Source organism: Lycorma delicatula, chromosome 2 (assembly GCF_047948215.1).
Source record: "Lycorma delicatula isolate Av1 chromosome 2, ASM4794821v1, whole genome shotgun sequence".
Lineage (NCBI taxonomy): Eukaryota > Metazoa > Arthropoda > Insecta > Hemiptera > Fulgoridae > Lycorma > Lycorma delicatula.
The window spans coordinates 236,968,766-237,257,123 of record NC_134456.1 but is presented as its reverse complement, the minus strand read 5'-3'; the positions used below and the strand labels follow the sequence as shown (position 1 = coordinate 237,257,123).

General features: G+C 31.1%; 6 protein-coding genes and 2 long non-coding RNA genes across 17 annotated transcripts; 4 read left to right on the top strand and 4 right to left on the bottom strand.

Annotated features, from left to right (window-relative positions):
• Positions 1-2,994: 2,994 nt before the first annotated feature.
• LOC142319773 (uncharacterized) lies at positions 2,995-19,073 on the bottom strand. Of its 3 annotated transcripts, none has more exons than XM_075357441.1 (4): positions 18,940-19,073; positions 13,447-13,556; positions 7,942-8,102; positions 2,995-3,242 (listed from the first exon to the last, which is right to left on the bottom strand). In XM_075357441.1, the coding sequence occupies exons 2-4, from the start codon at positions 13,510-13,512 to the stop codon at positions 3,116-3,118; spliced, it is 354 nt and encodes a 117-aa protein (XP_075213556.1). In that variant the 5' UTR covers positions 13,513-13,556; positions 18,940-19,073; the 3' UTR covers positions 2,995-3,115. The 3 variants fall into 3 exon arrangements, with proteins under 3 accessions (XP_075213556.1, XP_075213554.1, XP_075213557.1); XM_075357439.1 differs by lacking the exon at positions 18,940-19,073 and adding an exon at positions 18,770-18,912 and having other exon boundaries at positions 13,447-13,554; XM_075357442.1 differs by lacking the exon at positions 18,940-19,073 and adding an exon at positions 18,363-18,524 and having other exon boundaries at positions 13,447-13,554.
• A 246-nt stretch (positions 19,074-19,319) lies between these two features.
• On the top strand, positions 19,320-59,836 carry LOC142319772 (thioredoxin-related transmembrane protein 1). Of its 2 annotated transcripts, XM_075357437.1 has the most exons (8): positions 19,322-19,485; positions 39,284-39,445; positions 47,654-47,828; positions 53,089-53,190; positions 55,893-55,991; positions 56,897-56,995; positions 57,506-57,622; positions 59,289-59,836. In XM_075357437.1, exons 1-8 carry the CDS (start codon positions 19,337-19,339, stop codon positions 59,367-59,369), a joined length of 984 nt encoding a protein of 327 aa, XP_075213552.1. In that variant the 5' UTR covers positions 19,322-19,336; the 3' UTR covers positions 59,370-59,836. The 2 variants fall into 2 exon arrangements, with proteins under 2 accessions (XP_075213553.1, XP_075213552.1); XM_075357438.1 differs by lacking the exon at positions 57,506-57,622 and having other exon boundaries at positions 19,320-19,485.
• On the bottom strand, positions 48,652-56,651 carry LOC142319774 (uncharacterized). The gene is made up of 2 exons (XR_012755266.1): positions 56,523-56,651; positions 48,652-49,226 (listed from the first exon to the last, which is right to left on the bottom strand). It is a non-coding gene; the product is annotated as an uncharacterized LOC142319774 (long non-coding RNA).
• Positions 59,837-72,463: 12,627 nt separating the features above from the next.
• On the top strand, positions 72,464-235,014 carry LOC142319769 (abl interactor 2-like). Of its 7 annotated transcripts, none has more exons than XM_075357433.1 (10): positions 72,464-72,604; positions 171,846-171,907; positions 176,247-176,413; positions 195,299-195,466; positions 202,076-202,223; positions 203,398-203,642; positions 205,683-205,890; positions 210,363-210,698; positions 212,498-212,718; positions 220,814-221,124. In XM_075357433.1, exons 3-9 carry the CDS (start codon positions 176,297-176,299, stop codon positions 212,659-212,661), a joined length of 1,386 nt encoding a protein of 461 aa, XP_075213548.1. In that variant the 5' UTR covers positions 72,464-72,604; positions 171,846-171,907; positions 176,247-176,296; the 3' UTR covers positions 212,662-212,718; positions 220,814-221,124. The 7 variants fall into 7 exon arrangements, with proteins under 7 accessions (XP_075213548.1, XP_075213543.1, XP_075213542.1 ...); XM_075357428.1 differs by lacking the exons at positions 72,464-72,604; positions 220,814-221,124 and adding exons at positions 161,072-161,167; positions 234,080-235,014; XM_075357427.1 differs by lacking the exon at positions 72,464-72,604 and adding an exon at positions 161,072-161,167.
• Positions 78,449-100,818, bottom strand: LOC142320095 (SCAN domain-containing protein 3-like). The gene is made up of 3 exons (XM_075357770.1): positions 100,065-100,818; positions 99,749-99,983; positions 78,449-78,494 (listed from the first exon to the last, which is right to left on the bottom strand). Exons 1-3 carry the CDS (start codon positions 100,816-100,818, stop codon positions 78,449-78,451), a joined length of 1,035 nt encoding a protein of 344 aa, XP_075213885.1.
• LOC142319771 (uncharacterized) lies at positions 101,641-131,892 on the top strand. The gene is made up of 5 exons (XM_075357436.1): positions 101,641-102,002; positions 122,834-122,926; positions 123,962-124,044; positions 125,391-125,595; positions 131,424-131,892. The coding sequence occupies exons 1-5, from the start codon at positions 101,982-101,984 to the stop codon at positions 131,496-131,498; spliced, it is 477 nt and encodes a 158-aa protein (XP_075213551.1). The 5' UTR covers positions 101,641-101,981; the 3' UTR covers positions 131,499-131,892.
• LOC142319770 (uncharacterized) lies at positions 139,264-173,975 on the bottom strand. The gene is made up of 5 exons (XM_075357435.1): positions 173,721-173,975; positions 169,525-169,663; positions 143,567-143,720; positions 141,230-141,359; positions 139,264-139,728 (listed from the first exon to the last, which is right to left on the bottom strand). The coding sequence occupies exons 1-5, from the start codon at positions 173,862-173,864 to the stop codon at positions 139,621-139,623; spliced, it is 675 nt and encodes a 224-aa protein (XP_075213550.1). The 5' UTR covers positions 173,865-173,975; the 3' UTR covers positions 139,264-139,620.
• A 27,110-nt stretch (positions 235,015-262,124) lies between the features above and the next one.
• On the top strand, positions 262,125-267,792 carry LOC142320390 (uncharacterized). The gene is made up of 2 exons (XR_012755368.1): positions 262,125-262,257; positions 267,541-267,792. It is a non-coding gene; the product is annotated as an uncharacterized LOC142320390 (long non-coding RNA).
• The last annotated feature ends 20,566 nt before the right edge of the window (positions 267,793-288,358 follow it).

The window sequence follows — 288,358 nt, the reverse complement described above, 5'->3', positions numbered from 1 at the left end:
CCTTTTTAGTTTCATGACCGCTAAAAGGTAAAAAATTATATAATGAATATTTCACAATCCCCTAACCCTAAACTAATGAAACCTAATTGAAACTATTTGGCAGCGTTGATAGTAACAGGTATGAACATGCTTGTATGAAGTGTAGAAACATGAACAATTTAAAGGTTCCAACTTGATGTGTACATGCTTCTTGTAATTTGGTCCGCTTGCATAATATTCGCTGCGAGAGTGTCATGTTCGAACATGCATATGATATGTTTAAATCAAAAACGTTGTGCTCTCAGCAGTTTAAAAGAGGGTCAAAGAACATCAGTTTAGTTTCAAATGCAAAGTATGCTTCTGGCCCCTTTATATAAATTTTGAAAAGGATAGTTTCATTGAATATAATAAAAATTGAGGTTTCAGTTTTTTAGTGTGCAATCTAATGATGCAACTGTGTTTTTTTTTCAATTAGATTCTTATGCAGAATGGATAAATTTATAAAAGTGAGCCATCTTCATCCAATGAATAAATTAGTAAAAAGACAACATTATACAATGTCAGTTATTTATATTGTTTTTACCTCACTGGATGAAAATTCACAGTGCATTGTTTGTTTTCAAGTCCTCTCTGATGAAAGTATGAAGCCATAAAAATTAATTCAACACTTGGAAACTAAACTTCCAGATCATAAAAGCAAACCCTTGGAAATGTTTGAAATTGGCCCTCCAGAGTCAGCGTCGGTCTACCGCCGGCTCAGTTCTCCCAAGTGGTCCCACACTGGGCTGGCTCCTGCTGCTGGGCTCGCCAGCCAGGGCGCTTGAAGCCCAGCAAGATGTTAGTGTCCATACCCAGCATCTCCCTCAGCGAGCCGGCAGGGGATGTTTGCATCTGCCGGGAGGTCCCACATTGGGCCGACCAGGGAACTTCTTTCTTCTTCTCCAGGTGGTGATAGGCGACAAATTGAGACTTCATTCTACCATTCGCTCTTTTATAGGAGCCTGCAAGTTGGGTAAAAAATAAAATAATATTTTTATATTAATTTATTAAATAATTAAAACAATATAGTCCTTAACTAGTTTCATAGAACTATCTTCTGTGATAGGCCAACAATCCTCAATTTCTGAGCTTTACTCAGTTTCACTTCCACCGGAGTTAATTTCCAATTCGTCTTCACTACCTAATGTCTCATCATCGTCCATCCCTATAATTGTTATTATGCTTTCAATGGCATCTTCCATTAATGCATATCCAGTAAGAATCCATTTCTCCTGAACTTTTGATATTGATCGTTTCCAGTCTTCTACAGTAATTGAATTGCATCTAATGTAATGGGCGTTAGTTCTGTTAACAAGTGGAACATATTACGGTCTTGTATTTTTTTTTACTAGATTTCAAATAAATTCAGTGGAGTAAAATCTAGGTGGTAAGGTGCCAATCTAAGCACTGTAATTCCTTTGTTATTTAGTATTTTATCTAATTCATATTGTGGTTCTGGGTAGTGTAGTTTGACAGTTTCTAAATTCTTTTTTTGTTAGGTCTGTATCATAGTTAATTTTATTTTATTGGAGCCATTCTTGAATATCCTTTTTCAATGAATTGGATGAGGGAGGTTTATTTTTTTATAGGTTAAGGTGCATTATCTGTGACTAAAATACAATTTGTCGGTAGTCCTTGGGGTAACTTACTTTTCTGTATACTTAAAAAAGTTTTCATTGTTCATCTCTATTATAATCTTCTGTTTTACTCTTGGAATTGTACATTAAAAAAGACCATCTATGAATCCTGTGTCTCCCATGTGGTTGCTGGCTGTTTGCTGTACTTTGTATTCTGAATTCGCTGCATAATAATGAGGGAGTTTGTTTTAGCTAATTGGAACACATATAAAGCTTTTCCAAAGGAATAGCTGCCAGACTGATTATATGACACAAATCTGTTGACACTAACAACAGCAGTTGCAGTGATTCACTTTATGTGATCAGATTGAAAAATAGGCATTGGTTGACAATGGCAATAACTAAATAGTAATCTTGACATTAGCAGTAACTAAAACTCTATGTTGCCAAATTTTGCATGTTAAAACATGCAGATTGGCTTTTTATTTTTAAAATACTCATGATTTCTAATTATATTTTCATAACAATATTTTCCAAATAATTTAACACTTCTCATTTTTATCTTGAAGAACTACCACAAATGCAAAAAATTGTTTTTATTTTATGATAATGTTTATTATTTTAATAAAAATATTAAAATATTTTCAGGAAATATGAATGATATGTTTGATATTAATATAAAGTGCAGTTAACATTTCAGCGTACAGTTAAATGTATATATAAATATATATATATATTAAATTCTATTAATATAAACCACCTAGTAAAGAATATTAAGAGATAAGATATATCTTATTTTAATTTTACCATGAAAGTACTTTTGCGGGATCCCACATCCTGTCATGATTGAATTCATTTAATTAAAATTACTGAAATAAGGATGTATGTGGTTTATTTCATGTGTGGATCCTGGCATCCTCAATCATGATTGATTGAATTAATTTTATTAAAATGCATATTACAAAAGTTAAAATTATAAATGGTTTTTTTCAGAAGATTTAATTTTTAAAAATTAAATGAATTCAATCATGACTGAGGATGAGGATGTGGCCACAAAAATACTTTCATAAGATATATCTTATGTTAATATTTTGTATATTAATAAATTTATAATTTAACATTATAGAGGAATAATATGAATCTTAAAAAAGATTTTATATATAACAAATAAATGTATATGTGTGGGTCGAGGGATAATACATAAACATGGGCAGGAAAGTCACAATTACTTGTCAGGTCGTGGGAGCCCTTAAATATTCTTAATATTCTTCAGTAACTTACTTTTACATCATAATGTTTTACTCTTATTTTAAAGCTAAATCTCTCATCTAGTAACAAATTCATATCATTCAGAATTTCTTCTAGATTATTTTGGGTCATTGACATAAGAATGATAGCGTTACTGATCTTAACATTTTTATTTTTTAATAAAAATCATTGAACAATATTTGTCACTAATAATATAAGACTTAAAATAAATAACAATTTCTACAACCAACGCATAAAGAAAAAAAAGTAGTTTATTTATTTTTTTCATGATCACTGTTGGTGTGCAAATTAGGCTTTTCTGAGTAACTTAGGATTGCTTCAGGAATTTTATAATTTTTCAGCTCTTCTAGTTCTGCTTCTCTGTCAAATCCAAATATTCTGCAAAATTAAACAATTTCTTTATTATAAATAAAGTGCTCATAAATGAATGTATATGTTTTCAAAAACGAAGTTGACATTTAAGACAGATTACATATTATTTATTAATTACTGCATAATAATAAGCGTAAAAAATTTCAAGGTCTCAATCAACAGAATTTTTTTTATTAATAAAATGATGAGTATATCTTTAAACAGAAATCTGAATGTTCTTGTATATTTTTATATATATGAGGTCTGTAAATAAAGTAATGAGACTGGTTCGGAAACATTTTTTACTTACAATCCAATTATAAATGGACTCTATCACCTCTGAAATAGTTCCCTTGGGAAGTCATGCAACGCTTCAAACGGTTTTTCCACTGTTCATAAGTGTTGGAACTCAGAGACTGGAATATCCTTCAGATGGTCAGTTACATGTATGTTTTCTACTGTTCCGAAATGGTATCCTTTGAGATGTTTTTAAAGTTGGTAACAGGAAAAAGTCACAGGAACTCAAGTCAGGTGAATAAGGTGGTTGAAGAACTACAGGAATGCTTTTCTTTACCAAAAACTCATTGACAGTGCAGTGTGACAAGGTTCATTTTCATGATGCAGCATCCAGTTGTCTTTGATGGCTGGTGTCACAGGGGTAACTCATTTCCACAGTTTTTCAAGAATTTCTCGGTAAACATATTTATTGATCTACTGTCTGTCCTGTAGGCAAAAACTCCTTATGGACACTACCATTACTATCCAAGAAACAAATTTCAATGGTTTTGATTTCTGATTTGCTCATTTTGCTTTTTTGGGACATGGTGAGTTTGAAGTGTGCCAATCCTGGCCCTGGCGTTTTGTTTCTAGGTCGTACTCAAATATCAAAGATTCATCACCAATAATAACAATTTTTAGAAAATCAGGATCAGTTTCAATTCACCCTAGATCACGGCAGGCTTCCACCCTGTTGTTTTTCTCTTCAACAGTGAGGTTTTTAAGACCAATTTTGTACACACTTTTTTATGTCCAATTCTTTTGTCAAAATTTGATGGACTGTGGTACAATTCAAATTCAGTTGTTATAGAATCATTCTGACAGTTAATTGCCGGTCATACCATATCAAGTCTCTGATTCACTCAACACTGTCGTCACTTTTTGATGTTAACAGTCTTCCAGAGCGTGGATCATCCACAACTGATTCCCGGCCATCTGAAGATGCTTTAAACCACCTAAAAACTTAGGCTCATGACAGAGTATCATATCCAAATGCCCTTCTCAATTTTGAAAGGTTTCAGTGGCATTCTCACAGAGTTTAACACAAAACTTGATTGTACAATGTTGCTCATAATTTGTATCACTCATTTTTGTAAGGCACAAAAATCAAAAACTCATTTCACGACGAATTTGTTAATGTCTTACGTGGCAACAATAGACTAAAAATACCTAATATAAATCAGCTGTTCATGTTAACCATATGTTTACTAGTAACTTACTAAGTAACAACTTACTAGTACCTAACTTACTAGTAACTTATAACTTACTAGTAACAACAAAATCTGTTTTAAGAAAAGTTAAGAAGAGTATACGTTAAAAATACTAAAAAAAAATTCATCGAACTTTTTTTTTTTATAAGTTATTTCTAAGTAGAAAATTTTATAATTGTGTGGCATTCATTGTGAAAATTTCCTCCATTTTTATAAAAAAAAAGTACATTTACAAATGCCAATAACTTTTGATGAATACAAGGTAGAGGTAAATTTTTTTTTTTTTTATAGGAAATTTTTTGTTCTGTTGGTTTAAATTGTTTCCTCAGCAGCAGTAGACTGCACTGCACTGTTAGCTGTATGTGCTTACGCGTTTATTTACCAAAAGGTGGTCAAAATCTATAAGGCACAAGGCATAACAGAAAACAGTATGGTGCCCTTACAGACATCACAATTAAAAAGCCAGTTAAATATTATCGAAATGCTATTTTGGCTAACATAAATAACAGTGCAATCGAAATAAAGCAGTCAGTTTTAGCTACACTTAGATATTGCAGCACATCAACTGATGATAAACCTACACATCACATCCAACAGGAGAGTAATATTAGTGCTTTTATAAAAGAGCACATGGTAAAACTCCTGGGAAACATAAAGATAATATGAAAATATCGATCAGTTTGTTTGTTTTGCAACATACTGTCCCTATATATGAAACAGATAGCCAACTGCTTTAAGATGCTAATGAAAGTTTGAATACATATAGCTAAGATGTAATAAATCGTGGAGTGTTATTTGAGAAATTATTGAGACGGTTGTAGCAAAAGGTAAGAACAATTTTTGAATATTTTCCATTTTATCAGCAATGAACAGAGCTGGGTTTCCCCATGACATTCATCCAGTATTCTTGGATAAAAAATGAGTAGGAGAAGAAAACGGAGAATCACTAAAATACAGTCAAACACGTACCAAGAAAGAAAGAGGTTATACACTTAGAAGAATTTAAAAGATGAAGAAAAACAAGTGCAGAAGAAGATGTAGTATGGAGCAGGGAAGTTCTGATTCAAAGTGTTTTAGTTTTAGTTAATGTTTATTTAGTTAATTTTACTTTGTTGTTTTCCACAAATTTATTTTTTCCATTTTTCATTTGGTAGATCAATCACATCGTTGGTTCTATACTTGAAAGGAAACGTAATTTTAAGTGTTCAGAATTCCTTGATCTATGTTCTGATAAAAACATAAATTGTGTTTTTTGTATAATGTATTTTTTTTAAATAGTTATATCAATGAACTTAACTTTTCATTTAAAAAAAAAAAATTGAATAGTTTCTTAGAACCAGTATATTTTTAATCTGTTCTTAAAGTTCATAAAACCAAGTTAGGCATTTTAAATGACACTAGTTTTGCTGTTATAGATTCAGTACTAATGAAATTATGATTTCTCTAGCAGATCACTGTTTTTGCCACTTCAACTTTAACTAATTATTGGGGTTGAAAATTATGCTACACATTACTCTTAACTGTTCTGAACTTATGACAAAAAATCGTAACCATAAGTATTATTTTTTTTTTAAATTAGCTTTTAACGTATACTCCCCCCTCAACAAATGAACTTATATTAAATTTTAACAATACCTTCAAATATTTATAGAGGCTCACCACTCTTGATGAAAATAGGTTTTTGGTGTAACAGAATACAAAAGATTTCAGTGGGCAACAATTAAATTAAAGTAAATTTGAAACATTTTCATATAAAATATTTTTTTAATTTTTAGAGAGGGATTTTTCTTGTATTAAATGAAATCACAAGGTACGAACACCAGGTAATTCAGCTTGTGAGAATATAAATGAACCTGAATGGCTTTCTGAGTCAAATTCCTGATATAAGAAGTGTTAATTAAGTAAAGAACATGCTTTATTACAGAAAACATTTTGATTTTCTTCAAGAATGCAGTGCAAATGTCAAAGTACAACTCTTTATATATAAATGGGAATTGCAAGAACAAGAGAGAAAGGAATAACTAAGGAATAAGAGAGAAAAATAACTAAGAAAGAATACATACAAACTAAATGTAAAAAGAATTGAAAAGAGAAACATTAATAAACAACACAGCAAACCAATGGAACAAATTCATTTTGCATAGTATAAAAGGTTTAAAAATCAATTGAATTCTGGAAAATAAAATAATATTTTAAAAACAGATGTTTTGAAACTGTTATGCTTGAAAGAACAAGAGGATGAATCTGGATCCATTGCAGTTACACCTAGGCCCAAGATATAAATACTGTGAAGGCTAGCGAATGGAGCATTCAAACAAAGAATGCATCATGAGTTTCTTCTGTTTTCCAAGTGTTTTATTCTGTGGTTAAGTGTGAGAAGCTGTTGTTTGGCAGGTAATTCTATTTTGTAATTAAGTGTAAGAAGTTGTCAGTGAGTTCATTGTGAATATGGGACAAAGTGTGATTATTCATTGATACAAGTATATGCTAGATTTCTTTTGTAGTAGTTGGAATTAAATAATTTTTGTATATAGCTCAACAAGAATTAAAGAACCACAGTTATTGATTTTGTAATTGTAATTTCACTGTCATAATCACTTCTTAATTTTGTATTAATTTTACATTACTCACTATAATTTTCATAATAAAAAAGAGTTATGTTTAAGACAGATTATTTATTTATTTTGTAAATAGTAAGATACTAAAAAATAAACAGATTACATATATATTTGTAAGAATTTTAACGTGTGCAACCTCTCAATATCCTTTGTCAAACGAATGAATGACAACATATTATTTATAGCAAGAAACACTGGAATCTTACTTACATTTTAAAATTACAAAAAGTTTGTCACATTAATTTAAAATTATTGGTATTCACGCAACAGTTAGTATTTAAAATTATGTTTTAAAATGGTCATTTTATAACGAACAAAATTGTATTTCAGTTGATCAAATACAACCTCAAAAAACGTTAATAATGGAAACTAATTCAGTCTAAAGAAATAATTTTACATCTTAAGTAATAATTATATAATAAAAATAATTATATTTTTTATTATAAAAAAGAATTGAGCTCCAAGGAAAATGTTAATTAGAACTGTAACACCGAATGTTAATAACTAAGTAAATATAAATTTGACAAATGACATTTAAAATATAAAAGACTCATATCACAAAATAGAAATACTTCAAAGTTAGAAAATAATATTTAACCATATTAATTAAGAAAAACTTACGCTTTAACATCAAAAAAACATGCAAATATTCCAAGAACTACAGCAATTCTAACAAAATTGCCAAAAAAAGGTAATGGTCTAGGATGCCCATGGCTAATATTCCTATAACCTCGTACTGATTGTTGTTTTATTTTAAGATTATTGGTTGATAACACCATCATCTGTGAAAGAAAATATCAGATAAAAAACACGTTGATAATGTGAGTTACACTAAGTTGAAGTGTGTATATATGCATTCACAATTGTTGAATAAACAATGCATTGTTTATATCTAAGCTGTTTAAAAAGTTGGCTCATAAGATTTTGGTGGCCTCATGCACAAATAATTTAAGCGGGATTTTCATTTATATAGAAAAATTGTCAATTGGACAAAGATTTCTGTAGTTGAGTTCCTGCTGTGTGCCGTCTATCAGGAGGAGCGATGTAGCTATGTTATATAATACTGGAAGCTACTAACATATACCCATTGCCACATTCAATGAGACAAGATTGGTATGTCTAATACTGAACCATGGAGAAATACAATATTTCAACAATTCAATAAACTAGCTGATGTGCTTTGATGAGTGTTTGTACATTGGTTCTCTAAGCAGAATTAGCTAGTTTTTTAATAATATTCCTGCTTCTAATTTTGGCACCTAGTTTTTTGAACATGGGACTTACATGAACATATCGTCTAGATTAGTGATTCTCAACCTTTTTAACTCCACTATACCCAAAAAGTATATAATGAATATTTCACAATCCCCCAACCACACCACAATGAAACCTAGTTAAAACTATTTAGTTGCGTTGATGAACTATTTAGCGACGGGTATGAAAATGCATGTATTAAGTATACAAACATGAGAAATTTACAGGTTTTAACTTGATGTGTACATGCTCCTTGCAATTTCGTCTGCTTGCATAATGTTCAGTGACAGTATCATGTTTGTCATGCATATGATATATTTGAACACGCCTTGCTCTAAGCAGTATAAAAGAGGTGTAAGGGATTGCAGAAAGTCAGTTTAGTTTTGAATGCGAAGTGTGCATCTGGTACCTTTATTTAAGTCTTTAAAAGGCATAGTTTTATTGAAAATAATAATTGCAGTTTTGGTTTTTTTAGTGTGCAGTCAAATGGTGTAACTGGTTTTTTTTTCAATTAGATTCTTATACAAAATGGATAAATTTGTGAAAAAACAAAATGAGCCATCTACATCCAGTGAAGCGATTGGTAAAAAGACAAGAGTGTGCAATGACATTAAATTATGGTTTTACTTCATTGGATGAGTTCTCTCTGATGAAAGCTTGAAGCCATTAAAAGAAATTTGATATTTAGAAACTAAAAATCCGGATCATAAAAGCAAACCCTTGTAATTTTTTAAAAGAAAATTACATACTATGAGAAATCAAGAAACTTCTATTTGTAAATCATACCAAACTGATATGTATGGCTTGATTTAAAAGTAAAGTTGAAGCATTTTATCTCATAGAACTAAGAGTAGCTACGATGTCCAAACCCCACACAATCGCAGAAAACCTCATATTGCCTGCTGCAACTGATATGGTCAATGTTTTATGTGAAAGAAGCAAAAAAATTGAAAAAATTACTCTTTCTAACAACACATTGTCAAGGTGAATTGATGACATGGCTTTTTGTTTTTCCTGGGTGCATAATGAAGTGTTGTCATCAGCGCATCAACACAATATTTATATAGTAAATAACTAAAATATTAAATTAAAAACTAAAACCCTGTGTTATATAAGTATAGTGTAAATGAAAAACGTCTATGACGTATGCTAAAAGCAAAATAAAACCAATGAAATATTTATGTATACCAGGTTACAGAGTAACAACAGCACAGTGACATGATGTCAAGAGACGCCAAGGCATCTGTGCACAGTCTGGCGTGATGTATAAGTGTGTAGTCTTGAACAGATTCAGGCTGACTACTCCTGAGACGTGGGGTTAATTGAAACCCAACCACCAAGCAGCACAGTCTAGCAATCAAATTCATATATTAACAACTGCCTTTACAAGAACTCGAACCTTAGAACTCTTGACTTTGAAAATCATCTGATTTTGCTGCTTTTATTGAAATTATCATCTGCCATATGCCAAATGGCATAAATAGCTGAAACATACTATAGTAAAAATCAACTATTAATATTTGAATATAAAATGGCATTAAGAAATCATAAAACATTTGATTAACATTGTCTCATTGTTTGCTAATATATTTTGGAAGTTAGTTCCTAGTTTAAGCTTCTGATGCAACGCCCATAACAGACACAATCCACAAGGATGTGCGGTACAATTAGTTGGCAGTCACAGCAAACACAAACTCGTGCATCAGTCTGTCATGAGGTATCCATGAGCAAGCCTAGTTTGGCCTATTTGCAAATGGTAAAAAAATAACCTCCTCTTGACAGTTATTTCTGCATGAGGAATTCCATGGTGATATTTTTCTTAACAGCGGAAGGTTTATTGTTGATGGTAGTATTCCATTCACTTTGCCGCTGATCATGGACCACCCTCTTCAGAAAACAGCAAGATTAGTGAAAGGAAATTGGAAAAAGCCTCTTTTTATTCTGCAATCTCAGCGTGCTCATTGCCTGAATTTCCAATATGGCTAAGAAAACAGCAGAAGCTAATGTGGCAATGGCTGATGACATGGCTGCTTATGTTCGTAATCAGATAATTCACAAAATGATTTCAACTGAATTTTCTAATATTCAATTTGATGAATCAACAGATATAGCAAACATTTCTCAGTTCTTATGTTCTGTGAGATATGAATGCAATACTGACAGATCAATCAAAGAAAATATGTTGTTTTGCAAATCAGTATCTCATCATGCATCAGGACAATGTCTTTTTGATGTTTTTTTATAGAGCTACTAAAAGCTATCCATAGAAAAAATGTATTGCAGTATGTAGTGATGGTGCACAGGCGATAACAGGAAAGAATAATGGATTTTTGAAAAAATTAAAAGTTTGTCTTACACCAGGTGGAATGGATGCACTGCTTCCTTCACAAATATGCTCTTGCCACAAAAATATGCCAGAAAACCTCACATCAACAAATTCTTTATAAAGCTGTAAAAATGGTTAATTTTATTAAAAGTTAACCATTACAGAATAAGGAGGGTGTTTCTAAACTATACGATGAAATGGGAGAAAAGAAAAAATCTCTTCTTTTTCATACAGAAGTCAGTTGGTTATCGTGAGGGAAAGTGTTAACCCAGTTATTGGAATTGCGAGATGACTATTTTTCAAGGATGCCATTCTCAATGTTTTTGCAGAATAATGAGTATAAATTGTTGTTGGCTTACTTAGCTGATGTATTTTCACATTTAAAAGACTTGAATGTGAATTTACAAGGATGAGATAAAATCATTTTATTAATGGCGGACAAAGTTCAAGCTTTCATTCAGAAGCTTGACATCTGGATTAAATTTTGGATACCTGGATTACCAAAAATTTTGATACCTTTCCACTCACGTTCGATTAAAATTAATGAGTAAAAATTGGAAGTGGCATATGATACTATTCTATGATTCACCACAGTTTGAATAACATCAAGATGCATTTGCACGAGCTAAAAATTCAAAGGCTGGGTGGTGGGAGGGGGGTTTCACAGAAGATAAAAATGATTTTCGAAGAGATGGGTACTGAAAACATTGTTACAGATGTTAAGTTACCAGCTGAAATTCACAACCAGCTCATCAAAGTGTCTGGCGATAAAATATTACAACTACAATTCATACCAGAAGATTTAGATATGGTTTGGCTTGCTCATTAAAGGGAATATGAAAATTTAGTCACAGAAGCATTGAAAATCTTAGTCCCTTTCATCACATATCTCTGTCAAAAGGGTTTTTCGCCTATGGTTGCACTAAAATCTAAACATAGGAATCGTTTTTTATCACTTGAAAACAATTTACTATTGTGTTTCTAACACAGATCTGTGTATGGAGAAACTTTTAAATAAAAAAAATGCAACCATCTCATTAATTTATTTTCTTTACATGTGTACTTATAAACGTAAGTAAAATTTTTATAATAAATTTTTTTTCTTCTACAATGATTTTATTATTGTTTACGATTAAAGTTGTAGGCTAATTATTCAACCCCCCAGGTTGAAAAATGCTGGTCTAGAGGATTGCATAATACAGAAGACAGGTAACTAAAGTGATGCAATGAGAAGTAAGCTGGCAGCATGCAACTTGGTAAGAGCCCTTATGGGTTTATGCTCACTTGTCATTTGTTGCAGTACTACTACTGCAAACAGAACAGTAAGATTTGATGCAGACAACCAAAATGCGAATTATTGCACTGGTGCCATTCATCCACTGGTACCAGTGTACTGAAGATGTAATGAGTTACATTTTCTTTCTTCACTTTGAAAAAAATATATAATTTATGAATTCATCTAACCAATAAGAATAAACAGGATACCGTAATTCATTGCTACCTCAATCAGCAGTTCTTCACAAAAATATTATTTTTTATAATTATTCAAATCAAAGTAAAAAAATTAAATAATTACTCGTACTTAAGTGCAAATAGAAAAGTTTAAAATTATATTTTCATTTTGACTCTAGTAATTTTAAAAGTATAATAATTTTTTTTAAAGAACTGATCTAGGTTTACTACTTAATTATACATTCTTCTATATAAAATTAAAATTTTTCATAAATGTAGGAATATCTTCCTTAAATTTTTATTGCTGTGGTGTATTTGTTAATCTAGTCATACTTTATTATATAAACCAAAATTCCTTATTAATTCCAAATAATCCGACTGCATATATTACTTTACAAACACACACACATATATATATATATATATATAACAGAATATATATATATATATCTTTGTGTGTGTGTGTTCATGCATGTGTGCAATTATGAAAATGTAAGTAAAATATTTCAAATAAAACACATGCATATTACAAAAAATAGAAATTATTAATTTATATGTCAAAACATTCAACTACAAGTAACCGAAAACTTTAGAATTTCTATATTTTGAGAAAATTTTCAAGGGCAAACACCAGTTGAAAAATAATAATTACTATAAAAAAAAAGATGAGAGGAAGATGTTCAATATGAGAGAATTATATAATTTATGTAAAGCAAGGAACATAATAAGTATGAGAGAAATATGTAGTTATAACATAGTGAGTTACATAGATCCAATCAGTTTTATAGATTCCTTGTTTTCGAAAAAAATTTACAATTACAAATTTTTTTCTACTTGGCATGTAACTGATTTGAAAGTTCTACTTATATATTCAATGAGATTGATATGTCTTATACTGAGTCGTGCAGGAAAAAAAATGAACTCAAAGTGAAATTAATACCATGAATTAATACTCTCATCACTGAAAACTTTTTTAATTTAATAAAGTGCATAATGTTAAATAACAAATTCATAATTTATCGAAAGCTTTAAGCAATTCTATTAGAAAATAAGTTTTAATTTTAATTAAAAATATAAATATTTTTGAGCATTACATCATTTAATTTCATCTTATATGGTGGTAAATGTGATCTAGATACTAAAATAATCCTTGCGAACATTAACAAACTTTTTCTTCAAGGTTAGGTTCCTTCTTGAAAAACCTGCAAAAATTAAAAACAATAAAATTTATCAGACATATTTAGTTATTTATTTATTCTATTAACGAGTTGCAAATGTTGAAAATTCACTTTAAACAATCCTGATGTAAACAAACTGCTGTGTTTTAATACAGGCTACCTTGAAAGTGATGAGTCATCTGACATTATTGGGTAATTAATAAAATGGATTTAAACAATGATATATTAATAACATTAGTAAATAAAATGCTTACACTAGTGAAAGAAAACATTTCCAATAAGTTGAGTCATCCTGTATTTATACATCACCATAATGATTATTTCAAATTGTTTGAATCAAGGACACTGCAAGAGAGTAGCTCTTATACTTAATAAAGAATTAAAATAGCTCTTCAACATCACATTTAACTGATGATATAAAAAATAAATGTTTGCAATACTCGTAATTTTCTATTAACATATATAAAAATATTAATATCAAACAGTACAGTGTAAGTAAACATCTAATTCCACAAAATATCAAATGATATGGAGTTGAATTTTCTTCTTCACGTCACTTCAGAAACAACTTCTATTATAATATGAAAATAAACTTTTAGTTAACATACAACATAAATAGAGATTATCTGTTATTCTATATGTGTTGGATGCCCATTATTCATTAATAACATTTTATACATACATAAATTAGATGTAAATATATAAATAAAAAATTTTAAAAGGGAAATGGATAGGATAAATGTGGATGTAGTAGGAATTAGTGAGGTTCGGTGGGAAGAGAAAGGCGACTTTTGGTCAGCTGATTTTAGAATAATTAACTCAGCTTCAAATAATGAGTAGGTTTCATAATGAACAAGAAAATAGGGAAGAGAGTAGAGTATTTCAAAACGCATAGCGATAGAATCATTGTAATAAGGATAAAATCAAAACCTAAACCGACAACAGTTGTTAACGTCTATATGCCTACAAGCGCCCATGATGATGATGATGAGATAGAGTGTGTATACAAAGAGATTGACGAACCAATTAAACACGTAAAAGGAGATGAAAATTTAATAATAGTTGGAGATTGGAATGCCAGCATTGGAAAAGGCAAGGAAGGAGGAAATATAGTGGGTGAATACGGGCTGGGCAAAAGGAATGAAAGAGGGGACCGACTTATAGAGTTTTGCACAAAGTATAATTTAGTAATTGCCAACACCCAATTTAAAAATCATAATAGAAGAATATACAATTGGAAAAAGCCAGGCGATACTGCAAGGTATCAGATAGATTATATCATGGTTAAGCAAAGATTTAGAAATCAACTCGTCGACTGCAAAACTTACCCTGGAGCAGACATTGATAGCGACCATAATTTGGTGATAATGAAATGTAGATTGGGGTTTAAAAACCTGAAGAAAAGGTGTCAGATGAATTGGTGGAATTTAGAGAAGCTTGAGGAAGAGGAGGTAAAGAAGATTTTTGAGGAGGACATCGCAAGAGGTCTGAGTAAAAAAGATAAGGTAGAAAATGTAGAAGAAGAATGGGAGAATGTTAAAAAGAAAATTCTTAAATCAGCAGAAGCAAACTTAGGCGGAATAAAGAGAACCGGTAAAAAACCTTGGGTTTCAGACGATATATTGCAGCTGATGGATGAACGTAGAAAATATAAGAATGCTAGTGATGAAGAAAGTACAAGGAACTATCGGCAATTAAGAAATGCTATAAACAGGAAGTGCAAACTGGTGAAAGAAGAGTGGATTAAAGAAAAGTGTTCAGAAGTGGAAAGAGAAATGAACATTGGTAAAATAGACGGAGCATACAGGAAAGTTAAGGAAAATTTTGGGGTACATAAATTAAAATCTAATAATGTGTTAAACGCAGATGGTACACCAATATATAATACGAAAGGTAAAGTCGATAGATGGGTGGAATATATTGAAGAGTTATATGGAGGAAATGAATTAAAAAATGGTGTTATAGAGGAAGAAGAGGAAGTTGAGAAGGATGAAATGGGAGAAACAATACTGAGATCTGAATTTAAGAGAGCATTAAAAGATTTAAATGGCAGAAAGGCTCCTGGAATAAACGGAATACCTGTAGAATTACTGTGCAGTGCAGGTGAGGAAGCGATTGATAGAATATAAAAACTGGTGTGAAATATTTATGAAAAAGGGGAAGTTCCGTCAGACATCAAAAAAAGTGTTATAGTCATGATACCAAAGAAAGCAGTGGCAGATAAATGTGAAGAATACAGAACAATTAGTTTAACTAGTCATGCATCAAAAATCTTAACTAGAATTCTATACAGAAGAATTGAGAGGAGAGTGGAAGAAGTGTTAAGAGAAGACCAATTTGGTTTCAGGAAAAGTATAGGGACAAGGGAAACAATTTTAGGCCTCAGATTAATAGTAGAAGGAAGATTAAAGAAAAACAAACCAACATACTTGGCGTTTATAGACCTACAAAAGGCATTCAATAACATAGACTGGAATAAAATGTTCAGCATTTTAAAAAAATTAGGGTTCAAATACAGAGATAGAAGAACAATTGCTAACATGTACAGGAACCAAACGGCAACAGTAATAATTGAAGAACATAAGAAAGAAGCCGTAATAAGAAAGGGAGTCCGACAAGGATGTTCCCTATCTCCGTTACTTTTTAATCTTTACATGGAACTAGCAGTTAATGATGTTAAAGAACAATTTAGATTCGGAGTAACAGTACAAGGTGAAAAGATAAAGATGCTACGATTTGCTGATGATATAGTAATTCTAGCCGAGAGTAAAAAGGATTTAGAAGAAACAATGAACGGCATAGATGAAGTCCTACGCAAGAACTATCGCATGAAAATAAACAAGAACAAAACAAAAGTAATGAAATGTAGTAGAAATAACAAAGATGGACCGCTGAATGTGAAAATAGGAGGAGAAAAGATTATGGAGATAGAAGAATTTTGTTATTTGGGAAGTAGAATTACTAAAGATGGATGAAGCAGGAGTGATATAAAATGCCGAATAGCACAAGCGAAACGAGCCTTCAGTCAGAAATATAATTTGTTTACATCAAAAATTAATTTAAATGTCAGGAAAAAATTTTTGAAAGTATATGTTTGGAGTGTCGCTTTATATGGAAGTGAATCTTGGACGATCTGAATATCTGAGAAGAAAAGATTAGAAGCTTTTGAAATGTGGTGCTGTAGGAGAATGTTAAAAATGAGATGGGTGGATAAAGTGACGAGAAATGAAGAGGTATTGCAGCAAATAGATGAAGAAAGAAGCATTTGGAAAAATATAGTTAAAAGAAGAGACAGACTTATAGACCACATACTAAGGCATCCTGGAATAATCGCTTTAATATTGGAAGGACAGGTAGAAGGAAAAAATTGTGTAGACCAGCTACGTTTGGAATATGTAAAACAAATTGTTAGGGATGTAGGATGTAGAGGGTATACTGAAATGAAACGACTAGCACTAGATAGGGAATCTTGGAGAGCTGCATCAAACCAGTCAAATGACTGAAGACAAAAAAAAAATTATGTATATTTTTCAAAATTTAAAGAACAGTTACAATTGTTATTTATTTTTTTTTTAAATTCAATATGATTTGTTTCTTGTTTTATTCTTCTTTATCTGATATTCAGGCAATAACCTTTCTAATTATAAAAAAAGTTATTTCGGTAGCTCTAATTAAATTCACAATAAATCATTAATTTTAATAGTAAGAAATTTTTCTTTGTTCGAGATATTTAATTCTTGATTTATGATATTATCTCTCTATAGCTCAATTATAGGCATTTTGTGCACATGCACTACTTGGCAGAGAAGACAATTACCCACTCTATGTTAATAAGGAAACCCTCCAGAATCACCTTTTAAGAATAAAATTCATTTTGAACAAGTTTTTGTGTTTCACATGTACACCAGAAATTAGTTTATTAAACAAAACTCTATCTGTAACATGACAATTCTACTAATAACCTTACTATTTAAACAAACTTAATTGAGATTCCATATTTTTAATGAAGTTGTTTTTAAATCCTGGAATGGCAAAGGAACAGACATTCTCAAATATACAAAACAACTTGTATCTAAACTTGTATCTAAACAAATTATTAAACATAAAACAATGCTTTCTTTTTAGTAGTTTTACATTAAATAAAGTTTATAATTCAAAAATCTATTAATAACATCTTAAATATGAAATGGACTATCAAATAATGTACCAATAACCTTGTGCACTGTTCTGTAAAATGATTCTATAGACCAACATGCAGTATAAATGAAAAATATAATCAATTTTTTTAAACAAAAATGTTTAGATACATGGAATTATGTTTGTTTGGATACACGAAAATATGTTTTCTGCCAACTATTATGTTATTATTCATAAATTAATTACTGACTGTTTAGTGTGCTACTGCAGTACTTACATAGCGGTAAATTAAATTATTAATATGTATCTAAACAAAGCATGCCTGTAAGACTGCATTAGACAACTTGTGTTATATTATATTAATTAAAAAAACAGGTTATTCTAATAATATATCCAATATAACAAAAACTCATATTTAAAAATTTGCCTGAAATGAACAATGTTTGGTGGATTTTATAAATAACAAAACTTATTCTTATATTGAGAGGAGGTGCAGAAGTTTAAAACTTAATAATTGTTAATAGGTTGCAGCTTTGTTTTCAAGTATGTAATACAAAACAATAATACATAACAAAGCTTTGATATTAAAAAAAATCACAAGCTTGGATGAAATTCATTTCAACATTTGTCAAATCCTTTTTTTGCATTAATTCAAGATATTTTTTTAATTTATTATAGTTTTAACTTCATCCAACCTCTTCGGCTATGGATGGGAAGCTTCTCTCAATTCTAGTTTTCTTTTTTTTTATCCGAACTGTTATCAAAATTAACACAACCTACAAACATGACAATTTAACACTAGTTATTTTTCTTTTAAAAATAAAACAATCACGCAATTAAGATTAACTGAATTAAATCAATAAATATTATGTAAATCTTATATGTATTATAATGTAATATATGTATTATAATAACAAAAAATAAAAACACCCAGATACTTTCAAAACATTTTTTTAGGTTATATTTATGAGACATGCTCTAAATAATAAAATTTTTATCTGGATTAATAACTTCGTAGCTAAATAGAATACATTTTGTGATTAAAAAAAAAAAAAAAAAAACAATTAAAAGTTATGTAAAACAAAACGTTCCAAACCCTAACCTAACGTAACGATTCTAGAACGCCATCACCGCTCAAAACATGTGAGCTTACAAACACTAACACGCACTCGTTGTTATAAAAACTACGAATTATTATAAAACTGTTAATTACAAAACTCTTGTTACTATTTATATTTATTAACAAAAAAAAACTATTTAAATCACTTATCTATGTCAAATTTATGTGCCTCAGATATTTTAGACATTAAGCACATTTAACTTATGTCTAAATAAATAATCACTTGGTTTACTTCACTTAGTTAAATTATTTTGCTTGGTTTCACAAAGAACTCTTCATTTCTTTCAAATTTACCATAATTTATAAAAATAATTATTTAGCTAAATAATTTTAAAGACGTTTTTACAGTATGGCTTGTTTAAAATAGATGTTTCTAATAGTTTTATTTCTATTAATCCAAATCTTTGTTTGCAAGTAACAAGTTTTTTTAATGAATTCATATTTTTCTCTAATTGAAGTCAAATATCTGTAACGAAAACATTAACTTACATTTATGTTGGTACTCAAAGTAATGCTTATCCATACGGCAAAGAAGCATTCAGTTTCAAAATGGCGATTCGTGTGTGGAAGTGTTTATGGCTGTTAACTTTTTCAATAATTTTTTTAAAATTTTGTTTAGTGTTAGGAAAGTCGCAGTTATATCAATTAAATGAGGACAATTGGGACTTGATGTTAACCGGAGAATGGATGGTTGAATTGTAAGTTCATAGATTGTTATTTTATTGATGTGTAATGTCAATACCCTTTGATTTGTGGGCAACCATGGTAATAAGCGTGAGATGATATTAGATTTTAATTACGATTCTTTTTCAGATTAAGGGTAGTCTGGATGATTTTTGTACTTATGTTCAATTTTTCTTAGTCTCTCCTTGTTCATGTTGTGTAGGGTTTGATATATATTGATCTTGAAATGGTCATACTCGTCGTCACTTAAAATTTGTCGGCAGTTACCGTTCAAATTATAACGTGTAGAAAAGGAATTAAGGTAAACTGATTAGGATTTTACATGAAGCGCTGTTAATTTTGTAACTTTTTCCTTTAACTAATAGTAGATTGTGGTAAGGAACGCCCTGTAACGTGTGTTACGTGTGCAGTTCATCTTTGAATTCTCTTAGACCAACAATTTTATTCTCTTAACCGAAACCATGTTTATCTATAATTATCTATTCTAATTAGATAATAATGTAAACTAGTTATCATGAAATTAACATAACAAGCTACTATCAGAAAAAGATGAATATTTCCATATACAGTAGTAAATGATTTGATGAATCAAGCCCACTGCTTGGGCTGCTTCTCTACACCCTTATGATTTCATGGTTAAAGAGTGTGTTTAAGAACAGTTAACTAAATTACTACTTTGAATCTGTTGTAATGTTTCATTGATTTTTGTATGGAGAGTTAAATTTTTATTTTAGGACGATTGAATATGCTTGATTTTTGTAAATAATATTTACAAGTATTCTATTTCAATTTTACTTTTATTTCTTGTATTAACACTTCTAAAGTCAGTTTGCTTTGTTTGAATTAAATTGTTTGTGCTTACATGCTATATTTTTTTGATTAAATTTCTGTTAATGGGAGGCCAGCCTCTTTTCCTGTTTAGATATTGTCATTAATATTGTATTAGTTTAATTCAATGTACTTACGTATTCTATTATGTTATGTAGTAGTCAGAATTGATTACTACATAATATATTGTGCTGGAGGCCAGAAGTCCAAAATTATCTTGAGTACTTTAGTGAATGTGTTTTTATTGGGTAATGGTTGCTATCATATATGAACTCAGCTCAATACAATTCTTTTTAGATGATGTGCTATATTTTCCATTTTGTACAACCCTACAAATGTTGAGCTGTAGGCTGTGTGCTCTGAATTTGGGATCCTTAAAATGGTATTTATGGTTAACCTTAAACTGCTTACTGTAATGGTGTTTTACTTTAAGATTTCCAGCAACATATAATTTTTTTTTCAGCAATATTTATGGCAGTGGTTTCAAATATTGTATTTTGATTCCAGTTGATATGAGGATAAAAAAGCACTGCTTCATTAGTCAACAGATATCCCATAAATTCCACTATGTAGGTAATGTCCACTCCATGTTATTCTTTCTGCATAAACAAACTTTCATCTATTTTGATAATAATATGTTTTACCCCCTGGCCACTTTGTTAACATGTCCTCGCACAGCGATATTAAAATCAGTTATGGTGGTTTTACCCATTATCAATTACTTTTCACTCTATGCAACTGACATTAGCTGTTCACTGTACAGGTATATGAATCTTACGGTGGTAACAAACAGAATTTCTGAATTCTGAAACCAGTTATTCATAGGCATGTTAAATTTCATCCAGCATTCACATAAATTTAGCATCGCTGTATGCGATCACAGTAATATCATGTTAATGTCCTTTGTCACTAGTTGTCAAAATAACGTTTTTTTTGCAACAGTACAGTGACTATTTCTTCGGTATTTAGAAAACTTCAAATAGCCATTTTCAACTGTTTACTAATTTACTGTCTGCATCCAATAGCGACATTGTATGAACAGAAAGAGCAAACGCAATCGATTTTGGATTTGAAATAATGTAATATTCAATTTTGGTTTTTCCAGTGTTGATATTACAAGTAGTTGTATTATTGTTTAGGGTTCTTAATTTGCAGTTGACTGAGGTTAAGAAACAGATAAAACTTGGTGCATTTTAATATTAAGAACAATATGAAACCTATGTTGTTAATTTAAAGCAGAAAAGATGTAATGAAGTATGCAAATAACACAACTGCTTTCCCCTGGGTTATTAAACTAGTAGCTTTTCTGTTATCATGAATCCATATCTTGAGTTGAATATGATTTAGTTACACTGTTTGGTTGTAACTTTTGATTTTAACAAATAGTTTTTAGAGTTTAAAAAAACTATAATATTGAATTGTTTTTATAGAGCTCTCATCTCCTAATTTTTATTAAACTTTAAATATATTATAGTAAAAGAGAATTAAGTTATAATAAAAGCACTGTGCCCCACAGAAGTTACAAAAAAATCAGTAACAGAGGCCTCATTTCAAATCCTGATTTTGTTTAAAATATTCATATTCTATTAGGTATTTAAAGTCAGGATTTCATTATTTTTACCATCTAAACATATATTATTTCAAGTTAATCATATCTTGATCATATACAAACCTGATCATGTTTGTGTTAAGATCTGTGAAATTTAAAATTATATGTTCACAACCGGTACGTTGCATGTAATACATGAAACAAATGTTCTAAACATCTCTGATACATGGTTTCATTGGCAAAAGCTGGTAATAACGAGGTATGAACAGTGTTAGTAATTTAATTTGTAAGCACCTCGAACCTAATATAATCCTTCCTGTGATCTGTTTTATATGGTTTGTAATAATTCCAGTCTTTGCATATGTATTAAAAGATTGAGAAATCGTTCAATGTTAATTGTAGTATAGTAAATGTTGATTAGCATTAATTCCATGACTAAATCAGAATAAAGGATTTTATTCAACAGAACTGTTCATTTTGCGATTATCTTTGTGAACTAAGTTATTGATGATGATATAATATTGGGCAAATTATTAAAAACGTAGTGGTGAGGTACCTGAAATTGATGTAGACTTTAGTGATGTCCTATATACAGGAATTCCAAAATGTTACTGGCAAGCTATTTCTTTCAAATTTTCAGAAAGTTATTTTTCGTTTCTTACTTTAAAATTTATTCCTCCAGTTTATGTATGTTTTCTTATATGAGTTGCAGTAAATAATTAGTTGTATATTATAATCATGCTTCTAACTTTAATAGTTTTTAATAATGCCTTGAATTCATAAAAACTTGCCAGTACTGGAGGAAGGTCCATAATTAAATAGTTGGCATTTAGTATCAAGCAAGTTACAAAAAGAATTCTTTGTATTTGTAAGTTATTTAGATACTACACTGTTTTGTCATTTGATTAATACATTAATACCTGATATAATATGTTATAAGTAGCATATTTAAAGCATTCATTAGTCTCCCGGCATTTAATTATAATTAGCTTATTTAAAGCATTCATCAGTCTTCTGACATTTAATATTTAATGTTAATTAGATGAGGTAGACAAGTGTTAGGTTACACTGATATTGTATGAAGTTCAGTACATTGAATCGATAGTTAACTAACCTTAACCTTTACCTAACCATAAAATCTTGTCCTTCTTCATTTAAGTTTACAAGTTAACTTTACCAAAACAAAAAGAGGGTGAAAAGTAGTTGGTGACCAAATAACTGAAAAATACCGAAATTTGTTTGGAATCGTGCTGTTTTGTGTAAGCTATTGCCTCTTCACTTACGTTGGCAAAAATAATTCTTTGAAGAAAAGAACTAAAGAATCCCTCACTTGGTATCCATTTTGAAATTATATCAATCCAAAGTATCTTACAACTGTTTTTATCATTTTTGAGTTGGTTATTAGAATACTTATTCATTTTTATGTTTATTAAGCTTTTTATTTTAAATGTAGAAGACTTTCATTATGATTTCATTAATTTGTGAAATAGAAATGATCAGTGTTACCTAATAAACAATCTTGCTTTCATAATGCAACTATGATTTTATGTAGTAAAAATTAATTTTGTTGTCCAAAGAATTACCAGTTTTTCTAAAATAATTATTATTCATCAAAGTTTATTAAATAATTAAATAGTGATAATTTAATATGTATTAAAATAGTAAACTGTATTACATTAGTAAGTATAAAATATTTCCCATTTATATCACTACTGCTTATAATTTGCTTTTAGTCACATAGGTCAGAGTGTGTTTCCATATTATTAAATCTACTTTATTTAGTGAAGTAATTTAGTAAAGGATAGTGTATTTTATTTATGCAGATGACATAAATCTTCTATTCTAGTAAACGTAATTTCAGATATACGTATCTCCCATTCTCTGATTATTTTATTAAGTGAAATGTATTAATTTAAATAAAGTATAAGTTTTATTGATTATTAAAATAAATAAATCACGAATGATTTAAACATTCAGAACAGTGAACTTAAATAAAGAAATGTTTTCATAGAATGATGTAAATTTGTAGGGTTGGCCATTTTTTCCAAATATTAAATTTTGAATAATTTTTTTCTTGGGTATGTCATATTCTGATTTGACATGACTCAGTAAAGTCGTATTACATCTTTATAAAATTTCTTTTAAAAATATTGAATAAGATTTTTATTACTACAGTTTTGTGATAGTTCAGTGCTTTAGTATTATAGAGGGAAATTACAAATGAAATAGACATTTTCGATTCTTTATTAAAAGTTTTTCATGTATGGAGATTATTACTTACATCGTTTTACAGGAAATTTTGTAAAGTTTGTATCTGTAAATATTTGTGTACTGTCAGTTACATGATAGATACCAATACAGTACCCCAACTTTTAGGTATGATGCGGGTCCTTAGTAACACCAACTGGGGTGCCGATCGGTCATGTATGTTAACGTTTTTTACTACTCCCTTGTTCGTTCCCGTTTGGATTATGGTTGTGTCACCTATTCTTAGGCTAATCAAACTACTTAAAATGTTGGACGGTGTGCATCATGCTTTTCTTCGGCTTGCCACAGATGCGTTTAGATCGAGCCCTATCGCAAGCTTACATGTAGACAGTGATGAGCCATCACTTTGGAATAGACGAGACCAGCTTTTGTTGTCTTATTTTGCCCGTCTCAGTGGACAGCCGAATCACCCAGCTTTTGACCCAGTTCTTAAGAATCCTAATTTGAGGGAGTATGAGGACCGTCCACGTTGTACTGTGCCTGTGGGTCCGTACACGACGTCTGCTGCAGCGTATGAGTGCTGACTCTCCCTCGTTCTTTCCATCATGTCCGTGCTCGAACCCCCATGGAGAAAAACCATGTAAATTTTACGTTTGATCTTACGACGTACGATAAGCGTTCCACACCACCTATTGTTTTCCGGCAGGTGTTTCAGTTTCTCCTTGCCAAGTCAAACCCAGGCGTGGTGTTATATACTGATGGGTCGAAGCATGGCGGTACTGTTGGTTGTGCTTTTGTTATCAATGAACAGTCCTATGTGTTTGGCATACCCGGTATTATGAGTGTGTTCATCGCGGAACTACTAGCTGTGGATAGGGCTCTAAGTATCGTTGGCCCTAAATATAGGAGCATTCTTATTTACAGTGCTCTCCAGGCATTGGAAAACCTTTATTCCAAACATCCTGTCGCCATTGACATTTATGATAAAATCGCTGAGTTAAATAAACGCAACAGGGTGGTAGGTTTTTGCTGGATCCCTAGCCACGTTGGAATTCTAGGTAACGAAAGAGCAGATTCTGCTGCCAAGGAAGCGTGTATTCAGCCTCCTTTCACCACCCGAGTTAGTACCTTTGATTTTATCATTCATATAAAACAATCACTGCGAGCAAGGTGGCAAAGTGACTGGATGGCTACCGTCGATAATAAACTCCGACGGATTAAGGATTCAGTGTTGCCATGGAGCTCCTCTTGCAGAAACTCTCGTCGTGAGGAAGTGGTCCTCTGCTGGTTACGGTTGGGACATACGAGGATCACACACGAATACCTAATGTCAGGAGAAGACCCACTCCTGTGCACACAATGCAACTGCCGCATGACTGTGCACCACATTCTCGTGGACTGTATATGTTATGCGGTGTTGCGTCGTCAGTTTAATATACCCAGAAACATCCGTGATGTCTTGTGCGACGATAACGGGATTTTGGAACGGGTGTTTCTCTTTTTGCATAGTACCAGCTTACTGCAACGGATTTAATATGCTCATATGTGTTTTTCTGTAAGGACAGTTTTTTTAATAATTTTAACCTTTTATTTTCAATTTGATTTTTGGTTCTGTGTATTTAATTTTACTGTCCGGGGAGGGGAGTTTTGCACAACCCATCAGAGTTAGGTAAGTTTTATATACTTTCTTTAATCTATTACTTTAACTTTTATATTTTATCAACTTTGTCTGTGGTATTAGTTTTGAGTTTTATTTTGCCTTAGCTTGTTTTAGTGAATTTTTATTATATGATTGGTATTATGTTTACGCCTTGTATAGTTTATTATTTCGGAGTTATTTAACCTTTTACTAATAACTATCGGGCGATGATAACGCCCAGGCGTTTTTCGCCCACAAAAACCAATGAAAAAAAAAGTACCCCAATTCATCCCAAAGACATGACTAGCAGTAGCATTTGTGATACATTGTTTTAAGTCATCTACATCAACAGGAAAGAAGGGGACAAAAAATTTGTCTTTTATAAAATACCTTAAAAAGTAGTCTTAAAATGTTAAGTCTAAACTTTGTATTACGCAATGTCGCAACACTATGTTTTTGTCAATTGCACAGCCAATTCAGTCCCTTGGAAGATGTTCATTCAAATCATTTCACCTAACTGGCATGTAAAGCCAATAAGGTGGGCTTTATACAATAATGAAGTTTCACTGTTTTCCTTAAGTTTTGAGGCATTAGTAAGCCATTCACTTAAGATGCCAAGTCATATTCCGCCCATTTTGCACAACCCATCTGAGTTAGTTAAGTTTTATATACTTTCTTTAATCTATTATTTTAACTTTTATATTTTATCAACTTTGTTTGTGGTATTAGTTTTGAGTTTTATTTTGCCTTCTTGGCTTGTTTTAGTAAATTTTTATTATATGATTAATATTACATTTACACCTTGTATAGTTTATTATTTCGGAGTTATTTTACCCTTTTACTAATAACTACCGGGCGATGATAATGCCCAGGCGTTTTTCGCCCACAAACAACAACAAAAATAAATTAAAATCCGCCAGTTTCTGTGTGTTTGAGAAACACGAATGGTTTGTATTCCTTTTTTACATTAAGTTGGTAGACGTTTACGGGGGTTGATTTTTATGTTTTATTAAGACAGTATATTGTCTGCTTTGAAATTTGAAGATAACGATAAAACTTGTGTCTGAGTAAAGTAAATCTATCTATCTTGCAAGTTTCATGATAGTTTTTTTCTTTTAGTAAAGTCTAAACAGATAGAAGAGTAGATAACAAAATACAAGAAGGATAAATAAAAAAATAAAGTAAATTTATAAACTATTATTTTTATCTGGACTTACGTAAATGAAATATCCTTATTTTCAGCATAACACCTCTCTCCACCAACATATATTCTCTTCCATTATTCTGGGCTAAAATTTTAAAGAAACATTTTGGTACAGCATATAGCCAGTTTTTAAGCAAAATCCACGACTTCACCAGATCAAGATGATTCTCTCAGTGGACCAAAAAAAATGAAAAATACATGAAGCCACATCACTATTACTGTGGATGGTACAAAGATATGATAGTTATAAAAAGTATGAACACTAATAAAAAGTGGTATTGTGTCTTGTAACTAAAAAATCATACTGGAAGTTTTTGCCACATTAAGAGAAATAATGGTTCCTTTTTAAAAGCCAGAGGAACCTTCCACAAATTTAATTCAATATTCATTGCTAATCATGGACAGAATGGTATATATACAAAAGAGCTGTATCATCTGAAAACACAATTAGATTAACTCTAAAATACAGAAATTTATATAAATAAAGAATAAAATTGGTACTTGATCCTTGTGGAATGTAGTCGTTTACAATCCCCAAATTACTATACACATTAATTAACCTATACTCTTTGTTTTGGTTCTTAAAATATGACTCAAACTAGTTGCTATTAATACCTCTAATTCCAGTCAACTAAAACCTTCTTAACAAAACTCAGCGGTCAGTTATATTAAAATCCTTGCATATGTCAGGAACAAGCTTGCTGTTCAACAACCATCATTTTTTGGGGAGTTGTACATATAAAATTTAACAGTCTTTTCCTTCCTTAAAATTTGGTTTTGACCAAAAAATGTTATTTGTTTCAAAAATTTGAGAAATTAATTATTTTATAAATATTTTTAGAGAAAATGGTAATAATTGATCTGTAATTTTGAACCTCCAAATTATTGCCATTCTTAAAATAGGTATGACCACAGGTACCTGCTTTACAAACTTCCTAATTCCACGCTCATATTAAAACGTTAAGACAGTAATTTCTTAATGTCTTCAGTGACTTTCTTTATCAAAATATACAAACTTCATCAAAACCAACCAGATGTTTATTTTTCATTGACTTAATTATCTGTTAAACCTCCTGAGAGTTTGGTCAGGTAGAATATAGTAAATTGAATAAAAAACTAATGTTAGTTTTTTGTAAATAGTTTAGCAATTGATTGAAATGAGGTGAATAAAAAGACTAACACTACAATACTAGTAACTAGTCAATTTAGTGTTACCCAGAAAAACTTATGTAACAAATATAGTTAATTTACTTTATATCTAGTTGTTACAACATTGAGGATGAACCACACACTTGTGATCGCACTGTCATGTTATTACACGTTTACTTGGTTGCTACTTGGCATGAAATAGTCGTAATTTCATGTCATATGCACTGGTCATCATTCGGTGAAGAGTGTTGCTAGTTTATATTTTACTGTTATTTGAAAATTACATCTTTATCAGATGAAGAGGTAGCAAACAAAAGGCAAATAGGGATTTGTTGTAAAATTATGATATTATTAGTTAAATAGAATATAAGGAATATTGATAAAAGTAATAAGGCTGTTGGTTTATATTTAAATATTAGTGGGTCCGAACACAATCTCATGGATTTAGGGCCATCTATCGGCTCTTTACGAAGCCAGTGCAGTTGTTGTTTTGATTCAGTGTCATTTGCCTCCCGGTGAATGCAGATCAGAATGTCCACAATAATTGTTTCTCCTGCCAGTTGTGGAGTGCACACTGTGATTCTATTTTTGTGTGCAAAAGGATCATCAGCTGCTGAAATTCATCAGTAGTTGTGCCTAGTGTATGGATCTACAGTAATGAGTGAAGGAAAGGTTAGACAATGGTGTCTAAAATTAGACACCATTGTTAGACCTTAAAAATGGCTGCACAAATGTGCATGACGAAGAGTGGACTGGCACGCCTGCTATTCAGACCAACAAAATCATTGAACAAGTGAACCTAAAACTGTGATCTGATTGACGATTAGTGCTCTGGCTGATGAATTTCCATATGTTGAACGCACCTCTATCTAGATGATTGTCACAGAAAAACTCAGATATCATAAACTGTGTGCAAGTTGGGTATCGAAAATGCTCACCGACCAACATGAAAAGCACAGAATGTGCAGTGGACAAGCGTTTTTGGACCGCTATCGACAAGATGAGGATGATTTGTTTTCCTACATTGTTACGGGCGACAAGATGTGGATATCCTACACCAATGCAGAATTGAATCAGCAGTCAGTGCAGTGGCATCATTTAAGTTCCCCAAAACCAAAAATGTTTATGAAATTTTTGTACCAGAGTCGAAAAATGTTTGCTGCTGTTTTTAGGACAAAATGGGCGTCATTTTGGTTGATTTCATGGAATGTGAATCAACATTTACAGCTGACATGTACTGTGAAATGCTCACCAAACTGAGACATTCAATCCAAAATTGACTACGCCGGAAACTGTCGTCTGGCATAATCTTCCTTCACGACAACGTGCGTCCTTACACCACCGCCTTAACCAAGAAGAAGATGCAAGATTTTCGTTGGGAACTTTTTGACCATCGTACATATAGTCCCGACCTTGCACCTAGCAACTACTTCCTCTTCTTGTATCTGAAAAAGTGACTTGGTGGACAGCGGTTAGAAAATGACAAGGAACTCCAGACTGCCATTGTCAGCTTGTTCAATTCCCAGATGGCGAACTTCTATGCAGAGGGGTTAAAGAAACTGGTAAAGCATGAACGAAAAGTGTTTAGAGCTTAATGGCGATTATGTGGAAAGTGAAGTAGATATGTAGTAAACTAAAATTGTAAGTAAAAACCTTTTCACACAAGTCAATTTTTTTTTTATGACGAAATGGCCCTTACTTTATGAATATGCCTTGTACTGTTTTAATATCGTCTGAGAAACAAGCATTAGAAAAAATCCAGATGGCTATTCAAATGCATTTGGTAAACTGGTAACAACCAAGCAGTAAAAATGTTAAATAATTTGAAATCTGCCATAAAGAAGAAAACCTACATTAAAGCAAATGGAAATCTGATGTTCAGTAAAAACTCCTAGGAAGTTTTGTTAGCCATTTGGATGAAAGAACACCACTGCATGTTTCTTTTTTTTTTTAAGCAATAATTCATTTGTTAAAAAAATTGACATTCTCATTTTCAGAATACAGTAATTCCTTCCTCTTATCTACTTTCCTTCATTCACTGTGCACTTTCCTGTTACATATATAAATAACCTTGCCATGACTGGCATTAATAAAAAAACAAGAATTCCTTCTGTGTTACTTAAAAAAAATATAGTTTTAACTTAAATTAAAATCAAATGTATTGGGTTTTATTCGCTTTGTTTTTTAAGTAGTCAGTAGGAATCTGGAAAAGCCAAGTTAATAAGCGTAGTTGAAATTAATTTTTTATTCACTTCACCCGTGGAATTACTAACACGGTCATGAGGAAAATAAATACCATATTGAACATTATTAACATTAGAACACATCTGACACTCTTTAGCTTCTGAGCTATCCAAAAAAAAATTAAAACTATTCCAGCAAAATTATCTACCCCCAACTTAAGAGTTGGATTGAGCTTTAATAGTTCAATGTTACCTTTCTTTCTACCAATTACTTGGTTAATAACTTCCCATTTACTTTGCAGATCATTGCACTTGTCCTGTAATTCATTAAAGTGTATGTTCTTTTTGATCTTTTTTTTGTCATTACACAATATTATTTTGAATTTTTTTAAAGTATGTATTCCATTGCAAATTATGTGGTTGCTTTTTGACTTTACTGTGTTTTGTGTTTCTTTTAAGTCAACAGAGACCTACGGTTTTCTACTATTCCTGTACTATAATTTATAACAGATCACGGTTTTTCCTTTTTTTTTTTTGCTTGATGATTAAACTTAAAGCTTGTCTGTGGGATATGGAAATGGAATTTTATGGTGTAAGAAAATTGCTACGCCTGACCGGGCTTCAAACTGAAACCTCTGATTGAAAGGTTAAGACACTACCACTCCGTTACAGAGATCAGAAAAAATAACCATAACCCTTGTCAACATCATTATAAAAGTGTATTGGCACTCCAACCAGTAATTCGCATTCAATTTTGATTCAATTTTGAAAATTGCAATTCTACTTTCTCATTCAGTTTATTATATAAATTGCCAATAAGCCTAATTGTAACTATAAGTGATGAATTATATATAAATTCCATATATCAAATTTAAATGGGTAACATATACAGTTTTATTTTAATCAATTTAATAGCTAAGAGAATCAATACAGGACCTACATTTTTTTCTGGTAATATCTACTAAAATAGATTTATACATTTAAACATTTTACATCTATAAAAAATAAATTACCATTTTCAAATCCCAAAATAAGTTTAATACTTATCAATATGCATATATTTAGGCAAGAAGTGAAATCTGCACACCCAAATTAAATTAAAAGAAAAGTTATGTTTTTTACATTCCAATCTCAAACAATCAGATAAAGAATTTTAATTGAATTGGATATCATCATGAACATAAACTCCATCAGACTGGAATCAGGATTATGTTTATAATGATCTAATGCAAACTCAAACATTTCACTTCTATCAGACCAGATCTTGCAAGACAATTTTATTAATTATTCTTCTTAATTATTCACATAAAGATAAATCAAAATTCTCTCTAATATTTGTTATATTTTGGAAAATTAAATCTTTTTAATATTAGTTTAAGCTTTTTAAAAATATGTAACAATAATATCAACTAAAAGTAATTAAAATGTTAAACCAGTGCATCATTAAATAAATACAAGTTATCTTGTATTGAGATTGAGTGCGTAATACAAAAATAGGTTTATAATGATAATTCTGTAGCACAAGCAAATATTACACAGCACAAACAAAACGCAAAACAATAAAAATATAATTTCAGATAACAAAACAAATTAAAGTTAAATAACATCTTCCAAAGATCATAATACTATTATAGGAACAGGACCAGGCGGTCGGTCCTGTTCCTATAATTTTCCTGAGGAAAGAAGGCTCTTTCCTCAGCATAATTTTGCCAATCAAATAGAATCTTTTATTTTTGGCTGCTGTGGAAACACATGTCTGTACCGGACTTAAGCACTCATTAATATTGTCAACAGGTAGATTCATATGATGGCTAGAAAATTTACTTTAACCTTCCTCCCCTGAATAAGACCGTGTTTATCTATTCTTATAAATTGAACCATATTAGTAGCAGATTCTGTAGCTTTCTTTTTCTTTAAACAGTGATATGCTTCCATCATCAAGATTTCAGTTGAGTTTTGAAGAGTTTGCTGGCATTCTGGACATCTGAAAACATGGATCATGGATGATTGAAAATGCTAAGCTGTGGTTTATATTGACTTGTTTTTTAACTTCAACTTTAATTTGTCAATTATTGTGAATCATTTATTAGTTGCTTTGACACTGTCATTCTTTGTAGTGGAGGGGATTACCTTTCTGTTGTTCATAACAGAGAAATTCTATTTCTTTTTTAAAGTTATCAGACTATTCATAGAGCTTGTTTCCATTCAAATAACTGTACTGCTGCTGCATTCCATGAATAATCTCTTCTGATTTCATGTTTTCTGAATTGAGGAAACATATTACTTCCTTGGTGTAATCAGGCAAAGGAGCTCTTTCATTTAAATTGACTTTTAAACTCAACCACTAACAGGTAACAATGAATCAGTACTTCTAATGAACAGATTACGTTCTTTATATATTTATATTGGAGCACTTTGTGTTGCAAGACACAAATTTCATATTTTTGAATCTGTCATTTTTTGTTCTCAGTAAACATCACCAGTTTGATGAAGAGTTCCAAGGTTCAAATCCTAATAAAGGAAGTTAGTTACTTTTGTATAGATTTAAATACTAGATCATGGATATCTGTGCTCTTTGTTGGTTGAGTTTCAATTAACCACACTTCTCAGGATTGGTACCTTTATTTTTTTTCCTGTTAGCCTTTGGGAATTACCATTCAGGTATTACTTCTGAGGATGATATGTATGATTGTAAATAAAGTGTAGTCTTGTACAGTCTCAGTTCAACCATTCCTGATATGAATGGTTAATTGAAACCAAACTACCAAAGAACACCGGTATCCACAATTTAATATTCAAATCTGTTTAAAAGTAACTGCCTTTACTAGTACTTGAATTCTGGAACTCTTGACTTCCAAATAAGCTGATTTGGGATGATGCATTCACCACTAGAACAACCCGGTGGGTCAGGATTAGTACCTGAGAGTGTAGAAGACTACACTTCGCTTACATTCTTACTTATCATCCTTTGAAGTAATACCTTATGGTGGTTCTGAAGAATAAAAAGAAAAAAGAAAGCTTCCCCTCCAAAAAATGTATAATTATTTTTTTTGGTGGTTGCCTGATGTGAGCTCAGTGGTGGCTTGCGTATAGGGGGAGCACCCCTCTATTTCCTCTTGATATTTTCAATAACATTTAATATAGAGTACTTTTTTCTCTTTAATTCTTTCTTTATACATGTACAATATATAATTCTTAATCTTAATGTCAGTAGCCATCCCAAAATTATTTTTTGTATTACATCTCCTCTAACATTGGTAAATGCTAGAAGAAATCAAAGAGTCACAATAGAATCTACTGGTTACTTCATAAAGCACATTCTGTTAATAGGAAAAAACTGCTGGAAATGTTATATTAAATGGAGGTCACTATTTCAGGTAGCATAAATTTGATTAAGTAGTGTAATGAATAAATAAAACAATTATGTATTTTCTTAAGCTATGTCTGTTTTATGTAGATCTGTTTATTTTCTGTAATATCTTTATTTAATTATAAATAAAGTGATTTAAAATTGATAAATCTTTCGCATTGTGATAGTATACTAGAATGAGTAACTCTTTCATCCATATTCTTTGCATACAATGTCATTATTTATATAATTATACTATACTTGAATAAAGAGATGAATCACTTTTGTCTCAGATCAGATAAGTTTATTGTGTATATTTAGACCATTCTACTTGCAGATATGTTAAAGATATTATTTAATTAGATTGTTCTTCATAAGTAATTAAATTATTATTATTGTTATTAATATATATATATATGGGCCGTTAGGAAAGTTCTCGGTCTGACAAAGAAACAAGATTTTCCAGAGATTTTTAATGTTGGCAACTTGTAATTTATTACATTTAGACCAATGACTTTACAACTTTTTAATACTCTTAGTATAATGCGATTGCCAGCCTCCATGGCATGAGTGGTAGTGTCGGCTCTTCATCCGAAGATCCCGAGTTCGATTCCTGGTCAGGCATGCCATTTTCACATGCTACAAAAATTGTCATCCATCTCATCCTCTGAAGCAAAATAAAAGAGCGTGCACGACAATGAATTTTCAATTCATCGTCGACCACCACCTGGAGAAGACTAAGAAGAAGAAGATGGAAGAAGACAAGAATTTTCCTGGCCGCCTCAACGTGGGACCTCCCGGCGAATGCCAAAATCCTCGCCGGAGCAGCAGGCCTGGACGGCCCGCCGTGAGAGCCGCTGGACGCAGACGCTACCTTCCCGCTCCATCCCAACCCCGTGGGGGAAGACACCCACCTTGTGACGTTACCGGTCGCCACATCATCCCCTCCGTTCCAAGCCCTGAGGGGCTTTACCGGAGGTCGTCTTTAGACCCTCTAACTGATTATATTTCACAGTCATCAGCCAGGCCTCGGTCGGGATGCCACCGGTGTAAATGCCTCGGCATACATTTGCATCAGTAAATACATATCAAATTTCGCCTTCACGTAGGCCTCAAACGGACATATGCACATCCAACCTAACTTGATTCCCTCAAATTAACTAACCGGAAGCGCGGACCCCGCACCTAGTACAGATTTGACAACGTCGTTCGTGACTGTGAATGCCTCAGAAAACGAACAAGTTTAAAGTTAAATCAGCGCTACACTCATGCCAATCAATATTGTGTTTTACGCAACATAGAAATTCAGACCTACACCCAGATAAATCGACCAGTTTAGGTCACCTAACAAAGGTAATGCAACCTCATTGCGGTTTGTCCGCGCAGGAGCCGGAGACAAACCTTGCACCCTCACCCGGTCCTATCATGGTGTAACGCGTGGCATTACAGAGTCACGATCAGGACCTCCACCGGCGGAGGGAAGCCACGCCCCCGGTCGCCGATACTATACCCCGGCAGCAGAGCCACTACCACCAGCGGGAGCCTCAAATTGAATCACAAACAATACCAATATAACCGTGGCACAATGCCAATGCGCCTACCTCCAACCAATCCAATGCCTAAGCCGGAACCCTAGCCACCCGGGATCCTACCACGATCGAGTAACTCGATCAAACTCCCTCTGCAGACCTACACAACGCAAGGGCGCGAAGAAAACCAGCCACTATAGACCATTCCTCGCGGATCATCCAGTTGGCACGGAGATCAACAAAGGAATGTATTCTCTCAAGTACCCTAACAACTCGTGAACGTTCGACCTCGTATCGGGGACAGACGTAGAGGACGTGGTCCACTGTATCATCAGTCCCGCAATCCGGGCATTGACTCGAATCCACCAAACGAAACTTAGCCAACTCACCCGAAAGGCACCATGCCCGGAGAGAAACTGTGTGATATACCGATTGGGGGAGACCCATCTAATCGCATCTAAATTAAGACACTATAGGAAATATACCGTGCGTGTAGCGACCTGTGGGGGATTCGTCCCACCTGACCTGCCAAGACGCAAGGCCCTGGTCTTCAATCTCCTGCTTTCGTTCTGACGTCAATAGGTTATTTACCTTGGAAATATAGCGTTTCTTACGCTCATTACCCAAGATATCTATTGGTTTGACTCCTGCTATAACACAGACTGCCTCCTGCGAGACTGTTCTGTAACAGCCAGCAAGAGGAGTCGCTGGGCCCGCAGCAAAATGTCCGCGCAATACGTAAAAGCCATGCGGTGAGCCCAGACAGGCGCAGCATACAGCATAATAGCTTCGCTGACATCTTTGTAAAGGATACGCATGGTACGGTAATTCAACCCCAATCGGGATGAATGACTACGGATTCCATAAAAAGCATCAGCGGCCTTTTTTGCTACATACTGTAGATGTTCCTTAAACCGAAAATTCTCATCAAGGATAACACCCAGGTATTTTTGAGTCGTAACGTACCGAATGGGGAGACCAGTCATCCTAACCCAGATTTGTCGGGAAGCAGCCAATCGGCTCTTAAGCAACATCATTGTGGTTTTCTCTGGGCTGAAAATCATCTTATGTTGGAGACTCCACAGTCGTAGTGTCTCACAAACACGAGCAGCTCTGAATTCTCCACCTCGTTACGCGAATCCCCTTCAGTCAGTAGCAGCGCGTCGTCAGCATAAGCGATGACACGACAACCACATTGCAACCTTAAACCCAACATCGAATCGAATTCTATGATCCAAAGAAGGGGACTGCCCTGAGGGCATCCTTTAGTTAAGGCCTTACGAACCTCCGTGCCGCCATCACGCAGGGAAACGATCCGATGGCTGAAATAACTTGAGAGCACTTCTAGTTCATTTGGTGTACACTTAGGCTTCTGCATCTGAAACAGGGCAGAGGGCCACCATAATTTGTTAAATGCTCCGGATATGTCCAGAAAAATCCCTAATACATATTTACATGGACTGGAGGAAGCTATATCCATTACCTTTAGTATGGCATCCTCGGTGCTCTTGCCCGGTCGAAAACCATACCGGTTGTCCATTAGCAAATGATCAGTGGCCAATCTAACATTAATATGCAAATATAGGACCTTCTCAAAAACCTTGCCAATCACGGGCAAGAGCCGTTAGTGGACGGTAAAAAGAATAACAGTAGGATGTTTTTCGTCACCTTTGAACAACAACACAAAGTCACCGGCGAAGAGCAACCTATTATATATTCTAATTAGAGGACTAAGGACAGCTGGAAGAGCTCGGACGACGAGCTCCACTGTGATATAGTCATATCTGCAGGCTTTGTGCCGTGCCATGCTACAGATCACCTAGCGCACTTCCACCTTAGTAATCTCAGAAGATTGTATGTCGGTCTCGAAAATCGCGACTCCCGCCTGACACGCCGGTGGTATGAAACCTCACCCACCGTAGTGTCATCTGGGAGAAAATTATTCAGCAAAATATTAAGGACATGGTCCTTATCAATTATCACACCCTCTTGGGTTGACAAAGCTGACAGGAGGACGTCTTTCCTGCGCTTATGCCCAAGGGTCTCTATTCCCTTACTTCTGAACAAAGGAGCGCCATGAATTACACTTGGAGGACCTAATGCTATGAAAGTTCCTAGTCCTTGCTCTCTGGTAATCTGCAGTTAGGGCCGCACGCCGATCTCGATCACCCTCTCATTGCGCAGTCCTTCTGAGTCGGTTCACAGACTGCTTCATTGCTGTCAGATTCCGAGACCACCAACCAGATATACGTTCCCAGCCAGTGCCTGTAGGAATGGCGGCTTCAGCCGTTGCCACCACCACAGAAGTGAAATTTTCTGCCAAGACATCTAATGGCAGGCCGTCACACGAACAATTCATTCGTTCAAATGATTTATACTTTTCTATACAAACGATATATCTAAAATCATATTTGTATTTTGGGGATAAAAAGGAAAACATTGTGGTTAGAGCTGTGTTAAAAAATCACAACCCAAGAAACAGCTAAAAATTTTCAAGGTTTTGAAGCTTTTCACTATATAAGTTTTTGGTGTTGGTATGCTAAATTCATGAACATTATTTATAGTTTGTAAGAACATTTAACAAAATCATGTGTAATGAAACATAAACGTGTAAAATTTTTGTGGCAGTCCATAGGGGCCCACCTTTTTTCTAGTAATATAATAAATCCACCATTATAATGCAAAGACTCTGAAATGAGATTATTGTTGTTATTATACATTAGAAGTCACTTTCCTAATGTAAGCCTACACCTGACCTTAGGAAAGGCATGATTATTCAAATTACAATTATTATTAATGTTTATTATTAGAAAATTTAAGAAAATAACGTTTTATTTATTCATTTACTTGAATTAGGAGTCGGATTCGGATATTAAATAAAAATCATTAACATTGGAATAGTATTCAAACAAAGAATTAAGGTCTGAATCATGCAAATATTTCATTAGTCATGCAAATTTGTTCTTGTTTTGTTTTTAATTAGTTTACTTAACTAAACATAATATTATTTTAAACAGTACAATTTTTGCTTTACTGTGACTTTTTTTTAAGCATAGAAAATGTAATAGCTTAACATAGCTAGTGTAGTATAATAGTAAGAGTTATAAAATTTTTTTTTAGATTACAGTGTATTGCAAAACAAACTATTGCTAGTTATTGTTCTGATCTCACCAAACAATGGAAAAGAAATGTTTTATGATAAAATTTAATCTTTGTGTTAACTTTATTTTTTATTACAGCCATTTATAATTAATTCATTTTATAATAATGCCATTTAATGAGATATTGCTATCTTTTTAAAGCCAATTAAAAATTGTCATATCTTATCACTACATGCAGTTAAATTTCAATAAATTTGAGAATGTATTTGTTGGAGGTAAAAATGAACAATTGCTTTCAATAAAATTAATGTATTACATTTAAATTAAATAAAAATATTTTATTTGCTTATTGTAAACAAAATATTGAATTTATTTTGTTTCCAGTAGTGAAAATTTTCCCCCCGATTTTATTGCATTATGAAGATTTAAAATTTGGAATTGTGTACCATTTCAGTTAAGATAATTATAATAGTATATTCCGCTACAAAGGAAAAAGAGAAGTTCATTTTTTTTTAATCTCTTTCAAAATAGGTAGGTTTGTAAATCTACCTATGCACTAAAATAAACATAATTTTCAAAGCATTCCTTAATGAAAAATTCTTTGAATGCAATCTAGAACTGTCTGCTATATTAATATTACCTTTAAATTAAATCAATATTAGTTTGAATGGTACTAAATCATTAGCAGTTAATTGCTTATGTAAGTCAAAGAAATGGCACGACAAAAAAATATGTTGATGTAATATATCTATCTGATTACTATAAATGTTTTTTTTTTTTTAATTTTGAGTTAAAATATTCACTTTTATCTTTATGATCTTTCAAGGTCATTTTTTTACTGGCAATTAAACTAAACTTACATTCAAAATTTAACTCTGGGACAAAAATTAGCTTTTTTCTTTTTGTAGAAAACCCCTCACTTGCCCCCAATATGGGAAATGAGTATGCTATAACCTAAGAAACTTGTCTTCTCTTGTTTATGTTTTCAGGTTGGTAGATTTGGGAGAAAAATGAAAAGTGATGTCTTCTAATTTTTTTGTATTGATTATGCAAAGTATTCATTTTTTTTCCAGTTATGCGCCTTGGTGTCCAGCATGTAAAGCACTGCAACCTTTATGGGAAGATTATTCATCATGGAGCAAGGAGTTGGGTATAAGTGTGGGTCAAGTAGATGTAACAACCTCACCTGGACTCAGTGGACGTTTTATGGTGACTGCTTTACCAACTATTTTTCAGTGAGTTTATTAAATTTAAATTGTCTTATTATTTATATTTCCATATGTAGGAAATATATTTTATTGTATAAGTAAAGCATAATGTTTTCAATTTTTATTGAGGATGTTTCTTTTTAAATTACCACATTTGTTAATACTTGAATAAAGTGTAGCCTGCAACTGAGTAAATAGAAATTTATAAAGGTTATTCACTTCAATTAGAATATGTTATTAATAAAATTTGTTCAGAGTACTGACACACATGCTTCTGATGCATTTTGAATTCATATGCAACTAGCTGTGTTATAAATAAGTATATTGTGTGTGATGACAAGTGACATTGATTAAAGTCAGTCTCCAATGTTTGCTTAATATTAGTACAGTTTCTATCTATGAATAAATTTCAGACTGGTCTTGCATGAGTGCTTCTTATTGTATATGAATAACATAACATTTTGTACTATGAATTTTTAAATGTGTAATCTAACTATGATATAAATTTAATACTGAAATATATGGTAGTTTCAGTAGATGGAAGTAATTGAAGGATAGATTATGTGTTAACTGGTTAATAATGTGTAGAATTTGGTATTCTGAGAAAACTGTTTTATCAAGAAAAAAATTAATAATTATAATCTAACGCCACTTTAAGTAAATGATCTGCACTTAAAAAACATAGTCTTGATTTTGTTTCTTTATAATTGATTCAACAGAGCACCCAAGGAATATCTGAAGTTACATTGCAAAGGAAAGTCATCTAATTAATTTAATATTTTCACCCGGTAAAGGTTAGTATTTAAAGAATCTTGCTGGCATAAACAATCAGAAGTTAAAAAAAAAACTTTTTTCATTGAAAAAGCCACTAATTTTAGACGAATATATTTTAGGCTAATTGTTTATGGGGAACTATAATCAGAACAAAAGTATAATGCTAATTAAACATGGTTCTATTTTTAAATGCTGCAGTAAAAAGCAAACATTAGGGTTATGATAAGAAGCAAATGTCTGCTAATTTTTAAAATGATTGAAGAGTAGGCAGACCCTATTTAGAGTATTGGTTATTGCTTTAAGTAGTTGGAAAATCAACTAAACCTGAGGTACCACAGAGATGGCGCCAGCAGGTCTAATTTTTTACTGGCATTTGTTAGTACTACCCTTCACTAGTTTGTATTGAAAATTTCAGGTTAGTAGATCTGTTAGTCTAGGTTTGACGAAGTAAAAAGAAAGCAACACATATAGCTTCAAAAAATCTTGTTTTACAATGACAATGCACTAGCACATTCTGCCAATAATGAACTGAAGTTCCAATTGCTTTCCCAACCGTCTTATTTGCCATATTTAGCATGTAATGACTATAACCTATTTCCTAACCTTAAAAAATGGTTTTGTAGGCAACGATTGATGCTGTAAATGGTTATTTTAAGGAGTTTGACGAATTGCATTATAAAGTTGGTACAACTACATTAGAGCACCATTATGAAAAGTGTATTAGTATTTGTAGTGGTTATATTAAAAAATAAAAACAAAAAATCCAAAAAAAAGGTTGTTTTTGATAAGGTTGTTTTCCTTATCAGGTTGGAAACTTTTCAGACCACCCTCATATTTGTCGCTTAGAGAGCGAATACTCAAACTTGAATTGGTGTGGATGACTGCTAATGTTTATATAATTCATTTAACCACAATTTTGATTTAATTGTGAATATTGACCTACAAGGGAAGAATTAACTAGAGAAGAAAACTGTTATTATTGATTGAATAATACAACCTGTAAGCTGAATATGCTCATAGAAATGGCAATGTAACTTATTTCTTAATAACGAGTATTAACTTGTTGATCAAAGGTAAAAAAGGGTGGTCCTTCTTTACACCAGCACTATAACTTTTTATTTTTATTTAGATTTTTAAAGCTTCATAACTAACAATATGCTGGTTGGGTGAAAAATTTTAAATGTTGAACTAGCAGTAAATGATTGATATGGCAACATTAGAAAAAATATATCTTAAACAAATTTGTTATATATGTCATAAATTAAGAATTAGATTTATTTTTTGTTTAAAAAGTATACTGATGTATATGAAAGTTTTACTGAAAATGAAGTGCAAGAATGATTAGGAACTAAAGTAAGTTAACAAACTTTTCTCATTTATGAAGACTGCTACAAAATATGTAAGACGTAAAGGTAAATCCCACAGAGATAGTTTGGGAAAAGCATTTGATTGAAAGAAATATATGACAGATTGCAATGTTTGCTGATAACAAGTATGCTTTCTTGTTGACTCTCTTCCTTAAAACTTAGCCTGTTCTGTTTTATAGTATATTACTATTACCTCTTTACATGTTCAGAAATCCTAATGTGGTTTTAACCAAAAATCTAACCCCCTCTTTTTCTTCTAACAATCACCGCTTCACAGTTCATTTCATATTTGATTTTTGTCATTTCAGTAACATTTGAGAAAAAAGTATTGCTTGAACTTAAGACATACACAATTAAAGCACTTGACATTTTTATATTAATAATAACTTTAATAATAACAAGCACTGCATCAGTGCTTGTTACGCGTACTTCAATGAATTATTCTTGAATTCTTTATATCGGAGACAAAGGTATACACAAAGAGTTGTTGAAATTTTTTTATTTTCAAAACATACACATTTATTATTATTATTATTTGTGATATCTCTTTCTATAAAAAAAGTGGTTGACCCTTCAGAATCTCATCCTTCCCCTTTAGGCATGACTTCAGATGGTATTAACTCTTTCGATGATGTGGATTATAATCTCTTGTAGCTTAAAAGAGTCTTATCATTATTATCAGATGGGACGCTTATTCGAAAATCAGTGTGAATTTCAAACCCAATTGTTCAAAAAACAAAAAGTTATGATTGTTGGCTCATAATGTGTTATGCAGAATGATAGCAGATATTCCAAAGCTCTTCAATTAGGTTCTTTGTGGTGAGGATACACAATTAACCAGTACGCTTGACTAGGCTCGCCAGTTGGTCTGTCCCCTGTAAGAAACATATTACAAACTGCAGCTTTGGTTCATCTTCTGATCCTGTATATGCAAATCAAAGCTGTAAATAGTGTCAGTGTTACCCCTGTAGTACTCCAATAGTAAATTGGCACTCCTTAAAAGCCACATTTTGTAGGTTGGAAACAATTAATTTAGAAGTAGCTTCAATCAAGCGCTTTTGTTTCTTTGTTTCTGCTTCACTTATAGTCTGTTTTCAGATATATCTTTGTTTAAAAAAAGTACAAAAATAAATTAAACTAGTCATATTATGAAATTTGTTCCTTTACTGCTCGCACAATTTATACAAATGCAAATTATATGTGATGTAGTGAGAATAGTGCTGCCCTGCCAGGCACTACTGTAAATATATTCCCTTAGTTTGAGTGGTAAGCACTATATAGTGCCAGCATCCAGTATCCATCCCATCTTTATAAGTGATGCATTTACCTTAATTGAAGTTCGTAGAAATATAGAAACAGTTTCAAAAAAGTGACATGTTTGCAATCTATATATAAGTGAATTAATACTGTATGTAATCCCTGGTTATTTGAAGTTCTCAGGGCTTTTCGATTTGTTATATTCAACCTTTTATTATTCTTAGTAAGTTTTTTTTAATTTCTCTCTCCCCTCACCACTCCTACAAGGTTCTGAAATGGAAATTTTTGGGCCACTTTTTGTAAACCATTGAGCTAGCTTCATTTTTTTATAAAATTAATTATTTACTATTTTCATTTGTTATCATTTTTATTCTTTTCATTTAATTATGAATTTCAATGTTTTTTTATGTTTTTTTTTTTTGTAAAGTGGAATCATTCTCCAATAATAATTATTTAGTTATCCTGAATTTCCTCTGATGGAAGTTTTTAATTAAGTATTTTATGTGTGTATATATAGTATATGCATTTTAAGATAAAGTTGAAAGTCACATTTTATTTCCTTAACAAATTAATCAAAACCACAGTAGAACCAGTAGAATATTATTGAGATTTATAAGTCTCCTTTTTATATGTTTTAAGAGCATCTTATTACTGTGCTTATAAATACATAATATTCATTGTGATTTATTAATATTAAGCAAAACTTTAATAATAACAAATACCCAAAATAAGAAATAAATTTTTGTCATTGGTAGACAGCCATGTCTTTATTTTACAGTTTTAGTGTTATTATTTACCTCATTGTATTGTTAATGAGGAATTATTTTAAAATTTTTCTGGTCGTGTACTTTCTAGTGTTTTTATTCTCATTAAATTAAATATTATTTCTGGCATATCTTTTTGTATGTGTTTGTTGATTTTTACAAATATTCTTCTTCTGTTAAAGGGAAGTAATATTATTATTAATATACTTAGTCTGAGTGAGAACCATTTATTTCATATTGCCTTTTTTTATATTTCACACAATTTATTATTTTTTTTCATATTTTTTTTATGCATGAAAATCCCACAGTGGATTTATATAATATTTCTTGGGATTATTGATATAGTCTTGATTTTTATGATGGTTTGATTGTTATAAATTTATTTGTTTTATTAGTCTATTTTTATTTTGTAAAGGGATTGATCTGTGAATTAATAAGATATGTACAATGAAACTTATTCTTTATATAGATAGTTTTCCTGGAAGATATTTGTGGTAATATATATATATATTTTTGTCTAGGCTATGAGTATTTATTAAAATTGCTTTTTTATGTATAATCTGTTTATGACAAAATGTTATAAAACTAGAAAATTAATTAATTTTACATTTAATATTAACAAAATGCAAAAAGAAAGGAATTTAATCAACTTAACCTACACATGTAATAATTTAAAAAATCTAAAATTAACAATATCTCTTACATTATAAAAGAAGAATAAAAATAAAAAATATTTTCCTAGACTGGTTATTTAAAAAGGACAAGGCCTAAGATCTATATAATATTTCTGATTGGCAAAGTGAACGGGATACTTCTATTAACAATAAACTTCAACCGATGAAGCAGACTGTGTCACTGTGGAGCTCATCATGCAGAAATAACCATCTAGAGAAGGTTATTATTTGCAGTTTGTAAATAGGGGGCACACTAGGCTCTCTCATGGATATCTGATGACACAAACAGATGCACCCCTTTGTGCTTGCTGTGATTGCCAAATAACAATGCACCTTTTCCTTGTGAATTGTATATGTTATGCTTTGAAAGTTTAAACTAGGACTAGGCTGATATGTGAAATATGTTAGGGAATAATGCAATGATGTTATCAATTGTCTTGTTGATAAATAAAGGCCATGCATCTTAATTCAACAATTTAAGTATTTATACGGTCCTTGTCGACTGTATACCATTTGGCATATGCCAGATGGTAAGTTTTATTCTTTTAAGTTACTTTTTAATGTATCCTCTGTGTTTTTTATTTGTGTTTTATTTCACTTTTAACATATGTCAGGCTTTTTCTTTTTAAGATATATTTTTACATCGCTAGGTTTTAGTTTTTAATTTAACATCTATTTATCTACAACAAATAATTCCTGTTTGGGTAATGATTACGAAAAGCATTTTTCACCTGGAAAATAAGCATAGTATTTTATTTTAGGGCTAAGTACCCACTGAAAGATGGCACAGCATGCACTGAAACTACACCTAACATTGTTTAACAGAATGTACCATGGAACTAGTTCTTCAGTCATGACTTATTTATCATTTTACCTTACTGTACACCCTTCATATGCCAGGATGCTTACTCCCGTAGACATTATGAGTGTTGCAAATCAAGTTGTAAGGAGTGCTTAATGTTACCTAAAATTAATCATTAACCAAAATTGAACCACTAAATTTTTAAAACATTAAAAGAAAAAAATTAAGATCTTACAGAAGTATATTTCTTTGTTTTCATTACTAAATCACTTTGTGTTACTAAAGTCTGAAATTTTTCTAAAATAATTTTTGTTTCGCGTATATATATTTTCTCTTTAGCCTTCGGGAATCACCATCAGGTATTAATTACTTCAGAGGATGAATGAGGATGATATGTATGGGTGTAAGTGAAGTGTAGTCTTATACAGTCTCAGATTGACCATTCCTGAGATGTATGGTTAATTGAAACCCAACCACCAAAGAACACCGGTATCTACAATCTAGTATTCAAATCCATATAAAAGCAACTGCCTTTACTAGGATTTGAACATTGGAACTCTCAACTTCAAAATCAGCGGAGTTGCAAATATGCATTCACCACTAGACCAAACCGGTGGGTTTGTTTTGCTTATCTGACTGAAGGTAAATAAACTTAATCTGTTGCTTTATAGTACTTGGCCTGGCAGTCATTTTGGCCGTGACATATACAAGAGAGTACCTGAGGCACTTCTGGTTGAAGTTGCTCTGTTTAAACAGCAGTAATGACTACATAAACAGTTCTGGTGTACAAGTTCAACACGCAACATGAACTAGGGCAGTTGAATTTGTGTAGGTGCTGAAAATTTAGCCCACCAGGCTGGTCTAGTGGTTAACCTAGACGCAAATCAGTTGATTTCAAAGTCATGAGTTCTAAGGTTCAAATCCTAGTAAAGGCAATTACTTAATACAGATTTGAATACTAGATCGTGGTTACCGGTGTTCTTTGGTGGTGGGTTTCAATTAACTATACAACTCAGGAATGATCGACCTGAGATTAAACAAAGCTGCATTTTATTTACTTTTATACATAGCATCCTCATTCATCCTCTGAAGTAATACCTTACTGTGGTTCCAGATGCTAAACTGAAAAAAAAGAAGTGCTGAAAATTTATTCATAATTCAGTTTTCTTTGTAGGATACATTAGTAAGGGATGATTAGGTTTTGTTTTTCTATGGTTTTTAAGTGATTGGTGTATATATGTTATTTATTGGTTGTGTGGGTAGCCTTTATGGTTATCTAGACTACTTATATAAGTAGTAGTTGTGACTGAGACTGACTTGGAACAGTTTAGTATTAATTTATATTAAAATTATAAATATTTTATTTAATTTATTATTTATTTTGTTATTTATAAGTTGTTGTTTATTAGCAACCACTTTGGAACCGTTTCGTTTACGTTGTTTCTTATTGGTTGCCGTCTTTGTTTATTTGTTTTCTATTGGTAGTTTCACCATTATTGTTTTGCCGTTAGCTGTTGTTTATGACATCAATATGTGTTTTGTGTTTAGGATACTGTGTTTGTTGTGTTTATGATTTCAGAAATGTCTGAGACTGAAGGAAAAAAGGGTAAGTTCAAGCTGGTTAAACCTTGCAAGGAGATTACAGAAACAATTGAGGTTAGGCTCAATGACTTTTCATCCTCTTCTGGTGATGAGGAGTTGCGGCGATCAAATAATAATTGAGAAGTTTTCTAAAGGTCGGCTGGAGGTTCAGTCCTGTTAGTATGGGCGTTTGAAGAGAAACACAACTTCTTAATTTAATTTTTTGAAAATTGTTAATGTGCGAGGTAAGATTCTTCCAAAGATCAGGGAACTCAAACCCAGGCTACGGAAAATTGGTTATTAAGCCTGAGGTGAGAGAAGTTGTGTGACATGAAAGTTGACCCTAAAGGCAAGAGGCATCCTGTATTGATTGTCTATGACATAGATCATTGGCTATCTGAGGAGGATTTAATGGCTCTCATAGAGAGCAAAATACTCAGATGGATGGGGCTACATTCAAGTCTGAGTGTTGATTATTATTTAAATCAGGTAGGCGTGAGGCAGAACGCTACCATGGGATTTTCAAGTTTAGTCCTAAACTTGGGCTTTACTGCAGATGGTAGGTTGTTTGTAGACCTTTCTTCATGTAAGGTCAAGGAGTATTTAGATGTCCAGTGCTGTTTTAAGTACTGCAGGTTTGGTCACAGGGCTAAGTTCTGTGAACATCCTGCAACTTTGTGCTCATTGTGGTGATGAAGGATCAGTGGCATCATGGCCGAAGCGGACTGGAATATGTCAAAAGCCAAGGATTTGAAGATGACTTCCACTAAAGCCATAAGGGCTAAGAACAGAGGAGGCGGAGGGTGTCTTCCCCTATGTGGTCAGTTCTGGTATGCAGAGTGAAGTTGTTAATTGTAATTCTGAATATTTCACTAATAAGTTTGGCTTGGCATGCCAATTTGTATAGTTTTTTTGTTTTTGCTAGTTCTAGGTGATGAAAACAGGAAAATTACTTTTAAAGTACATGACTGTCACTTTCTATTTTACTCATGTTGATTATTTTTCCCTATGTCTAGCGTTTGTGATGGTGAATTCCGTCAGTACAGAGGCCCAAGAGATAAAGAGTCATTCATGTCATTTGTTGAAGAACGAAAGTGGAAGGCATCAGAAGCCATTCCAAGTTGGAAGTCTCCAGCTTCTCTACAGATGTCCATTGTTGCCTACTTCTTTAAATTATCACAGTTACTTAGAGTGAGTATGATTGACAGTTTTTTTCCTATTTAAATATATTTATGAATTTATAGTAGAGTTAATTAGTAATTAAAGAAAATGTAAAAAGCAAGTCAGCAAATATTAATTTTCAGAAAAATTAACAATGTTCTAAAAAAAAATCATTACAATACTTTAAATTACAGATTAAATCTAAAATAAATTATGGAGATGTATACATTACAATATTTAACACAAGTAATCTTATTATTTCAAATTTATCATGTAAAATATTGTTTTTCATTTTTACATTTTATTGTGGTTGTATTCCTTGTAAACAGTGCCAAAAGTAGGTTATTAAAATTTTACAGAATATGTCTTTTTTATAATAATAATTTTCTACTCTTGAAACAATAGTAAAAATAGAAGAAAATTATATGCATAACACAGTAAAAACTACAGAATTATGAATTTACTATTTAAATTTAATCATCCACATAAATATGTATTACATATGTATGTCAATATTTTACACTATATCTACACACATTTACTAAAGTCATTACTTTAGTGTGAGTAGAAGAAGTATGCCTATATTGCACCACTTTAGAATGGCCTTTTATTTTTTGGCATTAAAAACTTCTATAAAAAAACTTTTATGCTTAATTAAAACTCTTACCTTATGAAATAATATGTCCATGTTATAAGATATAGGAAAACCTGAAAAATGTCTTGAGTCATTAATAATTATATAATGAGAAAAACTTTCTTTAATTGCACCTTGCATGTTTAAATTGCAGCAGTCATATGCCTAAAATGCACAGTTTTTTTAAATTGTTCTTCCGGAAAATAAATAAACCATAAATAAAAAAGAAATTTTATTTTGTCAAATAAATATAAAAAACAATTTGTTCTCAGATTAATAAATAAGTAAATGAGATTTCTTAAAATGTTAGAACATATTAGTTAAAAACCTAAGGTTTTGGTTTTATACTTAAAATAACTTGTACAAGTATCAAAAAAAGATAGCCTCTTGTTTCCGTAAAGTCAACTTTGAGTATCTAGATGTAAATGAGTAATACCACTTGTCCCAATTTTAAATTGTTAGTTGAATCAATGAGGATAGAATTGGCTTCAGCCATTTTGAAAGCCAATTCTTTTAAATCATTTACAAAGACCAAAAAACATTTTTCCTAGTTCTGAAATATACTGAATTAATTGATTTTTTATTTTCAGGAGGCTACTTCTGGAGCTACCAGAAAAAAAATTAACATTATAGCAAAGTTATTTTTCCCTTCAAGCTCCATTTCAAGGTTTTCTTTAGTACTTTATATGTTCTACAAATGGCGTTAAGCCCAGTATCTCCTTTGTTATTTGCAGATTTGCCCTCTCCGTATCTTTTTCTAGCCGTAGGCTGTACTTTCTGCCTTTGTTTGCCATCTGAAATAAAAAAAATACATGTAAGCTTAAATTGTACCACCCAAAAACTTGGTGCAATTTAGGCAGATTGTATAAGTTCTGAGTTGTCATAGGTTAGAATGAAAATTTTCTATCAAATTTGAGGTTATTTTACTGCTATGTCTAACCACTTTAAGACTATATAGAAATTTTACTAACAACAGGGTGTTGTCAGCACTTTAACACATAAAAATAACAAAAGAAGACAATTTTACAATGTTTTTTTTTTTATAGCGGAGCTATTATGCATATGAGGGTGACAGAACTCAGTGGAGAGACAGATCTCAATCAACTCAGTGGAGTTGAGTTCACATGTTACCTCCTTATATGCAACATCCTTTCGGCGCTATGATTGAAATGCAACTTAAACAGTGGTGCAAATTAGGCGCATTTCCCTTACGTATGTGTATATTTTTATTCCATGATTCGGGGAAAATAAAATAAAAATGATAGTATTTAGGGAATTCTACCTCCTGAGAAATTGTTCACGGCATGTTTAGAAATAAAACAATCATTCATGTTAGTTTATTATAATTATTTTTGTAATGATAAAAATTATAATGTAATTATCTGTTGATTAGGTGATTAATCTGTTTTTAATACATATTTAAACTACTTATTTAGGTCAGAGATTAGCCTGATGGCAAAGATCACAAGTAGAGTGATTAGAATATTCTAATCACATATATAATATTATATGTTAATTTGACCTTCTCATGGCAGTTTCTTTGTTAGAATAAAGATTTTATTTTTGCAATATGTTGCTGTTAGTATCAGTAAAAATTGTACGGCAATTAGAATTTTTTTTTTTTTCGAGTGTGGCCCACTTAATGTGGAAAATTGAAGCACCTTTTATTAATATTTACTCAAACAGTCAAATTCCAGTCTTGCTGAATTGATTGTAGGTACCTGAATTTCCTGATAATTAAAAATAATCGAATTAAAATAGATTAGTTAATTCCATGCAAAAGTTATATGCTGTATTTATTATAATAAAATAATTTGACAACTATTTCTTTATTGGTCAATTGTAAGGTGACTTCAGATATCATTTGTAAAAAGCAGTAATATTATATAATAAATATTAAGTAATAAATCCATCTGAAAATTATCATATTTAATGAGTTACTGTGGTTTAAGCTAATAAAATGTTTAAAATTTTGCTAATGCTAATAAAATTTTTAAAAAGCAGTAATATTATATAATAAATATTAAGTAATAAATCCATCTGAAAATTATCATATTTAATGAGTTACTGTGGTTTAAGCTAATAAAATGTAGAATAAAATATAATTATTCTGTTAAAAAAAGGAAACTTATTCTTGATATTATATGTTTGTCATGTTTCCAACATAAATAAAACATTTGTTGAAAAATCATATTACAGGCTCGATCAGGATATTGAAAGATTGACAATTTAGAATGTTTGTATAATTCCAGTTTATTGGTTTAAAATGTTCATAATTTCAACCAGACAAATCAATGATGGTGGTGGTGGTGGTGGTGGTGGTGTGACAATAGTAAAACAATTAATAAAAAATAGTAAACAAACAAATATTAATCATAGTAATTACAACCACAGTAAATAATCAGGATAATAGTAATAATAAACAGTAGTAAATGATAATAATATTACATGTCAATAACAAACAAATCAAACAATTTAATACATAACATAATCAACAAAGAATAACAATCAATCATAATATTACACATCAAATAATCATAAATGTCAGTAGTAAATAATAAATAGAGATTACACACAAGACAGAGTTTAAAAGAAATAATCGTTTGTAATTTATTCCAGGTAGATAAATAGAAGACCAGAATTCAGACCCATCAACAAAAGAAACCGCTTTTCTTAACACTTTTTAATCACCAGTCTTGTACTAACAAACAATCTTATAAAGTTCACTTGCAAATACACCTTTGCTGTCCACAAATAAAACTACCGTAACAGTTTATTAACAAAATTTAGTACATTATTTCTTTCACTTATAATTTTACTGTAACTCGCCGATAGTATTTCTTATTTACTGGAATTACTCGTGGTGTCACCTTAATCTTACTGTCTTATTGAACTTAATTTACACTGGAAATTTGCTCCATCTGTCCTTCCCATAGAATGCTCTCGCTGACTGATATCTTTCACTCTCGTCTCATAGACCATCCTCGCTGGACTGGTTTGCAGAAATCCGCCAAACTTGCACAACTGCCATACAACTCACATCTCGCAGTCTACAAAAGACAATTGCTAAAGACGTGTTAGCTTTAATAAAAGGGTCTCTTTTATTGCCTCTTTCTGGATTCCTTCCATTATATTTTCTACTACTGTCATAATAATCTGTAGGAATCCGTTACTCAGGCTTGCTATACCAGTCTTGCTACAATATATTAAATTATATCATCACTATCAATTAAGTGTTTAACAGCGACTATTATGTCATCACATGTTATATATAACACTTTTTTAAATTCTTTTAGTATTTTATACTACCTCTTCATATATATTTGTCCTATGCCAGCGTAACGTAAGTAATTCTATAATATCATTCATTTTACTTGACTTTATTGTATTGTATAAAAATTATATACATTTGGTGTTTTTCGTAATCTCCCCTATAAAAAAAAAATCTTTTTACTCCATGGGGTCAGTTAAAACAAAAAATCAACCAGTTGAAAATTAAACTTTTGCTTGACATTGTTAATTAATTTTTGTGTTTATTATTACTAGTATGATTTTTTACAAATTAAGTAAGAAATTGCAGAAAAAGTTTCGGAAATCTGCCTACATAATCAAGAAATAATATTTTTCAAGGCATTTTATTATACAATTAGTTCAGGTAACACGTACAGTAATAATCGTATGCATTATTTTTAAAAGTTACCAGAGAAATTATTCCCTAGTGATTCAAATAGCCACAGTTTGCAGATCTTATTTCACAGTCAAGAGTCATGGAGATCCATATTCATTTTGAAATTCAATAGTCATTAAAAAAATTATGATTTCAGTGCTTTATGAGTTACGCCACTGTTGGCTTAGTACATATTCAGCACACATCCAGTGCAGCAGCATATCCAGTACTGTACCAGTTGTATCGAAGTGTTTATACTCCAGACGCATACAGCGATGAACTTTCTACACGTTGTTGGTTGTGGAATACAAGCATACACACCAAATTTGTTGCTCCAGAGAAATCCTACTAGTTGACATTAAAAAACCTTTTTGGAACATTGCAATATGACACCGCTGTTATATGTTAAAAGTTAAACCCATCAGAAGATGCTCTTCCACTAGAAGTAGTGGCAATTCAACTGTGATCTACTGCTTTGGGTCATCCATATAATGTCCTAAAATGAAAAACTCATAGCACTTGTGAAAGACTCATTTTACTCATACATCACAACTTGACAAAATAAGTATAGCTGACTGTAAGTAAACACATGCCACCTTTATGAGAAACATTTGATGGTACTGGTGACAATAGCTTCCTACATATATCTGCTGCCAGAAGTTGACAGAAAATTGTGGGTTGCCTAACTGTGCAAGAGAGGAATATTCACAAATCTATCCGCTTGTACTTTCTTCAGTATCATAAAAATAATGCTTTTATTGAAAACTGAAGGTCCAAATTTTTTTTTATGAAAAGGTTTTATATTCAAATGTAAATTTAAATAATATAAACTCCACAATCAACTCTCACAATTACCACTGTCACAGATTTTAGCTAAAAATTGTTTCTGTTAAAATAGTTAGTAGCTTTTTTTTATGGAATTCTGCTCTCAAGCTTAATTTCTGTAGTGACTACATTCAATTCATCATTTTTCTTTAAATCTTTTGCAGGCTGTACATACAAGACTGATGGAAGAATATGGGCTTCCAACTTGGGGCTCATATATTATTTTTGCTGTTGCTACTATTATTTTAGGTGCCTTATTGGGATTGGTAAGTAGAATTTTTATCTTTTTTAAAAATTATTATTATCTATATATTTTTTTTTAACTTTGTATTTTTGTAGACATCTATTGATATTTTATTTTACATATGAAACAAGTTATATATCTGTACCATATTCAGATATAAAATTATTAACAAATAAAATATATAAAATATTATAAAAATGTTTAAATTTATTATAAAATTATAAAAAATGTTACAGTTGTAAACGCAGTTAAAAATAATTGATCCATTAAAGAGATTTATTTTTATATTTAATAGCATATGCTTTAACAGCACTTCTAATCTGCTTATTGTCCCCCATAACTGAACTTATAATAACAAATATGGAAAATAATTTTAAAATTGAGAAATGAACAAATGAAGATCTAAGAATTAGAAAAGTTTTTTTAACCATTTTTTGTATTGTATTGTTCTGTATGATAGTTCAAACATGTACAGTCCATTGATAGAAAGAAATACATTGTTTGAAATCTGCTGTTATTGGAGTGTTAAAATTTAATCTAGTTGAGTTCAAAATGAAGAGGGCTTAGGATGTATAAAAGAGGGGAGAAATTTGTAGCAAAATTTTGTAAAGAAATTAATAAAGTTGATTGGCTGTAATTAAAATATCCAGATATAGTTCATTTGATGATGAACAAATATGAAGATGGTTAAACGTAAAAGAAATCAAACATTGGATTTTATTAAACAAATAAGTAAGGATGCACTATATAGTCATTGTTCTTAGTTTATAAGATTAGTTCAGAACAGAAAGAATTCAGAAGAACGTCTAACTGGTAACATGACTTAGAACTCAACCTTTTTGCATCATTAGCAGATAGAAGGTTTTTCTGAAATGTTGTCCAAGTTTAGTTGTGAGAGATAATGGAAGGTGAGATAATAAATGATAATGTTCAAGATAAGCCTAATAGCAGTAGTGTGTGTAAGTGTTGACTGATATGTGCAGTCTGTGCTCTAACACTGAATTGATCAAATTGTTCAGTTAAATAATAAAGAAAATTATCAAGCAGATAAACATACTGATTGTAAAAACAAAGAAAATATGTCAGAAGAAATGAAACAAAAAAGCTGGCAATGGCATAACTTCCTTGGCTTTGCCCATGATAGATTTTTATTTTAAATATGCCATCAGTTTTTAAATAATTATGTACTGTTAAAAATGTAAACAAAAAAAAATAAAGGTATTCAGTAAAAACATTTAGGTCCAACTCCCTATGGTCTTAAGTACAAGGACTGCACTAAATAAAAAAAGGATCTCCATATATTTCACAACAATCTTAGTCGAGAGTCAGAAAAAATAGATAAGAAGAAAAGTTATACAGCATTATTAATTTTAGTTACTGTTCTGGATTTAATAAAAATCATTTTTGTTAAATTAATGTAAGACTGTAGCAGCATCATTTTAAAAAACTGTTTTGACTTTCAATATGTTAAATAATTTTGTTTACTTAACTTTTATTATTTTTTGTATTGGGTGTTTGTGCTTTATTTTAAATAAATTTAAATTAGTTATATATATTCTGATATCAGTAATACATTACTGATATCAGAATATATATTATATAAGGTAATACTAATATATATTATTAAGATGTTCTGATATCTTAATAAATTCTCAGAAATATCTCTTACATATGACATTCAGGATATGAGTAAAGTTTTCTCTGACAAAAAAAATTAATTTATGATTTTATCTATTTTAAATTCAGACATAATAGTCAAAAACATATTTTCAAATTTTACAGTTCCATAAAATCACACTTGAAACTATATTGTGCTGTATTAAAGTTATAATTTTTTTTCAGTAAGGAGGTTATGCTTCTCAAGCAGTGAGGGTAGCTTTGATTTGTAAAATAAATTTATAAAGTTGTATTAAGTTTGCTGTTTTTTTGTTTAGGTTACTAACTGATGGTTTATTTACCATATACAAAAAAAACTTTATAAAAGACTTTATATATATAAAGTCTTATATATAAGACTTTATATATATATTATATTTATATATATATATAAATTATATATATTATAAAATTAATAAATAATATATTATAATATATAATAATATTATATATATATATATATATATATATATATATATATATATAATTCATACAATTAGCACTGAAAGTGCTACTAGAGTGCTAGAAGTAGTTTTGAGAAATCAGGTACTCTGAAACATGTCAATTACTAATGTTGTTAGTGACAGTGTGAAAATAACACCCAAATCAAGAATATAAATATATATATTAGAAATAGATTAGATTATATAATTAGGTATCCTCACTAGACATGGTATTTTCGGCATCAGATAATACTTCTAATTAATTGAACTGTAATGATTGAAGTTTGTAGATTTAGTCGGTCTGACCCAGTTTGGAGATTATTTTTTTTGTTTTATTTCAATGTAGGTTGTACAGATAGAACAGTTTTACTGTAGAGCAATGATGATGAAGCACACTGCCATCTTTTATAGAAAAAATTGTTTTTTTTTTGGATATTATTTTTGGCACTACAAAATAAGCCCTTTCTAAATCTTGTTCAGGTAAAGTTTGATAGTTAAAATTATAAAGTAGCTTGCATATTATAGTAATTATGGTTTTTTTAAGTTGTAATAAATTTTTTTTCAATGATTAGTGTTAATTGATTTTTAATTTGGAGATATGTACTAATTGTTGACTTTTTTGTAGTTATTAGTTTGCATTATCGATCTTATTTATCCACCTAAAGTTGTTGCCAGTATGAATGTGGACGTGTCTAAAGAGAAAGCGGACAGTGGAGAGGAATCTGTGAGTAATATTATTTATAAATTAATCTGTTTTTCTCTACTTGAATTTACTTTTTTGATAATATTATTCTTTAAGTTTTACTTCATTTTTGTAGATTAAAAGAAAAATAATATACTAAAACGTTTCCTTTTATAGTTGTAAAACTTTCTCATTAACAATTTTTTTCTTTAACTTAAATGATTGGTTGTCAACAATAAAAGTCATCCACCAGTTATGCCATTTCATTCAAATGTTTACAAAACATTATTATAAATAAATTAATTTTATCCTCTAAAAATAGACATTTTAATGAAACCTAATTTTGTGATTTGTAGACAGTTTTTCAGTTATGTTAAAATCTGCATAGAAATATTTACATTCAAAATTTACAGCTTTAATAAACTTTTAAAAAAATAAATATATCAAATTGGCAAGATGATTTTGAAGATTGGTTAGTTAAACTGTTGAAGAATTAGCATTACTTAAATTTATTAGTAAATTAATCCATATAAAATATCTACAGCTAAAATAAATTATTGAAATCTAACTTACATGAGAATTTGTCTTTTTTTTAATTGTAAATTAACTTATAATTTGTATATATAATAATATAATATCACAAAACACTGCCTAGAAAATATTTTCATAGAATGAATAAAATCTAACTCGCTTCAAAGTGTATGACTCATTAATTTGCTAATTTAACATCAAGGTCTCAGGGACCTTAATATGCTTTAAAAATGAAGTTCCTGTTAAAATAATTTGCTTGGTTTAATTAAATAAAGAGCAGCTTCTATTTGTATAAATTAGAACTATACATGAATACAAAATTTAGTTTAGTAGTCCTGCTATCTAGACATCTTAATAAAGATTTTTTAATGTCCTTCTTATTTTTTATATCGATTAAATTATCTCTTCTTTAATAGGATGATGACTGGGGGGATGAAGAAATAGTGGATGAAAACTCTGGAGACCAAAAGAAATTTGAATCAGAAGTAGAAGAAGAAGAAACTGCTAAACCTGCTGTAAGTTGTATGAATATTCAGAATTACATTTTATTACTGGATTTTGTTTTCTTTAGTTAAAAGCAAAAAAAGGATTTATTTTAAAATAATAAATATTTTACCCTCATTCATATAATTTGTTGACATTGTGTAACATTTTTTAAACAGCTTTTTTTAAATTTATTATTTATTTAAGTAATTTTGGGTGCACAAATATCTGTTAATTAGGAAAAAACTATTTACAGTTTGATGGATCTTATATATGGATAGGGGTGAAATCATTACATGGCAAACGATTGTAGTCATGTATGTGACTAGCAGTGTCGCGAATAATAAGGATGATCAAATTCTTGTATTCCTTAGGTGAAAACTGTAAATTTAAATTATTTTTGCAGTTAAATAAAATTAGTTATAATCATTTTTAACAGTTTTTATTTGAAATTATTCATAAACACCCACTTACACATTTTAACTGACCAGGGACTGCTGAGTATTATTATTAAAACCATTCTATTACTGGATTTTTCCTAGGATGATTCTGATAAAGAAAAGAAGGTATCGCCGCAGCCAACAGAAGAAGATCAAAACAAACAAAATAATATATCAGAACATAACACCAAAGTTAAGAAAGAAAGAAGTGGCTCTGAAGTAAGTTTTTGTTTTATTACTAGTTATTTAAATAAATTTAAGGCAAGAATTCCCAAGTAATTGGTAAAGTGGGCAAAATTAATGTTTTAAATAGTTTCTTTTCTCATTAATGTACGTTATCACTAAAGTGATGTCTGCATATTATACTTCAACAAAATAAGAAATTTCAGGTTTTTTTCTACATGCATATTTATTTTAAAACTGTTAAATGTATTACAAAGCTGATAGGAATATGTCTATAATGAAATATATAAAACATAATTACAGTATGATAGTACTGTAATTTATATAGTATATAATAGTATTTTATATATATAAATTCATAAAATTTGATATCAACCAATTACTGGTACTTAATTAGTGACTGATTCAGTAAAAGAGTGCACAAATATGAAATCACTCAATTTTTTACTAGATCAAAAAAAATGTAATATGTATTTCTGTTATAATTTTATTTTAATCATTTCTTTCCATAATAATTATTTAAGTTTTTTCTCTGTTGGAGGCCTATGGGAAAACCAGGGTCTGATGTTGCAAAAAACGAAAGAGCTCAGATATCATTTCTTATCTGCCACTCTCTGGCAAAATATGAAATAACTATTTTGCCTCATCTACCCTGCTCTTCAGACTAAGCCCCAGCAGACCGTTTTGTTTCCCACAACTTTGTTTTGGAGGTAATGGCAGACAGATAAGAAGTAATATCTGAGCTGGTTTGTTGTCACGGTGCAACATCCAATTCTGTTTTCCCCACAGGTCTCTTTCTGCATAAATCATCCCTCAAACAAGTGTAAACTTCAATATAGAACTCATTGTTTACCCTTAACATCGCCTTTATGTTAGAATGAAGTATATACATTTTTTGGTCAATCTGATCTTTTCCCCACTCTGTAGCAATTGTACCTTGGTTTCTACATCATTGCTATTAATCCAAGAATGTATTATAATATTTTTCAGAAATTTCTCAGCATTGACACGATCAAGAAGGTCTTGACTTATGTTAATGTGATTCTTTTTCTGATTTTTGGCCAGTAAATGCAATGCATGTGTGGAGATGTGATCAATGTTCAGTTTTTCCATTAACTTGTGTAGCATGATCTTATACCGATGCTCACTTCCTTAGCAATCTGTCTGACAAATAAGCAGTAATCGTCACAAACCATAGCAAAAACTGCATCAGTGTTATCATTTGTTGGCATGGAAGGTCATCCAGGTCAGGAATCATCATTGGCCGATTTTCACTCCCTTAAGTCACAGCTTTGACCTGCTCATACAGTTCTCCCTAACTCCCTAAGTGTTTGTAAAAAAGAATTAAGATATTTCACTTAAAAATTTTTAAAAAATCTGTGGAAGGTTTATAGAATTTGAAGCAAAATGTAACACAAAGACATTGTTCTTTAAGATCTTTCATTTCACGTAATTAAGAATCTGGTTAGAGATAATTAATATATCTGTTTACTCCCAACTGATGTACCTCAAAAACTAGCATGATATATCAAAAGTTGTCACTTGCAAATACTAGTAGTCAAAACTCTGTGTACTGGTTGGCACGTTATCATAAAAGTTAAGATTATAAAAACATTTTTTTTTAACACACTTCATCTTTCCTGTATTCCATTTAACATATATATGAGTAAAAATATTCAAAATTGTTTTTTTGTTTTTTTAGGATGATTTAGAAGAGGAAACTGAAGACTCGGCAGAACAGAATAACCCTGTACGTAAGCGTAAAGCACGCAAAGCAGATTAAATATCAACGAAGATACAATGAGATTGGCTGTTATTTATGTCATAGTAATCCCATTGTTTTTGAATGCACAAAAAAAAACAAAATGTAATGAACTATTTATGTAGCAATTATGTATTTATATATATAATATATATATATTAATTTCGATTTCATAGATCTAATGTATTTAATTGTGCATTTTTATAAGCGCTTAAAAATAACAGATTTTCTTGTGACTATGTTAAAATTACAGTCTTGCAAAATAACTTATTTTTTTACATGTAGAATATTTAAAATAAAGTAAAATATGTTTGATTTCTTATTTAAATGAGACACTAATATAAATTGTGAATATTAAGTATTATTTTTAAATGCGATAAGTGATGTATCACTAAATTGTAAGTATATTTATATTTAATATAATTTTAAGTTAGATTAGGGAAATTGTATATATTGTGAAAATGAATAAAGGTTTTTTTTATTGTTCATTTTTTATAATTAACAAATGTTTGTTTTTATTTCAAAGAATTCCAAATTTACCAGTTTTCTAGCCTAGTGTTTATTATATAAAGCAGATATGGTGAAGTAATACTAAGTAATTTAGCAATTTGTTTTCTAATAATTAATGAAAATAAAAAAGTTGTACATTTTAAATATGTAGTAAAATTAATTTTTTTGGAAATTAGAATTAAAAGCAAGTGCAATTATTATTACTGCTGGATCAACCAGTTGTAGTTGCCATAAATATTTATATAATTTTCAAATATTTTTGTAATTGGTTTAACAGAAAGAAAGAAATCTATATATATATATATAAAATGTGTGGATTTATTTATGTTATCTCTCAAATTTCATTAAATACAAGAAAAAAATACTTTTTGTAGACTCCAGTTGTACAATTGTAGAATTCAATAGTCACTTTGTCGCCATGTTCAGGATAACCAAAGAAGAAATAGTGAAGAGTATAAAAAGATCTATAATATTAATACCAATAATATTGTTGATGCCCTGAGGTAGATAATCCCTACGTCCGGAACACAACATCTATGTTCCACGTCCAGGGCGGCAACAGCTGTACCTTTGTACATCACATATAGCTGGCTAACGGGGTTCCGAGTAAATTCCTCGGTTATGCTTTGCTAAGTTTGACCTGGTTCCAACTTCAGGTCACTAAACGGACTGGATTTTTGGCTACCTGCAGGAAATGGAATAACAAACGTTTTTAGAAATGGATTTATACCACTCTTAGAGCTGGCGATGTGGCGGCCAGGGTCAATGTTATTGCAGGTGTAACGGAGACCCTTCCGTTGTCCACATGCCCCTGCGATGGCAAGCATGTAGCAATGGTGCCCATGTATGTCGGTGCATGGGAGCTCTGAAAGCTTCGGTGAGTAGGAGCCTGGAGTCAGTGCAGAGACTGCGCATCCGCTCTCTGCCAGGACATATGCCGGTTCCACCGGAGTACCGGATAGGACCTCCAAGGTTAGTAGCCCTGGAGTGGGGGTGTACCCCGGCGGCTAGCCTTGCTACAGAAGGGATCCACTGTTCATGAACATTGAACATTCAAACGTGGCAGAGGGTGCACGTAAACACCCTCGTTTAGAAACCTCCGATTCGCCGCAAGCGAAGAGGAAAAAAAGTAAAGAATCTGATAGGATAATGAAAGATGCTGATAGGATCAGTAAAGAATTAAAGAAAAGTCTTTTTGGCTATAGCGCACCAAAGCCAAGATTTTTAATTATTACAAGGGAGAATGGAAACTTTCAAAAAGTTAGTCCATTCCTTATCGCAAGAGAAGTTACAAATTGTGCTGGTGGTCCTGTCAAGGATATTCGTAAAACTTTTAATGGATTGCATGTCGAAACCATCAACGACATGCAAAGCCAGAAAGTTTTGGCGTTGAAGAAGATCGGTGAATTTGCGGTTTCTGTCCAACTGCATAGCACACTGAACTCATCCAGAGGAGTTGTTGTCTGTCGCGATCTTCTTAATTGTATAGAAGAAGAAATTGTACAAGAAATGTCGAGTCAGGGAGTAACTCAATGTCGCAGACTTACTATGAGAAGAAATGGTGAGATTCTTCCTTCGGCCTCGCATGTTTTGACATTTAATAGGCCGAATCTTCCTGAAAAGGTACGAGCTGGCATCCATCGGCTTGATGTACGAGCTTTCATCCCGCAGCCGATGAGATGTTTTAAGTGTCAACGATTCGGACACACAGCAGCAAGATGTGAAGCGCAGGAAATATGTATATGTGGAGAGAAAACACATGAGGGTTACCCATGTAAAGACCCTCCAACCTGCGTTAACTGTAAAGGGCATCACAATTGTCGTTCAAGAAACTGCCCTACATATAAATTAGAAACAGCAATTCAGGAAGTTAAAACGCTTCAGAAGGTAAGCTATCCTGAAGCAAAGAAGATTGTTAATAAGCGTACACCACGACCATCGACTTCTTATGCAGAAGCAGCGGCTGCCCCTTCCACATCTAAAATTAATGTGGAGCAGTTGCTTAACACGATGGCACCAAGTCTTGCGACGATGATTGAAAGAATCATTGATTCAAAGATTGAGTCGACTCATCAGAGAAAACAAAGTAAAGATGAGAAGGCTCATCCCCGGACTGATGCCGTTGACATGAGAGACACACCAGCGCCGTTTAAAAAACCAGCTAAATCTGCGATTGTAAAGTCACCAACTTGTGTAAGAATTAAAAATCTTGATTTATCTGACAAAGAGAAACAGACCGCTCCGTCGTGTAGTCACAAATCCAAAGAAATTGTGACAAGAAAACCTGAATCTGCGGAAACAGAGGTGCAAGTTATTATAGAAAAAGCACCAGGCGCAGATGAAATAAAACCTGTATCAATAGAGCCTCCCAAAGCGCAAAGACCAGCTTCGGTGAGAGCATCTATTTCAGCCGGACCCAGTACTGCAGTAGAGATAGAGTCCGGCTCATCCGCCGCGGAGACATCATCGCACATTAATTTAGATTCTTTAGCAAAGATGCTAACAGTGCTGGTGAAAGTTTCATCAACTGACGTCAGCCGAAGAACGTCGCTGGCATCCGAAATAGAGGAAGATGATGCCATGTCCGAGGCCTCAGATACGCTGTCATCAGAGGTTGAGGCCGTCAGAAGAATGGAGAAACGTAAAAAAGGTTGGCCGAAAGGAAAGCCTAGAAAGTAATTTTATTGGATCAGAAGTTATAAGAAAAGTAAAATATTGATCATTTTTTGACACATGAAAATGTGAAATTTTGAACCTTTTTTTATTTATTTTATTTTTTTTGAAGTGGGATGGGGCTAATGACCAAAGTAGTCGATGCCCCTAAAAACCTCAAAAAAAAAAAAATATTGTTGAGGAGGGTACTCTATGAACAGTTAGGCATTTCATTGATTGTTCATTTATTTAATTTTTTTATTATAGGTATGAATAAATTAAGTTTATTTCTGTAGATATTCATGTAAATGTATAGTTTTTGATGATATGGATTCTGTTCTTAATAGTTTTCGATGGTCAAATGTTGTTTCATTTTTATGTTTCACTAGTTTATTTTTATTCTTTCTACATAAAGAGGTTTAATGTAAGCAGTTTTTGTACTACAATCACCAGCCATATTTATTGATAGGCATTTAATATTTTGGACTCCACTTTTTTTTTAGCAATTGTTTATTTTATGTTTATAATGATGCTATCAGCAATTGAAAAGAATGATCTAACACTTACATTTTCCATATCATCGGTACAACACTACTAAAATTAAATTATAATTAAAAAAAATACAATTGCAGTATATCCTGCCTTATCGTGTAATTATAAGCACTTTTGTGCATGTATTGAATACCACTTGCCCTCAGTGAAAATAACTTTATTTTTTGCTTTCATTGATCAGAGTTATGCATTCTGATTTCACTCCTGAATTTTGATAACAATTTATCAATGCTGTCATTCTTCCTTGGTGTTGGTCAAAGGAACACTCATCTTAAATTGACTTAAACACAACCACAAATAGCTAATGATGAAATAATACTTTCAATGATATGAGGTTATTATTTATGGCAAGATCATATACAATATATACAAATGTATTGCAAGATGTGATTAAAAGGAAAAATTCTGTTGTTGAATTACTAAATGGCTATATGAGTAAGAAAAATATTAAAAAAGATATTGTCATGGCATATATGAAATAATATACTATTTATTAAAATGCAAAGGTGAATTTTTTTTGCTTGATGAAATTCTGTACAGAAACTCGAAGTTTGTGCATTAGTAACATTATATCTTATTTTATATTTGATCCCTTCTTCGCTTATGGTTTTCTGTCAGTAGATTACCTTAACATAATCACTCTGCATACACATGGTTAGGAACTATGTACAATTAACTTGATTATTAGAGTATTTTGTGTTGATACGGATTTGACTATAAACATATCATAGACTATTTATTATTTTGTGCCTGTTTAAAAAATCGCTATGTAAAGCTAAATTTCTTATCGGGTGAAAGTGGAACTTTTATTCCTTATTTTAGTGTAATTCAATTAAACCGAGGACATAGGATCCTAATTAAAAAAGTTGTAATAGATTATTTTAGATCTTTCAGATATTTGTTCGGTCATAAACCTTGGCGTATTACTCAATGAGGATTTATATTTAAATTTTTAATTCACTCACTTCAGTGAAATTACTCATTACAAGTTTAAATGATAAGCACTTAAAGTTTTCAAAAGTTACCTATTGTTGTTATTTAGTTTACAATTTATTTATTTAATCTGACTATAAATATTCTGTATAATATCCTGTTAAAAAATATTTTTAAAATTAAAAAAAACTGTTTTGCGCTGTTCTGCACAAGAAGACTGATTTTTCAGTTACTGATGCCTTCACTATTTCGCACTGATTTCAGCAACACACTGATTTTCAGAATATTAGGCGCACTACATACGTTCCATTAACCAGCTCAAACAAGCATCAAATTTGAACTCTCACTTCACTGTTAATAACTGCATAAGCACGTTTGAAAAATATACCACTACACAGGTAATTTAACCTCGGTTTGAGATTACGTTGTTTGTTTTTGACATTAAATTGAGCGTAACTAAAGAAGGACTCTACCAATCTTCATCAAATTTTCTCATGCACAACTTCAGATACATTACTACAGCATATCTGAATTTCAATGAAATCGTTCTAGTAGTATTGAAGATTTTTGAGCCATAGTATTTTACACATTGGCCTATATATACTATATATATTATATATATATATATATATATATAAAACTCATTTTAAGTGATTGGTATTTTCATACCTCAAAATGTGAAGAAGATTTTTTCCTCAATCTCACCATGCGACTGAAAATTATACCGTACTTTTGTTTGATAATTCAGTAAAAATACTCGACAAGTGTATATATATATATCCCCATTTTCACCAGATTTCAAGCTGTGAAAGAGTTTTCCCTCGACAGACAAACATTACTTTAATAGAAAAATTAAGTTTTAAGTGGAACGTTAAAAAATGTAAAGATTTATATTAAAAAACTATTCTATTCTTTGAAAAAATGTTTAAGATATGGCATCCAAGGAGGATTATATCTCCCTACCCCTGTAAAAAATTGTGAAGTGAAAAGTAAAAACTTTTTTTGCCCCCTTTTCTTCCCCTTTTTATAGTATAAAATAATATCAAACATAAATAATCAATATACTTGACTGTTAAGGTCCAGTCTCACCGCCCATTTTGACCAATCATTATGAAAGTAAAACTGCATCGCTTTTCTATATTCAGAAATAATGTTGCCAAATTTCATTTCATCCAGTCTGCAGATATCAAGCAAAAACCAAGACAACACGCACAGAATTTATCATATTTTTTAGAAATGTCATGGAATTTCAAGTTCTACAACAACCATGATGTACAAAAAGCTTATCAAATTTGTAGGCAGGGCTTCAATCGTCCCCCCCATCGAGCCTTCTTAGGCTCCAGGAAGGAAACTAATATTCCTTTCTGGACTTCCTTTGCATTCATTATTCTCATGCATGTTAGAATAATACTGATTAATAACAATTTAAGTTTATTCAATTTATAAAAACTAACTATGCGTTGTAATTTGTTCAGAGCAAACAGTGTGATAAAAACAGGGCTTAAAACTTCTGAAATATTCAATTTTAGAAAGTCAGCCAGCATCTTAAAAATAGTGGTTATAGCTGGTTACCTGTCTTTGGTACAGGTAAAAAAGTATTTTGGACGGTTCATAGCGTTATCCGACAAACACCAAAGAAGATGACGTCTTCTTTTTTAACAATTTTCTTTGTAAAAAAGTTTGCGATATATTATGGGAAAATGGGAATTTTTAGCATACGGAAAATGTTACGCCTGACCGGTATTCGAATCTGGGACCTCCAGATTAAATGCCGAGATGCTACCACTCAGTCACGGTGATCAGAAGAGTGGGCAGGTTGATGAACCCTCTTGTTTGTCTGAAAAATCTAAAAGAAGTTGACTTGTGTCAGGTAAGAAATTTATAGAACAAAAGAATCATCCGGAAGAATTTTTGAAAGACTTGCCCAAAATGGAATCCCATTATCGCCCACATGATACTGAGAAACTATACTTTGAAACAGTTTGGAACTCAAAGGTGGAATTTTTCAAATATAAAGAAGTGTGCCATTCACAAGAAAGAACACCTTTGAGATTCAATACGTTTGGGCAAATGTTGAAAAAGCTTAAATTTGTCGTGTATCTGTGAAAAAGGATCAGTTCATCTGTAAATCAATTATTAACACAACTAAAGAGGATAAAAACTACATAAAAATTAGAAGGGATGCTAAGAAATAGAAAAAACAAGATAATTTGAGTAGTGATGGGGTTAATGTGTTCACAATGGATTTAGAAAAAGTGCTTCTGGAACTAAACCTTAAAGTTTCAGCTATTATTACAAACTAAAACTGTGTGCATAATTTTACATTTTATAGTTACAAAACAAAAGATTGCTGCTTATAGCATGAATCAGAAGGTGGTATCACCTCCAAGAATTTTCTTTTGTTTGAAAATGATTTCAGATTTAAGGTAATGATTGTATTCTAAAATAAATAAAAATGTATTCTAAAACAAACAAAATGTAAATACAACTTATATTAATAAAAATGTATATTATTAATGTAGGATGTAGGTTAATTTTATGGTTAAATGATATTTAACCTTAAAAATATGTAGTACATTTAATTCTGTCGTACTAATCCAAGGTACGTAAATGTGTCTTTTCGTGTCTAGGTGTGTGAGTGTTATTATAATTTTTTTTTGTTTTACTTTCTCCTACTCCTTACTCCCATAGTTTATACCAACATGTACTCCAATATGTCAATATTGATTGATTATTGTTTGGATAACTACATGAATTACTGAAGATTGCACAGTCTATTCATATCGGAATTTTTTACTTCAATCTTGGTTACACATATGCAAGTCGGTTGCTTGTAATTGACCGGCTATATTCATTACACTGAGTTTGCTGAAACCAGTATGTACACAACAGCAGGGATGCTTGCGTCAGTTTCTTACTAAAAAGTTATGGTAAAAAATAAACATAAAAGTTTTACAAAATATTTGATTAAATTTTTATCCAGAAATGAAATGCAAGTAATACAAATACACTACAATTACTGCATTTATAAAAATTCATTTAAAAAGAAAAAATAGAAAGAATTCTTTTATACTATCAGTTCAAAAGATAATAAATATAAGTAGCATAAGAAACACAATAGAAGGTTCATTTATTTTTTAAGGATTTGAAATTCATTATCAACATCATAGAAAAAAAAATTATACCTTCAAGAAAAAACCGGTCTAGATAAACAAAAAGAAATTGAAGAATAAAACAGCTTTCATCATTTCTAGTTGCAACAGTGAATTCTGAAAATGTGTTTCATAAATTTTTCATACCCACATACAAAAATGTAATTACCACTCATTAGTGAATAGCACATTATCATATTAGAATAAATAGTATTCATTTAAATACGAGTATACATGTTAATATTAAATACACTGATAATCATAATTTTTGTTTCCTAACATGCAATACATGATTTTCATCTGTGTTCTGATGCTGAAAACAAATATGAACTCAAAACTCTCTATCACCCAACATTTTTGAAAATTTCATAGATGTGAAACACGTAAAGAGACTTCTTCTCAATCATCGTAACCTGATAACTAACTGCATTCTTTCAGATGAAGAAGAGCTGAAAAAACAGCCAAGGGGAACTATTGTTGAATTTGAAGTCTCCAATTTAGATTAGAGAGATTAAGTTTTAACAATTTGTTGGAACCCAACCTGTGAAGAATGTTGTGAATTATAATAGAAAAACAAAGTCCCATGAATAGGCACCCTGTCCAAATGTGATAATGACGTAAACATGTGGGTGGAGTGGACTTAATGAATAGTTCAAATAGGCGAGGATGAATTGTGAAGAGAACAAGAAAATGGTACCATAGGTTGTTCTATCATACAATCTATATAACTGTTGTAAATATTTTGTTATACAGGGAGTTTTAGAAAATAAAAGTACCAGCAGTAAACAAAAAGCCCTGTCATTATTTGCTTTCAAACTGGAGATAGCTTAATTATAATGTAAAACTGGTATAAATACAACATTGACTAGAGGTCATACTAGTTCCAGCAAAGAAAAGATTAAAATCTTCATCCAGCTGATGTTCGTTTGGATAAATATAAAGACTGGCCTGTTCATATCAAAAAATAAAAATGTAAAATTTCAAATTATAAAGGGTTTACAAGAGTGAAGTGCACAGTGTTTACTTTACTTGTGTTTCAATAACAAAAATAATTGTTTTATGAAATGTCTTACATTGATGAACATAATTAGACTGTTTATTTGTGAAGATAATGTAGAGTGATTAAAGAATAATTATTCTGTTTGCTAATGGATAGTATTATAATGTTAAAAAATGTCAATATAAATCATTTTAAAAAATTAGCTTGTGGCTTATCAAAAATAGAGTATTAATTTTAAAAAGAAGTGTTTTTTTCTTAAAGTCTTTGATTATAGGCATTAAAAATCTGTTAAAAACGAAAAAATAATTTGAGATTATCTTTAAAAAATATCTAACATTTTTATTCGTATATTTATATTTTGTTTTTTATTTTTTCAAATTTATTAAATTGCATATTTTTAATTACATTGCTGAAAATGATAGTTTTAATTTTAATGCTAAAGTTTCTAATTTAGCATTAGAAAATATTTTTGTAATAAAATTTAACAGTATAAACAAAAAAAAAATAATATAAATAAATAATAATAATTTAGAACATATAAATAATTTAGAACCTAATAGATGGTTCAAAATGCATAAAGTAGCTGTTTGTCAACCATATTAAAAAATGTCTAAATAATTTAAAAACCCAATTTTTATTTTTTAACTATTTTTTTTATAAATTGCACATTTTTTTTTAAATTTGAAAATTCAAATTGTAGGGTTAATAAACAATCTAAATCACTTATTAGCTGTAACATCCATTTTCATAATTTTTGCTGGAGAAGTTTTTATTTATAAGGTGTGATCAAAATTAAATAATAAGTGGGTTGTCTAAAAATTTCTTTTCTAGCGATTTAAGCATTAATGTGAATATTTTAAACATAATTTATACAGAATGCTTCTGGTGACATAAACATCTACATTATAAATTCACTTGTATTAAATTTACCTTTGTAATATTTTCATTTTAATCAAAATAGCTTACAAAATGTTTGGTTTAAATGCATTTATTAACCGCAATCAATTTTTTAATACTATGGAATAAAACACATTAGGGCCTGTAAAAGTTGAACTATAGGAATAGTATATGAACCTGGTTTACTTACTATAAACAGTAATTATTGATAAAAAATTAGAAAATTTATAATTATCGGTAACATTTTAAGTAAACAACAGTCATTATTGTTTCATGTGGTGCTACTGTACTATACATGCAATGGCAACGTCGAACAAAGTTGTTTGGTTCTCACAACAGTGTTGAAATGATGAAAGCTCTGCCACTCATTTACTTTTAGATGTAGTAGGCAATGGAGATAAGTATAATTATTTGCGTTATATTATATTTTGAGTACCTACTCAAATAGAAAAATGTAAATAAATAAAGGTATACAAGGTGAAGTTGAATAGATTTAAATAATTACCTGTATGGTTTTATAACATGTTCATTGTTATTATTAAATATTTTTGAACAAATTTTTGTTATAACAAAACAAATATTGTTTTATTATTCTGATTAAATTATAATATGCACTCACAAAAAAATTTAAGCACAAACCATGAAAGCAAAATGAACTGTTCTGGAATTTTCCTTATAACCAAGGGAAACCATGGTAAAAACCTTGGTCAGAACATCAAAAATATTTTAAAACATTTATTGCACAAAAAAAAATAAACGTTACAATCAGAAATAATTTAAATTCTTCCAATTATATTATGTTCTGAAATAAAATCAATTAAAAAAGAAAAATCTCATATTTTTTTAACATATTCTTGTCAGGAAGGAGCCCTACATTAGTGACCATCAAACATTTACAATTGTCTTTACACATTTATGATTATAAATACAAATAAGAACAAACCCTTCTTTTGATATACAAGAAATTAAGTTTTAGTACCTTAAAATATATTTGTTGGGCAAGGTAAAATTTTTATTCAAAATATTTGTAATTAACAGTTTAAATATTTTTGTTTTTCTTTTGTAGAAGAAATAACAATTAACATATTTACCTAAATAAAAGAGTATAAAAGTTAATAAATGTTTTTCAGTAATAAAATATTTTAAAAACATTCTTAATATAAATTTAACATACAACAAAATCTGAAAGAAATTAAATAAATATAAAAAAAATATTGTACTTGCAATAATAATTAACAATATTACTTTCAATGGCGAAAGAAAAATTCATTTTACATAATATAAAAAACTAAGTATTATAATCTTAATGAATAATTTCTCCACAATATTTCCAAATAAGAATTAAAACATTACAATACATTTAATAATGAAATAAAACATGATTCAAAATCATATATTATTATGTTGTTCATTTTACTTGAAACATTGATTTTCTGTATTCATTTTATAATTATTTACTAATAATTTTATATTTAAAAAATTTCCTAATGATTTTCCATACAATCGTATTACGTCATCAGGAATGAAGCTGTATAAAAATTCAAGCAGATAGAAGAGTTAAAAAAACAGAAATACAGATGATAAGAATTATATGTTAATTAGGTATTTACAATATCTAATCACTAAAACTGTTATACATCATTCTCTTTTAGTTTTACTGTACTTCATTTAGTTTTATTGTTTTATGGTACTTGACGCTTTTAATTTTTAAAGTTTGTTAGTTGACTTTACAGTAATATCGATCAATATAATGGTACAGCTATCATAAAATTTAGTTACGAAGTTTATCATCATGAAGTCTAAATGTATGTTATATGAAATAACTAAATGTATGTTATTAGACGATTTGGCTCCTTAATTCTTGAACCCGATGATCATATGATCAGATCTTAAATTATAAGTGTTATACTTCCTCTGTCGATGATCCTACATTTGATGAAATCTGCAAAGATATATAAATAGTCATTCAAATACTTGCATAAAAAAAAATTGATAAAATAAATAAACCTAATGGATAATGTATCAATCATTTCAGTGAGAAATGGATCAGTCGTGGAGGTCCACATTTCTGGGCACCAAGAACACTTGATATAACACCTTTAGATTTTTTGCATCTAGGGACAGATGAGAAATGTCATATATAAAACAAATACATTCTCATGAGAAATTAATTGCTTGCATTATGGATGCTGCTGAGAAACTTAAGGATACCCCTGAAGTACTATAAAGAGCTACAAAAGCAGTACAGAAGAGTTTTGAAACTGGTAGGAACGATTTACTGTATTGTTTCTAAACTGAATTCTAATTTTTCTAAACTTTATTTGTTTTATTATACTTATCTTGCACCATTATGTTCAGAATTACATTCTCTGCAAGTTTTACATGTTTATTACCCATTTAACAAAGTTATTGTAGATCAAACATAATAACGGGTTTTTTACTCTAAATTATTGATTTTCATCCCAGATTTCTTAAAACCTATTGCAGATACTGTTTTGATGGCTATTTTATTAAATTTTTTAGGTAAAAAATCAATAGAAATCACTAATTCTGCACCTTAATTATAGTCCTATAAATTTTCAGTACGACCTCTTGCACTGGGATTGCTGAAATCCGAGCGAAATCAGTCATTAACCGTTACTTACAAACGAAGCATTTTAGCCTTGTTTAATAAAATATTTTATTTTTTTAATTTCACAAGCAGAATAAGTTATGAAAATCTCGGAAAAAACTTTGATATACACAATCTATATAAAGTGATCTCAATTTCTATTTTTTTTTCTCTAGTCTCCGTGAATCACCGAGGGTATTACTTCTGAAATAATGAGTAATACTAAATATTAGAAATCTTATTACTACGATTTGAAAGTTGTAACTCGCGACTACGAAATCAGCTGATTTGCGAAAGACACGTTCACGGCTAACCCGGTTGGTAGAATCTCAATTTAAAGAAAAAAATATATAATAAAAATAGATGTATTTAAATTTCTATTACTTTTTAAGTTAACTTTTTTTTAAAACATATAAATTTTATACACAATAGTGATTCTACTAAAATAATAAAATAAATATCTTAGATAGACAAGATGGGTATAGTTTAAAACGTGAAAACTACAGTCTACAAAATATTGTTATGACCAACCGTTTTTTTTTCTATTAGAGCTAAACAACATATTAATAGTATAAAGGAAGGCTGTATCGATAAATCCAAATATGCTAAGCACATTTTATAAAATAAACATAATTACAGCCAGGATAATGATATTTATGTATTAGATTTTCCAACCGTTTTTATAAAACCAGCAATCTCAAAAAAAATTATGTATATTATTACAACAATAAATTAATAAAGGTACATATAAAATTTGAAGATGATTTTCTAATTAAATTATCAAGTTGCCTAACTTGATTATCTAGTTACAATGACGGCTTTTTTGTTAATAAAATTTTTTATTTTTTGTTTACGTTTTTAATTTTCAAGTTTTAATTAGAAAAAAAAAATCTATCTCCTAATGATGGTCAAATGACCCAAAACGCTAGGGATATAATATAAACTGTTGGTAAGTTTGATTTTTATAACAAATTACTTAACCTAAGTTGTTACTTTATAAATAAATGTTTTTTCTGATCAGAATATATCAAATTTGAAAACGAAATAGATGTGTTTAAAGTTCATATTAATTATTTAATGAAACACATGAAATGATGTTAAGGTAAGTAAATTAATTATGAAATATTACTACAAAATATTAACAGTAAACAAAGGCTACTGAAAATCATTTTGAGCATATACTAATATCTGTACATGTTGAAGTAGACGCAGATAAATAATATGATTGTCCTTTTTTTAATTCATCGACAGAACAATATTCTTTCTGTAAAACTAAATCTTTTAATTATAAAATAAGCTGATGGGTAACTGATTATACAGTTTCCTTTTTCATAAAGTATGCCTCAATAATCTGAAAGCATTTCTTTTTTTAACCTAAAAGGTTATGTTTTTAAAAAGCTCACAAATTGGACTTTACACATTATACGAGAAAATATTTAGGCATAAAAGTAATCGATAATGATTACAAGCTTAGTGTTTTTATAAAGATCTTCAGAGTAAAACTGTTCACTCCATTTTGGTAAACAAAATCAGGTTTATCATCCCACAACAATTTATTAAATAAAAACCCAAAGGTTTTGCTTTGTAGACAACAAAATTACTATCAATATAATGGGAATTCTGGCCACACAATCTGCAATGTTAAATTCACAGTTTTATCCATATTTTAAGTTACATTGTTATAATCCATCCAGTGAAAATTTTTTAAAGCCGCAATTGTGAAAGTTTCAATCCATTTTTATTAATTATCTTTAGAAATAGATACAGTTGTGTCGTCTGTGAAAAGAGTTGTAATGAACGGCTCAAGATTTTGTGGTACATCATTAATAAACAATAAAGAAAGCAAAAAATTTTCCCTGAGGCGCTCCACACTCTACATCTAGAAGCGAGGACCTAAATTTACATGTTGTATTCTTAGCAAATATAAAATTTCTACTACCTGTATACAATTTGTGAGGTACGACTTGAAAAGCAACTTTCTTTTCAGATACTGATACTACAGCTACTAAGTTGTTTTATCAGTATAAATAAATGTTTTCCAATATTTCAGAAAATTGAAAATGAAATTTTTTTAATCTTAAAGAATTTAAAATATTTTGCAAAAACTGGGAAATGGCTACATCTTGTAAGACATGTTTGCTGATGGAAATATAAAAATTAAATTACCTTATAAATAATGGTGCACTTGCTGTTATGCTGTCCTTGTCAGTACACTGCACAATAATATTTATCAAGAATAAACATAGCAATATAAGTATACACCTTCTTTTAGTTATCACGCATTTGAGTATGATATTTTCAGTACGTAATAATACACATCATACTCTGATCAAGTAGCATTTGGATAGGTAATGCAGAACATATTTTAAGAACTGATTCAGTGTATGAAAAACAGAATAAAAGTTCATTTATTACCATCAAAAGTTCTATGTATCTATCTATATTATCTGTAATTTTCAAATCATTATTACCTCTTCATCTCATATGTTCTATTAAAATTATATTTTTGGGCTTAACTGTTAAAAATTTTATAATGACAAAATGACATCATTTATTAAAATATAATTTTAAACTAAGTTAAGGCAGATTCTACATGCAGATGCAGGTACAGAAATTTTTATTGGATAACAAAGTAAATTATTTACTACCATAATTTACAGGTAAGTTACAAATAAAGATCATGCCTGAAAGTGAATTAATGATTTAAAGGTGTTTTCATTCATTTGATGCGCTTGATTCTCGTAACACTTATTAAAAAAAAAAAAAATAAGTGATTTTTTATAGTGTTTGAAAATTATAATATTCCAGCATATTTTGTAAATTCTGCTAAAGAATATCGGTGATTATAAATATAATTTATCTTATCCCAAAAAAACTTAAAAATATTTTCCCTTTAAAATTAAGCAGATCATTTCTCTCGCTGATAGATACATTGAAACCCACCAGGATATGCTGCATCTCTTGGATATCTGAATCTAAAAGATGTTATCCAAATTAATCGCTTCATTACTAATATCGTATTGATCTTAAAGACAAATAATTTTTGATATAATGTAATTTAATTACATTTATAAACTATGATTAGCTGCTGGACACTTAATTGTACGTTGATGTTACCATTTTTCTACATTAATTTTTTAATAGTTTTTACTTATTGTGTTGCACATTTTATATATTATAATAATTAAATTAAAAACTCACTGATTTACCGTTTCCTCTCCAATCTAATTTAATGAAAATGAAGATTTTATTTCTGATTAAATTGTGGGATAAAACTCCTCCATATCAGTACTCAGTACTGAAAACTTATATCAGTAAGAAAACTTACCAGTTTAGTTATTATTAAATTATTGCAAATAAATAACAAACAAGTCTACAAGTTGTATTAGTATAATTATTTGTTTAATGATATACAGTTCACACAATTAAATCCACAAATAAATTATAAAATTATCTTTATGCTTTATGTTATGAAGAAATTCGGTGAATTAAATTATAAGAAATGTAAATTAATTCATCAATATATCCAAGTCTAGTATGTTGTACTTTTTAATATAATAATTTGCCTGAGAAATTGGGAAATAAGTTTCATAAGAAGACAAATATCACTCTGTTAAGGGGATATTAAGAAAGTAGCTATTGCCTCAGTCTAAGAGATAAATCCAGAATTTTATCAAAGACAAAGCTCAAAGATGTAATTGATATTCATGGAATCTATTTGAGGAAAAGGGATTCCAATCGACATAAGAAGTCTAATTCACAATAATAATAATTAATATTTATTATTTATATGTCTCTGAAGGTGTCACAACTCAACAGATAACCTGACATGACACATATCTATTCCCAACAAAACGCTGAGCCAGTCTTAATAAAAACTCAACATCACGAGTTAGGCTTGCTGAGGAAAATGGATATTTTAATTGTTTTTCTGATGCCTTTGCCTCAAAATTATTGCATACCAGCATGAAGCTAACTAAACTATAGCTGATATTCAGCCCTGAAATTGGTCCTTTTACTTTATTCACATTGAATGGTTATATCATGTCATAATAAATGTAATGAAATCAACTTCATATGGTATCACTTGCATCTTGCATGATTTGTATAACACAGAAATCACAGATCAGGAATTTATTATTTAATCACTTGTTCAACCACTTCATTCAGTTTAGTGCTGGTAAAGGAGCAATTGATGAAAGACATGATGATGTCGCTGTTTCCAACTTGTAATTCTGTGTTTTGTAATTCATTTTTTATGAGCAAGCATACGGTGAAACTAAAATCTGTAGAGATGATAATCTTATTTTTATACTAATATTATGAGCGACATAATCATGATGCCAGAAAATCAGAGAGAAGTGAGCCATACAGATTCAGATGATATTATAGAATTGAAAAATGTGTCACAACATTTTGGGAACAAAAGAATCTACTAGCAGAAATGATGGAGCTTGGGATTGCAGCCATATCAGAGTCTTATTATGAATTGAAAGATGTTAGACAAATCGAATGGTGAGTCTGCTCTCGATGGCTGATATTTTTCTGAATGAAAATGCATAACCTTATGCTATAAGCCACTCAAAGGCTTTAGTTGTCCGTTCAAGTTGAAGATTTTTATTGTTACTCCTATTATTTGGATACTGGTTGAATACCTTCTCTTTATTAAGATAAAGATTTGTCTATCGGTATAATGAAACTAACAAGGGGCTCAGAAATGGATGGGTGATTTTTAAAATCATTTCTACAAAGGTTGGTTTTGTGGTGCAACAAGTGCCTGAGAGTGGAAATCGAGTAGAAGAAACTCTAGTGCAGATATATTTATAAGATATAGCGATCCAAAAAAAAAAATATTTAGACACTGTTTTTTTTTCTTATCAGAATTCATGTACATGCCATATTTGTCTATACACTGTGACGAATGGACGTTTCACGGTAGCTTTAAATTTTTACTAAAGTAAAACTTAGCAGTTTTTATCCATTTGTCCTAAAATTGCATAAGAAGAAATGAACAATTTTTTGTAATTAAGAATTACATTAAACCTCATTGAAGTTTAAATATTTAATTTAAACCATGCACACAACTGTTACGGTAATTTTTTTTATTTATACTTACTTAAGAAGAAATTGCAGTTTGAAAAAAGTTAATAAAATAATTATAGACATTTATATATGTCATTTACCATAAACAAAGTATTGAATGTGACAAGATATGAGATACAAGTCCCATAAAACGACATTGCCATTGTCAAGAAAAAAGCATTTCACGCCGGGCTTAATAAGGAAAGCAAGTGCTGAAACCCATTGTCTTCTACCCAGAGTAGGCCAAGCCCACTAAAACACAGGAAATCTTTCACCTGTACAAGAGAGTCTTTCACTCTGTTCAACACTGGGACTGGTCGCGTGTGTAAATCAATATTCTTAATGAAAGTGAAAGCAATTCTATCACTTGCGTCTGTTGTGCTTTATATGCATCACCGCATTGTGATTATGATCGATTATGTAACAATTATTTACAATTTTTACTAAATTGAGTGATGGTAAGTTCAAGGAGAGTATATTTATCGGTCCACAAATCAAAACAATGCTTAAGGATATAACATTTGAGGATAAACTTAGCGAATGTGAATTAGATGCATGGAAGTTCTTCAAAGATGTTGGTGATTTGTTAGGCAACAGAAAATATGAAAACTATGTTTTTTGTTAACAAGCTGTTAAAAAACTACAAACATTTAGCATGTAGGATGTCATTAAAAATTCATTTCCTACACTCTCACTTAAGATTTTATCCTGAAAACTTGGGCTCTGTCACTGATGAGCAGGGAGAGCATTTCTGTTAGGATATTCTGACATGAAGCATCAGTACCAAGGAAGATGGGATGCTAGAATGATTGACAACTATTGTTGGTTTTTATTTAGAGAAACTGATCAAACATTGCACGAGTGAAAACATTTGTCAACATATTTTAAAAGTTCAGTTACAATGATTTAAACATTTAAAAACTGTATTGAATGTATTTCAATTCATCTGAATTTGAATAAACAAATATTTAGCTAATTTAAACAAATTATAAATGAATACACAAATAATAACTTTTTTGAAATATTGTTATCACACTGATTATGCATTTATTGGTAAATAAATCGTATGTATCTAAAAATGCGATATATTACACAAAATTTTATAAGTTTTGAATTCAGCACCCAAACTTTGTTAAAATCACTATATGCAATTCTAGATATACATAATTTTTTTTTTATGTTTTGCTGCGTTTTAAAAATTCTATTTACGGTACTTACATTTATGGTACTTACTTTTTATTCAATCCAGATTTGAAACTATGGTTGATAGTCACTTTAATTAAAATTTTCCTTATCTTCAATAATCATTTTCCACTTTCAATTGCATTTGAGAATCAGTAACCATTTTTTTTGTCACAGCTTCCATGAATTTAAACGTACTCCCGGTATAGCACCTACAACTCAAAATCACTTTCCAAAAAGATTAGTAATGCACTTAACTGTTAATTTTTTTTTTTTTTTTTTTTTTTTTTTTTTTTTTTTTGCGTAGGAGGAGGAAAAAGCTGTATCAGCCACCGTCTGCGCCCGCAACAGACGGTAGTGTCGGGCTCTCACCGACTAAAAAACCTCCCCCTTAGGGAGGAGGACCCTATTAGGGATTGGGATCGCGAACGCGACTTAACTAACTAATAATAAAATAATATCTACGTTGAACCTGAAAAAACATACACAACATATATAAAATTTTACATCTATTTTCATAAAACTTAATTTATACTACTTGTCTAAGTAATTCTAATGTAAAATTTACGTCGAACCTGAAACAGAACATACACAAAAAGTACACATAAAAAATTCCTACAGATAAGTTCCTATCAGGGAACCCTACTGGGACTTGGGACCTACCGCAATTTTATCAGAATATTATACTATCAACTTAAAAACTACACAACTTAATTGTAACATGCAAATTTATAATATTAAACAATAATAACAAAATGTAAAATTTATGTCGAACCTGAAACAGAAACATACACAAAAATACACATAAAAATTCCTACAGATAAGTTCCTATCAGGGAACCCTACTGGGACTTGGGACCTACCGCGATTTTATATGAATATTATACTATCAACTTAAAAACTACACAACTTATTTTTAACATGCAAATTTATAATATTAAACAATAATAACAAAAGTAAATACCTTTAGTAGAAAATTATCCTACAGTAAAAGGGAGTACCGCAATGTAAGGAGGGCCACTTACATGGCAGCTCTCCCTTAGAATATTAAATGAACCGTTGAGTTACCTGAAACAAAAGAAAATAAGACAAATTCAATTAGCGGTTGTGAAATTAATATAGTTTAAATTTAATATAGAAATAGAATCGCTAGCTAGGTAGGTACATAAGATAAGCTATACCCTCTTCCACTAGATAGATACCGAGAACACTGAATTTTTTACATCTCCGACATCGTTAGATGCAGTCAGTACCTTAAACCTTCAGTTTGTATTAAATTGTAACTTACTCTTTTTAATTGATTTGTATTTTTTTTTCATTATAAATATTTCCACAGCTACATTTATGTTCATAATATAATTTAAAATTTCACAACAGGTAACATTATAATTTATGTTAAAAAAGAGAACTCATTAAAAAGATAAAAACAGAATTTAATACAGACTGAAGATGCAGGGGTACTGCGAAAAACAGTCAGTGCAAACTTATATGGCAAGTTTATTTTATCTAATTACTGTGTTTTGGTGGTTTATATTTCAAATAAAATATATATCAGAGACAAATTAGGCATTGACCGGATACTGGCACTTCTCTATATGTAATGCTACTAAGTTTCGTCTCTTTATTATACTGATGTTTCCTTTATTGCATTTATATTGTAATTTGCCACACAAAATTTCTGTGTCCCAAATGACATTTAATATCAGATCTACCTAACATTTTTTAAAAAAAGTTAGAAATAAAAATAACTGCAGTATCACTAATGTCCTGACCTTCTCTTTTTCTGTTTAGCCTCTGGAACCACCGTAAGATATTACTTCAGAGGATGATATGTATGAAAATTTAAATGAAGTGCAGTCTTGTTCAGTCTCAGGTCAACCATTCCTGAAATGTATGGTTAATTGAAGCCCTACCGTGAAAGAACACAGATATCCACAATCTAGTATTCAAATCCATTTAAAATCTTTACTAGGATTTGAACCTTACAACTCTCGACTTTGAAATCATTTGACTTGCAATGACGAGTTAACGACTAGACTAGACCGGTCGGGTAATGCCCTAACCCTGGCCCCTGGTACAAGTTAAGTGATAATGGCTGGTTGAAGCCACAGAGAAGCTCCATTACTTGGTCGTTCTAACTGAAGCTAAACATTACATAAACGGATGGAATCTTTTAATAAATACTAGTATTATTGTGAAATATATATAATGTAGTAAAGAATTAATAGTACCTTAATATTATACCATTTGGCTACACAGCTTTACATTCATCACCACGGCTAATCCAAGGATCAAATCCATCGAGCAGCTGAAAGAATCGATCGATCTGGTACTCTGAAGATGTAGGACGCAGGATGAAGTGAAATGAAGGATGAAGTGACGAAATGTTGAATATAACCCGGTAATTATTTCAAGTCTCATTTTTATTTATAGTTTGTAAATTTTTATAGTGAGGAAGATAACGTTCACACTTTGATCTTGATCGCACTTTAATTTCACACTTTATTTACACCAATCACTTTATTTACCCCACAATTTCAGAATATGAAAAAGATAAAATAATTACATACTAAAAACCGGGGTCAGTTCACGCCTTTTTAATGTGCAAGGCAAATATATTACATATAAAAATTATTAAATTTTGAAGTAATTTGGATTTCTGTTATGCTAGATGGATTTTTTTTCAAATAATCATTCTACTTAGGTGTTAACCACAAAAAAAAATGGTAAATTTTGCAACTAAGTTAATGTTTTAAATAAAAAAATAAGCAAATAAAGTTAAATAATTTATTATGGCACCTCTAAAATCGGCTGACCCTGGTTTGAAAAAATTAAACTAACATGCAAGCATGCATCTTCTTTGAAGCAGGTGGCTGGCTGAACGCTGATTGGGGAAAGCAAAGGGGTATTCAAAATTTAAAATACTTCAAATAAGATAAAAAATTCTTAAAATTGTAATTAGATATAAATATGCTCTAACCTTCAATTTGATTAACACCTACCAAAAAAATTTAAGAAAAAGTTTATGTAATATAAAATATATATATATATATAAATAAATAAATATATATTATATCCTACGTGAACCAGATTTAAACGCTACAATTAATTAAGAAATTGCTTCTATATCTTTACTTATTTTTTAAATTTCTTGAACTAAATGATTAATTTTGTCAATGAAATGAATAAAATTTAAATAATTTATAAAAAGAGTAATTGTAAATACCTACTAATTAATATTTCAAATAAAATTTTATAAAGCAATTAAAACTACAAAAGGAATTTTTACGTGATGTAATACTGAAAAAAAAAAAAAAATGTAAATTGATTTATAAGGAGGACTTCAGCCACTGGTCTGGTAGTGAAGTGATGAGCTGAAAAGACAAAGAAACATAATAAACATAGAGCAAATATAAATAAACTATATCACCCCCCAATATATAGACACATTTATATACACAGCACCCCCCAACCGAAACCCGATGAACGATATCGGGATGATGAAATACGGTCGCGACGCGGTTGACGCGGTACGAATATTTTATGTACCCAGCACTCGCGAGAGCTATTCATTGCATACAACATAGATATTTAAAATGTCAACATGTAATCAAGAATAAAAATTAAAAATAATTCTGTATCATATTAGGTACCTGATAAGCTAAGATGCGAATAATACACCCGGAACTGTGCAAGAGCACATCGAATCTCCTACCCGCTAAGGAAAAAGTTGAAATAATACACCCCGAACTGTGTCAAAGCATATCAGATTTGCTATCTGTTGAGGAAAAATCTAAAATAATACACCCTGAACTGTGTCAGAGCATATCAGATTTGTTATCTGTAGAGGAAAAATCTAAAATAATACACCCTGAACTGTTTCAGAGCATATCAGCTTTGCTATGTGTTGATCAAAAATCTAGAATAATACACCCTGAACTTTGTCAGAGCATACCAGATTTGCTATCTGTAGAGGAAAAATCTAAAATAATACACCCTGAACTGTTTCAGAGCATATCAGCTTTGCTATGTGTTGATCAAAAATCTAGAATAATACACCCTGAACTTTGTCAGAGCATATCATATTTGCTATCTGTAGAGGAAAAATCTAAAATAATACACCCTGAACTGTGTCAGAGCATATCAGATTTGCTATGTGTTGATCAAAAATCTAAAATAATACACCCTGAACTTTGTCAGAGCATATCAAATCTGCTATGTGTTGATCAAAAATCTAAAATAATACACCCCAAACTGTGTCAGAGCATATCAGATTTGCTATCTGTAGAGAAAAATCTAAAATAATACACCCTGAACTGTGTCAGAGCATATCAGATTTGCTATATGTTGATCAAAAATATAAAATAATACACCCTGAACTGTGTCAGAGCATATCAGATTTGCTATCTGTGAGGAAAAATCTAAAATAATACACCCCGAAGTGTGTCAGAGCATATCAGATTTGCTATGTGTTGATCAAAAATCTAAAATAATACATCCTGAACTTTGTCAGAGCATACCAGATTTGCTATCTGTAGAGGAAAAATCTAAAATAATACACCCCGAACTGTGTCAGAGCATATCAGATTTGCTATATGTTGATCAAAAATATAAAATAATACACCCTGAACTGTGTCAGAGCATATCAGATTTGCTATCTGTGAGGAAAAATCTAAAATAATACACCCCGAAGTGTGTCAGAGCACATCAGGTTTGCTATATGTATAACACACTCTAATCTGTGTGTTTTTACAATTTCATAATTTGAAACTATTTCTAAAAATGAAACCGAATTAGAAGATTGAACTAGGGAAATATATGAGTTAACCAGAAGATTTTAGTTTTATAATTTCAACAAGAAAATATTATTGATTTGAAGAAATATAGCTTAAGGGATTTTTGTATTATTTTCAATATTAAAAATAGAAGATTTTTCAAAGAAATCAATTACTCAGAGAGTTTTCAATCAACGAAGTTACTTGTATTTTCCATATTTCTTTTTTCCCCTTTTGTACTTGTGTAGATGTTGCATTACTATCCAGACCTCTTAATTACCCCTTTTAAGATTCTCTTAAGAATGCATTTTCACAGCATAATATGGCCAATCCCGGTTGTAATTAAAAAAAAGTCGATTATATTATTGAAAAAAATACAAAGGAATTCTATATGTGAACACCGGGTGGTGCAGAATGATTAATAGCAGGTGACAGGTACCGATTAAATCACAAATTCTAATCTTGTATAAGAAAAGAGAAGGTGCTCGATTTCAGTTTTACACGGTTTGGGAAAATGGTTTATAAAAAAAATACATTTATAGAAATAAACGAATAATTTCAGTGGATAACCATCGGGCAAGATATGGCATATACTCTAGAAGACTAAAACCAGCGGGTTTATATATTTAGTTTGCTCATACAAAAGGTTTAATGTAGTGTATTTTTAGGTTTAATATTCCCGTAAAATTATCAAAGGTAATAATGATGGGTCTTTTAAATAGAACTAAAACGATTCCTGACCGATATACTGTAATAGTTCCTTGATGTTTCTGGGCCGAAGACTAGTATATGTTCAAATACTGTGTGACTGTGTCAAAAATAGATTTATGTAATGTTAGATGCTTTTAGAATAGCTAGGGCTTTTAGAATACTTAGAAGATGTTTTTAAATGAAAGCTAAAAAAATCTGATGTGTTGTATCCTTAAATTTATTTATATATAGATAATCAAAGGGACATTTCGGATTTAATTTTGTTGTTAAATATGATTATTTATTTAAGAAATTACTTCATATAATTATAAAAATAAAGGCGAATCCAGAAAGAAAAATAAAATGAGAGACTGTTTTACATAAACAGATCTAATACGATTGAAAAAAGCCAATACTATGAATTAACAAATCATAAATTTCTATTTATTTTTAAAAAAATAGTAAAGTTGTATAAACAGTCTTAAGTGGTTTATAATACCCTCTTACTTAAGATCAATCATATTATAATTTAACCTCTTTGAAGACACATTTCTAATTTAATACTTGAAAGTCAAATTATATTACTTTTAAACTTAGATATTCGACTCAAATACAGCAGAATGAATGATATACATAAAATACCCATCATCTAAACTTAAATTAGTGTAATTAATGTTAGTAAGTTAGTCGATGTTACCAAAACAATTTTTTATGATAAAACAGTTATATTTGTAAGCTACATAAAAAGAACATGCAATTACAAGCTACATGAAATTACTAGCTACATAACAAGTACATGCAATTACAAGCTACCTAATTATTTTATGTATATTATTAAAATTACTGTATTTGGCCAACAAAACCTGTAAACATAATTTGTATATGAAATAGTAAAAACATTTATCTCTCTCCAAAGAGGTTAAAGTTAAATATTTAATTAAAAGGTTAGGAAAATAATGCTTATTGACATTTTTGAAAAATTGTACTATTTGCATTACATTAAAAAACAGAGAATTCACATAAAGAACAAAATTACAGTGTACTACTTGTTATTATGAAAATAAATAAAACCTTTGCAGTATATGATCATTTGACTACTTGCTTAAAGGCACGAATATAAACCGGGTTTGTATTTTTCTTCCTGTATGAAGATTTTCAAACAGCTATACATAATTAAATAAATTGAGTAAAACAATTGTAACTGAAAAGAAAAAGCAGAATAAAAAATTGTAAATGATTTCAACGAAGAAATTATTTGAAATAATCGGCTAACGTTTTGATATAAATGTAGCGACAAGGGAGGTACCATCAGTATCTTAACCACCAAAGTACCTAACCTAAGAGAGTTAAGAATTACATAAAAAATATATTAAAGCGTAGACAAAAATTCATTTAGAAGAATAAGTAATTAAAAAAATTATGCCCTTATTTTTTCTTTCTACCTAGTCACCTGTATAAACAGAAAAATAAAAAATTTGCACCTGCTTGAAAATAATTAAAGAATACGATTAAAGTTTTTTGATTGTATTACATACAGTATTCAGAAATTTGCGTGCCTGTTGGCAATTCACTAAACACGGTAATAAATCAAATGAAAATGGACGGGGAAAATATTGAAAATGGATTAGAGCAAGTTTTGTTTGGATTAGTGTATTCTGTTGGTATTTATTTGTGAACTGAAGGAATTAGAATAAATTTTGGCAAAAAATCTGAAACAGTATTGGTTGATTACACTGTGAAACAGCTTTACAAAAGATTTCTTTATCAGGTTACAATCAAGAGACCCAGAAATGAATGCGGTTAACTACAACTGACGTCCAGGAAAAATTTAGAAATATAGGAAACAAAAATAAATTTAAAACTATGTTTAATTAACATAAAAGATAATTTCTTATTAATATAAACTCTTGAGAAATAAATGAAGAATACCTCTGCAATAATGGAAAATATTTGTAGATGTGATAATTGGCTTTTATTTCTAGAATTTTCTAGAGAATTACAGAAAAAATAAATTGAACATCGTAGATGTGAAAATGTGTGGATGTCCGATAAGATTTAGTTCAATGATTTTGTATGAAAGAAGATTCTGATCGTTCTAACGGGAAGATAACACAATTATTATCATCTGAAAAAACTAAAAAGGAATAAGTATATTTTAAATATGATATAAGACTGCAGATTATTTTTTTCCTAATTCAAAATATAAACTATTCTCTTAATACAGTTTCTAAAAAATATTTCCTGTTTCAGCAATAATAATTAAAGTGTTTGATACATCAAACTATAAAATTTGATAGTTCCTGGGATATATTCATTGTACTAAGGTATTTGTACTTAATTAAAGTAGACAAAGGTAGCGAAGCACAAGATAAAACATGTCTATTCAGTACAGATAAATTACATTTTCTATTTATACAAATAATATATCCAGATGTAATATAAAAATTAGGCAATTGCTATAAAATTATTGAAAATATTAATACATTTTATAGCATTTTGTTGAATAAAATTCATTTAATTCCTACATAAAATTCATCAGTAATTAATATAAAAATTTTGCTAGTTGATGTATCCATTTCAAAAAAAGATTACATCACCCCTGTTTTTTTTTAATAAAACAAATTTTGTAAAATGTAATTTTATTATTTATCTATAATAGATATTAAATTAAAAAACAAAATTACAGTAAAAAAGTTCAACAAATAAATTGTAACAACGTGCTTTAGAAAACCACGTTAAATTTTCATTTTCATTAAACTGTAAATTAAGAAAGAAATGTTTAATTTAAAACCGATATATTAAAAAAAATAATAAATCTATGTTGCATACAATAAAATAAATGTCCCTCACTTAAAATAATGTCCTAAATTGTGTGGTTTTCTTTTCTAGTAGATTGTTCAAAGCTCCACACGACATGCACACAGCAACGTTTACGACGCAACTAAAAGAATACGACGGTCTTTTACTGCGTATGACGTTCAAAAACAAGTTAATTACCTTTCTGTGTCTCTGATTGGTCAGTCATATCGGAGTTGTGTAGTCGCTAGAGACTCAAGCGCTCCCTCATGACGTATCTAAATGCGTACACAGTTAAAACTATAGACAAACAACTATCTTTACACAATAGAGAAAAGAATTGAAAAACAAGTTAATTACATTTCTGTGTTTCTGATTGGTCAATGGTATTACAGTTGTTTATCGTTCTAATGAATCCCTCCTGACAAAACTTCTTAGTAATTTTCAATACATAATCACTTTAAAATATAAATCCAAATTTAAAATAAAAAAGGAACTAATTTCAAACCAATTTTTTTTTTTTTGCCTTTACCTGTATTAAAATATTATTTTATAAAAACCAATTACGTCATCAGAATTTCCGATGTAGTCCAAAATTAACGAAATTTGTTTTAATAGTTATTTACAGAACTGAACTTTTGTTTTTTTCACCGATATTTATTTTTTTTCAGTTAACAAAAAATATTTGGTAATATTATTTTCTCTAAGACAGAATAAGGTATTAATTTGTTAATTAATATCAGTGAAAATTGCTAAATATAAAATGAATTTTGTTATAAATTTATTTCCAGACATAATAATTTTTTATTAAACGGGATATATTAGGGGTCCGGTTTTTGCTAACACCGAAGGTTTTACACAAAAATTCTCCCTATACCTAACTTCAATTAGACGATGCACTCAAATCATTTTTGATTGTGTCTTTAAACGCCGAAAATACTATCCTCGTGCTAACAAAACAAGTGTTGGCTGCAACAACGACAGTTTTGTCCTACAATTCAATTTACTTAAAAGTCGTCTTGATTTACTTAAAAATCAAGAAACACATTTACAAAGTTAGTAAGCCTCTAATAAAAACAGGGTATGTTTTTAATTTTCTCAACCACCCTCGACGCAACCCCATCCGCTCCCAGTGGTTCCTGACAGATGATAATATTTTCAAGCGCCCCCGGGGCGCCGTTCGGAAATTGGGAGGGGGTGCGATGGGGTGCCACCGTAATATCTCGGCAACCGCTCGTCCGATTTTTACGATTCAAACGGCGTAAGTATCGGTAGGTCGAGCGCTAACTGTTTAACGAATCTGGTACACACTTGGTCGACCGGATCTTGGTTATCCGGAAATTAATTCGTTTGGCCCTATGTTTTGATTGCGCTCACCCGACGTAAAACGTACCGATTCGATCTTTTGCTAAATACGCTCAAACCTGTACGCTAGCGAAGCTGTAAACTATAAACGAGACTGAAAAGTGGAAAATAAAAAATATTTAAAAACACCACTGTTAAATTAAACGCACTAAAATATAAAAAATAATTTTAGGACGGTATCTCAGAATGGATTTGACAAGCTTTGACGGTGATATGTAATATTATGTGAAAGTCATAGCTTCAAATTCAAAATGTGATGTTTTTGAGAATTTTTTCTTATGCGTGATGAATCACCTAAAGACCGGGTTCAAACACGCATAAGAAAAAAACTGGCAAAAACATCAAATATTTATTATTTCATTATATAAATATTTATCATTCAAAAAAAATATTTTTACACAAGAGGTAATCAATTTTGGACACCTAATAATCCAATTTCGAGACGCCACCCGCCAGGGCAACCCGTTTGCAAGGTCTAGATGCGCAGGGCGTGCCATAGGCATGCCTCTGCAGCTAGTATATTCGCTAAATTGGGGCGAAGGAAGCGAAAAAGAAATATAATCACCGAATCCTTCTTAAAAAAAAATGAGTAAATTTATTATACTTCGAAAAAAGCGTGTGCGCGCGCACGCACACATTTTCAGATATTGAAGTACGGAAACAGTTTTATATTGCATACCTGATAGGTCAAATTATATCAACTGATATTATTTTCAAAATAAAAATTAACTTCCTCTGCTAATATCAGCTGATATTTGTAAAATGAAACAAATCAGCTGGAAATACTTAATTAATTTGTGATGTGGACACTACATGACTTCCTTATACGCCTATTAAATTACATATACACATTTTTTTAAAATGAAAAGTACATCAAATTTCATTTTATTAATAATTTTTTATTTTATTGTTTTTATTGAATTATTATTTGTTGAATAAATGATTAATAAATCAATATATTTAAATTGAAAAAAAAAATAGATAACAAAGTTTGATTCGAACCTAGGTGCCTTCCCCTTGTAAGATCCAAATATTTCATTAATTAAAATTTTATTTGGCTATAACTCTGGAACCAATAAAAATAACTATGTTTGACTTTTTCTTAATTGCAGTAAGCCCTTATTGAGAGCATTTCAACGATATATAATAAGTGGTGCTTATTTTCATCGGTTCCAGAGTTACAGCTCAATAAAATTTTAATTAATGAAATATCTGGATCTTACAAGGGGAAGACACATCGGTTCGAATCAGACTTCATCTCCTTTTTTTTAATTTAAATTTATTGATTTATTAATAATTCTCCGATAGTAAAAAAAATTACTGGAAATAATAATTCAATAATAACAATTAAAAAAACTATGAAAAAAAGTATTTTATATACTTTAAAAAAAAAAGTAACCGGCTAAGACACGAAGCATGCTATGGCGGGACGTGATTTACTGACGCCTTAGACCAATCGGCTACAGCAACCCCTTAACACAATTAATAAAAAATGTTGTATATAAGTTACGTCAGAGAAAAATGAAATATATATTAGTATACTTCAACCATCTTGTGACGTTTTACAAATATATGTATGTGATTGTGTGTGTGTATGAATTAAATTTTTTTGTTGGGCGCTCTGAGAAGCTGTTGCTTGCCAGCGGGTGACTAGCGAAAGATAGAAAGCCGCAATTCAGGTAAGATTATTCTTCAACCACAGCGTATCACCAGTCCAACACCGAGCCACGGCTTTTTATCTTTCGCCGGCTACCCAGTGGCAACCAACAGCTTGTCAGTAACTGGTAACATGCTGCTTGTCAATGGGTGAAAAGCCTAAGATAAAAATAATAAAAATAACAGTTGACTGAACCACGGCTCAGCCAAAGATTGGCGACGTATATTTTATTAAGTAAGATAATATGTTTAAAATGATTGGCAAAAAAATATGAAATCCTTGTCAGGGATTAAAACTAACACCGGATGACGTAGAAGCAACTATCCTAATTTTGTATGAACATTTTTCCTTATTTTAAGCTGTAGAATCAGTTTCCAAATTATTTTTCCTTCTTCCTGAATCATGAATCATTTTGTATATATATATATATATATATATATATACAATATATACATAATATGTATGTATTCATATATATATATATATGTACGTACACACGAATTATTTTACTTTTTTTACGCGAAAAATATTCACTGAATGATTTCATCAAGTGTTTCATTACAGTTTGGCGTAAATGCATTTACGCATGAATCAAACCTTTTGATAAGGAATCACAGTCCTTTTTTGGAGGACTCGAGTGATACAGGATGTATTTTTAGTCTATTACAAAATAAAGAAATAATTCTATGAATTAATGGAAAGAACAAATGTTATTTCAGTGAAAACGAGCTGCTTGTTAAAATAGTTAGGTCATTTTATGAAATAACAAAGATAATTACTAAAAACTAATCTAATTACGTATTTATTTCTATGTGTATAGAAATTTAAATTAAGCACCGTTGGACTATAATGTTTTTAAGAGGATATTTTATTAAGTTATTATCTAATAATACTAAAAAATATTATCTGCATTGACATTTTATTATTTATTCGGTTAAACGGAATACGATAAACCGTAGAATTAGATTATTATCCTGCTTCCAGTTATTCTATTTGATTCATTTTTTTCGGTTCTTTTATTTTACAAAAAACTTTAACCTTGGCTTTCAAAAAGCCCAGAAAAAATTTTCTGGAATGGAACCCCCACTAATTTTAGTTACGAGCCCCCACTGTTACTAAAGATTGACTAAACCCTATTTAATCTCTACATAAACTGAGCCTCTAACACCATCTGGTTTAAAGAAATAGAAACGGTTCTAAAAATATTAAACATTTCTAAGGATTTATGTAAAGACAAAGATAAATTTCGAAAACTGATTTGAAAGTCTAAGTTTCCGGTGAAAAAGAAAAAGAAGGTTTAAACCTGAATAGATGGACCAGAGAAATGTGATATTTAGAAAAGAGAAAAAAAAGAAAGAAATCAAAACTTTGAAAATGTGATCCTTAGTCAACAGAAGGAATAGAAAAAAACCGCATTATTTACCTCCCCAATTTAGAGATTTAATTAATTTTTTTTTAAACTTTAAAGTAGTTTTCTTGTAATTCCTCTAAATTACGATACTCTTATCGATTAAAAACTTTTTAATTTTCATTTTCCTTCATGAAACCTCCTTGATGTACTTGTCTCACACTGAAAATATCTGATGTGGACACCACATGACTTCCTTGTACGCCTATTAAATTACATATACACATTTGTTTATAATCAGAGGTTGATAATTATTAATAAATCAATATATTTAAATTAAAAAAAAGGTTAAAAAAAGAAGATGAATTCGGATTCGAACCGATGCGACTTCCCCTTGTAAGATCCAAATATTTAATTAATTAAAATTCTATTTGGCTATAACTCTGGATCCGATGAAAATAATTCCCACATATGATATATCGTTGAAAAGCTCTCGATAAGGGCTTATTACTGCAATTAAGAAAACTCCAAAATTAAAAAAAAAATTAATTTTGAGCTTTTTTGGTTAGTCGACTGCAATCAAAAGGGAAGATGCACAACTAGAGGTTACAACAGCCCTTAATCCAAAATTTCAACATCCTACTCTAATCATATACATGCGCGCATACGTCACGCCGAAACTACTAAAAATGGATTCTAGGATGTTGAAAATGGATATTTCAGTTGAAATATGAAAATCGAAATTTTACGCGATCACAATACTTGTTGTATTCCTTTTCTTTGTACAAGGAAGTAAAACGTAAGTAAGACCGTTTTATAGTAAGTGCATTTTGACAATCTTAATTCTCTATGCCCAATAATTTAAAAAATCTTACGCGAGGAATTTTTATAACTTTTACATACTATCGATATATAAATACAACTTTCCATTAGATTATATTATATAATTATTTATTTCAGGTGTATCTAAAACGATATTTATTACCTTGGATAAATAATTTTATATTATAATGTAATGGAAAGAAATTAAACTGTTAATTCTTATGTTTCTAATAAGTGTTAATGGTAAATTCGGTATTTTATTCATCCTTTATTTAGAGTAAAAATAATTAATAAATAAATAAAATACAGACACAAACACAACCAATAATACTACCGTTTATTTTTCAAAATTTATATATTTTTAATACATTTAAAAGATACCGCCAATAAAATAAGAAATCCCTTTCGGCATGCCGGAAGACGGATGTAGATTTCACAGGTGCTATGTAGGGGATAAAAAAGATTTCCACCTTAAAGTTAAGAAAAACTCCAAATTTACTCAATACATCAACGTTTGCATGTTTAGCATATGACAAGCCCCATCTTCTTACAGTTCCAGCAATATTTTGGTCATCCCTTGTCATGAGGGTTGGTCATATCAAAAATTGTTTCAGAAAAAATTTTTAGGTAATGTTTAGAGGACTAACGACCAGTTTAAAACGATTCAATACTGTGCCTATTAAGGGTGGTATGTTTTTTTGTTTGTTTTAGAAACCCCATTTTTTACACCCCCCTGGACCAATGGTTGGTGATATAAAAATGTTTACTTAGATAAGTTTTAGGCCATCCAAAGAATAGTAGAACATTAAACGAATTCGATGTTTTATTTAATAGGAAACTAATACCGATATTTTGTTTTTTCGAAAGAGCCGCCCCATTTCCATCCCCATCGTCCGATTTTGCCATTAACAAACTGTGCCGAGATTTTGAATCGTTAATATTTTATATATCAATTTGAAAGTGATTGTCGCAAAGTTACGGCAGTTATCGTGTCCACAAGAAAGTATATATATAAACTTTTGAACTGACGATGGTTTTGGGTCTGGGGGATGTGAAACGCGAAGATATATTGACATTTTATTGGACATATATTGGACATTTATTGGACATTTTATTGACATTTATTGGAATTCTAATCACGGTACCCCTTACAATAGGTAACTTTCTTATGAAATATACCTAACATTGATTCATCAAGAAAATCACTAATATTATTGGCTCTCTTTGAAATGATGAATATTGACTTAACCTGAAACATTGGAAAAGCGATTAATTCAGTTTCTATGTTATAAAAATAGGGGATGAGATATGGTAGTTGAAATCTTTTGCTTTTTTGCCAAAGTTAGATTTATCGTCAAAACTAATTTTGTAATTATTTTTTCAATCTTTTTCTGACAATAAGTAAAATTTCTAACCGATCTTTATCGATCATCCTTTTGAAAGAATATAATTAATTATTATCTCATTGAAACTTGTCTTTAATAAATAACGCTACTACAAATTTAAAGTTGTGATGTGATAAAATAATACAAAAAAATCAATAATAAAAATAATTGTAAAATTTAAAACAAATCTTTTTCAAGAATTAAATTCTACGAAACAAAACAATAAATCAAATTAAAAAAGAAAAGGAGGTATTTAAATAAAGAACTAAACATAGTTACGCGGTATTTAAATATTAAATCAACTTTCAAAGAGGTTTAATTTTTAAGTGTATTTTTCATGTCGTAGAAATAGGAGGGATTTAAAGATTAAAATTCCTCACCGGTTTTACATCGATAAGAAGAGATTTAAATCGGTTATTTAAAATTTAAAGAGCTCTTTAATACGATTAAACCATAGATATTTAATTTTTAAATGAATTATTACGTTGTAGAAATAGTAGACATTTAAAAATTAAAAGTCTTCACCTGTCTTATATCGATTTGTCCTTCAACGAAAATATTTAAAATTTAAAGAGCTCTTTAATACCATTAAACAACTTTCGGATACCTTTAATTTGTAAATGTATTTTTATTTCCTTGTACGAAGTAAGGGAAATACTGTTCGAAAAAAATTTCGGTTTTCAGATTTCAACGGAAATATCCATTTTAACCATTCTTGAATCCATTTTTACTAGTTTCAGCGTGACGTCTGTACGTACGTATAACTAAAAAAGGATTAGCCGTAGCACGTTTAAATTTTGGATTTAGAACTGTTGTAAAATCTTGTTGTGCACCTCCCCTTTTAATTGCAATCGACTGAACCAAAAGTGTTCAAAAACCCACAAAATCAGAATTTTTGAGTTTTTCTTAACTGTAGTAATAAGCTCTCCTTGAGAGCTTTTCAACGATATTATAAGCGGTACTTATTTTCAGCGGTTTCAGAGTTATAGCCAAATAAAAGTTTAATTAATGAAATAATTGGATCTTACAAAGGGAAGGGACAGCGGTTCGAGTCCTACATCGTATATATATATATATTTTTTTAAATTTAAATATATTGATTTATTGACAATTATTAACCTCTGATTGTAAAAAAGTTTGTACGATAAATAATAATTCTTTAATAACATTAAAAAAAATAACAGAAGCTATTAATGAAATAAAATTTTATGTACTTTTAAAAATGTGTATATGTAATTTAATAGGGACGATTACATATGTGTATACAGAGTGTTTCTAAAATACTGGGCTGGCTATACTTTTTCGAATTCTACTTGTAAATTTAAACAAAGAATATCCTTAGGAAAATCCAAATATCCTTAGGATTTCTCCTTCATTCTTCCACTATCCGCAATTTTGTTATTGTTATATAAAAATTTATATCTCAAGTTCGGATAGAGGAATCACATTAATATTTGGTAAGCGTATCGGTAATAAAGTTTTACAATTAGCAAAAAATCAGGAATTAAATACCTTCGTAAATTACAAAATGGCGGCCATGTTTATTTTTAAATCCGTTATATCTCCATAAATATATATTTTATCAAAATATATGTTATTTGCTAAAATATTAAGTCTTTTATTTTGAACAAAATGACATTTTATTTTTTTAAATCTGTTAACAAATAGCAGAGTTATGGGAGAAAATCGATGTTGTAATTTTACGTCATAATTATTATGCGAGTAAATTATTACTTAATTTGATACATACTAGAATTAACTATAAATAAAAACAATTAACTGAACCGAACGTAAAGTGGAGGACATGAAAACAGACGCAAAATTACAACATCGATTTTCTCCCATAACTCGGTTATTTTCTATCCATTTAATATAGTAGTACAGTAGTATTGTGTGTCAAGCCGAAGAAAGTAAGATCTTCAACACTATGATATCGCATAAAACAGTGACATATTTAGAATCCTTTCTGAAATAATTTCAATAATATTTATCAAGTCACAGGAGGGCATGTGCAGATAGCACGGTGATTTCCTGCTTCACAATTTGCTGTAGTCGCACAAGCTCCTGTAGAACAAACAGAGGCACAACGATGATTTTGGCAAGACTGAGATGAGCCACAATCGTAATCCGATTCGCATGCAGTCGTGCCGGCACCCTTGTAATGGAGAACCGAAATATCCCGGTAGACAAGTACAGGTTGGCACTCCATTCACTACATTGCACTGCGTGTTAGCACCGCATGGACTTGGATAACATAATTCTTCTAAATAACAAAAGATATGTTCTTATAATTAGAACAGTTTTGATACAAATGCTTATCGATTTGAAATTATTCTATTTTAACGTAAAATTTAGATATACTTATAATGTACAAATTAATAGGGACAAGCTATTTTTTTCTCTAAATTGTTATGCGTTTGCCAGTTATGTTTGAAACTGCCTTAAACTGGTTTTATTTGCCTTCAAGTGTTTTACTTTGACAATAAGAAAAAGCAGTTTGATCGCTTTTAAAGTGGAAATTGTGATCTTAGCTAAAGCTGTCAGCCTTTGAAAGCGGCATCAGACATAGAGACAGAATGATAGATAGACGGATTAAGAGAGAGACAGACAGTCAGAGGGAGAGAGAGAGAGTGAGAGGGAGAGAGAGGGGGAGAGAGAGAGTGAGAGAGAGAAAGACAGCCAGAATAAGAGAGAGAGAGACAATAAGAGAAAGACAGATGGACAGATAGACAGAGGAAGAGAAAGAGAAAGACAGAAACAGAGAAACAGATTGAAAGAGAATGAGAGAGAGAGAGAGAGACAGACAGTCTAAGAGACAAAGGGAGAGGGAGAAATAAAGACAGAGTGAGAGAGACAAAGGGAGAGGGAGAGAGAGAGAGGCAGAAAGAGAGACAAACAGAGAGAGAGAGAGTGACAAAGGGAGAGGGAGAGAGAGAGAGACTGACAAAGGGAGAAAGAGAGAAATAATGGGGGAGGTGGAAAGAGTGAGAAAGAAAGACAGAGAGAAAAAGACAGACAGACGAAGAGAGAGAGAGAGAAAGAATAAGAGATATAGGAGAGACTGTGAAGAGAGAAAAACAGTTAAGAGTTGCAGAGGGAGAGATAAAGACAGACAGAGAGCCAGAGGAAGAGGGAGAAAGAGTGAGAAATAGAAAGAGTGATTGTGAGAGAGACAAACTACAGATAGAGAGACAGAGCAGGAAAGATACACACACACAGAGAGAGAGTGACAAAGGGAGAGAGAGAGAGAGAGCAATAATGGGAGAGGTGGAAAGAGTGAGAGACAGAGAAAAGTGAAACAGAGAGACAGATGAAGAGAGCGAGAGAGAGAAAGAATAAGAGATATAGAAAGACTGTGAAGAGAAAAAACAGACAGTTACAGAGACAAAGTTACAGACAAAGACAGACAGTGAGCCAGAGGAAGAGGGAGAAATAATGAGAAATAGAAAGAGTGATTGTGAGAGAGACAAACTACAGATAGAGTGAAACAGAGGGGAAGAGAGAGAGAGAAAGACACACAGAGAGAAATAGAGGGGAAGAGAGAGAGAGAGAAAGACACAGAGGGGAAGAGAGAGACAGAAACAAGGACAGACTTCTTTCTTTAATTTACAGCTTGAATTCACTTTCTATAATTAAAGTGACTTAATCATTCAACTGTATCAAGAGTTTGCATAATATTTTGAGTCAATATTAAGAATTATTAGTAGTTATAAGACGTAAATTTATATTTCTTATTAAACCTGTATAGGTAACAGTGCTATATATCCTTTTGTAAATTAATTTTATACTATATAACTTTCAAAATCTAGAGATGACAAAAACCTGTTGTATTATATGTATAAAATTAACAGTATATATTCAACGATCTGATTCCCAAAGGCAAAGGTAAGATGTAGTGAAAATTTGTGGAATATCTAATCGGATATAATTAAGATACTGTTATGTATGCTGTAGTAATACTATCGGCAAATTTAACGCTAGCTATTAATGATTGATTGTTATACGATTATATAATACAGAAAAACTTATTTTTTGACTTGAGTAAATCTTGTTTACGTAATTCTGTTTGTGTACCGGCATCCTCAGGTTCCTGACATAATTAGTAGTCATTTTATATGCAGTTTGTCATAGTTTATCGAGTTGTAGTGATACATACATAATGGCCCCCCCTCATCAATATTATAAGATTATTTCACGTAACTAAATGATTACATTTAATGAAGATTATTTTGAAATTTCAGTAGAAAAACTTAACAATAATAATATTGTTCTTATAGGCAAGTACAACTCTTATGCGCCATATTAAATTAATCCAGCTACCATCATTCAGAAAATTAATAGACTTCATCCATTAAATTTACTTTCCCGAAAAATAACTTCCTACCCTTAAAGTGCCGATATCTTCATCCTCACTAGTACAACACAAAGAACGCAGAGTACCATTTAATTCATGGAATAACCTTCTGTTAAGAGGTAACAAAGATACTCTTTCCAGAAAATTAGACTTATAAATCCCCTTTTATTCTTATCAATTATATACTAATAATTACCTAAGTTTGTATTCAATTTGTGATGAAACTGAACTATAGTAGCTCTACCCATCCGTGATAATTTTAATTTTTCCATCAAGTTTTGATATAAAATGTCATTAAAATACCCAGAAGTTTTATCGTCAGGATTGAAAATAATTTCTAACCCTACTTTTCCATCTTGTCTTACCATGCCTCTTCTTTCAATCAATGGCATTCTCTTTTTTTAATTTTCAGATAATCAATCTTTCTGTCGATGGATTAAAATGGATCTCTAATACTTGAAATTATTCCAGATGCTATTAATTGAAAATTTAATTGTTGGTATCTTATGGGTTGTCTGCTCATGGACAGTAAACTAGTAAAACCTATTCACAGTGACAAGTTTTCTGGTGATTTATTTTTTTGGTGATTATTTTTAGAGTTTTCTTGCTCTTATAACTGCTTTATTACATTTTGCTAAACAATATTTTGACTCTCCTCATTGGCCAGAGTTTCTAACTTTTTACCGATTTGATCTAATTTGGTTAATATATATGCTAATGAATCTGTACGATTCCTGTGACAACTTGCAATACAATGCAGCTGCATATGAAATATTTCATTTACACCAAAGTCTCTCCCTGCTTCATCGGTTTTCTCGGTTTTATTAATTTTCTTACCTGGCTGTTGGCTTTACTGGAGCAAATTTATTTCTCTGCTTTTTTTCCAAGGGCTTATTAAACCCTGACAGGGAATCTTACTCTTTAAGACTTTGGTGGTTGGTGTCCCACTGCTCCTAGCCTTGGCAGATTTTCTTCCTGCAACCCTGAGCTGCTGAACCTTTTACATCATGTACGTACACCACACCATGAACATTACAGAAATTACAACATATACCCTTACATAGACGCAGAACAACATCTCACACTCACACTCGGTGGTGTTGCGACACCTTACAAAACTTAACCGAAACGCAAGGTGAAAACTATCATGACGATGGGTGGATGCTTGAACGTATTAGAGCAAGGGGTACCAGGGTGAACCCAGTAGTATGCAACCATAGTTCCAGTACACACGCCCTCTGCAGGAGTGGACCGGTATTTTGCTTGTACTCTTGGGAACCGTATGTCAGTCCCAATTAATAATTCTTCGCTGGATGTTGGTCCACTTGAAAAAACAAAAAGATTTCGACCGACATTGTCAGTTGAAAATGGATCGAACAATAAGAAAACCGAGAGATGTAACAGAGAGTGCCAAGTTAACTAGTATCTAATATATATAAATACTTACAAGTGTAAAAAATACTGAACAAGTAAAAAGGACAATAAATACTGAAACTGCAAAAACATTTTCTGATAATGAAATTTTCAATTCAGTTTTTTATTAATTTAGAATATGTGAAGTAATTTTTAAATTTTTTTAATAGTACTTGTTGCAGTTCATAATGCCATAGAGCAGTGGTTCTCAACCTTTTTTCTGCTGCGGCACATTTTAAACGATTTCGAAATTTGGCGGCACATAAAGAAAAAAATAAAAACTATTGTCTTATTACAACACACTGAATAAATATAGTTTATGACAAATTGTTAAATATGCAAATTAAACTAATACATACTACAAAATAACTAAACTTTATTGCGTGATTAAATTAAAAGCTAATAATTAAAATATTTTTAATGCGAAATTTGAGCTTGATGTTTTTTGATAATTTCATTTATATTTGGTCGTAAAAATGACAATGCTACTCTCATATCGTCTTCTACATTTAACAATCTTGATCTTTTTTTAGTTTTAATGTTGGCTAATGCTGAAAATCTGAATTCACACAAATAAGATGTGGAAAATTGTAATAAAATGTATAAAGCTTTTTTGGCTATGATTGGATACTCGCATCTGATGTTAATCCAAAATGAATTAATTGATTCTTCTGAATGTTTTAAAATTAAATCTCGATTACTGGAAAGCAAAATAAGTTCTTCCTCTTCATTCAAAGTTAAGTCAAATACAGAAGTGTCTGTAATGAGAAATGGATTACGAACCCAATCAAATTTCTTAATATCTAATTTTGGGAAATAATGAACAATTCTCTCCTCTAACGCTGTCAAATGATCAAGAAAAATTACTTTAATTGTTTTATAACTGTCTTTAGGGACTGACTCAAACTTTTCTAAATTGCCTTCTTGAGCTTTATTTTTCCATAAAGTTATTTGTTTTTTGAGTCCCACCAGCTTATCGGTTGAGTTTAAGATATTTTCATTAGGCCCTTGCATACTTGAATTGATGTTGTTAAAAATAACAAAAATGTCTGATAAGTAAGCCAGTTTAGTGCACCATATTTTATCTTCCAACAGTTTTACAAATTCATGATTTTTATTTTGTTCAAAAAAAATTTTCATTTCATCTTTTAATTTCAGAACACGAGATAAAACTTTTCCTCTGGACAACCATCTTACTTCTGTATGGAGTAATAAAGATTCGTACTTGGCTTCCATTGCTTGGCATAATTCTTTAAATAATCTACTTTTTAATGGTCTAGATTTGATATAATTAACCATTTTTACACATTGTTCCAGAACTATTTTTAAATCTGATGGCAAAAATTTTGTTACAAGTGCTTCTCGATGCAAAAAACAATGGGTAACTAATATATTTTCATTTAATTCTTTAACATGTGCAACAAATCCTTTTATATGTCCAGTCATAGCTGGAGCACCATCTATGCAAATTCCAATACATGTCTTCCAAGAAACTTTAATTTCTTCTAAATATGAATTGATTACATTAAAAATATGTTTACCAGTTGTAAAATCAGATAACTCTCGACAACATAAAAATTGATTAATAATATCATTTTCATGAATAAACCTAACAAATGCAATTAATTGAGAATTTCCTGTAATATCGGTTGTTTCATCTATTTGTATAGCAAAATTCGAATTTGCAAGAGTTTTTGCAGTATTCTGCTCAATATTTTCAGACAAGTCTTTTATCCTGCGATGTATTGTATCATTTGAAAGGGGTATTTTGGAAATTTCAATATCAGCAGATCCACCAATCATTGTTTTAACAATTTTACGACACGCAGGTAATATAATTTCTTCTGCCAAATTATGAGGCTTTAATTTTACTGCAATCAATTCAGCGATTTCATAAGAAGCGACTTGAGCCTTTTCAGACACACATAATTGTTTTTTAAAATTTTTTCCTTGCTTAAGTTTTGATGATAAATAACTTTCAAAGTAGCTTTTCTCTTTTGTTGAAAGCGAAGGATGGTTAGTCACCAAGTGACGTTGAAGTTTGCTAGGAACCATAGCACTGTTTGATAATTTAAAACCACATATTACACACTCGGGAACAACTATGTCATTTTCCATTGATGAGGTAAATCCAAATTGAAAAAAATCATCATTATATTTCCGAGGGACAACGTACTTTTTTGAGAAAGGTGTATATTTACTTGTTTCGGGGGTTGGTTCATTAACTTGGTCGTGAACGTCATCATTATCTCTATTTTCATCATTACACTTTTTTCTTTTTATCCATTTGTCCATTTTTAGAAGGGTCTGAAAAAATAAAAAAAAATATTGTCGAAAAATTAAAAAAAAATGGTTCAAATATAACATTTGAATTTATAATTATTAAAATTATTCAATAACTTGTAATTTATGAATATGGAAAATTTAACCTTTCTGAAATTGTATAACTTTCACTCAAATACAATTTTCCGTAAATAAAAATTAAATTTTATGTGAATAAATGCGGACACTGTATGCGTGCAGCAATTCAGCACATAAGCTTGGGATTTTTTGAGAGATGTGTACACAGAGAACGTATTCAGTCACAGTAGTATTTCGTAGAGTGCGATAAAAACAAAAAGGAAACGTTGTAAATCAATGGATATGTGTACTGCAAAGTTAATAAGTTTACAAATTTATAATTTGAAATTATATGCAAATTAATTAATAATAAACCGAATAATAACGTTTGCTAATTTTAATATTTTAATATTTTTAATATTTTAATAATTTTTAATATTATCATTATTATATATTTACAAAATTTGGCGGCACACTTTTAAAATTTGGCGGCACACAAAAGTGCCGCCGCACAGGGGTTGAGAATCACTGCCATAGAGGTTGAAAATTATTTATTGCTCAGACAAATTATTATAGGCTAAAAATACATTTTTAGTATATTATCTATTAATTAATATCTGATTTTACCTCTTAAAAATTACAATTTTTAAAAAAATAGAATCAGTTTCCAACTGGCTACTTTGTGAATACAGCTGTTATAACCTCACGTGTAGTTAAGAAAGTTTATGTTAGATTGATTTTTTTTTGTGAATTCAGTGCGTATATTGAGTTTAAAACAAATTAAATTATTATTTAAAATAAGGTTTTAGTCGAATAGTGATAAAACATAAAAGTCATAAAGTATTCCTTAAAGACGTAAAGTAAGACATAAAAATATTATAAGTAATAGTGAAGATGAAAATTACTGAGGTTGAAAATGCCGTATTTGAACAACTTAAGATGAAACTGTATATGTTAGTAGTTTTACCACAAATAATTTTAATGGTGGTATACTTACCCCTAAATTTTTATTCTCTGAGATCTCAGTAAATGATGAAGTTTCACTGCAGATTAATCTTAAAATAAAAATCAATGAAGTTAAAATAAATGATTTAAACGCTGTGAAGGTAGAAGAATGGATGGAATTTTATACGGGTCATGTAAGTATTTATTATTATTGAATATTGTAACAAACAGGATTTGCCTCTTTTTAATTTTATTACTGTGTGTGTGTGTATGTATATATATATATATATATATATATATATATATATGAAGTCAGCCTATGAAGAAATACCTAGAAGAAAGAAAATTCTGCTCAGTGGCCTCTTAAATATCCAACAGACTTTTGACAAGGTCTGGTTGCCTGCTCTCTCTATAGATTAAAATTAAAATTTCCTCAATCTACCTTGTGTTACAAAATTATCTTGAGATATTTCTCACAGATCAGATATTCTGATAAGTTATGAAGATTCTCCTACATCAGGTTGGGTGTTCAGGCTCAGTAGTGGGTCCTGTGTTGTATTCAATATTCACTGCAGACCTTCCAATTCTGGAAAATTGCTTGTTGCCTCATTCACCGATGACACAGCTATCCTTGCCATTGATGAAGACCTTGGACTAGTCTCGAGGGTTTGCAATCAACATTAGATCTGTGCATGACTAAATAGATGTTAATTAATAAAAGAAAGTTAATCAGAATAAATCAAAGCACATCACACTCAGAAGAGGTGACTGTCCTAGTGCGAATCTGGATGGTGATTTGAGCACACAATCAGAGCGAGTACGGTATCATGGATTACACCTAGATTGGTGTTTGACCTGGAAATATCATGTGAAGGAGAAAAGAAAACAACTCGACAAGAAATATAGAATCGGCTAATGAGGAGAAATTTACCCTAACATCGTCTAATAAAATTTTGATATACAAAGTTTCCCTTTGAACTGATCTATATTATGTGGGAACAACAACAAAAGTAACAATTTCATACAAAGCTTCCAAAACAAGGTAACTGTTACAATTTCAGAAGCGGCATGGTGCAGGACGATGAGATTCACGAATACGTGTGTTTGAGAAATAGTACAGCATTAAATACCAACGGCGAGGATAATTAAGGTTGAAATACTTCTATGTTCTAGATTGGGGAGTACTGGATGACAGATTGCAATTATTATCACCGATGCTATCATTATTATTTTACTTCAGTTCTTTACTCTTTTATTAATTGTTACTGTTACAAGTGTTCTTGTTATTATCTACATTGTTCTGTGTCTATCGTCTCACTAACGGGTTTATTTACTTAAACACAAGTGTATGAGGTGTACCTCTTCCAGGTGTAGTATATCTACTTGCTGTAATTAAAAGTAAAAAAATGAATGCAACAAAGTAAAGATGTTTATGATTTTTTGTATAATTTATAAAATAAAAATAAATTGTATCTGTAATTCGCTTAGCATACACATATAGGACAGCCACTGTTAAATTATTATTAGGTGACTTTAAATGCCAGGTTTTGCTAAATATTATCAAAATATGTTTCTACTCGCCTTACAGATTTTTCTACAAATTGTAATTTTTTAAATCAAATAATTTGTTAAAACTCTCGTGGTAATTCTCATGAGTTTGTTTTTTCTAATCTCACTGACATTAGTGTTAATATTGGTTATGGTGAAATTTTTTATCATGATAAATATCGTTTACCATAGAGATAATGTTACCTAAGATTTTGAATTTTAATTTATACCTCATTAATTCTTACCAGATATAAAAATATTAATTTTGTAACATTCAACATTTACTAAATGAGAATTTGATTGTAAATAATATTTAGTTTTTATATTTCCACATAATATTGAAGTTTGCGCATGAAACATAGAAATTGAATTTGGTAGCAGATGAAAAATGCAATGCCTGACTGGGACTTGATATTAATCACAGATATAGAAATTTTTGGTTAGGAATTGCAACTACATATTAATAATATTGTTGATAGTCATGCACCAAAAATACTTATAAAAAATGTAATTTTTGAAGCAGTTCTCTAGTGAGAATTATCACAAATATTAATAAGAAAAACTTCCATAACTACAAAAACAATATAGATCTACCTTATTATTAACAATTATGTAAGAAAACATATGTAATACTTAGTCATAAAATTTATTTTTTCATTATACTGTTAAAGTTGAGGAATCTTTATCTAATGATTACAAAGATTTTTTAAAATATGCTAATAAAAATTATGATAGATCTTCTATTTTAGTATAAAGAATATTTTAATAGTTGATAGTTCTTAATATCAGAGTTGTAAGTTTTTAATTTTTTTTTGTTTGTGAAAAGGACTAATGACTAAAGTCGATACTCAAAACCCACAAGAAAAAAAATATTTCGGAAATAAATAATCTTTATTAGAGTGATGTACTCACTCTTATAAATAATAAGAAATAAAAAATAGAGGTATCTAATCTACTATAAATATGTTATTTGAAATTGACAACTGTACAATATTTAACAGAAGTAATATGTTGAACAAACAACTTACAATGTATTTTGTACAGTACAATATATATATTTTGTATGAGTACAATGTATTTTTTTATTACATTTTTCTAATCTTCTAAGATTGCTGCTGTTTGCAACAATGCTATCTTCTTGCAAAAGAACTGATAATAATTAGCTGAAAAGGTTTTTGAGAGAAAAAGATAGATAAATTTAAATTCACAAATTTTTATTTAATAATTTGAAATTCTATTTAAAATATATATATTTTTACAGTCTTTGATACATTGTAATTATCCTTATCTCATATACCTTATGTTAATAAGGTATACCTATTATACCTTATGTCATTTTAGATATAATCTGCATTAAACTGTTGTGGTTTATGTCATTTACTCTTCAGTTTAATATTTAATTCAATCATTTCATAATTTTGTTCTTTTTCATCAGTTTTATTTGCATATTGACTTTGCATGACTCCTGAACTTGATGTTTTGTTGGTTTTACTGTTTTTTGAAGAGCTTTCATTATATGTAAAGATAATTTTTGATGGCCATAGCTTAGTATTGATAGCATGAAGTATTCGTTTTTTACATATAAATATAATAAATATCAGTACACCTTGGAGTAAATTAAAGAAAAATATGGCTTGCCATAGCAGATCTAAGCTGGGTAAAATTAATTTTAATGGTTGTGATGCCCAAGGTATACCCATAACCAACAGCAGCTTTAAATATAAATTGAACCTGAAACAGATAATTATTTACTTATTTATTAATCATCAATAAATGTGTATAAACAGTTACATTTATGAGTAATTTAAGTATCATAAAATATGTAATAGTTAATTATTCTTAGGAATCTAAAATCCAAATCAAAGTAACTTGAGAAACTAAAGGATGAAGTGATTTCCCAATGTTTCGTTGAATGGAATATGCTGTTTGCTATCAGTATCCCAAACCACTGAAATGCAGGTGATATTTAGTTATACGAATGATTCTTTGATTTTTTTCATTAGAAGGACTGGTGCTTCTTGTACTCAGGTGATTTACAGCATCAGAAGACTGGGACAGCTCATATAAAGCAAAAGGTTAATATACCTCCATCCTTTATAAAAAAAATATTATATACATTGCTTTATCTCTGTATAGTTGTTACACAGAGTGATCAACTCAAGATGGCCAAAGTAGGGATCTCAGAAACTGTAAGTTTTATGAGAAACTTTAAATGAGAAACTTCCCCAGATTTTTCCCTTCATTAAAAATACAATATTACCATTTTTGAAATCATTGTCCTTTTTCCAGTATGGTGGTAAACCATATTATTTCTAATGTAAACCCCATGTTTTTATTGCATTTTTGGATGGAAATATTATTTTAAAACATTTTTATTCTTTGGTATTTTTCTCTAAATGCAGCCGTTACAGAGCTATGGGCTGACAATAATAAACTAATAAATGCAATTTTAATGGTAAATAATTATCAGATGTTTTTTGCACTGTTGAAAGATTTCTCGAATTTAACAGTACAATCACTGATGGTTAGTGTTGCCCTTATTCAATGGTTGTTTGAATTGTCAAGAAATTAATAAATACTTTATTGGTATAAAGTATTGTACATCATTATATGTCAAAAGAAAATGCATTGATTGTCACAGAAGGACACAATAAAGTGAGATTTTCCATAAACTGCTAGTGCGCCGTTATCAATAATCAAATTTTGGCTTTGGTTTTCTACGCTCTCGAGCGTCAATTGTTGGAAAACTTTCTACTGCCACCTATTAATGACTTGTCTTCAGATTGTTGAATGCAAATGTATTTCCAACAAGACTGAGCTCCAGCACACAACTACGGTGAGGTTAAAGAGGTTTTAAAAGTTTATTTCCAAAATAATTGCTTGGCCAATGAGAAGTCCAGACCTTTTTTCATTAGATTACATTCTCTGAGGATATGTGAAAGACCAATTTTACACATCTCTGTATACTTCAGTGGAAGAAATAACAGCTAAGGTGGTCAAAATTTTTTACTATATTTATTACAACACATTTTCTAAAGCTGATAACGATGTTTTCAGGAGGGGAACTGCCTGCATTTTTACTAATGGTGGCAATTTTGAAAATTTGTTATAACTGACACTGCAATTCTGTTGTAATTCTTCCTTCATAATAGATAAAACTAAAACGACACTGGTTCAAGGTAAAATTCTTTTAATCTTACTTTACTTTATTTTCAACTTTACTTAATTTATGAACTTTGAGAATAATGTTTAACAACCAGGTACCAATGCATTAGGTTTTCAATTAAAATAATATAGGTGGATGGCCGCCATATTTAATTTTACAATTGTCAGCCCATTGCCCCATAACAGCTGTGTTCAGAGAAAATATCCAAGAATTAAAATGTCTTGAAGTAATATTTTCTAGGCAGACGTAGAATAAAAATATGGGGTAAAATTGATAAAATGAGATTGGCAGCCATATTGGAAATTAATTTAAAAAATAATAATACTGTATTTTTAATTTAAGGAAAAATCTAGGGTAGATTCCTCTTTTAAAGTTTCTCATAAAAAATGTAACCCCAATGATGGCCGTGTTGAGTTGATCGTTCTGTATGATAGAAAGCATATGTACCTTTTTATAAAAATATAAATATAAAAATAAATTTGAGCTAATTAAAAAGCAATGAGAATTTCAGAATTATATATCTAAACTGGGAGAACTGATTCAATACAACAGATAAAAATGAACATTCTTTATCCAACCATGGTAAGCAAGAGTTTTCAAAATTTGCCTTTATTATGCACAGCTAATATGAAACATTTTAGTATACTTTAAATTAATGATTTATGTGCATTAATAATGTAGATAAATTCCATGTAAATTTTATTTATATAATAAAGTTTTCTTTTTTTCTAACCATAGCACAATCAATAAGATACCATAATTTTCAAGTACAGTACGCATGTTTTTCTGTAATCAGAAAATTAAAAACAATAAAACTGTTAAAATTGATAGTTTTAATTTGTATCTTCAAACTGAAACTGATGTAAATTATTATTTTAGATAAATTATTATTAAATTAATTATCAACTTCTGTTTGTTAGTCAATTTTCCTTTATAATAATACTGACAGATATGAAAACATATTTTCATAATTCATTGTTTACCTTTATCAAATTTTTTTAATAGTTTCATATATTTTCTGCAAGAATGTATTTATATACATATTATATTTACACCTATTTATTGTATTTCATCCCAGATTTCACAAAAACTACCTTCTACACACAACAATGATGCACTGACTAATCATCAAATCCTGTTATCCTGAAAGTAAAAAACCTAGTAGGATGAGAAATTCATTTGCAGAATTGATAATGAAAATTATAACCTTGGATGGAAGATGAGAAAAACAAAGTTTACTATCTTATCAGGATCTCAAAGAGCCAGCTTATGCTTGGTAGCAGTTTGTATTTATTGTTTCTCAACATTATTTTCATCAAAATGTAATTTTTCCTTTTTGTTATATTGAGAGTGGTTTTGTTTTCTTATAGCCAGCATGCTGATTTGAAGTCAGTCTGTTTCTGTTTAGAGAAGTATTGAAGGTGAGAAATAAGTCGTTTTAAGTGTTTATGATATCAACATGACAAGTTGAAATTAGTATTAAATAAATTTAGTTTGTTTTAATTCTCTCTGTGTAGGGGATCTCCCTAGAATTATATAGATCAGTGTTTCTTAAACTGTGTTCCACGCAACCCTGGGGTCCCGTGAAACTTACTTGCTTTTTTCTTAACATTCAAAACAAAACTATAAAAATTAACCCCCCCTGAAATTAAAAAATAGAATCCCAAATAACCATCGCTTCCACTAGTTTATGTAGTACGATTTTTTGTGTAACATCACGCCAAAATCCTGTCTTCACATCAGGCGTTTAGGTGTGCATGGTTGCCTGCATTATTGTGGACATTATTTAAATATGGTAATTTACACAGTAATCTTTTAAAATCCATAGGTGTATCCATAAATATATTAACGTGTTCACGCAAGTATGTATACATTAACTTACCCATCTGTGATTTTAATATGCGATCATTAGCATGGTTGTGAAAATAAATGAATAAAACCATAAGCACTGCATAAACAATCACAATATCGTCTTTGCATTTGACACAACCTCAAAATGAAAACACTATTGCCAACAATGGAGTTCAGATAATGTTTTCATTGATAAAGTATAGTTAGTGTAACAGAGCTAAAGATGATGAAATGATTTCATTTTCTGTCAATAAATAGTTTTCATCCAAGATAATTAAGAATTTAATTAATGCCATCTGTCATAAGTCCAGTCAAATTCAATTGCATTTATAACAAAATAAATGAAATAGTCACTTGTCGATGTGTGTCATATTTTTTTATTTTAAATGTTTACTTATTGATAAACTTTATTGATTTTGTCTTTGAAGTTTTAAAACCCATAAATTGTATTAATAATGTGTTTGTGTTTTATATTCCGCTGTTAATCATATTATCAATGTTAGTAACCATATAAACTTTATTCTGTTTTAAAAGGTAGCTGCCACACAATTTTTTGCTTTAAAATCATTTTCAAAATTTTGTTACAGGATGGAAAGGAGGTCACTCTCAAGCGTTTTACTGTAGAACTTGACTCTTCTACTTCGGGCTCAACAACTAAGTCTTTTGCTAAAGATAATGTTGATTGTAACGAGAGTGCTATAAATAAAATGACCTCAAAAGAAGTTACGCCAGTTATTGCTTCTACAAGCAATCAATCCAGAGCAGTTACTAAAGGAAGTATGGCTCAGGAAGTATGATGTAAGTTATGTCTTTAGGATTCATGGCAATCCTCAGTGTGTTATATGCAGCAAGTTCTCCCAAATAGCTCCAGCTAAAATGCGTCGGCATTTGAAATCTGTTAATAGCGAATTAAAAGAAAAAGATGTTGAATTCTTTATTCAAAAAAGTGAAGAACTCTTAAAATTAAAAAGTTTTATGACTCAAATTACGAAAATGGTAAATGAGAAAGCAACTGAGGCTTCTTAGTCAGCTATCAGATAGCTCAACGCGGTGAAGCTTTCTCAATTGCGGAAAATCTTATTAAGCCTTCTGCTATGGAGATAGTAAAATGTATGTCAGATGATAAATCAACAAAAGAAATTGCTAAGATCCCAATCTTGAATGACAGTAGGTCAGCGCATCAGAGATTTAGCAGCCATTTTAAAGAATGAACTTACTTTTCATCTGAAATCATGCAAATTTTCATTACAAATGGATGAATCTACCGACATAGCTGGACTCGCAGTTTTAATTGTAATCGTTAGATATGAGCACAAAAATGCATTATTGGGGGATCTTCTGTTCTGTAAATTTCTACCATATATACTACGGAGTGGAAATATTTGATCTCAAATTCTTTTCTTGAAGCAAATACCATGGGACAACTGTATTTGATATCTGTACCTATGGAGTAAAAGGCCACAACTGTTCTAGTAGCCACTGCATGATCCATATTGTAAAAATATTCCACACTTGTTGCAAAAGAGCGCAGTTGTAAAAAAATTGTCTCCCAGTTATAGAATTGCTTTTGATGAGGTCAAAATGATTAATTTCATAAAATCTTGGCTACTAAATAATTGTTTATTCAAAATACTATGTGAGGATAGGGAAGTGTACATTCATCTCTTCTTTTACATACTAAAATTCGATGGTTATCTCGAGGAAAGATACTAACCCGTATTTTTGAGCTAAAAGTGCTTGCCTTTTTTTAGACCACAATTTTGAATAGAAAAATCAATTATTTGATAGAAATAGGCTGTTTAAAATTGCCTATTTAAGCTATATTTTTACAAAAATTGATGAACTTAATTTAATCCTTCGGGAAAACAAGTAAATGAATTTACTACCCACGAAAAGATTCTTTCTTTTAAAAAAAATATTGAATTTTGGACAATTTGTGTGAGCTCCAATGATTTTTATTGCTTCCCAACAATAAAACGTTTTTCAGAAGAAGGTGTTCAAATAGAAAAAACATATATTGAAGAAATTATTCAGAACCTGAAAGGTTTGAGTGATGCCTTAAATAAGTATTTTTCAAATGAACAACAGATTAAATATCAAAATTCATTGTGGTTTATTGTCAATGCAAAACCTTCAACAACTATGTTAGCAGAAGAATACAAAACTTTTATTGAAATGACCTCTGATTCAATGTTGCAAGAAAAATTTTAATTAATGATATTAATGGAATTCTGGTGCAGTTGATACTCAAAGATGTATCACCTCATTTGTCAAAAAAGGCATGTTGCCACTTTTACCATTTACAATTACATATGTGTGCAAAACAAGGTTCTCAGCTTACGTGTCGACAAAAAATAAATATCGTCACAGAATGAATGCCAAACCTGACATGAGAATTGAACTTTCATTTATAAAACCTAATATTAAGTATATCTGTGATAATAAAATGCAGTACCACTCATTTCATTAAAATTCAAATTCTGTTTAAATAACTAGTTTTAAGATATTTTAAGAATTTTTGGATTAATGTTAAAATTATTATTTGAAGCAAATAAGTATTGTTCAAAATAATTTTCTCATTGTTACAAATAATCCATTGATAAAAAATTGCATTAAAACCGTACTATTGAAGCAAACCAGGGGTTCCACAAAAAAGGTGGGCATTAAAAAGGGTTCCACTTATAAAAAAGTTTAACAAACTCTGATATATAGATATAAAAAATGAATTTCTGCAGAACACATGTTTATCAAAAATTATTTGTCTTCCAGTATAATTTGACTGAAGTTCTTTGTATTGAATATATTTCAAATTTAATTCTGTATTAAGTTAAAACAAAATATTTAAATTAAAAGTATAACTATACAATTAGATGTGTGTAAGATTATAATGTAACACACCAACTTTTCACAAAAAAAAATTTTCAACCAAAATCTACTCTTGTATCACGTACAGTAAAGAAACTAATCATGTAGAGTAGAGAAAGTTACGAGACTATTACAGATACATTCATAGAATTTCTATTATACAGAAGAACAACACATTTCTATTACTTTCATAACAACACAAGAAAAAATATTTAAAAACTTGTTAATTTTAATTTATGTAATTTTATCAGAAAAATACATTTTTATTTTTATGTATAATACAAATTTATTCAGATGTAGCTATCATAGATTCATTGATCTATTCTTCACAATCTCTACCAACAAAACATTACCACTCTTGCTCCATCTCTTGTATATCTGTATACAAGAGTCACACTTTCTTAAAATTAAGCCAATCAAATTTACATACCTTTCTTTCTCAGTTTTATTGTAATTTCTTGCGCATTCATCAGTTTCCGGTTTTAATACACGTTTAGTTATTTTATATGTACATAAAGTTCTATTGCTGTAGCTATAAACAGCACTAAATTTGATAAGAATAATATTATTGTTACAGTGTTATATATGATAAGATATTTAACCTTTGCTGAAATTGTAAACATAGATATGAGATTATATCAATATTAAACATAAATCATCAAATAAAAAAATAAAACTCTTATTCTGATCGGTACATAATAATAGATTATATAGGTTACATTAGGAATGAGTAGATAAGTACTCTGCTGATAAAAAACACTGCCCCAGCATTAGACCCAATTAATCAAGGTAAAGCGTAAAACCTTGATTAGGGCAGAATCACCAGAATCCGTAATTAATCGTAAGACAAAAAAATAGAAGTCATAGATTCCATATTAATTATTTAAAGTATAAACCCATGAAATGAAGTTAAGGTAAATACATGAAGATACTAAATATAAGAAATGAATAAAAAATAATTTACAATTCAGGTTTTAATGAAAATTATTTGGGCAGAAGACTAGAAAGAAGAATTCTGAGCTTCTTGAACTGAAACAAAAATGAGCATTTAAAAAATTATTTTGACGTAATCCCTTTAATGTTTGTTAAGCAGAAATAATAGACAGAAGAGTTATCTTTGGGTTACCTCCAAATCAAAGGGATAGCAATTGGCATGTGCCATTTTTTCATTCAGTGAGAAGTCTAGAACAGCATAAACAACATACGTGGAGCCAGGCCCTTGTTTGGTATTCGACTTTACACTCAAAATAAAGTTCATAACACTTTTTTACTAATGGAGTAATAAGGTTTAACCTTTGGGACTGAGTGTCACTTCTCCACATACATAACAAAAATTGTTAGGATGATTTAAACAAACTAGGCATTTTGTAACTAATGACTAATTAAAAGAAATAAAATTGTAAATATGTAAAACACAATAATTCAGACACACAAAGCACTGACAATGGCGTGTTTACTGGTTCACTACTATCTCACAACTGGCATCGTTCTGATGAATGTGTGCTACACTAGATCATATTTGTACATGTCTATACATCTGAAACTGCACAACAGTAGTAACACTACTCTTTGAGTTAGTTCATTTGGTTCCATCTTATTTACAATGCTCTAGGAGCTTATACTTAACAATGGACAAATGGACGAAAAAACATTTTAAAATATTTAAAAAAATTAAAATAACAAAAAACTGTGGGTGATGGAAAAATTCTGAATATCATTGCAGATTTCAATATTTCCACTAAGTTCAGAGAGCAAAGAGGGATTTCTGATGATCCTTTGTGCACGAACAGGAGAATAAGGATCTCTGGGGAGTTGTGTATATGGTCTTGGAACACAAACGACAAAAGGATGTTCTTCTGTCCGCTCTCTCAACCCGGCTTGGTGTAATTTCAGACAGTCTGAAATTTTGCACAGACTATTTGATAATTTACTGCCTGATGATGATACTGTAATAGGTGAGACCACATACTATCAGCAAATGAGGCATGATGTTGCTCAGTTTTGTGAGGGTGCATTCCCCTTGGAGATTACTGAGGCCGAGGTATGAGAAGCTATCTGTAGTCTAGATAGAGGTAAAGCTCTTGGCTTTGATGCAATAATGGCGGAGCTCCTTGTTCATTCAGTAGAGCTAAGTGTGAGAAGTATCACACGGGTTATTAATAAATTCTTGTTTGGAGGATACTTCCCGCTGCATTGGAAGAAGGGGATTATGAAATTATTGTTTAAAGGTGGCAAAAGGATCCTGCTGTTAGTTCGTTATGCAGACCCTTGACATTACTGCTGGTTATTGGTAAGGTCTTTGAAAAGGTTCTGCACCTTCGTATAAATGAGAGGTTGACGTTTATTGATGGTTTATTAATGGATAATCAATATAGGTTTTGTCCCTGAAAGGGTACTGAGGATACCATACTTCATGTGATGAGTGTGGTATCTTCCAGTTGGGGGGAATATGTCATAGGAATTTTCCTGGACGTTTCTGGGGCATTTAATAACCTGTGATAGCCTTCTGCTATATACTAATTACAGAAGAGAGATTGTACTGTAAGAGAATTGCAGGTTATGCAAAGTTACTTCAGTCATTGGGATGTGCTACTTCGTGAGGGCAGCCATAAAGTTGGGTAGTCACTGTCCAAGGATTGTCTGCTGGGCAGTGTGTTGGGTCCTTTATTGGGTTGATGGAGTTTGATTCACTTCTGCGGGTGAGGTTACCCCCAGCACGTGTCACATCGTGGCTTATGCTGACAATGGGTTCCTGCTGGTCGAAGGAGGTTCATGGAGAGAGGTTAAATTCCAAGCCAGTCAAGCATGCAGGATACTCAAGCTATGGGGCCATCAATATAAGATGACATTTAGTCCAGAGAAGACCATGATGACGCTCCTAAAAGGCCGTTTGACTGTGAGTCGGCGAGTCCATGTATCGATGTCAGGCCAACATATTAAATACGTTCAGTTTCAAAAGTACCTCGGGGTGTTTCTTATGAGAAATTGCATTTTAAGAAGTACCTTCAATACGTTGCAGGGATGACCTGCAATGTCTTCTTCGAAATTCGACGTGTGGTCAATCCTGATTGGGGTCTTAATTTTAAGACTATGAGTATCTTGTACAAGGGCATCTGCAAGACAATTATGCAATATGTGGCACCTGCTTGGGCAGATAGGCTAAAATTAAAATGCTATTGGAATATTTTGTTACAAGCTCAATGCCTTATATTGCTAACGGTAATGGATGGTTACCGTATAATTTCACAGGCGTGAAACCGATAGATTTGATTGCATTTGAGAAGCAACAGCATTATTCTGCTAAGAAGTCAGGTGAATTGACTTTGGAGAAAATAAAGAAGATAGAACAGGATGGTGCCGCCCTGTGGTAGGTCAGATGGGATGAGAGAGTGTGTGGGCGTTATACGCATGATATTTTCCCTAATGTTGTTGATTTGGTGGATGCCTCTTGGGTAAACCTGAACAAGTATGTGATGCGATTTCTTACAGGGCATGGTGCTTTTTGGGGTAGATGTCAGAAATTCAGCCTGGTGGAATCTGGTATGCTTCCGCAATGTGGATTATTGGATGTGACATATGAATGCGCTAGGCACGACTTAATGCACATGGAGACCATCTGTCGGCTTGATATTATCAGTTCGACACTTGATCTGCATGTTAATTGGAAAAGCTGAGCCGAACAGATATTCAGTTCCTTCAATCTTAGAAAGTCATTCAGTCTTGTTTGAGACTTGGCAAAATGTGTTTTGTTTGGTGGTTATGTTAGTAGTACACCAATGGGAATGTCCCTTGTGCCATTCACATCGGGGGCATCCCAGCTGAGACTAGACTGAAAGATGTCATTGCTGAGGTATTGAAGATGACCTCCAGTAAAACCCATAAGGGCTAGGTACAGAGAGGGTGGTGTGGCGACCGAAACCATCACATGGAGGGTGTCTTCTATGGGGTCAGAATATATGGGACACAAAAATTCTTTTATCACTAATGGGAAGACTATGCAGTCAGCATTGTTATGTTTCCTTGAAAAGTGCAATGCAGTGTTTCATTCATATTAAGCCTTAGTATGTGGCCTATAAGTCTGTCTCTTCTTTTAACTATATTTTTCAAACGCTTCTTTCTTCATCTATTTGCCCAATACCTCTTCATTTGTCACTTTATCCACTCATCTGATTTTTAACATCCTCCTATAGCACCGCATTTCAAAAGCTTCTAATCTTTTCTTCTCAGATACTCCGATCGTCCAAGTTTCACTTCCATATAAAGCGACACTCCAAACATATACTTTCAAAAATCTTTTCCTGACATTTAAATTAATTTTTGATGTAAACAAATTATATTTCTTACTGAAGGCTCGTTTCGCTTGTGCTATTCTGCATTTTATATCGCTCCTGCTTCGTCCATCTTTAGTAATTCTACTTCCCAAATAACAAAATTCTTCTACCTCCATAATCTTTTCTCCTCCTATTTTCACATTCAGTGGTCCACTTTGTTATTTCTACTACATTTCATTACTTTTGTTTTGTTCTTGCTTATTTTCATGCGATAGTTCTTGCGTAGGACTTCATCTATGCCGTTCATTGTTTCTTCTAAATCCTTTTTACTCTCGGCTAGAATTACTATATCATCAGCAAATCGTAGCATCTTGTATCTTTTCATCTTGTACTGTTACTCCGAATCTAAATTGTTCTTTAACATCATTAACTGCTAGTTCCATGTAAAGATTAAAAAGTAACGGAGATAGGGAACATCCTTGTCGGACTCCCTTTCTTATTAGGGCTTCTTTCTTATGTACTTCAATTGTTTCTGTTGCTGTTTGGTTCCTGTACATGTTAGCAATTGTTCTTCTATCTCTGTATTTGAACCCTAATTTTTTTAAAATGCTGAACATTTTATTCCAGTCTACGTTATCGAAAGCCTTTTCTAGGTCTATAAACGCCAAGTATGTTGGTTTGTTTTTCTTTAATCTTCCTTCTACTATTAATCTGAGGCCTAAAATTGCTTCCCTTGTCCCTATACTTTTCCTGAAACCAAATTGGTCTTCTCCTAACACTTCTTCCACTCTCCTCTCAATTCAAAAGACAAAAAAAAAGTAGACCGAGCTGGTCTAGTGGTTAAAATTATTATATAATAGCATTTCTAATATATATATATATCTAGAGCTCAAAAGAAGGAATAGTAATCCTCATATTCAAAGAAGTTCAAGACATAAAATTGCTTTCTATCTTTTCCCATTTTCATATCAGATGTTTAAATTATTATAGAATTATTTTTTTTGATCTCAGATACACAAAAGATAACATTTAACAGATAGTATTAAGATATTGTCCCTACATTTAATGATAGATTTATGACATTCTATAATTAATAATTAAAAAATTGATGTTAGAAACATATAAAACAATAATTTTCTAGGAAAAAATATTAGCAGTTTAAAAGACCGAGAGGATTTAGCCAATCCTTTTTTATACCAGTATATATACTTTATATATATATAATATATATATATATATATATATATATATAAATATATAAAGTTTAAATGTTAACATATCCTTTGTTTATATTTATGAATGTGTAATCTTTTTTTGAAAGAATAGTAACTTATTGTTTCCACTTCTATAAAAAAACTGGACAATAAAAGTTTTTTCCTACTACTTAACTCAATACTTCGCGTACAAGAAAAGGTCTTATTATGCTCCCCGCTCCATTTCTACTAAATTATCTATCCATTTAAAAAATTTTCCAATCAATTTATTTAAAATACAACTAAAAGATTTTATCTTACAGAAACAATATTACTCTGTTGATGAATTTTTAAATAATACTAATTTAAAAATTGAAAAAAACTGAATTTTCTGCAACTGTTAAACTTGCACATAAACACATGCTGAAATAATTTTCATTAATGCCTTTTGACTGTGAATTATTTGTTAGTTATCTTTTGTATTTAATATCTTCATATATTTTCCAAAACATAATTTCATGGGTTTATATTGTATGTAAATACATAATATGGACTTTAATAACATCTATTTTTTATCTTGTAATTAATTATGCATTCTCTGATGCTACTCCAAAAGGTTTTATTTATAATCTATGTAATATATTATTTATTATAATTATCATTATAATTAAAATATTAGCGGAAGATGTGGGGAGATGAGATGTATAAGGAAGTGGAAGACCACAAGACTCCTTGTTTTTTTTATAAATTTATTATCTGTCGTAAGCAGCATGTTTGAAAAATTAATATATGTATATTTTATCAAACTTGTTAATCACAGTATGTAATTAAAGTTAGAGTAGGCCAGTCAAAGTGTAAAATAAATCTCTTTTATCCAAACAACACAATTAAAATTAAGTATGATAGAAAACAGCAACAATTATTTTAAGTACATCACCTACATCTTGATTTATAAATATAACATTCCAACATAAATTATAATTCATTAATAATTATCTAATAATTATTTTATACTTTGTACATTAAAATATATACTACTTTGATATGATTTGTTAGGTGGCATACTTCAAATTTTCCAATTTTCCAACAAAAGTTTTTTTTTTTGATAAATCATTTTATAGGTACTAAAAAAAAAATCAAAAAACTTTGGGATAAAATGGTGGTCATTTTATTTTTTCACAGCTAGATTCAAAGGTAATCTTAAACAGTTGTTAAACAATGAAATATTAAAAAAATAAAATTTAGTAAATGATTTTACCTCAAAATGATCTATTTTTTTATATGGGTTAACTATTTGCATCTCCTGAATGCTACTTTTGAAACTAGCTGTAAAAATATTAGAAGACTGCCCTTTTGATTTGTAATCTAAAGTTTTTTACATTATTTTTTTTTCAATTCTCTTTAAAATGCTGCATCGCAGTCTTCCACTTTTCATTTCAAAATCTTCAATGGCTCTCCATGAGGGCTTCAGTTGAGTAAGTCATCTCTTATGTCATAATTTTTATTCTCAGATATTTTCTCTTTAATGCAGTGATTCAGGAGTATACTAGTTACTAGTTGTACTTGTCGATAACATAAACATCATTAGTTGAACCTAAGTCCATGGAGTTGTAATTTTAATCTTTGTTTCATTGTATTTTTATATTCCATTGGTTTGGATAACTTTAAAAACTATAAGATTTTTTGTCTTAACAGTTTTACAACACTATAAATGAGATCCAAATTTTGTTCTGATTCTGTTCTAATAAATAAATGCAAAAAATGCAACACTGAAAAAATAAATTGTTTTATTTCAATTTATGAAAATTAGTTTAATGAAATCGACAAATTATTTTTCATTAAAATCTATAAAAATAAATATTATTACTTCAGACTATACAATAAAATTTTTGACAAAATGATCTTTTAATACAATTTAGAAAAATAATTAGTTTAATATCAACAAATAATTCAGTTACTATACCAATTAAAATTTATGAAATAGATTCACAACCATCAATTAAAATGTAAGCAAGGCTGTCTGTTCTATAAATGTTTTATACAGTATTAGTTGACAGGTACAATGTTTTATAGTTGATAGGTACAAATGGAGATCAGGTATATCTACTGAACAGTTGCGTTTAGTGAAAAATGTGCAAGAATTAGAATCTATTTTGAGTCATGGGTGGAATTAAATATCAAAAATGTTATAAAAATTGGGGCTTTCCATTTATAAAATGAAGTTGGTCGCCATATTCTAAAAATGATGAAGATTTAAAAAATGTCAATAGGGTATTTATAAGGTTTTGAAAGATAGATGAAAAGTTCCAGATTTAAATTTCTTTGAAGATTTTCCTGTATATGAGATTTTGATGGTTAACACTTAAAATGATTACTGTGTATAACACTACTATACATACCGCATATATTAAATATTATTTGTTGAAATATTGATAAAAAAAATAGAATCAGTTATAGTTACCGATCGTATAACGTATAATACACAATATCCCCGGGAGAGTCCATGCGTAGGCTGAATATTTTAAGAATTTTTTCCTCTGCTGGTCTTTATTCAGACTAAGGTAGGGCTGAGAATAACCACTAAAGACGTAAAAAAGATATGTTTTAGAATTCTTGAAAATTAATCGAGTAAACTTATTAAAGTTATTTCAAAAATTTCTATAAACAAAGTGGGACTATATTTTTACATACAGATTATTAGACATAGCAGCCATAACAACTTATATCTGAATATATGAAGTATTTATATGAATACTTAAAAACCACTTATTCAAAATTAAATTCAAATCAAATACTTTTGTTGTTTAACAATTATAAAATCATAGTAGTAACAAAAAATTTATATAAATAAACAAAACAGAATGACAAAAATATAAGGTGGGTGTACGAAAAATAGTTTTTCACTATTATATTACTAGGATAATTTGGAAAGTTCTTGGTCTGACACAAAGATGGCGCTGTAACGTAAAAATGACTATGGTTAAGTATTTTCACAGGATGCGAAAAATCATTACCGACAAAGAAATTGTCACAAAATCCAATGTCATATTAAATTATTACTGACTGAAGATATGCAATAAGTAGGTCGGTCTTGATAGACCGACCTACTTCACCACATTTTACACAATGTTTTGGATATGAATACATTGGTATTCCAATGTGTACCAGATTTGATAACAGTCTACCAAAAACACATTCTACTTCTCGAGGATGTTATGATAAATACTTATTTAAACAGGATTATGATGAATTTCTTCAGTTTTATAACGGTAGATAAAACATGAAATTAATAATAACACGCCAGAGACCAAACGCATTCCATTCAATGGGTGGCAGAGTAAATGAAAGGATGTCAAAGAGTGTGAAAACGGTTCCATCTGCAGGAAGAGTCATGGTCACACACATGGTGTTAATACGCCAATTATAAACACCAATAACCTATATTTCAAAATGCTTCCACATATATCTTTGAATATGGCTCCAGCGATTAGTTCCTCTTCGCAAACGTGAAATGGATGGTTCACTAGACAAAGATTCACTTCAAATGATAAGACCAAAACTGAGATAACCGCTTGATTTGTGGAGTTTGACAAATCGCATTACACTAACTGTAATAAAAAGTTGGAAAGAGATTACTCTACATGTATTAAATTGCAAGATGACTACATTAAAAATTTTGAAAATTTAAAAAAAATTTACTTGTCAGGATGAAAACTTACAGAAATCAATACCATATTTTTATTTTTAAATAGAAATTAATATCTCAGTATACACTGAAGTAAAAAAATTATACACATTCATGCAAAAAGATTCTCATGAACATAGTAATTTTAAATTATAAAATGTCAAAATGGCAGCTACTTTAATTTTTTAAATGATAACATCTCTCAAACTGTGTCAGTAAAAAATGAGAGATTTTACTGAGAACAAAATGACATCTAATTATTCAAGTATAATATTAAATAATCAAATAATGATAGAAAATATTTAAGTCTGAAGAAATATTTTGGTCAAATTTCATCTCCTTCATTAAAAATCTTGTAAGTGAATTTTGATAATCTTAAAGTTATTAAGATTGGTAGCGTCTCAGCCTTTCACCCAGAGGTCCTGGGTTCGAATCCCGGTCAGGCATGGCATTTTTCATACACACTACAAATCATTCATCTCATTCTCTGAAGTAATGCTTAACTGTGGACTCTGAGGTTAAACAAAAAAAAAGAAAAGTTATTAAGATTAAGAAATTTACTATTAAGATTAAAAAATTAACAATTTTTAGAATGAAAAAAAGTAGTACTTCAATTTTACTAAATTTTCATCAGAAATGTGACCAAAATGGAGCATGGATGTCACCAATGGGTACAGGAGATGCCTAAAAAAGGAGAAAATTATTAGATGAGTTTCCATTCATTTAAAAAATGAATGCAATAAAATTGTAATGTGACAATTACAATGGTTCCACTACTAATTAATTATTTTAATTTTGAATAATTAGGGAGATATATTATTACCTGAAAACTAGCCAGATGTCAAAGCATGTAACATTTAACCAGAAAAAATATGATATATTGACATCACATGACTTCCTTGTACACCTATTAAATTACATACACATTTTTTAAAACTAAAAGTATATAAAATTTTATTTCATAAATGGCTTCTGATATTTTTTTATTGTTATGATTGAATCATTATTTATCATATTTGTTTTTTACAATCAGAGCTTAATAATTACTAATACATCAATATATCTAAATTAAAAAAAAGATTTTGAAAAAAAAGGAGATTAAGTTGGATTAACACTGTGTGTCTTCCCCTTGTAAGATGCAATTATTTCATTAATTAAAATTTTATTTGGCAATAACTCTGGAACCAATAAAGATAAGTACCACTTGTGACATTGTTGAAAAGCTCTCAATGAGGGATTACTACATTTTAGAAAAATTCCAAAATCCAATTTTTTTTGGACTTTGGGTTTTTTTGGACACTTTTGGTCCAGTCGATTGCGATATAAGGAGGAAGTGCAAAACTTGATGTTACAACAGTCCTAAATCCAAAATTTCAACATCCTATGGCTAAACATTTTTGAATCATGCAAGATATATACGTATGTACAGACGTCACACTAAAACTAGACAAAATGGATTCAGGGATCGTCGAAATGGATATTTCCATTGAAATCTGAAATTTATCAAAATACAAAAATTTACTTCGTACAAGGAAGTAAAACATATTATGATAACTCCTCACATTTGAAGAATTGAAAATAAAAATTCAAAAGTAACATTTCCACCATATTGTAACCAACAATAAAGGTTTCAACCAACATGAAAAATGAACCTAATTACAGATTGAGATAGCGACAGCATGCATGTTGAACACTAGTAGCATAAGTAGTATTTCCAAAATGTATTTTTAAGTTAATACATTTTCAAATGACTATTTCTTTTTTATTTGATAATATCAGTTCTGCAAAATTACACAATTCATTACCAAATGTCTGTTGTTTATTGAGCAAGAGACTATTATAATAATAAAAACTGGTTATAACTAATAACACAAGCCGCAATGGTTGTGGTTTTTAGTCTTTGATAACCGATTCTTATGTATTTTTTAGTACTAAATCCTCAAATAACCTTCATTTCTTCCATCACATCAGTTATTTTCACAAATTGCAAAATTCATAAAAAGTTATGATAATGAACTAAAAATGAATAATTTTTTTATTTTGGTGTCAGATGCAATGCGATTGCTGAAGTATTAGGCACCACCAATGTTATAACGCACAAATAATCCACTGCTTTACCTGATTTGAGTATGGTGGTCCTCATCATTCTGTACAGGCATGGGAAGGAAGGTTCCTGGCTGAAAAGCCAGGATCAACTTCGCTCTACCTTCCATACAGATAGTGTGTGGTCTCAGATCAGGTTAGATACTTTCGAAGTTGGTTGTTATCGATGACACATCTTTTCCTTCAGAACTGGATCAAGTGTGGTTGAATGATTTTATTGAGCTAGGGAAACTTATGGTCAGTCACAGACCAGATCTGTCTCAATTCTCTCTTTTGGACAGTTGTTTTGATTGGGATATTATCTCTTTTTCATATTATTTATTAATACTTTATTGTCCCTTAGATAACTAAATGTGGTCCAACTTATACGGTTGTTGGTACAGAAGAAAATGCTATCTATTTTTGGGGTACAAGATACACACCATCATGTTCTTCTGTAAGTAATAATTAATTGTTTAGTACTATCACTTACTTAGTTAATATTATTCTCATGAATAATTTTTGTTTTTTACTTTTTACAGTGTGATGTTATACTCATTCGGTCTTATTTACTGTTTAATGTAAGCGTTAATCTTCTTTCAGTGTATTAATTTTGTTGCTATATATTGGTTTTATTAAGTGTAACTGATAAATTAAACAAATTAACAATTTAGTGTTTATTGATAATTCCAGCTTATCAGCTCTAATTTTCAAAATAATTTATGTTTTTGAGATTGTTTTTTAAATAAATATTTTAAAAAAATGCTAATACTAAAAAAAAGAAAGTAAGAAAATAATTATAACTTGAACATTTTGATACTACAGTAAACTGAGTATGTTGTCTTTAATTTTGTTTTATTACATTTAGAACAAGTGAAAAAAAAAATGCCTTTTTCATTCTGAACAATTGTTATATGAAAAGTATTGATCAGTCATTGTTATGTAACACAGTGCTAAAGTTTTACTGGCATTGTGTGTGTGTGTGTGTGTGTGTGTGTGTGTGTGTGTGTGTGTGTGTGTGTGTGTGTGTGTGTGTGTGTGTGTGTGTGTGTGTGTGTGTGTGTGTGTGCGGGCGTGCATGCAAGCGCATGTTTTATTGAAAATAAATATAGCTTTGTCCATATTAAATTAAGTAAATGAAAAAATATGGCTTTGGATACTGACATTTAATATTTTCTTAATTACCTTTCTTTCCAGGTCTGTATGTCCTGAGATACTCGAATTTCAAATGTTATTCAAACATCAGCTTTTACAAGCAATAGACTTTGAAAGTATAATGATTAGATTGGTGTATGGAACACTGTATATCCATGTATTGAGTGAAGTAAATCGTGTATTGATAGTGCTTTATCCATTACTATAATCCATTGCAGCTCAATAAAAATATTAAATGATTATGAAATATAATTTTCTCATTATTTCAGATTCATTTTTGTTTCTAATAAATAATTCTTTTATGTTGTTGATTTTTGAAAGTTTTCTTTTTTTGTAGGCATTTGATTCATCTTCTACCAGTTCATTAGCATCAACTAATCTCAAGATAGATATTGTTGCTGAACCTGAGGAAATACTTGCGTAAGTTAAATGAACATAAATTCACGCAGTTGAGCTACTTTTATTTTTTTATAAGGCTGCTAAAACATTTCAGTGGTACAAAGTTGGATTAGTGCCAAAGAGATGTTTCAGTGCATTCTATGATTAAAATGGAAGTTATTTTCTCTACAATTTATAAGCTTTTCAGCTTTTCTATGTATACCTTTTTTTTATTATACTCCATTGATAAATTTATCATGTTGAAGTTCGCAAGAAGTTCTGGCTAGAGTATTATGAACTGTTTAATAATTATTATGCTTCTGGGTATTGAAAAAAAACCAGGCAGCAATACTTTTCTTCTATTATTTAGTATAATACTTTGCCACTGAGAAGTGTATTATAATTCAGTCAAAGACTTAATACCAAATGCATTCATTATAGAACCACCATCAATAAAACTAAATAACCTAATAAAAATCACTTAAAAAATTCAGTTTATCTGCCTTTTATAAAATTGGTTACTCTTAATGGTAGTAAGCTCTACATAGGACAAACTGGTTGGAATAGCTATATAAAAAACACAAAAACACTTCGCTCGACTACTGAATTCATTTTTACAAAACCACCTCTTTGAAACCAGTTGTACAAGCATCAGAAACCTGGAAATCTTATGCATAAATATGAAAGGACATGAACTAGACTCGCTTGAGTGGCTCTAAGTATACAAACATAAAATCAAAACTATAAATGAACAAATCCAGTTTCAATTACACACATTCTTTGAAAGATCACATATCACAATCATCCTTTAAATCTAATCCAAACAAACATCAGTGCCACACTCAACAATATCAAAATATTACCAGTGGCTTGATTTAAATTAGTTTTTAAACTTTCCCCTTCAGATAAATTTTATTGCAGTTGATTAAAAACTGTTTAATCCTCTAAAATACTCTTCACCTCAAATGACTTACCCTGATAGAAAAAAAATCTCTGAAAAGTCCCATAGGTAAGAGTCATCAGCCCACAGAGCTTCAATAAGAAGCAGCTGAAAATATATTAATTGGAAACTGTTAAAATAATTCTTGTGATACCTATCAAAAGAAAGAGGAAAAAAGCGTAAGAAAAGAAAGGGATATCAACCTGTAGAGGGACTACTACCTCTTATTAGGATAATTTATTATTTTGCTTAGGCTCATCTATTCCTGTACTTATAATAGTATGTAACATATTAAGATAGTTTATTAATTTAATCCACAACTTGAGTTGATGGTCATACCATAGAGCAGTTGTCTGATAACTCTTAATTAAAGTATGAAATCTGAATTCCATACTACTTTTTTATAACACATTCTGCAACTAATTAATTAATTTAATCTATGTTTCAGCTTATATGCGTCACCTAATCAAATCGCTAAAGGTGAGATTGTCACATTGTATGACTTATGTCCATTATGGCTTGGTCTTTTAGTACTGGTTGATACTACAGTGCCTTTGCCAAAATTGAGTACACTTACTTTTGTAGAGGGTAAACAAAATAATGAAAACAATTCATCCTGTTCTAAAAATTCTTTAACAGATACTTCTGAGTCTGTAAGTATCAAACATTTAGAACAAAAGTAATAATCTTCATAATTTTTATTATAGTAATATTAATGTTTTAATAATTATTAATATTATGTTTATACATTTTCATTAATATTTAAATGTACAGCACTGGATTGTACTGAGGATGATTCATTTTTTTAAATGTATGTGGAATGTATTTATTCTTTTCACTGTTGTTTACTTAGAAATTAAAAATAGAACTAAAGAAGATAAAAAAATTGATCACAGGAAATAAAATTAACACACATATATATATTTATGGCTATATATATACCTGTGACTTCCAACAAGTTTTTCTTTTTTTTTCTATTCATTCTACCTAAGTTACATTAATTCTAAGTTTCCTCTATTGGTAATTTTAATCATTAATGCAGTTTTTACAGTTTGTCATTTTTAAACCTCTCTCATGTAAGCCATTGTTTTAGATGGATAATTAGTGGTAATCATTCTGTACAAAGTAGAGGACTTTAAGGAGGCTGATTAAACATTTTTCTCCTAAGCTGTACAATGAGCTGTGTGATTTCAAATATTACGTTACAAAAGCACAATATGAAAGGATAGGATTTTGTGTCTTATGTTTTGATTGGCTGATATAATCATTTTTCTAGAATTTTTTTATTAAGAATCTATATTGATATTGATCCTCTTATCAAGAAATTAAACAGGCTTGTTTAATCAAAAGGTTTTTTTGACTAAACAATAGCCATGAATTTTCAGAAATGTTATTAACTTTAATTTTGTCTCAAGGATCTTGAATGTTGACTGCTTTGTTTTAATATTTTTGAATATAATCTCAAGATCTCACCTCAACAATTTGAAAAAAATAATTAATTTTTTTTTTTTTTGTTTATGTATATATATTTTGTTACATATATCTATATAATACACAATCTAATCTTTCATATGGCTATAACAACATATGATAGCTTGCATATAAAACATCTATGGTGCTAGAAGTGTTATAAAGAATCTGAAGTCTGTATTGTTTTCTCTGAGAAGATGATGTTAATTCTCTGTCAGTTACTTAATGGTTAACAGTGTGATGAAGGTATTGATTGTAACATTGATTATTTTATTAGGATACATGGCGAGCTGATATGCAACAATATAAAAAACTCTTGTTTTCATCATTTTTAGTTGATTGAATGAAAAAGACATTAGGAAAGATACCATTATTTGTTTTTGTAGTGTGTTTTGTTTTATTCTCTACTTAATATTGCAAGAGTGACCGTAACTTACAATTTTATGTGGTCAGTGAAACAATTTTTTACAACTTATTTGAAAATGAACTCCAAGAATTATTTTTAAAAAAATTCTACTGAACTATTATGAAAACTTTTGATCAAAACAGGAAAACATCTTAGGAAGATAAAAATAAATAAGGAATATTTAGACAGGAAAATATATGTTTTAAAGGAATTATTTATTACAATAAATAATTATTATAATAATTATTTGTATACAAATAATTACAAATTATTATTATTATTATTATTATTATTTTGTATTACAAATAATTTTTTTTTTTGTTGTAATTATTTGTGTACAAATTACAGATAATTACAATAAAAATAACTTTTATTCTGTTTCTTAATTTGGATGTACAGGTCTGCAATCACTTTATCCGAAGTATTTTCATGATATCCGAAGTAAAACTGAAAAATTGGTTTTCTGAAAACTGATTTTCTTTAGGTTTGAATACAATAACTTTGTAGAACAAGACGCTAGTTTTATATTTGAAAAATTTAATTAAAGTAGGTTTACCCGTTCCTGAGAAATAATTTTTTTTTTTGAAAATCACAAAATGGCGTTCGGAAGGAAAAAATCCCTTTCGGCACGCCGGAAGGCGGAGGTTGATTTCACCGGTGCTAAGTAGGGGATAAAAAATATACCCTGCATAATAATTGGTGATTTCAATGCCCATTATCATTCGTGGGGCTCATAGTCATGTTCTTCCCGGGGAAGGATAGTTAACTGACTGAGGCAGAACTTAGATCTCTCTGCTTATTGAACAATGGATCATGCACATTTGTATCATCTTCATCAGATACATCTGTGTGCATCGATCTGTCGTGTTAAGCATCCCTATTTCCACTTCTTAACTGGCGCATTTCCAAAAATGTTTTTGGAAACGATCACAGACCGGTTGTTATCTTGATTGGTGATGGTGATTTGTCTCAGAGACAGCTATGTGGATGGGTGGTTGGGAAGGCAGACTGGATCGAATACAAAGAATTGTTTAGCCAATATGATGAAGTGATCCACCAACTTTCCATATTTGCACATCTGATATTTGATATTGCAAGTGATTTACATTGCTTGGTGATTCAAAAAGGACTTCACAACTTTAAAAGCATATAAACATTTCTTTAGATAATTTTTAGAATCAGTTGAGGTCTCATTTCGTAGCAAAACACATCAAGTTTTGATTCTTGTAGTTCATAATACTGAATTCGGCTGCCGTGATGTTAAAAATGGATACATTTACTGGTGCAGAACATGGTTGGTATGTGTTTTAGTTTCAAGATTTGCAGTCATTAACTGCAATTCAACATAATTTTCGTATTGAGTAAAGTAGGAAGCCTTCTAGTAGGCATACAATTTATTCTTGGTACATAACCTTCATTGAGTCAGGTTGTTTTGTTAAACATATAAAATTACTAGGATGATCACACATCTCTGATGCTGTGGAACAACTCGGAGAAAGCTTTGCACGTGGTCCGAAGAAATCAACTGAACATGCATCATGTGAGATGACTGGCATTTCAGAAATGGCTATTTGGCATGTAATATGTAAACAATTGCACTTGAAGCCATTCAAACTAACCATGGTTGAACACATTACAGATGACGACAAAGTTGCTCAGCTGCAGTTTTCGGTGGAAATGATGGATAGAATTGCAGACAATAATACATTTTTAGACAGTGTAATTTTTAACGATGGGTCAATTTTTTACACCAGTGTGGCAATGTGAACACCCATAACTCTTGAATACGGGGTAGCGAAAACCCTCATGAAACTTGGCAGTACATTTGTGATAGCCCGAAGGTGAATGGTTTTTGATTCCTAAGCAAATAAAGACTGTACGTCCGTTCTTCTTCCTGGAGGTATGTGTGCGCTCTGGTGGGGTGGTCTGTTATATAGTTGGTGCTTGTGGGAACTGTATGTCTATCCCATTAAATTCTTCCTCGATGGTTGTGTTTCACTTGAAAAAACCAACAAACACTGAAGCTTAAAGAGTCTTCGACCGACGTTATCAGTTGAGGGTGTGTCTGATGATGATAAGAGAAATAATGTAATGAATGCTAAAACATCAGTAATTTGCTTTATTGTAGTGAAATAAAAGGAAGAAGGTAAATAGTTTACAAAGGTTTCAGCTTTCTTAATTCAAGTGCATTGTTGCAGCGTGTGGATCTGCAAAATCAATTAAATAACTTAGGACTGGCGCCCTGATGATTGAGGTTACTGATGACAAATAGAGTCGGAAACTAGTGGTCCTTAAGTTCATTGGGAAGGAAGAGGTGGTGGTGGAACCACATAATACCTTAAATTCCAGCAAGGGGATTATCTTCCACCGTGACTTGGCTGGAATTGAACCCTCAGAGATAACAAAGGAACTGTCCCTGCAGTTACAAGTTGGTCCAAGTTTTGTCAGAACAAATAAAGACCCTCACTGCTGCGATTACAACATTGAGCTTGGGCAAGAATGTAACTTCTGCTAGAAAAACTAATGGTGGTTCATCTAACTCCATGTCCCAGACTCCATGTGGTTCAGACTCCATGTCTGAATATATCCCCTTAACATCTGGAAAACCAAGAAGTTCCTTGATGGAATGAAGAATGCAGGAAGGCATTAAGGGATTGCCACTGGGCTTTTGTGTAATCTCAATCATAGGCTTACAACAGAAATGCTCTGCACCTATCTCAATGCGAGGGCTGTATGCTGTCTTTGTTTATTACAACAAATATATTGTGTTCAGATGATGATAACGCAGAACTGTTTTCCATCCATTAAAACTCAAAAAAACGATGTGTTTTTCTATGAAATGAGACATCAACCAAATCTGTAAGTTATCTCAATAGATTTTTATATGCTTTTTATGTTATGAAGTCCTTTTTGAATATCCGGTATATCAGGTGTTTCATTTTAATCCCCCAGGCGATTTTCTCATAAACTACGCACAATACAAAAAAAAAAAGTCTTCAACAAAAGTTACTTGGACTGAAGGGGCGACACCTCATGGTGACCTTGGATTTCACTGTTAACACAATTTATTTCAAGGTTAACACAATTTTTTTTTTAATGGAATGACTTATTTTTGACTCCACAAATGAAAAGATTGGAAAAGTTTACATTGGAATATGTGGTCACACATATGATCTTGGAACATTTTTTGAAGGTCATACAATGTAATATTCATACTAGGCCATTTGTCTCACAAACTATGGAAAGATCATAAAAATGATTTTACAGAAGTTAACGAGGATAGGAGGGGAATATCTGACAGTGAACTTGATCATGATCTTGAGGTCCCCTTTGCAGGTCGTGCCAAGGTTTTTTGATAGCGCCAATGGAAAGAGCGACAAACGTCACGTCAACATACCCTTGAATTTAGTCATGACATTTTAAGATTATGTTTTATTTCTTCCAGCTTTTTGAAATTCATGGTTTAGGAATTAATCACATACGGTATCCGATGAATTTCAAAGACAGTACCAGTTAACTGTCGTCTTCTCACAACTTAGAAAGCAGTGACTGTAAATATCTGTGAAGAGAATCCAGCACCTATATACCACTACTTCTCATAGTTAGCAGTATGACCTTCAAAAAAAGTTTTAAGATCATATGTGTGACCAGATATTCCAATGTAAAATTTCTGATCTTTTCATTGGTGGGGCCAAAAGTAGGTCATCCCATTTAAAAAAATTTATGTTAACATTAAATAACAGTCAAGATCACCATGAAGTGCCTCCCCCTCCAGTCTGAGTAACTTTTGATTAGATCATTTTGTTTTATTGTGCATAGTTTTTGAAGAAATCATTTGTGGGGATTAAAATGAAACACCCAGGTATATACACATTGTATCATGAAGTTCTCCCAGGACTTTCATAAGCTATCCTACTTGTGATAACAATGAAGAAACCTCATTTAAACATATGTCCTAAAATGCTTCGTTTGCAAGTTAGTGGAAGATTACGCTCGGATTTCATCTACCCCAGTGAAATGAGATTGTACTGAAATTTTTAGAGCATTAATTAAGGAGCAGAATTAGCGATTTCTTATGGTTTCTGATTTTAGAAATCGAATAAAATAGGTTCTAGAACCATATCTGCAGTAGTGTTTGAGAAATCTGGGGTAAAAACCGTGTTTTTTTTGTCATAAAATAATTTTTCTTAAGTGGGTAATAAACATGTACAAATTTTAAACAAAGCTGAAGAGAATTTAATTCTGAACAAAATCATATAAGATAAGTTGAATAAAACAAAGAAAAGCTGGAAAAAATTATTTAAAAAGGGTAAAAATTGAAAATTACTTTCCTTTTGTCCAATAATAAATAAAGTATAATTTTTTTTTTAATCAAAATATAAACAGAAACTGGAACAGACCAAATGATTGATTGAAAAAAAATTAGTAATTGAATTTCAGTGAATGAACCATGGTAGAACTAAGATGTCAAAAGCATCATTTCCATTGTGTTTTTTGTAATGTAAAATTGTCAGCTTCCAGTACTCACTTTGTGTTATTTTAAGCCCTTTGATGTAATTTTTTCTCATTTATTTATTAAATGCTTGTTTTGTCTTAATTTCTTAGGTTCCAAGCTGGATAAAGGCTGAACTGGCTGAAGATAATAATTCCTGGAGACCAGACATATATGATGTCTTTTGAATAGTTAATTCCTTCTTTCAAATGATATTTATATTCTATTTCTAATTAAGTGTTCAAATAATTAATTTGCTGAAGTATTATTTATTATTAATTTTCTCTGTAATACAGTAAAATCTATAAAAGCTACAAGTAGCATTAAGATACATAGAGCAATAGTCTGCTACTTACAATTTTACCTGTGGATGGTCAGAAGCTAATTAGTGTAAATCATCAATAAGAAATATCATTTTAATCCTTTTATTAGAATTAGAATGTGTTATTCATTAATATACTAAATTAAACAAAATCTATATCAATATTAAGAGAAAATGTAGAATCTTATTTATAATCTTAGAAATAGAAAATCAAAACATAAAATTATTCAACTTATAACAAAATTAAAAATTGTGACTTACTTGGTTTGTTGATAATTTCACACATTTTTTACCTCTTTGTTTATTTATTCTTTAGTTGAAGCAGCTTACCAACTCGAGAAGACTTCTTGATGCTAATTATAGAAAACAGCATCTCTTCATTAAAGTATATTTAAAATGTATTTTAGTTAGGTTGCCCTTTACTATATCAAAACCTCTGAACTTTTAAGTTTCCATTGGTGTTACTGCATCTTTATTGATCTTCCTGTGAATAATATCAACTTTAAGATTTTTGGCCAATAAAAAAATTAGTGTTTGTAACTTTAATTACTTCAAATGGCTTACTCTTCTTTGTCATTTTTATATTGATCTTCTGGCCCAAAAATTTACTCACACTTCTAATCCTTGGTTTCTATTATGGCAAAACTGTAATTAGGCAAATAGCTGAGGTATAAAAGAAGACATTTATGGCAAAAGATGAAAACAAAATATTTATTTTTGATTACGGAATAAATTATTCTTTTTACTTCTCTGAATACATGGATACAGCGTTCCATATACCTCGTGTCTTACGTCTAATCATTGTATTTTTAGTCTATTGCTTGTAAAAACTGATGTTTGAATAACATTTGAAATATGAGTTTCTCAGGACATAACAATCCTGGAGAGAAAGGTAATTGGGAAAATATTAAACATCAGTATCCAAGTCATATTTATTTTCAATAAAACACACACATATATATATATATATATATATATATATATATATATATATATATATATATATATATATATATATACACAATGCCACTCAAACTGCAGCACTGTGTTACATAACAATGACTGCATCAATACTTTTCATATAACAAATTGTTCAGAGTGAAAAGGCATTTTTTCACTTGTTCTAAACAAATTAAAGACAATACACTCAATTTACTGTGTAGTATTAAAATATTCAAGTTGTACTTACTTGCTTACTTTTTTTTAGTTACTTTCTTTACTTAGTTAATTTTTTTTAGTATTAACATTTTTTAAAAATATTTATTTAAAAAAACAATCTCAAAAAACATAAATTATTTTGAAAATTAGAGCTGATAAGCTGGGGGGGGGGGGGATATCACTAAACACTAAATTGTATTTTTTTTAATTTATCAGTTACACTCAGTGTAACCAATATATAGTAACAAAATTAATACACTGAAAGAAGATTAACACTAACATTAAACAGTAAATAATACCGAATGAGTATAACATCAAACTGTAAAAAGTAAAAAAACAAAAATTATTCATGAGAATAATATTAACTAAGTAACTGATAGTACTAAACAATTAATTATTACTTTCAGAAGAACATGATGGTGTGTATCTTGCACCCTAAAAGTAGATAGCATTTTCTTCTGTACCAACAACCGTATAAGTTGGACCACATTTAGCTATCTAACAAACAACAAAGTAACATTAATAAATAATAGGAAAAAGAGATAATATCCCAATCAAAACAACTATCCAAAATAGAACATTAAGGCAGTTCTGGTCTGACTGACCATAAGTTTCCCTAGCTCAATACAGTCATTCAACCACACTTGATCTCATACTCAAGGAAAAGATATGTCATTGATAACAACAACCTCAAAAGTATCTAACCTGACCCGAGACCACACACTATCTGTATGGAAGGTAGAGTGAAGTTGATCCTGGCTTTTGAGCCAGGATTCTTCCTTCCCAAGCCTGTACAGAATGATATGGACCACCATCCCTCTACAAGATCATACTCAGTCAGGTAAAGCAGTGGGTGCTTTGTGCGTCATAACATTGGTGCTGCTGCCGCTGCCACCGCCGCCACTACTACTACTAATCATTAAGAAAAAACCACATTGGTAATCCTGTTAACTTCTGTTTTACATTCTGCAGTCAATTTATTGCTGTATAAGTACCATTGTACCACTTCGTTCAAATCATTTTATTCATATAAATAAATGTGCTTAATTCAATATTCATACATGTAGAATGCATTCTGTTGGAAGTGTAGAATGATCTGTTTTTTAAAAGTAGTTTTTTGTTACAAACTTGCAGTTTGATAGAAATTTATCAATTTTATATAATTTGTAGCGATGAAAACATTGTGCTGTTTATGTACTGTTTTATGTACATTTATGTACAACTATGTTTTGTTCGAAAGAATTACAAATGTCAAATAAGCAATAACGGATTGTTAAATGTACCTGAGAGAGTTGTATGTATGATGATCATTTATTTAAACGGTGGTCCAGGAGTGACTGTAGAAATAGATGAGTCCTCATTTTCAGAAACAGCAGTGGGTTTCAGAAAACAGTGGGTATTTTAGAGATAGTTTCAGAGAAATACTTAATTGTTTCATGTATGCTGTTCTGAATCTTACTGAAAATACATTAATTCAGACAATAACAGCATGCATTCAAAAAGGATCAACAATAATGTCTGACAAGTGGAAAACCTATGATGGTATTTCTCATTTGGATGGATATAATTTTCAACATTACATTGTAAATCATTTAGAAAATTTTGTAGATCCCATCACCGGAGCTCATACACAAAATATTGAAAATTTGTGGGCTTGTTCCAAAAAACGTAATATGAGGGAAAGTGGAACTGCTTGGCTAATGTTGGATTCATATCTGTGCGAATTCTTATGGCGTAATAGGCATAAAAATGAACATTTATTTAATATTATATTAAAATACATTAGTGAATCCTATCCAGTGAAATGAAATTTTTTTTTATTTGATGTTATTTGTATTTCAGTTTAGTAAGTTAGTGTGTTTATTTTGTTTAAACCAAATATGTTTGGTTCAGTTATGTGATATATGTACGATTCATCAGTAACCAAATTAATCTAACCAAACTTAACCTACACACGCTTTGTTCCCTAACCTTGACTAATTAACAATAAGTTTTTGATTATTTAAATAATAAATTCAGTAATGATGGCTAATAAGCTTGTTATTTTATTAATTTGTAAAGTATATTAATATGGAGAATGTTTAAAATGACCAGTATAAAACAACACATTAGTGTGTTTCCTCTAATGTTTCATTCATTAATCATTATAAAACGTGCTATATTAAGTAATTTTTAAGTTGAAAATTGTGAAAAAAGTGTGGGGAGAAAAGGAAAAGCATACCGAACAGTTTTCGTGTAACTTAACACAATACTTCAGCTTACAAGAAAGGGCTTTAATACCCTTCAAATAAATTACTGAACCATTTAAAAAGTATATTAATTTATTTAAAATATAATTAAAAAACTTTATTTTAAAGAGACAATATTACTGTCGATGAATTTTTAAACTATACTATTTAAAATTAAAAACCCTGAACTTTTTGCAAACCATTCAATGTGCATGTAAACGAGCCTCAAATAATTTTTTTTTAACGCTTTGTGAATTGTGATTTATTTTGTAGTTATTACTTGTATGATAATATTTAAATTATTATTCTTATATGAATACCTGGAAGTCTCCAGATATTCCATGCAGTTTTCTGCATTCGGAGACCATACACAGCTGCATCCCTTTTTTGTGGCGTGTGAGTGAGGTGTCTTGTACAGACTCAGGTCGACCTTATCTACCCACCGGGTTGGTCTAGTGGTTAACTCGCCATCGCAAATCAGCTGATTTTGAAGCCGAGAGAGTTTTAAGGTTTAAATCCTAGTAAAGGATCTTCATACGACCTGAACACTAGATCGTGGGCACTGATGTTCCCTGGTGGTTGGGCCCCAATCAGCTGCACATCTCAGGAACGGTCGACCTGAGACTGTACAAGACTACACTTTATTTACATTAATACATATCATCCTCTGAAGTAATATCTTACGGTGGTTCCGGAGACTAAACAGAAAAAGAAGAGGCCGACCATATCTGAGACGTGGCCAACTGAAATCCAAACATCCAAAGAACAACGGTATCCACGATCCGGCATCCAAATAAATGCAACTACTTTTATTAGGATACAATAATTCTTGACTTCAAGAGTAGCTGATTTACGACTACGAATCTCTACCACTAGACCAACCTGGTGAGTTATACTTAAATTATAAATTTGGATGCTAATCAGATGAACTTTTTATTTTATAATTAATGGTATATTCTGTAATATTTTTGTGATCAAGGTTTTTCTACGGTTTCTCTTGAACTAACCAGCCAAATGATGGGAAAGTTTCTTTTTTTATGCGTGAAGTAGCCTACATACCCATTTCTGAAGTGATCATAATAAAAGAAACCTCTAAAATTTGAAATTGGATCCATTCACCTTGAAAACAGTCTACAATTCAAAATAAAACTGAACTTAAATAACTAGGATAATTCAAAATTATTGTGAAAGTAATAATTGATTATACATAAAAAGCACAAGACCTAAAAGGAAACGTAAAATAATCTTACTCAGTGACAATTGTGTCACACGTAAAAGTAAAATGTATATGTAAAAAATAGGCTACACCAAATTTTCCACTCGTGTACCAGGAAACAAGAAATTCAAAATAATATACAGAAAAAATAAATAATAAGAAAAATTATTTCTCACTTCTTTGAAGACAGGGAAAACTCAATATTATATATTAAATTGAAGACTGTGCAAACGGTTGACAAGGAACGGACAAATATTATTCCGATATCTACCGTAATTGGTTTTCAAATTATAAGAAAAATTAAAGAGAAAGCATAGAAAATTGATAACAAAGTAATTGATTGAAGATGACATCGATAAGTAATAATATATTTAGAAAAATTACAAAAGTGATAATATACATTTCAAAGTTTTGTTCAATTTGATGATGAGATTCCCGCTTCTGGATCGATGAAAGGACAGAAGATGGCATAATTAATAACAAAAACACGGAAGACATAAAAAAAGTAAAATGCTAAGGAAGGAAAATCAGCAACTCCGACAAAGAAAATCAAAAACAACGTTAAAATGCTACAGACGTTCTAGAAATCCAATGATTGATATTTCTTTCTCTTCATATGTAGAACAAACACAAAACTGGCAAGTTTGGAAAAAAAATTATGACAATTTTTTAAAACAAGTTTCTCTTCAAAAAAGAAAAACATAAATTTGAGCCAAACAAAATTTATTTTGAGCCACACTAATCTGAAATTTATTTCTTGACTTCGTAATTATAAAAAAAAACTCAAATAAAAATCTCCACGACTGAAAGGAATTTTCTCTTACTTTCAGATTTGAATTAACGAGATTCGACAGGTTATTAAATTTAATCAGGTTATTAAAAAAAATATATATAACATGTAATACATTCAATTTTTTGGATAATTAATTAGTTTTCTTAATTTAATTTATAAAATTTTCCCAAGTACTTGTAATTTTGGGACAAAAACTTAATTTTATATAATTCAATAAAAAAGTATTTGTTTATTTAAATATTGAAATGTTAATTTTAATTAGAATAATAATAGAATACAAATTAAAAAGGTACATAAAAATTATATGCGTAATTAAAAAATCAAGATAAAAATAATTTGGATAAACGAAACTATGTAATATAGTTATAATAATAAAGCAGTAAATAGGTCTAATCTATTTCAGCAGAATAACCATAAAAAACAGAATAAACAATATTCAGATCGCTAACTTATTTGGCAGAGGTAATGGATTTGTTATAGGGTAAAAGAACAGTTAGTTACTAATAAAAAAAACCAACGAGCCCTTATAATTTATTACGAATGAAAAAATTAAAATTTTCACCAAGAATCTAGATTCTGTAAAAGGGGAGAGGAACGAATGAAAGAGATAACAAATTTATTAAAGTATAAAATACACACTGTTGTCAATATTCCTGTACCCACCAATATTATAATTGGCGGGAAGGCGATTGCCACGAACTGGTCACTTGTTCGGATCTTATCTCCCAATAGGGGGAAAGATCCAGCCTCGCACCAAATAGCTGAGCCAGTAACGCTAAATGTATTGGAGATTCTGGAGCACCGGAACTAAGCTGGTTCCCATGTACTAAGCTGCATTGTAGAATGGACATACTCATTTTAGTTTATGATAAAATTATCTATAATAAATCAATTCTGCATTAGATATTTCAAAATAATAGTCACGTAAAAGCAATAACGAAGCATTAATTAGAAAGTAAGTTCATATGCTGGATAAATTTTCCACATAATAAACATGACAATATTTATGAAAAAATTATTAAAAAAAGTATTTTTAATAATACTGTATTAATTAATTTTTTTAATACAAATAAAACTAATTATTAACTATTACTTAATATTATAAATTCTACTACATAAAAATTCATATTAGGTTATAAACCATTTCATTCTTTACCTTTAACAGTAATTTCAAATTTAAACAAAGGTACAAAAAAATAATGACAGTTCGACAAATAATAGTTTGAATAAAACATAGTAGTCGTCTGTGCAACAGGTAGGGGTTACTTAACCTACTTTGAGACAACGTTTGGAATTCCAATGTATTCCAGACATCCTATTGTCACTGAAATATATAATACAATCGCTGAATTAAATCATCACAACACACAGATGAATTTCTACTGGAAGCCACGTGTGAATCCTGGGTAAAAAAATAAAAATAAATATTACTTCAGACACCGTATTTAGAACTACTGTGGATCTACATATTTATGCTTTATAAACTTTAATGTGTAATAGTTTTAATAATTATGCAATTTTAAGTCAATTTTGAATTTTTACTACTTACATTTTTAATAGTTATTAAACCATATGTTTTATTATATAAAACTTATGTCCACTTATCATAAATATAAATCATTATTTGTGTATACTATATAGTAATATATTTCTCTTTACTAATATCAGGAATGAAATGGTTTTAGGTCATTGAAATACAAGTTTGTTTTCTTTAAAATATCTGTAAATTCTAGGACACTGTTTTAATTTTAGCTTACTTGTTAAATCAATGAATAATAGTGAATACAATGAATCATTTTTAATTGGTGCTGGAAATTGATCATTTTATAAATTAATAACACAAATTAAATTTTTTAACTCCAATTTTATTAAAAAAACTAATAAAAATTACTTTTTTTTTAATATATATATAAAAAAAAAAACAGTGGTACTAACCAATATCATTAACTGTCATCTCTCATATTCTGTAACAGTAGAAAGTTACTGAATAATAGTTCATTTTTTTATCAGTCTTTTAGTGATGCTACATTATGTCGTGCATGGGTTGATAAAGGTTATTCATTTAATTTTATTAAAATAACAAAATTATCTTTTACTTGGATAACTTTTTTTTATTTTACAAGGAAGTTGGTAGTTCTTTTATGTATTGCCGAATAATGAAATTAATAATAACAATATTGTACTTGTGACTGTGGGCATATTTTTCTTTTAAGTTTAAAATAACGAACAATTCTTGTATGTTTTTCAAATTATAATTTATTGTAATTTCATTTGATAGATTAACAAAAAAATTAAATAAAATTATAGATAAAGGTTAAACCTATTTTTTATTATATGGAAAAATGTACATAGCAAGCAGTTGTTCCAATCCCATAGTGCATTAATTAATGATATAACTCATTGGCACAATGAGAAAAATTAAACATAACTCATTGGCACAATGAGAAAAATTAAACATAGTACATACTGGTTTTGCTTATGATTAAATTTATCATGCAATAATATAAATTTATATACTAGCATAATTACAATTAATTTTCCATAATGCTAATAGTATAAAAATTAAATTTATGTATATATATTTAAAGATTTTTTAAACGTCTTTTCTTTTTGAAAGCAAGAGATTTTTCTCCTCAGTTTTTATAACTGGTTTGACTTCAGTTTTACCAATTGGAAAATAAGTTTCATCATCGCTTTCTTCCTGAAACAAAAGTATTTATTTAAAAGAAATAATAAGACATATTTAGAAAACTATGTAATAAATTATGAGAGCTATTCAGAAATTGAGTTCTAATTGCTTGTTTATAATAAATATATATAATATTTGTAATTCAACAAGGATATTGAGATAGTGCATGAAAGAATTTCTTATAAATACAGTTTATTACTCTTAAATAATAGATACAAAATAGCAATTCAAATTAATCACAAAGTTAATTTAGTAATAATTAAATTATTAATATTAAAATGCAATTCCAATTTACTAAAAACTTTACATTAAATAATAGAAACTAATATTGAATTAACAGTAAGATAACTATAAAAAAAATCAACAATTCACTCAATGCAAGAATAATTCATTTTTACTGTTTATAAAACAACTACTGTACACTTTATAAATTATAGAATACTAATAGAATACTCAGAGATAACTCATCAGTTGTTTTCAACTACTGCCGAAAATGGAATACTTGTAATTCACTCATTCTTACCATTAACAAGGTTCAATTGTCAATGGATTTTGTAGCCATTAGGTACTAAACGTGTGAAAAATAAATCTTGTCATGTGCCTTACTCTTGGTAGAAATGACAATAATATTCTATTTTACCAGTCTTTGCTTCAACAGCACAAAATAGAATGACAGTAGATAAGCATGTAGAAATTACTGGTGGTTATGCACTGTGTTGTTAGCTACAGATTTATTTCTAACAGTTAATTGGAAGTTCATTTTTGGAATAGTTCTGTAAAGAGAGCTTATGAAAAAATTCAATAATTTATTTGAAAAGTATAAAAAAAATTCTACACTTTTTGACTAATATATTAACGTGTCAGATTTTATAATCAGATGTGATGGCTTTGAAACTGACTGCTGTTTAAAAAATACCGTGATAATAGGATTGGAAGGCTCTAAATGTTGATAATAACAACCTTTCAGTTTTATGATTATCAATGTAGAGGCTCCTGAAATGTCACAGCCCCTCTCAAGAATATTAAACAATCTGTATCAGATGCCCACTAAGTAAAATTAGGAGTTAAGTGGTTTCATGTTCCCTTTTCTGAGACAAATTTACTATTACACATTAGTATTCCAAGTCTATATAAATGCTAGTGATGATGTAAAATTTTACAAGTAAAAACTTTCTCAGTACAGTACATCACAGTTACTGGTTGACTGTATGTGACCATTATTACTCACAGAGAAAGTGACTCCAGTCGGTACCTCTTTTGACATAATCTGACCTCAGTTCATATAAATATATTACCTTAAATCATTATTCCCTACATATTCACATATGTCGGGTTATGTTATGGTGAATTAATAATCTGTTAAAAATATATACTACTGTCTGTTTTCAATTAACAAATTATGCACGCTGTTTCTAGTAGGTGTAACACAATACATTTTAATCAGTTAAGAGGTTAGAATAGGTGTCTTGATATGTTGTATCAAATATTGAATCCTATTGTAAAAATTACTTACCTCTTCATCATAAATAATTTCATTTGCTTTCTTTGATTTACTTGTTTCTGGTTTTACTGTAGTCTTTACATCAGTTAGTTTTTCTTCTTTCATTACCTTCTTTTTTGGTGTTAATGCTTCTTCAAACACTCTTAAACAACAATAAATCAAGTAATATATTATGAATGAAAAAATTTTTTTTGTCTACTTTAAATAATAAAATTCTATTCTTTCAAGTGGTTACCTTACTAGCACTTTGTTTATTATCAATAAATACAAATCAAAGAACATTACAAGTAATGAATCATAATATCCATCTTCAGTTATAGTAGTAAACGTATTACTTATGCTGTAATAGTAATTACTAATTACATATATATATATATATTATATTAATCCGATCAAAATAACAGAATTAATAAAATAAAATAAGATGACATCTACCTTATTCCATAATCCAAGCAAGAGCGCTTTCACGAGTACCTTGTGTCATCAGTTGCTCTATAATTCTTCAAATCTTTCCTTGATTTTAATTTTTTATTAATGACTTCATATTTTGTATAAATGCAATTTTTAATTTTAATTAACAATTTAAAATTTTGAATATAAAAAAAAAGTTTAGTTTTATTTCTGTCTTGATTTAATTGGAAAAGGATCTTTTAACAATTTTAAATCTCAATTTGAATTTTAATGTGTAATTTGCAACAAAAGATTTGAAAAATTATAAAGCAACTGATGATGCAAGATACTCGCGAAAGCGCTCCTGCTTGGATTATGGAATAAGGTAAGTGTCATCCTATTTTATTTTATTTTATTAATTCTGTACTTGGGTTGATCGGATTAATATAATTTGTATAGTGCAGGAATATGATTCCCTAAAGGATCAATTTTAGAAAAAGAAAAATATATCTAATGTTTAATATAGATTAAATATTTTTTCCTAATAAATTAATAAAAAATAATTAATCTTATATGTAAGTACACAAGTAATGAATTACGTAAAAAAAATTATTCTACTTTTAAGTACAATTCTGATTTAGACATTCTGATATATGGGACTGTACCTCTCTACCGCCTTGACCGGTTGTAACCAAAGTTAAGTCACAACAGTGACCCATATTCAGAAGTCATTGTACAAAATTTCATTATAGTTAGTCAGTAGATATCAAACAAAACAATAACTGATGAAAAAAACAAAAAAAAAAGTATTATCCCCACCCCTGAATGAAAACTCCCCTACTACATAGCTAAAGTGACATACTAATGTAGTAGAATCATCTAATTAGTATAAGAATCTAAGTTTGAGTTCGGAAACTATAAAAAAGGAAAAGTTGTTAACCCCCCACCCAATTTATTGCCCTTTATTGGGCTTTGAATAAGACCAAAAACTATCAAAAAATATCTTGGCTACTTAAGGAACATTAAATTATGTAAAAAAAATACATCTATCCTTTGAGCAATATTTTGAAATATGAATCTCCCTGCTCCCTTGATCGATTGTGACCATAATGAATTGGCATCAATGCTCCATATACAGAAATAATCATGCCAAATTTCATTCAAATTTGTTCATGAAGGATGAAGATGTCAAGCAAAAACAGACCAATATACATACTTTTATTCTTCTGGAGTTTTTCAATTGTAAAATTGTTTACTTTTTTCTTAAAGGGGTCATGAAATTTCAAGATTTACGTGTTCCTTCATTAAATTTTTAGCATACTTTACTTTATATAGTATACTGTACAGCTGCACAGTATAACTTTATAACTGTGAAAGTTAATATATATTTTTTGAAAAATTTTAAATTTTTTTAGTGTAATTTAATGCTTTTATTACAATTTAAGTTTTATTACCTTGCCTTCAACAGCAAAACTGTCATTTGGGTGATGGTCTTATAAAATTATCTGCTAACTACTGCAGACAGTGCTGATAACTGAATCCTAATGAACAAAATCGTACACACTGTTATTACAACCTCACAGTATTATTTCTTCTTTTTTATTTTCTACACACCGGTTTGAAATTTTTCTTTTGGATATTTTCTTTTTCTGAATAGAATTTATTTTTGTTAAAATGCTAAGATGGTTTTTTTGTTCAGAAAAAGGGCCCATTTTCCAGATTGTTCACCTATTAAAACTGAAAGATAAAATAAAATTTAGTTTCCTCTTGAATGGGGAACTTTGTACATAATGGGATTTAATTACCTATAACCACAGCAGATGCTACTGATATAATTTACAAAACAAATCCAATAATATCCTTGAGCTTTTGCAGTGAATAATTTTCTAAAATTAAAAAAAAAAGTAGTAATAATAAATTAACCAATTTAATGATTTAAATAATAAATTTAAAACATACTTTTTTCTTTTGGCACATTCTTCATAAAGTTCTGCACATGACTCTTCAAAATATAAAAATGGAAACTGTAAATTTTTTAATGATCTGCTTTCTCCATTAGTAGAACAATTTTCTAAGAATTTCTGTTCATTGAACGGTTCAGTAATGACACTTTCTGAAAATTAAAGCAATCTTTAGGAAAATTTTAGTTTATTTGCTTATTATTATACAATGAAATAGTGTTAAATCTTTATTTTGATCACATGAATACATTATGAATGGATTGATTATAGTAGACCACTGCTCCAGTAATTTCCTGGGCAGCATCACAAAATATATAATTAATTATAAAATAAAAATTGTTGCGATTCATATATGAAATTAAATTAAATTATGAAGTAATTTACATACTTGTACATGAAGGTAATAAATATAAAAAATAATACAAAATTATTAACAATTTATTTTGTAAAGTATAATGAAAAATATTTGAGTACATATTGTATATATACTTTGAACAGAAGTATAGAAAATTCTGAGCGTCTTTAATTAGCATAATTTTAAAAATTCTTAGAGAAAAAAAACTTTTTATGTATTTTAAATAAACTGAAGAAACATTTTTTAAATACTGTAGTTCAATAATAAATTGATAAAAAATGGCAATGGCAGCATAATAAGGCCTTTTCTCATAAGTGATGTGTTATATTGAGTTATATGAAAACAGCTCTGTTGTGTGATTTGATAGAAGTGGATATTGTTTGTTATTTCTTAATAAGTGGTTATTCTTTTTAGCAAAAATAACACATTCAGTTGTTATTACATGAATAATTTTTTTTACATAAAGAATCATTAAACAAAACTGTTTTAAATTTGGGTGAGATTCAAAAGCTGTATACATAGTCTAAGTTAGTAAAGTTTCTAAAGAACTCTAACATAAAGCATAACTTTTTCACATTAATATTTTATAATGGATTATAAAAATCCTGCCAAACAGTTTACATAAAATGGCTAATCATTTAGTAATTTTAAATATATTTAAACAAATTTTATTAACAAATATTGATAATAATAATAATAATTGCCATAATGTGAGAGGCAAAATAATTTAATAGTTGAAAAAAATATGGCCCATTTGTTCGAAAATATGCTATACAGTAATTCAATAAAAGCCACTTAAAATTGATTTATGTGGATTTTTTGCAAGAAAAAAGCATATTACAATATTGTTAGTTCTTAGATTAGGTTTTATTAGGAATAAGAGGCTTAGCTTTAACAACTGAGCAAATTGGCTTTTAGTTAAGACTTTGTACAATCCTCAATAACAAACAAAAGTACTTGGAGTTCAATAGACAGAGTCACTATCCCACTACACCCAAGAAAGCAGTGGAAAGTGGCTACCCTATCAGCTATTAGAATGTAATGTTATTGATGGAATGAAGATGGTAGCTGACCTGATTCCCATTGAAGGGATAAAGGATAAGTAAAGGAGATGGAATATGAAGAGATGAACAACCCACAGAGGAGCTGCATTAGACTTGTAGATTAGAGAAGTAGGAGTAATTGGAGGAAACATTGTAGTTATGATAATATTACACATATACATTAATTATAATCAGGAACATAACCAGTTCAAAACGGAAGGGGCAGCTTTCTGAATGTAATCTCCTTCATTGGATAAGGGTAGTCCATGAGGAGGGGGGTTACTATGCAATAATATATAATAACAAAAGGAAGAATAAAATATTTATTTTAAAAATCTAATTTTGTAACAATAGTTTGCAAGGATTCGATGCAAATTGACTGACTACAGCTTCAACTAATTGCTCCTCATTAGTGAAAACCCATTGTTGGAAAATGCTTAACATAGCTAATCCATTTAACCTGTTTTCACCAGCGGTGCTTCTTAGCCGTGTTTTAATATGATGAAGGGAACTAATTGAAGCTTGATAGTACTTAATGTGCAGGACTGTGAAAGTAATATCACCACAGCCTTTCTAACAGTCATATAAAACGATTTGCTCTTTTATAACCTCAATTATGTCTGGCACTTCCTGTTGCATCTGAGAAGCAGCAGTGGTATGTTGCTATGAAGTCCAGTGAGTTGACTTTGGATAAAGTTCGAGAAATTGAATAACATGCCAATGTCTTGTGGCAAGTTAGATGGGATGAGACAGAGTGTGGGTATTACATGCATGATCTCTTTCCAAATGTTGTTGGTTTGCGGACGCCTCTTGGGTACACTCTAATAAATATGTGACGCAATTTCTTTCTGGTCATGGTACTTTTAGGAACAGACTGCAGAAATTCGGCCTGGTAGATTCTGAGATGTGTTCTCAGTGTGGACAATTGGATGACACCTACCATGTTTTTTATGAATGCTAGAAGTACGAGTTAATGCGCATGGAGACCATCTGTCAGCTTGATAATATCGGCTCGATGTTGGATCTGCGTGTAAACTGGAGGAGCCAGGCCAAATGGGGCAATAGTGGAGAGTTTTATAGTATACTTAACAAAAGAAAGGATGACTGAGGAGATGTAGAGCCGTGGTTGGATTTCTCTTGTATTATGTTTTGTTTTATAAATTGTTTTTGTTGTGTTTGTTTTTTGGTTTCAGTGTTACTGTGATGTTATTGTTCCATGTAGTATTTTTATGTTTCGTGTTGTGTGTTGAACTCACTTTTACCTTTTACGGATAGGTAGTTTAGTTCCTTTGTTTAGTTAAGTTCTTTCAGTCACTTAAGACTCTGTAAAATGTGTTTTGTTTTGAGTTCATTAATAGTAGTACACCGAAGTAAATGTCACTCGTCGCATCGGTGGGATCCTGGCAGAGACGGACTGAAATATGTCAAAAGCCAAGGTTTTGGAGATGACCTCTGGTAAAGCCATAAGGGCTAGGAATGTAGGGGGTGGTGGAGAATGTCTTTCCCCTATGGGGGGTCAGCATGTACCTCATTCCACATTTTGAACCACAATTCCTTTCTCCTTCAACTTCTAAATTGTAGAAAGTTACACAAGATGACTTCATCTTGTGTAATGAATGGAGTGAAAGTACTTACTTTCACTCCATTCATCCAATGAAACACATCTGATGTTAATTGGATAGAAATTTATCAGTGGAAATGCAGTTAATTTTTCTGCAGAAAATCTTACTTCTAAAGATGATATGGAATCTTTTCTAAAATTTGGTTGGATTTTTGGCTGAACGATTGCTTCTATGCTTCTGTTGGTCAGCAATGGGGGTGCTGGTTATATCAACATTCAAATACATTGCAATGTCGCCTGTTTGTTTAAAATGGTAGTTGTGGTGTTCTCCACATTTTCCCGATTAACTCCTAGCATGTCAAGAATAGTTTGAATGTGCTAGTTGGCCTTGACTGTGTCAAAAACACAAAGGCAAATGTTCTTCAATTGAAGGGCATTTGCTATGGGTTTCATTATAGCGGAATACTTAGCAATTAATGCTAGTGACACAATAAATGAAAATCTACACACTGCTGCATCTATTTGATAAGCATTTTTTCTTAATGCTGCATTTTCCTCTTCAGCTAAGGTCTCTAATGCATTTACAATACCAACGAAGTGATCCTTAAAAATACAGATGCTCTTTTTTTTCTCTGATCACCTAGTCACAGAATCTAGAAATGCTAACAATAAGCTTGTGTCCTAAACGGACTTGTGCAAAACTGTTATATCTCTTTGATAGTTCTAATGCAGTTTCAAATTTCTGGAAATGTTTAAGTCATTCATAACAAGGTTAAGTGTGAGTAGGGCTATGGAATTAGAAGTTTTTTTTGTACTTTTGTCTCAAGATCGCCATGTCATGTCATGTCTTTTCCAGACATGGTGGAACATCTGTTGAAGCCTAACCCCACACGCTTATCACGGTCTAGGTTTAAGTTTGTCACAAAATCTTCAATGGTTTTGGAACATCTGTTGAAGCCTAACCCCACACGCTTATCACGGTCTAGGTTTAAGTTTGTCACAAAATCTTCAATGGTTTTGGCAGCACTCTTGGTGTTAAGTACAAGCTCTACAAAGTCTAAAAATTCTTCTTTGATTTTGTTGGCCTTTTCATTGAAGAAATGTAATCCAGCTGTTATTTGCCAGGAATATCCCTGGTTTTGTCAGCCAAAATGCTATAAACATTTTTTTTTTTTGTCTTCAGTCATTTGACTGGTTTGATGCAGCTCTCCAAGATTCCCTATCTAGTGCTAGTCGTTTCATTTCAGTATACCCTCTACATCCTACATCCCTAACAATTTGTTTTACATATTCCAAACGTGGCCTGCCTACACAATTTTTTCCTTCTACCTGTCCTTCCAATATTAAAGCGACTATTCCAGGATGCCTTAGTATGTGGCCTATAAGTCTGTCTCTTCTTTTAACTATATTTTTCCAAATGCTTCTTTCTTCATCTATTTGTCGCAATACCTCTTCATTTGTCACTTTATCCACCCATCTGATTTTTAACATTCTCCTATAGCACCACATTTCAAAAGCTTCTAATCTTTTCTTCTCAGATACTCCGATCGTCCAAGTTTCACTTCCATATAAAGCGACACTCCAAACATATGCTCTCAAAAACTTTTTCCTGACATTTAAATTAATTTTTGATGTAAACAAATTATATTTCTTACTGAAGGCTCGTTTCACTTGTGCTATTCAGCATTTTATATCGCTCCTGCTTCGTCCATCTTTAGTAATTCTACTTCCCAAATAACAAAATTCTTCTACCTCCATAATCTTTTCTCCTCCTATTTTCACATTCAGTGGTCCATCTTTGTTATTTCTACTACATTTCATTACTTTTGTTTTCTTCTTGTTTATTTTCATGCGATAGTTCTTGAGTAGGACTTCATCTATCTCGTTCATTGTTTCTTCTAAATCCTTTTTATTCTCGGCTAGAATTACTATATCATCGGCAAATCGTAGCATCTTTATCTTTTCACCTTGTACTGTTACTCCGAATCTAAATTGTTCTTTAACATCATTAACTGCTAGATGCATGTAAAGATTAAAAAGTAACAGAGATAGGGAACATCCTTGTTGGACTTCCTTTCTTATTAAGGCTTCTTTCTTATGTTCTTCAATTATTACTGTTGCTGTTTGGTTCCCGTACATGTTAGCAATTGTTCTTCTATCTCTGTATTTGAACCCTAATTTTTTTAAAATGTTGAACATTTTATTCCAGTCTATGTTATTGAATGCCTTTTCTAGGTCTATAAATGCCAAGTATGTTGGTTTGTTTTCCTTTAATCTTCCTTCTACTATTAATCTGAGGCCTAAAATTGCTTCCCTTGTCCCTATACTTTTCCTGAAACCAAATTGGTCTTCCATTAACCCTTCTTCCACTCTCCTCTCAATTCTTCTGTATAGAATTCTAGTTAAGATTTTTGATGCATGACTAGTTAAACTAATTGTTCTGTATTCTTCACATTTATCTGCCCCTGCTTTCTTTGGTATCATGACTATAACACTTTTTTTGAAGTCTGACGGAAATTCCCCTTTTTCATAAATATTACACACCAGTTTGTATAATCTATCAATCGCTAACTCACCTGCACTCTGCAGTAATTCTACAGGTACTCCGTCTATTCCAGGAGCCTTTCTGCCATTTAAATCTTTTAACGCTCTCTTAAATTCAGATCTCAGTATTGTTTCTCCCATTTCATCCTCCTCAACTTCCTCTTCTTCCTCTATAACACCATTTTCTAATTCATTTCCTCCGTATAACTCTTCAATATATTCCACCCATCTATCGACTTTACCTTTCGTATTATATATCGGTGTACCATCTTTGTTTAACACATTATTAGATTTTAATTTATGTACCCCAAAATTTTCCTTAACTTTCCTGTATGCTCCGTCTATTTTACCAATGTTCATTTCTCTTTCCACTTCTGAACACTTTTCTTTAATCCACTCTTCTTTTGCCAGTTTGCACTTCCTGTTTATAGCATTTCTTAATTGCCGATAGTTCCTTTTTACTTTCTTCATCACTAGCATTCTTATATTTTCTACGTTCATCCATCAGCTGCAATATATCGTCTGAAACCCAAGGTTTTCTACCAGTTCTCATTATTCCGCCTAAGTTTGCTTCTGCTGATTTAAGAATTTCCTTTTTAACATTCTCCCATTCTTCTTCTACATTTTCTACCTTATCTTTTTTACTCAGACCTCTTGCGATGTCCTCCTCAAAAATCTTCTTTACCTCCTCTTCCTCAAGCTTCTCTAAATTCCACCGATTCATCTAACACCTTTTCTTCAGGTTTTTAAACCCCAATCTACATTTCATTATCACCAAATTATGGTCGCTATCAATGTCTGCTCCAGGGTAAGTTTTGCAGTCAACGAGTTGATTTCTAAATCTTTGCTTAACCATGATATAATCTATCTGATACCTTGCAGTATCGCCTGGCTTTTTCCCCCGTTCGGATCTCCGGGTGGGGACTACTAAGGAAGGGGTCACCAGAAAATTAAAAAATAACATTCTACGAGTCGGAGCGTGGAATGTTAGAAGCTTAAAAAAGGTTGGTAGGCTAGAAAATTTAAAAAGGGATGTAGAAAAGGTTATGAAAGGGCCCGGGAAAACTTTGTGATACAATCTCTGTAAATATATAATAATTTTTATGAGGCTGTTATTCTTTCACGCAAAATCTACACGGCCGATCGAGGTGAAATTTTGTACTAACATAGGTTTTATAACCGAAAAGAATTTACGACTATTACCGTAACGAAATATTCCATCGTTTCATGACGGTAATCGTTTAAATTGCTTGCGGTAACAACCGGATTATGTTCCTTTCCTATATTTAAATTTACTACGGTCAAACCGTTGATCGATCGAATTCTGACACAATTTACAGTTTTTGAAATTAAATTTTCTACAAAAAACGGTCTCTCTCTATCTTTTGCGATACTATTTGGATTATCGGTAAATATACCTTTGAATGTTCGGCGTACATTCCTTTAGACTTGCCCTTTAGATTCAAACACCTTCAGTTTTCAAATAAAGTCGCTTGCTTTATGCTCATGTAGAAACAACGTATATATATATTCCAGAGAGAAGAACTGTAATTCTGTATGCAATTTCAGCGTTTAGATTAAAGAAAATTGGTCATTTTCTTGTGGTGTTTGTCGGATAACGCTATGAATCGTGCAAAGTACATTTTTACCCGTACGAAAGAGAGTAGAAATAACGCTCAATTACAGTTATTTTTTTTAATAGTTTTCTTATGTTCGAAATCCTATTTAGATGAAATTTAGTAACTGAAATCTGATAAACTTCCCGTTATCCAATCAAGATGAAATTTCACGCGTATGCAAAACACGTGTTTTGCATTTCACGTGTGTCATCTAAACAGGATTTCGAACATAAGAAAACTATTAAAAAAAATCATACACGTTTGGCACGAATGATAATATAATATACCATATTTAATATCGTTCTAAAACAAACACGTCGAACATTTGTAAAAACATATTTATTTGTTTACTTACGAGTAACAAATCATATGTTTCGGTAACTAAGGGTGTGTTGTGGCAACGAAACGATTTTGTTACGATTAGAAAATGGATTTGTTACTATCAACTGTCGTTACTGATTTTTTACTATAAGTTATCTGATTTTGTTACGACGACAAACCGATTTTTTGTCGTAAGCAAATGAATTCTGTTACTATAACAAAATCATTTTTCTTCGTGTAGTGTAGATTCTCATCGGAACAAAAGATGAAACTAGAGTACAAAACAAAAAAAAAACTGCAACACACCGTAAAATACGGTCGGAGAAAAGCTTTTCGCCTTTTCGCTTTCATTCGTTCTGATGAATAGCGAGCGAATGAAAGCGAAAAGGCAAAACGGGCGAGATTTGACGAGTTGATTTTTAGCGGGCGAAAGTTGAGTTTTTATTTTATTTATTACGCGCCCGCTACTAGAGTAAGAAAGAATGAGAAAAAATTATAAACCGATGTGAACGAATCGATAGCATTTGAACGAACAAGCGAAGGCGGGAGAGCAAAAAGTAAAAATAAATAAATTTAAAAAATGGTATTCTTTTAAAAAAATTTCTCTAAAAAGTAGGAAATAATTTTTCAGTAACTGTAATATAATCAAAGTAATTTTCAATATTTGTAAAAAAAAAATCCATTGCGGCTCATAAAATTTTACTGAAGAATTGGAATAGGTGTTCTGCGAGGATTAATAAAGCTAAAAATGCGAACGAACGTAAATTAAAATGATAAAACTAAGTAATATTTTGTGAGCGCAAAATTTTTACTAATGTTGAAAATTTTTACAAATTACAAATATTTTCTAGTTTTTAGAGCAATTTCGTTTTAAAAGAAGCCCATTGTTTAACAATTTAAAAAATTTTTTGTACGTAAATATATCAAAAATAAGATACAAACCCTTTTGGGGCATAACTATCAATATTCCTGCAGAAGTAATTTTTAAAATGTTATCAATATCCTTTTATGTAAAATGTTACATACACGCGCGCGCGCACACACACACACACACACACGTTAGGATTCAGTATGTAGCATATGTAAGCATTATTAGTGGTATGTATTCCTGGTTGACGTCTTTGTTACGTATGTTATTTTATTCAGTTTTAATTAAAAAATCACTGTTAGCATTTACACTTAACATTGGCTAATATAATATAATTCTGGAAGAATATTTATATTGAAATAATTTTTTTATACGTATAATAAAATAAAAAGTTTGTTTTTAAAAAAAATATTTATCGTTAAGAAATAACTGTGTATATGTGTGTGTCTCTATCTCTCTGCGCGTGTTACATGATAATTAGATGTACAGTTAAACCCACCTAGGTCTAGTGGTCCATATTTTTACATGGATTTGAATACTAGATCGTGGATACCGGTGTTCTTTGGTGGTTGGGTTTCAATTAACCACACATCTCAGGAATGGTCGAACTGAGAATGTACAAGACTACACTTCGTTTACACTCATGCAAATCATCCTCATTCATCCTCTGAAGAATTATCTAAACGGTAGTTACCGGAGGCTAAACAGGAAAAAGAAAGTAGTAAGGCATAATACTTCCTGGTGATGGGCCTGCCTTTTTCCAGTAGTCTATGAGTACCACATCACAAGAATCCCAAAAAAACATAGCCATGACTTTTCCTGCAGATGGAACTATTTTCCATTTTCTTTGGTACACTTTCACCTGTTCCCATTTACAATTTAGACTGCTATTTGGTTTCTGGCCTGTATTGGTGAATTCACGTTTCATTTACTGTTATAAAATGTTGAATAAATTCAGTAGAATTGCATTTAAATAAGTTTAAGTTTGTGCAAATATCTTTTTAATAACATTTTTCATTATCCATCATAATCACTTTCTCCGTTACTTTTACTATAGTTTTATCAGTGCTTTCTTGATGAGTATTTAAAATCATAATCCTTACATAGTTATACCTAAAACAATATTACCCTAAAATATGTAATTGGTTTTTATACTGCAAGATAAAAATTATTAAAAAAAAAACAGACTACTCCTGATTGTACACATCTACCTAGAATAACAAAAAATAGTCGAGCGAGTTTTTCTTTATTTTAATGGCATTTTTTTCAGATTCATTAGTATAAAAAAATTAGGGTTCAAATACAGAGATAGAAGAACAATTGCTAACATGTACAAGAACCAAACAGCAACAGTAATTGAAGAACATAAGAAAGAAGCCGTAATAAGAAAGGGAGTCCGACAAGGGTGTTCCTTATCTCCGTTACTTTTTAATCTTTACATGGAACTAGCTGTTAATGATGTTAAAGAACAATTTAGATTCGGAGTAACAGTACAAGGTGAAAAGATAAAGATTCTACGATTTGCCGATGATATAGTTATTCTAGCCGAGAGTAAAAAGGATTTAGAAGAAACAATGAACGGCATAGATGAAGTCCTACGCAAGAACTATCGCGTGAAAATAAACAAGAACAAAACAAAAGTAATGAAATGTAGTAGAAATAACAAAGATGGACCGCTGAATGTGAAAATAGGAGGAGAAAAGATTATGGAGGTAGAAGACAACTTATCTCTATTTATTGCCTTATCTCTCAACTTATTAACTCAACTTATTATCTCTATTTAATGCCGTCTCCTCTTGAAACTCTTACTTTAAATGTATAATGTACTGAATTCTGTTTTCCAATTTACAAAATCCCCACACAGATTTAAACTTTACTGTATGTGTGGAGAATGTAGTTCCTGAATTCGAGAAGTTTAATATATTTTTCATATATGGAGTGTGTCGATGAATATTAGTTTTCATACTTCTCTTATTTGATTCAGTACTAAATACAGGTAGTATACAGAGTGTTTATAAAAACGAAAAAACTTTATACCAGCATAAGTCCAAACACGCTTAGTTTACAGGCTATCCATTTTCTATTTTTAACATAAAAATTTATTTATCAGGTATGATTACCTAATCATAACAAAATCATGGTTTGTGTACGGCTACAGTACTTCCAATTTTAAATTTACAAAAATAATAAATGTAATCTCTCAATCCATTTCAAAATTGCGGTCATGTAATCTTTTTAATTGTTAATATCTTTGTAAGTGAGTCACACTACATTAAAATACCAGTTTTCATTTTCTCCCAAAGAAAATAAAATAACTGGACATGATATCAACTGGAATAATTTTATTAGCGTTACTGTGTAATAATTTTGAAAATATTACAGTACATAAATTATCATTGAAACCTTGAAAATATTACTTAATATTTATCACGCTGTTGATTGGATTTTGTAAACCTATCAGATTGTTATAGCACATCTAGAAGCACATCAAAAGGAGTATAATGTAACACGACTCTTTATAAATTACTTTTCAAGTTTTATTTGTTATTTATTATTATTATGCTTTTACGGCCAACATGAGACCATTTAAGTCAATTTTAGTTGGATCTTTTCTGAGAAAAGCGTGTTATTTTACTCTTCCGAACTGCCCAGTATTTCTTCATCCGTTCAGATCTTGCTTTCTTTTCTTCATCCGTAAACACCCTCTTCGTTGTATTTTGTCGTTTGTCTAAATCTAATGCTTTTGTCTTTTAGCTTTGTAACTTTTCCAGTTTTATTCTGTAGGTCGGTCTGGGAAATTCCCAATTCTTTCATATCTTCTCTAATTTCTTTGATCCATCCTACTTCTAGCTTTTGGAACCAGAGCTTTTCAATTATATTTCTTGACGGTCTTGTTTCCGGTGTCCTTATGAGATGACCAAAGAAAGAGATTCTTTTTTTCCGCATAGTATCAGTAACAGGCTCTATTTCTCGATACACCACCTCATTTGGCACAATCCACCATCGGTCTTCCTTTTGGTGTTTTTTATCGATACACGTTCTGACAATTCTCCTCTCTATTTTCAGAATTTTATCGATTCGGTTTTTCTGAGTGATTTTGAAAAGGGTCTCGCTTCCGTAGGTGACTTCTGGCTGAACTACAGTTTTATAACGTTTAAGTTTTGTTTTAGCGGAAAGGCATTTTTTGTTATATGTTGACCGAGTTAATTTTTGGGATTTAATCATTTTATTTGTCCTGTTTTGGCATGTCACTTTTTCATTTAAATTATAAGTAAGTTATTATTTTCCCTAGATATTTAAATTGTTTTACTATTTTAATTTTCTGATTGTTTACCATAATGTGCTCTATTACCAGAGGATCTATGGCCATTAGTTCAGTTTTTTCGAAAGAGATATGAAGCCCTATCTTTTGTGCTAGGTTTTGAAGGCTCATGATTTGCGTTTTGGCTTCTTGAATATTATTTGCTAAAAGAGCGAGGTCATCTGTAAATCCTAGGCGATTTAGTGCGATGGAGTTTTTCTTAGTACCCATTTTTATATTTTTGGGATTTATTTCATACCATTTTCTCATGACAAATTCGAGGGCGCAGTTAAAAAGGAGTGGTGAGAGGCCGTCTCCTTGCCTCAATCCAGTTTTTATGTAGAAGGGTCGAGAGAGTTCACCTCTGAATTTTACTCTGGACTGGGTATCGGTTAAAGTTAATTTTATCATGTTTACGAGTTTAGGGTGAAGGCTCAGGTTTCTCAGAATATTCAGCATGGATGGTCGGTGTATACAATCATAGGCCCTTTTAAAGTCGACGAAGGTGATTATTAGTTGTTTTTTCCGTCTTTTATATAAGTCCATCATAAGTTTTAGGAATATTATTTATTATTATATCATGATCGTATAATTTTCATATAGCATTGTTTCAAAATAATTTACTGCTCTAAAATTCTTATAATTTATCCAAAACACGTACTGGTGAAAGAATTAGGAAAAAGACAAAAAAAATTAAACACATATTATTATTTCCCTATCCAATATAGATAATGTATGTAATATACACTAGAAGAATATACACTTGAAAAAAGCCAGGCGATACTGCAAGGTATCAGATAGATTATATCATGGTTAAGCAAAGATTTAGAAATCAACTCGTTGACTGCAAAACTTACCCTGGAGCAGACATTGATAGCGACCATAATTTGGTGATAATGAAATGTAGATTGGGGTTTAAAAACCTGAAGAAAAGGTGTCAGATGAATCGGTGGAATTTAGAGAAGCTTGAGGAAGAGGAGGTAAAGAAGATTTTTGAGGAGGACATCGCAAGAGGTCTGAGTAAAAAAGATAAGGTAGAAAATGTAGAAGAAGAATGGGAGAATGTTAAAAAGGAAATTCTTAAATCAGCAGAAGCAAACTTAGGCGGAATAAAGAGAACTGGTAGAAAACCTTGGGTTTCAGACGATATATTGCAGCTGATGGATGAACGTAGAAAATATAAGAATGCTAGTGATGAAGAAAGTAAAAGGAACTATCGGCAATTAAGAAATGCTATAAACAGGAAGTGCAAACTGGTGAAAGAGGAGTGGATTAATGAAAAGTGTTCAGAAGTGGAAAGAGAAATGAACATCAGTAAAATAGACGGAGCATACAGGAAAGTTAAGGAAAATTTTGGGGTACATAAATTAAAATCTAATAATGTGTTAAACAAAGATGGTACACCGATATATAATACGAAAGGTAAAGTCGATAGATGGGTGGAATATGTTGAAGAGTTATACGGAGGAAATGAATTAGAAAATGGTGTTATAGAGGAAGAAGAGGAAGTTGAGGAGGATGAAATGGGAGAAACAATACTGAGATCTGAATTTAAGAGAGCATTAAAAGATTTAAATGGCAGAAAGGCTCCTGGAATAGACGGAGTACCTGTAGAATTACTGCGGAGTACAGGTGAGTTAGCGATTGATAGATTATACAAACTGGTGTGTAATATTTATGAAAAAGGGGAATTTCCATCAGACTTCAAAAAAAGTGTTATAGTCATGATACCAAAGAAAGCAGGGGCAGATAAATGTGAAGAATACAGAACAATTAGTTTAACTAGTCATGCATCAAAAATCTTAACTAGAATTCTATACAGAAGAATTGAGAGGAGAGTGGAAGAAGGGTTAATGGAAGACCAATTTGGCTCAGGAAAAGTATATGGACAAGGGAAGCAATTTTAGGCCTCAGATTAATAGTAGAAGGAAGATTAAAGGAAAACAAACCAACATACTTGGCATTTATAGACCTAGAAAAGGCATTCAATAACATAGACTGGAATAAAATGTTCAACATTTTAAAAAAATTAGGGTTCAAATACAGAGATAGAAGAACAATTGCTAACATGTACGGGAACCAAACAGCAACAGTAATAATTGAAGAACATAAGAAAGAAGCCTTAATAAGAAAGGAAGTCCAACAAGGATGTTCCCTATCTCTGTTACTTTTTAATCTTTACATGCATCTAGCAGTTAATGATGTTAAAGAACAATTTAGATTCGGAGTAACAGTACAAGGTGAAAAGATAAAGATGCTACGATTTGCTGATGATATAGTAATTCTAGCCGAGAATAAAAAGGATTTAGAAGAAACAATGAACGACATAGATGAAGTCCTACTCAAGAACTATCGCATGAAAATAAACAAGAAGAAAACAAAAGTAATGAAATGTAGTAGAAATAACAAAGATGGACCACTGAATGTGAAAATAGGAGGAGAAAAGATTATGGAGGTAGAAGAATTTTGTTATTTGGGAAGTAGAATTACTAAAGATGGACGAAGCAGGAGCGATATAAAATGCTGAATAGCACAAGTGAAACGAGCCTTCAGTAAGAAATATAATTTGTTTACATCAAAAATTAATTTAAATGTCAGGAAAAAATTTTTGAGAGCATATGTTTGGAGTGTCGCTTTATATGGAAGTGAAACTTGGACGATCGGAGTATCTGAGAAGAAAATATTAGAAGCTTTTGAAATGTGGTGCTATAGGAGAATGTTAAAAATCAGATGGGTGGATAAAGTGACAAATGAAGAGGTATTGCGACAAATAGATGAAGAAAGAAGCATTTGGAAAAATATAGTTAAAAGAAGAGACAGACTTATAGGCCACATACTAAGGCATCCTGGAATAGTCGCTTTAATATTGGAAGGACAGGTAGAAGGGAAAAATTGTGTAGGCAGGCCACGTTTGGAGTATGTAAAACAAATTGTTGGGGATGTAGGATGTAGAGGGTATACTGAAATGAAACGACTAGCACTAGATAGGGAATCTTGGAGAGCTGCATCAAACCAGTCAAATGATTGAAGACAAAAAAAAAAAATTGCTTCATCAATCTCTTCGTATACACACTCTACCTCATCATCATCATGGGCGCTTGTAGGCATATAGACGTTAACAATCGTTGTCGGTTTAGGTTTTAGGCTATAAACATAAGCTTTTTTAACCCTTGTAATGATGTGATCCCTGATTATAGTGTCACATAGATCAGTTATTTAATTTTGGATGATAGGCAATTGGTATGATGTGTTTTTCAGTTCATGCTCAAAATGGTCTTTTAGTTGTGATTCACCTGCTTTAATAAGAAAATTGCATAATTTGATAAGTACGTCTTCACCCAGATTTTTGCCTCTAGGAGGAAATTATGTATGATGGAAAAAATGATGCAGCAAACAGTTGAGAACAGTACTTTTTTTGTGTTTTTTATTTATTTTTGTGAAGACTGGTGAAGTTGGATGTTCACTGGTTCCCGTGAATGCCTCCGTGAATGATTTTGCAGATTCCATTGCTGTCTGATGTCCCTGGGACTGTACATGTGCTTTGTAATAATCATGCATGTCCTTAATGAAAGGTCTGATGAAAAAAGAACCCAAACCACCTCTCATTGTTCTGACTGATAGTGAAAACAACACATAATATTTACAGAAAGCACCTTTGAGTTGCCTTGAGTAAGCTAGCGATGGTGAAAGTGCATCCAGCCATTGGTGACTGAATTTCCTCTTGTGTTGTTTAGCATCTGTCACAAAATTGTAGCTCTTCAAAAGTCCAAGAGATTTTCCAAATGTACCGGCATAGTGCTTGCCAGGCCGAAGAATTTTCCACTGTCATCTTTATGACAACCTTGACTGCAATTTCACTTTCACTATGTTCCACATTGGTTTGAATCATAGAAGAAGGCCCTGTAATCAAAGTGTTTGAACCAAAGGGTGGTTGTACTTCCTTGTCCTCATCTGCATTGCTGCTGCTGGTATTTTATTTTGTTTTAAATTCATCGCAAAAAAATAAATAAATTTCATTTGCCCCCACGTGATATGCTGATGATTATAATAGTAGTGCAATCTTTGAATTTCAGCCAATGCTACTCTGTCGTACCAGCCCCACCATATCAGAACATGTTCTTTGATGTATGAATGATTTTCATTCTCTAGAGAAAGGTACCTTCAAGCACTTCTATTAAATTATGGAAACTGTAGCTGCCCAGATCTAAAATGAGGATTATTACAGTTGTGAATTAAACCAAGTGATAATAACAAAAAAAGACCTTGACTTAGACATGAACTTCAAGAGGTAGCATCTGGAAATTTATTAAAAACTTAATTAGTTCAATAAGATCCAGATGTATCAGCATTTATGGTCAGAGAAATATAATGGTGCTGATTCAAGGAATAAGAAAAAAGAGACAATATTTACTGATCTTAAAACTATTTGAACTTATTAATACAATATTATTGATCATGCACCACAGCAGCCCCATCACAAGCTTTTGTCAGCCATCAAGATGACCTAAAATGGGCTGAAGAGCAGAGCATGTTTATTTATTATACCATATCAGAAGTATTATTTTAAACTAAATTTTAATTAAATCAAAAAAATTCATTGGAAGGTTTAAATCCAACAGAATGAAGCTGAAAAAATTTACATTAAGGATTAAAACTGTAAGAACATGAAAACAGGTATAATATCACAGTTCACAGGCACTTAAACAATAGTGTACTAAAAATTAGCGACATCAAGTGCATTTTTAGTTGTCTCAAGCAGTTCCTTCTGTGTACATTTGGCTGGGCAAAGATGCCCTATAATTACATCCAATTACAGGGCATGACTCATTGTAATATGAAAAAAATGCCAGAAACATTTTTTAATTTTTTTTTTTTATCAAATATTTCACACACAAAAATATTTTTTTGATGAATTTTGCAGCAACAAAATTAGATCTTATTATAAACCATTGTAGCAATTAATTTAATTAAAAAATCTCAGTTGCTGTCTACCAATAGGTTTATATTCTTTCTTGAATTATCTTTTGCTGGGTATTGACACCCAGGAGTCTGATATTTTTAGTATTTTGGTACTGATACTGATATCTAGCCTCAAGTAGTTCAGACTACCAAGATTATCTATATGATAAATTTTATGTTAAACTAAAATTAATTATTTCCATCTTTTTTTCTTCTTTAATATAACTGTCCAAACACATATATCAACTGGTGTTCCAAACATTTTACGTTTATTATAATATTAATTAAAAAATATTATACCAGTTTAAGCTGGTAGTTTTGTCATGTGGTATTATATTTGTTAAAAATTCTAGGAGCAATAAATTACTAATTATTTTGAATTATTAAATCTATATAAATAATATTTTTAGATATTTTTAGGTAGATTTTTTCTAATATTTATTTATTTATTTTTTTTAAGGGACACCTCTTCAGTGTCAGTTTTTTTTTATAACAAGTGATAATTTATTACTGAAGTAAAATCTGCATTTTTTATTAGCTTTATCATGCTTAATAAAATAAATATTACAAATAATAAAGTGGGAAGTATTATATAAATTGAACTTTTATCTAATTTATATGTAAACAGTTTAATTGAAATGTTTTCATTTAATTTGATACATTTAAAAATATTAGCTAATCCATTAGTTTAATATTAAACATATATATATGTAAGTATAAAATTAACCTTTTATCTATTAATATTTAAACCATTTTATCATTTAAAATTTAAAACATCATATCTTTAAGAGTACAGTCAGATATGAAATAATTCAATAGAAATCTGTTAGTCATTTACTGTTTAAATTCCCATTACTCAGATTATAAATATTTTATTTGGTGTTCTTTTACATAAATTTCAATGAATCAAGCTAAAGTTATTTTTGATAGATCCTACAGTCTTTTATAACAAGTAAAATGGAAACAGTTTATGAAGAAGATGAAGATTTGGAATTCTTTGAAGAATTTCATAGATTAGCAATGTTATTGTAAGTTATTGTTTTTATTACTGTTTAATTTTAACCTATTAATTAATTATAACGTAAAAATAACTATGAAATCATCCTCACAGAAATGTACTAGTAGAATGAGATTTTACATAACAAGTAAATGAAAATATAATTTTGAGATATTGTTTAATTGTATTATTAAAAAATGATTTAGGTTAAAACAGTCATGTTATATTTCTTACCATCTTATTTCTTATCACACACCTCGTCATCATGTTAGGCCATGGGTGTTGTTTATTGTCCACTAGTCGAATAATGTGCACATTAATAATATAAAAATAAATAATAATATTTCTTATCAAATTATGCAGAAGATAGTTGCTATTGGACCAACATATATTTGACTTTACTCTTTATTTAAGTAAAAATTTTATGGTTGTACTATATAACAACCCACTTCACTCCTCATTTTTCATATTAACCCTGACATGGATTGCTTGTTATTCCTAGGGATAGCTATATCATATTCAGCTACAATCATTATGGTTACAACACTTTAATGTACATTTTACATTTTAAAGGTATTTTGCAGCCAATTATCTGTAACCTCTTCAAAGGAGTTTCTGGTTGCATTGTTGTTAACAGCACCTGTCTTAAGAAGGTTAGAAAACCTTTTAGTATGATAATCAAATAATGCATTTAATCAATATTGTGCTTGTTTCATTGATACATGTTTGTTTAATCATTTGTTTCTGTCAAATTCTATGAGTTTGTAAATTTCATGTAATTCAAATGTTTACATCTTTGTTTTTATATGCTATGTCTAAAATTTGCATGTTGTGGAATTAGGAACATAATATAGTGATCTTTTACAGATAATGTTGTTGTGTTTGAGTCTGTAATGGGTGTATGCCCATTCAGTCTCTCTTATTTAATATTTATAATTACTACAGTTTAATTTGCCTACTCCTAGGTTGCTGTATTTTTTAGATTGTGTTTTGTCAGTATTCTGTATGATCTTGTGTATGTTGTATGACTTGCTTGTTTTTGTTAGTGTTATGTGTCTTCAGTGCAACTTATTAGTGTCAGATGTTTTATTATATCAGGTTATTCAGTGTAGTTTTTGACAAAAGTGACTAAAATATACCGGACAAAGGTGTATGTACCAGGGTTGTTTGAAAGGTTCTCAGCCTGATACAGAGATTGTATAAATATGAACTTATAACTATGGTATTTATCAAGGATAATCCTTTAGATGGTAAAGTTTCAGATGCCTGTGTTTAGTTGCTTAAATGCAGTTATTGGGTAAAGCAAACAAGTTTTTACTTTTTCTGAAAAATATATAAAATTAAAGTTGACCTATCATAATGTTCTTAAAAACATTATGAAAAAAAGTTTATTCCTGATGTTCATACAAAAAGAGCTAGATTCCACTTTAAAGGATTCTTCCCCCTCATTTTCAATGGTAAAAAATTGGGCTGCAGAATTTAAACATGGTCAAGGATCCATTCAAGATGATGAACTCTCGGGATGTCAAAAACCACTACCACTGATGAAATTATTACAAAAATCTACAATACAGTATTAAATAATCGCCAACTGAAAGTACACAAGCTTCCAGACATCGCAAACATCTTGACAAACCATGTCCACTACATTTTACATGATGTTTTGGGTATGAAAAAGCTTTCTGCTCGGTGAGTGCTGCCTCTGTTAAGTTTTGACCAAAAAAGCATTTGACTGAACACTTCTGTAACAATGTATAGACTTATTTAAATGCAATTCTACTGAATTTATTCAACATTTTATAACAGTAAATGAAACGTGAATTCACCAATACAGGCCAGAAACCAAATAGCAGTCTAAATTGTAAATGGGAACAGGTGAAAGTGTACCAAAGAAAATGGAAAATAGTTCCATCTGCAGGAAAAGTCATGGCTATGTTTTTTTGGGATTCTTGTGATGTGGTACTCATAGTCTACTGGAAAAAGGCAGGCCCATCACCAGGAAGTATTATGCCTTACTACTTTCTTTTTCCTGTTTAGCCTCCGGTAACTACCGTTTAGATAATTCTTCAGAGGATGAATGAGGATGATGATATGTATGAGTGTAAATGAAGTGTAGTCTTGTACATTCTCAGTTCGACCATTCCTGAGATGTATGGTTAATTGAAACCCAACCACCAAAGAACACCGGTATCCACGAGCAATGCACCAGTATGCTTTACTACTGTGATAATGTCCTACAGCCGCCTAGGCCAATGGACGTACTCTTGAGTAGTAGCCAGAAGTGAGGGTGAAGAAGAAGTCGGCGTCAGCGCAGGTGAGACATTTCCTAGTATGAGGGCTGTGGATCGTGTAGATATAGACCAAGTGGTTTGTCGAAAGCCACTGAGTAAGGCACTGGAGATTGACCAACTTGACTTGGATATTTTATATCTGCTGCCTGTCATAAAAGAAACTCTTGGCAAGTTGTTCTCGGGGTTCCTTAGCTGGGGTTGCTTTCTGACTTGTTGGAAGGTGGCTTTGGTGAAGGTGCTCCTAAAATTAGGAAAGGATCCAAGAAATGTCGGAAATTATCGCCCTATCAGCCGCTTGCCGGTAATTGGAGAGTTGCTTGAAAAACTGTTTGTGGAACAGCTCAGGGAAAACATCGATATAAACGGTTTTCTAAATCGTGGCCAATACAGCTTCATGAAAGGGGCTGGCAACAAGGATTGCATCTTAAATTCTCTTGCCAAGGTGGAAAGCGCCGACTGTAAAAATGTGTTGGCAATTTTTTTTGACATAGAGGTAGCATTTCCTTCCTTATGCTGGAGTTCTGTAGTCTATGAGTTGGAAAGCCGCAATGTTCCAGTAGCCATACAGACCGTACTGCGGGACTATCTGTCAAATCGTACGGCTATGTTTAAAGATGCGTACCTAGTTGTGAAAAAATCCCACGTCAGGGGAAACTCGCAGGGTTCCGTTCTCAGTTCCTTGCTGTGTAACCTGATATTATATTGATTTCTGTAATCGACATTCCCAGAAGGGGTCACGGCCTAAGCTTTCGATGACTGTTTCTTGTTATGTCGTGGTAATTAACGGCCACAGCTAGAAGACCGGGCACAGACGGTTTTGTCAACCTGCTTTTCAACCTAAACAGCCACATCTGTATAAACAGAAAGTCCTCTTTCATCATGATAATGCTCTTACACACATGTTCCAGGTTGTTGCTGCGAAACTTGATGATGTATGCTTTGAAGTGTTTTCATATGAACTGTATTTGCTTTGAAGTATTTCCACATGCACCATGTTACTTTCTCTTCCCAAACCTAAAAAATGACTCGCTGGATGAAGATTTACTTCAAATGAGGTAGTCAAACTGATATTACTGCTTATTAGCTGGATAAATTGCATTATACTGTGGGTATTAAAAAGTTGGAAAGTCATTGGTCTAAATATATTGAATTATAAGGTGAATATGTTTAAAAATTGAAAAAAATCCTGCATTTTCTATATTAGGCTGAGAAGTTTCTGAATGATCCTTGAATTACATAATGTAACATGATAAAATATCATGTTTATACTTTACAGAGTGATAAGATATGATGTGTTAGGTGAATTAGTTATAGTAGGCCTTCTACAAACTTTCTTTGTCTTCTCTTTTAAAGATGTGTTAATTACCTATTTTGGATACAGTGCAAGTCAAATAGGATGTGTAAAATGAATGGATTAACCAAAACATTCAAATGTTACATATGGTACATTAAAAACCAAGATCTCAACATTCTTCAGTAACAAAAAATTTAAAAACGAATCTATTTGATAAAAATAATTTATTAAATGAACAAGAATAACATATATTAATATATCGGATTACATAAATGATTGTTTTAAATCATTGCAAGACAAGTTCCACTAATAACCAACAATACCAGAAAATTTATTGAGAAAGTTATTAAAAGGAACTTTTTATTGAAAAAATAATCTCTGAGTATCCATCAGTAAACCTTCGTCTCCTGTCTGAGAGCTGGTGACCTGATTCATATTGCACTGACAATTTCATGCTATAGCTCATGGTCCTTTGCCATTCAAATCAATATGACAAACGTTTCTCCAGTCGCCTCTTCAATTTGGCCCACCCATCTTTTTGTCAGTCTTCCATGTGACCTGCCGCCCTTGATTCTCCCTGTATTACTAGCTTCTCAAGATTTTTGCCAGACCTACAGATTATATGGCTGAAAAAGTAGAGATTACACTGGAAACATACTGCAGACAACCTCCTTTGCATATCCAATTTGTTTATAATCAAGTTGTTTGTCCTCTTTTCCATCTATGTGACGCCGAGCATTCTTCATAAGCCCACATTTTGAATGCATCAATTCTCCTCCAGTCTTCCACTTACGGTTCAGGTCTCAATGCCATACCTGACTACTGGGAAGACTAATAGTAGTACTTGAAGCAGTCTCAGCTTTGCATTTCTTGTGATTGCCTTATTCTTCCAAATAAATGTCAATTTCAGCCAGTGAGCCTCCATCTTTATCTATTGTGGATCCTAAATATATGAAATGGTCCACCTTTTCGAACTCACACTGCGAATCACTGACTGGAAGATCGTTGGCTGTGTCTACAATTATAACTTTTGTTTTTCCAGTGTTTAACTTCAGCCCTAGCGTTTCATTTTCTTGCTGAACTTGGTTGAGGAACTCCTTCATTTCAACTTCAGAGCCTGCAAACAGGGTCATATCATCAGCAAACCTTAAGTTGGTTATACACTGCTCCTATTTGTATACCACCATGCCATTTTTTCAGGCTCTTCTGGGTGATATCGTCGCTGTAAATGTTGAATAAGACTGGGCAGAATATATCCCTGTGTCTAACCACTGAGCTGTTCTTTACATATAGATTCTGAATGACAGTAACAAGATTATCAGGAATGCCCATCAGTTTCAATACTTGCCACAGATCTTTCCACCTGACCGAGTCAAAGGGATTGCCATAATCTACAAGAGGATTGATGAACTCTCTGGCTTTCTCTATCAATTGTCTAATATTTAGAATTTGCTCATGTGTACTATTTTCTTTGACAAATCTGGCTTGCTGTGCAGGAATTTCTCTATCTAGATAGTATCGTAGATGTTCATGCAATATATACAACAAAACTTTACTTGCATATGAAATCAGAGAAATGGCTCTATAATTTTCGCAGCGCTGCATGGGGCTTTTTTTATGTAGGAACTCCAAGATTGCCCACTTATCAGGCCATTTGCCGATTAACCATATGAATTTACAAATCTGGTGCATAGCTTTAACACCCAATTAAATGTGATTTGTTTTCATATTTCCTCTAACATAAGGAAATTACAATTTGAAAACAGAAATTGTTTAGATTAATCTTTCTTCATGATATTGTTGTACTAAAATGCATTGAAATAAATAAATTTCATCTAAATAAGTCCATTTCATATTATCACATAAGTTTTGAGGTCATGTAATGAATTTTTCGTTAAACAAAAAAGAAATAATTTTGAATTGGTAGATAATTCAATACATAGATCATATCAGGAATGGATAAATGTACTACTTCACAAATAAAAAAGGAACTATTACAATTTGCCTGGATGGATCAAAAGAAACTATGATAAAATCCTGATCATAACAGTTTACAAAATGTAGATTTAATTATAAAATAAAAAATAGATGTAATTAAAGCTATATGAATATAATTAATAAGAATAATTTAGAATATAGAAATAATATTAAAGTAAATAAATGAAGATAATAAACAAAAAAAAAATATACAATAAACAATAAACAAAACACATTCAGTAAGTGTTAATGAAAATTATTTAAGCACATATTTCTGTATTTGTTGAACAGAAATGCAGAAAATTCTAAGCTTCTTTAATTAGTATTTGAAAAATTCATAGAGAGTAAAAAAAAATCTTTTATTTAAATAAATTGGTGGAGGATTTTTTTAATGGTTTGGTAATTTATTAAAATTGGTAGAATTAGAATAAAGCCCTTCAGTTTTATAGAGGTGGATATTAATATTTTTTAAGAATAAGTTGTAAAACATAACTAAACACACAGTTATTAAATTGAATAAATTTAATTGAAATTTTAATAAATTTATTTAATTGAATAAAATATCATATAATAATCATACAACAGCTGAACCAAATTTAATGAAATTTGCAAATAAACCAAGTTTTAATAAAAACTTGGTTGAGATTTTATTCAGTTTTTGATAGTAAAATTTTTTGAAACTATGGTTTGGGATTTCTTGGCCTAGTGATACATAAGAATGGAAATTAGATGAATGTTGTGTTTTTGATTAAGTTTTCTGTTCAGCAGTCTTATAAAGTTTACAACAGTTTGAATTAAAATTAAATATCATTCTTCATGATAAATATTCATTTACAATGTATGCTCTTTAATAGGTTGTCATTAGGAAGGGCTATTGGCAAAAATGTTATCAAATAAAATGTTTCCTGTAAGAAAGTGAAATAATATTATTAATAAAATTATATCTCATAACATTTATGAAATTTTTTTTATGAGGATACTATCATCTTATTAAAGAATACTTAAGTTAATAACATATAAAAATTATTTATCTGAATAAAATGATAGGAGAAAATGATGCCTGGTTTCTTAAATGAATTATTAGTTTATGAGCTAATATTAAAAAGAAAATCATAATTTATATTATTCAGGTACTGATTTATTAAATGTGCATGCTCAATTTACAGCTTATTTTGCAGTTTTTCAACAATCACCAGTCTTATTATATGCTAACAAAAAAGTGTATTTATCCATTAAAAAAGGGAATAAAGGCCAACAAAAATGTTTTTATGTTTAAATAAATGTAATGATTATTATTTTTTTTAATTATTTACATTAGTCTGTCTCCGTTATTATGTATAAATATTTATATTCTTACTTTCTAACTGAAGATTGTGCGTGCATATGTTTGTTTGTATTTTTTTAAGATTAATAATTGAATTGCCTAATTTAATTTTTTTAATGAAAAATAAAGATAATAAACTAGATAAATTAATTCTATTATTGATAGTATTTAAGGTAATATTTTTAAGTAATACAATAAAACTTAGATATGATGTGTTAGTTTTAAATTTATAAATACTTTTTTACATTGAATATAATTCTTTTTATTAAAATAATTATTTAAATTAATGTTGAAGCTAAAATTTCTCTCATTTTTTATATTAAAAATAACTTTACTTTGTACATGGAGATATTCTTATACCCACAATATTGCATATAATTTGTACCAATAAGTTAATAACAAAATTGAATGCTGGAAGGGAAAACAAGCCATACTACCTGGGTTGAGATCTGAAAGGAGTCAATCCAACAGTTTATCCAGTTTTTACAAAATGTATCAAAAACTAAAAATCTAGTAACAATGATTTTTTTTCTATTTAAACTATTATTATTATTATTTGTGGAAAGAGTGAGAGAAGTTTTTTAATTTTTTTTTTTCACTATTTCTAATGGTCTTTGAAAGTTTCTTGATACACTTTCACCAGACTGCATTAGGGTTCTGATAGTACTCATAGGTGACAAAAGGACTGCTCGCTCTATTTATTAGAGACATATTTAATTGATTTATTATTTACTTTTCCTTTTTTAACAATAACATCTACCAATTACAACTGTTTTTAGCAATTGAAACATATAACTATAATAAATTTTAATTAATTTGATAATGCTTGTAAACAAAACTACTGGGTTCGTGCTAAAATGTAGGCTTACTATGATAAAATCTAATATACAAATATTTCTTATTATTAAGGTTAAGAATTAATTGCTTGTGAACATTTATAATAGTATATCCTGCATCTGTACATTACATAAAATTGCGTATCATTAAATATCTGTTACAAACAATTATTCATGCTTTATTATTAAATTTTGATTATGATATTGAGAATATATTAGTTATAAATAAAATTATAAAATTAATGCTGTAATCATACTCATAAGCAATTATACTCTTCACTATCATAGTTTACTTGCATCATAGTAGATTTTATTGATCATGATATGATTTGAAGAAGTAAGCCAATAATTCCATGAACACAACTGCTAAAAGTAAGAGAAAAATGACATAATTAGCTATATTATAATGAATATATTACAACTTTATGAAAGTCAATAAATTTCTTTTGAGAAATTTTTACGAAGTGAATTTTTTCTTGCCGTTAGTGCAAAAATGAAAGCCAGGTAGACTAGTAAACTACATAGGTTGGTTTCATTAAAATTAAATTTTATTGTAAAGATATTCAAAATTTAATAATCAGCTAAACTAGATTATTCTTTTTCTGTGAATTAAATTAATGAATTAATTTTTTAGTAATTATATACAGATTTAATAAAGGTACTGACGTCGAGATATTTTAGCTCCTTCCATTTTATATTCGTTAATCTCAGCATCTTTTTTTGCCAATAAATTAAATAACATTTTTTCTCTCGCTTGTAGCTCTTCAATCATTTGAATTAATGGAAAAGTTAAATGTTGACAAAGCTGTTAACAGAATAATTATATAAATTAATATATATATATATATATATATATAAATAACATAATCAATCAAGATATTTTAATGAATTTTTTCAACAAAACCCATAAATAAAATCAGCTCACCGTCACAATCAATGTATAAATAAATATTTTATTTAGATCTATGTATAATTATAGGTTATACAGATCATATCAGGAATGAGTATGTATGCTACTCCATAGATAAAAAAGACCACCCCAGAGCTGCCTGGACGGATCAAGGAAAACTACCTTTGTTAGAGCAGTACCACAAAATATAAACTGGTTATAAAAAAGTCTGATTAGAATCTTTATTAATACATAAAAATATTGATTTAAATAAATAACATTCTAGAACGAATTAATGTAAATTATTTGAACACCTTAAACAAAAATTTCAGATTTTATATATTTTTTTGAAATATATCAGCAGAATATTATTGATAATATAAACAAAAAAAAATTTCATTTTGTATAAATTGGTGGAAAGGTTTTTTAAATGGCTCAATAATTTATCAAATATCATAATGGAGGTATGATTAAGGGCCTTTCTTATATGATGAAAAATAATGTTTACATGTTAGTAGTTTCTTTGTTTGGTTTGCTAAAATAGAATATTGATAATTTTTTAGTTATACAGAAAGATTATTGTGAGAGGTGCTTGTAAAACTGATGCTGATTCAAAACATCAAAATAAACAAAACAAAATTCAGGTGTACAACAAATGCCCTCATTTGCTTCATTTTTCTTGTTTCCACCATTTTGAGTTTTTTTCAATAAAAATCTGTATTATAAAAACAGACTGAGTTATTTTAATGAAATTTGATGTATATGTTTCCAAAACAACTACAAAATAATAAGTTCAAAATTTTACTTCTGAAAATTCTGAAATGGTGACCATTTAATTCTTTTAATTACAAATAGTTCCATAAGTATTAGTTTTATTAGATTAATTAGTAAATATTACATTTTTATTAGATAACTTATTAAGCTTTCCATTATAAACAAAATTATACCTCATTTGTTCAAATCAATTGTTAAACAGCTGAGATAGGGCTGAAATTATTTGAATGGATCTTAAAAATTGTGCTGTCTACAATTTTGTGCCTGTTTTCATTTCCTTCACTAACTGAATTAAAATAACAATTTCTATTATTGTTATTATTATAACAATAACAGAATAACAATATACAAGAAGACACCTCCCTTTTATATGCCATCTTTTTTTATTTACTAAGATGATACATACTTTTAAATTATGATTTGACTGTCCTATTTTTTGTATCTTGCAAACATATTTTAATTTTTTTTAATAAGTCCTGAATGATAATATTATATTTCAGATTGTTATATATAAACATAATAAAAATTTAAGAATTATAACCGTAGTGTTTTATCAAGATGCTTCAAAATGGTTTGATTTTGTTGCAGACAAGTTTAATTTAATCATCCGATGAAAATTTATCAAGTCTAGAAATTTCTTGTTATGATTATATTAATAGGAAGCTTATGTATAATGTTAGCTTATGCTATAATGTCTCTTTGAAAAGCACAATGAAATAGTTGTGTCTTGTCTTGTTTAAAGTCAAATAGTTATGACCCAACTAGAGAATGATTTTTGATTGCTAATGTATAATTTTCTAGTCTTTCAAAGTAATTTAAAAGACTTCACTAATTTCAGTGGTGGACAAGCTTTGAGCTTATGTTGTGAATTAATTCATCAAGCAAAAAAAAAAAAATTCAGGTGTAGTTACATTAATATCATTTGCAAAGAAGATAACAATGAATGATTTGAGATTTTAGGAAATCATTCATTAATAAATAATAAGAACAAGGAAGTTAGGTTATTTTTGTGTACCACATGTTAAAACATTTTATTATTGCTGATTTTCTGATTTTGAGAAAGACTGAAACGTTGGTGTTTTTTTTTAGTTTGAAAATTTTTCTATTTTTTTTTTTTTAAATCAATCGGACTAACACTCATAAAAATGTTGTGTACCTGAGTTGGCTGGCTATTAAAAGTGATAGAAAAAAAGAAGTTGTTACTAAAAGCAATTTGTTATAACTGTAAAAAAAAACAACATTAATTTTGTTTTCAGAATAGTGAATAATGTTTAATAACAGAATTAATAAAATCATGTCTTTTTTTATTTTTTTACCTTTTCAGGAGTAGTGAGAGTGAGGATGAACTTGAAAATGATACCTTTCAAGTACGAGATGAAATTCAGCGTAAGTTGATTTCCAGTTTTTAAAAGTTCTTTCTTAATTTGTAATTGTTTCGGATCTATTAATTCAAATATTCTTTTAATAGGTATAACTGGTTCAGCTTCATAAAGTGGATTCATTTCCTACAAAAAGAAATAATAAATTAAAAATAACTAAAATAACATTTTACAGGAATTATCCCCACTTCATACATTTTTTGGTTGAATGGATAAAAATTATTATTGTTCTAAATGATGTCTAATGACATTTAAGTAAACATATACATAGAGGGGGAAGTCAGATTTCTGATTACAGTTCACTTGATTTCAAACTACATGCAAGTTTTAAATTTATTTATTGTGGGGAAGAGAGTCTCAAAGTCTTGAATAATTACTAATAATTAAGGAAGAGTCGTGATGTCTCATGCTGCAGCTGCATGTATTTAGTTGACTATGTGTAGTTCTAAATGTATACTTTTTAAATCGTGCTTAAATGAGATTTCTGCTTATTTCTTTCTTTGTAACTGGTATTTATTCATTCAAAAATCTCAAAAGGCCATGAAATTGAAATTTTTGCCAGTAATCAAACCTGGGAATTTCATTGTAGCAAAAATGGAAACTTGAGAGGATGAGGAATAGTATGAATATGTTGAATCCAATTTGAGTTAGTTGATCTGCAGTAAAAAAAAAACAGTATGTAGGAAGCATCTCTATACCAACCAATAGGGCTTACATATAGGCACTGTGGAACTGCCTATATATATATATATATATATATATGTGTGTGTGTGTTTGAGTCCTTTTTTATTTATACTTATACAATATATAATCCTTAAGCTTAATGTAAGTATCCATCTCCCAGTTTATGAAAAAGATACAAAAATCTTTATATGGAACTATGCACTTCACAGTTCCAGTGGTGTGGTGTTTGGGTGTTGTGCGCATGAGAGAGAGAGAGAGAGAGAGAGAGAGAGAGAGAGAGAGAGAGAGAGAGAGAGAGAGAGAGAGATAGATGTAATACAAAAGTATATGAAAGGAGTTGTTTATTTATTATAGGCTATAATGATATGATTTTCTTTGATATGATGTAATTATTTACAAAGATTATTTCTAAATACCACATATGCACCAACAACTAATATTTGCTTTGTAGGCCTACAAAACTGAGCTTTGAGCTTTGTAGGCCTACAAAACTACAAAATAAAACCATTAAATTGTACAAAAAAATACATATGTGAATAAAGTGTTAAAGAAACTTGAATAAAAGTAATGCAATTATAATCATTATTAAATTTATTATAAAAAAACTATGAATATTACAGAGATATTAAGTTTGTACTATAATAAACATAAAATTAATTAAATTAATTAAAATGTTAATTTGTACTGTATTTTATAAATGTAAAACATAAAATGATTTCATACAAGATAATTTATATAGTAGCTCAAATAATAAATTACAGTAGAATAAATAAATAAATAAATGATGAAATAATTAAATGACAAATTTAAATAAATAAATAATAACAAAATTAAATGAATGTGGTAGAATAAACAGCAATAAATACAAGAAATATCATTTGGAGGTATTATTTTTGTACAACCAGTAGCAAGTGTTCTGCATGCTGGGTTATAAGGGTGGTGTGGACCAGGCAAGTAGAGGCAGCTTGTAGGGAGATTTGTATACACTTTAGATTTATGTAAAATAATTATATATTTTAATCGATTTTTTTTCTATGATTACATATTTTTAATTTAAATAGATTTACATATCAGTAATCAACATAAAATTGTTACTTGTTATCTATAAAATGAAAATACAAAATATAATTACTTACCTTACATCTTTCAAGTATTTGCTCCTCTGTTAATATTTCTGACCAAACTTTGCTGAAATCTGACAAAAGTATATCATATTTATTTTCAGTAACTGATGTTCGTATTATGAAATCTTTGTCATCAATCATAATTCTTTTCCACATTTTCTACACGACCAATATTATTTAAAACTGCACTCGAAACCGATAGTTCTTATAAATAGCGGTAGATGGTAGTACGACAAATATATTTATATATATATTGAGTGCGGTTCTGTTCCGTTATACCAAATATTTTCGGTTAAACGTCCTTCTTTTGGTTAATAAAAATACATCTATATGGTTACTATGTATTATTATCAAGGTATGTAGTTTAAATTGCGAACAGAATTTATGTTTACGTAAAAGCATTCACTAATTGTATTTCTGATAGGAATAATCTGCATAGAAATCTACTAGTATTTGATTGCCTTCACCAATACAAATCGTTCATTATGTACTCTAGTGTTAGTTTGTGTTTTACTGTACGAAAAATTTAAAGCAAGTTTGATTTATTCTGTACTTATTTCATTTAATTAAATGTTTATTCTTGTTAGTGTAACCTAAGTGATTTCAACGTTAACGAGGTTATGTTTTTAAATTTTACACTACTTTGATTCCATACTCCAATCTGTAATTTTTTAATTATGTAAAAAACGTTAAGAAAATATTTTATAAATTATTTATTGTATACGTAAAGTTTTCGCTGAAAATTGGTTTGTTAACCGCATTCAGACACCAGTATCGCGTATTGTACTCAAGTATACGAAGACTACGTTATTCAAAAGAACACGTTTATACGTCATTAAAATTATGAAATAATTACTATTTGAAAAAGGATTTTTTTTGCTATCATCTATAATGGGTGTTGTTATTTTTTAATTAACCCTTTTGAAATTTAATACAATTTTGTTTTTGTATTTTGATTGTATCTAGTCCTTTGATGTGCAATAAAAATCTCGTAGGTAGCTTTTATCCCCGTTTCAAAGTAATGTCAGTGTCATAGAAGACAGATAATTGAATGTCCTAATAATGTGGGAAGATAACTTGTCAGCTGGTAAACAGTTTTAATTAATTAGGTTTTAAAACAATCGTAATGAGATGTAGCATTTTTTTACTGTACATAACGGTCTAATATATTATACAGCCGAAATTTAAAAACGAGGGAGTGGCCATGGGGTTAATGAATTAATTCACACCGGAATTTGTAAGATTCTCATATTTTTTAGGTGTAAATCATAAATATTGTTGGTTCACCGCCTGTTATGTCAAAACGTGCTGCTTGTATTTATGTAGATTGCCAATCGTTTTTTCTGCAGTTAATAAATTTTAGTGTTTATATGTAGTTTTACAACTTGGAATTTTATTTTGTTGAAAATGTTTGTGTAGTTGAAATATTGAAGCTTTTGTTAATACTGTGTGTGAGCTGCAGATAGTTATTTGAGATGTGGTTTAATATTATATTTATTTGATACAAGTATACATATATTCATTCAGCTCTTGATAAACCCTTGATCTGTAATCATTTATCTTATGTATACATTTTGTTTGTTATGTCATTCCCTTATGAAACAATTTACCTCTCATTATTTCTGATTTGTTACCTTATTTTTTCCACTAATCTTCATTTGACTTATCTTTATATTTTTACTTTGAGAAACGTGTTTGTTTTTGTTTATTTATATTGCCCTCAATTCTTGTGTCTTAATTTAATTATTTTTTGATATTGTAAATTTTTTGTAATTATGAATAATGTGTTGGTTTACCTATGGTTATAATTATTAAATTCCTATAAAAATTTTATGTATTTATTGATTTTCTCATAACTTTAAAGTGCAATTTATCCTTTTTGTAATTATGCTAACATTAAATTAATTTTTACTGCCCTCTGTAAGTATAATTATTTAATGTATTCTTTCTTTAAATGTAGCCTGGTTACTTTGAGTTAATGTTATTACTTTTTTTTGTTGAGTTTTTCGTATGCCCTTTGTTAAGATTTAGTGAATTTGTCAGTTTATCATGTATCAATCTATTTGTTTATTCTATTTATCATGTTCCTTATTAACATTTATTTTGTATATATGAAAACATGATTGTGGTGGTTAATGAAAAAAAGTAGATCTTTAATATAGTAATCCATCCTTAAAAATGAATAATTACTTTTTTTGTACATACATAGTTAAGAATTATGTAGTAGATTGGTGTTTACATACTATATTGGTGTTTATTATCTTCAATGTGTGCATTTGTATGCTCCTGTCTGTTTTTATTTGTGTGCTCTTGAGTAACATTCTGATGCCAGCTTATTGGAGTGAATATTATCTTATTTAGTTAATACATTTTACTTGCTTCTATAAACACAGTTACTATTCTATTATTTTTAGCTGTCATTAACTGAAATTTGTGACTCACTGCTCTGTTTTTTTCATTATTTGATTCTTTAGAATAGAATCTTTGTTTTAATACTTTGTGCTATTTTTAATTGGAGTCATTTAAAATATTTTACAGGAACCGTTGATCCCAATAGGGAGTCCGGTTTAGGAAGTGATTCTGACAATATGGCAGAACTGGCAGCGTTGTTAAATACTGAAATACCAGAAGGTCAGAATAGCTTATCGGACAGCCATACAAATTTAGAAAGAGTTGCTGAATATTGCGAAGGAAATTATTTTCAAGTACGTTTTCTAATTAAACTATTAGTTTTATTTATGTTACTTTACTTCATAGTTCAGTTTGTGTAAATTATATTGTGTGTTTGTTATGTGTAGTTTATTAGTTACCTGAGTTATTGTGGTTACTGTTATTAATACTGCTGATTGTTTAAAAGCTCAGCCCACTTAAAACCATATGCTTTTCTTCTCAGAAGCATTTGTTATTGTATAAAGCCAGTTCCAGTGCCTACGCCAGAGAGGGTAATTTCAAACAAAACTATCATGAGCTGAATCATCATGAGCTATTCTGTCCATAAAGAATTCAAAATTAAAAAAGTACCCCTTTTGTGTCATCCTTCTTGTGCTGCATAGTTCTATGAATTCTTTAGCAACTCTTATGACGTATTTTTTTTATCTTGAGTGACATTGTTTTTACTTTTCTTGAGAAGTGTTTTGAAAAACAATATGACAAATCTTTTTTTTCCCAAATTCTGTTTAATACTTTTGCAGAGATCTCTTTTGTAGAAGAGATTTCTTTTATATAAAGATAATTTAAAACTTGAACTATAGATGTTAAGTATTGGTTATCAATATAAAATAAATATCTCTGTTATTTATTAAAGTAGAGATATAAAAAAATTATGAAATTCATGAACTATTTTACTAATATGATTCCAGGAAGTGTTTCAACAGAAGAAAATTAAAAATTTGCTGGGAGCTTTGTATTAAGATGTATGGTGGAGTGTGTTGAGAAGGATAAGTGCCAGAATAACATGTTAGTATGTATATACTATGTCAGTAAATTAAAATCTCTATTATTTACCATGGCATGATAACAAGTCATGCCGTACATAGTCATCAGAAAACAAAAAATATAAAAATAATTATACAGAGTGACTTACGGGAAACGGACAGTTTTCAAATGAGCATTACAAAGTTAATTTACAAAATAATATTATTTTATTGTTACACAAATAAAGGTAAAAACATTCTGTTTTATTAAAAATAATGATTTTATGAAAATTATTACACTCATGTGGTGGTCATCCATTTTAATGCAGATTTCCAGCCTCTTTAGAAAATCATCCTTATCTCGCATCAACATGTCTTGTTCAGTCAACTGCACCTCTTCCATAATTGCATCTTTCAAGTTTATTAAATTACTGGGTTTGTGAGCATAAACACGTTCATTCAAATATCTCCATATGAAATAGTCACAGGAGGACAAATCTAGTGATCTTGGTGGCCATAGTAAGTTACCAAAATGGGAAATCAGCTAGCCATGAAACATGTTTCTCACAACTACCATTGATGTGCAGGCAGTGTGCGCTATGGAACCATCCTGTTGGAAATAAATGTTTCTCATGTTTAATCCTTGCCTCTGTAGTTCTGGTCCAAGAAATGTATTCAATATATGTACAAAGTGTTGTGAGTTCACTGTCAATGTAATGCCATTTTAGTAAAATTTTCCTCACACAATCACGGCTCATGTTGTTCTCGTGCATGTCTGCGTGCAGATCGACTTTGACTCCTGATTAATGCCGCTCTCACTCTGGCAGTGTTTTTGGGCATCCTTATGGTTCTTGGAGGGCCTGGTGGCTTTTTCTTTGTTATTGTTCCTGTTGTTCTGAACGCCTCAATCCACCTTAACAACATGTTTTTGCATGGAACTGTGCCATTCCGATGTTGTTGAAGTGATGACAAAAGATCCGCTGTGTTGTGACAATAGACTAATTATTTTGAATATAAGTATCGTACATGAAAACATGATACTGTATCGTTCACTTCTCCATTGTGACTGTTACGGTAGGCCATGCTCAATTGAATTACTTAACCTCAATCTCCCCATCACCTGTAACAAAAATGCACTGGCTGTTCAAAAAAAATTCGTTTCCTGTAAGTCACCTTGTACATTGTACATACACGGGGTCTGTTCGAGAAAATAACCAAACTTTATTTTATTAATCTTTGTTATTAATTTTACAGATTATCGGTCTTTGTCCCCTTCAAAGAACTGCTCTCTCCCATTCACACACTTTTCCCAGCAGTGTTTCGATTTGGAGAAGCAGTTCTAGATAGCTTCATTTGAAATAGCCTTTAATCTTCGTGATGAATTTCCTTTGATGTCATCAGTAGTCTCAAAACAGCATCCTTTCTCACCGATTTTAATCGGAAATGAAAAGAAATCGCTAGGAGCCAGGTCTGGTGAGTAGGGAGGCTAAGGGAGGACAGTCATCTGATTTTTGGGAAAAACTGACGAATTGACAAAGCTGAGTGTGCAGGCGCATTGTCATGGTGAAGGAACCATGAGTTGTCTTGCCACAACTGCAGTTTCTTTGAGATTTTTTTCACATAACTGTTGTAAAATACCACAAGAGTATGCACAGTTCACTCGCTGTTTTATCTTGAGGTAAGAATTCAAAATGACAATTCCATTAAAATTGAAAAAAAAAAGAGAGCATCACTTTGACATTGGATTGAGACCGACTTGCTTTTTTGGAGCGTGGAGATCCTTTGCTGATTCATTGTGATGATTGAACTTTTGTCTCAATTTTGTAGCTGTAAACCCGGCTTTTGGTTTCTGTTACGATCTCTTGCGTGAATGTTTCATCGTCATCGGGCTTATCCAAGATGTCAACAAATGTCCACTTGATGTTCTTTCTGCTGTTTGGTCATCAAACGAGGAACAAACTTTGCTGCAACTCGATGCACGTTCAATTTTTCAGTCAAAATGTCACGGCATGTCCGACTGAGATGCTATCTCTTCTTCAAGTTCTCTGACAATCGATCGGCGATTTGCACGCACCATATCATTGATTTTCTGAACGCGGGTGTCATCAGTTGAAGTCAAAGGCTAACTAGGTTGAGGGTCATCTTCAATCGACTGACAACCGTTTTAAATTGTGAAAACATTCGTAACATTGTGTACGACGTAGAGAATCATCTCCATAAGCTTGATTCAAAAGTTGAAACATTTCTGTGAAAGTTTTCCCCAGTTTTACGCAAAATTTTACATCGTATCCTTACTCTTTTTTTCTTGAAAATCGAACATTATAAAACTCACTACTAACACTTAAACTTGTTGCATTCAAACAATAATCGCACGAAAACTAAAGTAGATATCGACAATCCAAGAACATGTGGTTACAGAGGAGGTTATGCAAAACAGTGCTGTCAACTGCATGTCGCTAAATATCTCTTGTGTTTATTAAAAATGTTCAGTTATTTTCTAAACAGACCTCGTAGATGCACACGCACGTATGCGTGCTTCTGAGTATTGATTTTATTTGGTTTATAATTATTTTGATGATTATTGTAGTTAAGAAATAAAATTATTTGTTTTTTATTTATTAACTAATTATTTTTCATAAGCCAAGAAATATTAATAGGCTATAGTAGTTACAGATGACCGCTTCTACACGACAGCCAATCAGAGCGCAGCATTCTGATCACATGACTAAGCCACTCGCACTTTATTTTAGAGAACAATTTACATATTATGCAGCCTTGTAGGCAAATTCACATTTTCACACTTTTGCGAGCGTCATTAACGATTCTTTAACGGGATTCCCTAATCTTTTACAACGGTCTGATTCTTGGAATCCCCCATCTTGCGTTTGTAATGTGTTTATTATAGCCTGTCGATGACGTCAGGGAATTCTTATTGTATACAGCTGTTAAGTATTCGCTATAATAAATGTTAAATAAAATTAAAAAAACGCGACCTTGATAATAAATTTATCTGTACGTAGGTCATTCATTATACAGACAGACCGGTCGAACCAAAACCCTTGACATTACGTTCAGTTTCATCTAGTGTTCGCTTTCCTTCCACGATATGCGTTTGTATTTGGATATTATCATTTGCGCTATTCTCATCCCCTTCTGCCTGTAAAATCTTTATCGCCCGAGTTAATAAGACCGACTTTAATTTCACCTCTGTAATCAGCATCGACCGTGCCCGGCGAATTCACAATGTAATGCCATAGCTCATCGCCATATCCGACTTAGGTCTTATTTGTGCTTCGTACTTTTTAGGCGACGTATATCGTTGCCTAAATAATCGCAATGCCGGTTGCGATTATTTTTATTTCACCGGTTTTGAAAATCGTTTCGATTGTTGAAATTAAATCTAAACCGGCGCTTTGTTCGGTAGCATATTTAGGAAAATCAACGAAATTATTCAATTTCTTAATTTTAAAAACTTCCATTTCCAAATATTTATACTGAAAAAGAAATAAATACAAAACAAATAATTTATGAGTGTAAAAAAAAAAACAAAAAATAAAAATTTCTACATTTTATTCTTGCGCTTTATCACTTCACCCGTCAGCGGAGAATATGCGATTACATTATCGTAAATTAATAAACAATACGCTACTGTATTTGGTTTAAAATTCTCTTCCGCTTCAACTTTTAATTTTTAAATCGATTACACCAATTTTTACGGATTCATTTTGATGCGAGCAATCGATCGCATATAAAGGAGATTTGGTTTTGTAATCGGAAAACGTGTACGGTGAATCTATTTTTATAATATGATTTTTGAAAATTAATAAACATTCTATACATCTTCGCTTGATTCCCCTGTAAATCTTCATACGGATATTTGTTTGAATTAATCATTACACAAATATTTTTAACGTTACAAGAATCGAATTCTGACGCGTCCTTCACGGCTTTTTCTTTCCTATCGGTTTGAAAACTTACAATAACAAAGCAAGGTTTATCTATTTGCGACAACGTTGTCACATTCCGTGTAAAATAATTCGTTTGAGGAACCGCTGTATTTTCATGAAGATCCCACGCTCTGAACGCCATACGCACATCTTTATTTTGATTTCTCATTTTAGCTAATTCCAGCTCATATTCGGGTGTGACTTTTAAATATGCGACAACCCACACTGTCTGTTAATTCTATCTTAGATTTGCGGTCGGGAACCGTATCGCTAAAGCGTTTACATCGCTATCAAAACGTCTCGACACTTATTCCTGTCTATTGTTTATGATTATTTTTTTATAGCCTTCAGCGAAACCCAACAGCATCGATATCGGTATGCGTTAAGTGAAATTACCATTTTCATCTAAATCGACTTTATTTTTTCCACCGACTCATCCCGCTATTTCGGCAGTTGTCAAAAGAGAATTTATCATTGAAAGAGCGTTTTTCATAACCGATGTCACGCCTACATTTTTCACCGAAGCTACTTGTGCGTTAATAAGATATCGTATATCCTGGAATAAAAAGGCCACAGCAAAATTAACTAATTCTGAAGTAGTAGATTTTTTCCGTCTGCTCCGACGAGTTTGCCGGAAACAATCAAATAACTTTCACTCGGAACGGTATACATGTTGATTTATAGGAATTTTAATTTCCTTTTCGATTTTATTCGCTAAGGAATAACGATTGTGAAATTGATTATATGTTAGCGACTTATCTGAACGCGCTACTTTATTAACTGTTAAATAATTCATCACTATATAAAAAAATGTAATTCTTCAATTCAATAACGTATTGAGTTTCCCGTCAACAATCTCAAAACCTAGAGGTTTTAATTTTTCAATGTTTTTCTCCGTCAATTTGAAACGTTTTTTAACATCAATTTCATCATCAAATACCAGCGGCATATCTATAATAAAAATAAAAATTCAAATTACAATATTCTATTTATTATTCAGACATTTGGTAGCTGGAATTCCAGCTACCAAAATATTATGTATAAAGTCGATTCAAAGGGTACAAATCCGTGACTTCTGGTACTTATTTAGCGTGTAAAATTATTTATATTCTTTCAAAATCAACATGTTTACTCTTTCGCCGCGTAGATTTTATAAATTATCATTTTCATCGGTCAACGATATAACTAAATCATAAATTTCTCTCACATTTACCGATAGAAATTCAATATGAAATGGATATTCTTCAATCGCATCACCAGGATCTACACTCAACGGAAACTCGTATAAAATACGAACTTGATCTTCATTTCTAAAACTGCAGGAAATAATATTACATTTTACACGTATTACATTTACAGGAGCGATATTTATTATTCGATCTGAAAGATGCGCACATTCGGTTTGAGAATTCTCGACCCGTAACCCAACAGACTGTCGATACTAGAATCTGTATCCGAAAAATCTCCATACAGTGCTTTTAATTTCACCCTGTAACGTATTGGTGTTTGCTCGCGAGGTTATGGTTTGATTAATTTTTTTCATTTCACTCTATATGTTCACCGATATCTTCAATTTCATAACTACCCGTTTGTATAGTTATATAATTTTTCTTTCTAAATACATAATTATTATTTTCATCTTTTTTAATATCCTTATCGAACGCATAACAGAATTTATTATTTTTATTCTCTTCAACGTTTGGAATAGTGTTGGCGGTCATTATCCACTTGTTGACCTTTTGAAAAGTCGATCGGTGGAAAAAATTATTTTTAATCATCGAACTGTTACCGTCAATCGATAATAGACACGATATATCTATTTAGAAAAAAAAACAAACAAAAATGTATAATTTATTCACATAAAAATGCTTAACAATCGACCGCAAATTACATCGTCATCGGTTTTATATCTACTGTAATTGTACGTTACGTTAGATTATCTGAAATATTTCATCAATTCTGGTGTGAATCCACATCGTCTATGCTATCAAAATAATTACATTTTTATCGATTTTCCGAAAACAAACCCAATGCGTACCGCGACCGCTCAAACTGTCTAAATTGATTATAGCGCATTCATTTTTCCTAATCTTTTTCGGTAAATCGTCCAACATAAAAATACCTCTAAAATGCGGAATTTTCAACTGTTTTGCGTACACAATCAACTCGTAATCGTATAAAGCGCGATTTAGTATTGAATCTATTATTTTTTTTCTCTGCGTTTCTTAGCAATAACGCTGCCACCTTTCTTCAGTCTTAATCGACCACCGCTTTTTAATCTACCACCAAATTTAGATTTAAGTTTCATTGCGTTAGTTACCGCATAGGCGGCCGCTCTTTCAGTCAAATTACTATCCGGTGCAAGCACACGTTCCCAAGCTCGTTCGGCAAGCGCTTTATCGGCTTGAGATCTGGTTTTGCCGACTGAATATTTGGAATAAGCTATATCGTGCAGTTTATACGCTTCGTCTAATTTATTTATGCCTTTATCACCACGTTTCAACCGCTTATCTAACTTCGTACCCGGGTCGCAATAATTGTAACCTGGAATATGAGCTTCAAACGGCAATAAACCAAAGATTTTGTTCAAAACGGAACCGATAATACCACGGCCTTTTTTCGTCTTCGTTATCTTCTTCATGTCTACATTTAAAAAAATTTATCTTAATTCAAATACATCATCGATACAAAAATCTAAATGATTTCTTAATGCATTTTAAATTAGGTGGTCCGAATTCGGGTCCCCAAAATATTTCTTATAAAATAAAAAATATAATAAATTTCTCAATAAAACAGTTTCTAAACGATCAGTTTTAGTCGGCTCGAATTCGAGCCAAAAAAAGTTTCATATAAAGTAATTTTTATACGATAAAATGTATCTAAGTTTGCTCGCTCAGATTTGAGTGACCAAAATGACTTTTCATTTTCACGAATCTTTTCTGCAATGTGTGCCTTGATGTTAGCTTTTACGAGATCTGTAATGGGACCGTTTAATTCATCGTCTATATACTTTGCAATTTTTTCTTTAAGCGATTCGAGGTCATCTTTCATGAACTGTACAGTTTCGTCTGCAAGTTTCACTTTTTCATCTTCTATATATTTTTTGATGCTTACATCATGGTTTATTATTTCGTGATTTAATCATTCCAAACCTACAAACTTTCACCGAGACTGTTTGTGTATTCGTCAAACATAAGTTTTCACCGTTTAAAATTAAACACGTCCGCATCATCGATATGATCGGATACGTTTCACAATCTGTGATGGTTTATATCAAAATTTCCATCGGATGTGAGGGAAAACCTTACCCCTGGTGGACCACGTTTTCCGTTTCCTTCTCGACGACCGTTGTGGCCTAATCTTAATCGTGACATGTCTCTATATAAAAAAATTAAAAACCAATAACATAATAATAAAATTCAATTTCTTTCAATTCTTTTACTACGGATATGATTTCGTTTGAAACTCTCGTGTTTCTGCCATCATATTCGCCCACAAGGGTATACAATCTATGTACCGATTCGTTTGGATCATCCCAATATAAATAGACTGGATTGTAATTAAACTGATCATGTAACAACCCAGAATCGCTAAAAGAGACGGATGGTGTTTTATACTGGGAAATAGCGTTAACAGGTTTTTTGCAGGGAACAGCTTTCTGATCACTTCGTTCGTTATATTTAAAAGATTTATTGGTTTTTACTGTATCATGTCGCACCATCAAGTGGACACTGGCATGTTTCAACATTCACCCTAAGTTCGCATATCTGCTCTGTGAACCTTTTTCAGGTCTGGATTTTTATAGATTAACGACTCTAAAAGACCTGGTGTGGCTGGATAAATGAAATCTCCCAAATGAATTTTATCATCTATAAATTCAATTTTAATATCGCCCAAAGTGCACGTATCTGTATTTTTATCATACTTTACACCATACACATTTAGAGATATTTTTTGACCTGTTTTTAACATTTCTAAGTATGATTTTATTGTTTCATTTGTAGTTTTGTTGGAAAACTGAGCATCTTCTAATATAGATGTATATTTTGTATGTATTCTGGGTTCTTTGTCTTGAGTTTCTTCAGAGTGTAGTGGTAATGTTTGTTCAGATAACAATGTTGAAGAGGCACCATCATCATCTTGTTTCAAAAAACTCTTCACACATGACAATGAGTTGACAATCTATCTCCCAGTTCCCGTCCTACTCTATCTATATCAATTTCTCCATCGGTTGGAGGTGGTTTTGGCTCTATTTTTTCTTTAATTTCTTTTATAGGATCTATTATCGGTTTGAACGTTTAGTAAATAAAGCTTCCTCTTCGGCTAAACCCAACATGAAAGCCGCGTGTTTACGTTTAAAATCTTTATTCAATTTATCAATTTCAACCGTTTGTTTCTCCTTTTACATATCTATATATATAGAAAAGAATTCAAATGAATAGTCGTTGCGTTCAGCTTGCGTTCGTTACGTTTAACGTTGCGTTAAACGATGATGAATTTATCGATACCGTTTCTATAGCGACCTTTATTTTTATCGCTCTCTTTATCGATAACCAGAAAACCATACCGGTTCGCGTTCCAAACGTGATCGCACAGCGATTTAAAAGCGTCAACGACATGTCAACGTTTACGTGTTCATCGTAAACGTGTTGTAAATTTAAACCGTCTTGTCTGAATAGAATTAAAAAATTGCAATTGCCCCGCACGAGTTGTTTTGGTATTTTAGAATACGCTTGCGCTAGATAAAAGCAATCTATTTTATTGTGACGACCTCTTGCGAAATAAGCGCCGATATTGTTTTGTTTTTCTTTAATTACATCGTAGAAAATCATTATCGAATGGGGCTTAACAGCTTCCGGTTGCGGAACCTGATCGCTTTCACTATATTCATAGTAACCCAATTCTGGGTTTAATATCATCAAATTCGACAACATTCTATATAAAGGTTGGTGAAGCGACTTGGAGAAAATGTATTAATTATTAAAGCGTACTCCGTTTGGTTGAACTAAAACATTAAAGACGATATTTGTTTTACCGCAGTTCGATGGCCCGCATACAATTCATCTGATGTGTTTGGTAATAGAACGTTGCTTACTTCGGTTTTTGAATCCGTAACCCATCATCGGGGTCACGATGGGGAACTTGGTTTTCTGTTGTACTTCATTCATATCTCTAATTATTAAAAAAAATATATTTTAAACTAATAAATTATTAAAAAGTTAAACTCATATCGATTCTAGTGGTTATATGAAATTTACAAGTACAAAATTTTGTAAAATAATTTTTGATAAATCAGAGAGAAATTTTTTTCTAAATGACTACATCATCAATATCGTATAAATAATCTTTATCTAAAAAAGTGATCCTTTTATGATGATTGTGATAAAGAAAATGTATTTTCAAATTTATTGTTTCGCAACCAATATCGAAATCATTCATAATAGAATAGAACGAATCAATGGCGGATTTAATTTTAGATACTTCCTGCATTGGACTATATTCATCATCATGGTCTAGGAGAGCTTCATGGATATTCAAACTTAGATGTTGAAGGAATATATTCGTATTTATTTCTTAGATAATCTATATAGTCATCATCACCGACAATTTTATTATTAAAAAGCATCATCTTACTAATCTATATATATATATATATATATATATATATATATATATATATATATATATATATATATATACATGTAATATATATATATATGTAAAAGCAACGAGTGATTTTTCAATAAACTATTGAATGTGTATGTGTTTCACGATTTGTAAGTTTTCTAGTATTTTCATCAAATTTTTTACTCAAATAATAAATTCTCAAGAAAAAGTAACACCATAATGCAATGGACACATTATGGAATCTATAAAAAGATTAAATATATACAGCAATAAATTATTGCATCATTTAAATCTATCCATGAATTGTATGATTTATCAAAACCAAACCGTTTTACATAGGCCTTGTTGCCTTTTCGTTTGATTGTTTTCTCAATTTGATATACATCCTCCTGTTTTGTTTTTTGTAGTTCGTGTTGATAAAAACGTCCTTTGACGAGTTCGTTTCGTGAATCGATCGATTCATACGTAACAAGACGTGATTCCGAGTGAACAGTGTGTATTTTAAACATTTATTTCGTCCGATTCGGCAAATAACCCTTTTCGAATACTTTTTTATGTTTACTTATGCGAACATGATCGCCAACATTAAATTTTACAGCACCCTTTTTTCTATCGTATTTTTTTGTTTAGATTCGCAAGCGCTTGCGATTTGTTCGTCTTATTTGCATCTTTCGGTTTCAATTTTGTCGCCAAATGTACTGTATCGTACTCGTCGACGAGAGCTTGCAGTATATCGATCCGCTTGTAGCTTCCCTGTTCTGTAAATTTAGTCCAAATTTTAGTTTTCAACGTTCTATTGAAACGTCAGTAATAGCAGATTTTTTATCTAAATATGTGGAATAATGATTTACGTCGAATCGTTTCAACAGGGCTTTCACTTTTGGATTATAAAATTTCTTTGCCTGATCGGTTTGAAAATGTTTCATCTTATGATTTTCAAATATCGGTTGCAAAGCGGACGCGACCTCTTTACCGGTCTTATTCTTTAACGGTATAGCGTACGAGAATTTAGTAAAACAATAACAGTCGACAAATATTTTATCCTTTATCGGTTTGGGTATCATTACGACTATATCTGCTTGCACAAGATCGTTTAGACCCTTTAATTGGATCCTTCTAGTAGGATAATTACGTCTAGCCGGATCGTGTAATTCTTTCGCTAATCGGCTTTAATGGACATGCCCGCTGTATAGAAGAAAAAAATAACATAAATAATAACGTATTAAAAAAATAATATCTATTAACTCGACTCGACTTCACGTTCTTCTTTTACTGTTGTCGCGATTTGCAACTTATTAAAAGTTTTTTTACATAACATCTAACTTTTGTATAAAATCATCAAATTCCGTATTTATATTAAAATTATTACGTTTTCTTTTAAATTTAAGATCTTTAAAGCAAGGTTAAATAATCGTACACAATTTGGATCTTTTAATTTTTGATAAACAATTTTAAAATTGGGATATCTTTTTTTTAGTTTATTAACGCTTCATTTAGATTTCTATATCGAACATGAATAGCATAATATTTATACTCTTCGTCGTATTTATTTTTATCCAAAATTATAATGCGATTATCACTTTTGCGGTGTGGAAAAAGTGTAGATAAATATGGTGCGGCCATGGTTTTAATTTTTTTACATTACCGTTTAATTCGTTAATTTGCAACTTACGTTTTAAATTCACATCTACAAGTTTATTTTTTCGATTTGCAATTGTTTTTGCTTATTTTCTATACATTGCAACTTTGAATGCGACTGAGCAATATCATCTTTTACGACTTAAAATCTTTAATGAAATACGTTCTAAAATAACATTTTTCGTAAAACTTTGATATCCACGAAACAATATTACGTTAAAAGTTTTTATAAATACGTACCAGATTTGGAAATTAGTAAATCAATGGATTTTTGTACCCTGTTGATTCACTGTAAATTGAAATATCCTATATAAAAAGGATATTTTGTCGGCTCGAATTCGGGCCTAATTTTTTTAATAATAATTAATTCTTTAGTTTGTTTATTTTCAAACCGTTTTTTAAATCGTCTCCCACCATGTTGACATAATTTTGTCGCATTAAAAACTATATTTGTATCGATAATTAGTTTAATTTCTTTAATCACCAAAGATACCATACGAATAGTCGTTTAATGTTATTGTAATAATATTAAAAATAGTGAAATGATGTACAATAGGCGATATAGGATTGAAAAAGTGGAGTGTAAAAGACAAAAAATAGTGATTCAATTATTGCATCGATTGAAGGTTTCGGAAAAATATTTTTACCACAAAGATTTAATGATCTTACACTATCAGATTTGAATGAAATTAATATATATAAGGGTTTGAAAAAACTGCCTAATGGACATAATTATCATGATGTAGAGTTTACATGCGGTATTGACGTTCCATATTAAGTTCCGTATTTTAGAGATGTTTTGTATGAAATGTAGATTTAGAACTCCATCACATAATTGTCGTGGTTGAAAAATAAAAGACGATCTAGTTGTATTTGTAAGGAGACTAAATTAACGCATATTAAAAAAAAACTAAACTAATTAACGAAATCGAACAGTAATAAAATAGATGTAGGCTAATTTTTATTTTTTTTTTCATATAAACGTCTCAATTCTAACGGTATATTGTGAATGACCCCAAGTCAGTGTATTTATGATATCTATGGCCACCCTTTTGTCGTCATAGTTTAACAGCGCCAATTTATTTGTAACTACAGTATGTAACCGTGTGTTTATTCGTTCTAAACGGTGTCATAGTCTTGTAAGTTTCCAAATCTGAATCGTCAAGACGTGCTTTATAATCGTCAAAGATAATACTTTTTTGCACTTATTTTTTTACATCCTTTGCTTTTTTCGTAATTTTACCGTTTGCCGATTTAAATGTGACATTTTCGATCTCGATGCGATAAATTCAACGATTTGATTACAGTTTACTTCGTCTTTAAATTTGCCTAGTACTTTTTTATTTTTCACAGAACGATTCGAATAATCTGACGTATCGAAATGTTGAAACAGATCATCGCCTCGCATGTCGGCGTAAAAATCATCGGTTTCAGTGTCGTAGATGAAATAATCCGTATCCGTGTAACATAAATTGATTTTATCCCCGTATTTTGGCTTCATAACGTTGTAATGAAAATCGTACATTACGGTTTTACTGTGTTACAATATCGTAAAGTCCACGTAGATCGGCTTATTTAAATGCACCGTATCTTTGGCCATTTGTACGCCGACTAAAGACTCTGAATATTATCCTGTCTATAAAGGTGGATTAAGCGATTAAATTTCGCATTTTGATTTCATCGACCGAAAGTTTAAAATTCTTTTAATTTCTTACGTTTTCCGTACTTTTTTTACAAAACACGGAATTCATTAGTTTGAAAAAGTCTTTTTGAAATCGTTTGCTGCTTTCTTGCGGTTATCTGTATTCAAATCTATATAGCTCTTGAGCCACGCTTTCTGATCAAAGGACAGTATATTGTGCACTTATTATAACCCGTTCGCTATATCCTGTTTGAGTACTACATAGTGGCATACGTAGTTTGTTTTGTCGTCGAGAGTGGTCAGTAATTTTCTGCGGTTTTAACCGGGCGGTACTTCCGACACCGGCAGAAACGGCAAATCGTTATGATGATCGTGCAAGCTTGTCGGATACATTATATCGACTTCGAATATATAGCCTGTATCTGCATCGTGAGGATGATTCGTTATAGAATTAAAATTCTATTAAAATATTCTTTATTTTCCCATTTAAAGTTGCCGTACGGTAAAGGCTGACTCGTACTGAACCCGTATAAGTTATTGGCGTCACCGTAAGTTATATATTTACTGGGGGCGTTGGGGTTATAGTTTTCCAGATATTTATTGTTTGCTACGACATGTTTTTGCACGCAAGTTGAAATGCCACCTCTGATACCGGATTCGATAAACATATACATGTGGACGTCTGTGAACAGTTCCGATTCAATGCCGGTTTTATATAGCGTGGCGTCGAAAGCTAAACCGGGTACTGAAATATAATGTGCGGCATCAAGGCGATCTCATAGGCCCGACCTGAAATTCTCAAAAACGTCAGCCGACAACAGTACATCGCATTTTAAATCAATGTCGCTGTATTCTTCTAAATTTTTGGAATGGAATGCAAAGTTGGCAGGAGTCTATTACTCCCTACTTTATCGCAGAACCTGGACAGAGTCCCTTGCTGCTGGATCATTCTAATCGGGCTTGTTTTTAAAAGGGTTATTTTTTTTAATCTCGGATCTAATTTTTCAAGTTTTGTCTATTATTATTTTAGTGAATTTAAGACGGATTTAATTGCATTCCAATCCGTTGTTAAACCAGCGTTATCGAACCCATTTCATGGGCCGACCGCGGAAGGCTAGGCTTATAAAGCCTGTCCTCCCGACGTAATTCCCCTTCAGACCGTCCACTGAAGTCCTTTCGGTGCTAACTCTTTAATAGGCTAGCAGGAATACGCCACAACGGGGCACTAGCTATAAGGAGGGAGCAATGCGTCCCCTTTTCCGGAGGAGTCGCAATTGCTGGGATATTTTGTTTTACTGTAAGTTTTTTTAAATTTAGACCGCGTTTTTGTTTTATGCGCGACTTACCGTGTTTGACGTCTTCAAACTATATAACTCGCGAAAACTTTTCACTCGCGACCCCGGAAACGCGTCTGACGCACTATTCCGTTTATGGCTCATGCGATATGGAGGCCCCTAAGCCTGGTTTGTCGATTTTCGGCTACCGCACCGCACCATCACGGTGGTTCGTCCAGTACGGCGTGAGGCCGCTTCCTTACAACTGTCGGAGTTGGGTCCTCTCGGCAGATGTCCCGAAGATGACTGTGTTCGGACACAGCCGCTCTCCCGAACAGTCTGCGCGCCTGCGCCACCCCCACCTCGGACACGGATTGAAATCTCGCATCAGATCGGAGAGTGGCGTTCCTGACGAACCATGGAGCTCCAAAGATCGTCCGCAACGCGATGTTTTGGACGGCCTCGATCTTCTTTTGAAGCGAGGAGCTCAACACTGCCCCCCATGCCGGGTAAGCATATGTTAGAATCGGCAGTACGTACAGCCGAAAAATGAGGAGCTTAGTTGCCAGTGGGTACGGGCTGGCACTGTTCAGCACTGGGTATAGCGAGGCTCTGGCGGCCTTAGCCCTCCGGGTCGCATAATTTACATGTTCGCCGAAGGTAAGCCGCCTGTCCAACACCACCCCCAGGTACTTAACTGTTTTCTCAAAAGGGATTTTCTCCCCTGAGATTTCCAGCTCTCTGGTCGGTTTTCGTGTCTTGCATGTGAACATCACGGCCACCGATTTTTCACCGTTGACCCTGATTCTCCACATGTCGAGCCACGGTTCCACTAAGTCCAGCTGCCTTTGGAGCCTCCGGACCGCGTAATCCACATTTGCGGATTCGTAGAAATATGCCGTGTCGTCTGCGTAAAGGGCCGTTTTGACCCCTTCCGACAGCGGCATATCGTTCACGTACAAAGTGTACAAGAACGGGGAAAGTACTGCTCCTTGGGGAACCCCAGCGGCTATTTCTCTGGTAGAGGAAATCGTTTCCCCTACGCGCACGACAAAATGTCGGTCTAGCAGATATGACCGCATCAGTCTGACATAGCGGTACGGGATCGCCGATCGCGCTAGCTTATAAAGCAGCCCACTATGCCAAACTTTGTCAAAGGCCTTGGCCACATCCAGAAAAACGGCTGCAGTCACCCGTTTCCTGTTCAGGCCTCCGACAAGGTCGTCTATTATTTTTACCAGTTGGAGGGTGGTTGAGTGACCCTCCCTGAACCCAAATTGCTCGGGCCGCACTTCTCCCTCCATGTATCGCCTCAGTTTTTCGAGAAAAATCCTCTCGAACAACTTAGACAATACCGGTAACAGGGAGATTGGCCTATAATTCCGTGGGAAAAGTAAACTTTTCCCCGGTTTGGGTAAACATACGACTTTGGCCGTTTTCCAACAATTCGGGAAATATCCAACGTACAAAAAGGACGTGAATATCACCGAAATTGCTGTAATCACGGAGGCCGGTATGTTCCGGAATGCACGGGCGCTGATCCTAAATTTTTGCATTTAAAGTGTTCCCAGACTTTTAGCGTGATTATATATGAATCGGTTACCGAAAAAAGCAGCTGTATTTCATTCAATTTCGACCACGAGTGAGTGTATTCGTAAGGGTACACACCCTTTTTCGTGACCGTTGGAAAATAGTCTACCGTAAAGTGTTGTTTGACGCGATTAAATGATCGTTTTAGTAAATTGGACGCTAATTTTTCAAAACTAGAGGCCATAAATTGAAAAGTGTCTTCGAATTTTACACTTAAAAAATCAGACATCCGTTTCGTAAAAATTGTATATTTTTCGGTGGTTTTAGATACGATGCTTATATCCCCTCTATCGTAATAATCCAGCTGTCGTATAATGAAATGAGAGTCGTAACCGGTTAAATTGTGTTTGGCTTAGTAAATTGCAGCTATTACATAACGCGGCTGGATAACGACCGGTAAAGTGACAATGATCGCAATCTTTTTCGCAATCCAAACTGAATCTGTCATGACACATTTCGCATCGCTTAGCGTTGTCGAATTTTCTTTGTTCGTCGACGGAAAGAGGTGTCATTGCAACCTATATCATTTCATCTGCAACTTCATTCGCGAGATAGGATAGAACATGTATGAAATTTTCAGCCGCTTTTTCGCCTCTATAAAGTACAGGTTTTTGCGGGAGGACTTTTTTATTTTATCGAAAACCGATTCGTGACGAAATACAAACAGCAGCTATAATCGGTTCGTGCAACACGGGTTGTATAACTATGATTTTTGTATACGTTGGATGATGGGGCGTCGGATTCAATATGCATTCAAAATCGGTGTATGCTACAACAGGCATTGGAAATTGATTTTCATACCTTTTAAATTTCATTATATTTTCACCCGGTTTTTGTGTTTTTATATGTGCCGGTTCATTGTGAATACAACGTTTTAAATGAGCTTTCATTCTATCTTCCCTATTTATATTTTTATAATAGAATGCAAAACAGCGTTTGCTTACATCTATTGCGCGATTGTTTTTCGTTAATTGAGATTTAACCGGTCATGAAAAATCGTTTATATAGCAATAGTGTGAAATGATGATTCATATAATATAATGGTGTGAATAGTGTGATTCTTTAAATATAATAAATCAAAACGGTTTGGTTTTTCAATTGCGCAAATTTTTAAAGGTCTAACTTATCATCATAATCAGACAGCGTATATATATTTTTAGAAACATTGTTGGCGGACTTAAATTTTTTAATATCTTTTATCTCGACTGGAAACGTTAACTTACTAAAGTCATATGTACTTTTTAAATAACGTTTATCTCAGCGTTGCGGATTATTAATGGTTACATGTTTCGATAAAATAACCCGTTTAAAGAAGCAGTATATGTCTTGTTAACATTAATCGCAGCCTTTCTTTGTTTTATTTCATCGGGTAAATCTATATATGTAGAACCACGTAACGGCTTTAATTTATTTATACGCGACATTAAACCGTCGATACTGATTAAAGACCAACCTAAAAACCTTAAAATCAAAACCTTAAACCTTAAAGACCTTGAAATTCGGATTCTTCGGCTAATAATTTTTCAAACGCTTCGTCTATAACTCGATCTAAATCGTTACAATTATATACGGGTGTATTTTTAATTTTAAAAGCAACGTCTTGACAATCGATTTGGTCGCTCGGATATTTTTCATATGTACATTTCAATAATAGATTAAATTTTACAGCGTCCGTTGTTACGTACGATTTTAAAATGTTGTAAACGCAATTTCTTTTACCGTTTAAAAAAATAAATAAATATCTTTATGTGTTTCGTCTCTATTTTCGTAATAATATGTGATTACATTTTTTTTAAACGCCTTTTCTAAAATTATAAAAGAATTCGCTTCACAGATAGCTAATCTAGATCGCTTTTTAGCGGTTGCGCAATCATTTTCTAAACACGCACGTTTTAGCTGCATCGCTTATTATATAAATTAATAAAGTACTGCATAATATTGTATTTATATTATTAAATATGCTACTGCGAATGCGTGAACAAAACTAATTTACATTAAGGTCAACTATTGTTAATATCTAACTTTTACTGAATAAAAAAAGACAATTATGAGAAGAATTCCCGGACGTCTTCGACAGGCTATAATAAATACATTGCAAACGCAAGATAAGGGGATTCCAAGAATCAGACGATTGTAAAAGATTAGGGAATCCCCTTAAAGAATCATTAATGACGCTCGCAGAAGAGTGTGAAATTTGTTAATTTTACCTGTAAACGGCTGCATAATATGTAAATTTTTCTCTAAAATAGAGTGCTCATGGCTTAAGTCACGTGCTCAGAATGTTGCTCTCTGATAGGCTGCTGTGCTAGAAGCGGTCATCTGTATCTACTGGCGATTTTAAAAAATTTTAATTAATTAAACATGTTATGAATGGTTTTGAATTAATTATTGCTACTGATTGTGTTCGGATTATATATTTTTGTTGTTTATACTAATAATTACTTTTTGTTAATTATAGTCTGAAAATAAAAGAATTGCCCTGGAAGAAACAAAAAATTACACTACCCAGTCATTGGCTAGTGTTGCTTATCAAATTAATACATTGGCGTATAACTTTTTACAATTATTGGATTTACAAACATCTCAGTTGGCAGAAATGGAAAGCCAAATGAACCGTATTGCTCAGGTAAGTTTATTTATAATTTTTAATATTAGTTCATGATAAAATATAAATGTAATTAATAATATAAGCATATAAATATCACTATCGCTATCAGCTTTTTAAAATATCCATAAATTATTGTAGATATATTTTTATTTGTGTGCGGTTATAACATATGTAGTTTACAATTCAGATATAATATGATATATGATATGAAATAACCAGTTTTATATATGTATAGGTATCATATAATAAAATATGTTTATTACTGATTCTCATAAGCATATGTTAAAAGTATTTTTGCCCGTGACCAACATTTTTTTGAGTATTGTTATTTTTCCTGTCTTATTATTTTGTTAAAAATTGTAAAATCTTGAACTATTCTACACTTCTTTTGACAGTTGAACTTCTATTTTGATTGGCTATTGACTGAATTTCTAAATTTCTCACCTTCCTCCTTGGGAGTAAAACCGTCATCCTTTCTCATTGTTTTATTTATGTTGAATGAAATTTTGCAGCTATTCATCTGACGTCTGTTACTACCTGTGTTGATTACTACAGTGGTTAAGCATGTAATATATTGACAGTTTTTGGCCCAGTTGTACTAGTTACCCTATTGTGGATTTCTAGCTGAATCATTACGATCGGTTGGAAGCTTTCATACGGCATTGTTTATGTGATGTTGGAAACCTTAACATTAAATTTCACTGTAGTATAGTGTAAATATAAAATAAATGGGTGATATGATCCTAGGAGTAGGTGTCATATTAATTCTGTAATAAACTTCAGACACTGCGTTTCTATAGTTGGGCTTCTTGAAATTGTTTTTTAGATCATTTTTAATGAATTATTCTTTATTGCACTGTGTTCTTTTGAGAATATTGACCAAAATAACAGTACATGTTTTTGTAAGTGTCTCCTGCTTTTGAGTTTTTAAAATTGAAATGATTATTTATTTTAAATATTTTTAATTACAAGTATATTTTGGGTTCCTTAAAACTATATAAAATTTGTGTAATTTTAATGTTTCATTATATTGTTTATTTGAAAAATAAAGTATACTTACCCTGTCAGAATCTATTTTTTGGCCGTAGTTTTCAAGACCGCTAAACGGTTTTGAGTAAAATTATTGTTTTTGCATATTTTATAAATCCATTTACACTATATATTTTCACTGTGTTCTTTTGAGAATATTGACCAAAATAACAGTACATGTTTTTGTAAGTGTCTCCTGCTTTTGAGTTTTTAAAATTGAAATGATTATTTATTTTAAATATTTTTAATTACAAGTATATTTTGGGTTCCTTAAAACTATATAAAATTTGTGTAATTTTAATGTTTCATTATATTGTTTATTTGAAAAATAAAGTATACTTACCCTGTCAGAATCTATTTTTTGGCCGTAGTTTTCAAGACCGCTAAACGGTTTTGAGTAAAATTATTGTTTTTGCATATTTTATAAATCCATTTACACTATATATTTTATGATCTTGCATCTGAAATTGTTTGTAGTCTGGAAAATGTAAATTATATTTTAATCAGAAACATATATCTTAAATTATCTTATTATTCCTTTGACAAAGAATTTTTTCAAAGTTCAAGAGGCTGGAAATAGCATATACAAAAAAGACAAAAATAGTATTTCCTGCATTTTTTATGAGAATGTTAACTTTGCATTTATTGTTGTTTAAATAAGTTTTCCAGAACAACTAATATTGAAAGGAATAAGATTTGGTTTTGTATATCTTATATATAAAGGTATTCTGAGTGACTGATTCATTCACTCACCAACATCTAACTTAAACTATTATAGTTAGAGATACAAAACTTTTAGCCTGTGTTTGTTTTATATGATATAGGGGGTACTAAATAAGGATTTTGTGAACTTAACTTCTAAGGGGGTGAAATGATACTTTGTATTATTTTTGATTTTCTCAGTTTTCAAGAGATAGATAGTTGACTTGATCTTTGTTTTAAAATGCCCCTTTTATAGATATCTAAAAATCAATTTCTGCCTTATTTTTTTATATTTTGCATCTGAGGGGGTGAGAGAGGGTGGAGTGTGACCAAGCAGAAATTTTTAAGTTATCGATAAGTTCTTTTTAAGAAGTTGAAATTCAACTTCTTCGGGTAAATAGTATAAAACTCGATTTCATCTTTTTTTGAACTTTTGCCGAACAAATTAAGATGTTAGGTTGAATTTTGGTGAACATGTTGTTTATATAAATATCTAAAAACCAATTTTTGTATTTTTTTGATATCTTGCATATGAGGGGGGGGGTGAAATGTGATCAAATGGAAATTTAAAAAATCATTGATATCTTCTAAAATTAATGATTTATTTGTTCAGTTTCATATCGTAAATATAAAACCTGTTTATTATTACCTGTTTTTATTATTAACTTGATGTTATTAATAACACTGGCCATACATCCTCTCACCACTCCTGTTTAAAAAAAAATCAAAATCTGTTTTGCAATGACAATTAATAATAAGTTAGAATGGTAGTCGTGAAAGCTGCAGGAATTGATTTAAGAGAAGACTATTTTCCCATGGCCAGTTATATGAGGCCTACTCCAAAGTATGTTCTCCAGCAAGCTTAGTGATTTTAACACCAAATGGATAAACTACTAACATAGTGTATATAGAGGTTCTGACATAATTTTTGCGGGTGAAGCCGCAATGGGTATTGCATATTTTTACAGTGGTTTATTGACAAATGATTGCAGTCTTAAATTCTGGTGCATTCTTTCCTTTGTCAGACTTAAATTAGGTTGAAAAAAGAAATATAATAATATTTTTTAAAAATCATTTTAAAAACCTTGTAAGATACTAAATCCAGGCATTACTTAACTGCTCAGGCTTCAGATTGTTCAGAAAAATTTCCAGCTTGTCTTAAACATTCAGAGGAAAAGCAGTTTATCCCAGAATAGATTTGGATTGGTTGTTACAAAATTATTAATCTGTTATTTACTAATCCTATCCTGGCTAAAAATCCCTGATTTCTCAATGATTTTATACAAGATTACTGCCTGTTGCCTATAAGAGGAATGTTTGTTTGTCTGTTGGTACATCTCTATATCTACATTTTTCCTTCATCCTTGATTTCTTCTACCCTGGAGGTGACCTACACATTATAGCATTGGAACCATGCTGGTAATATGAGAACGCCGTGATTTCCCCTAATAAATATGTTTAACAACTATACTTTAATATTGCTTGATTTATCTGACCACTACTTTATATTGATTCTCTTTAATAAAGCACGGTGTGATGAACCTTGGATAATGCAGTTGTACGTACAGTCTGTATGTGAACATGAGATCCAGCACCTGTGGTTTTTAAAACAATTTAGATTTTACCACAGATACATTGGAATCTTGATGGTTTATCTTTTAATTTGTTACTGATCTGTTTCTGGTATACATTTTCATAATTCCTTCTCTTAATCTCTCTCTCTCTCTCTCTCTCTGTGTGCGTCCGCGCTTTCGTTCGTGCGTCAGCAGTTGTGATTTTACTTGGGAAAATATCTGTTGATACCACTAATCTAATTGCTAATTGATTAACTAGTGTTAGTGTGTTAAGTATATTTTTTTTATTATGCAATAAAAATGGTTTTTTGATATATTTTTTATCAAGTGATCCAACCAGTTAAGAAAAGACTTAATGTTTATGTGCTTTTTTATGTAGGCTAAATCTGCATAGTTTATTCTTTGACTTTCATAAAATATTAAATATTATTTGTCATATACAAAATTTATTCAGATCAGCAATTTTATATATTGTCAATACATTAATTTTTTACTTCATTTTTTGTTAGTTAATTGTTGTACTATGAAAGAGATTAATTAAGTTTTCTTAGACATGACGTACAATATTATTTTTTAGTGTTGCTAATTAAAATAGATGGTGAGATACATACATATTATTGTATTGATTACATGTAATCTCGTAATTTTTTTTATTTTTCTATGAATGTTCTCTATTTTTAATAATTAAAATTATACATAGAAAATAAAAAAAAATACTAAAAAAATTATACTTATAATTAAAATTATTACTTATTATAATTATAATTTTTTGTCTACCTGTAACTTAGACATGACTAATATTTCTTAGCCATATCTAAGAAAAATTAGTCTTTCAAGTCTTGGTGGTGAGTACTTCGTAACTTTTTAACTATAAAATTACTATTTGATTGATCTATATGTGATAAATAATATTATCTAATGTTTTATTAAATATGTATTTAAAAGAATATGAAAGTATGCTCTCAAAAATGAGTTTAACCTGCCTCATGTAGTAGAGGTATGTAGTGTAGTATGTCTACTATAGAATCTCATTATATGTTATTTATATTATTCCATATTAAACTTAGAACTTTGGACAGAATTATCCACCCAGCTTTATTCATTAATTTGTTCCCTGTTCATTTTATGCACAAACTTTAATTCACTCTGGTATCTATATACTCTTTCTAACATGTGCCTTTATTTATCTTACTTCCTTATTAGCCATATATGAAATGTCAGAATTATAATTTCGTTATATTATATATATTTATATAGTCTACTATGCACCGGGTGAGATGAAGAATTGCAAAGCAGTGGGAGAAGATTAGACTTTTATAGAGATCTGGAAACATGCAGGAAGATCAGCAAAAGTTGCCCTTCATCAACAGCTTGTCAACATTTGGATCAAAGAACTACCAGAAAACTGGATGACAGCCCTCATCCATCTGTTTCACAAAAAAGGGGACAAAACTGATCCTAACAATTACAGGGAAATCTCCCTTCGAGATACAAAATTCTTTCAAGAATCATTCTTAGAAGGATTGGTTCATAACTCGAGAAAGAACTAAGCGAATAGAGATAGGTTTCAGACCCTGAAGGAACTGTCTAGACCAGATCATGAGTCTCAAGCTAACAATGGATTACAACAGGAAAAGAAACAGACATGGTGATAACATTTGTAGATTTCAAGAAAGTTTATGACTGCATCCACAGAGAATCCCAACTAAAAATTCTAAGATGCCTCGGATTGATACCAAATTAATAAACATGATAGAACTGACCCTCACAAACACTAAGTCAGAAGTAAACTTCAGTCAAGCTCTGGAACCATTTCAGGTCAAAACAGGGTTGTGCCAAGGTGTTGGGCTCTCATCACTATTATTCAACTGCGCTCTAGAAATGGTAAGAGGCAATGGCTTAAAAAATGGCCCTCGAAAGTAAAAGTTGACCAAAAAATCAAAACACACTGTTTTGGTTTTGCCGATGACTTTTGTTGCACTGCTGGAAAATGACATCGACAAAGCTAAATCACAGATATTAGAACTTCAAAACATTGCAAATAACATTAACCTCAAGATATCATTTGAAAAGACAGAAATTATGCCTCAAAAACCAACTTTATTAAAAGAAGTAAACATAAACAAAAATAAAATCAAAATAGTAACCCAATTTAAATATCCCAGAGAAATAATAACAAACAAACCAAATGAAAAAAAAAAAACTTCATCCATATAAGAAGAAGGAAACTAGCTAAAGCTGAAAAATTAACTTGGTACATGTATATCCTGATCTCCTAGAGGAAGACACCCTTCAATCACCCCCTCTGAACCTAGCCCTGGTAGGCTTTACCAGAGGTTGTCTTATAAACCAACCTCGGCATATGACATCTCTCAGTCTCCTTGTCCTGGGATGCCACTGATGTGAATGCCACAAATGACATTTCCATTGATGTAATGAATATTAAAAATAACAAAACACATCTCTAGTCTCAAGCGAGACTGAAAACTATAGTCGTTGAAGGAACTGAATCACCTACCTACCCGAAAGGTAAAGTGAGTTCACATGCGACACATATGCGGAAAATCACAAAAACAGAAGCACGAAAATATAACTTAATAACAAAACCAAAACCGATATAACAAAAACAACACTAATAAGAAATCGTAACAAAACAAAGTACGCAGGAACAAGACCGAGCTGCATCAATAAAAAGTACCAGAAAGACAGGCAGCGGTGGATTGTGCCCAACAAAGTCATGTACAAGTAGTTGGAATCCATCACTGATACCATGTTTAAGAGAAGACTAGGATTCTTTGAACATATCATGAGGATGCAAGATTCAAGATTTAAAGATTAAGAAACAGGTAGGTAGTACAGTACATTCTCGACTTGAAAACACCAAGACTGGATGCAGGTGGATCAGAGAAATAAGAGAGGATCTGAAGGAAATTGGCCTTACACCAGAATATACCACAGATAAGATAAAATTAAACAAGAAAATCAAGAACAAAAACAGTTGCTTCACACTCACCACACAAACATTTTCAACACTAGAGAGGGCACAAAGATGGGAACATATGAAAAAGTACCGGGAGGACTGCAAGGCCCAAACAGTCCCATCGGACTTGGATAATGGACTATGTGGTCATAAAAGATAATCATAACATATATGTATATTGAATTAATACAACTGTTGCTCTATTGATAATTTTTGTAACTTAAAAAAAGTTATTGCATGAATAATTTACTTTAGTATATGAGAATATTTATTGTAAAAATATGAACATCTTTTTCTTTTTTACTTAATTATTACTTTTTATTGTATAATTTTTATTTACAGACTGTAATGATTCATAAAGAGAAAGTTGCTCGTCGTGAAATTGGTGTGTTAACTGCTAATAAGACTACAAATCGACAGTACAAGATAATTGCTCCAGTTAATCCTGAAAAACCAATAAAATATGTCCGTAAACCAATTGATTATAATGGTATAGTATTTTTTTAAATTTTTATTTCATCTATTCTTGATAAAGAAAGTTATGAGCAAATTTTGAATTTGATGCATTATACATTTAATTTTTCTTAGATGAAACAGAATCTATATGTTATTTTAGTTAAGACTTGTTTTTGTTATGATTCATTTGAATTCTTTTATTATACATTTTGTCCTTTTTTCTGTATTAATTCCTTGGCATATGATGTTATAAACTGTGATTTCTCATTAAAATGAATATCTTGCACAGGATTAAAGTCCTTTATATCTGAGTAATCTGTTAAAAATTAAATAAATAAATATTTTAATTTTAAAGTTTGTAACCAAAGTTTGAATAAAGTTATTGAATTTTTTCTAACTAAAAGAATTCTAAGGCACTGACAGCCAGTGTCACAACTGCAAATAGCGCTCCAAAGTTGTTTTAATTTTGGTGCAGAATGGTTTATTAAATATGGCTTGATTCTTGGGATTTTATAATTATTACACATTAAAGTTTGTGATTCTGTACAGTAAGAGATATAACAAGATTTATCAATCATAAAGCTCCTAGGAATAATAAAATGTTTGAATTTGATTGTGATAAAAGACAAAACTTTGCTTTTTCATTACTATCCTATAAATAGGCTTAAAGGTACTAATGGAAGTAATCAACATCACTTAAAATTAAGATGAAGTTAATGGACAAGAAATGCCCAGGAGCTTTAGGCATGAAAACAAATGGATATGTTCAATTATGCATCCTATTCTTCAGAAAGGATATCATTGACAAAATTGACCACATTCAACAAAATCTGATATGGGATTTAAAAAGACTTGGCAGAGGTCTTTGCTAGCTCATGCCAGTTGCTTTACTGATTCAGAACGTATAAAATGCAGATAATATTCAGATGTTTGTTTTTTATTTCATTTCAAGTTATTTGTCTCATGTTTAATAATCGCACTGTGTATGTTAATTATATAATTCATTTTGGATTCATAATTTGAAATTGTTTTTTACTGATTGTTTCAGATTTGGACTTTAACGTAGTTAAATCAACCTAGTACAATTTTAAAATGAGAGTTCTATTTTATTATAAAGGATCTTATGGTAAATTTGATTATTGTTATTAATTTTTAAATTTGTCATTTGTTTTTATTTTTAAAAAAACTATTTTCTATTTAATTTGCAGCTTTGGATGAAATTGGTCATGGTGTACGTAGTAATACTCCGAGGTCAAAGGTGCGTGGTTCTAGTCAGGGATCAATACAGTCATTAGCAGGCAGTGGTACATTAGGAGGTCATGGAAGTGCTAATATAGTTGGCCCTGCACCAACTACAAAACCACCTACACCTCCATCAGCTATTCGTGCTACTGGTTCTTTAAGTAAGGGGAGCAAAGAATATCGCACACCACCTGCTGTTGCTCCTCCTCAGGTATATTAATAATGACAACAGTAATAATAATAAAAAAAACAATATTTTTATAGTGATTTATTATAATTGTTTTTAACTTTGTATGCACACATACACACACACACTTGCGCTCTCTCTCTCTCTCTCTCTCATACAAGAAAGTCATGTAGTGTCCACATCAGATTTTTTTTTTGTTTTGTTTGATGTTGAATACCTATCTGTTGACTATCAGCTGACACCCCCTCTGGGGTGTTTATTCCATGTATACTACTACTTATTTGTTATAAATATGCTTTTGTTTTTTTTAAATTTATATTGGTTCTATAAATTAAAAAAACTTTTTTTTGCTAAATTAATCTTTTATACCAATCCTGGTTATTTCTCGTTTTTTTTTTTTTATTTCTTTACTACCTTTTTTTATTACTTTATTAAAGTAATACTTTACTACCGTTTCCATGTTTATTAATGAGTTTTTCTTTTTTGGCACTTTTACAAATTTTGTTTTAGTTTAAATTTTGTTTTGTTGCTGCATTCTGTATTTATGTTCTGACAATCATAATCCTTTTTGATATTTTTGTATTAAAAAAAGGATTTCTTCATTTAACTGTGTTAAAAATCTTCTAAAAAAATCTTGTTCCTTAAAAAATACTAATCGCATAATACTCCAGCAAAAGGTCAATATTTTTGGTAGAACTTTGGTTGATGAATAATCCAGTTGGTAATTGTTTGTATTGTTTGGTGTAGGTTGTATGATTCAACACAGTATTTTATAATCTTTATTACAGCATTGTTTGCTTTTTACCAAATAATCCAAGAAGTAAGAAAATATTGTTTTACAGCTCCTGTATTTTTTTAATATTTTATGTTTATAGAAATAATAATTACTTTTTTGAAAAAATACACACTGCTATTTTTTCAGGCTCTGCGCAAGACTGTAAACTATCCTGGTCTACTGAAATGATGAGTTTATTTCTTCTCACCATCCTTTTCTTTCTTACTTTTGATACATCTTTTCCATTGTTGGTTTTGTGGGTGTTGATCTAAGGCTTTATGTCTGTTTGGGAAGGCTGCTTGTGGTTGGTCTTGGTACAACTGGGATTTAGTCTCATGATGCTAACATAATACTCATGTTGCATCCCTAATAATTGAATACTCCAAAAATTCATATTTTTCTAAACTAGGGAAGATGAATGAGCGAATGCTCCCAACAGCATTTTGTACAGCCATCTGTCAGTCGCCTAGGGATCTATCTGAAAATATGCGAGTTTTGTGTGTTGATTACCACTTAAATCACTTTCAATGCCGGAGCAAGATCTGCTTATATGAATGATACCTCCATTTGTTTATCTGTTAACTCGACTTCTATGAAATTCACAACATGATTGTTTCATTTGCTGCATACTTATAAGATCAAGAACATAAAGAGCTTCAACCTTTTTCATGATCTTTATGTTCTACTCATTTAATTTAATTAGATGTTCTACTTATTTGCCACCAAAACTGCAAAAAACAGATTGCAAATGTTATGTACGGACAGACATAACAGTTACAACTTTTAAACTGCCTAAATCAGAATTAAGCATATTAGGAGTTTAGTCATCCATCAAGTAGACAACATTTAAACTAAGAACTAATCATTATTTGTAATACAGCAAAAATTTAATAAGGGTATTTTCACTCTTTTCTTCAAAATAACCTTTCTGGTTCACTCAAAAACAAAAATTTATTATGGTGTGTTGTTTAAAAATATACTCTAAATGGTATAAATAAGTTATTTTATGAGGAAACTACATTTTTTATTTTAAATTATTTATATTTTATTAGTAAGATATCATGTTGTTTCCAGTTTGTTATATTTCTTAATTTAATCGGCCAGTCAATATTGTGTCTAGATGTTATTTCAATCAGACTGGTAAAGAAGAGTGTTCTGCATAATGTGTTATTATTATTTACAATTATTATCTGTTATATTACTAAAATTTAATATAGAAAATGGTATAATATTTTATTAATTAAAAAAATAAATTATAGTTTGAAATAATTAATGGTTTTTATTTGTAGGTACCTAGTCATTATGCACCAAATTATCCATTGGGTCATCCGAGACGCACTGGTGTTGGATATAGTACACTGCCAATGGCATCAACAGCTGCACCTGCACCATCCCCGCCACCACAAGTAGGAATGGTTCATCCATTATCACAAACTCCACCACCTCCTCCACCACCAAATTCGTATAATACATTAGATCATCATGCTTCAATGCCACGTATGTATTTTTAAATTTTATGGTAATTAATTTACCCTAATGAAAAATATTATGTTATACACGGGGAAAAAAAAAAGATTAGTGCTTTAATACCCTATATTGTGCAGTTAATGTTAAATCAAGTCTAAATATGTATTTTTGCCTTTTCTGATGCATTCTTACAGAAATATTTTCATATATTCTATATTTGATATTACCACTGATGTTTCTAACTTTATATTTTCAAGGAATAAAAATTGTTTTTAAGTTCATAATATTGATTACTGCTAATTTGTTTGTTAATATAATTCTTGTAAAATAATTTTTGTATCAACAATTGAATGCCCTCATTTAATTAAGTATGATCTAATTTTTTGATTAGAGCATATTTTCTGAGCTCCATTGCCAGAATATGATTTGATAAATTAGATTGATTTTATTAAGTTATATGATATCGAATCAAAAGTAAGAGTTAGATACTGAGTAGAGAGACAATCAATATAGCAGAGAACAGTACATAATTGTTGAACATTTGTTTGATCAGTTGTTTGTTATAGTTTTTCTGTGACAGATTGAATATTGATCATTTGTGATTGTAAAATATTCCTGCCTGTTAAGAAGTCTAATCTATCTGTATTTTGATTTTTTGATGCAAAATAATTTTAAATTTTTTTGATATCCAGTGTGACATTGCAGGTCAAAAGTAATGAATAAAGGTATAAACTAAGTCACTGATATTACAAGGGTTAATGGCAGTTGTAAAAATGTTGATAGTTTAGAAAATGAGTAGGAGACTTAGTCTAAAGCCTTTTTTTACATCTCCAGGACCACTGTTAGGTATTGCTTCAGAGGATTAGATGAAACTGCAATTTTTATAGTGTTTGAAAGTGCCATGCCTGACCGATATTTGAACCCAGGACCTCCAAGGAGATGTACGTTAACCTTGTCAAAGAAGTAAATGTAGAAGTTTAAGGTAATTGATGCTTCATGAATTATGTTCTTGCCGTGGAATTTCCAGAGATTTCTCAAATTGTAGTGTGTGGATTTGTTCCTGAAAAACTACGTTAATGTGAAGCGAGTACAAGTGGGGTGATTAATTTAAATTAATTAAACATTTCAGATAGAAACTGACAATCTTACATCCCAGATCTTTTAAATTAATATAGACTATGTAAAAAAAATTATAAAGTAGATATGTACAATTATTGAATCTGTACAACTCTTCTTAGTTTTGATGTATGCTTAATACTTTAGATATTATTTTAATACTTGTTATATCTTTTTAAAGTAATTTATAATATATTTATACTATTTTTACAATTTATGTTAAGATATCCTGCTTAACACTTGTTGAAAATAGGATTCGAATTTCAAGCTTTGTGTTGTAGGACTTGCTAAGTCTGTTTTATTTAAACTTTTCCACACCTACTAATACATGTTACCAGATATTTTATTAAACTATACATACATATTTAATTATAGCCCATAGAAAGGGTGCACTGATTTGTTGCTTTACACTGTCTCCAATTTTTTTGTTATAGTTGTAAATGAAAATGCATGTAAAGAACAGGAATACCATCAGAATTATTTTTTCTGAAAGCATTAATATTCTTTAATTAGTCCTAGTTCGTGTGGTGATCAAGGTGAGAGTGGCAGTAAGTTTTAATATAATCTGTATTTCATTGGATTTGGTATGTTATAAAATACATAATATTTATGAAAAAGGGGAATTTCCGTCAGACTTCAAAAAAAGTGTTATAGTCATGATACCAAAGAAAGCAGGGGCAGATAAATGTGAAGAATACAGAACAATTAGTTTAACTAGTCATGCATCAAAAATCTTTACTAGAATTTTATACAGAAGAATTGAGAGGAGAGTGGAAGAAGTGTTAGGAGAAGACCAATTTGGTTTCAGGAAAAGTATAGGGACAAGGGAAGCAATTTTATGCCTCAGATTAATAGTAGAAGGAAGATTAAAGAAAAACAAACTGACATACTTGGCGTTTATAGACCTAGAAAAGGCATTCGATAACGTAGACTGGAATAAAATGTTCAGCATTTAAAAAAAATTAGGGTTCAAATACAGAGATAGAAGAACAATTGCTAACATGTACAGGAACCAAACAGCAACAGTAACAATTGAAGAACATAAGAAAGAAGCCGTAATAAGAAAGGGAGTCCGACAAGGATGTTCCCTATCTCCGTTACTTTTTAATCTTTACATGGAACTAGCAGTTAATGATGTTAAAGAACAATTTAGATTCGGAGTAACAGTACAAGGTGAAAAGATAAAGATGCTACGATTTGCTGATGATATAGTAATTCTAGCCGAGAGTAAAAAGGATTTAGAAGAAACAATGAACGGCATAGATGAAGTCCTACGCAAGAACTATCGCATGAAAATAAACAAGAACAAAACAAAAGTACTGAAATGTAGTAGAAATAACAAAGATGGACCGCTGAATGTGAAAATAGGAGGAGAAGAGATTATGGAGGTAGAAGAATTTTGTTATTTGGGAAGTAGAATTACTAAAGATGGACGAAGCAGGAGCGATATAAAGTTCCGAATAGCACAAGCTAAACGAGCCTTCAGTAAGAAATATAATTTGTTTACATCAAAAATTAATTTAAATGTCAGGAAAAAATTTTTGAAAGTGTATGTTTGGAGTGGCGCTTTATATGGAAGTGAAACTTGGACGATCGGAGTATCTGAGAAGAAAAGATTAGAAGCTTTTGAAATGCGGTGCTATAGGAGAATGTTAAACATCAGATGGGTGGATAAAGTGACAAATGAAGAGGTATTGCGGCAAATAGATGAAGAAAGAAGCATTTGGAAAAAATATAGTTAAAAGAAGAGACAAATTTATAGGCCACATACTAAGGCATCCTGGAATAGTCGCTTTAATATTGGAAGGACAGGTAGAAGGGAGAAATTGTGTAGGCAGGCCACGTTTGGAGTATGAAAAACAAATTGTTGGGGATGTAGGATGTAGAGGGTATACTGAAATGAAACGACTGGCACTTGATAGGGAATCTTGGAGAGCTGCATCAAACCAGTCAAATGACTGAAGACAAAAAAAAAAAAATAAAAAAAAAAAATAAAATACATTTAGTACATTCAGTTCTGTGTACAAGGAAAACAGGTTGACTAATTTTTGCTTGTAATCACTCCATAGTATCTCATTTTTATTGAGAATGTCTATACCATTTTTCGATTAATATCTTGTGTCAAGTTGATTACATCTGCCTGATTATGCATAAACCTAGCATAACAAACATATCTTAAGGAAAAAGTTGTTTAGAGAAAGAATGAGATTATCTTTATGGTTTATTGACTAGCTGTTGTGTAGAGGGTCAGAAGTGTGGATAAAGCTGTTTCCTGCATTGAATGCCTCTGGACTCCAGTGTAGATGGAAAAATGCCTACAAAATATAATGTAAATAAAACAAGCTCAAAATTTAACTGTAGGTGTAAACATGAGAACATTGATTACATCCAATAAATTCAGTAATTTGTAATATACCAAATCACATATCATCTTTATGGGTTATCTATGACAATTATAAATCATCTAGTTGAAGCAAGTTGTAAAACTGTTTTATCTTCATGATTTGTTTTCTCTAGAATGCTTTATGAAATATTTATTAAGGCTTCTAATCTTTTGTTTGAAAGATAATTTTGATACTTCTTCACAGAGTATACATTACATTCTGGAGTCGATAAGATAAAACTTAAAATAACTTCTCATGTGTCGTATCTAAAATATTTTGAGATTTGAAAAATAGATTATATATTGGTAAAGTTTTGTTTTTTGCAAAAAAATTGTTATCTACTGTATATTTGTTTTGGTTTGATCGGTCAAACATATTTTATTTATTGTAATTTTTTCTTATCTTTGGTGGGTCAAACTCATGCTATAATGTTATCTTTTTCTTGAAAACATTAAGACACAGTGAGGTTATTTTATTTATTTATTTATTATCTATAAGGAGAGATACCCATTGTAGACAGTTGCAGCTGCATTCAAGTGGCCTCCATATATATGGACATCTTTTTTCTTCAGCATTTTTATTCCATTGAGCCTCATAGGCTGGTTTTAAGTATAACCTTTTTCCTATTACTAGACACAACTAAAAATTATAGCCACAAAGCAGAAATAACTGGATTGGATCCATTAAGGATGTCGGTAGAATTTCCAATTGATGGATTTAATGTTATAAATAACACATAAATCCATTGCTTTCGTATAATTATATTGCCTCCGTGCTCCTTTTGTATTTAGTACTAAAGAATTCAACAAAAATCAGTTTGATTGCCCAAAAATAGTTAAAATATAGTTATAAAATAGTCAGACACACACCTTTTTTTCTAGCCATGTTAGTAGTGAAGGAAAGTTAGTGTTGATTTGTGTTCCAATAACTACGTTAATCTTTTGTTTGTTGATTGTATAATTCAATTTTTTCTGAATTTAGTGTTTACCATTCATTTTTCAGCACCACCTTCTCCATTGACATTAAGCAATAATTCAGGTGTTCCAGCGAGTACAGTCAGTAGCATCGGCTCTGAAAGTATGGATCATAACCGTCCAATACATAGCACAAGTACATTGCCACATTCCGGTGTTCATCATACTTCCACTCACCATCATCATCATACGTTGCCTCATCACCATTCTTCACTATCCTCTCCACCGTTGCCACCTCCACCGCTTCCAGAAGAAGATCAGCATCCAAGATTCGGGCAACCGGCATCTAGTTCACGAGGGTTAGCTATTGTTTCTTATGAACCAGATTTACCCGGTTGGGTTCCAAAGAATTATATTGAAAAAGGTATTTTATTTTGTGGTGTATTCTTAACCGGTGTCTTTATTTTTATATTTATGCTTAATTTTTTATGAATGAGCAGGTGTAGTCATATATAGCCATGAAATATTTATTTTAAGGTATTAGTAGTGAGAAGTAAATTATTAAACTTAAGTGCCATAAATATTTTTTCGAAGAGTAAATATCAAAATAAATTGTTAATAAAAATGAATACGTTAAACTCAACTATTTACAATATGAAAAATTATATAATTTTTTTCACATTAATGAGTTTTTTTTAATGCAACAGTGAAACTGATGATTGTTCTGTAGTAATAAAACTTATTAGAAGGACTCTATCCAAATGAATAAAAAAGGATACAATCCAAGATGGCAGATGATTGGCCACTGTAATTCATTGAAGCTGATATGCATAGCCATTGTCTTACATCGGGTTGAATGTGTCAATATAACTTTTCTAATATGTACATTTAAGGTAATTAATATCAGGCATTTTGTATAAATGAACAGTAAGCATTCACACATCTTTAATTTGGGACATTTGGCTGTAAAAATCCTACCAAATGTATCCTACCTAAATTAAAAATTAACTACGTGAAGATGAACATTACAATTTAAAAAAAAGAATCGTGGTTTAATTTTGAACTTTACATTAAATCTGAGTCAAAAAAAAAAACAAAGTTATGAAATTATCATCATTTGGTCTAAAAACAAACTAGCTTACAGTAGGACATCTGATCATTGTGTGTAATATTAGTATTAATAGAATTATTATGTGTCATATTTTTGTTAATTAGTTTTACATTTCAATTAGTACGACTATTTATTGTCATTTAAATTTGTTTTTTTTTAAAGTTTGAAGGTTTATTTTGTTAATTGCTGCTTCTATTAAAAACTATTACATGACGGTTTGATCAAGCAGGACAGAGTAGGATTTTTGAAAATATTGCTATTTGAAATCATTCAGTTTTTTAACAAGACTGTGATAAAAGAATTTTATAAATTTGCTTAATTATGTCTTTGCGTGTAGAAGGTTGGTATTGTTATCTAGCAAACCTATTTTACAATAAGTTTTATTGTCATTTCTCACCTCATGAACAAGATTTAACAAAATACCCGTTTTAACAAAATCTCTGCGAGTATCCTGGATACTTTTGGAGGATTACCTTATAATAATAAGGTAATCCTTATTATTAGTAACTTAGTAGTACAGTAACTGTTTATTAAACTAGAAGTGGCTGGAAATTTTGCTTGTTCAACTGACCTAGTCTTATCTAATTCATTATTGAGAAGTAATCGGTCTTCTTTTTTGATATGCATTTTATGAGATGAGATGAATAAAATAATAGTAAGAAAATACCATATCTTCTTTCTTTGTAGTTGAACCCATTATCAGCGGAAGCTACATTAGAGTAAAATAATTTTAAGAAATATATATTTTTCAACCTATTGCTAATAAAGTTATTTCATTATACATAAATATGCTACATCTCCTTAATTTATGATTTAAGTTGCTCAACAGTGAAATGATGTAACTGTAAGCAGTTTCTGATGATAATATAAGTTCTCTCTAAACTTTTATGCTATCATTATTTGTATTTTATGACGTGATATGTGTTTAGTTTGTAATGTTACACATTTAATTTCATGATTTTGTGTATAGCCAATTTAACTTTTGTATTTGTTCTTGCTAAAGAATACTTTGCGTAAGTAAGTTGTAGACTGTATGCAAAAATTGTTTAAATACTGTGAAATCTGTAAAGAATAAATCTCCTTATCTTATTAATATTTTTTTTTTTTTACAGTGGTGGCAATTTATGATTACTATGCTGATAAAGAAGATGAACTTAGCTTTCATGAGAGTGCTGTTATATATGTATTAAAGAAAAATGATGATGGGTGGTGGGAAGGTGTTATGGATGGAATTACTGGATTGTTTCCTGGAAATTATGTTGAACCTTGCGTTTAAATTTTAATATATAAGTTTGAGCAATTCTTCTTTTTCACATGTTAATGAGTATATAGTGTAAGTATACATTTTTTTCTTATTTATTATAATTGTTGTTTTAAACATAATTATTTTGTTAAGTCTATTATAAAACTCAAGAATTGTGTGCGTAGCCTGTTTGAATGTTTATTTTACTAGTGTAATTAAAAAAAGTTTTGGGTGTAAATTTATTCATTTAATTATACAGGGTGATTACAAATGATTCATTTGGATTTTAAAAATCTGCATTTAAAAAAGTAGTACACATAAAATTAACAGTAACTGTCCACGTTTCAGTCATGCCGTCATAAATGTTCGATATGGCTTCCATTTGTCACACGACATACATCTACGTGGTAATCCAATTCAGCCTACATAGGCATTAACATATCCCTATTGTTGATCATAAATGCAACTGTAATGCGTGTAGTTAACCAAAGTTGTTAGGTGTGGCGGCACATAAACACAGTCTTTCACATACCCCCCGAAGGAAAAAATCACAAACTATAAGATAAGGAGATCTAGGAGGCCATTTTAAGAGCACTAAGTCATCATCTGTACATCGCGCAATCCAGCGGTGTGGGAGTTCTTCATTCAAGAAGCCTCGTACTTCAGCATGCCAGTGAGGCGGAGCCGCACCTTGTTGGAATACAAAGCTATTGGAATCATCTTTCAATTGAGGAAACAAGCATAACTGCATCATATTGAGGTATGAAATACCCATCACAGTATTCTCTGAGAAAAAAACGGTCCGTACATCTTTGTTTCAAAAATTGCAGCAAACACATTAAGTTTTGGGGAATTACGTTCACGTTCAACAGAATTGGGTTGTTCAGTACTTCATATTGTGATGTTATGGTGATTTACCTTTTCATTCAAGTGAAGTGTCACCTTGTTACTAAATTCCGGATGGTTAACAAAATCGTCATCCTCCATAGTTTCCTACATGTCATTACAAAATTTGTATCATTTGTTGAGGCCTTTTGATTATAACTTTTATAATAACTTTATATGGTACGGTTTTAGTTGTATTAGAGTTCGCAAAATCTTCCAGACAGTTGGCTGTGGAATATCAAGTTTACTACTAATGTGTTGAGTTGACTTCTTTAGACTATGAATGAAACTCACCCTGACTCTCTCCACTGTTTTATCCAAAATGCTTAGGTGTCCGGTGTTTTTACCTTTGCACAAACAACCAGTGTTTTTAAACTGTCAATACCGTTTTAGAATGTTTTCGGCTAAACATTTCTCATACTCTAAGAATGAGCATGCTTTCTGTTGCATAGATGCCATTTTAGAAACTGAGCTTGTGCTGCTACATGTTGATATTATATCAACTTTGTTTTACCAAATTTTTATAGGAACTGTTTAAAAAACAAAGTGAACAAAAATTCCTTACTTGATTTTAAATTAAGTAACAACTAGATCAGAAGAACAAATGCTTGTTTTTTTTTTAATAACAGTGACGGTGATGTTCTTTAATATATGTAACAGGAAAGTGTACAGTGAATGAAGAAAACTGGATTAGGTGTAACTGCATTTTAAAAATTTTGGAAAAAATTTTTAATTGAATTATTGCCATAAAAAGTGAAACATACGGTGCTGCTATTTCATCGAGACAGCTAACAAACATCCCAGAACTTTACTAAAACATCAGATTTTCATTTGTTTTAATTTTGATGTTCTTTATGGCAGATTTCATATTATTTAAAGTTTTTATCTCTATAATTTTGCCAGTTTTACCAAATGCATGTAGCATAGATCTATTTCCCAGGTTTGTTTCTTTGACGATATCACACTCCTGGGAACTTACACTTTCTGAATACTATTTTATTTTTTAGTAATTTTACAAACAAATCCCTATCTATCTTTTGTCTTCTACCTTTTCATTTGGTGAAGATTACATTTTGAAATTACTGTAAAATATCAATTTGTGACATTTCTTTACTGAAGACGACAATGTAAATGATATGAAATTAAGATTATTTCATGTCAAGCAGCAACCAACCAAAAGTGACATAACATTTCAGAATGTTTCAGTATACATGTGTGTGATTCATTGAAAATGTAATAACTAGTTATAATTACTTACTAACTAGAAGTTTATCCAAGTGATTCTAAGTTAGACTATTTACTAGTGTGTAGTTTTAGCATCCTTTTATTTACATCATTTTGACTAATTGCTAAAACTACTCAGTAGTAACTAGCTTTATTCACTTTACTGGCTGTTTAGTTCATTTTAATTACAGATAATGTATTTATTATGTAAATATTGCTTGCATATTTTTTTCTTATTGAATTACTAGAACTTTTCTTTACAAGAAACTTTGCAACGCATATATTTTTTATATCGAGTGAGAACTTAATTTTGCAAGCGATCTCTCTTATTTTGTAGAGTGTGGGTTTAAATTAAATGAATTCTAACAATAGCAGGATTCTGTACTATATAGAGGTAAATTTGGTTTTAAATTAATGAATTTAACTGTAGTGTTGGTAAGCATTTTATTCAACTGCAGATTACATTGTGAAATTCATTTTGTCTAAATTTTATTATTATTGTTGTATTTCACCTATGTTAATGTTTGAAGGACTAAATGCATGATATTGTCAATGTCTTGTCAAATTAGAACTTATAATAAAAGACAAATCTGAAGGTCCTAATCTAGATATAGATCAACAATAAGCAAGTTTGTTGTTTGTGAACATTTTCAAAAAAGTCACATCCGCACATATAAATCATTCAGCCCTTTGTTGTGTAGTCTTTCTTTGCATTAAGACAGTTGATTTGCAATTCACGGTGGAGATTTTAAAATTTTAATTAATTAATAATTCCTTCATTGTTATAAATAATTATTTGTTCACTGTAATAACATTTAACCCATTCCCATCCAAGTTTAACTAAAATTTCCCAGCCCACAGGACTGGGTTTTTTTTCTTTCTAATAACTATAATTTGTAGCACTTAGACTTGTTTCCAAACTACTTTATTTACATTATTTACAAAGTATATTTACAGTTTTAGTAATTTACTTTTGTATGTTATTCTTCAAAACAAGTTTCTAGACCGGTACACTATTCACTTCTTCCTTGAGAGCACTACACAATTTACACCTTGATGGTCTTGCCTTGCTTGTAGAAGGTATTTTTTGAATAAAGTGACCCCCAATTTTTTGCCTGAAGATGAAGTGGATTATCATGGAATGCTGATGCCAGCCCCCCACTTCATTGCATTCTAGTAACTGAACACTTTGCAAAATCTATTCTCCTAAATTGGTCCTGAATTCACACATTGTCTGTATGTTGTTTAGTTGTTCTTTTAGCATCGATACTATGTATTAGTTTGGTGTTGTGTAACACAAGTCTAAAAGATAAAAAAAAGTTTTTTTTATGTACTTTCACGCCACTTCACATAACAGGAAAAGATGATAACTTTTGGTCCTGCTTGTCAACACCTACTAATATTTTTATTATAGTCATTACATTAGGTATTAATACTATTTTAGGGTTAGGCTTCTTTATTTCTGTTTGAGGAATAACCTCCTGGTACTCTACTCGAGCATGAAGTATGGACAACATTGTTGCCATCTTCTGGTCATGCCACTTTACACACAACAAATTTTTACTAGAAAATGAAAGTTCACTTCAATTTTATTTTCTTCAGATCTTTAGGGGTGTATTTCCTTTAATTTGTAAGGTTCCCACAGCATAAGTACCTTGATCGAGAACCATTCTGTATAATTTCAGTGAAGTGTACCAGTTATCCATGCACAGAACACAGCTTGGTGAAGCAAATTTTAAAATTTGATTTTGTGTGAAGCTAATTTGTCTCATTGCAAATTTTCATTACACAACAAAAATTTGCAGCGAGACAAATTTGAATCCAATTATTCTCCCAAAAATTTATTGATAACATCCAACTCTGCTGAATCCGAAACATCACTTTTTTCACTACTGTTTTCATTTAGAATGTTTTCTACAAAATTGCTAAACTCCTTAGCCTTAACAAAAACATCACTTCAAGACGATGTAAACAAAACACGAACAAGTTGGGAAATAACAATTGAAATCACGCCAATAACAGTTGATTTTCGATGTGAAAATTGATAGTACAGTTACAAGGAGATTTGATAAGGTAGTAATGAGGCACAGTCTCATACTTACTGTTTTGGTGTAAATCATAATATGTTTAATATTCATTTTGCTGCAGTATGTAAGTAAGAAAGACTAAGAAAGAATTTTTTATCAATAGAAAAATAAGGATTTTTGTTATGTATGACTGTTTTTAATTAATAAAAAGCAGAAAAATTTTTATAAATTTGAGGAGAAAAAACAAACTTAATGTTTCAAGTTGTGGTTTGAATGTGCTTATTAATAAATATTAAAAAAGAAAATCTGTTTGCAAACCAAAACAATACTGTTTACAAACTAAATAAAAATTTACACAGTTCCGGGCTAGAAGAGACTGACTTTTTATTATTTTAAATATTTTTTGTAAATTTGTGCTCAAGAAATATACAAAATCATAAATTAAATGGGAGAACTAAAAAGAAGTATAATTAAAAAAAAAAAAAATAGTATTAAAATATATTGTTCTAACTTTAGATTCATATTATGTTGGGTTTTCTGGTTTTTTCGATTGCCCTGGTCTCCTTCATTTACAGTTGAGAATTTCAATGTGCTTCAAAATGAAATGAGCTTGCTATGCACTGTCAGCTTTTTTGCAATAGCTTTTTTACAAAAGTTAAAAGTGTATACATCTCGCATTTTCAGTTGCAGACATCTGAACCTACCCCTGGTTACACTTTAGGGTGTTGTGGAGCATTATGTGCGAGTAACTAAAACAAAAACAAACTCTATTGCCTTTGCTTTAGTTAGAGTGATAGTCTTATAGCAAGATTAATTAGGAGAACCTTTTTTTTTTTAGAAAACCCATAAAAAAGTTCAAACAATACTAAGCCATTACAAACAAAGTTCTGCCATTAACTATCTGTATTTAGGCTATTCAGGGTACCATAAACTACATGTAGTAGTTATACCTATCTTATATTTTTAGATAAAAGTTAGGGATTCCATTACATTAGGTGAAATAATTTTGTTAAGTATCTAAACTAAGATATTTAGTAAACTAAGATCAGGTAAAAACCATAAATCCACCAGGTTGGTTTAGTGGTGAACATGTCTTCGTAAATCAGCTGATTTCAAAGTCGAAAATTCTAAGGTTCAAATCCTAGTAAAGGCAGTCACTTTTATACGGATTTGAATACTAAATCGTGGATGTTGGTGTTCTTTGGTGGTTGGGTTTCAATTAACCACACATCTCAGAAATGGTAGATGTGAGACAATACAAGACTACACTTCATTTACACTCATACATATCATCCTCATTCATTCTCTGAAGTAATCCTGACGGTGGTTCTGGAGGCTAAACAAAAAAAGAAAAACTGTAAAAACCATAAAAAATAATATGAGACTTTATGTTTGATTATAATGTTGAAAAAAACCTTAAAACATAGTTGTTAGATCTTACCTAGCAACTTTTGGCTTATTTTTCTTCCAGTTTTGTGGTTTCCAAAATCTACTTCTCTGACCTTCAACTGGTCTAAGATTTAGTTCCATCTTCATATTGAGAGAGAGGGAGAGAGAGAGAGAGAGAGAGAGAGAGAGAGAGAGAGAGAGAGAGAGAGAGGGAGAGAATAATGCTAATTACATTCATTAGAGCAAACAATAAACATAACCTCAAAATCATGTTGAATTCCAAATAGCTGATTGGTGGGACAGCAGCTAGCATCAAAACTACATAATCCATTGGATTATCTGACTTTTGTAATTAACTACGACTTTAAAATCCTACTTTTCCTTTAAAATCCTTTTCTTAACTTTACTTCTTTACTTTTCTTTATTATCCTACTTTTAAAATAGATTTTATTGATTGATTGAGTTTTGATACAAACCAACAGTAAATTTGGATTCCTTGCCTAAAACATTATAAGAAACCACTGCTAACTAAATATTGCAAATTTTGGATTATCTGAGTCTTTTTGATTCTAGCCCCCTCATGTAATAGAAAACAAAATTGAGCTTCTCGTATCTCTTAATACTGACAGCACTATGGATTTCTAATCTTTTCTTCTCAGGTTCTCCGATTGTGCAAGTTTCACTTCCGTATAAAGCTACACTCCAAACATATACTTTCAAAAATGTTTTCCTGACGTTTAAATTAATTTTTGAGGTAAGGAAATTATGTTTCTGACTGAAAGCTTGTTTCGCCTGTGCTATTCGGCATTTTATATTGCTCCTGCTTTGTCCATCTTTAGTAATTCTACTTTCAAAATTACAAAATTCTTCTACCTCCATAATCTTTTCCCTTCCTATTTTTATACTCAGTGGTCCATCTACATTATTTCTACTATATTTCATTGCTTTCATTTTATTCTTGTTTATTTGCATGCGGTAGTGCTTGTGAAGGACTTCATCATAGCATATTCATTGTTTCTTGTAAATACTGTTTTACTCTTTGTAAGAATTTACTCTTTAAACTATATCATCAGCAAATTGTAGAATCTTTATCTTTTCATTTTGCACTGTTACTCTTGATCTAAATTGTTCTTTAACATCATTAACTACTAGTTCTTTGAAAAGATTAAAAAGTAACAGGAATAGGGAACATCCTTGTTGGACTCCCTTTTTTATTACGGCTTCTTTCTTATATTCTTTGATTATTACTGTTGCAGTTTGGTTCCTGTAAATGTTAGCAATTGTTCTTTTAAATTCTAAATATTTTATTCCAGTTATGTTATCATTGCTATTGGCAGTTGCCTTTTCTAAGTCTATAAGTGCCAACTATGTTGGTTTGTTTTCCTTTAGTCTTCTTTCTCTTATTAATCTGAGTGCTAAAATTGCTTCCCTTGTCCCTATACATTCCCTGAAACCAAATTGGTCTTTTCCTAACACTTTTTCCTCTCTTGCCTCAGTTCTTCTGTGCAGAATTCTAGTTAAGATTTTTGATGCATCAATAATTAAGCTAATTGTTCTGCATTCTTCACATTTATCTGCTCCTCCTTTCTTTGGTATCATGACAATAACACTTTTTGAAGTCTGACAGAACTTCCCCTTTTTCGTAAATATTACACACCAGTTTGTATAATCTATCTTATCACTTCCCCACTGTACTGCGCAGTAATTCTGCAGGTATCCTGTCTATCCCAGGAGCCTTTCTGCCATTCAGATCTTTTAATGCTCTCTTAAATACAGATCTCAGTATTGTATCTTCCTTTTCATCCTCTTCGATCTCCTCTTCTTCCTCTATAACACTAGTTTCTAATTAATTTCCTCCATATAACCCTTTAATATATTCTGATACCTTCATTTTTATTGTGTGATATTTTTTTTTTTAACTAAGATGCAATAGTTTAAACACAAGCACCATCGTTCATAGTGACCACTGTATACATAGCTGCAACTCTTCAGCAAAGATTTCTATATCATGATCAATATAAAATTCCGGTGAGGCACGACATGTTTCATACGCTATAAAATTCCATTTCGATATTCAACACACAAGCTTGAAGCTTATATGACAACATAAAAAATAAATACATATTTAGGGTCAAACTATCATTCATTAAATGTTGAATCTTACAAAATTTATATTTTTATAATCTGGTATGTATTCATTAGATATAAGATTAGAATTTAAAATCTTAGGTAGCGTTATTTCTAAAGGTAAATTATATTTGTCACAGAAATTTCACCATAAAAATAATATTAACACTAATGTTTGTAAGATTATAAAAACCGAATCGGTAGAATTACTGCAACAGTTGAAAAAATTATTTGATTGTAAAAGATTACAATATGTAGAAAAAATCTGTAAGGTGAGTGCATTTTTAACGTTTGAATTTGGATGATTAAATTTGGCCTAACAAACATTTTCTAGGTTTTCTCATACAAAGCCTGGCCCATTAAAGTCACCAAATAATAATAATAATAATTTGACTGTGGCTATATAGTTAATGTGCGTGTGGGTGGGGGATGGGGGAGTGAATTAGAGGTATAGATTATTTTTATTTTATAAATTATACAAAAAATAATAAACATTTACTTTGTAGCATTCATTTTTTTGTTCTGTGTTTCAGCAAGTAGATTTAGTACAACTGAAAGAGGAACCGGTTGATACGATTAATGGTGATATTCCAAAAGATCCTTTAGCAATTGAAGAGACCAACTCGGTTAAATCAAAAACTGTATAATTTGAAAATGAAGTGGTAAAGGTGTTAGATTTTGCATACATTGGAACACCAATTATCTAGATGAACCTTTGCAAGGCCAGATCTGGATAACTGGAAAAGATAATTTAAAAAATTTTATATATATATATATATAGTAAAATTAAAAATAAATTTTTAACATATGTACAATGTAAGAAATTTAATAAACAGTGTTCCACAGAAAACAGGTTGATTTTTATTTAAAACACCATTCTTTTTGTAAAAACTAATTGTGATTTTATTTTAGTGTGATCAGATGAAAATTTATTGTTTATTTTGTACTAGTTATGATAAATAAAACCAAATTAAAGCTCCCCACTTTGTCCAACCTACATGGTGGGAATGGTAGATATGTGTCTACATTCAGGTTTTAAGTTTGAATCGTGGTTTTGAATCTTTTAACACATTAAATAAATAAAATATGATTTATCACTATCTTTTTGTGTTGTAAAAAGTTTTTTGAACAATGTGTTTTAAAAATGATGTGTAATCTTATCCTTTGCATTTAAAAATTTTAGTGTGTCAACACTAGCATTCCAGTCTCCAACTATGTATATACACTCATATATCACATATTTCCTCGTATGTACACTCTACCTCATCATCTCAAGGGACTTGTAGTCATATATATATAACCGATCGTTGTCGGCTTAGGTTTTGACTTTATCCTTACAATGATTCTATCGCTATGCATTTTGAAATACTCTATTCTCTTCCCTATCTTCTTGTTTACTATGAAACCTACCTGCCTGCCCTTTATTTGAAGCCGAGTTAATTATTCTTGGGGAAAAAACAATTCTAGTTTTCCATAGCTTTCATCAGAACATTGAGTGATGTTGATATGGCCATTTAAGTCCTGACCTACACCCATAACAACTACTGAAAAAGTTGCTGCCTTCTTTCAGGAGTCAGTAAAATATTAGTTAACTTTTATTGTTAGTTGGACAATTAACAATTTTGAAACTCTTAAAAAAACTCAAGGAAACTACGTAACAATAAACTATTTTTAACAAAATATTTTAATGAATATATATTGATCTTTTATTATGTCATTATTTAAATTTAAAATATATTTATAATTTTTGTGAAATATAATAGCGTGTCGTTGGTGAATAGTAATGTTTTATAGAATCTTTTATGTATACCAGGATTTTCAGGAGATGCTTGTGAATCAGCCTTCTAACCACTTATGTGCGCAGTCTTGAATTCTACAAGCTAACTGAATTAGGTATAGACATCATTAAAAGTACTTTGATTTAGATACAAAATATTTAGATTGGCAACAGAGGGGATATTTTAGTTGTCAAATTGCAATTTTGCCTGAGGTTACACTATATTTATTTCTTGTACATTTAAAATGATATTATATACATAAAATTATATTTAAAATATATATTGTATAATTAAAATTTTATCAAGTAACTGGGACAAAATGACAAATTGGCTGGGATGCTGGGACCTCATCATCAAAGCGGGACGACTGGTAAGCCTATAAATAGATCATCTCGGGCAATAAAGCTAAATGAAAACAGACTTATGCTGGTAATTAATAAAACTATTGAATTTATAAACTGTATAAATAATTATAATTTATAAACTGTACAATTTATAAAATTGTATGGCCTCTTCTATAATCTTATCATGTTTATTTCAAAAATATAATGTATACACGTTATATTTAATTATATTTTAAGCAATAATTAATTATTTATAATATAATCTAATTAATTATTTATAATATTATCTATTATAACAATATATTATATAATTATATTTTAAGCGATGAATCAAGAAAGAAGAAAAAACTAAACTATTCTAAGGGGAGAAAATTTTTTATAAATTCCTTAGAGATATTTGATAAGAGATAATTAGGTGTTGACAATATTATGTGTTAGTCCTTCAGAAAATTGATTAATTATATTGTATGATTTGATGTGTCACAAAAAGGATTATTTCCAATCTAATATAAAATTTCTTATGCCAATGAAACCTTATTTACATTGATATTGTTTTTTTTTTAATATATATAATGTATTGTATTTTATTTAAAAAAATTGAGACCTTTATATTACATATTTTATTATTTTTATTGTTAATATATTAAAAATAACTTATACATTTTATTGTAACTTATAAGAATTATTCATAGAATTAAAATTATAATTAATTCATATTTATGGTGTTTTTAAGGAATAAAACCTGTTCACAATGAAATTTTTTTAAGTATTAAAAACATTTTCCTAAAATTTCTGTTACATTTTACTTTCGTTATTGCGGTTGAGTTAATGACATTTACTAAGCTTGAGTACTAACAAGTAAATATTGCTGCTGAAGTTAGGAATACGTTATAAAATGGGGAGAGAAATTAAATTAAAAAGTAAACAAGATTAAAAAAAAATTGTTAGTGAATTGTATCCTGGAAATTGAATGGTATGATTGAAGTATAATAAAATGCCTGCAGCTAATGCTGGATTCAGTTCACTACATGCTATTAGCATTTTTGTTATTAATGAATACTAGAGTTGCAGTTAAAAAAATGGGTAAACAAAGGACAATTTAGTTTACAAAGGGGTAATTTTATGAGTTTGCAAAATCTAGTTTACCAGCTAAGGATTAAGGTTGTAAAGCTCCCCAAAATATCAGAAATAAAGAAGTTGGAAAGTAAAGTAATTATACAGTATTAGTATTATTTATGTACCTCTAAGATTGAGGTTGAACCCACTAGCTTGGTCTAGTGGTGAGCGTGTCTTTGCAGATCAGCTTATTTCAAAGTCGAGAGTTCCAATGTTCAAATCCTAGTAAAGGCAGTTAATTTTATACAGATTTGAATACTAGATCGTGGATATCGGTGTTCCTCTGTGATTGGGTTTTAATTAACCACACATCTCAGAAATGGTCAACCCTTTTTTTTTTTACTTCTCGGCCCTCGGCCCCCCCTAGTTCAATCCAACTTTCAGCTACAGCTTGAACCAGAGGAGTGTCTATTTCATCGACGAGCCTCCCCACATACCAGCTGTATGTCTGGAATGGCAGGTTGGATCCATTATCATTTGCCTGTTTGACGCCATGGCCAGACACAGCATTGGGTTTTTCAACATTCATTTTAAAACATAATGCTCCCCTGGAGTTCCCAGCCGATCATTGAAACTTACACACCTAAACATGCCAGCCCTCACAACTGGGGCTATCCACCCTTCCCTATTCTAAAAACTCCTCTGACGCTCCTCGATTTCCTTGGTCCGCAGCATCTCTGAAGCAAATCTGTCAACTTGTTTACATTTTGCAGCATATAATCAATGATGCTGATCAGAAATTCTGGCCTCGTTTCGTTCATTCCTCCATCTGTTATACAGGAAAACTGCATGTTTCACTGTGTCTTCTTGGTTACAGAACATACACTACGATGTTGCACATCTCCCAATTTTATTGAGGTAAACTTTCCTTTCCACTAGTTCATGAATTTATCTCCCTTCTCTCCATCCCGTTACAAATATCGGTCCTTTCTTCAACCTGCAGGTCAATCAGTGGTGTTGATATGACCATACACAATGCCGCATATGAAGCTGTTCGATAAGCTGATGCAACCCCCAGCAATGCCCTATGGTGGACCCTGGTTACTCTTTCCATATTTCGTTTAATTTGTAGCGTAGCACCTCAAAGAGGAGCTGCATACAGGATTGATGAGGCAATAGCCGACACTATTACTTTCCTCTTGGATGCTCTGGGGGCTCTCTGAGTATTCATTAAAATATTTAGGGCTTTAAGCATTCTTTCTGCTTTGTCAACTTTTCATCACATGTTCCGTGAATCTGTTATGTTTATCTAAAAAGACTGCCTAATATTTCAATACATTCACTTCTTGCACCCTTTGTCCATCCATAATCAAGTGTATGGGACATATGTTCCTCCGTCCTGTAACTACTAGATATTTGCACTTCTGTGGTGCATACCACAGAGAGGGAGTTCTCTTATCTGTTCTCTGACATCACTAAACAGTGGTTTCCCCTTTGCTGCATCTCTTCTTTGTCACAACCTCAGGCCATGATGACAACATCATTGGCATAGGCTGTTAACTCTACCCTTGGATTGTTGTAGCCTCTGGACTTCATCATAAGCCATGAGCCACAACAAAGGCCCCAAAACTGAGCCCTGTGGCACACCTCCAAAGATTCGACATCGAACCTTCTCTTCCTGTGAGTCCAACACACGCATCACCTCATTCACTCTCTAATTTGTCTAATGAGATAGCTGCTAATTCCTCTCTCTCTCATCGCCATAATGATAACACTCCATGGGAGCAACCCAAAAGCGTTCTTGATATCCAAAGAAATCGGGAGCGGAATTCCCCTCATCCTCCATGTCCCTGGCTTCACTTCTGCCGCCCAATTTTTTACCCTCATTACTGCTTGCACTGCAGACCTCCAATTCCAAAAACTAATTGCGGCTAATACCATCTCCAGCTAAAATTTTCTTGACTAATTTCCCAAAATTATTAATAAGGCTTAATGGCTTATACTCAATATTTTCCTCTTGGATTGTAACTTTTGGTAAGAATACCACCCGGCCTCTTTCCAACACATTGGGAATTCTCTGTTCTCTGTGCTATAACTGACCACATCGACCATCTCCCAGGGTGCTTTGTAACGTTATTCCATCTGGGCCAGGATTATTTTTGTTGCCCAATTGGCTGACCGCTGCCTGTACTTCATTGAGTGTAAACCTTCTGGTCTCACTGTCATCTATATCCTCATGTTCTTCTTCAATGCAAGGAAAAAGAATTGTTGCCTGGTTCAGCACTGGCAGACGTCTTCCAAAACACTGTGTGATAATTTTATATGCCATATCTTATGGGTCATTATTTAAATCTTCACATAATTTACTCCAGTACTCTTTCTTAGACTTCTTTATTTCGTTATTTAACCTTTGTCTACTGTGTACATAATTTTCAACTGCTTCATTGTTTTATGATTCTACATACAGCCATGTAACTGAGAAATTTTGTGTTTCACCAAAGCCTCGTCTGTTTCACCAGCTCTGGTTTTGGTAAAACCAGAGCTGCAGACTTTATGGTCTTCAGTAAATCTGCATAACACTTACCTGCTACTTTTACTATCACAGTTCTACTGTCTTCAGCAGGTGGTGTTGCTTTCTTTGTAAGCACCTGGCCTGGTCTGTCTGACTGGTCATGTTTGATTCTCTGTTTGCTGAATCAATACCTTTGTATTCTCTATTTTTTCAATATATAATGCCTTCTTAATGGTTTTCCAGCTGGTAATATAAAGGCTACATTTGGATATAACTGCAGCACTTAAATTCTTATTGAACGTATCATTACCATCATCGTAAAATGTACTGTTCCAAAAAAGAAGTCAAAAAAGTTGGGGGTCCCAAAATTTTTTTTGGGGGTTCAGAAATGTATGACCCCAAAAAAGCCCTTGAAAACTTTTGGAAAAACATTTGGGGGGGGTCAGGGAATGCGGAAGGACCCAGGACGGATAGATCCCGGGGGGTTTGGGCTGGGATGAAAGGGAAAGGAATTACAGCTGGAAAAAGGTTCCACCTTATAAGTCGATTCAACACTTAAAAAATTCTCTAAAATGGCTCACTACTATGAAAAATTTTAAGTCTTTGTTTAGTTCTTTTAGATTGATGTCACAGACTAGTATTGGCCTGTGAGTTTAACTTAGGAAATTTTAACTCTTATAATGTTTATACGTATTATCTCACTTATATAAAAAGTTAAAAAACTACAACTACCTTTGATATAACTCACTGCAGAGTACTTTAAAACACTTCTTTGTTCAATCTGATAACACTGACAACATCAGTGTCCTAAAGTTCTTCACAACTCACTATAATTTTAAGTTTTAATTAAACTATAGCTCAAAATCAACTTTTAACAGAAAAACCGCAAAATTTTATAGTCCGCAACCAAAAATCTTAAAACTTTGTATCCGTGCCCATAAGAGTTTCATCAACAGTATCCAACGTACGTATCCAATAAAATCAACCAAAAAACCACTCAAAATTAATAAAAACATGGAGCAACAAACAACATGTGTGACCACTATGAAGCCTTCAACTTTACTAGAAATGGTTGACCTGAGACTGTACAAGACTACACTTACAAGACTATCACTTACACAGATACATATCATCCTCATTCATCTTCTGAAGTAATACCTGACGGTGATTCCTGGAGGAACAGAAAAAAAAAGGTTGAGGTCGAGTCCTTGTCACATTGTTTAAAAATAGAATAAAATCACCAATAGAATCACCATATGTAAGGGTGTGTAGAGCCCTTACATTTAAGTAAAACACAAAAATAAACATGACATTTAAACATAAAAACACCCATGGATGCAAAAGGTCCAGACATTTAAATAATATGAAATTTAATTAATATTTTAAACACATTAAAGTAATACGGGGGGGGGGGTGATTTTTATAGTGTGTGACCAGCGCTTACTGAGCTCATTCTACTAGTGAAAATAATGGAAAAGTTTCATATAAACATGGGTTTGAAACAATCTGTTAGCAAGTTACGGCTAGTGAAAGATTTTACCCTGATTCCTGGGCAGATTGTGAAATAAAACAATTTTGAAATTCTAGGAACCCAAGTTAAAGGGTAAACTTGATTGTTTCTTATGATTTTTGACATGACAAATTGAATAAAACAGGTTCTAGAACCATATCTCCAGTCTTTGTAACATCCGATGTAAAACAGAAAACCTTTTTGTCTAAAATCATTTTTTTTATGTTTGTAATACAAAAACTTTGTTAAATGACTAATAACTGCATAAAATATATTATCAAAACTTGTAGAGAATTTATTATGTAAAACTGTTAAAGCTGTTTTATGTAAAACAGCTTAATAAAAACAAATATAAGGTCAAGAAATTTGATTTTATTACTAACACTTACCATTTGAAAACTGTTATCAATTACAGAAAATTTGTAAACATCTGTCCAGCTTCAATACATTTTGGATGAATGCTTTAGGATTGCTAGCGTTTCTCTCTGCAATTCTGCAGAACTTTCTGAATTTATGTGGTGCATCTGTCCAAGCAACCAACTCTTCACACGTATAAAATTTTCTGTTGTACACAGCAGATCTTTTCATCCAACCCCTCACACAAAAATCTTTAAATGTCAGAATTTAGACATCCTGAGAAAATGAATGATCCAGTTAACTAATTGTAAACTAGAACACATCCAACATTGATGATAAATTAGTGTTGGAAGTAACATTCTACTGTTACGTGTGAATTGACTTCTGCCCAAGTCTGTTTATTGTGAAAGTTATTGATGCCATCCCTAATAAACTGAACCTTGTCAGTAAATAAAATGAATCTATGCAATTGGCTGTTCATTTTCAGTCAGGTGCAATATTGCAGAAAAAGAGGAGGATTTCTTGGTTGAAGATTTTGTACGTTGTTGATAAGGTTACAGCTTGTTATAAAGTGTTCTCTACACCATAGATTGGGAAACTCTGAACTGCCAGGAAAGGAATTGTGTACTAATACTTGGACTGTGTTGAGTTACCTTGATAATGGTTGTAAAAATATTACCATCGTGATGGGCAGCAGTGAGTACTAATGCTGGGAAGTGTACACATTTCTCATAACATATCGAATGTTCCACTAATTGTTTTTAAGATTTGGAACTATGTGATTAGAAAAACATCTTTGATATTCAGCAACATTTACATTTCCATCACATACCCCGAAGATAAATATACCATGTCAATGTATTTCTCAGTTGTAAATAACAAAGACATTATTGCAGCGTGACATCAATTAAAACAAACACACACACACACACACACAGTTAATTAAGTTTACACTTTACTGGCAACAATTCACAGCAGAAATTGAGAACATGCAGTTCACTGATGACAACATAAAATGCATTTTTTGCCAGCTGATCTCTGTATTTCTGAAATTATAATTTCTCAGTTTTCAATTTGACAATGAATTCGAAAAAGATACATTAACTTTGTCTTAATAACGTTAGTCCTTTTTTTTTTTAATCCGTCTAGACCATTAAGAATCACATTTACATAATAGTTTTGAACTTCTTTTGTTTTTCCAATATTTTTTCACTCTGTTGTTTTTCAAATTCAGTCCACTTTCTTCCTGTACTCCTCTTATCCTTCTTCCCTGGAAACTTTGTTTCTTTGTTTAATTTTTTAAATTGGTTTCTATTTAAACAGGTCTCTTGGAGATTTTTATTGTTTTAAGATCGTTTTCTACTTTAAACCAGCTAGTTTTAATAGTTCTACTGTTGTAAAAGATAAGTATTTGTTTTGTTAATCTGTTTTCGCTCTTTCTTTATAAATACCCATTAAATTGTAATTTTCTTCTCTGGATGGTGTCTTATTTTTACTAATTTCTGTTTAACTTTTTAATTTATAAATTCAGTCCTGGTAATCAGGTCCATATATGTATCTGAAAATTCTTTTTACTGTTCTAAAAATGTCTTTTATCAAAAAATTTTACAAACGCCCAGTGCCATAAAACACTTCCAAAAGAATTACTAGTTTTTTATTTTATTAATTTTTTAATTCTACTTTTATCTAATTATTTTTTGTATCATTGCACTTAGTAGGAAAGCAAATATGCTTTGTATGTTTAATCCCTTTGATTCATATAGAAAGTATTATTAGTAAAAGAAGATTATTAAACTTTTATTTATTTTTTATTGCATTATATTACATCAGTTTTGTCAGAATTAAATTCTCTAAAAGTTTTGATAATAAATTTTATGCATTTATTTGTCATTTACAGTTTTTATACTACAAACATAAAAAACATGTTTTTAGACAACAGATTTTTCTGTTTTATGTCAGATATTATGAAAACTATTGTAGATATGGTTCTGAAACCTGTTTTATTCAATTTTGTCAGGTCAAAAACCACAAGAAACATTAAGTATACCTGTTAATTTTGGCTCATATAATTTCAAAATTGTTTTCTTTCACTCTTTGCACAGGCTCATGGTGAAATCTTTTATTATTGTTGCTTGCTAACAAATTGTTTCCAGACCCATGTTTGTAACTGTTTTCATTATTTTTGCTAGTATAATGAGCTCAGAAAGCGCCAACAACACTAAAAAATACCATATAAATTATGGAAAATCCTATGTTCAGGACACCTTCACATAAAGGATCATCATTAGATATAACACAAAACTGATTTTCGTCAAAGGCTTACTACAAACAGGTAAGTAATTAACTATTTCTTCTTTGCCACTTTCTAAATCAGTAGTAATATTGCTTCTTAATTCATACTTCTTTCTGAGGTTTTCATACAATGCAGTACACTCTTGAGTAGATGCTTAACAGGAGCAGTTTGTCACAAACTGCACATTATTCTTGGTTTGCTGATTAGCGTATATGAATTTGTTTGTGTGTGGCTGATTCTGTGTCTGATCAACGCCAGTTGTTCCCAACAATTCAGTTTCAGATCGCTTTTCCATTTATAAGAAGTAATTTTAGTTGCATTCAGTTAGGTGTTAAGTCTTTTCCATTCATTCATTATTCTGTAGAGCAATTGCTTGAACTGAGTGTTCGTTAGGTGATTTTTGACATCTGCCACTCGAATAGGGATTATGTCTGTATTCTCATAAATCATTGCAATTCTGGAAGCCTCATCTGCGCTTTCATTTCCTGTGGTACCAGCATACTCTGGAGTCCATACGATTATACATCACTGTCTTATTTGGTTTTTCCAAATAGCAGTTAATGCGTTTAAAGAGTAGCAAGATATAAGCACTCTGTTTTCATAGAAATGAGTTCTGCCGTGTAAACACGGCCATAAATGGCAGTTTCCAAGAATGAGCTTCACTATTAATGTATATACTTGTAGAGCCTTCCAACACTGTTCATTTTTAGCACTCTCAGTATAAATTTTTGTGTATTCCTCATAGCTATTGATGATCAATGAAAATTTCTGTCGGATGATCACTGCTGGTTTTTCTTTTATTTTTCAGTATGACAGATCTAATCTTGTATTTAAATATAATAAAATTATTAAAATATCTTCAATAATATAATTAAATCTTTAATATAAACTTTAAAATATTTTTAATAAATTATTTAAATATAAATATATTTAGTGAAAGCCATGCTTGTATTTCTCTTGTCGAAATTGCTCTGACTCATTCATCATATGAGTTCTTCATCATATGGTCTATGAAATTACCATGTGTATATATTTTCCTCTTTTTTTTAAACATGGTTTTTTTGTATTCTTTCTATGTTTTATTTTTACATTCATCTTCAACCTCTCATCATCACCAAACTAAATCCAATTTGCTGTTGTTGCATTTACTTCAATGTATTTTAAACCTAGAAAAACTGTTGTATAAAAGGTTGTTGAAATTATAAAATTCCTTGTTTTTATGAATTTATATTATTTATAATAAATTATTTGTATTATTTATAAATTTATGTATTTATAATAATACATAAAGCAAGTTACTAATTTATCTGCCAAACTGCAGTAATACTTGGTAAAAGGACAAGAGGAACATAATCCTGATGATTTTTAATATTATTTAAGAAGTTGTTATTGTTATTTTATATAAGTTATTAAATTTGGTTGAAATGTATCTAAGAAGAAAAGAGACACCTTTGTGAACACATGTATGTACATAGTTACTCTTCATTTATTAGTAGTGAGAAAATCTACGAAAACTTGTTTAGCGCAGCTAAACAAGTTTTCGTAGATTTTCTTACTGGAGTAAGTTCCTTACTCCAGTATCTTGTATCCATAATAATAATAATAGTAAAAAGGAAATGAAATAAATCATATTAAAAGCACACAACTTGTACTGAACTATCGCTTACAAACTTAGTGCTACAAGTGTCACGGTAATACCAATATTATAATTTCTGACCAAACCAGTCAAATGACTGAAGACAAAAAAAAATAAAAATAAAAAAAAAATAAAATACATTTAGTACATTCAGTTCTGTGTACAAGGAAAACAGGTTGACTAATTTTTGCTTGTAATCACTCCATAGTATCTCATTTTTATTGAGAATGTCTATACCATTTTTCGATTAATATCTTGTGTCAAGTTGATTACATCTGCCTGATTATGCATAAACCTAGCATAACAAACATATCTTAAGGAAAAAGTTGTTTAGAGAAAGAATGAGATTATCTTTATGGTTTATTGACTAGCTATTGTATAGAGGGTCAGAAGTGTGGATAAAGCTGTTTCCTGCATTGAATGCCTCTGGGCTCCAGTGTAGATGGAAAAATGCCTACAAAATATAATGTAAATAAAACAAGCTCAAAATTTAACTGTAGGTGTAAACATGAGAACATTGATTACATCCAATAAATTCAGTAATTTGTAATATACCAAATCACATATCTTTATGGGTTCTCTATGACAATTATAAATCATCTAGTTGAAGCAAGTTGTAAAACTGTTTTATCTTCATGATTTGTTTTCTCTAGAATGCTTTATGAAATATTTATTAAGGCTTCTAATCTTTTGTTTGAAAGATAATTTTGATACTTCTTCACAGAGTATACATTACATTCTGGAGTCGATAAGATAAAACTTAAAATAACTTCTCATGTGTCGTATCTAAAATATTTTGAGATTTGAAAAATAGATTATATATTGGTAAAGTTTTGTTTTTTGCAAAAAAATTGTTATCTACTGTATATTTGTTTTGGTTTGATCGGTCAAACATATTTTATTTATTGTAATTTTTTCTTATCTTTGGTGGGTCAAACTCATGCTATAATGTTATCTTTTTCTTGAAAACATTAAGACACAGTGAGGTTATTTTATTTATTTATTTATTATCTATAAGGAGAGATACCCATTGTAGACAGTTGCAGCTGCATTCAAGTGGCCTCCATATATATGGACATCTTTTTTCTTCAGCATTTTTATTCCGTTGAGCCTCATAGGCTGGTTTTAAGTATAACCTTTTTCCTATTACTAGACACAACTAAAATTTATAGCCACAAAACAGAAATAACTGGATTGGATCCATTAAGGATGTCGGTAGAATTTCCAATTGATGGATTTAATGTTATAAATAACACATAAATCCATTGCTTTCGTATAATTATATTGCCTCCATGCTCCTTTTGTATTTAGTACTAAAGAATTCAACAAAAATCAGTTTGATTGCCCAAAAATAGTTAAAATATAGTTATAAAATAGTCAGACACACACCTTTTTTTCTAGCCATGTTAGTAGTGAAGGAAAGTTAGTGTTGATTTGTGTTCCAATAACTACGTTAATCTTTTGTTTGTTGATTATTGTATAATTCAATTTTTTCTGAATTTAGTGTTTACCATTCATTTTTCAGCACCACCATCTCCATTGACATTAAGCAATAATTCAGGTGTTCCAGCGAGTACAGTCAGTAGCATCGGCTCTGAAAGTATGGATCGTAACCGTCCAATACATAGCACAAGTACATTGCCACATTCCGGTGGCAACTAGTTATAATTACTTACTAACTAGAAGTTTATCCAAGTGATTCTAAGTTAGACTATTTACTAGTGTGTAGTTTTAGCATCCTTTTATTTACATCATTTTGACTAATTGCTAAAACTACTCAGTAGTAACTAACTTTATTCACTTTACTGGCTGTTTAGTTCATTTTAATTACAGATAATGTATTTATTATGTAAATATTGCTTGCATATTTTTTTCTTATTGAATTACTAGAACTTTTCTTTACAAGAAACTTTGCAACGCATATATTTTTTATATCGAGTGAGAACTTAATTTTGCAAGCGATCTCTCTTATTTTGTAGTGTGGGTTTAAATTAAATGAATTCTAACACAGCTGGATTCTGTACTATATAGAGGTAAATTTGGTTTTAAATTAATGAATTTAACTGTAGTGTTGGTAAGCATTTTATTCAACTGCAGATTACATTGTGAAATTCATTTTGTCTAAATTTTATTATTATTATTCTATTTAAATTTATGATCTACCACTTCCTCTTTGTGATAAGTTACATATCCTGTTACATATGAGGAACTGATTACTTATCTTTCATTTTTTGTTTATTTACTTTTAAATCTAGAGATATTAAAATGTACAATATTTAATTTTTTATTGTACAATATTATATTTTTTTTCAGGAGAGGAAACAAAATGCACAAGTTAGATCTGTAGTTAAGGGAATAGTAAATGAGGATAGAGAGATATAGAAAACATTTTTATAATCTATTTTGAATTTATTTTATATATTTATTTAATTTAGTAATTTAGGCGCGATTAATAATATTGGGTTTAGTTTTTATCCATCTAGCTTTATCAGCATCCCATAATTTATAACTTTGTTGTATTTCACCTATGTTAATGTTTGAAGGACTAAATGCATGATATTGTCAATGTCTTGTCAAATTAGAACTTATAATAAAAGACAAATCTGAAGGTCCTAATCTAGATATAGATCAACAATAAGCAAGTTTGTTGTTTGTGAACATTTTCAAAAAAGTCACATCCGCACATATAAATCATTCAGCCCTTTGTTGTGTAGTCTTTCTTTGCATTAAGACAGTTGATTTGCAATTCACGGTGGAGATTTTAAAATTTTAATTAATTAATAATTCCTTCATTGTTATAAATAATTATTTGTTCACTGTCATAACATTTAACCCATTCCCATCCAAGTTTAACTAAAATTTCCCAGCCCACAGGACTGGGTTTTTTTTCTTTCTAATAACTATAATTTGTAGCACTTAGACTTGTTTCCAAACTACTTTATTTACATTATTTACAAAGTATATTTACAGTTTTAGTAATTTACTTTTGTATGTTATTCTTCAAAACAAGTTTCTAGACCGGTACACTATTCACTTCTTCCTTGAGAGCACTACACACTTTACACCTTGATGGTCTTGCCTTGCTTGTAGAAGGTATTTTTTGAATAAAGTGACCCCCAATTTTTTGCCTGAAGATGAAGTGGATTATCATGGAATGCTGATGCCAGCCCCCCACTTCATTGCATTCTAGTAACTGAACACTTTGCAAAATCTATTCTCCTAAATTGGTCCTGAATTCACACATTGTCTGTATGTTGTCTGTATGTATTAGTTTGGTGTTGTGTAACACAAGTCTAAAAGATAAAAAAAAGTTTTTTTTATGTACTTTCACGCCACTTCACATAACAGGAAAAGATGATAACTTTTGGTCCTGCTTGTCAACACCTACTAATATTTTTATTATAGTCAACCATTACATTAGGTATTAATACTATTTTAGGGTTAGGCTTCTTTATTTCTGTTTGAGGAATAACCTCCTGGTACTCTACACGAGCATGAAGTGTGGACAACATTGTTACCATCTTCTGGTCATACCACTTTACACACAACAAATTTTTACTAGAAAATGAAAGTTCATCTTTCTTCAATTTTATTTTCTTCAGATCTTTAGGGGTGTATTTCCTTTAATTTGTAAGGTTCCCACAGCATAAGTACCTTGATCGAGAACCATTCTGTATAATTTCAGTGAAGTGTACCAGTTATCCATGCACAGAACACAGCTTGGTGAAGCAAATTTTAAAATTTGATTTTGTGTGAAGCTAATTTGTCTCATTGCAAATTTTCATTACACAACACAAATTTGCAGCGAGACAAATTTGAATCCAATTGTTCTCCCAAAAATTTATTGACAACATCCAACTCTGCTGAATCCGAAACATCACTTTTTTCACTACTGTTTTCATTTAGAATGTTTTCTACAAAATTGCTAAACTCCTTAGCCTTAACAAAAACATCACTTCAAGACGTCATAATGTAAACAAAAGACGAACAAGATGGGAAATAACAATTGAAATCACGCCAATAACAGTTGATTTTCGATGTGAAAATTGATAGTACAATTACAAGGAGATTTGATAAGGTAGTAATGAGGCACAGTCTCATACTTACTGTTTTGGTGTAAATCATAATATGTTTAATATTCATTTTGCTGCAGTATGTAAGTAAGAAAGACTAAGAAAGAATTTTTTATCAATAGAAAAATAAGGATTTTTGTAATGTATGACTGTTTTTAATTAATAAAAAGCAGAAAAATTTTTATAAATTTGAGGAGAAAAAACAAACTTAATGTTTCAAGTTGTGGTTTGAATGTGCTTATTAATAAATATTAAAAAAGAAAATCTGTTTGCAAACCAAAACAATACTGTTTACAAACTAAATAAAAATTTACACAGTTCCGGGCTAGAAGAGACTGACTTTTTATTATTTTAAATATTTTTTGTAAATTTGTGCTCAAGAAATATACAAAATCATAAATTAAATGGGAGAACTAAAAAGAAGTATAATTAAAAAAAAAAAAAATAGTATTAAAATATATTGTTCTAACTTTAGATTCATATTATGTTGGGTTTTCTGGTTTTTTCGATTGCCCTGGTCTCCTTCATTTACAGTTGAGAATTTCAATGTGCTTCAAAATGAAATGAGCTTGCTATGCACTGTCAGCTTTTTTGCAATAGCTTTTTTACAAAAGTTAAAAGTGTATACATCTCGCATTTTCAGTTGCAGACATCTGAACCTACCCCTGGTTACACTTTAGGGTGTCGTGGAGCATTATGTGCGAGTAACTAAAACAAAAACAAACTCTATTGCCTTTGCTTTAGTTAGAGTGATAGTCTTATAGCAAGATTAATTAGGAGAACCTTTTTTTTTTTTTAGAAAACCCATAAAGAAGTTCAAACAATACTAAGCCATTACAAACAAAGTTCTGCCATTAACTACATGTAGTAGTTATACCTATCTTATATTTTTAGATAAAAGTTAGGGATTCCATTACATTAGGTGAAATAATTTTGTTAAGTATCTAAACTAAGATATTTAGTAAACTAAGATCAGGTAAAAACCATAAATCCACCAGGTTGGTTTAGTGGTGAACATGTCTTCGTAAATCAGCTAATTTCAAAGTCGAAAATTCTAAGGTTCAAATCCTAGTAAAGGCAGTCACTTTTATACGGATTTGAATACTAAATCGTGGATGTTGGTGTTCTTTGGTGGTTGGGTTTCAATTAACCACACATCTCAGAAATGGTAGATGTGAGACAATACCAGACTACACTTCATTTACACTCATACATATCATCCTCATTCATTCTCTGAAGTAATCCTGACGGTGGTTCTGGAGGCTAAACAAAAAAAGAAAAACTGTAAAAACCATAAAAAATAATATGAGACTTTATGTTTGATTATAATGTTGAAAAAACCTTAAAACATAGTTGTTAGATCTTACCTAGCAACTTTTGGCTTATTTTTCTTCCAGTTTTGTGGTTTCCAAAATCTTTTTCTACTTCTCTGACCTTCAACTGGTCTAAGATTTAGTTCCATCTTCATATTGAGAGAGAGGGAGGGAGAGAGAGAGAGAGAGAGAGAGAGAGAGAGAGTGAGAGGGAGAGAATAATGCTAATTACATTCATTAGAGCAAACAATAAACATAACCTCAAAATCATGTAGAATTCCAAATAGCTGATTGGTGGGACAGCAGCTAGCATCAAAACTACATAATCCATTGGATTATCTGACTTTTGTAATTAACTACGACTTTAAAATCCTACTTTTCCTTTAAAATCCTTTTCTTAACTTTACTTCTTTACTTTTCTTTAATATCCTACTTTTAAAATAGATTTTATTGATTGATTGAGTTTTGATACAAACCAACAGTAAATTTGGATTCCTTGCCTAAAACATTATAAGAAACCACTGCTAACTAAATATTGCAAATTTTGGATTATCTGAGTCTTTTTGATTCTAGCCCCCTCATGTAATAGAAAACAAAATTGAGCTTCTCGTATCTCTTAATACTGACAGCACTATGGATTTCTAATCTTTTCTTCTCAGGTTCTCCGATTGTGCAAGTTTCACTTCCGTATAAAGCTACACTCCAAACATATACTTTCAAAAATGTTTTCCTGACGTTTAAATTAATTTTTGAGGTAAGGAAATTATGTTTCTGACTGAAAGCTTGTTTCGCCTGTGCTATTCGGCATTTTATATTGCTCCTGCTTTGTCCATCTTTAGTAATTCTACTTTCAAAATTACAAAATTCTTCTACCTCCATAATCTTCTCCCTTCCTATTTTTATACTCAGTGGTCCATCTACATTATTTCTACTATATTTCATTGCTTTCATTTTATTCTTGTTTATTTACATGCGGTAGTGCTTGTGAAGGACTTCATCATAGCATATTCATTGTTTCTTGTAAATACTGTTTTACTCTTTGTAAGAATTTACTCTTTAAACTATATCATCAGCAAATTGTAGAATCTTTATCTTTTCATTTTGCACTGTTACTCTTGATCTAAATTGTTCTTTAACATCATTAACTACTAGTTCTTTGAAAAGATTAAAAAGTAACAGGAATAGGGAACATCCTTGTTGGACTCCCTTTTTTATTACGGCTTCTTTCTTATATTCTTTGATTATTACTGTTGCAGTTTGGTTCCTGTAAATGTTAGCAATTGTTCTTTTATCTCTCTACTTGAACCCTAAGTTTTTAAATTCTAAATATTTTATTCCAGTTATGTTATCATTGCTATTGGCAGTTGCCTTTTCTAAGTCTATAAGTGCCAACTATGTTGGTTTGTTTTCCTTTAGTCTTCTTTCTCTTATTAATCTGAGTGCTAAAATTGCTTCCCTTGTCCCTATACATTCCCTGAAACCAAATTGGTCTTTTCCTAACACTTTTTCCTCTCTTGCCTCAGTTCTTCTGTGCAGAATTCTAGTTAAGATTTTTGATGCATCAATAATTAAGCTAATTGTTCTGCATTCTTCACATTTATCTGCTCCTGCTTTCTTTGGTATCATGACAATAACACTTTTTGAAGTCTGATACCTTGCATTATTACTTGGCTTTTTCCTTGTGTGTATTCTTCTATTATGCTTTTTAAACTGGGTGTTGGGAAATACTAAATTATACATCGTACAAAACTCGGTAAGTCGGTCTCCTCTTTCATTCCTTTTTTCCTAGCCTGTATTCACCCACAGTATTTGCTTCCTTGCCTTTTCCAATGCTTGCATTCCAGTCTCCAACTATGTATATACACTCATATATCACATATTTCCTCGTATGTACACTCTACCTCATCATCTCAAGGGACTTGTAGACATATATATATAACCGATCGTTGTCGGCTTAGGTTTTGACTTTATCCTTACAATGATTCTATCGCTATGCATTTTGAAATACTCTATTCTCTTCCCTATCTTCTTGTTTACTATGAAACCTACCTGCCTGCCCTTTATTTGAAGCCGAGTTCAACTTGGGGAAAAACAATTCTAGTTTTCCATAGCTTTCATCAGAACATTGAGTGATGTTGATATGGCCATTTAAGTCCTGACCTACACCCATAACAACTACTGAAAAAGTTGCTGCCTTCTTTCAGGAGTCAGTAAAATATTAGTTAACTTTTATTGTTAGTTGGACAATTAACAATTTCAAAACTCTTAAAAAACTCAAGGAAACTACGTAACAATAAACTATTTTTAACAAAATATTTTAACGAATATATATTGATTTTTTAATGTCATTATTTAAATTTAAAATATATTTATAATTTTTGTGAAATATAATAGCGTGTCGTTGGTGAATAGTAATGTTTTATAGATTCTTTTATATATACCAGGATTTTCAGGAGATGCTTGTGAATCAGCCTTCTAACCACTTATGTGCGCAGTCTTGAATTCTACAAGCTAACTGAATTAGGTATAGACATCATTAAAAGTACTTTGATTTAGATACAAAATATTTAGATTGGCAACAGAAGTGTAACAGAGGGGATATTTTAGTTGTCAAATTGCAATTTTGCCTGAGGTTACACTATATTTATTTCTTGTACATTTAAAATGATATTATATACATAAAATTATATTTAAAATATATATTGTATAATTAAAATTTTATCAAGTAACTGGGACAAAATGACAAATTGGCTGGGATGCTGGGACCTCATCATCAAAGCGGGACGACTGGTAAGCCTATAAACATATCATCTCGGGCAATAAAGCTAAATGAAAACAGACTTATGCTGGTAATCAATAAAACTATTGAATTTATAAACTGTATAAATAATTATAATTTATAAACTGTACAATTTATAAAATTGTATGGCCTCTTCTATAATCTTATCATGTTTATTTCAAAAATATAATGTATACACGTTATATTTAATTATATTTTAAGCAATAATTAATTATTTATAATATAATCTAATTAATTATTTATAATATTATCTATTATAACAATATATTATATAATTATATTTTAAGCGATGAATCAAGAAAGAAGAAAAAACTAAACTATTCTAAGGGGAGAAAATTTTTTATAAATTCCTTAGAGATATTTGATAAGAGATAATTAGGTGTTGACAATATTATGTGTTAGTCCTTCAGAAAATTGATTAATTATATTGTATGATTTGATGTGTCACAGAAAGGATTATTTCCAATCTAATATAAAATTTCTTATGCCAATGAAACCTTATTTACATTGATATTGTTTTTTTTTTTAATATATATAATGTATTGTATTTTATTTTAAAAAATTGAGACCTTTATATTACATATTTTATTATTTTTATTGTTAATATATTAAAAATAACTTATATATTTTATTGTAACTTATAAGAATTATTCATAGAATTAAAATTATAATTAATTCATATTTATGGTGTTTTTAAGGAATAAAACCTGTTCACAATGAAATTTTTTTAAGTATTAAAAACATTTTCCTAAAATTTCTGTTACATTTTACTTTCGTTATTGCGGTTGAGTTAATGACATTTACTAAGCTTGAGTACTAACAAGTAAATATTGCTGCTGAAGTTAGGAATACGTTATAAAATGAGGAGAGAAATTAAATTAAAAAGTAAACAAGATTAAAACAATTTGTTAGTGAATTGTATCCTGGAAATTGAATGGTATGATTGAAGTATAATAAAATGCCTGCAGCTAATGCTGGATTCAGTTCACTACATGCTATTAGCATTTTTGTTATTAATGAATACTAGAGTTGCAGTTAAAAAAATGGGTAAACAAAGGACAATTTAGTTTACAAAGGGGTAATTTTATGAGTTTGCAAAATCTAGTTTACCAGCTAAGGATTAAGGTTGTAAAGCTCCCCAAAATATCAGAAATAAAGAAGTTGGAAAGTAAAGTAATTATACAGTATTAGTATTATTTATGTACCTCTAAGATTGAGGTTGAACCCATTGGCTTGGTCTAGTGGTGAGCGTGTCTTTGCAGATCAGCTTATTTCAAAGTCGAGAGTTCCAATGTTCAAATCCTAGTAAAGGCAGTTAATTTTATACAGATTTGAATACTAGATCGTGGATATCGGTGTTCCTCTGTGATTGGGTTTTAATTAACCACACATCTCAGAAATGGTCAACCCTTTTTTTTTTTACTTCTCGGCCCTCGGCCCCCCTAGTTCAATCCAACTTTCAGGTACAGCTTGAACCAGAGGGGTGTCTATTTCATCGACGAGCCTCCCCACATACCAGCTGTATGTCTGGAATGGCAGGTTAGATCCATTATCATTTGCCTGTTTGACGCCATGGCCAGACACAGCATTGGGTTTTTCAACATTCATTTTAAAACATAATGCTCCCCTGAAGTTACCAGCCGATCATTGAAACTTACACACCTAAACATGCCAGCCCTCACAACTGGGGCTATCCACCCTTCCCTATTCTAAAAACTCCTCTGACGCTCCTCGATTTCCTTGGTCCGCAGCATCTCTGAAGCAAATCTGTCAACTTGTTTACATTTTGCAGCATATAATCAATGATGCTGATCAGAAATTCTGGCCTCGTTTCGTTCATTCCTCCATCTGTTATACAGGAAAACTGCATGTTTCACTGTGTCTTCTTGGTTACAGAACATACACTACGATGTTGCACATCTCCCAATTTTATTGAGGTAAACTTTCCTTTCCACTAGTTCATGAATTTATCTCCCTTCTCTCCATCCCGTTACAAATATCGGTCCTTTCTTCAACCTGCAGGTCAATCAGTGGTGTTGATATGACCATACACAATGCCGCATATGAAGCTGTTCGATAAGCTGATGCAACCCCCAGCAATGCCCTATGATGGACCCTGGTTACTCTTTCCATATTTCGTTTAATTTGTAGCGTAGCACCTCAAAGAGGAGCTGCATACAGGATTGATGAGGCAATAGCCAACACTATTACTTTCCTCTTGGATGCTCTGGGGGCTCTCTGAGTATTCATTAAAATATTTAGGGCTTTAAGCATTCTTTCTGCTTTGTCAACTTTTCATCACATGTTCCGTGAATCTGTTATGTTTATCTAAAAAGACTGCCTAGTATTTCAATACATTCACTTCTTGCACCCTTTGTCCATCCATAATCAAGTGTATGGGACATATGTTCCTCCGTCCTGTAACTACTAGATATTTGCACTTCTGTGGTGCATACCACAGAGAGGGAGTTCTCTTATCTGTTCTCTGACATCACTAAACAGTGGTTTCCCCTTTGCTGCATCTCTTCTTTGTCACAACCTCAGGCCATGATGACAACATCATTGGTATAGGCTGTTAACTCTACCCTTGGATTGTTGTAGCCTCTGGACTTCATCATAAGCCATGAGCCACAACAAAGGCCCCAAAACTGAGCCCTGTGGCACACCTCCAAAGATTCGACATCGAACCTTCTCTTCCTGTGAGTCCAACACACGCATCACCTCATTCACTCTCTAATTTGTCTAATGAGATAGCTGCTAATTCCTCTCTCTCTCATCGCCATAATGATAACACTCCATGGGAGCAACCCAAAAGCGTTCTTGATATCCAAAGAAATCGGGAGCGGAATTCCCCTCATCCTCCATGTCCCTGGCTTCACTTCTGCCGCCCAATTTTTTACCCTCATTACTGCTTGCACTGCAGACCTCCAATTCCAAAAACTAATTGCGGCTAATACCATCTCCAGCTAAAATTTTCTTGACTAATTTCCCAAAATTATTAATAAGGCTTAATGGCTTATACTCAATATTTTCCTCTTGGATTGTAACTTTTGGTAAGAATACCACCCGGCCTCTTTCCAACACATTGGGAATTCTCTGTTCTCTGTGCTATAACTGACCACATCGACCATCTCCCAGGGTGCTTTGTAACGTTATTCCATCTGGGCCAGGATTATTTTTGTTGCCCAATTGGCTGACCGCTGCCTGTACTTCATTGAGTGTAAACCTTCTGGTCTCACTGTCATCTATATCCTCATGTTCTTCTTCAATGCAAGGAAAAAGAATTGTTGCCTGGTTCAGCACTGGGAGACGTCTTCCAAAACACTGTGTGATAATTTTATATGCCATATCTTATGGGTCATTATTTAAATCTTCACATAATTTACTCCAGTACTCTTTCTTAGACTTCTTTATTTCGTTATTTAACCTTTGTCTACTGTGTACATAATTTTCAACTGCTTCATTGTTTTATGATTTTACATACAGCCATGTAACTGAGAAATTTTGTGTTTCACCAAAGCCTCGTCTGTTTCACCAGCTCTGGTTTTGGTAAAACCAATAATGGTCTGTCGCCATAGAAATTTATTTTTTAATGTATTTTTCGAAAAATTAAAATAAAATGTATATATATATTCTATAAACAATATTTCAATTATTGATTTAAATCATTAATCCCAATATTTTCTCAGCCGTAGAAAAAAATACCCTGTCTGATCCTTTCCTGTCTGATAAATCTAAAAACCCGTTATTTAATTATCACTTCTTAAGGGGATTATGAAATATTCAGATGCATACAGTCGTAACAACAGACTTTTATTTTTTCCGGATGTTGAGGTTTAAAAGAGTATATCGTTTCTATTAAATGCAATTTAAACTTATTCGTGTGGGCTACAGGTGTGCAACTCTCTATAATGGCCATTAATGCGATCTTGCGAAGTTTACGACAATCGCCAAGGCTCGCGTCGTAATTTATTTCGCATTCGCGCATTAATGACTATCATTATAGGATAATTGCATAATGTACTATTATCGTCGTACATTAAATCACGGAACACTGAAAACGGCTAGAATTGTATTATTTCCATATTAAGATTATAATATATCAGAGAGAAATTTGTTTTCAGTCATGATGGACGACCGACTTGTAATAAATTCTATTGAATAAATAACTGATACTGCTGCAATTTGAATACGGTAAATTACTACTTCCAGATGATGAAAATTTATTACTATGTCTTTTTAAAACGAGTAATGTCGTTCCCGTGTACTTCCGTACAAATTCCATGCGATCGGACAAATTCAGGTAATCAAATAAAAAATTAATTTAATGAAAGAGAATTTTTATTTACAGGAGATGCTCAATGCGGTCACCATTTGCCTCCAGACACACCTGAACACGTCTCAGCGCGTTTGAAAATAACCTCTGAAGCACGAAACGGGTGATGATGCGTTTGAAAATTCAATTCTTTTTTCAGTTCATCGCGGAATGAGAACCGTTCTTTCATTCTTTTCCAAAAATAAATGTCTGTAGATGTAAAATCTGGGAATCACGTCGGCCAGATACGCTTTGAAATGAACCTATCCTCGAAAACTTCACGCGAAAAACTTAGCGAAACATTGGCTCTCCAGCAATTTCTTTCTCGTTTAGTCGGCTGATGAAGTACAGAGCGGTCCAGTGAAACGAGAAATTTTTAAAGTAATAGTGGCAGCCCTGAGGAACCGGTAGAAAGATGGAAGAGGCATTCTTCTGTGCGCAACTACCTGAAATTTAGTAATCGTGGACCAGTTTGTCGGTAGCAACGTGCATTTCTCCTGAAGGCATTTTGGAAGAACGGTGATAGCGTGAATACTGCTCAACGGTAATTCCAAAGTCATTACAATATAGGACGTCATTGTCGCGTTCCATCTTGCCGCTCCATCAAGACGCGGGTTGAGAATCGCGAGGAGATAGGTTCAGCTCTAAAAAGAAACCACCAGGAGGTCACTTTTTGAGTTTCTGGGGCTTTTCAAGGCCGTGGTTAAAGTTTTCTTTAAAATAGAAAAACGGGGAAAAAATGAATCGAATAGAACACCTGGAAGCAGGATAATAATCTAATTCTACACTTTTATCACATTCAAATATACGGTACACGGTTTTTAAGCACATTGTGCTTAAAAATATTCGGTTTAACCGAATAAATAATAAAATGCCAATACAGATAATATTTTTTAGCGTTATTAGATAATAACTTAATAAAATGACCTCTTAAAAACGCTATAAACAAATATCGATTAATTTAAATTTCTATGTATACAAAAGCAGATACGTAATTAGTTTTTATCAATTACCTTCTCTTTCGCCCCTCCAGAGTGTTTTTGGACAGATCTGGCTATCAAACAGCCCTTGCTTTCCACCACGTTGTGATCGCTACTGAAAAAACAACTAAACCGCTTTCATATTCCTTCCACCGACTAAACTAGAAAAGGGAACGAACAAGAAATGTTCATACACATGCGAAGAAAAAAACTACCTTCCACCAGCACGACAGAGTCGGCATCGCAAGAGCGACAGTCCTTTCTCTCTCCCTTGCAGCCTAGCGTGCAGCTTCCTATGTGCGCTGACGCACAACGACCAAACACCACGCCGCTGGAACTGTGATGCGCACAGTCCCATAAAAATATTTTTGTATTTTTATCATGAACTGGGAAACGGCTACTGACATTAAGCTTAAGGATTATATATTGTACAAGTATAAAGAAAGAAATAAAGAAAAAAGGAGTCGTTATATTAAATCTTATCGGTAATATAAAGTGGAAATAGACGGTGCTGTAGTTCTGCAGTGCCGATACGCGTGCCGCCACCTTTTTATCTCATAAATCTATTAACATTTTTATAACAAATAATAAAAAACTCATATCTAAGCATTGAAACTTGATGTTGCTGATAATCATAAAATTATTTGTGTGTGTGTGTGTGTGTGTGTGTGTGTGTGTGTGTGTGTGTGTGTATATATATGTATTATGTGTGTGTGTGTGTGCGCGCGCGCGCGCGTGCGTGTGGTTTATATTTGTTTTTAATTTTAAAAATAACAATATCTGAAAAAAAATGTTAGTAAAATCGCACCCCCACCTCATAAGATGTTCTAAACTAGCGGCTAAGCGGGCATATTGCGTCAACAGTACCCCCTGTCACCACAAGGAGCGCTAGTATCGCACTCCGCCATCTTGGAAATTCCCTGTAGGAAGTTCCCTTTTCCGTCGTCCTCTTGTACCGAGAAATTTGAAATTCCACACGGTAGCCGATCAAATTATTTTTTTACATTTTAAATATTAATTTTATTTTATTTTATTTTGTTAATATTTCAAAGGTCGGCAGCACTGATGTACAGGTGTTGTAGTCGACTGCTGTGCTGTGACGTCACAGGTGAGCGGTAGAATTAAATAAATGAATAATATTTAAAGCGTAAAAAAGTAACTCGGTCTGGTCGGGTCTCGAACTCGATCGCCAGCTGGACTCGGTACCTAGTGCGTTAAGCGGCTACACCAATCGCCGACCGTACAAGCGAAATTCGTTGTATGTAAGTTGTGAAAATAACATTAGTTTAGTTAGTGCCGACCGTCGCCGCTAGTACCGCCACACCCGCGCGAATTAAATACGGTTTGCGCCCGCGCGCTTTAGTTAGAATCGTTAAATTAAATAAACGAAAAAATATTATATTTAAATAAAATGATAAATATTTTTAATTAATTCGAGTGTGTGTACATGTATGTAAGATGTGCATCAGAAACAACCACAGTTGTAGGACAGCGCAGACACGGATTACTAGCCGCGTGACGGGAAAGTCTTACAACTGTGTGTCAGCTTTTATAAATTACAAACAAATTTTCTGTAATGCTACAGATATGTACATCATTTTTCTAAGCTTACAATTTAAATGCTTATTTATACTAGCAGATCCGGCAATGCTTCGCTATCGCTAGATTTCTGTTTTTATATAGATTAAATGAACACGATTTAAAGTTTGATAAAAAATTCACAAAATGAACATTACGGAATTTCACAAAATTTAACCTTTCCCTTTTCCATTTCCCCTTTTCCCTTCCACCATTCCTTTTATCGCCTTTTCCAACTCCCCTTTCCCCATTTTCATTTTACCGAATTTCCTTTCCTTCTTCTCCATTTTCCTTTTTCCTTTCCTTCCCCCATTTCTCTTTCCCGTATTTCACTTTCCTTCTTCTTCCTTCCTTTTCCCTTTTATTTTTCCCATTTTTCCCTTTTCCATTTTTCTCTTCTTCCCTTTTACCTTTTTTTATTTTTCTCTTTTCCGATTTTTCCCATTCACCCTTTTTCCCCGCGCGTAAATCGGTTCAGTAGTTTTTTAGTTTGTAGCGGACACTCATATCGGAAACATTGAAACGGAATCGTAAAATATTTAGTATAGCGTGTGTTGCTTTTACATCCAACAGATAGCGCTATTTTTAAAAAAATTATGTTTTTACCTATCACAGGTGTAACATCTTAAGGTATATAAATAGCAGATATATAAAAAAACGCGCGTATTCGAATGAAACGTTGTGTCAAAATTTCAAGGCGATCGGTGAAGAACTTTTGGAGATTTAAGGTTTTGAACAAACGAACATTTACATTTTTATTTATATAGATGCTCATTCCATTTATTATTTTTGACAATCGAAATCCCTAAGCGCTTTATTTTTGTATCACCACCTTTTTTATCCGATGACAAATACATATATCGAGTTATTTTAATATTGAGAGGTATAAGCAAAGATTTGTCATCCAAATGTATATTATTTTCAACCAGATTATGGACTGTTCTCCAATATCGCTTTTAAACATCACAACTGTATCGTTCAGTAACGAGAACGATTTACTACCTCCAATATTTATCTACAAAGTACTGAGATTTAGACAAATCATTTCATATATTTATAAATCTGAAACGATTTATATGATGTATATATATCTTATGAAAAACTGTGGAGCCGTTCTGGAGTAACAGGGACATTAACATACTTATTTATTTTCCACTTCCTGGCGTAATCGGATAATAAAAAAAAACATATATTCTTAACAATTCTTCCAGTTTAACGGTCTGGTGAATCATTTTTCAAAGGTTTAAATTTCAGCTTTGTGCGCATGAATGCATACATATATAAACATGTACGCGTACGCACTCGTACGGTCAAAAAGAAAAAAGGCTCGTTAGTTTTAATATATCTTGTGACTTTGCGTACAGACGGTGTTTTCAACGTCCATTTTATGTTCTTCAAGTGGCGGTATTCATTTATAGTTGAATTTGATTGCTGTTATATCGTGGATTATGAAACGGCTGAAAAAATTAAGTGATACGCGCATACACATGCAGGAAAAGAGAGCGTGTGAAAATTTAACTTTAAAACTTTTAATAAACGTATTTTATGACGTAAATATAAACTTTATTGTTGTGATTAGATAGGTTAGAAAGAGGCAACTCCAGGTCGGAACGGACCGATCAGAATAGATATTCTGGTTTCGTTTTATACCTCGTTAAAATAATATTATTCTTGTAAAAGTTAGCGGGTTATCCATTTTAGATCCGTTCCGTTGTTCATTACCCGTTTGATATACGTAACAATTATATCCTAAAAATAATATTTTATTTAATGCCTATCGTTCAGTTACTGCTCTTTTCATTTTTTTTTTTTCAAAATTTTACTGTGATTTCGATAAATTATATTTATTTTTAAACAAATATTTTGTGCGGTCAATAACCTTTTTGGTACTTCAAAATATTTTACGATCGTTTCTGCTCAGTATGTTTCAACAAACAAAAATTTCACTACTTACTTACGAGGTCTGATCAGAAAATAACCGAGTTTTACTCTTTTAATTTTTATTACTAATTTGACAGATTATTGGTCCTTGTCCCCTTCAAAGTACTCTCCTCCCCGATTCACACGCTTTTCCCAGCGGTGTTTCCACTTCATAAAGCAATCCTGGATAGCTTCATTTGAAACGGCCTTAAGATCCTTGAATAATTTGCTTTAATGTCATCAATAGTCTCAAAACGGCATCCTTTCATCGTTGATTTTAATTTTGGGAATAAGGAAAAATCGCAAGCAGCCAGATCTGGCGAGAAGGGAGCTAAGGGAGGACAGACATCTGAATTTTGGAACAAAACTGACGAATTGATAAAGCCGAGTGTGCGGGCGCATCGTCGTGCTGAAAGAACCGTGAGTTATCTCGCCGTAACTCCGGTCTCTTTTTGCGGATTTTTTCACGTAACCGTTATAAAACATCTTCATAGTACGCTCGGTTCAGTGTTTCACCTTAAGACGAAAATTCAAAATACTTAATTCCATTAAAATCGAAAAAACAAACAGAGAGCATTTCTTGACAACGGATCGAGACTCATATGCTTTCCTGGGGCGTGGAGATCCTTTGCCGATCCGTTGTGATGATTGAACTTTTGGCTGGATGTCGTAGCCGCAAATCCGGCTTTCATCACCCGTTACGATCCTTCGCAATGTTTCATCGTCATCGGCTTGTTCAAGAAGTTGAACAAGCCGGATTTGCGGCTTGTCCACTCTATGAAAGAACATAGAGTGGACAGACGTCCACTCATGTTCTTTCTACTGTTCGATCGTAAAACGAGGAAAAAACTTTGCTGTAGCTCGATTCGTGTTCCATTTTTCAGTCAAAATGATACGGCATGATCCAGTCGAGATGCTAACCTCTTCTGCAAATTCTCTGACTGTCGATCGGCGATTTGCACGCACCAGATTGTTGATTTTCGGAAAGCGGTTGACATCAGTTGAAGTCGAATTTCTTACCCGGTCGAGGGTTATCTTCGATCGACTGAAGACCGCTCTTTTAAATCGTGAAAACCATTCGTAACATTGCGCACGATCCAGAGCATCGTCTTCGTAAGCTTGTTGCAAAACTTAAAACGTTTCTTTGAAGGTTTATCCCATTTTCACGCAAAATTTTACATCGTATCGTTGCTCCCCAAAAATCGCTACTAACATTTAAACGCGTTATACTCAAATAACAATAATACGAAAACTAAAAGAGATATCGACAATTCAAGAATACGCGGTTATAGAGAAGATTATGCGGAACACAATGCTGTCAACTCCACGTTACTTAAAATCTCCATTGGCGCGCGTAATTAAAAATGTTCAGATATCTTCTGAACAGACCTCGTATTTCAAGGAGAAGCCACCTGATATTACCCGTTTATCTTTAAATTTTTACTACGAAATCGCTTACAGTGAGGTTGAGGAAGTAACTTTATAATATTTCAATCGTTAATAACTAAAATAATCACAAAATCTTTAATGCACTGTAGATAAAAATTACCGTTCCATTTAAGCCGTTATTTGTCTGACTTTTGTTATGAATAGACTTTTTTTCGCTTTATGACATAGTTCAGTCGATTGTTAATCATTGATAGTACTATATTACTGTACGTTTTGTATGTATAGAGCTGTTAATAACCTGTTATTAACAAATAAAAAGGAATAAAAAAGTCGAATTAAAAGAATACTTGAAGTCCATTCGTAACTGAAGAAAAAGTGTGTGTTTCCTTCAGTTGTACGGAATTCTATCTCTGCTACGAGATCTAAAACTTTTCACGATAAGAAGCTTTACGTCGGGGAATCTGCACTGCGGTGTTGTCAATTTACGCGGCTGCCGAAGTATCATTAATTTGCCCGTAGATAACCGGCTAGAAGATTCACGAATTCCACCTGGAACGATCGTTCGCTTCAACTACTCCCGGTTCGAATACCTCACGTCTAATAAATGCGGAAATAAAACAACAATAGGTTTGATTAACTATTCACAGCGACCGCTAGCTACCCCGTTGTTAAAATCGGAGAGCCGCATTAAATAATCAAGATCGATAAAAGCTTATTCGGTAAAAGGAATAATAATGCCGGCAGCGTTCGTCCACAAAAACGGATGTTCGGTGGTATATGCGGGTAAATTAACAACTGTTTTGTAGCGATGGTACTCGACAGCTCACGAGCGACCTTGTTCGATAAAAAATAACATGGCGGAAGAAACACAAATATATTCGGACACAACGGAGCGGGAAGAAACGGGATTCGTAAACTTCTAATATCAATCGGAGGTATAAGTTTGTTAACCCGAGAACGGACCCGTTTTCTAAAGACTGAACGTATTAGGGCCGCGCGAAGTAACGAAACAAACGTCATCTCGGTACGGCACGGCACGGCATCATTAGGAATCGTACTTGACAAAATTCATGTCCCGCAATATTTTACACAACAAGCTTCTCGGCCGCTCTTCAAATAATCATTTTATCCTGCGATTACACACTAACAACGATTACCCGTGTTAATTTTGGAAAAATCGGATGACTCCTCGTTAAGTAACAAAATTTCTTTAACTTTATCCGGTCGTTAAATTTGGTGAAACTTTCTATTTTCCCGTCGTTTTTAGTTTAGGAAAGAGAAAAAGTATTGCATTACTAAACGTACTAAAATTTCGGTTACAAAATTCTATAAATATGTGTTTGAATCATCTGTAAGTGATTATTTTATTTCTCTGTTTTAGAAACATTTTAACTTAAAAACTATATTTTCTTTTCGACCGTGTATATTAGAGAAGTAAGTTATATACATCTATTTCTTTTCTACTTTAGTCGAATAAGAAGTTAGGAAGACATCTTGCCATTGTTATATGCTATCTTAAGTGGATCGGTTTATATAAATCATTTACTCACGCGTCATGTATTTTTTAATCGACTAAAATATTTTTCTTTGAATCTGTTCACGCGTAATATTTTATCAGATCGATAGAACTTAATAAATTTTGTACAGTGGCGAACAAATTTAACCCACCGGGTTGGTCTAGTGGTGAACGCGTCTTCCCAAATCAGCTGATTTGTAAGCCGAGAGTTCCAGCGTTCAAATCCTAGTAAAGCCAGTTATTTTTACATGGATTTGAATGCTAGATCGTGGATACCGGTGTTCTTTGGTGGTCGGGTTTCGATTAACCACACATCTCAGGATTGGTCGAACTGAGAATGTACAAGACTACACTTCATTTACACTCATACAATATCATCCTCATTCATCCTCTGAAGTATTATCTAAACGGTAGTTACCGGAGGCTAAACAGGAAACAGAAAAAAGTGGCGAACAAATTAATCCGAATACAGTATTATAACAGAAAATTTTATTTTTAAAATAAAAAAATGTTTGATAGTCAAACTTAATAAAATTTAATAGTTTATGTATCCTCCATTGTTTTTGATTCTCATCAATCCTCTTTGACATCGATTCCACTAAAGTAGAAAAATGATTTTTAATTTCTTCATCTCGAAACCAAATCTATATAAGGTCGGTTTTTGTGCTACAATTCATTTTCCCAAGCCTTCTTTTTAGTACGGCTCATAAATTTTCAATGGGATTCAGGTCGGAAGAGTTTCCTGGCCTCGAGAGTGCTTTCTTTGACGTGTGATATGGTGAAAGGTCCTGTTGGAAAACGAGGTCTGGGTTCTTCTGCATAAGTAGGACTATTTTTTTTTGACTTATGTTAACGTATCGGTCCGATTTCATCATCCCATCCGCAGGCATTATTGCTCCTGGCCGTTCATTTGTAAAACATCTCCAAAAAATCTTTTTGGCAGGGTGTTTGGGAGCTTGTTGAAGACGTGCTGGCGTAGTAGAGGCTATTCTCTCCTCTTGGATAAAGAAATGAGTCTCGTCTGAAAAAATAACTTTTTTCCACATCTCAATAGTCCATTCTTTATATTCCTTTGCTCATCGAAGTCTTTTTGTCTTCATAACCTGTGTCAGTAACCGCTTTTTTTTTTAGGTTTCCGAGCGACCTTCCCGACGCCAACAATCCTCTACGAACTCTCATATCGGAAATCATATCTCTATTAAGGTCAACGGCTGACAATCGTGGATTAATTTTTTCTTATTAGTAATCTATCCTATGTAGGCGCGGTTTTCTTTTTCCGTCCGCATTTTCCTTTCCTCTTTGGAAAGGCGGAATCTGTTTCCTGAAACCTTTTCACGATTTCATTTATAGTACCTAACCACACACTACACACTCAGTGGCAATCTGTCTTTGAGTCGTTTGTGTGTGTTGGGACAGAGCAACAATTTTTTACCCTTTCGTGGGGTTATATCCGTTGTATTAACTTGAAACTCACAAGGTGACCAAAAAATAATTGACGATGAATTATAAAAGCACAAAAATCCTTAATTCTGTTTGCATATGAACTAACAACATAACCTGAAACACTAAACGGCAAGCAGCCTGCCGCAGAATGAAAATTCCCTACAACAGAACAAAAATTCCCTTTGTTCGGATTAATTTGTTCGCTACTGTATCATCTGATAGATAATGACCTAGAAGGGAAAGTATTGTAATCGGTCTGATTTTGACATATGCGGTTTTCACCGAATCTTGACGTTTTGATACGTAAGGAACCCAAAAAACCGGATGGAAATTCTCTGAATGTTAATATTCGTACGTACGTGTGTTTGATCGGTGTCGGCCTCTGAGTTACCTTATGTCTCCAGAACTACTGGACCGATTTTCACCAAACTTGGTCAGATACTTCTATATATGGGGCATTGATTCCATTAGATTTTCAACTTAAAAGGTCGACGGGGTGAGGCCGTAGACCAAAGTCACCCTCACTATCTCGAGATTTTGCCTAATTAAGGTCGTATTTTTCTTAGGCGTATTTATTAACGATTAAAAAGCACAACGACGTTTAAACTTTTGCACAGGTGAGCGGTTGAATTAAATTAATGAATAATATTTAAAATGTACAAAGGTAACTCGGTTTGGTTTGGTCTCGAATTCGATCGCCCGGTCGACTCTATACCTGTTGCGTTAAGCCTCGCGGCTACATCAATGTGCCGACCGTACAAGCGAAATTTCTTTTATGCAAATTGTGAAATTACTTTAGTTTAGTTAGGACCGCCACACCCGCGCGAATTAAATACGACATGCGCGCCCCCTTTAGTTAGAATCATTGAATTAAATAAACGTAGAAATATTATTTAAATAAAATGACATTTAAAGCCGTAACACGGCTTTAGCCGCACGAAGGGAAATTTCTACAACTGTGTTTTCAGCTTTTTTTCCCTACAGTTAAACATTTTTCAGACGCCCTTTCTGTCGTTTTCCATTTATTTCGTACGACGTTTCTCTGATGAGAATCGTGTTTGTGGTTTTACCCGTATTTTTTTAGAATATAAATTTGAAACCTTCATGAAAAGAGTAAAGTGTAAATGAAAGGTCTTTCATTTATTTTTTATATAATTAAGGAAAAACGTTTAATTTGACTCTTTTGTTAATAAATAGCTTTCGAACGATAAGTATTTACGATATTTCATTAATGTTGCTATTAATGTAATATAATCAATAACCGGTTAGAGGGGCTATAAGTAAAAATAGTACAATACTGGTACTGATATAACTAGCTGATATAAATAATCGATTAAAGGTATAATTAGGTGTGTAAAGTTGACATAGCGTCTTGCTATATTTTCTCTTTAGTTGCAGTAGCGTTAAGTTTCAGGGTTAATATTTAGCGCAAACCTCTTCCCTACGCCTGCCTGATTCTCATCTTACCATCTCGTACACTCGTACCTGTGTCGCCGACTACTACCTTTTGACGTTACACATTCAGGAGTCAATTTCATCCTTTGAATTATGCAAAGATTTGGTACGCTATTCATTTATAACGCATAACAACTCTATTGTCGTTTGTAATTATCATTTTCAATATTTAATTTATGCAAAGAACAAGAACATTTTGTTACCAGAAGTTCAATTCCCCTTACGTGTGTTTTTTTAATATATCTGTATAATGGAATATTATTTTTTTTATCTCGATTATTAAAAAAATATTACCGATCTTTACAATTAAAACTCAATAATTTTTACAACGTGGAATAATAATAATCTTTATTTCTTTCCTTCAAACATATTATTTCAATTCGTTAATATTTTATTGATTTTATTTTACAACGGGATTATTTGTGACGGTACTTCTAATCCTATTTCGTATTTGATGTAATAAAAAAATTTAGATAGGCTGAAATTGAGGTCAGGAATACATCCGCAAGTATTTACGTGAATACTTTTTTTATTAACCGCAATCGATGCTAATCCTTGTGATTTTGATTGATATTTAAATCGATTTGTTTTCGACAACGGTAAAATTGTTGTATTAATTTATGTCCTTCGGCAGATCAAACGTACTTTAAAATAGGTTACGTATTCATTTGTAAATACTTCTGGAAAAATAACACAGATCAATTTTTATCGGTTTATAACTTTGAGAAATCATAAACGATCTCTCAAATATCGCGTATATGAACGAATATATTTAAACCGTTATTTCTGCCGGTTAAACAAAATTTATTCGTAAATTATCACAAGAGACCGCTTTAAAATGAATATCTTCCGGTAAGATTCTTCAAGATTTAAAATTTGAAATCGTATCGTGTAAGAACTGTACAACAGACAAACCGAAAGGTCGTAATTATTGCAATCGGCTTCCCAAAAACATCGTCGATAGGTAGGTAGGTAGAACCCACCGGGTCGGTCTAGCGGTAAACGCGTCTTCCCAAATCAGCTGATTTGGAAGTCGAGAGTTCCAGCGTTCCAAGTCCTAGTAAAGTCGGTTATTTTTATACGGATTTGAATACTAAATCGTGGATACCGGTGTTCTCCTCATTCCTGGAGGCTAAACGGGAAAAAGAAAAGGTGTGGGTAGGAAGACCCGATTTGTATTTCACGTTAAACGAGGCACGGTTTTATTTTTTTAGGCGTGTTAATTCACACAATACCAGGTATCGGTCGACTGAAAATTCTCACCGGATGTTTGAGCTTCCACTTTACGATTAGAAAATCGGTATTTATGATGTTCTGTTTGTGGTGATCGTATAGCGTGGTCGATATTTTTTGACCGAAAGTGTACCGTACAATGTTTGAAGAATTCTACACTCTGAAAACAGATTGTGAAAAAGAGTACGGCTTCTTTCATCGAACAACACGGAACAACAGATGCCACATATCAAACGATACATTAGCACGCGTTCATGCGGCATTTTACAGAAGAGTAACGGTCAGTAGAGGGCGGTGTCAACCGCGTTCCCCACATTCGTGTAGTTGCGATATTTTCGTTAGCTATTTGAAGAATAGAATGTATGAATCAAATTCCCACGTTATCGATAAACTGAAGGCGAGCATTTAACAACAACGTTTCACGTCACGTGATTCTCAATATGATCAGTCGAGCACAATAATGTTTCGCTTCACAGGGAGTTCACTTCTAATGTCTTTTGTACAAATGTGGTAAATATTAAATTTTTGTTTATGTAAATATAAAATTTAATTAAATTTACTCTTTTATTTTATTTTCCAGTCTAGATAGTCCTATAGCTGTAGAAAGGAAAGTATTGTAATAGGTTTAATTTGGGCATACACAGTTTTAACCGGATCTTGACGTTTTGACACCTAAGAATCCAAAAAAACCGGATGGAAATTTTCCGGGTGTTCGTATGTACGCGGGCGCGTGTGTGTGTTTTCGATATCGGCCTGTAAATCACCTTATATCTCCGGAACTACTGGCTCGATTTTCACAAAACTCGGTAGATTATTTCTATATATCGGGCGTTGATCCCCTTAAATTTTCAATTTAAAAGTTCCAGGCTGTAGAACAAGGTCGCTGTCAGTATCTCGAGATATTGCCTAATTAAGGTCGTATTTTTCTTAGGCGCATTTGTTAACGATTAAAAAATAACAGTACTTGCAAAACATTTGCGCGGGTTAGCGGTAGAATCAAATTAACGAATAATATTTAAAATGTAAAAAGGTAACTCGGTCTGGTTGGGCCTCAAACTCGATCCCCCGATCGATTCGGTACCTGGTACGTTAAACCTCGCGGCTACACCAGTCTGCCGACCGAACAGGCGAAATTTGCTTTATGCACGTTATGAAATTACATTAGTTTAGTTAACGCCGACCGTCGCCGTTAGTACCGCCATACCCGCACGAATCAATTACTCTATGCGCGCGTCCTTTAGCGTTAGAATCGTCGAATTAAATAAACAAAAAAAAATATTATACTTAAATATAATGATAAATGTTTTAAATGAAGTTGTGTGTAAGCTTTAGCCGCGTGACGGGGAAGTCCTACACGACTGTGTTGTCGGCTTTTTATCATTTCGTTCATAAAATGTTACGTGTCGCTACTGTGTTTAGCGATTTGAAGATGAACGTGCGCGGGGATATTTAGGATATGGAATAAGCGGATGAAAAATAGAGATTGCAGTCTTGTTTACGGTGTTGTTTTCCGTACCGCTCTATGACCGTGATTTTCTCTGAACGAGTCGCAGAGGAAAAGAAATAGAATAGAAACGCATAAAATCAGTATTGGCGTCGGCACTCGTGAACTTTCTTTCGATGCGTTTGTGTTTGTATAATATTCGGTACGTGTGTATTGCGTATAGTGGATTATGTTGCGGCGCGGCGGCGATGTGATAACCAAAAATTACCATCCCGACCTACTGAATCGTTACTTTGTCAACCGCACACGGATTGAATTGCGAAACGTTATTGCTGAAAACACGTCTTAGTTTGCCGTCTCATTCGACGACAATTTTAACTTTTTCTACCCGTAAACTGAGGTCGTGACCTTCTCTTGTTACGTAATCGACATCACATCCTTTCCTTTATCTCGCTTCACTTCACCGCATATCTCCTCCCTTGTACTATTTCCATGTCGAATGAAAAAAATATATACTTAATCCTAATAAAATCTTAAATATAATGTAAATTACTGAGAATTATATTTTTTTATTGATGTCCAGATCAGATGTATCTATGACGATTTTGTCCTAAAAAAAAAAATGGAAAAAATTGAGTTTATTGTGAATAAGAAATATATGAGATAGACTCGGTTCTTTTTTTTTTAATATTTTATTTGAGCGAGTATTGAAGAATAAATTTCTTAAAATAAACGATACCTTAACCAAAAAGAAATTCTCAAAAATTCTGAATGAAACTTTACACTTTACATCTACATTTTCAGTATCTTCAAAAAAAAATCCATACAGTTACTGAAATTAGAGAAAAAAAACATTTTAGCCTTTACTAAAATCGTTTACAAATTCGAAAACTAAATGGAAATCATCTCTTACGTTTTTTTTTTTTTTTTTTTTTTTTTTTTTTTTACTTACAATGGTAAAATTCTACAGAGCGACGTAATCGGGTGACAATACAATATCCCATTTTTAATTAAAAATATTTCTATATTATGTACAGGATATAGTAAATAAGTATATTTCAGGTTAGAAGATTAGCTTTCAACAAAAAGAAATAATAGAGAATAGCATCAAACTATTTATATATAAATTAAATAAAATGAAATTCAACCTTACCAACAATTCGTCCGCGTTCTTTTTTCGAGCACTTTCGGTCATTCGACCATCCTCTTGAAAAGTTATTCTTCAATTTGAGATCATTCGATTTTATGTAGAATATAAATTTATAAAATCACAATACCGACGTCATATAAAGTTAGTCATGTCTGTTATGTAAGGGTAGATAATGTAGATAATTTGTTGTGATTTTAACATATTATAAACTTATATTCTACATATTTTAATTCTAATGATCTCAAATTGAAGAATAGCTTTTCCTGAGGACGGTCGAATGACCGAAATGCTCGAAAAGAGAACGCGGACGAATTGTTGGTAAGATTGAATTTCATTTTATATTTATATAAATAAAATTATTTACTAACTGTGGCACGCTTAAAAAAACTTAGCATCAAACTAGTCAACCGAATGGTGAAGCAAAAAAAAAGCATAAAATTGTTTTGTCAAATTTATAACGTTTAGAAATTGCACTTAAAAAATTTTTGGAAATTATTTAAAAAGATGATGCGCATCATAAGTCAATAATCTTGACATATGTTGTTACGGTCATCGTATGAATAAACAAAAAAAAAGTGTAGTTCTACCGTAGTTTTTAAATTTTACCATCTTTTTGTTATAATAATAATAACAATAATGTTTTTTTTTCCTGACTAAAAATTTTAGGAACTTTTTTGTTTCTTCCCCCCGCAAAAGTTTGAAAGTTTTTCACCTGGAAAAACTCAAAATAGCAGCTAAATTGGAAATTGGAAAATAGCAAGGAAACTCGATAAAACACTAACATGATGTTTTTAACATTCATGAACTAACGGTCATTTTAAAAATTCTCATATTAACATATTTTACATATTAAAAATATTACAAGCGTTATTGCTTATAATTATAAATATAATCTAACCAAAATTAACCTATGCCCGCTTCGTTCGCTTACCTCGACTAACTAACAAGTAATGTTTTGATTATTTAAATAATAAATAATTGCAATAATTACTGAATTTATTATTTAAATACTCACAAAACATTCCTGTTAATTAGTCAGGGTTAGCGAGCATATTTTAAGTTTGATTAGATTATACTTATAAAATAAATCTGGCACTGTTGGTATTATACAATTTATATAAAAGTATAGTATCCGGTTACCAAAAATTGTGAGTATTGACTATCCAAGCGCTTTCGGGTTATTCCTCCGTCATCAGGGATTAGCGATTAATTATGAATTTTATAGTTGTGCGTATAAAATTTTTCTATTGACGGAAATTAAAATGAAAATAAAATTTAAAATTATTATGTTCGTAACAGTCGATATTATAATAATTAAAATTCGTCAACGTTAAAAGAAAGACGTCTTGTAAAAATTTTATTTTCATTTAAATTTCCATTTAAAAAAATTTATATGCACAACTATGAAATTCATAAATCCCTGATGATGGAGGAATAATCCGAAAACGCTTGGATAGTCAATAGTCACAATTGCTGGTAAGTGGATACTCTATTTTTGTATGAATTATATCGGGTCGGGTTATTTCTTCGGCCTGGTTATTGTTAATATCAATATTATCTGCTGCTCTGAGTTATTTCCAGGTGAAAAACTTGCAATTTTTTTGGTGGGAGAAACGAAAATGCACCAGATTTTAAAACGAAAATTCAAAAAATTACTTATTTCCGTAATTAGTTTGGTTAGTTCAGTAAAGTTTAGGTTAAGGATAACTTAGCCGACCTCCGTGGCGCGAGTGGTAGAGTCTCAGCTTTTCATCCGGAGGTCCCGGGTTCGAATCCCGATCAGGCATGACATTTTCACACACGCTACAAATCATTCATCTCATCCTCTAAAGCAATATCTAACGGTAGATCCGGAAGTTAAAAATAAAGGTTAAGTATAGGCAGGTTGGTTGAAGGAAAGTCTCTTACCGAGTACTCCATGTGTACTACTTTCGTGGTGTTTAGTTACCAGCGATTATTTTGTGCATGTGTACCTAAGGGCTTATAAAGAATCATACGAGTTCGGAAAACTTTTCGTTAAGGGAAAAACGAGTTGTGGTTTCAGGTACATTGTAAACAAATCAACATAACCTACGAACGTCCTCCAAATCTGGACTTGTTAACGTCCGGCAGATTTGGTGGTATTTAGTTTCTAGTAGTAGTAGTGGTAGTACAATTTCTAGTGTATACGACACTGTTTTTGCGACTCGTTTGCTTGAACGTAGTAGGACTTAGAGAATTTTTTTAAGTCCTGCGTGAGGATTATTCAGGGAAAAGACTTTTTCCCTATAGCTTTGTGCCAGGGGCCCCGCCCTCAAAACCCTTTGGGTTCTATGCCCGTCTCCCCCTTATTTTTTCCTTGGAGACCTCCCTCCCTTGTTAGATTGGCAGTGCTGCCCGTCTTGCGGACAAACTGCTGTCTGGTGGGCGTTTTTGCATTGGATGGGTGGCCTGTCAGGTGATGTGGCGTGCCTCCGCCGGCCTCTGCTTTAGATGTTGGAGTCCGGGTCATAGGGCCAAGTTCTGTAATGGCACAGATAGAAGCAGCCATTGTTTCACATGTGGTAAGGCCGACCGTATATGTAAAGATTGTAAGCAGGAACCTTGATGTACAACCTGCAGGTTGCACGGTCATGCACCTGGAATTTGACAATTTAAAGTCAGTACAAGAGAATATGGACAAAAAAACATTACCTTCCTCGCTACCGGTATTAAATGTTTTGATAAATTTTATTAATTTTTTGATTTTACATTTTAAAATCGTAAGTCAAAAACTACAATAAAGCGACACTGCATTTACAATCAGCGCAGTGAACAGTATACAGTATACACCAAGATTATTGACTTTTGAGTGCACGTCGTCTTTCTAAATAAATACCAAATTTTTTTCTACATTTAGTATCGCTTACCTTTCTTAGCGTCATTCTTTTATCACTTATTACACTGGTACTTTTAAATCTCTGTCAATCTATCTTTATATAGTGTTTAGTCAATACCTCTCCCTATATCTGACATCTTGCCTTATCTAGTCTTCTTCTTGTTTATTTGTTATTAACAGTTTTCAATAAATTGAGGTTTTTGAAAAGGACTCCCGCTTGATTGTTGATCTGTTCATTTTTTATCATTTTACTGTTATTTTTTTAATTTAAAGATTTCTAGATATTCTAAAATCATCATTCTTCTTCCTTTAACACATTTATGAATTAGTTTCATTGATTCTTACATTTTCTTCAGGGTATGTCCATCTTTTATTAATTGCGTTGCATAATTAGAATTTTTTTTTATTTTATTTTAAAAGATCTCTTGTACATTGTCTAAATTTTCTTCCAGTAATATATATATATATATATATATATATGTATTCTATTTTTTTCTATATTACCATTACAAATTTGTTTTTGTGTATTAGATAAGCAGTAGTAGTAGTAAATGAAAGCAGTACTAAACTTAGAAACTATAATAATCTTAGCATTAAAGATGATAATAATTATCTTAACAATAACAATTGTAATTACAAAATAGTTCCTTTTTTGCATTTTTAGTACCATATTGTTTAAACAACATCTTATTATTAAAATAATGTAAAACAGTCTTCAGTTTAGAATTTAAAATAACTATTTATAAAAATCTGTTAAAACAGTTTTAATATTTCAAACTCAGATGCGTTTTTCATTATTCAAATTTATTTAACATTAATTTATACTAATATAGTATTTCATATTAAACAAATAACATTAAATTGTGTACATAAATTTTTTTTTTTTTTTTTTAATTCTAGCTGATATTTTTGATGAGACAGTATTGAAGTTAAAACCATTGGGGTTGGGTTCAAAATGTCTTGGTGGCGGTCGTATCACTCATACACCTAAAGAAAAGAAGATCAATGTATTTGGACACTCTCAGGTACTGTATGAGGATATTGTCTAATTTTTTTTTTAATATTTAAATTTGAATATTCTATATAAAATAGAAACAGAGCTAATGCTGACATTCTGTTTTACTTAATTAAAGATTAATAATATCTGAATTTTTTAAATTCAAATATTTTATTGACCTCCAGATGAAAGACCAAGATGCTACTACTCTGCCACAAACTCGTTCTGTTTTAGTAACAATTCTTGGATAGAAATTCAGTCCATTAAATTTTTTATTGTTAAATCATGTGGCACCCAAACATAAAATTTTTTGTAACTAACCGTCTAAAACAGTTTAAAACTGTTTTGTATTAAATATTTAATTTGTTTCTGATATCATGAGCATTAATGTACGGTCTTCCTCAGTTTTTTCCATGATTTCATTGACTTTTTCCAGTTATTGGCTGACCAGATGGAGGTGCATTATTGACATCAAAAATTTCAGATTGAAAACATTTGAACAATTTTGCATCTCACGTATGGTAACATATCATTTCCATAAAAATTAAAAATTTTTTTAGCAGCATGACTTGCATTCTTCCCTTTTCTGAAATAAAATTTGAAAATATATGTTTAATTTCTTCTTTATTTTCACTCTTTTTCAAGAGGAAATAACTTTTATAAAAATAAACTAATATAATCATAACCTTTTTATAAAAGTACTTACATTCTTTTGAAAGGTAAATATCACTAAGCATTGTCAGATTTGAAAAATATATAACGTTAAGAGAGTTATGTGACCTAAAGCCAATCTACCAGAAGAATTGGAAAAAGTTTTTCCTAAACTCATGCTTCATTTCATTAGGTTAAAAAAGTTCAATTGTCCAAGGCAAGTAAAAAATTTTTTTTTGTCTTCAGTCATTTGACTGGTTTGATGCAGCTCTCCAAGATTCCCTGTCTAGTGCTAGTCGTTTCATTTCAGTATACCCTCTACATCCTACATCCCTAACAATTTGTTTTACATATTCCAAACGTGGCCTGCCTACACAATTTTTCCCTTCAACCTGTCCTTCCAATATTAAAGCGACTATTCCAGGATGCCTTAGTATGTGGCCTATAGGTCTGTCTCTTCTTTCAACTATATTTTTCTAAACGCTTCTTTCTTCATCTATTTGCCGCAATACCTCTTCATTTGTCACTTTATCCACCCGTCTGATTTTTAACATTCTCCTATAGCACCGCATTTCAAAAGCTTCTAATCTTTTCTTCTCAGATACTCCGATTGTAGAAAATTTCAAATTTTAATAAAATAATAAATTCTTAAAATAAAGTAATAGAATTTTTATTAAAAAAAAACAAACTTACAGGTCGGTTATGAATCAAGCCAATGTGCCAATTTCTACAAACATTCTGACCTATTTTAAGAAAGTTTAAGTCAAAAAGTTATCAAATTAAAGTAAAAAAATAATAAAATATCTTTGCCATTAATAATCTACAGAAACCAGAAACATACAGAATAAGATTTAAATTGGCAGGTTTGAAATAGAGTTATGCAATCTTAAAACCACCATCTATCTACAGAATATGAAGAGACTTTTTCCCCCATTCTAGTATGTATATCTATGTTTGAATGGTTGTTAAGTATCGTGTTATTATAGGTCTGAAGAGGATGAATTTATAACTATGAAATTAGATTTGATAATTCATCTATATAGGGAAGTTAACACTGATGCTATTAAATTTTTATGAAAATTGAAAAAGTAAGTAGGATAGTTTCTCTTTTATCCACGGTGGAGTTTAATCCAGCCAGAAACATTTTGCAGCTATGTTGCCAGCTTTTCGTTGATTAAAATATGTAATTTTTTTTAATTTATTTCTTGTGCAAATAATCAAGAATTCAAAAAAGTGTGAAGATTTTATTCATGTAAATCACATAATAAACCGGTTACTGATAAATTGGATTTATTATTATTTACTTAATTTATCTTTAAAAAGATTACATCATTGCATCCTCAGGGTAGGTCCCAGAGGTAGATCCTCAGGAAGGTATGATTATGGTGGTTTTTGTTGGTAATTAATTGCAATTCACTAGACAGCATATTTAACAAAATTATAATACAATTTAACGTAACTATATTACAAAAAAATAAACGGCACAGATAATCTCCATGTCCATTTTCATTTTCCTTTTCTTCCTATTAAACTTGAGTTCCTCACATGTTGACATATCTCCTTTTATATTGTTTATAATTTTTACTCTTTTTGCAAAATCTATAGATTCTTTTAGCGATGTCAATTTTTTAAAAAAATAATAAATTGCATTGCAAGTATCATCACTGTTAATTTAATTTTGAAATGTTTGTATTACATTTTTTAATATAGTTACATTGTATTATAATTTTATTAAACTTATTGTACATTGTGTTGCAATTAATAATCTTCATCCAAAAACCTTGCCACTAGGAAGGTCTTACATTTAATTAGCCCAGAATTTTTACATGTGCTTGTTTGTTCAGATTCCACTTGTGCCTTGCAGGCGATTTGTGATGTGTACTCTAGACACCCTGTCATCTGTGAGATTTATTGTGTTATTTCACAAATGACTAAATATATTACAGCAGTGAGCTTCTGCTGGATCCCCATCCATATAAGAATTTCAGGCTATGAGCGCACAGATAGTGCGGTGAAAGAGGCTTGTTTTCAGCCTACTTTTACCAATTATATAGCTTCTAATGATCTTGTCGGTTTCCTGAAGAGGGTAGCTCATGATGAGTGGCAATGTGAATGGGAGAATACCATGAACAATAAACTTCGCTCAATTAAGAACAATGTTTTATTGTGGAGCTCCTCATGCAGAAATAACCGTCAACAGGTTATTATCTGCCGTTTATTAATAGGACACACTAGGCTCACTCATGGATATCTGATGATGCAAACAGGTGCACCCCTTTTCTCACTGTCAACTAACAGTGCACCACATCCTTGTGGATTGTATCTGTTACGAGGAATTGCATCATAAGTTTCATTCAGTAGCTAACATGCAAACTATTTTAGGAGATAATGAAATTTTGCTATTTTATGTTTTATAATTTCTTAAGGCAGTCTGTTTATATTCAAGTATTTAAATTACTGTAGGGTGTTTCAGCTATTTATGCCATTTGTTGTAAAACAGTTGGAAATTTTATTTTAATTTACATACATAATGTGATTTATTTTTTCCTTTTTTTTTATTACATCAAATATATCGTGTCCGGGCAATAATAATGCGAAAGCATTTTTCGCCTAAAAAAACCCACAACATCCATCAAAAACCACCTTAAAAACATACCAAATTAATAGTTATCTTAGTATAAATGTAGCATATATAAAAATTGCTATTTGAATCAGCTGATTTATTTTCAGTTGTTGAATTTTTTCTCAGATAATGCATTTGACATAAGTTTAAGCTGTCAATTTACATTATAAACTGAAAACTGCTTACAAATAATCACATTATTTTTTTATCTTATTTGTTTTTTAAATTTATAACGTAGCCTTTAACGATGTAATTTATATAAACTATTACCAATCAGAAAAAAAAAATTATTTAAAAAATCTTTATTAAATGTGCATGTAGCTAATTTTTTTTTTGTATCTCCAAAAGAAAAATTTATTAGTATTTTCAAAAATAATAAAATTTTAATGAGGTGATTTGTAAAGGTTAATAATATTGATGTTTAGAATGATTTGTGTGTATACTTTAGCAGTGAGATGATGTTTACAAAGACCTTTCAATGTATAGTACCTTTGGATTTATACATTATTATTTGTATGTTCCTGGGTTATTTATTAGTAATTTTGCTTATCATTAGTTTATTGCATGATGTTATCTATCTTATTTTATTTTTAGTTTTGAAAGCAACACAATAATCACTCCTAATCTTGGTAATCTAGTATGAATATTATTTGATAATGTTATTAGTATTACGTAATTCCTCCATTAGATATTTTTTTATTATGTTTCACATATAACAAGAATCATTATATATAATAATAGATGTTCAACCTTTAATTACATGTATTAGATACTTTGTGTCAAGTTCTCCATGTATTGTATAACCTGACAAAAGAAATTCCGTGAAAAAGTTTTCAGTAACTATCTATGAGAAGCTTCATATTTGTACTGTAATATGTATAAGGGTTTTAGGCATAAGGATATTAGAGATGGTTTTCTTTCTTTCGATATATATACTTATACAAGGTGAACAGCAAGACAAATTTTAATCATTTGAGAAAAATAAGCAACAGAATTTCACACTTCCTCAAAATTTGAAAATTATAAACTATTCATTGAAGAACAGTAATATCTTTTGAAGGCATATTTGTGTACAATAGATATGGATTGTTTTTTTTTTCCTTATGGTGCAATCAACCCTAAGTTAGGATTGCAATTTTTTATGTTTGTGAAGATTTTATGTGATGTCTTGAGCTGCCTTTGTGATGGAGTAAAATCTGATCAACTCAGCATATGCCAATACAATAATTTGCCTGTATGTGTTTCACTCACCCCAAAAAATTTACTCAATATTTAACTATTAATTAGCGATAAAACTTATCATTTTATTTTAATTAAAAATAAACATTTTTCTGTAAATACAAAATTGTGGCATTACAATACTGCAGCAGACCAGTGAGTGATCTTATATGGAATTGAAACACCAAATATGACTAGCCTAGAAAATCTACTGAAAAGCAAAAGGAAATACCTAAGGAAACTTATAGTCGCAAGAAAAACATGATAAGATACATACTGAAATCAAATAAGGAAATTAATAAAGACGATTTGGAAACCGCAATTATCCTCCAACATGTGATTCAAATGAATCCAAAACCACTAAATAAACAATTTTCAGTTAAATAAACAGTTAAGTAAGATTCAAAAAGCAGATGAAAAAGGAATTTCAAAGGAAGAGCACTGTTTGAATAGAATTAAGTTTAAAGAAATAAGTTTTGCTAATAGTTTTTAATGTGGAAAGAAAAACAGAGCACCACAAGAAAAAAAGCCAAAACCATTCTAAGAAAGTTAAGTTAATATTTAGAAGAAAAGAAACAAAAAAGAAATGATATTAGCTTGGTTCTAGTAAGGCTTTGAAAAAAACAAAAAAACTTATGATAAATCTACACCACATTATTATTATAATAATATTTACATTGCTAATAATTTTTTTTAAATATTTAAAAAGATATTCACTTGATCATCAATTACATTTTTTAAATTAATTTAAAATTACATTTTTCAATTTACAGCAAGTATTTATATTTTTCTTATAATCACAAATTTTTTTTCTTTCAGGGTTTTGGTAAAGCAGATCATCAAATCACAGTTGGCTTGCTTAAGAAATTTTACAAGGATTATGAAATAACTATTTCAGATGAATAAAGATTTGCTGGTTGCTGATAATTTTGTTTTAATGAAGCTATATACAGTTTCAATTATGTACAAACGTAGCGTAACATAGTTTCTTCAGTTCAGCTTACATATCCTTTAAAAAATTTTGTTTATAAAAATCTTAATAAATAATTGGCTTATATATTTTATTTATTACCCTTTGTGTGTGTATCTTTTATTAATGAAATTCTACATACAAAAAAAGTAGGAAAAATTAAAATACATAGCATTGTCATGTATTCCTTCTAAAATTGCATTTTGTTAATTTGATTGTATATCCCAGTTGTAACCTGATTTGATACTGTCACTCCTGAAAATGGTTTAACCATTATTAAGAACATCAAACACTCCATACCAGACATATTATGGAAAGTGAGGTTATGTGTACAAGAACAATGAAAACAATGTTTATTTCCTGTTAATTTTTCTGCATTGAATCAAATTTACTGTCATTACACTTCAGCATGACAATACTGCCAAAATGCAAGTGACATTTGGAAACTACAATTTCTTTTACACTGCTAGATCATCTCCTTAGTTTCAGTAAAAGTATTTTTATAAAAAGATTTGGGAAAAAAATTGTAATTGTTTTTAAATGATTATGTTAATTTTGAAAGTATGTGGGGTTCAACCTGTAAGATTCCTGGTATTGTGAGAGGACTAGCTGTAAACATTAAAAAATTTGGGTATTAATGTAGTCGAGAGTTACAGTGTTCAAGTCCTAGTAAAGCCAGTTATTTTTACACGGATTTGAATACTAGATCGTGGATACTGGTGTTCTTTGGCAGTCGGGTTTCAATTAACCACACATCTCAGGAACAGTCGAACTGAGAATGTACAAGACTACACTTCATTTACACTCATACATATCATCCTCTGAAGAATTATCTAAACGGTAGTTACCAGAGGCTAAACAGGAAAAAAGAAAAGGTATTAATGTAGTAAGCAATCTACCGTTATAGGAAACATTCAGTTTCCTGAGACTTTATCCAATCAGTTGGATCGCAGCCATCTTGTTAGTTCATGTTATAAATATCCTGTCATTGCAGATTTATAGAATGTACAAGAAAAGTCATATTGAATAAACTGGAGAAGGAAGAAATAGATTTACTAAATTTCTAGAAATTTTTCCTTTTTCAAATGATATGATATGCTGATAATGGACGGATATAAAGGATTTGTAATAATAACTATAAGATTTATCTTATAGTTATCTTAAAATATCTTTACTATAGGGTCTTTTGGCTGATAATTTTGTAATGACCTAACTGAAATGAAAAAAATTTACATTAATATTTTTATATATATATACCTCCTCTATGAATCATGAGACCTTGCCGTTGGTGAGGGGGCTTGAGTGCTCAGGGATACAGAGTAGCTGGACCAAAGGTGCAACCATATCGGAGAGGTATCTGTTGAGAGCCAGACTAAGGAATGATTCCTGAAAGAGGGCAGCAGCTCTTTCAGTAGTTGTTAGGGGCGTGAGTCAGGACGACTTAAACGGCCGTATCAACATCACTCAGTCCTCTGAGTACTGCGCAGCTGAAAGCAATGGAAAACTACAGCTGCTTTTTTTTTCCAAGAAAATGTGGCTCTGCATTTTCACATAACAATAATGGAGGCGCCTTCCTTGGTAAAATATTCCGGAGGTAAAATAGTCCCCCTTTCGGATCTCCGGGTGGGGACTACTAAGGAAGGGGTCACCAGAAAATTAAAAAATAACATTCTACGAGTCGGAGCGTGGAATGTTAGAAGCTTAAAAAAGGTTGGTAGGCTAGAAAATTTAAAAAGGGAAATGGATAGGGTGAATGTGGATATAGTAGGAATTAGTGAGGTTCGGTGGGAAGAGGAAGGCGACTTTTGGTCAGGTGATTTTAGAGTAATTAACTCAGCGTCAAATAATGGGCAGGCAGGAGTAGGTTTCGTGATGAACAAGAAGATAGGGAGGAGAGTGGAGTATTTCAAAACGCATAGCGATAGAATCATTGTAATAAGGATAAAATCAAAACCTAAACCGACAACGATTGTTAACGTTTATATGCCTACAAGCGCCCATGATGATGATGAGGTAGAGTGTGTATACGAAGAGATTGATGAAGCAATTAAACACGTAAAAGGAGATGAAAATTTAATAATAGTTGGAGATTGGAATGCAAGCATTGGAAAAGGCAAGGAAGGAAATATAGTGGGTGAATACGGGCTGGGCAAAAGGAATGAAAGAGGGGACCGACTTATAGAGTTTTGCACGAAGTATAATTTAGTAATTGCCAACACCCAATTTAAAAATCATAATAGAAGAATATACACTTGGAAAAAGCCAGGCGATACTGCAAGGTATCAGATAGATTATATCATGGTTAAGCAAAGATTTAGAAATCAACTCGTTGACTGCAAAACTTACCCTGGAGCAGACATTGATAGCGACCATAATTTGGTGATAATGAAATGTAGATTGGGGTTTAAAAACCTGAAGAAAAGGTGTCAGATGAATCGGTGGAATTTAGAGAAGCTTGAGGAAGAGGAGGTAAAGAAGATTTTTGAGGAGGACATCGCAAGAGGTCTGAGTAAAAAAGATAAGGTAGAAAATGTAGAAGAAGAATGGGAGAATGTTAAAAAGGAAATTCTTAAATCAGCAGAAGCAAACTTAGGCGGAATAAAGAGAACTGGTAGAAAACCTTGGGTTTCAGACGATATATTGCAGCTGATGGATGAACGTAGAAAATATAAGAATGCTAGTGATGAAGAAAGTAAAAGGAACTATCGGCAATTAAGAAATGCTATAAACAGGAAGTGCAAACTGGTGAAAGAAGAGTGGATTAAAGAAAAGTGTTCAGAAGTGGAAAGAGAAATGAACATTGGTAAAATAGACGGAGCATACAGGAAAGTTAAGGAAAATTTTGGGGTACATAAATTAAAATGTAATAATGTGTTAAACAAAGATGGTACACCAATATATAATACGAAAGGTAAAGTCGATAGATGGGTGGAATATATTGAAGAGTTATACGGAGGAAATGAATTAGAAAATGGTGTTATAGAGGAAGAAGAGGAAGTTGAGGAGGATGAAATGGGAGAAACAATACTGAGATCTGAATTTAAGAGAGCATTAAAAGATTTAAATGGCAGAAAGGCTCCTGGAATAGACGGAATACCTGTAGAATTACTGCGCAGTGCAGGTGAGGAAGCGATTGATAGATTATACAAACTGGTGTGTAATATTTATGAAAATGGGGAATTTCCATCAGACTTCAAAAAAAGTGTTATAGTTATGATACCAAAGAAAGCAGGGGCAGATAAATGTGAAGAATACAGAACAATTAGTTTAACTAGTCATGCATCAAAAATCTTAACTAGAATTTTATACAGAAGAATTGAGAGGAGAGTGGAAGAAGTGTTAGGAGAAGACCAATTTGGTTTCAGGAAAAGTATAGGGACAAGGGAAGCAATTTTAGGCCTCAGATTAATAGTAGAAGGAAGATTAAAGAAAAACAAACCAACATACTTGGCGTTTATAGACCTAGAAAAGGCTTTCGATAACGTAGACTGGAATAAAATGTTCAGCATTTTAAAAAAATTAGGGTTCAAATACAGAGATAGAAGAACAATTGCTAACATGTACAGGAACCAAACAGCAACAATAACAATTGAAGAACATAAGAAAGAAGCCGTAATAAGAAAGAGAGTCCGACAAGGATGTTCCCTATCTCCGTTACTCTTTAATCTTTACATGGAACTAGCAGTTAATGATGTTAAAGAACAATTTAGATTCGGAGTAACAGTACAAGGTGAAAAGATAAAGATGCTACGATTTGCTGATGATATAGTAATTCTAGCCGAGAGTAAAAAAGATTTAGAAGAAACAATGAACGGCATAGATGAAGTCCTACGCAAAAACTATCGCATGAAAATAAACAAGAACAAAACAAAAGTAATGAAATGTAGTAGAAATAACAAAGATGGACCACTGAATGTAAAAATAGGAGGAGAAAAGATTATGGAGGTAGAAGAATTTTGTTATTTGGGAAGTAAAATTACTAAAGATGGACGAAGCAGGAGCGATATAAAATGCCGAATAGCACAAGCTAAACGAGCCTTCAGTAAGAAATATAATTTGTTTACATCAAAAATTAATTTAAATGTCAGGAAAAGATTTTTGAAAGTGTATGTTTGGAGTGTCGCTTTATATGGAAGTGAAACTTGGACAATCGGAGTATCTGAGAAGAAAAGATTAGAAGCTTTTGAAATGTGGTGCTATAGGAGAATGTTAAAAATCAGATGGGTGGATAAAGTGACAAATGAAGAGGTATTGCGGCAAATAGATGAAGAAAGAAGCATTTGGAAAAATATAGTTAAAAGAAGAGACAGACTTATAGGCCACATACTAAGGCATCCTGGAATAGTCGCTTTAATATTGGAAGGACAGGTAGAAGGGAAAAATTGTGTAGGCAGGCCACGTTTGGAGTATGTAAAACAAATTGTTGGGGATGTAGGATGTAGAGGGTATACTGAAATGAAACGACTAGCACTAGATAGGGAATCTTGGAGAGCTGCATCAAACCAGTCAAATGACTGAAGACAAAAAAAAAATTTTTATATAATTAAAACAATTTATTTTATTATACTGCAAAATGAACAGAGAAAAATAAAAAATTTGAAATAAATCATGGAAAATTCTAAAAACAATAAAATCTGGATATTGAAATTCAGTCCAGTATTTATTAAATATTGAAGTTTCAGAGATTATAATAGAGATTAAATAAAATTTTAATTGTAATTAATAATATTTTGAAGAGGTAATCTATAAAATCATATATATATATATATATATATATATATATATATATATATATATGAGTTTATAGCATGGAATGGTCTTAACTGTATTTTCACACACACACACACACACACACACACACGCGCGCGCCCGCGCACGCGCGCTCGCGCACACACAGTCTCTCTCTTTCTCCCATGCCTAATAAAAATAAATAAAAATTTAGAAATTTGAAATTTTGAAATCTTAAAAGAAAAAGCTAACTTGCATTTTGAAAATTGTCTACAGGTTCAGTAGTTATAAGCAATTTAAAAATCTTTATTTAGAAAAAAACACTATTTGATCTAATTTTTATCAAAGAAAATAGTACAGACCTCTTTATACCTCTTGTCTGAAGGTTAAAATGTTATTAAAGTAGAAACAAAATTATAAAAAATTAGTAAATAATAATAAAATGGAAGAGGCCAGCAAAAATAAGATGCTGCAATACTCAATGCAGAAACAGGAAATGTACTGTAAAGATTATTATTCACAAAAGAATTTTACACAATAGAGAGATTTATTTGATTACCAATAAACAGCTGCCCATACCTCAACAAAAATGTAAGAATGTGTGAGTTCCTGTATTTTACCATTTATCACATATTTTACTCAGGCTGAAAGTATTAATTATCTGGGAGACTACTGGTTGCATTAGTCTTTGATTTCCTTGTAGTCTTGTAACAGATATTCTACATTTTTAAAATGACAATAAGTTTTTTATTTAATAAAAGGAATACAAAACAGTTTTCATATGATTCTTTTCAGACAAGACACTTGAGTACATAATAAATGTGTGAAATAAATAAATAAACTCTTTTATATAAAACACCTCCAAAAAGAATGGTCTGGAAATCTTTTCTCACAAGGTCCTCACATTCAAGGATGATGTGGTTTCAATTTCAGAAAACTGATGCAGACTCTTCATTGCACATCTTCCTAGAGCAAAAAATCTGAAAAATACAATTTTCTTAAAAATTCCTTTATGAAACTGGATGAGAGAATTCAAAAGAAACCTATCGCATTTATGAATTATCTTCCCTATACTTTGTCCAAGATATTTTTGTCAATTTTAAGTGGGCTCAATAAAACCTGCAGTTTTAGCTGTAGCTGAATTTGTACAAAAAATAAACTTGGGTCCTGTAAATAGTTCTTTCTTTGCAAGCACAACAATCCTTTTATTATCTTCTAATGCCTGTTGTCAAATGAAACACCATTTTATTGTGGATAGAGTGAGAAAATAAGACCTAGTAACACTCTCTTTCCCACTCAATTAAAATACTATGAACTGCATGCTTCAAGTGCTGCTTGGCACTTCAAGTATTGATACAAATTTCTGCTTCTGCACCCCATTTCATCATACAGTTTAAGTCATTGTAAATTAGTTCACACCCAGCTGTAAAATGATGGTGTATATACCCAACTTTTAATCATCAGGAAACCCTCGAGTTGATATCATATATTCTGGCTCTCTCCTGTTATTGGATCTGGAATTATCTGTAGAATACATGTTTATTCCTGAACACTTCAGGTGTAAAATCTTTACATTCCTCCCTTTCTCATCTGAACACTGAACATAACATTATAAGACTAGTGATATATTAACAAATGTTATGGCTGCCTGTGTCATTCATTTAATAGTTCACATTGACATGATGTCCCGCATTAAAGAATTATTCTTCTCCATCTATCAGTGCTAACCTCAACTCAGCAATTCTTCAAAAGTTTATCAACATAGTACACTCTTAAATAACCATATGTATGCCACTAAACGTTCCAGATACAAAGAGATGTCAACCTTTGGAAGATTCAGAGAGTTTATGTCATTACGGTCTGCTTATTATAATAATTTAAAGAAAACTTTATCCAAATATACCTCTTCAATATTATCAAAAGATGTCAAAGTAATTGTAACCGGTTAAAGCAATGTCAATATAAAAACACCATTATATGTATGTATAGATACAAATATATATCCATTCTTCATTTGAAATTGAACATTAATAGTTTAAGTTGACAAAAAAAATCTGTACGATACCATAATTATTAAAATCATATTAACATAAAAAATATTTATACAAATAGATCAGAATAAATTATGGAGGTACAAACGAATAGTTAAATCACATTTAAAGTTTATGATCATAAAAATGAAGTATGTAAAAGAAATTAACAAAAATGATCAGTAATTTACCATCAATGTATTTAAAAGATGTATTTATTATAGCAAAGTGATACAAGAATATTAAGTATGTTGGCAATGAATCTTTGCAGATGATCTCCAACTAAAAATATTAATTGTCAATTTACAGAAAAACTTTATATATTGAAATTTTTATATAAATAAGTAATAGGAGTGAAGTGATTAGCAACAGACTGTCGTTATTAACCCAGACCCAGATAACTAGAAAAAAAAGAAAAAACATTAAAGAATAATTTTTAAGTTAGTTTTGGACAGCCACAGAAAAACAAACATGAGAAAGAATTATTGTAAAGGAATCAACACTTTAAATAACAAATTATTTTATAAACAAGCACACAATTATTTGTTATTATAAAAAGAAAAGTAAAGTAATTACAGTAAAGGAATCATAATAATAACTTTTTAAACCAAATAATGTCACTTGTCATAAAGTACATTAAAGCTGATATAAAGCTGAAGTATGTAGTAGGAATTAGTGAGGTTAGGTGGGAAGAGGAAAACGACTTTTGGTCAGGTGATTTTAGAATATTCAACTCAGCTTCAAATAATGGGCAGGCAGAAGTAGGTTTCATAATGAACAAGAAGATAGGGAAGACAGTAAAGTATTTCAAAATGCATAGCGATAGAATCATTGTAATAAGGATAAAATCAAAACTTAAACCGACAACGATTGTTAACGTATAGACGTTAACAATAACTTTACATATTGGGCATATAGGCATTGTAGGCATATTGTAGGCATATAGATGCCTACAAGCGCCCATGATAATGATGAGGTAGAGTATGTGTATGAAGAAATTGACGAAGCAATTAAACACATTAAAGGAGATGAAAATTTAATAATAGTTGGAGATTGAAATGTATGCATTGGAAAAGGCAACAAAGGAAATATAGTGGGTGAATACGGGCTGGGCAAAAGAAATGAAAGAGGGGACGGACTTATAGAGTTTTGAACGAAGTATAATTAAGTAATTGCTAACACCCAGTTTGAAAAACATAATAGAAGAATATACACATGGAATAAGCCAGGCGATACTGCAAGGTATCAGATAGATTATATCATGGTTAAGCAAAGATTTAGAAATCAACTTGTTGACTGCAAAACTTACCCTGGAGCAGACATTGATAGCGACCATAATTTAGTGATAATGAAATGTAGATTGGGGTTTAAAATCCTAAAGAAAAGGTGTCAGATGGATCGGTGGAATTTAGAGAAGCTTGAGGAAGAAGAGGTAAAGAAAATTTTTGAGAAGGACATCGCAAGAGGTCTGAGTAAAAAAGATAAGGTAGAAAATGTAGAAGAAGAATGGGAGAATGTTAAAAAAGAAATTCTTAAATCAGCAGAAGCAAACTTGGGCGGAAAAAGAAGAACTGGTAGAAAACCTTGGGTTTCAGATGATATATTGCAGCTGATGGATAAACATAGAAAATATAAGAATGCTAGTGATGAAGAAAGTAAAAGGAACTATCGACAATTAAGAAATCCTATAAACAGGAAGTGCAAACTAGCGAAAGAAGAGTGGATTAAAGAAAAGTGTTAAGAAGTGGAAAGAGAAATGAACATTGGTAAAGTAGACGGAGCATACAGGAAAGTTTATTTAGTATCATTCAATAAAGTATTAATGAGGAAAAAAATTAAAGTAAAGAGAAGAGGAGACTTATAGTAAGCATTAAAGATGAAACAAGTTATGATGAAATAAAGAAAGATGTAAGGAACAAGAAAAATATTCAGTAAATAAAATAATACAAATTTACAGAAATGGAAGAATTGTACAAATTTATGGCACATCATTTTGATGTGTTTAATATTTTATTTTGTTTATTTTTCTATTGTTTTGTATATAAAGGCTTAAATATCCATCTAATTATAAATCTCAAAATACAATTTACTTAAAAATTACATTATTTTACAGATGCAGGCACAATTACAGTTAGGCACTTATATTAGTTCAATTTCAGTCTGACAATTCCTGAGACTGTTCTGTATTCTTTATACTTATAAAAAAGTACAAACGGTAACATGTAGGTGGTTAAAATCCATTAAAAGTTCTACTTTTAGCTAACTACTTGAACGTGAGGTAGCATCACAAATCAATTAATATCAGGAATATTATCTACTCACTCAAGTAAAGGATTACCACCACATAACCCTACAATGGGGGTCTGGGTAAATGGTGTATAATGCAGTCAGATAATTCTACAGGCCATACAATTTTAGGAATGGAAAACTGTTTTGATTAAGAAAGAAAGGTTAAATCTGTTTTTAGCCAACTGTTAATACATAAAGAATAGAGATTAATTGAGGCATATATTTGAGCTGAGGTTGTTGATCATTAAAAGGCACTTTCCATCCTAGGTAACATAATTCCTGAAGGAAATGAAAGTGGAAATTCAGTGTCCACAGGGAAGCTTGAAATATTTTTTTTGTTGCGGCTGTTTTTCTTATTATGTGTTTCACTGCTGATAGATGGACTGGATTTTTATTTATTCAGTCTCTTCATTGATCCTGAATCCATCATTCCTCCCCAGGAGTGTCTAGTGGTAGTGGTAGTATGTATTAGGAAAACTGAAACTGTTAATAATGTTGATGTCTTTTAACAGAGTGCTTTAGAGTAACAGTATTTAAACACGTTCTTACTGTGATAGTTGAGATGGTGAACACATTTGGAATGTCATTCAGTGCAGTTTCACTTACCCCATCGTACTGTCTTGAGTTTATGAGATATATGTTCCAGGTAGAAAATATCCCATTGGTGACTGGGGATTCACAAAATGAATTTAACATACCCTTTTCTTATAATGAGCTTTGAATAATTCCTGACACTTCCCCCTGAAATGATATCAGGCTCAATATGTTAACATACCTCCCAGATGGTGCTGCACTATGACATCTTTTGTGTATCTATAATAGAATATTCTCTGATCAGGTGTTACCAGATTCTTGGTCAGAGGCACTGGTGATCCCCCCATACTGAAACCTAGTAAAGATTAATCATGCTCCACAAGCTATCATCCTTTTTCCTTGACCTTGGCAGGATGTTAATCATTACAGGAACAGCCTAGATCTACTGTTCTGCTAGGAATTGGAGCTCAGCACTAAAGAAAAGAATGTCCTTGGCGATCTTCCCTTGTTAATTACTGTTTTGATCTTTGTCACTATAATAAAAAGAACGCAAATCCGATTTTTTTGTGAAATAAATTTTATAATATTATAAATACCCTGAATCCTGATGTTACAGTTTATACAGATGGCTCTCAAAACGTTAATTCTCTGGGTTGTGCTTTTGTGATTGACGACAGAATATACATGTTTGCCTCCCATGATTCTATGAGTACCTTACAGTCAATTAATGACGTGTACTCCTGATAATCATGTCTGTGAGATTCAATGTGTTATTTCGAAAATTAACCACTTTGTAACTGTGAGCTTCTTACTGGATCTCCAACCACATTGGAATTTAAGGCAATGAGCGGGCTGATAGTGCGGCAACGGAGGCCTGTTTCCAGCTTCCTTTCATCAAATCGCGTCATTTCCAACAATCTTCTCTGTTACCTGAATAGGGTGGTTTATGATGAAAGGCAAAGGTACCATGGAATGCTACCATAACAATAAAAATTCACCCAATTAAGAAAACTGTTACCAAGGAACTTCTCATGCAGAAATAACTGTGGAGAGGAGGTTATTATCTGCTATTTGAAAAGAGGGCACTCTAGGCTCACACATGGGTATCTGACGACTCAAAAGGTCCACAAGTTTGTGCTCGCTATGACTACCAACTAACAGTCCACCACATAATTGTGATTGTATTTATTATGCGTCCCAAGTTTAAACTAGGCGCTAACATGGAAACTATTAACATGGAAACTATTATAATGAAGTGTTATGTTTTAACGAGTTCTTAGGGTCGTCATTTATATTCAAATATTTAAATTTCAGCCGTGTGTTCAACAGTTTGTGCCGTTTACTGCAAAGCAGGTAATATTTTAATTGCAATATATAATATGATGTATCTGTGTCTTATTTCACTTTTAACATGCGTTACAGGCCTTTTACTTTAAAGATGTATTTTTGTGTTGGTGAGTTTTTAATTTTTAAATGTCTTATTTTTTAATTTTATTTTTTACAACAAATATATCATATCCGGACGATGATAACACGAAAGATTTTTCACCCATAAAATTCAAAATCTGTTCATGAGCTACAACGCTATCTAGAAGGGAAAGTAGAAAAGCTTACAACCCAAATAATCATTGTAAAATATATTAGGAATAATAATAAAAATGATGGAGGGAATAGGGGAATGTGTAAAATTAAGTGTAATGAATGTAATAAGATTTATATTGGTAAAACTAACAATTAAAAAAAAAAAGATTTATGACACATTAAAATGCTTAGAGAACAGAAAAAGAGTTGTGTCTAATGTAGCCGACCATTTTTGCAATGTAAGCGTGGTATTACTGATTATAAAAATAATTGCAAAAAATGAATATTTTTTTGAAAAATATTGTATTTATAAATTTAAACAATGATTAATGATAACAATGTGAAATGATTAATCAACAGATCGTTTTTGAAGATGATTGGGTTGTAGCAATTGGCAAGTGTTAAAGAACGTAGTTGTGTGATGTACATCATTCCGTTACTTTATTGGCGTTGTAATTACGAAGTTTGTGTTTGCGTTGTGAAGTTTGTCTAGGAGTGTTTGTTTTTTAAGCTTTTGTTTTGTTATTGGTTGATTTAAATGTAGAATTATGTGTACACCTCTTGATGATACGAGATCCCGCGTCGAATATATATATCAAAGATAATGTTCTAAGGAAATTATAACAATATTATTCTATGAACGATTTTCCAGACGTCCGGTCATACGAACTTTGGCTTCAAACAGAATTCTCAATCCGTAATACCGAACCTTAGCATTTTTTGAATAAAATTCTCAAGTTCGTAAAACGTTTGTACTGAGGATTAAGTTTACATTATTATAACGTAGATATGCTCCATATCACCAGGTTATGTTCTAGGCTCAATCAACTTCTAATAAAAGTTGTCTTAATTTACCATTCTATCTTAACTAAATTATTCTTAAGTTCCTGTGATAGTGTCTAGGGACTCTTTAAGATTTAAAATAAAACCAGTCTTATTTATTTGTATACACAACTTGAATCTTCTAAAATTCAGATTGTAAATCCTTTCCAATTCTTACATAACTTATGTATAACCTTATCTTTCTTAAATATTTAGTAAAGCGAATTCCTTTTCTATTATATTATAGCAATGAATAGCGTACACATCAATATCACAGTTCTTTGTTATTATAATAAACATGTTGAAACATTTTGAAAATATCAAAATAATTTTCTCAACTTGTTGGTTGTTTGGTTAGGAAATTTTAGAAATATGATTATGATCAACTTTCAAACCTCCACATTTCATTCATTTTTTACAATGCCAGAATCATTTTTTGTAACCTTTGCCCCTTAATTGCAATGAAGTGTTTTTAATGCATTCTAGTCTCTTTTGACTACGCATAAGCTTGCAATTAACAGTTTATTTTTCTGATGTTTCGTTTTTCTTTCTTCCCAATATTTTTTTCATTCTAGTGTATCTGATTTCTTTCTTCACTTCATTTTAAAATTGGATTCAATGCTTTCTCTTCAACTTTACGTTCTTTATTCCTTTATCATACCTTTATAATGAGGATATGAATTATTTTAATAAAAACTATTATTATTCTGTAATAATTTTACTTTAAGGAAAAAGAAAATAATGAAAATATAAGACACATTGTAATTCCATGAATGATGTTAGAAATCAATTTAAACAAGAATTGTGATATACTGTTTACGCAAATATATTGTTAGCTTGTTTCTTGAAATTTCCTTAAATTCTCTTAATTTTTAATTTTATCAATTCTCTAATCATAAACATATTTTAGAAGACTAATTGAATTTACTTTTCTAAATGATTTTTTTTTTTTTTTGTTTAAATGATTTTCCAATTAATTGGGAAGTTGTTTTGATTATAGAAAACAACTTTTTATGTCTTACTTTTTTAACTTGTTTGAATTAAAAAAAAAGCTACATATATTTATTAAAGTGTTATTAAATAGCTACTAATATTTTACTATGCACTTTCTTCTTCATGTTAATCCTGTATTCCAGGTCATGGATTAGGTGTTGAATTACGTATCTCCCCATTTTAATGTCTCCTGCTTCCATTCCTCCTTGTTACTCACCACTTTTCTTGCATACATCCTGTGCATCTTAATTATCCATCATCTCCAGAGTTTTTCTTTTGCTCGTATTCTTGCCACCATTATTCCTACAGTCTTATCATTTTCTCCGATCACTTCAAATTATTTGCTTCTACAGATTCTCTTTTTCCAACTTTTCCATACTAGTAATTCCCTAATTTTCTCAGCTTGTTTTTCCCATCACATTCCCTCATATCGTGTCCTTTTGTAATTGATCTTACTTTCTCTTGTTTTATATGTTTTTTATAATGTATGTATTGTACAACCCAAATAACAACCTCTCTTTCTGTTTCTCTAAGCATTTATCATTCCATAATTATTTTTAAAAAGATTGTTAGTTTTACCAAAAAATCTTATTACATTTCACTATATACATTCCCCTTAAATCAAATCTATCATTTTTATTGTTATTATTATTCCTCATATATTTTATAATATGATTATTAGGATTATTATTCAGATTGTAATATTACGTTTAATGATGATAATTTAAATCCTGAATGCTTATTAGAAAGGCGTAAAAACTATATTAACTTCATGTATATCTCATCTTATATGATTGAACACAAAGATTTTCATCTTTACATACTTTGTTACGAACATTTAGTTTCTGATTGATTCATTCACTATATTAATTCTAAACTGTCTGAGAATGTAATTTTAGTACTTTTAACTACTAAGGAGTTATCAATCACAGTCCATGTATTTCAATGAGATAACGAACCAGGTCATTGATAAACAAAGCTTAGTTCACTAGATCCATTTTTGGATGATTTAGGTCTAATCTGTGTATGAGGCAGACTTTAACGTTCTCTCCTACAATCACGTTAAACATCCTATCGTTAACATCTGAGTGAAAATTCTGAAATTGTCAACACTTGAATACTTAAGTGTTCAACTCTGAACACTTGTCAACTCTTACACTGTAGTGTACAATTAACACATCATTCGTTGCGACAGAGATACTGGATTATAATGCTAAAAGAATCATTTCGTCAATCTTTCATGTGTTTAATTTGCTTTAGATGTGATGCAAAACTCAATTCCAACAGCTTTGTCAATTAATGCCTGGTAGAGTGATTCCTTCCTGAAAATTCTCTTGTACATTAGATTATAGTGGCCCAATTATAATTCGTCATGGTAGGCAAAGATCTAAAACATTGAATAAGGCTTGCATACCGCTTTTTATATGTTTAGCAGCCACTAAGGCTATTCATTTAAGAGTTAGTTTCTGATTTGACTTTACAATCATTTTTTTCCATCTTCAAAAGATTCATTTCACATAAGAGGTATACCTAATATATTTTCTAATAACTCTGCTAACTTTCATTATGTTTTAAGATCAAGACAAATTTAAAACAAAATATTCAAATCTTTTCTACATCACCAGGAATTAGTTGGTCATTTATTCCTCCTCCATCTCCTCATTTTAGTGGTTTGTGGGAAAGTGCAGTCAAGTGTCAAATATCATACGTAGTGTAATAGGAAAAACAATTCTCAACATAGAGAAATTTTATACAGTGTTGATACAGATTTAGGTTTGTCTTAATTCTCGCCCTACTTTTGCTATTTCCACTGATCATAGAGACCATTGGCTCTCTAGGACACCAGGTTCACCGGGAAATTTTCTTATTGGATGTAAAGTAAATCAATTCTTAAAAAGATGTTAAAAGTAAATTTATTTAAAGTGATTTCAATTCTGTTATAAAATGTAACTTAAAACTTAAGTTACTGATATAAAATCATATATGATTTTGTATCAACATATTTAATTTTTTGTTAAATAACATCTGCGTTGGGATTAATTTGCTTGCTTAAAATAGATAAATATATTTAGCATTTAAGATTATTTTATTTTTAATGTCCAATCATTCTAATTTAACTTTTCTTTGTGTTTACAGGCATAAAAATTTATCAATATTTAAGCAACTTGGGTGTAAGAAACTTTATTTATTATTCTCCTTAGTGAAACAAAATTTAAATTCAGAGGTGAAAAATGAAGTGTTTCATTTGAAAAAAAATCAGGTTAGTGAAATTGCATTTTGTTTTTATAACAAGATAGTACATTATAATTTTTTGCGGTATCAACAAAATTTCATTAGTAATCAACTTTTTCTCATGATAATTTATTATTTACAAAAGTACTAATAATAATACCTATTCTTTGCTTTCATACTTATCTATTCTCTTGTTAGATCGATTATTATAAATTCACACACAAGTCTATCAATTTAAAAAAAAGAGGGCATAAATAATACAAATCTCTTCAGGATTAGAAAACCAGAATATGGTATGTAATTTTATCTGTTATGCACAAGGAAAACTAGAAACAAGTATGAAATTATTTCACTGACAAGCATAAAACATAATTAAAGAAAAAAACAATGTTATTTGTAATGTCAATATGCGTTTTTTGTCAAGTGGCAATAGAAATGAATATTACTATAAATTTAAAACAAACCAGGCAGCATTTTATAAATAGTGCAATTATAGTAATGTATTTCTAAACTATACCATTTTTCATCATTTTTGGTTACTACTGGTGTTAATTTCAGTAGCCATCCCCAGTTATGAAAAAGATACAAAAATCTTTGTATGGAGTTGTGCACTTCACAGTTACAGCAGTGTGATGTTTGACTGTTGTACGCATGTGCACACAGGAAGCTGCACACGAGGCTGTGAGGGAGAGAGAGCACTGTTGCTTCGCAGTGCCAACCCTGGTCTTCTGGTGGAAGGTAGTTTTTTTTGTACTTTGTGTGTGCACAGAACATTCCTTGTTCATTCCCTTTTCTAGTTTAGTCGGTGGAAGGAATATGAAAGTGGTTTAGTTGTTCTTTCAGTAGTGATCAGAAGATTCTAGAAAGCAGGAGCTCTTTGATTGCCAATTCTGTCCAAAAACATGCTGGAAGGGCAAAAGAGAAGGTAATTAGTAAAAACTAATTATGTATTTGTTTCTGTGCACATAGAAATTTAAATTAAGCACCATTGGACTATAGTATTTTTAAGCAGACATTTTATTAGGTTATTATCTAATAATAATAAAAATATATTGTCTGTATTTGACATTTTATTATTTATTCCATATTAATTATTTTAATGTACCATATTCTTGAATATGATTTTTTTTTTTTTGTCTTCAGTCATTTGACTGGTTTGATGCAGCTCTCCAAGATTCCCTATCTAGTGCTAGTCGTTTCATTTCAGTATACCCTCTACATCCTACATCCCCAACAATTTGTTTTACATACTCCAAACGTGGCCTGCCTACACAATTTTTCCCTTCTACCTGTCCTTCCAATATTAAAGCGACTATTCCAGGATGCCTTAGTATGTGGCCTATAAGTCTGTCTCTTCTTTTAACTATATTTTTCCAAATGCTTCTTTCTTCATCTATTTGCCGCAATACCTCTTCATTTGTCACTTTATCCACCCATCTGATTTTTAACATTCTCCTATAGCACCACATTTCAAAAGCTTCTAATCTTTTCTTCTCAGATACTCCGATTGTCAAAGTTTCACTTCCATATAAAGCGACACTCCGAACATACATTTTCAAAAATCTTTTCCTGACATTTAAATTAATTTTTGATGTAAACAAATTATATTTCTTACTGAAGGCTCGTTTAGCTTGTGCTATTCGGCATTTTATATCGCTGCTGCTTCGTCCATCTTTAGTAATTTTACTTCCCAAATAACAAAATTCTTCTACCTCCATAATCTTTTCTCCTCCTATTTTCACATTCAGTGGTCCATCTTTGTTATTTCTACTACATTTCATTACTTTTGTTTTCTTCTTGTTTATTTTCATGCGATAGTTCTTGCGTAGGACTTCATCTATGCCGTTCATTGTTTCTTCTAAATCCTTTTTACTCTCGGCTAGAATTACTATATCATCAGCAAATCGTAGCATCTTTATCTTTTCACCTTGAACTGTTACTCCGAATCTAAATTGTTCTTTAACATCATTAACTCCTAGTTCCATGTAAACATTAAAAAGTAAAGGATATAGGGAACATCCTTGTCGGACTCTCTTTCTTATTAGGGCTTCTTTCTTATGTTCTTCAATTGTTATTGTTGCTGTTTGGTTCCTGTACATGTTAGCAATTGTTCTTCTATCTCTGTATTTGAACCCTAATTTTTTTAAAATGCTGAACATTTTATTCCAATCTACGTTATCGAAAGCCTTTTCTAGGTCTATAAACGCCAAGTATGTTGGTTTGTTTTTCTTTAATCTTCCTTCTACTATTAATCTGAGGCCTAAAATTGCTTCCCTTGTCCCTATACTTTTCCTGAAACCAAATTGGTCTTCTCCTAACACTTCTTCCACTCTCCTCTCAATTCTTCTGTATAAAATTCTAGTTAAGATTTTTGATTCATGACTAGTTAAACTAATTGTTCTGTATTCTTCACATTTATCTGCCCCTGCTTTCTTTGGTATCATAACTATAACACTTTTTTTGAAGTCTGATGGAAATTCCCCATTTTCATAAATATTACACACCAGTTTGTATAATCTATCAATCGCTTCCTCACCTGCACTGCGCAGTAATTCTACAGGTATTCCGTCTATTCCAGGAGCCTTTCTGCCATTTAAATCTTTTAATGCTCTCTTAAATTCAGATCTCAGTATTGTTTCTCCCATTTCATCCTCCTCAACTTCCTCTTCTTCCTCTATAACACCATTTTCTAATTCATTTCCTCCGTATAACTCTTCAATATATTCCACCCATCTATCGACTTTACCTTTCGTATTATATATTGGTGTACCATCTTTGTTTAACACATTATTAGATTTTAATTTATGTCCAAAATTTTCCTTAACTTTCCTGTATGCTCCGTTTATTTTACCAATGTTCATTTCTCTTTCCACTTCTGAACACTTTTCTTTAATCCATTCTTCTTTCACCAGTTTGCACTTCCTGTTTATAGCATTTCTTAATTTCCGATAGTTCCTTTTACTTTCTTCATCACTAGCATTCTTATATTTTCTACGTTCATCCATCAGCTGCAATATATCGTCTGAAACCCAAGGTTTTCTACCGGTTCTCTTTATTCCGCCTAAGTTTGCTTCTGCTGATTTAAGAATTTCCTTTTTAACATTCTCCCATTCTTCTTCTACATTTTCTACCTTATCTTTTTTACTCAGACCTCTTGCAATGTCCTGAAAAATCTTCTTTACCTTCTCTTCCTCAAGCTTCTCTAAATTCCACCGATTCATCTGACACCTTTTCTTCAGGTTTTTAAACCCCAATCTACATTTCATTATCACCAAATTATGGTCGCTATCAATGTCTGCTCCAGGGTAAGTTTTGCAGTCAACGAGTTGATTTCTAAATCTTTGCTTAACCATGATATAATCTATCTGATACCTTCCAGTATCGCCTGGCTTTTTCCAAGTGTATATTCTTCTATTACGATTTTTAAATCGGGTGTTGGCAATTACTAAATTATACTTCGTGCAAAATTCTATAAGTCGGTCCCCTCTTTCATTCCTTTTGCCCAGCCCGTATTCACCCACTATATTTCCTTCCTTGCCTTTTCCAATGCTTGCATTCCAATCTCCAACTATTATTAAATTTTCATCTCCTTTTATGTGTTTAATTGCTTCATCAATCTCTTCGTGTACACACTCTACCTCATCATCATCATGGGCGCTTGTAGGCATATAGACGTTAACAATCGTTGTCGGTTTAGGTTTTGATTTTATCCTTATTACAATGATTCTATCGCTATGCGTTTTGAAATACTCCACTCTCCTCCCTATCTTCTTGTTCATCACGAAACCTACTCCTGCCTGCCCATTATTTGACGCTGAGTTAATTACTCTAAAATCACGTGACCAAAAGTCGCCTTCCTCTTCCCACCGAACCTCACTAATTCCTACTATATCCACATTTGTCCTACCCATTTCCCTTTTTAAATTTTCTAGCCTACCAACCTTTTTCAAGCTTCTAACATTCCACGCTCCGACTCGTAGAATGTTTTTTTTTAATTTTCTGGTGACCCCTTCCTTAGTAGTCCCCACCCGGAGATCCGAACGGGGGACTATTTTACCTCCGGAATATTTTACCTTGAATGTGATAATTGTCTGTATTTGACATTTTATTATTTATTCCATATTAATTATTTTAGTGTACCGTATTCTTGAATGTGATAAAATGTAGAATTAGATTATTAGCCTTCTTCCAGCTAGTCTATTTGATTCATTTTGTTTTTTTTGGTTCTTTTATTTTACATAAAACTTTAACCGTGGATTTGAAAAGGCCGAAAAAAAATTTTTTGGAGCAGCACCCCCACTAATATTAGCTACGAGCCACCATTATTTAAACCAATGAAATTTGATAAAGTCATTTCAGCCACCTTTTGTCATTTCTGTCAATATCAAATACACGATTGCACTCGCTGCCCAGATTAGACAATTTATATGTATAAATCAATGAATCAACGTGTTAACATTTGTAGATATATTCTCTGCAATTGACTTTTTCTTCTATTTTGATAAAAATGTTTAAATTCTAAATTATTCTCTTTATTTAAACAATGTTTGAATCGTGTTTTTAGTTCTGAAATACTGTAGGATTATAATATTGAATATTTAAAGGAAATAAACTTCTCTGAAGAAAACTTGTTTGCAAATAATATCTGAGGACTCTGAATTAGGTCCATTCTTAATACACCTGGCCTCATTTTAATGTAAGCTCTTTTCTGTTTCATACAAGAAAACCCGTCTCAATAAGCGATTGTATATGCGATTATAACAAGAAATATATGTTTCTGTTTTACAATGTCTGACATGACAATAATTACAAAGCATAAATTACTACTGTAGAAAGGACAATTAATTAAAAATATCCCTTTGGTGGCTCGTGTATTGTTATAAACTAGTTTATTAATATTATTTCTACAGTACGTAAAAAACACTTGGATAAAATAGTTGAAATAATGTTAAGTTTTACAGTATCATTATTTACTTATTTCACAATTAAATTAATGAAATGTACCTCTCTGTATGGCAATTGCACTTTGATGATAATAATATTAACAAAGATAAATGAAATATGAATAAATTAAAACGATATAATAATATAAATTGTAACGAACGCGATTCCAATGTTGAATAATGTCTGAATCTCCAATAATTTCTTTTTCTGGTATTAATCATAAATTAAAGTACTGAACCGTAGAACCTTCAATATCGGCGATCAGAAGACTAAAAATATGTTCGAATAAAAACCGCCTTGGTGCCATACCTTGATTAGGTGTATTTATTCTGTCTATTAACCTTGCCGGTTAATATTTAGCAGTAAATAAAATACATTGTTTAGTTATGTTTAAAGAATATATTTTAATAAGTTATAATGAGAATTTTGTTTCACATTTTAATTTAATTTGTATTACACTGTTGAAGAACGTATACCGTAAACGGTAGTTACCGGAGGCTAAACAGGAAAAAGA

Bases quoted from the DNA above. Each gene is read 5' to 3' on its own strand.
- LOC142319773 (XM_075357441.1), bottom strand. From the start codon at position 13,512: ATGTTCGCAAGGATTATTTTAGTATCTAGATCACATTTACCACCATAT. The intron at 8,103-13,446 runs GTAATGCTCAAA...TTTCTTTCACAG, and splicing joins ATAAGATGAAATTAAATGAT to ATGATGGTGTTATCAACCAA. The intron at 3,243-7,941 runs GTAAGTTTTTCT...TTAATTTTGCAG, and splicing joins TGTTTTTTTGATGTTAAAGC to AATATTTGGATTTGACAGAG.
- LOC142319772 (XM_075357437.1), top strand. From the start codon at position 19,337: ATGGCGATTCGTGTGTGGAAGTGTTTATGGCTGTTAACTTTTTCAATA. The intron at 53,191-55,892 runs GTAAGTAGAATT...ACTTTTTTGTAG, and splicing joins TAGGTGCCTTATTGGGATTG to TTATTAGTTTGCATTATCGA. The intron at 57,623-59,288 runs GTAAGTTTTTGT...TTGTTTTTTTAG, and splicing joins AAGAAAGAAGTGGCTCTGAA to GATGATTTAGAAGAGGAAAC.
- LOC142320095 (XM_075357770.1), bottom strand. From the start codon at position 100,818: ATGGACAAATGGATAAAAAGAAAAAAGTGTAATGATGAAAATAGAGAT. The intron at 99,984-100,064 runs GTAAACATATTT...GAATTTGCATAG, and splicing joins GTTATCTGATTTTACAACTG to ATGGTGCTCCAGCTATGACT. The intron at 78,495-99,748 runs GTACGAATCTTT...GTTCTGTTTCAG, and splicing joins TGCCAAGCAATGGAAGCCAA to GTTCGACGTAAATTTTACAT.
- LOC142319771 (XM_075357436.1), top strand. From the start codon at position 101,982: ATGGAATTTTATACGGGTCAT. The intron at 122,927-123,961 runs GTAAGTAATAAT...CTTTTTTTGTAG, and splicing joins ACACACCATCATGTTCTTCT to GCATTTGATTCATCTTCTAC. The intron at 124,045-125,390 runs GTAAGTTAAATG...TCTATGTTTCAG, and splicing joins GAACCTGAGGAAATACTTGC to CTTATATGCGTCACCTAATC.
- LOC142319769 (XM_075357428.1), top strand. From the start codon at position 161,097: ATGGAAACAGTTTATGAAGAAGATGAAGATTTGGAATTCTTTGAAGAA. The intron at 161,168-171,845 runs GTAAGTTATTGT...TTACCTTTTCAG, and splicing joins CATAGATTAGCAATGTTATT to GAGTAGTGAGAGTGAGGATG. The intron at 202,224-203,397 runs GTATAGTATTTT...TTTAATTTGCAG, and splicing joins TAAACCAATTGATTATAATG to CTTTGGATGAAATTGGTCAT.
- LOC142319770 (XM_075357435.1), bottom strand. From the start codon at position 173,864: ATGTGGAAAAGAATTATGATTGATGACAAAGATTTCATAATACGAACA. The intron at 169,664-173,720 runs GTAAGTAATTAT...TTCTGTTAACAG, and splicing joins AAATACTTGAAAGATGTAAG to CTTTGTCAACATTTAACTTT. The intron at 139,729-141,229 runs GTAAGTAATTTT...CTTTTGTTTCAG, and splicing joins AAATTATTTATGATGAAGAG to GAAGAAAGCGATGATGAAAC.